Genomic DNA, 288,358 nt, shown 5'->3' on the forward strand with positions numbered 1-288,358 from the left:
GCTATTTAATCCCAACAATGTTTAGATAAACAAGACTATCTACTCTCTGTGAATATGGTACACTTTTGTGTGTCTTTTCACGTTAAAAGAAAAAAAAAATCTTCTCTTAATAGAAACAACCTGTAAATCTCTAAATAATAAGTAATAAAGCTCTTATGCTATTAATATACTGCATTTACGAAGTACCAGTTGTCACCAGGAATACCCAGTGTACTGGTCACTCCCAGAGAAACAGACCCATCATAAAACATTCAGCAAGTGTTTGGGTGATTAGCAAAGGACAGTGAAACATAAATCTACATTGGGCTAAAAATAAATAGGGAAGAAAGAATGTGACTAAATTTGCTATGGACACCAGAACTTCCAACACCTCTGTTTTGGAGGATGATCTTCCTAAGCACCCATGGAAATGGCCAGCAATGCGTGTGATCCAATACACTTAGATCATTTATTAGAAAAGAGCAGTGGAATTTATCATTGCACCTGTAGTAGGTGTGACACAGAATTCACACTGAGAGGTCACTTCAGCATTTCCTTTCAGGAAAATTCCTTTATCCAAAAGGTATAATGTGCTCACTCAATCAATTCAGATATTTTTGGGACTGTGCATCAGTAGTGGAACTACCCAGAGATCCCCCTACCATGCAAACACTACCCAAGCTTTCCTCCTGTGGCCATACTCTACACGGAGCTCTACAAAATGGCTGCATAAGAAGAATCCCTGGTGGGCATCTTTACAGCCTCTGTATTGTGCAGTTGTTGGAGTGTACAGCACTATTTTTGTAAACTGTGGTGTTATCTTGTATTTAGTTACATTGTGCAAGTCTTATGTGCTCTTGAGGAACTGGACTCCCCTGATCAAAGAAGCAAGATCCATCACTTCTAGTCACACTGATGAGTTCTACGTAAGCAGTTCCCACCTAATAAATATGCTTCCCCCCAAAAGATGATCAGTGAAACTAACCTGGGAAGTAAGGCTGACGCTATCCAAAAGTATTAACTAGAATACACGCTAAAATTAAAAAGAAACCCAACAACCCAGAAGTCCAATAGAGTTGCCAACATTTTTCCCTGTTGTGTGTTCTCTAGAGGGGGAATCAAAACTGAACTGTAACCAGGAAACCAACATAATAGCATGAACCGAAATTGCTTTCATCTAAAATGACCCAAAACGCCCTCCTGGAAAAAAAAAAAAAAAAAAAAAAAAAAAAAAAAAAAAAAAAGCTTGTCTTCCCACACTACTGCTAAATCTCTGGGTTAAAAATCCTTGCAAGTCTAATGCACTGAAGAAATGTCATAAAAATGAAATTAATGTACTTTTGTACATTTGAGGATTCAGAAGAATCCCCCTTTCTTTTGAACATATAAAATGAAAAGATCCACAACACCCAGAAGGCTGTGAATAATTATTTTTACTAACAGGACTGCCAGAAATTTTTAAACACTTACTAAGCACAAGATTTCAAGATAAAAAAAAAAAAATTAACTTTTAAGTTTTTTTTTCCCCAGATTCCTTTCCTCAACAGACTCCACATAAAGAACTTATTTCAATTTTCCCCTCTATTAAAAATAAATGGCATTAATAAAGCCAAAAAGGAGGCATTTCTATTCATCTAAATTCTGTAAGGAAGCATATTTATGCAGATGGATGTGGTAGTGAACAGTACAAATCAGAAGTGGGGCTGCAGCTCTTCAGTTTTGGCCTTCCTTGTGAAGGAAACAATAAGCTTGATTCTGCTCTGTTGACCTACTGATTGCAGAGGTGTCACTCAACAGCAGATTTTCACAGCTGATACAAAATACATGTTCTTTTTTTCTTGTGAACTTTCAGTAGCTGAAGCTTTGCATCAGTCAGTGTAAAATGAAGGCTATGGAAAAGAACTCAGAATTATTTATAAAGAAAGCCAACAGAGAAGCCAAAATCTTCTGTTGTTTGCACAGAAGTAATCCTAGAGTAACTTGATTTCTAGAATAAAACCAAGTTTTGAATAAATCTGGGCTAAAATACTCCAGGAGTTGTGCTAATAACTGGAAAATGTCTTTTCTGCTTTGTAGGCTAAGCTAAACTCTTACGAGGAGGCAGCATTTGACTGTTTGTAACTACAGCATTCCTGGTAAGAAACAGCAGTCCTGTCTATTTTGCTCTTCTCTCTGGCTGGTTGGCAAATATTATCATAAACACCTCATCCATAGAACACGCCAGTGTGGACTGTGTAATCCCCAACTGCCAAGATTGATGTGAGAATTCAAGTTTACCTTTGGAAATCCTGATCTTAGTTCTCTTCAGTGGCAGCCACAGCAGTCATATTACAAAAGCAGAAGCCCTGGCTGCAAAGTGCCTTGAAGAAGTTTACATTCACAGAATAAGGTCGTTTAGGACAAGGAAAATAATGCAATGCTTATGGCCAGTGCTTATTACAGTCTGTGCCTAATATAAAGAGGCTTGAAATCTATCAACATAGCCTGTCAGAAGTCTGACTTATTTCAAGGTGGGAAGACTTGTGCATTTGACTGAAAAGATTATTACTTGAATAACTGCCTGTTGGCTAAGAGAACTCATCGCACCTCCACCCTTACTCCCCAGTTCAGCTGACACCAGCACATACCAGCCCAGCTAAGCCGTACGCTTCTTCCTTTAGTTGTAAGTACAATGGCACCAGACACTGAGCTGGTTTATAGAGCAAAACGTGCAGACCTCTGATGGTGAACTGCTGCCAAAGAATTAAAGCACAAGGTGTTGTCTCTAGTCAAGTATAGCCCATGCAAATCCTCCACTACAAAGTGAAATGCACTTGAAGGACAATCAAGTCAACTATTCAGCTGTGTAAAACAGTAATTTCCCCAGAATACCAGCACTATCATTTGGTTTAGCTTAGAAAAACAAATGTTCTGTTTTGTTTTTTTAATCAGGCTGTGAAAGGGTATAAATAAGCATCTGTGATAGAATGATATAGTTCTAATGAAAGTCTGGAATAGCCTGGGGAGACTGCTAAATAAGTCATTGTGCTAAAGAAATGCTATATTTTTGTGAAATGCCTTAACAGTACACTGATATTGACAGGACCATGAGAGCCTAGGGTAAATAAAGTTTCCCTTTTGAGAAAGCTGTTCTCTTCATGGTATCTTCATCCTTAATACTTATTCAGATTCCCTCTATGCCTTATACCTTTTTTTTCACAAAATAATGCTTATTTTAATCACGTCAGGAGAATACACCATGACACCTGCAGGCAGGTAGGAGTGTGAGGCACTGTTGAGTCAGACATCAGCAAGCAGCTGTAGAACATCTCCATGTTGCTTTTAAAGACCAGAGCCATACATAACCTTTAGATATCTAAAGAACAGAATAAAAATGGTGATTTATATATCTGGCACCTCTTTCTGTAGCTCTCCTGAACACACTATTTTCCTAAGAGGGAAATGGTAGCAAAAGCAGAAAATAATTTAAAAACAACTGTTTTAGAATAAAGCTATTCTACTGCACCTCCTTTAGTTTTTAGCAGGTATTATCATTTCACAGAGCAGGTTATTACAGTCTGTTCATAGTTATTGTTACAAGAGTGCATAAGTCTTTCGTGATCATGTGCTGAGCAACAATAAAAAATAAATTAATATTTTCAGCAAGAGAAGACAGAAAATAACATCTGATTTCTGATTCTTTTTGGTCATGAGGTCAGCTTAGCAATACATCTGGAAAACTTAGTTTCATTTTTTACTGTACTGCTTATTGCTATATTAGCATTACTCTCTTCCCATGTTTTACAACATGAATTATGTCAGAATAATAATGAATACAATCAGAACACAGAATGAGAGTGTTTACCTGATGTAAACATGCTCTGAAAGTGAAATTAGACTTGCTAAAATGTACATGCATAAAACTCTCTTCATTTATAGACAAGAGAGCCTACCATTTAGTATTCCTAAAAATATATGACTATATATTATGAATGAAACGTAGTTCAGCACAAAAGGAAATTATGGTGGACAAGTTCAGTGTCCAATAACAACAACAAAATTTTACGTGCTATGGGAATATATCTTACATCATTATTTAAGCCTTCATAGATTTTTTTTCCCACTTAGTCTTACCATTTCTCATCAAACTTGGCTTTCTGGTTTTCTCACAGCTATAACAGAACTTGACAATTCCCAGTTATGTGGGAGTTTTCCCCCTGTTTGCTCTACAGCTATGATTCTTCTTCCTAGGCAATTTTACTTAAATACTTCCTATTTTTTTCCATTTCTTCCTTCGATAAAGTAAGTTCGTGAAGCAAAATCATTTTAAAGCATATTACCTGTCAAATTTCAGTAGCTGGTATGTAAAAATGTATTCATATTCTTATGGTTGCTCAGATGAGTGTTAGATTTAGTCAGGCAGAACTGACTAAACACTTCTTAACAACCACAATTAGACTGGTAAGAATTTTATGATCTTGCAAGCTACCGATGAAACCATTCATTTAAGTCATAGTCTCATTGATTTTTGTTCCTCCTATTAAAAGCCAAGCATATGAATGGGGAGAAGTAACTGAAGTAACAGAAACGATATAGAAAAATCACAAAACAGTATTCATCAGTACTTCAGTTAAAAATCCCCCAAACAATCTTCCCATTCAGTGTTTTTGATGTTAACATCTTTAATCATTGCGCACATCCAGAATAGTCTCTATGACATTTTGACTTCTGTGTTGTTAAAAGCAGATACAAGACTCCCCAAAAAGTATTTTAATAAGTATTATCATAAAACATTTCTTTTAATTTAATCATAAAAATAAGCAATCTGATTGGTAATCAAAACATTAAAACTAATAAAAACACTGTAAAACTTCATCTTATTTTATCTCATAATACTTCCAAATGTTTGTTTATATCAATAACATTCACAATGTGTTAGATAATAACTTTTTACGTTAATAAAATAAACCCAGTGCTATTTTATCTTTAAAAAGAGATCAGACCTGTAGAGAAAATACTCATTAGTATTTTGAAAACCATGTTATGTGACACTTGCATTTAATAAGGTAACAATTTACATTTATGCAGTACCTTTTATCCCAAAGCAATTTACAACTTATAGCCAGAGATTATCACTTCATCTCCAGTGAAATTTGGCAACTGTGAAGTGTCGCTCTATACTATCAAGCAAGAATTCTGTCAGGTAACAATAAATATAAGGTTTCGCTTGAAGAAGTATGACCTACATCTATGCCTCAAATGAAATCAAGCAAGAATGTTAAATTATTTTTCTGAAATTGCATTGTCTTTTTATGTAGCATCTACCAGCAAAATCAGAAATAGATTCTACAAAAAACAGAAAAACTTTTGCAACCCCCTCTGATAGATTATCTCAAATAAACATTTCCAGCAATATAACCAGCCCAACAAGGACTCTGAAAGTGCCACCTACTGTATGGTTAAAACTTCTTCCTGTACTGCTTCCTATGCATATCTTTGGCTAAACAGTACTTAGGAGTAGCTTGAGATAGGGAATTACATTAAGAAACATGTCTAACTTTCAGATATTTTAATAAAGATATTTCAATAAGGACAAATTTTAAGAGAAAAAAATAGCAACTACAAGCATTGAAAATGCCACAACTTCCACTAGAATAATCATAGTACTTTAAAAAATAAATCTAAATTAATTTTGTCTCTGGAATGCACATTTCCAAGTTTTACCCTATATCGACAAAGATAAGAAAGTGCTCCTTTCAAACAAACAAACTATAAACAATACTATGGGTTTGGGGCAAAATTACTGGCTAACTTGTTGTAAGGTTAAACACAGACAATTTCACCGACAATTTTGTTTTTCCAAGATACAGTAATTTGACATGAGGGTAACTATGACTGAAATTCATGCTCATGTGTATGGAAAAACAAGGGCATGTGAGTGAAATGAGGGACAGAAAATGTAAACCATTGATTAAAAAACTACCTTCTAGCCCAATCGTCCCTGGAACCACCCATCATAAGACAATGAAAAACAAAACAAAACAAAAACATAAACATGAGCTTAAAACTTCAAATAATATTGGATCATTCCATTCTCAGTATGTAAGACAACGTCCTTCCGAGAAATAGGTGGTCAACATCAGGATGTAACATCAGGGAATAACCATGCCACTGCGCATTTAAGTTGCCTAATGCAACTCTATGCAAAATTTCATAAACCTGTTAAGCAATTTTTAGAATTAGTAGTTTTCTTTGGAGGCGTGAAGACCACAGAGGGAAAAGAAGGGCTTACAGAAACCTACATAAAAAGTGTAGCCCCAAGGTCAGAATCTATTTCTCCCCCAAGCCTACAGCACGCTGTAATTCAGTTCACCTTCTATTAAAAGGAAATAGAAGGAAATTGCTGCAACCAGGGGCAGATCTTCTAAGTATCTGTTGGTGACAGATCCGGGTAGATCACTGGTATGATCAATTTAATTTAATAGGATATATAAAAGTCCAGCGAGAAGTGGCCATATTGTTGTTTTCATGTTTTAAATTAATAGAATAAAGCACTAACTGTGATCAGATCCTATGGAAAGATTGGGAGAAATACCTAAAGCAGCAATGTGAATACCCTGTCAGAATAAATCATAAAGCATTTATATCCACATATATCTCAGAGTGAATTCTTCATGCATTCTGACAAGGCCATTTTGAATTGATCACATCCAGTTCTTCTTGGATAATCATGCATAAACACTTGGCACAACAACATTAATAAGCAATGACATAAAAAATTTGTGTCTAACCAAACAGACTCCATCTGAGCAGTTACATGCTAAAATACTTGAATCCCTTCCTCCACTCCCTGGACCAAATTCGTTACTTTTTCATTTAAAGGTGGTTAAAAAAGAGACCATTTATTTGTCATTTTGTACAGTTCTGTTGGCAAACCCTTTCATTAGAAAAGCAGTGTAATAAAGAGACGCATAATACGAGTATAGTGGAGACATACTCCTCCCCATCAACTGCATCCATATTCCCTTTGAATCCACCTCATGCTGGTTATTCTTAAAGAATTCAGAAGAACTAAAATCTGTACAGAGTTCAGGTAAATCAGCCTAGTCAGAAAAATCTCTCATAGTTTTCATTTCAATTCATTTCTGCTATTATCAGCTTCCAACCCAGACAATCTTTTTTTTTTCTTTTTTTTTTTAAAAAATTTAATCACAGCAAAAGTCAGGGAGCATTCATAGCAGTTACTACTTCACATTCCCACTGCACAATCTATACAAAAAGATTAAAAAAAAATTACAAAAATAATGAAGACTTAAATATCCTTGAAGCTGTAACACTAAGGAAAACTGAAGCACAACAACAACAAAAAAAAATATCCCTGTATCTTGTTACAGAGCACCGTAACTGTCTAGTGAAACTGCAAAGAGTCATCAACTGCTCCAAGAGCCATACTCAGACAACAAAGAAATCTCTTGAAGCAAGAGAAACGGTTACCAGTTGACATAGGAGCAACGTCTCCAAGTGTCTTTACACTACAATTAAACATGGGTCTATCCTGTTGCTGATCCTGTCACCCAGCTTGTTAATGCATCTCTCAAACCTGTAAAGCTGAATGGACCTTATTCAAGAGAACTAGAAGTTTCAATGAGAGGAGAATGAATACTTTCAAACAATTCACGGTTCAGACCAGACACTGCCTAGAAATACACACATGCTACTTTATTTTTTAAGATATTCATAGCCTTCAACATGTCCTTAATACTTGGGTATTGAAATAACATTATTTTGATTACATATAATCAGCAAACTAAAGGCTCAAGTGACCCTACTGGATGCTCTGTTTATGCTTCCGTCCTCCAAGCTTTCAGAGAACAAAATTGCGGGGGATATCACAGGAACTATAGAAGTATGTTATAAATTATGCCTCTCCCATTCCCATCTCACCTTTGGTCATAAGTACCACTTAAAAGTTTTAGGAGATAATATCCACAGCGTAAATTAATCAATAGTCTGTCACCTTGCTTGCTATGGGAGAGTGGAATAAATTTTAGGTCTGATTATGTAAAGAGCTGTAGACTGTGGAAGACATTCCTGGAGAACACAATCCAGGATGTCATCACCCATACCAGCAAGCCTAATAGCAGCAGAGCAACCATTACAGATGACGTCCTCTGAAGCACAGGAGCGTGCCCCGTACAGACTTAAAGACCTCCTTACCGTTCTTACCGCCCACAGGTGAAGTTCTCACTTCAACCATACATTCTGGATTGGCAGAGGAACAGAGTGAAATGATACAGATAATCTCACCTAAGGCATGTCCCAGTAGGTTAGCACCGACTTGCTCAGCACCCTGGTCACTTGTTCTTAAAGTTCTAGCAAGTACCTGCTACTTATTTCAGTCCGAAAGTTTCAAAGACATGCTTTGGTACATCCATCAAGGACAAAGTCATGTCTTCAGTTTAATTTGAACAGCCCAGGCTCAAGATGTTCTTAAATTTTACTTCATATGATGGCTGTAAGCTAAAAAGCCAAATCAAACTCAAGCCAAATGCTAGTCGAAACATCTTTATTTTTTCCCTTCCTCAATCTGAAAATGAAACCAAGCTGTTATTTTGATGTTTCTGTCAAAAGGGAACTGAAACTTCCTATTTTTTCCTTCACTTTTTCTTTCCCCCAGTAAAGAAAATTCTGATTAACACTTCAGAATAGTAGTTTGACTAAAACTGACATCCCTTAGCAGGCCCCACTCTGCAAGGAAACTGTTTACTTCTGCTAGAATTTGCAGAGCAGCATTATCCTGATGCTTTTATCCTCACTTTTCTCCCTTGACATGAACACCAGTGCATACAGTATAAATTTTTGTCTGTGTGCACACTGCTCTGCAGACCCTGTGGCATCCTGCTGAGCTCAAACATTTTGCACCTGCCTACAAGAAGTTTGAATTGAAAGGCAAAGGAAAGCTGGGCGTTTCATTCTCCTTATTGTATGGAGAAAAACAAACGGGCCCCAGCAAACTGATCCTCCCACGTTACCCTCCCTTTTGGTATTCCCTGCACCAGGGCGTTTGTGTTTCAGTCTTACCACACGTAGCCTTTGCAGGTGTATGCATTTGCAGAACACGCTGGGCTGAGGACATTGCTGGTACTGATTACCCCTGCTCCCTTGCCACAGCCTGTGCAGTTTGAGGTATCTCCCAAAGCATTGCAGCCCACACCTTCTCCAAGCTTCTCAGTCACATATAAAACACAGAGCTGAAAAGAAGCTGCTGCACCTGTTGTGAGTATGAGGGAAACCCAGGCTCTAGCAGATGAAAAGCAAGGCTCTTACTGAAGTCACATGCTGGGGGCTGCAGGCCATTGTCCTCTCCATTTCTAAATGCTCCATTTCCCACTGTGAACCAGTTCGGGATTTCTAAACCAACAAACAGAAAACAAATAATTGAACACAAGCACCTTTGGAAAGAGCTGAGCTAAAACCTGAATTTAGCCTACCAAACACACTTGTTTGACTCACTGCTTGAAATTAAAGGTTTTTAAAAAGTAACTGCTAGTGGTAATCAGATAACCACCACTGCTCTAATAAGCAAATAAAAATGGTCTATCATGTACATTTCCTTAACTTTAATAAGACAAGTTCATTTTCCTTTGCATATTACACCACCAAGTGGCCTAATGCACTTCATATTTTTTTTTTCTATTTACCATGTTTCCTCTAGAGACACCGGTACTGAAAACAAAATAAAATTAAAAAGCTGAATTGCTACATAAGATAAATAAATTAACTAGACCATAACTTGCGAGATTCAGCTAGACACTTGTATCAAATTTTCTCCTATTATAGCTTATAAATGCAAATTTAATACAAGTGTAAATTTGATTATCCTTTTTTTCCTCTTAGCAGCAACTTAAAACTTACTAGGAAGAGGGTCATCTTCACCTTTATTTGGGTGATATGTGTGTCTAATGGAGTAGTCTGATACATCTGCTATGAACACCAGCATTTTCAGATACTTCATTAAACATAAAATCTGACATAAGCAATTAAAATCTGTACTATGGAAAAAAATGTTTGAGAATTTTAAATAAAGTCTGGAAAAGCAAGCGAATCAAGGAAATCTGGAACAGGCTTGCATTGGTTCCTCTGTCTCTACTGAACAAGCAAAGCTTGCAGCTATTTGAAATGAGCAGGACTGCTCCCACGAGCGAGGGCAACAGGATCAGAGCAAATATAATTGGTTATATCTACACAAAAATTATGTTGTACCTATCCCAGTTAAAACTAGAGTTCAAACTTTCCATCCTCATTTGTAATGCCCAGACTTACGCTGCTACAAGCTTTATTTGGAAATTTGCTCCATAGTTAGACAATGGTGAGCTAGAAAGTTTATGTTAAAATAATGTATTCTTTAAGCTATCTTATTGAGAGAATCCTATTGAGAGTTAAATACTCCCCCAAGCCTGAGTGATATACTTCTTCCAACACAATTATAGAAAATGCCAAGAAAAATTTGGGACCTGGTTGTTTTAAGCACTGTAGAAAACCAGCGGCAGGGTGCAGGCAGAAGTCACATAGATGGGAACTGGACATGTGCAGATGCAGGGATACCTCCTTGCTCTGTGACTCGCAGCATAAAGCAGGCAGCCAGAGGGAAGCTCCGGTTCCTTTACCTGGAACCTCTGGTTCCAGGAGGTGCACCCAATGATAACTGCTGCCCTAGAAACCTTACAGCAAAGTAAGCTTGGAGCAGAGGAATGTAACTACAGGGCATGGCAAACAACACAACAGCATGCAGATTTCTTGCACACCCACTCATGTATACAAACATGATCTGCACTGAAAAAGGACTAGCTAAATCAACAGAAGGGAGAGAGGAAATGAGGATAAAGCAGGCAGGGCTGGAGCAAGCTATCACGGAGGACAAGAAAATGGCCCTGAGAAATGGCCTCTGCCAGTGACATCTCTGCTCCCTAATAAATTACATGCTGCAACTGCCAAGGCAGGCTCCAGTTCCAACTTGTTTGCTTCTCAGGCTTCTCCCTCCTTCTGCTCCAAATCCTCCGAAGTCCACATGACCCAGGAGAAGCAGGGACAATGGATAAATTTTCCATTCATCTCCACTCATGAGGGAAGCCACGTGGATCCAGATGAATCCTGTTTAATTTTTCCAACCTGTGGAGCAATACCAGACAAGAACCAAGGTCATGAATGTTTAAATTTCATGCAATTTCATGCATACCTAGCAAAAATTTTGCTATTTTAGTTCTGAAGTGTGCAATGAGGTCTTTCTTCAGATGCATAAAATCACTTAAAAAGAAAGCTATTAAAAGAGGTGCCCAAAGGAGTTGGACAAGGTCACACGAAGGATATTTACAAAACACAGATTTTTACAAATACACACACATACCTCTAACAGTATGATCAGCATGACTGCTCTTATGGAAAATAATCTTCCTTAATTACAGTTGAATTACAATCTAATTATAATGTTTATTACAGTCTTAAGGATCCTGGGTTACTATGAGGAAATGAATTAGGATTACTTTTCTTAGACAAAGTGCCATTACTTTGCCACTAATAATTTACCGTGTGTTTACAGATGTGATTTGCCACCCCCACAGTATGCAGCACTTTGATGTTAAAATGAAAAATAGAAAATGCAACCTAAAGACATGATGGTCTACATAAATCAATAGAAGAATACCTATGTGTGTCATAGACTACAAAATCACAAAAGCTCCCAGTAACTTTAGCATTCCAAGCTTCCCATGCGTGTACACACCGAGAACCTTCTTCCAAAGGCCTTCCTCGCGTTGCAGTGCCCTATGCTGTTACCAGAAACATCTACCTCACCACAGCTAACAGTAACAGCAGCACACGTTACCTCCTCACACTCTTAAATGCTAGTTGCTATAGAAACTTGACACTGATTAAGATGAGGAACATGATCCTCTGAAAATATGCAGCAAACTGAAATTATTAAACCTGCACATTCAACCAACAAGAATGAGACTTTGCATTTTGAATGCCAGACAGCAATAAAGCTTTTTGTAAGCTTACAGCTGGCATTTCGAGGTGATGCCTGAACCAGACTTTTTCTAGGTAATATAGCACGTGGAAACAAAGTGACCCGAAGCAAGTTTCCACAAGCTGACAGTTGTTGCCAGCGGACTGCTAACTAAAAGTATTTCAAAGAGTATGGGTAAGAGCTTTCAAGGAGACAATGTCCCTTAATCAAAGGCAACTGTTGACCCAGAGGTTCTTGCCCCAGTGCAGCTCAGGTTCTTTGTGTACATGAGCTGCAGCAGATTTCTTTCTAACTTTGTGGGGCAATTCTGGAACCCATTTGGATGGTATCTAAAAGACCTCCATTCACATTAGCAAAACTTATTCACACTTCACGCATTGCAACTTGCAGTCACAAGAAGCACTCCACCATTTTATTACACTTGCAAAAATCATATAGAAAAGGAAATCACTTTAGCTGACAGAGGTCTTGTTACAGATCTGTGTACACCAAGTAATGATAAGAACCGTCAGCTTTCCTATGTAACAATGTAATATATTGTGAGTCTGAAGTAATAGTCTTTCTCTTTGTAATTAATAGAAGCTGCTCTATTTTCATTCCCTCAACCAGAAAGTGTATTTTGCTCACAAAGCAAATCATATAGGAAGGAAAGATTTACTTCAAAAAGTCAGGCAAAAGAAATAATGATCTTTAACATCAACTGCCAATGCAAAGTTCTTCAAACAGAAAAAAAGGTTCTGTAACCTTTAGAAGAAACAGAACGTCATCATACCATCCTTGCTATAAGGCTATATTGCACACTAATTTGGGAACATAAAAAAATACTTGTTGGGATGGAGCAATGATTTCTAATAGCTTCCTTTTCTTTATCTGATTTTGTTAGCTGGGAAGATATATTTTAGAAAGAGTATTATATAGTTTCTGTGATACTTCTTACATGTTCTCTTATATAGAAACTTTCTAAATTATACTTTTTATATAGAAAATTTCTATATAATACTTACATAGTTTCCAGACACTTCTACGTGTCACTGAAGAAGGTTATAATTAAATGATGACTCAGTAACTCAGTATTAGTATATAGCATACATCATGTAAATATTCTCAAAATAACTAGCAGCTAATTTACTCCAGGTTAAAGCCTATTTACGGAAGACTGCATATTTTCTATAAAAACAGAAAATAATGAGATGACATGTTGAAAAATGGTACAATTTTTAATAGCAATAAAGAAATTTCAGGTTTAATTTAATTTTCTAACTTGAGTTCAGGACTGTTAAAAGAAAAGAGATTTGAATGCTATCCATTAATCTGACATATTGCAGAGGGTCCTCTTGTATTTGTAATCAAAACACATTTTTCATGAAACAGATTTGAAAAACCTTCTACAATAACTGTACCTAATAACTGACCTCAACCTCATTCAAATTTGTCTATTTCAGTGCAGATAATACACCAAGAAAAATGTGCTGAAGAAGGGGAAAAGAAAAAAAAAAAAACACATTTGACATCAAATACTTTGTCTGTTAAGGACAGTTTGTTATGAATAAAGTTAAAGCCCTTCAGCAAATTAAAGTCCAATGGAAATCAAATCCCAGCATGTGATTTTAATTACAAAGATAGGAGAACAAAGGCTTGTGTTATGGTCATCTGCAGACTGCACAGCGAGGACAGGTTACAGGTTCTCCTCTCTGTTGTGATTTAAAAGAAAAGGAAGAGAAGAGGTAAAAAGACAAAGAGAAAACAGAGGAAACAGAAGGGGACGGTACAGTACAACAAAATGCTCCACCACTCAAGTACTGATGCAAAATTTACACCTCAGAGTTAGGCTTATACAACAATTAGTTGAAAGCCAAGTGACAAGAATATTATAGAAGATACTACACTGTATACATGGTGTAGTCTTGCTGTGTATGGGTGTAATCTTAGGATTTTGATACAGAGAAAAAAAATGACCCATTTTTTTTTTTACTCTGGTAAGGCTTTGAAATTGTTTTCATAATCATAGCAATTTAAAACAGCTGGACAGCACATTCAGGAAGCATTACTAAAACAGAATTTTAGAACGTGCACTGCATGCCAAGTTAGGTCTCAATCATAAAGTCTAGAATATTGATAATAAAAGTCATAGAAGTATGAAACAGAATTCAATAGAAGAATCCATAAATTTGAATCAGATTTCTGAAGAAATCACCAGTCTTAAAATTTAGATTATTTTATTCAACTTCTAGGTTTCTAGGGTTAGCTTAAACCAGATTTCCAAGTCTTTGTCTAGAATAATAGTATGTAATAACTTCTATTTTAATTACAGTTTATAATTACAGGTGAGTACATGGTTCCAGTAGATGTGAGTAGATGTGAATTTGGCAAAATATTGAAGTGTGAGACTTGCAATAAATCTGAAAGAATATTAAGCTTTCTGAAGCCTGTAGCTCTGTCTACACCGACAGCTCTTTTGCTATGTCACCACGCAAACTTTGTACCAGCCAAGCTTTAGCTATCTTGAGTCAGCTCTGTAAACTACCAGCTTTCAGTTTTACTGGGTGAAAGGAAAATTTATAAACAATGTGCTTTGTTGTTGAAAAATAACACCTCATTTGAAAATATGAAAATACATCACTGGGAAACAGGAGGTCATAAGTCTTTTTCTTTATGGCAATAGAACAAATCACTTCTCAAACATTTAAATGACAGCTGCTCCAAGTTGTACGCAGCCTTTGTGTTGATTTATAGGACATTCAGGACTTCTGTGTTTCTTCTTCACACAACTGAATTCCCCTGAAGTTGCAAGAACTGCCCGCGATCAGGGCTGAGAAGACAACACGCATTGGAATGCATTTTGAGGATGCAGGGGTAAGATTCCTTTAGCTTTCCTCTAGTGCTACAGGTAACAGCAGAGCCAGCTGAGTAGGCAGGAACAAAATATGCTCAGTTCGCAGTGAAAAGACCCAACAGCGACTCTTGAACATTGCTCAGAAATGCAGCATCTTCTCTTTTCAGGCTTCTCACAGTGTGTTTTGAAAGGCTGTATTAATACTTATGAGGGGGAAGAAATACATATCCTTCCATTGGAAAGAAGACATCGAGACAAGGATGGCAAAATGGCGTGTATTCTAGGAATGAGGGCCTCTGCTACCAGTTGGAAATGTATCTTCCTCTGATCCAGATGTTACTGAATGAGACACCTAGAAAGGGCAGCCCTCAACACTGGCAATATCCACATGACTTGTTTGTGTATAATTCTCTCAAATTTCATTAGATTCAGGATGAGATTAGTCAGGAAATTTCAGAAAAACAATTGAACAAACGGTCTTGCCATATAACATTTAGAAGAAAAAACTTAGAAAGTCTGTCAGTTATCTTGTGGGAATAGAGGATATAGCAACTTTTTTTTATTCTATAAAACATGTCCTTTAAATATTTACTAGACTTGTATTTTCTATATGTGGCCAGGTCCCAAGCAAAAGCCCTCTACATCTCACTAAAGTATGCTTAAGAACATTCACTGCATATGTAATAAGAGTATTAAAGGATCCAGATGTGAAGTAGAAAAACAACTGTGTCTATTATAGCTGAATTTCAAACTACTGGAGTAAGATCAAGCAGGAAAGCTGTGGTTTATTCCAGAGCACCACCCACACAATTCTCTGAGTAGGTTACCAAATGACAGTAAATCTCCCCAGTACAATGCAAAACAAAGCTGTCACATCTGATTAAATTCCCTGTGACTGAGTGGCCAACGGACATTTTTCTGGAACTTCTCAAGCTTTAAAAATTAACCTTGTGAAGATGTATAATAAATCTCTAATTAACATCTAATTATTATTTTCTTTGGCTATAGAATATCACATATGAGTCAACAAATTTGAGGAACAGTTACGGGATTATCCCTGTGGGATTAAAATTGAAGTTTCCCTTTAGAAACAGGCGCGGTTTATTTCTGCACTTAAACTTTACAGAAGTAACAGTTTGACAGGCGTTACGGGGCAGGCGTTAATAGAAAACAGTAGCTACGGCAGCGTTGTTGAAACCGTAGATGCCTCGACAAATATGCCATTAAATTCGAAGGAGTTTATAGGAAGCCTTAATTTTCATCTAAACGTTAATTTTTGCACTTGTAATGGACAATAGGGGTGTATTTCCCGAAAACGTATGAGCGGGGTGGTCTGTGAGGAGCGGAGCGGGCTGTGAGGAGCGGGGCGCCCGCGCGGTTGCGAGGAGAGGGAGCGGGCTGCGAGGAGCAGGATGGGCTCTGAGGAGAGGGGAGCCCGGGCGGGCTCTGAGGGGGCTCTGCGGAGGCCGCACCCCCCGCCCCGGCCTGCGCAGGGAGGGGCACGGCTGAAAAAAAACCCCACGACATGGGAGAGGCGCTCACGACGGCCCTCCCGCTCTGCCCGCTCACCGGCACCGAGGGCGCCCCCACCGCCGCAGCCCACGGCCGCCGCTCCGCATGCGCCGCGGCACCTCCGGGCCGCCAGGGGGCGCCGCAGCACCGCGGCCCCATCTCGCCCCCAAGCCGCCGCGACAACAGCGCGGCCTGGCTGGGCCGGCCGTCGGCGACATGGGCAAGAAGCACAAGAAGCACAAGTCGGACAAGCACCCCTACGAGGGTGGGTGGGTGGGTGGTCGGCGGCTGGGGGGGCCGGAAGGGGGGGAAGGGAGCGAGCGAGGCGGGTGTGGGGTCTCGGCCCGCGGCCTGGCCGGGCCCGCCGGCCTTGGGCTGCTGCTGACGGGTGGGGAGCCGCCGGCCCTCAGCCCGGGCTGGGCTTCGTGTGCCCAGCTCTGGGGAGAGCGCTGCTGCGGGGCCTGCAAAGCAAGGGAGGGGGCTCTGCGCCTGTGGCAGCCCGGGGGAACCGTCTGGTGGAGGCAAAGCTCACCCTGTGTTGTTATCCGGGTGGAGTGAGAGTGTTTTCTGCGCTACTCATGTGCCTTATTTCTCTGCTATCCTAAGAATATGTAGAAAAGCCCCTGAAGCTGGTGCTGAAAGTTGGAGGAAGTGAAGTTGCCGAGCTGTCTACTGGAAACACAGGGCTTGATTCAAGCCTATACGATGACAAATCCGAGCATGAGAAGCACAAAGACAGAAAACGGAAAAAGAGGAAGAAAGGAGAGAAACAAGTTCCTGGAGAAGAAAAGGAGAAAAGAAAGAGAAAAGTTAAGGTATGCATTCGTACTATTGCATTTTAGCCCCCCCCCCCCAAAAAAAAAAAAAAGCTTCAGCTTTCTCTAGACCTCTTGTTAGATGGTGAGCAGATATGACTAACTTGTATACTTAAACTGGAGTACATTCAAAGTGTGTATGCTGGTTCTGCCAATGCCTTTCCTCCAGGTACTTTCAGAAAAAGATGAGTAAAGCCATCTAAAATAGTGGCTAGTATAAACAAAGAAAATTAAAAACAGAAACAATTTTCACATCTAAAATTAATTTACATAAAATGAAGCCTTACTAGTTCTTAATTAAAAAGAAGGAAATATATTTCCCTTTGGGGGTTCTTTAGCTGATAAGTAATTATAACATACTTATTTGAAGTATTAGGGGTACCCCTCATTTTAAACTTCCTGTCTCTTTCCTCCTGGTTTTTCTAAAAGCTTCAAAATAATCCTAGGGGCTTCAATGGAGATAATTCTCTGTGCAGAATTGTTCCTGTCATGCTATAAAAGGCTGTCATGTTTAAAAAATAATAATACTGGGATAGATTGTTATATAGCTGAATTAAAGTACTGTCCAGTAGATGGAGACAGTACATAAAGAATACAGGGCCTTACAATTACTTTAAAAAAATAAAAATGCTAGGTTGTTTTGAAAAATCTGGAGAGCATTACATGCAGTAATAATACTGGTTTGGAGATCCCCTGAGTTTCTATAACAATCTTTCTAGGACGATAAAAAGAAACGCGATCGAGACCACCCAGACAGCGATGGAGAGCAGGAACTGAAATGTCAGACCCCTATCAGGTTGGAATTGCCACCAGAGAAACCATTGACAAGTACTTTATCAAAACAGGAAGGTAGGAAAAAATTACATTTTGTTTACCCTTGGTTAATTCCAGTGTTCTGCAATTGACTTATGTTTTCTTTGTTTCTGTAGCAACTGTGTTGACATTTTTTGCCATCCCAATGTTCTTCCCAGTCTTATAGAAATACATGAAACTATGTTACAATGTATTTCTTTTGCAAAAGGGTATCTAGTGTCTGTGTCAGTGTGTGCAGGGTATTAAGGTCGATAACAAAAGGAGATCCCCTACATATCCTGTTGTTTTTGCAACCATCTTTTTTTTTTTGTTTGTTTATCAGGAATTCTCAAGTTGGATCAGTTTTATTTGTTTGATTGCTAATATCTTGGAAGTTTAGTACCACTTGCTGTCAGTCCTGTTTCACATCCTTTCTCCCCCCCCTTCTCTTTGGTCTAGAGGTAGAGCAGACACCACTTCAGGAAGCTCTGAATCAACTCATGAGACAGCTGCAGAGGTAAATATCCATGCTACAGGCTTTCAGAGCTATGAAATGAATATAAGCTACATTAAGAGAAGAAGCTTATAAAAAGCTGACTGAAAACATTGCTAAATATTATGCTGACATGACTATTTTAGGAATTGAAGTACTAGTTTAAGAATACATACTTACAGTTTTTGCTCAGTTTAGGCTTCTTGTAATCATGTCAGTTTTAAGTTTAAAGTAATTTTAGAAAACCCTTGAAAAACAAACAAAAAAAAAGACCACACACAAAAAAAAATCCGTTCTAGAAAAGATTCTCAGCAGCTCATCAGCCTAGCCTGACCCCACAGAGAAAATACCAAGCAACTAAATTTGACATTAATGCTATTAGAAGCACCCATGAACATCAGTGTACATCAAAGATCACAGAAAGCCTTGGAAAAATTTTAATGTAAAAAAGAATGTTAAAACTGTGTGAACTGAAAATGAACAGAATTATAAATACATATGTTCTATCACAGATTTTAGCAACCAGCTTTCCTTCTGTTAATTTCAGGGTAAGAAAATTAATGAATGATAGGTATGCATTCTTATCACATTTGTTCCCTTTATTTTTCATCAACCTTAATATAAAACCGCTTCTGGAAAGACCAAAACTTCAAAAGAATGTTTTTTATTTTTAAATCTTTTGAGAAATACAGATAGTTATGCAACTGTAGAACTAACTCCTAAAATATGTTTGTAGCACTTTTCTGGTATATGGGTTTGTTGTGGAATCTTTCCAGCCTTCAAAAGTGAAAGACTGTGCTGACACAAGCCATTTCTGGCTTTATGTTTTTGATCCCTTTTCAGCCTAGTCTGTTCCTTTCTATTTAATTCCAAGCTCAATATGTTCTTTATTATAAAGTCAAAACTTAAAAATGTCTTTTCATATCTTATCAGAAAGGATCCAAGTTCTTTCTTTTCATTTCCTGTGACTGACTTTATTGCTCCTGGCTATTCCATGATCATTAAAAATCCGATGGATTTTAGTACAATGAAAGAGAAGATCAAGAACAATGGGTACCAGTCCATAGAAGAATTAAAGGTAATTCTGTAAATTTCATTTTGACTAGAGATGGATTATGGTCAGTTTACTTCAGCTCTAGAATTTTATGAGAATATGAAGTTACCAAAAAGAACCAATACTTCAGCATGAAGAAATGTTTCTTCTTGACTTTTTTGTGAGAAAGAGGTTTTGCATCAAAATTTTAAAAATTAGAAACAATGCTTAACATTTAGGAATGTTTTCAGGATGTTATTGGGAGGCTAGTTTTGAGAGGAGTTTGATTTACTTATTTCTGTTTAAATTTTTAATTAAATACATTTAAATTCATTTAAAAGGTTCTTTGAATTTCTTTGTCACTAAAGCTCTAGATAAATCATTTGCAGCAAGGATTTTAATACAGTATGCTGTAAAATTTTAACTTTAATTCCAAAATTATTAATGTTTGCATAGGAAAACTTCAAACTGATGTGTACTAATGCAATGACGTACAACAAACCAGACACCATTTACTACAAAGCTGCAAAAAAACTGCTGCACTCAGGGATGAAGATACTTAGCCAGGTAATAGAAAATTACAAAACAAACTATTAAAAGATAGCCTTCTTACTTTTTGACTCTTCTTTCATTCTGCTTTTCTTATAGGGATCTCATGAAAATGAATAAAAAGTTGCTTAATATTTGTCAAATGCTTGTATATTAGGATTTCACCGTATTAAAAGCTCGTGCTTTAGTACTGCTAGCAGATCACTTATTTGCATTTAATATTTGTTTTTTCTAAATTGTCTTTTGCTAGTAAAAGAAAGAAAGGATTAAAATTAAATAATTCTCTGCGGGTAAGTTAAGAAAAGATTGATTGAAGTAGGAAACAGATTCTGCTGTGTTTTTTAGGAGAGGATTCAGAGCCTGAAACAAAGTATAGAATTCATGGCTGATCTGCAGAAGACAAGGAAACAGAAAGACAAGATGGAACAGCAACTAACTGGAGAAGATGAAAATGGTTCTGGGAAAGACAAAGGAGAATCTGTGGATGGTGATACCAAAGCATTCAAAACACCCAACAAAGAACACAAAAAGTGAAGTATCGTCTCATTACTGATTAGAGGATACACCTCTTTAAAGGCACTGAAAGATGACAACTATTAGGGACTAGTAGATGTGGGTCTCTCTGGTACAGGATATACACTAGGAGTCCTTCATCTCAAGGGAGCAACATTTATATAAAGCATTCTTGTATACTAAAAATATATGTAGAATCTTTTATATAGTACCATCATTTTTTTGTGGAGGTAACCCTGTACTGGTCGTCAGCTCCATTCCTTCAGTTATTTTCTATTTTAGTGTCTTTCACATAGATAGCACTGTTTTGAAGAAAACTTTTAAATATCCCAGTACAAAATAACTATTTAGCCATTTGCATGTACCAGTTATTTTGTGCATAATACTTGTATTTGAACCTTGTAAATGCATAGCTACAGAACATATACTTTCTAAATTATCTTTTAATATCTAGAAATACTTCCTTTAATGTTCCGAAATACTAGTGAATTCATTTTCACAGATTCAAAAATAGATACTAAAATCCAGAGTATCCGAATTAATTTTACCCAAAATATCCGTGTTTGTTTTGTGGGTGTAATGATGTAAAATCTGACAAGCTGCCAAACTAGGACATCTGTATGGCTAAAGTAAGCTAAAGAAAGGTCTTTACAGTCACTAATTTAAAAAGCATTTGTGGGTATAAGTAGTGTCTGTCACATTTTTTCCTGCTGTATTAAAACAGTTTGCACAGTTGACAGAAAAAAAAATAATATTCCACTGTATCCCTTCCTGATAGCCAGTTGGTGTCTGTTAAAGCTAGCAATTAAGACATGTCAATTTTATTCACAGGAAAGACAAAGATCTACTTGAAGACAAATTAAGAAACAATAGCTTGGAAAGGGAACAAGAGCAGATTGATCGCATTGTTAGAGAATCTGGAGGAAAGCTAACAAGACGACTTGCAAACAGCCAGGTAAGTCTTGGGGTGTTTGGTAACTCCATTTCGCTTTTTCGTGGACCAGGCTTGCTTAGCATCTTATGTCAGTTGAAACTCAAGGGATGCTTTTACTACAGCTTCCATCATTTTACATGAGTAATCATGTCCAAGATAAGAGGGGGGTGGGGAGAAGGAAGGATACCCATTGAATACATGCTGGATTTCATCAGCAGAGCAAGTTCAGCTTAAGTTTCCTGAATTTTTAAATAAAGTAACAGAAAAGGTTGAATACTAAGAACTTCAAAAAATATCTCAAATCTGACCTGCAAAAAAATAAAAATTCCCTCTTAGTTCTGAATTCTGAAGCAGTCAGATGTCTGAGCAAAGACTTAAATATATAGGAGGAGGAACCCAGTTTGGTAAAATTGGGCCTACTTTTCTATAAAGTATGAGTTACCTGTTTTCTTAGTCTTTACAGAAACGTTACTATTTCTTGTAACTTGCTAATTCCTAGATCAGTAACAGTTACCTAGTGAGAGTAAAAACAGTAGGAGTATTCACTTTGAATTTGACTGATCTTTCCAAATTGCTTTCTAATTCATACAGTTGAGGGGGTTTCATTAGAGGTTTTTATAAATCTAAGAGCTGTGAATTTCAACTAGTGTATAAACTAAAATCTTATTTCAGTGTGAATTTGAAAGAAGAAAGCCAGATGGTACAACAACTCTGGGCCTTCTTAATCCAGTCGACCTTACTGCAGGAGGTAAGTTGGCATGGTTCAGGTAACAAATAGTTTCCACCTACCTGTTCTGTAGCTTTTTTGCTGGGGTAGATGGGGTGAATGGTGCCTAGCAATCAAATGGTTCTTAATAGCCTGATAATTTGAATTTAAAAAGTTGCAGCTGATCACTGTTAGGAGGAACTGGAGAGAGCCCTCAGTGGCTATTGCTTCTCCATTTTGCATCACCTATTTGTGGGAGGTGCAAGAGACTTCTTTTGCCATAGAGACAGGACTACCAGTCATATGCTAGGGCACGTTTAATTTCTGGAATACCCTTAAGTCAGGATCATTTGTACAGTGAAGTCTGTGACCTGAAGGGTCACAGACCTTTCAAGAACTGGGAACCATCTGGTACCTCAATCATTTGTCACTTCAGTGCCATCTGTGTAGTGCCACTAGCTGGAAGAGTGCAGGTGCTTGATTGGTTAACTGCCAACTCACTGCAGAGTTGAACTGACAAGGTCTCGAATAGCGTGAAACCTTGCTGAAAGTTTGACTTCTCCATTCCCCTAATTTGTGCAGTAGGAAATCTCGGCAAGAATAAATAAATTTATCTATCCCGTTTACAATCAGATCCTCTTTAACGATATAGCCTTTGTTATGGGAGGCAGGAAGGAAGAAAATTAGTAGTGAAAACACCTAAGTTAAATCTTCTATCCTTACCTAGTGTTATTACTTAAACTAGTATTATCGCTTACTTAAGTCTGACTTCATGTTCAAGACTACACATAGTCTTTAATATGAAACAGTTGGACAAAAACGCGCTTAGAGTTGTATCCTGTATAATCTGAAGTTTCTGGCTATGAGTATTAAATGAGTTTGGATGTCTTCCTCTGTCAGTTAACTATGCCATCATTACTTATGTATTTTGATTACATCCTATAGAACCAGGTTACTGCCCTGTAAAGCTGGGTATGACAGCAGGGAGACTTCAGTCAGGAGTTAATACATTACAAGGGTTCAAAGAAGATAAAAGAAACAAGGTTACTCCAGGCAAGTGCTGAATTATTATTTTTTTGTTATTATTTTAATTCTCCTTTTTATATAAACAAAATATGTTGATTTCATTACTCGTACAGTTTTGAACTTATTTTTTAATGATAAAGCACATCTTTGCATATATTTATCACACAACTAAATAGCACATCACAAATTTACACGTACAAAATGGGAGGCGCATTCCATAAAATCATCTACATTGGGAAGAGGAACTATACCAGCGAGGTACAAAGGTTTTTGCTAAACTTGTTTTCATCTTAAGAACTATGTTCTAGAAATTTCTTTGGGGGGATTGTTTTACAACCGCTTCTCACTTTTATCTGATATGTGCATACCAGAGGTGATAATTAGTGCTGTTGTTATTCATTAGTGACATACTTGAATTATGGACCTTATAGTTCCTATGCTCCGACATATGATTCTACATTTGCCAACATCAGCAAAGAAGATTCTGACTTAATCTATTCAACGTATGGGGAAGACTCTAATCAAGGATCTTTCAGGTAATCAAACAGCTAGGATGTGTATTTGCAGTTTTCATGTACAGAAGCAGTTTTGTGCAAATGTTTTGTGCATGGACTGCATCTTTGCTGCTGGAATGATGTTGCTACTGTCTTACAGCCTACTGGTTTTTTTGTTAGTTTTAAGAAGGAAAAATTTAGTAAGAGAATTGGTATGCGATGTAAAATTAGCCAGGGTTGAAGGATTTTTATCGTACCAATGCATAAGAACATAGAGTCTAGCACTTAATTGTATTCGTAACTAGTTCTGAAGGACTCATGTTCAAAACCAGAAAAATTGTTGAGGAAAAAATGTTCAGACAAACTGAATTTTTTAATGTTAATGTTTTAATGTTAATGAATTTTATTACTGCCTTTTGAGAAAAAGTCATCTTTGTTAACGTCAAATAGTGACCACATTACTGTGGTTACAGTGGGAGATCCGAGTCCAGAGTCCTAATTTCATTCTTAAATAACATGTATACTGCTTGATTTTCCTACTATTTGCTACAGCAAAAATAATTAATTCCCATTGCTTCTATTATTCTTGCTTGTAAAAATGTCAGAATTTAAGTCCTTTTGTTTTATGAGAACTCAAAATAGAATACACAGTAATATAAATTCATATGAAATATAGGAATACTTAAGTACAGCGCAAATGTTAAGTGTCTGTGCAAGTTTGCTGTCAGTTTCATGCAGCTGCCTAAAGCAGTATACTTTTCATCCTTTTTCAGGTTTTGTAAGTAATCTGAATGGGTTCCTAGGCTACAAAAGCCATAGATAATTAAACAAAAGCAAGCTATTTAGATTAAATTCTATGCTGTTTTTTGTGTTTTCCATTCTGTAGGTATCGGTCTGCCTTTACCTAACAAAACTTCTTACTGTTGAATGTTATATACAGAAGTTGCTTACCTGAACTATCTTTTAATCTTCTAGTATTCATGAATTTTTGATGAAATCACAAGATTATCCTTTCCTAATGGCTGATAGTTTGCTTGATGCTCTAACTAAAGGAGGACACTCTAGATCTCTCAGAGAACTTGAAGCGGTAAGAGTGAGTTTGTGAACTTTCTAGTCTTTATTTTTGCACACAAGCCATAAAGCTAGAGAAAGATGATACTGATCCTACTGACAGGCGCCCTTTTAAGTGGTAAAATTTGGAAGTGAAGACACCTTTGTCTCCAGTGGATGGGTCTTCGGGGAAGAGATTTTGCTGGTTTGTTAATTAACGAACTGTGAAAAATTACAAAATATTGTAGGTTACCCAGAGTCCCATGGCCTTTTTCTATCTATTCTGCCCCTAGTGCTTAGAAAGAAAACAGCAATATGGGGTTTAGAGACAAGGCAAGCCCAGTTTTTTGTTAGTTTCCATGAAAAGTTTAGCATGCCTCCTAGCAGCCACTGTTTATGTCAGAATTAGTACCTAGGGTTTTTTTTTTTGTTAGTTAGCACATATGAGTTTAAAAGCACTGCACTATGGAAAACCACTAAACAGTTAGTCCTCAGATGCTCCTGAGACTTCAGTACCCATATATGCCAACATGACTGGAATCAGAGGAGCTGATGAGGGGAACAGAATGAGACTAAAACTTCATTCACAATCCTAGAATTAGTTGAGTATCTTCAGAGGGCAGTTACTGCTAACTAAAAGTGTTCATTTGCCCTACTTTCACATGAATGGAAACTTGAAATACAGATCATAGCTTCTTAGTAATGGTTCATATATCAGCTAAACTAATACTGGAAATAGTTCATAGAGCAAAGATCAGCCCCTAGCCTCCAGTTCAGACCTTTGCTTAGCATTACTCTTTTCTAGTACCCAGTAGTGACACTGACTTACAGGGTTCAGTTGCTATTGGTGCAAAATATTAAGAAATAGTTATGTATTGAAGCAGTATGTTTCAGCCTCTAATCATCATGCTTCCTTTTCTCCCTTCTCCCCAGTAAATAATCTTTGAGGTGATGTCACTGGGGAAAAACACATGGATGTTTGCAGAGAGTAAATGCATGCTATAAAAAATGTATTTTTAGCAAACATTGGTATCTGAAAATGCCTTCTAAAAATAGTTGCTTTGTAACTTGGTTTTACAAAAAAAGCTTGCATCATTTACCTCAGTTTAAAATACCAGATCGTAAGGCGTTACTTTGACCTTAAGAAAAAGATAAGTCTTAATGCCTGCTTTAAAGAGTCCTTTGTGTATTCAGCCCCTGGAAGAAACTGAAGGCCCACATGAAAGGAGTGATGCAATAAAAGATGTAAAGGTAAGATTCTTCTATATCTATTAGCTACTGTAAGCAACACGTCTAGCTTGTCAGTTATAAAACTGCCAACAATTGTAAAGCTATGAAGCGACATTGAAAATTTGATTGTAAATATACACAATGTAAATCGTGACAACTGTATGCTATTTTGTAGGCATTTGGAGAATCTCCAGAATCTTCAAAAAGTTAATTCTTAATTTAGACTATATGCCAATAGCAGTGGAAGAAAATGCTTATATACTTTTGTCTGCAATTATTATACAATCCACTGGCTCTTCTGGTTGGCAGGTTTAGTTATTCTAATTACTCTTAAAAATGATTTCTTTTAACATGAACTTGTAATAAGTCTAAAATACCATACCCCACAAGACTTAGAAATCTTTGAGTCACATTCTCAACTAGCTTGTGTCCCTGTAGGCATACAAAATATCACTAAAATCGTTCCACCCAACAAACTTTGTTCAGTTAGAGAAAGTATAGTAGCAGTTTTACTGAAAGGCTGCTCTCCTGAAGCTTTAACCTGCTACCAGTTCCCGGATTGTTTTTGACTTTTGGTCTCAGATTGTACATAAGTTCTGTTCTAGGTGAGATACCAATTTTTGAGTATGAAATAGCTGAGTAATTAGAGATCAGTAAAAGTTTCATAGGGTATCTTTACTTCTTTCCTGCTATGTTGACTTCTTTTTTGTAGAGCTGATTAATTTTAACTAATTTGATATTCTGATTTCCCCAAAACAATTTTGTTGTTTCAAGACTGATCTAAATATTATATAAGTTATTTCTTGCTGCTTTTTTAGATTATGGAAATTGACATTGCAACAAGGTTGGACTCTGCTAATAATGACAGACTCACAGCACTAAAAGCTGTTACAAACTTTGGCATGCCTGTAGAAGAGTTTGATTCTGAGGGTAAGTTATCTTGGTACTAGCAATTCTGATGTGTCTGTAACCGTTAATGAAAGGTAATTAGTGTTCTCAGTCTCCTTGCATATTCAGTCTTACATAGTTTATATCATAGCGTAAGTAAACACACTCTCTTACTAACAGGACTTTTCTTCATTAAACAGAGGCTGAAATTTTCCAGAGGAAACTTGATGAAACAACAAAGCTTCTGAGAGAACTTCAGGATGCTCAAAATGAACGACTAAGTACGAAACCACCCCCGAACATGATTTGTCTTCTGGGTCCATCTTACAGAGAGATGCACTTAGGTAAATATACTTTTTCAGCTCATTTTTGGGGAATTGATCAAGTCTTAGTGTTTATCAAGGCAAAACTTTAACAGTGGGGATTCTCTGCCCTGTTGGGTATAGTAGATTCATTTGTTGTATGGAAAGCCAGATGCAAGTTTTAAAAAGTAATGACAAGTATTTCTTCTTTACTAAGTGAATTTCCCTAAAATCGAGAATTTTCTGAATGCCCCAGGGCAGATAGCCAAGCACCTCTAACTTCATGATTTTTCCGGTGTCTTTGAACAGGAGTAATTTAAATGTTACCAATTTTTTTATTGTAAGGATAGTTTTCTTCTAGTCTAGTCTATTTTATTATAACCAGTTAATAGCAATCACTTATTCTTCAACTATTCGAGCAAAGCCCCTTGTTCCACAGCTTATGTTAACAGCAGCTTTCTCTGACAGGACTGTGTGAAGAGAGTGTCTGTTCTGTGAGTAAAACTAAATTGTGCAATATCCACTACAGTGTACGTGGCCTAAAATAGCTATTTCACTGAGAAAAGATAAAATCCCCATTATTGCAGAAATATGACCAATGTTGGTCCAGGTCTATGTCAGTGATTTTATATGCATGCTTGTACATGTAGCCTATGAGTACATCTACTACTTTTTTTTTTTTTTGTAGCGGAGAGAGTAACCAATAATCTGAAAGAACTGGCACAACGAGTGACTCCAGGTGACATCGTTAGTACATATGGAATCCGGAAAGCAATGGGAATTTCGATTCCTTTACCTGATACAGAAGACAGCGGGGTAGATTTAACAGATGGTGAGTATACAAAACTGTTTTGTAGCATCTGTTCAACTAAAACAAAACCACATCTGCAAATCATTAGAATGGCCTGTGGTAGAACTTGGCAGTAACTTAGTTCCAGCTTTCAGTTATTCTCTACTTTTTAAAATTCTGTCTTTAATGGAAAGTTGTTGTGCTTGGTCTCAGTCCAAAATTAATCTTTTGAATATATGGAACTTTGTTTCAACTACTCAAAGTAGTCATTTTATCATTCATCTTATAGCACTGCCAAATTATAAAGCTTGGCAAACCATTAAATTCTAGTTTTTCCATTTAGAGTGAAGTTACAAGAAAAAAGTTAAAATTCCTCACTTGCTAAAATGAGGACATCGTGCTTCCTTCTTCCCCAAGCTTTTGGCTGTGCACTCCTTTCGCTTAATTTGGCCAGCTGTAGTGCTTTTCAGTTGACAACATCAACTCATTTATCCAGCACGAAGTGACTACTGTTTTTGCTGGATTTAGGAGTTGGTTCCATGGAAAACTTAAGTGCCAGAACCAGCTCTCCCCCTTGTGGCAGCAGCTTACTAAGTCACGTAAACTGTGAAAGCATTCCTAGAATTTGTGTGTGTCCTCAATTTATAAGACAGGCAAGAATTTAGTTTCAAGAAAGGCAATTCACACAACAAATTTGCACAATAAGTGGCTTATAAAAGGTTTCAGGTCTCATATGATTTAATGAGAAGAACAGGACTGCTTCAGTAACTTCTTTTCAAGGAAACTAAGAAATCTCAATTTGACAATTATCGAGCAATTTCTTTTTCATAGTGTACTACAAGCCAGACTATGTAACAAACAGTCTTGAGCTGTTACAGAACACACAGTTAACTCAGGACTGTCTGCACAAACAATAAATTACTTTAGAAGTATTATATTGTATATGCACATCTTTCATTGACAAGTTATAAATATACTTATTGACCTGGTGTCTGTTGTAATCTTTCAGAGTTTGAAGAACCTAAAAAGACTGTCACCATCACTGAAAATGAATGTGGGCCAGTTAAAGTCTGAAGCTTCAGTTAAGTTTACAGGTGTTTGTTTGATTCTTTTTAAGAACCAGATAAACATTCTTCAGGTGCATTCACAGAGCATGTGTATATTGTGTGTTAAAGAAACTACTTTTGTTTATTAAATTTTGGAACTGAAATTTGAGTTGTGTTAAGAGTTTTTTCTGCTACTTAAATGCATTTAATTATTCTTTTGTTATTTATTTTAAAGGACTTCAGCATTTAAGTTTTCCTTCCATTATTATATGCCTGGAAAAGTCAAACACTAAATGAAAATGGAGCTATGTATGGGGAAAGGACTCAACCACAAGTCTCCAAAAGCACTGCTTTAACTGTAGTTAAACTTGGTTGGGGCAAAAACCATTAGTATCTGAACGTACAAGTTTCCCTTTTTAAAATAACCATGCAACTCTTATGATCATGAGGGACAGGAAAAAAACAACACTGAATGACACTGATGTAACCTGATAAATTAACAAAAGATCACCTTTGTAAGACTTTCAGCATAGATTAATTTCCTCATAGATGAGCAGCAACATCCATTCACAGTATTCTAAAAGTTGAAAGCTTTAAAATACATCATGACAACAATAAGGTGAGACTAACAAACCCATGGGCTGCCAGTAAGTAAGAATTCCACATTAATGTAGCAGTATTAACTCAGGTTGAGATGTGCATGTAGAACTTGAAGGTATTACTAAACACCATCTGAATAATTATTTTAAGCTTGCTTATCAGAAAGAAGAGCATATTTAGGAAACTAAGCGTCAATTAAAAGATGATTCCCTTGTCACCAAAATTGCTTATAGTGTTAGTCTGTTTTGTCCACATTCAGGCAGAGAGGAATTGAAGCACGGTGGCAGTATTACGCAGAGCCAGAGAGTCCTGAACAAGAATTCTTCCTATGGTCTAGTCAATTACTTTCACACACTTGTCCAGTGCTATACCGTTTTACCACAGACATCATTACCTATTTTTAAATATTGCTTCTTTTTACCCCATAGTATTTATTTATTTTAAGGTTCCAGCGTTACCTTGGAGTGTTAACAGCAATGACATGCAGTAGTTCATCTCCATCTGATTAGCAATTTAGAATGTTTGTAGTGGCATGGAACTGAAATGAAGAGGTAACTTAAAGACAAAACAGAATAATGAATTCCACTCTTCATTCCTAGTCTTATTGCCAACATCTCCTTTATACTTCCTTTCCTCTTCCTCCTCCTCTCTAAAAAGGAGCTGCAGAGGTGTTTAATTCCATTTTTAATTTTTCAGTTCTTAAAACTCATTCCAAAAAATTTGAACTGTCAGCCTGAATACTTCTCTAGTAGTTTCAGTTATCAAATCATCACAGATTAGTTTTTTGTTTTCTTTAAATAAAATATTAACTGTTGTGTTTTTTTCCCCACAGTAGCGGCTAGTTGTAGCTGATTGCTTTGAAACACTTCAGGGATGGAATTTTTCAATTAATATTTAACTCATTTTCATAGTACAAGAGAAGGCAAGATGCAAAACATTATTGGTTCAGTCTATAGCATCTCATTTCCCATCACTTATCTTTCATATAGTGCAGTAGAAGGCCACAGATGACAGAAAACAGAGCATGGAAATTTTTCTTTAGCAAGTATATCACGCTATGTATTTTCTACTTAGATAAATTCTCAAAAATATGAGTATCAAATTTACTTTGTAAGTAAAAACAATCTCATTAACTCTATAGAGATATATAAGATATATCATGCCTCCTGTTTATGGAGAAACTTCATCAAAATAATTACAAAAAACAAACAAGTTTCAGGAAGTTCTTTATTTAATGGTAAAAAGAAAAGTTTGTTCTTTAAAATAGATTGCTAATTCAAAACACGTTATTAGCTCTTCAAATTAGATTCAATGCCATTTTTACAGTTCAAAAAAACCACAATAATGCTGTAAAGATTTTCAAACAAGATTACTTCTTCAATCTTAAGTTTCACAGTTCTCAAGAAACGGCTGCTAAAAACAATTAAAGACAGTTGCCACTTAAATTGAACTTATTCTCTGGTTGAATATAGCTTTCTTAGTATACACTTCCAGTTCTGCTAAGTTAAAGTCATTCTCAGATATAACCCCTTTTTCTTTACGTGTGTTTTCCAACTTTCTCCATTACATAAGCTAAAATTCAGTAAGCAGTGTAAGTACACAATGTCCTTTTAAAACCATGACGAAAAGAAAACAAACAAACTACTCATTCCAGTTCAAAAGCTACAGCTTTTTATACAACTTCTGTAAATGAGGTTAAGTTTAAGTTATGCCCAAGCAAGTTACTAGCCTGATAGGCAATATAATGTAAACAAAAGCATTTCAAAATGCTGTTACAGACAGCCAATTTTTTCATAGATAACTTACACCTACATTCTACTAGTTCTGTGAACAGAAACACTTCAGAGCCAGCTCTATCTATAGGCATAATGCACTTTGCAAAATATATTAGACGCAAATTGTGACTTTACGTAACATATGACATCAAAGACTGCTGAAAGGAGACTTTGACACATGCATGGTCCTTATAAAACAATAAATATCTCAAGATAAATGCTTGCTGAGCATCTGTTACTACAAATGCACAACATACAAGAGTAGCAAAAGCTGTTTGAAAGTTTATTCAATTGCAACACTGATCTGATACTGACAAGATGCCAAGTCTGAAACTTCCTTCTTCATCCGAGTCCATACATGACCCAGTCAACCTCGAACTAAAGTTTTCTAACGTGATTTCCTGTAGGAGGCTTACTACAGACACAGTTTTGACCTACCAAATTGAAAAAGGCTGTAAGCACAAGTTTTAATCCACAGTTGGACAATATCTAGATTTGTTTCTGTCTTGAAACATAGTCACTTCATCTTCTAAAGAAATTACACAGTAATTAGAAAGTGGCAGTAATGCATATGACTGCTTGTTAAAAACTTTTCCAGTATAGTTTAGTAGTAAACCCAAAGATTAGTAAGTGCTGCTTTGTTTGTAGAGGAGTAAGGATTAACAAAGCAGATGTATAGCTTACAGATCACTGTGCTGTTTAGTCATACTCCATGTGGTATGAAGGGGTAAGGGGAGAATCCATCCTTAGTTAATGCATACATTTAGGCACAAGATGTTATTATAAAATACCATCATTCCACCAACAGAAAATAGATTGATTACAAGAAGTAGAAAAATACTAATTTAGAATTTTGCCAAAGCTATTAACACCTTAAATACTTTACAAACTAAGAGCAAGCCAATTTCCATGATCATCTTACCAATGCACCAAGCATACTTTCATTATCGAGGCTCTGCTGAAACGTTTCCATTAAGCATGTTTTTCCACACTTCCTTTCATAATTTTAAAAACCAAACTGTTTCATAAACTGCATTGCATTTCAAAGGAATTCAAACCAGCAAGTAGCTAGTCAAATTGAAGAAACAAAAATAGAAAAAAAAGGAAGAAAAAAAGAAAACCCATCTCAGTTGCAGTTCTGTTTGTCCAGTATTAGAAACAGTAACAGTTACTATTTTATTAGTTTTGTTTTTCAGTTTCTAAACTATTCAAAACTGCCCTCAAGAACACAGTCAGTATGCAGAATTCCAGCTAGATGTCAGTGATACAGGCCATTATCAGAGCTTGTCTAACCAAGCATTCAGCATAAATGCAGGTGCGCAGTGCTCCTCAAGATTAGTTTTTTTTTTTTTGAAATTTCAAGCCAGTATTTTTAAAGAACATTCTCCCTATGCGACTGTACAAAATCTGCATGCAGATGCTAAATACAGAAGCACAAAAATACAAAGGACAATATGTATTAGAATGTAAACACTCTGAACTAGTTCAAAGATTTCTGAACAGCTGCTGGTAAGGAAAAACATTTGTACTACTGTAGAGGATAAGATAATGAAGAAGGGATCCAAACTGTGCAATTAATTCCCTCCACAACCAAAGGAGCTCAGCACAATTATCATATGATATATTGGAGTTTACTTGCATTTCTCTTTCTGTTATTCAGCTGTCTTCTGCCATGAAGTTTGTTTAGCATTAAAAGCAGGGTATGCGGTGCCCGGAGTATCATCTCAGTATGTCTGTGACAAATGCAATACTGTGTGCAGGTGTGACAAAGAATGAAGCAGTGGAATGTTTTAAGGTGGTAAGGAGTTCTACAGTGCATCCACACAGGTTGTTACTGGAGCTGTTAGACTCTCACAGTGCAGGGAAGGAAAGGAACTAACCGAAAATGCTTCATGCAAATTCCAGGTAAATCCTCAAATAACTTTGGGAAAAGGCAGACTTTTTCAAACTGGTGGTTCCATGTCTTCTACAAACTTCTCAGAACTTCTTTCAAAAAACAACAAACACAACAACATTCTCCTATCTTTAGATGTAGAAGAAGTATGAATAGTATATATGGTTTTGAATAATCTCCTTTACATAAGGAGGGAAGTTCTAAGTCTTCACAGAAGGGAGGCAGTTCTAAGTCTACTTTGATTAACTTTGTCATAGCCTCAGTTCAGTCCAATACCTTGGAATTTGGCTGTCTCGGTGCAAACAAAGTAAGTCCTCAGTTCTCCCTTGCCTTTGACATTAATGAGTCCCCTACATTCACATGAATATCCCAGCTCCTGTAGTATTCTACTTGTTTCTTCTGTGACCTTTGTGTGAAAAGAATTAGAAAACTCTTGTGAAATTCTACTCCTTATTCAAATAAAAAAAAATTAGAAATAATTTCTTAGACATTCCAACGCTCACGTTTACCTGGATTTTTCCAAGTTCCCCTGTACTCTCCATTCTGCTAGCAACATTAACAGTGTTGCCCCAAATATCATACTGTGGTTTCCGAGCACCGATTACACCAGCAATCACAGGGCCATGATTTATCCCTGTATAAATAAAAGCAGGTGTCATTACTAAAGTAGGTGGTTACGTGATACCTACCTTCATTATTAGCTATAAATTGTGAGCTTCAGGGAAAGAAAAAAAAAACACACCACATTAACCCTGCTACACTTTTCTGGCAGTATTATCACTGTTCTATAAATAACACTACTGAACTTCAGGAGATGGGAGGTCACTCATTCATTATATAATGGAAGTCCAAAATGAGCTAGGGCAGAGTTTATGCCAAAGCAAAACTTTTCCTTTTCTACTTTAAATATATAGAAATATATATTTCTATAATGACAATACTGTCTTTAGCCAACAGTTAATAATTACAGACTACCTCCCTCTTCACCCATATCTGTAATTTTCTCCAAAAACTCATCCAGCTGCTGTCTTCCTATTGCTCCTTTCAGTGATTAGAAAAGCCCATCCCTGGCATTTCTATAAGTTTGGCATATTTAAAAAGTGAGACAAGACAACACTACCTTCAGCTATTCAGCATTTAATAATAATAAAATTACTGCATTCAGTTTTAAGCAGGGCTCCACAGCACTCCATTTACTTAAGTCATCCTGCCTCATTTTTAATTTCTAAGGAGCTGCAGAGTTCATGTTCTTCACAAACTGAACTTACCAATACGTAAGCGGAAATTGTTAAAGGAATGTCGGTTGATTCCATCCAGTTTACTCATCAAGGCAATTCCATATTCCACCATAATCCCAATGTGTGCATGCTGTCTCTCCTTATCCTACAGTTTGTAACGTGTTAATGATCAAATAACAACACAGATGATTGTATTAGACTTGTCTGTATTCAAAACCAGTACTGTTAACGAATAAAGTGTATAAGGATGAGGCTACACAATGAAATTACACAGTTCAACAAGTATTTAAAATGGATTAAATTCAACTGGCATGGCTAGTCATAATGAATTTATGTCTCTCCTTCTGGATTCACAGAATTGCAAAGAATCACAGAATGGCTGAGGTTAGAAGGTACCTCTGGAGACCATCTGGTCCAACCCGCCCCCCCCACACCAAGCAGGGTCACGCAGTGTGCATTGCACAGGATGGCATCCAGGAGGGTTTTGACTATCTCCAAAGACAGAGACTCCACAACCTCTCTGGGCAACCTGTTCCAGTGCTCTGTCACCCTCATAGTAAAGGAGTGTTTTCTCATATTCAGCCAGTACTTCCTGTGTTTCGGTTTGTGCCCGCTGCCTCTTGTCCTGTCGCTGGGCACCACTGAAAAGAGTCCGGCCCCATCCTCTAGACACCCTCCCAATATTTTACAATTCCATATTTAGAGTTCCATATTTAATGTATATGCTTTATATACACACACAACACCTGCATGCATCCTAATGTCACGTACGATCCTGCTAGCCTGAGTACAGAAACTGCCCTTAATTCTTTTGGGTTACAGAATGTTTCAGATTCAGATCTAATGAGATATTTGAGGCTTCTCTTTTTGTGCCAGTTCTCAGCTATCTAAAGCTTCCTGTCAAATTATAAGATGGCTTTTTCTCTGGCAGCCATTCTTCCTTATCTCCAGAGCTATTCTGTTATGCATCTAGAAATGCTAAGCTACTGTAATCAGAGAGAAAAGATGTAAGAAGCATGCAGTCTTAACACTTGCTTAGAAACTAGTGAATTCAATGAGACAAAACAGTTTTGTGATCTTCCACATTTCAGAAAGTTATCTTGGTGATTTACTTCCTTTTTTACATCACACTTCATTCTGCTACTTTGAAACACACATGCATACACACAGCTTCATAAAACACATACAGCACTGAAGGTTGATTTCAGAAAAAAAACATACCTGGTTGTTCTCTTGGCCTGGTGTAACACTGAGGCCAGCTGCTGCCATATAAGTGCTTCCAATGGTTTTTATTTTTTCAACACCGCTAAATTTGGGTTTTAGCAAGAGCTGTTCAAAGGTAAGGAAAATAGAGACGGAGACTTTAATAGAATATTTCAGTGTGTGATTTAACCGGAAATCCTATGCTGCCCGCAATAAACAGTAACATCTGTAGGAACACTATCAATCACATGAATGTTAGATTAGAAAGCACTAAATGTTCTTTTCATCTTTTTGCTCTAACAGCTCATAAGAGAAATAAAGCAACTACTGAAATTCACAGCTTTCAAGCCATACTACTAACGAATTAGAGGATCCCATCAGATGGAATACATTTTATTTCCAAGATTGCAAGGCTGAACTCAAAATATTAGTTCAGCACAAAAGCCTTTTTTCTCCTTCCACTGCTCACAGATCTATTGAAACATTTTGCAGCAAATACGTAATCCAGTCCATTTTAGCCAGAAGCTTAATTACCTCATCAAAATCAGCAATGATTTCATTTAACAGCCGCAAGCATTCCAGACCTTCTTTATTGACATCACATTCAGTATAGAACACCTTAAAATCTGGCACTGATGCAAACATGACACAGACACAGTCATAAGATTGATGGTACCAGTCCTACAGGAAAACAAACAATATAGTTACATATTGTCAGCAGTCAACTTACACACCACAGGCACTCAAAACTATGATTATTGTTTGCAAACAGTAATCAAAACACAATTTTCCTTGGAAGCCAGCTACAGATCTTTACAGTTGGTGTGTCCAATTTTATCAGAAATATTAACAAAGTTGATTTGCCTAAGGAAAAGCTGCTGAGATATCTACATATCTCAAAGATTCTTATCTGTTCTGGACAGTGCCTGTTTTCTCCCACTTACCATAGCTTTGAAATCAGCAAAATATTTATTCTGGTAACATGCTGGTGGAATCAAAAATGCCTTTGAAAAATCACTATCGATGAACTTTTCTCACAGGGTTGTTACCACAGAGATACTATCCACTGCTGAACTAACTTCTTTAGAAAGAAGGCCTATCTTCTCCAGTGAATTATGGTCTTTAGAAAGCAGTAAATCATTGTTAAGTATTTGAAAAACTCACTCTGTCCCAAAGCTGAACAATCTGTTCTGAAAAACAGATTTCAGAAACTGACACCAAAAGTTTGTGCTTTCTGAGCCTGTCTGGATAGCAGATTAGGTTTACAAAGTTCTTGGGATACAAACAAGATGCAAAATATTGCAGTGTTCTATGTGCTTGTTGGCCTGATGTTCTGTGTCACACTGGTCCAATTTACTGTCATTCATATGGTAGAGACTAAACATACCTCATTTCGTTTTTCACCAATGAAATAGGCAGCGACATGTGCTGGAAGTACATTTTCCAGCAAAAGCCTGTTAACATTCTCCATCGTTTCAAACTGTTCATGTTCTTTTTTAAACTTATTCTTCCACAGACAATCCAGTCGACAGTAATAGTCAATCTGCAAAAGAATCCTATACCATAACTTAAATCCATATAATATCTCACTTAAATATACAATTAATGAAATTATTTCAAAAGCATAGTAGCCATAAGATTTCTTCAAGACATTTTGAACTTAAACAGTTATGAACTGTGTGCCTCAAAAATGGAAGTCAGAAAAATACGAAGCAGTCACTACAAATGAATGCCATTCAGGTAGCATCAGATGTATGTACAACAACAGTATTTTAATAAAACAATAACAACAACAATAATAATCACAGTAATAATACGGTGATGGTTTTGATCTTGAACTACTACATTTAGGATAAATAATCACAATGGATCCAAATTGCAGGAATGTCGAAAAAGTTCTGACTTCAGTAATATAAACGCTACTGAAAAAAAAAAAAAAAAAAAAAAACCACGTTCCTGCCCTTTCACAGTAAATTTTTTTGGCATTATCTACAAGTACAAGAGAAAAAAAGATAAAAATATATACATTAATTTAGTGCACAATTTCAATAAACGATACTTTTGCATCGTATTTAAATCAACTTGCTGCAAGTAAGAGAATTAACCTATTGCTTTTTATATACATACCTGTTTTGCAAGTAATATTAGGGTTACATAAAACAGAACCAGATATATATTAATCATTATCCTTGGCTCTTCAATGAAAAGCCTGAAAAAAAGAAAGCAATACAAAATCACCCGTATCCTTTAAGAAAATCCACACGACTAAGGGTTGGTTTGAGAGTGGGACGGGGGAGCAGAAAGCATAGCAGAAGAGGATGTCTTTGTGCACATATATATTACCAATTCATTCGTGCCAATGGCTGCCTGGTTACCTGATTACCCTGATAGTAAAGAAAGAATCATTCAGTTCAGTACATGAACTGTCTGACACAATGACAAAATGGTTCTGAAACCTTGTTAAGTAGCTGTTGTAATAAGATGTTCCCTCCCCACACTGTCCTACAAAAAACATGGTGAACAAAACCTTGAAATAGGAAAACAAACTTTATTTGTGGAAGGGAAGCTGATAATAAATAAAAACCTGAATTACTAAAGCAAATGTAACCATTAAATCACACCTGTACAGAACTCCACAGAAATCTGAGAGATCATTCACATTTCATAGTAAAAATCAGTCTCTTACCACATTATTCATTTTCACTAATGCATCAAACTAAATTCTTGTGATATGAATAATCTGGGATTTCAAGGCTAAACTAAGAGCTCAATTAGGCTTTTTTAAGCACTGAGAACTCACATCTAGCCTCTGCAAAATAAATTTATCCTTATCTTCAACTATGAGAATATGCTAAGAATATAGGAAACAGACTTGCGAATGAAGAGTAAAAGCTTTCCACATGTGATTTAAGTATTCTTGTAGTTTCTTCAATGACATCAGGTAAGTTTCTGTTACTTTTCAAATTATCACGTCAGCAAATGAAGAGTTCACTATCCTGTTGGGCACGTCTGACAAACGCAGCTTAGGAATCAGATTTATCAAGGCTTTGCTTCACAGCTTACAAGAAAATCTACTCTACTACAAGACTGATACTCTACCCCTTCTTTCCTCTAGTCTTCAATGCAAGCTAATTTTCCAGATATCTTAAAAGCCACATGGTAGAATTGTTCAGGGAAACAAACAAACAAACAAAATCCCACACCTCCACTCTCTTTCCTTTCCAAGTGAATAAATAAGTACAAATGGTGATATGGTCTAATGAGATTTCTGAGTCATTAACTTTACAAAAAGGTTTATAATGTCTGACTCATGCCATTATGGTATTTCAATATTCTAGTAAGCGTACAAAGATCCAACACCTTGAATAGAATATTATTGTTAATAAGAAACTATACTGCACCTGGTACTGTTGACGGATACACTCAAGTTCCTAGACTTTTGAAAAGCATTGAAAATGATGAGGTATACAGTCACAGCAACAGACAGGAGGAGAACCTTGAGTTCGAAGCTCATTTGAAGAAATACTGAGCAAGCAATGAACCCCAAAATGCAGCAGTAAGCATAATACTGTAAAAGAAGAATTTAAAATGCAGTTGCGTTATTCACACTTTATGCATATGCAACTTTCAAGCCATAGCAAATGCTCTAAGTTCATGACCATCATAAAAAGAAATGATAACCACTTAATCCTTTATTTTTAATTGTACTAAAATGCAGAATTTAACACTTTTTATAGCCACTAGTTTTTATTTTGTTAAAGACGAACATTTAAACAAAAAGAATTACATTAATATGAGTGGTATCAGAGTGTTCAGAATTTATTTTCTGAAGACTAGTAATTTAAGCAATTACTTATTTCAAGGTCAGGACTAACTTGCACCATCTTTATAGTCCAGTGAACTAGCTCTGAAGCAGGAACTCCTGAATTCCGGTCCTCTTTTTGATAGTGCTCCCTTTGTAACCTTAAGCTGATAGCACATTCCCATCTCCTCAACTTGTAACATGTAAAGCTGTGAGCAGCTCTCAAACCTTAGGCACACCTTCTTCATGAGAACTTTGATGCATTATCAAGCTAGAGCCATTATCCAATGGATGGCATTAAAAATTTCATAAGGAAATCACAGTGCAAGCCTGGCTTCCACATTCAGCCAGCAGCTGGGAGCTTTCCGAACGTCAGTTGCTACAGAATGCATTGCAGAGACAGGATTGCTCTCTGCTGCCACAGGTACAGATGTAGCATACTTCAGTCTACAGACAATTCAGACATTACCTCTGCTTCTGCTCCTCAAGAGTTTATTCATCTTTATGCACATAGGATCACATAATAGCAGCTTTTCACCCATAACAGCACTGACAGACCTACCACTTTTCTGGGAGATTCTTAGACTAAGCAAAAATTTCTGATGAAGAAAATGAAGCTAGAAAAATTTTTTGGACAACTCAGAATCAGACCACCTATAGCAATGCGTTGTACCAACTTTGTCATCCTAATGGCTTTGAGTATAACTTTCAAAAGATAATGAACACGCACAATTTCAACCCCAAAGCCAACCCTCTGAGAATACAAGTCTGTTTGCCATTTAAGCCCTTTCATTCTGCCACGGTACTTTACTGGGACAACTGCAATTTCAGCTCTCATTTCACAAACAATCACCACCCTGTTCTGCTGCTTTTCCTCAAAGTTCTAGACCTACTTTCAATTTTGCATATTTTTTTTTGTTTAAAACGTCAAAGCCGTACTTTCTTCATCACTGCAACAACAGCAGAAACATCTCAATTTCCTTAAGAACTTTGATGCTACCAGATGCCTAAAAAGCTGTTTTATACAGCAATGGAACCTGCCAGTTATCAAGAATATATATAGTATTCAAATATCTGAGTTTTAAAATAAAATGTATTCACTACTTACAGTTTCCTCAACGAAGTATTCAGTTGTGTTTCCAAAAGGCTGATTTGCAGGCACGCAAGAATAGAAAATTACTAGATGAGTACAATTTGCATTACATTATGTACGACTTTTCTGTCACAAGGACTTCAATTAAAAGGGTCCTCACACGACCTACTATGCATTGTTCAATAAAATGTTCATCACCTGAAGGGGTGACCAGGTGACAAAGGAGCATCCCAAAGATTTGAACAATCTGAAAATAGAAAGCTATTCTGAAGCTAAAGAGCTAAAAAAATAAATCCGCAGAAATAATACTTTTGTGCAATTAGCGAGTGCTGCACCTAACTATCCCTGACACAAAATGCCAGGGAACACCTCTCAAAAGTGCTGAGTTACCAAAGTAAGCCAACTTTGGCTTTATCCATAAGTATGAGTCTTTTGAAAATCCTTAGAAGATGCACAGTAAAGTCATGGGTAATAACAGAAAATATTGCTAGAACTGCCTTTTGGCAGTAGTAATCTTTGTGTTCAATGGTTTAAGAATTCTGTCTTAATAAAAGCATGAAAAGATATCAAAACACTGCCATCCATCTATATTCTACACACCATCCAAGCCTCATTTCATTTTATCTTAGAAATGAAGACGATACTCACATAGATGGTGCCATTCACATCATTTGATCCAGTAAAGTTTGCAGTACTGACGTTATCAGTCTGATTTGTTAGCAAGAAAAAAAAAAAAACATACAAACTGGTTAGCAGGTAGTCATTTATTTTAAGATTTTTCACCACATGTTATACAGTGAGTCCTGATTTAGCTCTCTTTCAGTGCTACTGCAACTTAAGTGTTAGAACTCCATGATATCCCATATAGCTTCATTTAACTATACATTCACACACAAGGAAACAAGAAGGTTAAAATTGCCAAGTATTTACTTACTTTTTTATTTGGGGGTGAAGTTTTGCATTACAACTAATCTAATCTAAGAGCTAACTGGCACAGACATCATTCTACTGTCTCTCCCACCAGTTTAACAGCTGCTGTTCCTGTTTTCTTTTGGGCTGTCTCTGGTGGTGTTCTCATGACACCACTGTGAGTCAATTCAAGGACCAAAGCCAGCAGAAAAACAACCCTACAAAAGCTACAGTACAGCTTTCAGAATAAACTCCCCATGGAATCAGGAGAATGGCAGACTGAGAACACAGGATAGGAAGAACATCACCTTTGGTAGCTAGCTATCAGACAAGTTTAACTGTTAACACGATGTCACATAAAGCTTGTTTAAAACAAAACAAAACAACACAGACAACATGGTCTTGAGCATAACATAACTCCAAAGGGTAGTTTTTCATGTGTGTGTTCCCCAGGTGCAACACAATACTCAAACTAAAGTTAAAAGATGGATTCTGCTTGCTTCTTAGTCTAGCCACAATGTCTTTGGTTTTAAAAGAGAGCTGAGCTATACACCTCCCTCCCCCATCTATATTATTCCTAAGTAGTGAACATAACAGAGTAAACCACTTAAACCTACTTCAGCCAAACATTTAAACCCACGTAAAATACTTGAAGACCATCTTAGTGATAATAGTCATAATCAATGGTAATTATAAATGCCATCTTGAAAGCAAGAAGAGGTGATGGAAACATAGATCTCAAGTCTGTTGCAAGAACTTCTAGTTCTACAAACTAGTATTTTTTTCCTTTGAATTATTTTACATTTTTACAATATTCACAATATTTTTTATTATTTATTTTAATGACATGGTGCATTACCCATGTGTAAATCAACTCAGGTGGAAATTAGGTGGAAATCAGGTGGAAAAAGAACATTGCTCAAAGTTATGATATGCTCACAGAATAAAGATAATGTGATTACTTACCAAGTTAAAGATAGCTATAATCAGCAAGGCACCTATAGTGATGACTGCTAAAGGAAGCCTAAGTAAAGGCATTGTTTCCACCTTTTCTGAGATAGCACAAAGATGGCGCAGAAAAAGCCACCGTTCTGAGCAGTGCTTCTGTAAAATAATAATAAAAAAAAAGTTTTAATGACATGGACAACATTTTGGTACGTGTGAAGAAATATTTGTAAATTTAAAAATACTTTTGTCTATGCAAGAGAGTCAAGACTCATTGTTGGAATCCAAATTTAGAGCTCTGAATCTAGTAATTCAGATTTAATGCCTAATGCCTTAAATTCCAGGCTTGGAAATTAAGATAATGATTTCTGATTTCAAAGCTTATCAACGTTATCATTGGGTGATAACATTTTCTGAATGTCTGCTATAAAAATAAATAGCAAACTATGATCTGATTGAAAGTGCTAAAGAAATATTAATAAAAACATAGTGACAGCCTGCACTGTATTTTTTTATTCAGATTTATAATACTTTACTGGAACTAAAGTTTCAGATGACTAAATCAAAACCAAAGACAGTTCCCTTGCCATCCTAGTAGCCTTCATTTATTGCTTCAGAGAAAATATATTTGGTAAAGCATATGCTTTTAGAAGACCGCAAACATTGTTCAGGGATGCTATACTCAAACACTGCCAGTGTAAAACTCAAGCCTGATGCAGTTGTCATCTTGGAATTTTCTTTTTTTTTTCTCCATGTGTTTTAAATACGTAGAAACTATACATGGATACATATACACACACATCTCTATATAGACATACACACATATAAAATCCATATAAATAAAAACTATACTATGTAAATGCCGTGCATGTTATCTAACTATTTTTAAATTAGTAATAAAATTTTACATGTGTAGAGAGTGCACCGTTTTTACCTTCCCCTTTTACACAATTTGAACCTGGCTCTGTAAGAGACCACCACGTTCTGTGACAGATTTCCTGGGAGACCACCCTCACCAGTCTGCAACAAGATGATGGTGGGATGATCTCAACAGAACTTCAAAATGCACTCCCACCCTTGGTCTAGCACAACGAAGATTTGATGAGTGTAAGGAACACTCTAAAATCCCTTCCCTCTCTAACCCCCAGTCTCCAGACAGCTCTTGGAGAAAAGAAGGAGTTTATTTCATTTTGCACAGTTGAACTCTATGTCACTACAGGCTGTTTTATATATTTTTAAACAGCAATTGCAGACATTTAGTGATGCAATGAAAAATTGATGTAATGGTGAATTATGGTGAATTTCGAATTCTAACAGCTATGAAATCATTGTCAATGAATTATTCATATGTTTGTGGCTTTCATAGGGCTTTACATATGATTATGAAAACTAACCTTGCATTCAAACTCCTTGAGATTTTAATATTGTTTCCAGTATAGAAATCTCAGTATTTACAACCAAAATTACTATTAAGGATAAACACGGGGGAAAAAAAAAAAAAAACAACACAAAAGCAACCCCATCACGCAAGTGTTAATACCTTCCTCTTCCCTCCTAGCCATCTATTCTGGCACTCAAATCATTCCGAACTACTGTAAGAACTTTAAAAGATGAAAATCTGTTTCAGGCAATGCAATCTACTGGTAACCTAAAGTTTCAGGCTTCTGCAACTCTTATTGAAATCAACAGCTTAATTCATCATCCTGAAAGATAGGCTGAATTGTCAAATTATATCCATCTGCTTTTTTAAACTTACCATACATTTCTCAGCAAAGCATACAAGCAAAATAAGTACAATGATGATTGCAACAACACCAAAGGAGGTTCCTAGTTCTGCAGTTCTAAACAGAAGAGAAAGCATTAAACAAAACAGTGTTAAATGAAAATGTTTTTCAGGCTATATATCAGCCTAATGTTTGCTAACAGCATTTCTCAAATTATAAATAGATCGTTTTTTTCTAATGGCACTGGATGTCCATAAAATAGCACAAGTTATTGCTGCTCTCTGTTGCATAAATATAACTTTAAATTATTCCACTCCGTCCCTAAGAGCCTGAACTATTACCCCCATGCATAAATCACATGGAAATTGTACTGCAATAGCTGTGAAAAAAGCAAGTATCCCATAAAGGTCAGAAACATCAAATATCTGCTTTCTTGGAGATATGAGAAGAAACTAAAGTTCCTTCCTTGTAGCTCTACAAAAAAAAAAAATAAAAAAGGATTGCTGATCACTTTTTATTTTTATTTTTTAAACCAACTAATCCCATTTTTCTATTCCTCACTCGGTCAGCAAGCTTACAGCCAACTATTGTTATAAAATAGTAATTATCAATCAACTGACCATCTCCCTGTGTATATACCCAGTCATACATGATATTTAAGAAATATTTCTATTTTATTTCCATACTGATATCTGGGCTGTTATGCCAACAACACGAATGCACTCTTTTATAGTCTTAGGAAGTGTATCTTTCTTAAGCATAAACCCTCAGGAACTCCAAAAGACTTCAAAAAGTTTCATGCACATGAGTTTCTTTTAAACCATTGGTTAATTTGAATTATAAATTATTAAAATACTGACACTTACTTTGGCATTATAAACATCTGTATCAGGAAAATGCAGAAGAACACAAAACTCGCACAGGCAAAGTAACTCTTCAGTTTTAGAATAGGAATGGTGCGATACTGAAACACAGATTATAATAAATCAGATTACTATAAAGAACAATTCCAGGATATTTTTTGAATCCTATTACATCTTTGTGATTACATATATATACACAAATTTATACTGTACTATTCAAAACATGCACAGAACTAAAAGGCAACAAATGAAAATCAGTGAACAAATATAAACAGCCCAGTCCAAAGGATAATTTCTAACCTAGAGGGAAATCCACCACTGAATATGTAAATCAGCACTTCAGATACAAATGATCACAATTTTACAAAAAAAAGGATATACACACAGTATGAATATATACACGTGCTTGTGTGTACCAGTAACTATGTATGGTGCATTACGGCACAGTGAATCAAAGAACAGAAAACATACTCTATACCTAACAAATAATGGTGTTATACTTGCAATGAAGCAACCACAAAAAATATTTTCGTTATATTTTATTTTTTAAATTCTCATTACTTTTGAAATAAGTTCTTTATATAGTAAAGCTGACTAAAATCCTACTGGCTCCCTTATGGCAAGAATTTAACCACAGATCAGAAACAATCTCCTTTAATTTAGCATTAATAACTAGCATTATCAAGGAAGAGTGACCAGCTCAAATGAATCATGAGATCTGCTTCCCATTAGTTATCAAAAGCCTCTTTGGGTGTGCGGTCATATCTAGACTCCAGTTTAAGAATGGAAACAGTTTCAACTTTACTCTTATGCTGCTCTGAAGTGCAAAACAAAGACCGAAAAGGATTATTTTGATCTTACCAACCTCTTTTTCAAGACCAGGTTCTGCAAATATCAGTGAAAATCCATAGAAGTCATCAGATTTGCTACACCACGGACTACATACAAAGAGACATGTGTTACAAGAAGTATGCAGCAGGACCAGGGAAGAGTGCAAGAGCATTGCTGTTGGAATTACAGCTCTATAGTACAGAGGGTGTTGGTGCCATGGTTTTATACACATCTGAAAGCTCTCGAAGGTCTTTGTGTTTCATAGTTTGACACATGAGCTGCTAAATTTTAATGTTGTTGACAGGCAGATCCAAAACTTCCACAGACAACAGTGTTTGCTAGTTACACGCAAGATATAATTCCAGACTTTCTTTTGAGTTTTAAAAATAGGAACATATAACATCAAATGTTAGAGACGGCTTACAGCCTCCAAACATTGCCCATAGGTATTACCAGGCACCTCTTAGGAATAGGTGAAGTACAGCGTTAACAGCCTTGCTATGATTTCTGTCTTTATACATAAGTTTTGTTCAGAACTGCACCCCATTTCCTCATAGATCTTAATAATCAGAATGCAAATATTGACTTCCTATCCCTGTACTGGAGTTCACCTCATCATTTCAGAGGGTCCTAAGAAATAAAGCAGTACTTTTGCTATTTCATAGTATCAGATCACATTGAACGGCTAAACTAACCATTTGCTTCTTGTTCTAATAATGAAAATAATGATATTATTACTGCAAACTAAAGCAAAAAGAGAACTTCAGTAAACAAAACCAAAAAAAGCAGCAAGACAAAATCCTGGTAATGTTTTCGAAAAATAAATTTGCTATCTAGACTTAAAATTGAGAATGCAAATTATTCTTGAAGAAAATATGAGAAAAAAATAAAGTACTGCATACTTCGTTGAACTGAGTCCCTCAATGGTTGACATCATTTCATCATAAATATCTTCTTCTATCCTTCCCTTTTGAGATGAATTTCTGTGAATATGAAGTCCATGTCACAAATGTTATTCAGAAACAATTAATGGCTTATAGATACAATTCCTCTTTATCCAAACTCCTTAAATATGTAGAAAAAATTATGTACTGTGGGATTATCAGACATTGTTTATCTTATTTAAACAGCTTTTTGATAAATATGGGTATCCTAAAACACATTAAAATAACATCTGGCTACCTTCAAAATCAGGCAAATATTTTAAAATAAATTATGTACTTTTTCAAATAGACCTAAGTCAAATGCATGCCAAGCACAAACAAATATAAACAAAGCAAAACTCCAAGACAGAAATCAGATACAGTTATAAAGTATGCTTTCTAGTGCTGATAATGGCAACATCAGAAAGCAAAGATGAAACTAGAAATTCCTATTAACTTCTCCTTCCTCTTACACAGTTATTTCATAGTCCTATAAAAAGACAGAACGTCCTCGTTACATCTAAATGTCAGTACTCAGAATCCTAGAAAGACAAGAAACCCAGGAATAAAGAGGGAAATGACATTTAAGCCACTTAGCCAGCCAGTTACACTCAGTTGTTGTCAATGAGTAAAGATAGGCTCAAAATTAGCATCCTTAACCATTAAGAGGTTAACCCAGGAGTGTGTGAGCTGTTAGGCAAGGGAGGGGACCCTCTAATTATTTCTAAGTAATATAACGGAGGTAAACAATATAACAAAGAGTATGTGCTCTTTAAGTACTTGAGCAACAAGATAATCTCACTACCAAAAAACCACAGGTTACTGCTGGGAATCAGCAAAGAAGTTGCTTTTTCGGGACTTATAAAAGGACTCCACCAAGAAGGGATAATAGAAATGGCTTTTGCTGCAAGAAACTTGAGAAAGCCGTCTAAAGCTATACATCTGTGAGTCCTGTCTCAAGAAAGAATGGCTTTTTCCTAAACCACAACAGTTGCTAAGCACCATCAAAACCAAACCTGTCGGAAGTCCTCTGGCGCCCAGTGGAACACAAAGGTATTTCCTAAACCAAATAAGGAATAAAGAACAAGTTACAACAACAGAAACTCAGCCTCAAAAATCATCAGATTTCAAGTAGTTCACAATTTTAAGATGACAATAATTATTTCAACCCTCACCTTTCTTTTCCTTCCTTGTGAAGTGGAAGAGTCACTGCTCACGCTTTCTCTATGGTTCAAGTGGGCAAAGGGCCTGGCTGCTCCCCAGGACTCCAAATAACGTGTCATCCGAACAGATGCTCGCATCTTCAGCCCATCGTTAACTCTTGTTTTAGGGAGATGATTATTTGATATGCACTGTTTGGACTAACAGAAAAATGCAGTAACTTAGAAAACAAAGTGATACAGATTACAAACAAATGAAGCTCAGGGTAGCTAAGTAGTTTAAGAACAATCTAGCAACTTACTAGGACTCTAAACATTCATTGGCAATGTGTCAGCCAACCTGATTCCTTTGTCTCATTTAATTTGGGCTAAAGCAAATCATGACATAATTAATTTGGTTGAGCTCCCATTACAAGCCTTCACTTGTGAAACAACTTTCAAGCTTCCTGGTTTATAAGTGATGATGCGAGAGATCCTGGGATCTTAGATGCAGTTTCCTTGCAGTCAGCACAAGAGCAGAAGCATGAGATATTCAATTTCTGAGCTAGGGCATATCAAAACAATGGTCAGGAGAAGATCCCACAAATGACACTCGGCCTTAGATCCCTATGCTGCAGGTGAACAGCCAGGCAGTACTCATACAGCAGTACCTCTTTAGCTTCTAAAAGGAAGCTAAAACTACAGAATAAACTGATAAATCATTGACTGGTTAACTGCTAACATTTCATAGGTATCTTCAAGTGAGTAGGGACCATTTAAAGGATTAGATCTTAAATCTGAGAATGTGTGCAGTGCATATGATGTGTGTGTGTGTGTGTGCGCATGCGCACCGTGGCATACAAAAAACATACAAGTAAGATAAGCTTGAGCTCTTGGTAATTAAAAGTGACTCCCATAAAGATCCTGAAGGAAAGGAGTTTGTCTTCGTTCTTCTTTCTTTTAAAATATTTTATTGTCAACCGCAAGCCAATTCAAACCAGCAATACCCGATGTGTTTGTAGTTATCCGGCCCTAAATAGGTAACCAGCAGTTATCTGTATACCAGTATATCTGTATACCTTGAAAATAAGGTGAATCTCATCGAAAACAGTGAGGAAGAAGTTGTCAGAAGCTACTTCACAGAGAATATTTTAACTGAAAGTGGCTACACAGTACAGGTGCCCTTTCGTTACTTCATCCCACCTTTTGACCTTAATTTGAGAGTCACACAGTTCAAGCAAATACATAATCCAATACAGATTTTGACTCTATGCAGGCCATGTAAGAGAGTTCAGTATAACACTTATTACCTTCAAGCTAATAGACATTTCACAGAACAGTAGGATATGCTTTCAGATCTAAAGTCCCAAATCAAAGCTATTCAGATGACTCATTCCATGTTTTAATTCTGTTCCTGAATTAAAAAGATGCATGCAAAACAGACAGCTACACAATTAAAATGTATTTATTTAAATATACATGTTTAAAAACATACACATACCCTTGGATCAACCACCAAGTATGTTTTGATATTCATGGATTCAAGGTAAGGATCTCTAAGGTGTCCATTTCCTTCTTCTACTTCATAAGCTTTGCCTAGGTGATTTAACGTTGCTTCAGTGATGTGTACACGGCTGAGAATGGAAGAAAGAACAAGAGACCCAAACATTTACAGAAAGGTCATATTAAGCATCTCATTTACATTTCAATGGCTACTGCTGACATTTCTGCTTTTCACCCATTCTGTGCTTTGGCAGCCAACTCCGAAATCCTGCTAGTATCTAAAACAATATTTGCAATCCATTGCTGCAGATCTTTGTGGCACATCTTTCATAATAAATATGCCAAAAAACACTTTCCAGATTGGGATACTATCAGCATAAAATTAAGGTGAAATAAACACAGTAGGAGCCAGAGAAATACAAAAAGCAAGAAGAAATATGATCACAGGAGATTCAATGACTAAAAAAACAGACATACAGGCAGGTTGTTTTTGACAGCAAGAGCCACAAGGAAAGTTCACATACAAAGCACAAGAGAGGACTGTCTTATGCAGGAAACACATGAGGAGGGGAGGAGAAATTGACAAAGAAAATATTGAAAAGAATTGGAAAAGGCTTTTTTTTGTTTCTTTTTTTTGTTTGTTTGTTGGTTTTTTTTTAGTCAACGAGGAGGACAATTCTGAAAGTCTGTCTTTTCTGACTAGAACAATTTGAGTGTAACACAGCAACAACAGCAACAGACTTTTAATGGGTGCAGCTAGCACTTGTCTGTATCCGCTCATGTTTTCCCTTGGATGTTCTTTAATCCAGTATCCTGAATCATGTATTTCCATATAAATGATGAGTAATACCTTTGCACAGAATCTCTCAACAAGAGACTTTAGTACATTCATAGGAGTGTACGTGTGTATATATGCATATAAACAAATATATAAATACATTTTTGTTATATTCTTTCTAGTTGTTCATCTTCCCACTGCTTTTCTCAGTTTCCCTTGGCACTGAGGGGTTAACTAGTGCGCTGTCATTCCTACAGCCTGTCAGCACGGAGCTGGGAGCAGAACATTTCCAGAATGGAAGCTGACAGCACTACAGAAAGGAGATCATGGTCCCATCCATCTCAACTTCCTTATCCTGTAGAGGATACCTGAAGATCATTTAGCCAAGACCTGGAGACCACTGGCTATGGCTTCCCACAAGGAAGAACAAAAAATTCTTCAGTTCTTTCAGAGTTAGAAGGTAAGAGTTTTGGAATATAGAAGATGCATGGTTTTGTTTACTGGTAATTGTCTCAAAAGACTGGTTTTTCTAATTGTTACCTTAGTTAAGCAGTTTTGTAGTAGAGGCAAACCTTCAAATCTTAAATTTTATAGCCTGCTTTAGATCATCATTTTCCCCCCCTATCGGAACTGAAGCATACTGGGTGATGTCTGTATTAAATAAGCACTAAATCAGTCGTGTACTGCAGTAAGTTTCCTGTTTTTTTTCTACTTATCTCATTTGTTCAGTGTCCATAATTTTCCAATTTTATCAAGAATCCTCTCCCCTCTTCCCAAAGTCATACACTATCACAGCACATTTCAGATCTCACTGTATATGTCTTCCTATTTAAATGACTATGCTGACAACTTCTCAACAGTTACTGATGCTTACTGGACTCCAAAAGTTGCTAAAGTTGCCTCTCAAAGGCGAGTTTTAACACGCACCAAGGCACCTGATGTTAGTGCACAATATCTAACATATGCACTCTCGTTTCCCTGTGCTAATGTGTCTGAGAATAACATATTACAATCTTTCAGGCATATACATCAGAGAAATAGTCAAATGCATTTTTAGTTTTGGTGTTATGTTTGTTATTTCTGCTTTACCTGTGTATTACATTGTTATGAATACAAATCTTTTTTAGTTTAGAAACGAATGAGGATATTCAGTCAAAGGAAATAATATATTTATAAAAGGAGAAGTTTCCCTGCATCCTTTCAAATGTCTTCAGAATGTCTTCGTTGACAGAAGCCCAAAACATATATCCTTCCTGTTTTAAATTAAACCCTCACACTGCTCCCAGTGACAAAATTTCTGCTGTCTTCCGAAGGAGCAGAACTAGCTAGGATTGCAAGCCATGGAGAATCCCAGACAGATCACTGTTCCACAGAGGAAGCTACATAACAAATAGAAAACCCCCCCTTCCCTGTGAGGCTTAGTCTTCCAGGAATGGAAGGTTTCCTTCAGCTAGTTTTAACACGTGAAAAGCAAGTGCTAGACATGTATAGCTACAGAAATTATTAACTGTAATGTTTTGGAATCAACAAGCCAACCTAAAAGATCTTCAGTCTTTAAGAGAGAATCAAATATAAGCATGACAAACATAATAGAATAATCAGCTTTTAACGTTAGGCAATAGTCCTAAACATGACTAAAAAATAAACTTTCATGCTATGTTCAGTCATGTTGTTTGCTTTACCAACAAAAGAAATTTTACAACTTCATATTCTTGTTTCATCGTGCAGAATCACAGTAAAACACTCAACCTGGATGGCATTGCAACTGTTAACTAAGATCCGATTAGTTTGTTTTCTGTTTCTGTTACCAATGAAAGAAAAGAACTCATATCCCCTTACTATTTTGCAGAAAATCACTTTGAAGTTACAGGATTTTACCTAAAAGGTGTTCAAGGCATGCAAATAAGATGACACTTACTGATGATACAATGTCCCTGCTTAGAATCACTTTCCGAGAGAAATGATATCTTAATGCTTAATGTTTTTTAATGGCAAACATATACCCCTCAGAATGTCATTGCATTAGTAAGCATTAATTTGCACAGGCTACCAAGAACATGCAAAATTACAGCGTCATTTGGGAATGGAAAAAGGAAAAGCTGTAACATTATCTTTTTTGTACAAACTAAAAAAAAAAAAAAGAAAAACAAAAAAAGAAAAAGTTTTTAGCTCAATTCTAATCTCTGATTCAACTTCAAAAATAGAAAACAGGTATATTTTCCTCAATGTGGAACATACAAAGTACTACTATTTTTAGAAGCATTTATATTTGTCCTTTTCAATAAGGATCTTCAAAAAGACAGCAAAAAGATCAACCTCAGGCCCAACACTCCTCACTGCTGAGCAATACACAGCAAGTTACTCTACTGCTTTGCCTCAGTTCTTCCACCCAGGACTACTCATTCTGCCCATGACAAATGCTATGCAGAAAGAATACACAACAGTCAACAGCTCCAAATTCTTGCTTGGCCACTTCTCACCAGGGTCTATTTTAATTTCTGAGAGTTGGGGCTTGTGGAGTGTTTGAATATAGAGCTAATATCAATTGGTCCCACCTGATTTATATGTCAACAGAAACATCAGGTAAATATTCTGCTTTGCCCTGTCAACATAAGAAATGCATCTATTCTTTATCTAAACTTAAAATTACAGTACACAACACAAGTTAACATAATGTACTGCTAAAGCCACACAACTTTCTCAAATGAAGGAGAGGTCAAGAAGTAGTAATTTTCCTGAGAAAAAATTGTATAGCTCATTGAAAAGTAACCATCAGAAAATATTAATATTTTACTGCTCAGGTAAGTAAGTACACATTTGGCCTATTTTCTTCATGCCATTAGGATGATTTGCATTATGGCACAGTTACAAATTCCAGACTCATAAGCCACAATTATGAAAATGGCGATGATAGAGCGAGCCAGCACTGAGAGCTAAGGTTCTCACCCAGGTACGCCCGCAGACTCCATGCGGTTCGCTAAGGAAACGTCGTGAGACCAGACATCGTACTGCCACTTCCTCAGGCCGATCACGCCGCACAACACGTTCCCAGAATGAATACCAACTCTCATGTTGATGTCCACGCCTGTGGCTTCTCTCACCTGCCTATGGAAGAAGGAAGGAATATGTTTTACATTTTTGACTTTCTCTCTTCCTTCTGGAGATCTATTAGGGTTTATTCTCAACATACACCCACTGCAAAGACAAGAGACAAACTTATGACCTAATGTATAACTATCAAAATACAGGTAATAAATGCTTTTTGAAGGTCAACAAGAATACTAAGAATTACTCCATTCAATATCTTCATAGACTCTACACAATTAAAAAGTCTTCTGTGCTATACTTACTTTATTGCTTCACACATGTCAAGTCCCATTTTAACACAGTTCCTGGCATGAACCGGCAATGACACAGGTAGGCCTGAGACACAGTAGTAGCAGTCTCCCAGGATTTTTATTCTCATGCATTCATTCTCCTGTGAAATTAAAGTAAACATATTTAACGGAAAAAAAAAAAAAGTGAACTGCAAGTAGGCCAATTACACCAAATCTAGGACATGTCTACACCATTTTGAGGAAGTCAGGCTCCATTCAATCCTGTTTGAAGCAAAACCTACTTCTAATTTTCTGCGTCCAAGTGCCTGGAAGGTATTAGATATGACTACTTCAAGCATTTCTGAAATAAAATAATCTTATTTATTTCTTACTTTATTCTTGGAACTGCTGGCAGTTGAGAAACTATAAATGAAATTATAGCAGTGAAAAACTGTCAAAGAATTTACCATCTGAAGGATGAAATCTAATTATCTCTCTTAATATTAGTCTTTAATTTATTAACACCTGAATAATAAGTGGTTTGTTCACCTTTTCCTCAATTTTCTCATGGCAGTCTCATAAATAACATTATGTAGTGACATAAAATCTGCACAGAATTTAGGGAGAAATTAGGGTTTGACTGATGATTAGAGATAGCTTAATTTGGGACAGCTCACACCTTCACCTGCCCAACCATCCGTACTGTGGGAACAGCTCAGCAATTTTTCCATCAACTCTAAAGTACCACAATTTACAACCAGCCCAAGTCAGTGACAATTTATCAAACTAAGCTGTTCTCACTCATCAGTCCAAGCCTTAAGAGAACATGTCATTCTCCAACATCTGAAGCCACCCCATAGGTTCTGATTAAGTAGGCTTAGACAGTCCTGTACTTCTCTGTTTCAGAGACCTCTGGGGTACCTTTAGGTCAGAGCTGGTAGACTTTAGTATCCAGCCAAGTGTCCATGTTAGCCATGGACTTTTATTAGGTAGTTTATTAGGACGCCTACAACATCCTCACATTGTGGAAGAGATGACTGAGAATATTTCCTTGCAGAATAAAAATAGCACAAAAAGCAGCACTCTCTTCTTACAGCCCAACCACAGAGTTGCAAAAGACCTTGACTCACTAAATCCAAATATTTTGTTAAACAGTGCAATTTGCGGAAGAAATTCAAGCATATCACTCAAAATCTTAAATCTGTACCCAAGGAACAGTTGCAATGACCAAATGTATTTAATCCCAACTTCTACTGTAGCATAAAAAGCTGGTGGCAACTAGGATGGCATGACTTATTCCAAGAGTTCTTAATAGCTGCTTCAATACAATTTAGTAAATATGAAACTTTTACTTTCCAGCACTTGAAGTTTTAACAACTGAATTTTAACTGAATGAAAGTAGTCTTTAATCCCACTGTACAGGAAACTGCAATGCGTACCTTTGCAATCTGATCAAACTTTCCAAAAAGTTCATTCAGCATTACTACTAGTTCCTTAGGAGAGCAGTCACTGGCAAGGCGAGTAAATCCCACAATGTCTGCATAGAGAATGCTACACAAGGACAAAAGGAAAATAAATAAATAAATGATATATGAAAATATGTCTATTCCGCAGTCAGCTGAAATATTAAAATGCATTTAATTGAAAACACCTCTCCTTCAGAAAAAAAGGGCTCAAGTATCTCAACTCATTAGAAGACCACACATGAGTTTGGGACAGACTATCTTTCAACAACAGGAAAGAAGTCCACTTCAGCCTGGAAGTCTACCTCTGAATTTTAGTTTCACTGGACAATATGCATTGGTAAAAACTAGCAGCTTATATTAATATAACTACTTTGGAAATTAAACTTACCTTACATTTTGGTGTCTTTTTACATACAGACTGTGGAAGTTGTTGTCATGCATTTGCCTATTATCATTAGTTTCCTTCAGTCGCTCTATGATTGCTAGCTTCATTTCCATAGATATATGAGCTGGCAGTATGGATAAAAGCAAATTTTCCTAAAGGGGGAGCAAAAAAATTAATGATGCAAAATTCTTCATATAGTAACTTTGAAACTGCGAGATTTTAGTGGCCACAAGAATGAATTAAAGATATAAAACTTCCTTATTCAAATAGCCTTTGCATAATGCACGTCAGGTTCTCCAGAAAAGACTGTTCCATTTCAGTTCTCAAAAGCAAAAACAATGATTTTACATTTAAGTGCGTTACATAGGTTGCTGGGTTTTTTGGTTTGTTCCTTGTGCCCTAGATGTCACATCTAGGTATGAAACAGGAGAAAATTAAATAAATAAATCAGTATTACTAAAATTTCTAGATAAATTATTTTTTTTCCTGACCAACCTCAGGATTACGTTAGCATCTGATAAAAATTCTGATAAAAGCTCACGCTCTATAACTAGTAATCTATGCAGCACTAAAAACCCTTATGCATTCACAAATGCTGGAATAAGTAGCTGAGAACCTCAAGTGCTGGGAACACAGCAGATACAAAACTGATAATATGCTGCTGTAGCTTAAACGAACCAGGAACTGATGCCACTGAAATAAAAGTCTTCTGAACTGAGTGAGAATAAAGACTTGTTATAAACCACTTACGCTATTCGACTATTCAGTGCACTGCATGTTTTGCTGGCTTTGTCTTAAAAGCCTGCTCTTGAAAGAAGAGAGCACCAAGTTGTTGGACAGAAGACAAAAGGAGAGTAGTTTTAGCCCAGGAAAGACTCTGCTGCCCCATAGAAAGAGCCACCACAGAAGAGAAAATGTTGTGTGGAGCTGCTGCAAGCAGAAACTTTTTCAGATAACACTACCAGCAAAGCCAAGAGATTGTGTAACTGAGTAAAACTCTGCCTGTTTTGACTAAATCTTTGTCCACCTTTCCTGAGCAAAGGATGCAGCAGTATACAGATGGGAGCAAGTTGCCAGAGCTGCTTAACCAGCACCTACCAGCAAAAATAAATGCCTTGGGATCACAGCAGGAAGAAGGGGTCTGTCAAGTACTTGACTAAACTAGCCATAGACTGCAGTTTGGCTTGAGGCTGCCTCCCAGAAATAGAAACTACTTCTTCCCCTCCCCTAGCATTTTAGTACTAGGGGAGTCAACTTTAGGGACCAATTTAAGCCAACAACAGAGCCCCGCTGGATGTAACGGGGCCATTTGATACTGACACATTATACAGTTTTCCAGAAAGTGATGATGAACTCTGACCTGCATTTCTCACATCATTTCCATTGGGAAAAAGTGGGTGGCAAAAAGGCAGCTCAGAATTGTCTGACAAATTACAACACAGATGAAAAGTAAACTGCCCGTAGACTTAAGCTCATCTACACTTCAAACAAGCAACCACAGAAGACATGCAAGTTACCACATCACCCAAAGATGTTATAGAAAGCACATTGCTTGTGTAAGCTGCTTAAATACTTCCCTGGCTGTTGTGTAGGGCACAGACTTCTGCTAGGGTGTTCACGCAGATTTGTCATCTCATATCACTAGACTATCATCAGAGGACAGGCTGCACCAGCAGCGTGACATTTTCTTTTCAACTCAGCCAAGTTGGTCACTTTTCAGCCCCTTCCTTTCATCTCGTAACTTGTGGGCAGAGAACTCAGCACACATCAGCCTTCTAGAGCTGCCAGCTTAAACCCTTAACCCAACTTATACCAGGATAAAAGAAGAAAGGCATACTAGTTTCAACTGATACTTCTTTACAGTCCTTCCTCAGTAGAAAACTCATGTTCCTTGCCTACTTCTTTAAATACCGCTGGAGTTTAGAGATATAATTTATAATCATACTCCAAACAACACCGTAATGTATTATATGATTTTTTTTTCTCCCTTAAGTTTCAATTTTCTCCTTCTAGCAAAAGAAAGACTTTGTGAGACAAGAAAATAAAAGAACAAATATTGCAGAATTACAAAGCAAAAGCATGACCAAGGGAAGCACAAAACTAACCGTTGAAGTTACCTTACAAGTATTTGTCAGGACATTAAGGACATTTGCTTTTAAGTTACCAGTCCCTTTAACTTTTTATACTAGGAAAGAAGTTAACTGAAATAACTGGCAATTACATTCCTGTTACAAATATTGTGATTTTCATACAGACAAGCCACACAGAACAGCTTCTTCCCTTTAACTTCCTTCTTTTGTTACTAATGGCATAACTTTTGACATTAGGTAGGTATCACAAAGATCAGCCCTAGCCTTTCAACAGGCATTAGTCACAAACCTGATAAAATTACACCAACTTTAGAAATGAAAACAAGCAATTCATAACATGAATTATTTCACTTACCTGTTGCCTCTTTTCAATCTTCAGTTTCATTCGGACCTGAATGCACTTTAACGTGTACCTATACAAATCCCATGAAGCAACCTGCATTTGGCGTTTGTGAAATGCACCCATCAAGTTCCCACAAAGGAAAATGACAGCATTGGCAAGTACCTGCACAAGAAGAAAAATATTTACCTACAGCAGAACAGCCATTGATCTTTCACCAATACACACACTTACTAGTCCCTCAAAAAAAAATAAAAAGTATTCGCAGGCCTTAATTTTCCCCTTACCCTGTCACACACCAAATCATGGCATTTCAATTAGCCAGGATGTGCCTGGGAAATATAAACTAACTTACACAGTGACAGCATTCCTGTACGAACATTCAGTAGTACAATGTAAAAGAGAATTCTGCTGTATCGCTTAACACTTTCATTTGCAGACACCAGTGTTTGATTTAGGGATAATCCAGCCAACAAACTCATGCATCAGCATACTGTCTGAAGTCTGACAACATCTGCAAAAGAGCTGGGGTGCTGCTTTGAACACACCCAATTAATAAGCTTTGGGAACCCTGAAAGGCACCTGTAGCACTCCCAGGGGCAGCAGCAGCCCTTTTGATCCACCCAGTAGGCAGTACCAGATGAAGTAAGATAGGACCCATCTGAAACAGCACAGATTGGGAAGAAAGATTGTGGCAAAGTTTGTTGTATTTTAAGTAACGTTAAAATAAATAAATAAATAAATCTGCTTCTCCCACTCAGGTCAGCAAACCCAAATGCATGATAAATGAAAATAATTATATTATCATAAAAGCATGCAAAACAGATGTTGGTCCAAGCTCCAAATCCTTGAATTGTGGGGACATTTGGTACTTATCTAAACAGGATAGTTATGCCAGTATCAAATGGTAATATGACTAGGATATTTAATTTCTTAACCAAGTAGCTTCTCCTTACCTGAAACAGAAGGGATCTCTTGTCTGCCTGAGAATCCTTGGATAACACACTTAGAACAATAATATGGGAGAGAGCAGAAAGAACACTAATTATAACTGCATCTCTCATCCCAAAAGGTAGCATGGTATAAACTGTGAAGATTATGAATAGAAAGAATGGCACCTTTGGAAAAAACAAACAAACAAAAGCGAGTCACACACACACTCTTACATGTTGTTATGTTCACCAAAAATCACCAAAGAAGAAGGAAAGTAGCAGCATTCTTGCCTATTTTCAAGCCAAACAATAGAATATTGACATTTCAAAAGCACAGTTAAAAACATGAGGGAAGTAACCCTAAAATCTTTGGAGGAATTAGCAGCTATAAATTCATAGATAAAATGGTTTAGCTGACATATCACCTTTAATTTTTCCAGTTGTCCTCACTCTTTATCCTTAATTTATCCATTACAGCTGAAGATGCACTTTATACATTATGTATCAGGAAGAGCACACTGCACAGATAGCAAAACTGAATAGAAACAAATTTCTCACCTTCTCCAAGTCAGTATTCTAATCCTAAAACCACCAGACCACATTTATTTGCTCCATATTTGATAAATACTTCCCAGTGCTGACAGAAGAGAATAATCCCTATTGCCACTACCTACATATTTAACTGCACAGATTTTACAAAATGCCCAATGGTCTGCTACACTGCTACAGATCAGAAGGAACATCTACAGAACTTATACCCATATTTATAGATTTGTTAGAGCGATACGCTCTTACATATGGAAACTAAACAGGCCTGATCAGAAGAAAATACTGCAGCATTTCTGACTCAGGTCTCTCTCTTCTCTGCAGCTCAAACTTGCGCTGTTCCAGACATCAGCTTCCTTCAAGGAAGTCTCAAGGCCCAGGCAACACTTAAATGCTTTGCCAGCATTAAGCAGATTGCTTGGCTGGGACAGAAAGTAGCAAACAAATAAACAAAGGTTGTCATCCAACAAAAAAGTAACCTTTGCACATTCAGATTTACTATTTCAGCTGTACCAAAAATCTTTCTACTGTATTTACAACCCTATCAGACTGTTCTGAATGCTGTGTAATTATTTTTTTTTTTTATAAGCACAGGCAAGCAAAGGTCATACCTGCATTTAAACAGTAGCCTCAATCTGTCATAAATTCGTAACTTGTGATAAAATTCTGGAATTCACCTATTCGCTTCTGCTTTCTAATCTATGGTCTCCTTATGTTTTTGGTTTTAAATCAACGTTATTACCAAATTACAACAATGTAAGGCATTGACTTGCTGCATAGAAAGCAACAAAACCAAATCCTGCTTCATTACATGGCTGTACCTATAGTTAAGAATAGTAAGTTTTGTTTTTTTCCTAAGGCGGTATCTTCTTCCTTAAGTCAAAAAATACTGAATAGCAACTGTAAATACTGATGCTGGATCCAGGCCATAATACAAATCAGATTTTGGTTGTTTAACTCATAATTTATATCTTTCTTTATTTGAAGTAAAGAGGGGAAGGGGAAGAGTCAGTAAAACAAGATAAAAACTCATTTTTATTTCATTAAAAACTCTTCTGTTTACATTATGAAAGTTTAGGAGGAGTTTCCTACAGATTATGATATTTTTGGCATCATGAAATTGTCTGTCTTCTGATCAGAGATACTAAGTAATGAACTTGAACCGCACCCAGCTATGCCAGGATGTGTCATTAATTCTTATTGTTCACTTCACCTCTCCCATTGATTTGAAAAACTGCTCCCTAGGGCACACCCACTTCTAGAGTCCTTAATACATGTCTTGAACACCACTTTGACACACAAATTAACAAAGCAAGCATTATTAACAAAAAATTCTCTTAAAGATCAATTCATAATAGTTAGTGTTTAACCTGCTTAAATAGAATTAAAATTACAACTTAAAGATGCAATTTCTGCATAAATTTATGCAGTTATCCAATTATCTTAGCTGAACTGTGTTTTCACTACCAAAAGAATACAAATGAAAACTGGCCACAATATAAACCAATAAAACCAATTTAGGAAAGGGAACCTAAATCTCAAGAAAAAAATATTATTATGCAGTTATAATGTTCAGAAAAAAATAAAGCACACAAGTAGATCTATATATACTGACCAGTTCTGTGGAGGTACATGAATTACCAGAAAATACATACCTGTTCCCATGCTGAAAAATCATTTTCTCTTTCAAGAAGAGGAATATATCCTATGGTTAGGAAGCAAATCCAAATCATAACTCCAAATAATGTTAGCCATCTCCGAAACAGGGATTCGATACATAAAAGTAAGTACATGACTGCAAATATGACCAGAACAACACATACTGCAATAATGAAGGCAAGATGCATATTTGCTTCCTGCAAAAACAGAACAAAGCATTATGTTTGATCTAACTTTCTCCTTTAGTAAAGATGGAAAATGCATCTATACAGTCCTGGAAACAGTTTAATTAGCTTTAAAATATGCTAAGCTGAGTTCCTAAGTAGTCAAGCTGTGGCAGTGTTAATACTTTCTGGTATTCATACATAAAGAGATAACAATAAATACTACTATAGGTACCCTGTCTGTCCAGTTTCATCATCATCATTTCCCAAATTAGCCCTTTTGTTGTTGTAAACTGTTATAACTATTCTATATTGTACACAAATAAACATATTTAAAGAAGTCAAGCTTTGCTAAAAGGGGTGCAACAACTGTTTTCCCAGGTTTTACAGCAGTTGACTTGTAACACATATAAACAGCACTGATATTTCTTTCCATTTTTAAGGAATAAAAGCTAAACAGGATATGAGTGCAACTGGTATGATTAAGTCACTTTCTCATGAAGCACTCTATTTGGAAAGCAGCGTAAGAAGGCAGTGGAGAATTTTAACAGCTCCCTCATTACCCTTTTACAACATTATCATTAAATCAACTCCCCTTTTTACCAGCTGTCAACTGGGCTTACTTGAAGAAAACTTTTTTTTTTTAAACAGAATCATATTATGCTACACAACAGCAAATTTCTTTAAGATGTACCTTTCCTATGCCTATAGGATCCCTGCACTTTGCTAAATGACTACTGATTCAACAGGTCTTATTATTATATCGTGGGATTGTTTGATGTCTTTTTAGTAAATAAATATACAAATCCTAAAAAAAAAAAAAAATCACATCAGGAGTTCATAACCGACGTTAATTTACATTTCTTAGATGAATCTAAAAACAAAGTTTAAAAACAAAACATGCAGGAGACATTTTAACTTATGATTTTGTTATGTCTTTGGCCCCACTATTATTTATTTACTATCATAGCCACTACTCAGAGTAGATTACGATTTATTCGTAACATATAGGAAGGGAAGAACATGCCTTCTCCTAACTGTGCATGGGTAACAAAACTATCTTGTCTCAAGCTATCCCTTCAAAAGCATACACAGCATTATTTACGTAATTACTCGATTTCTTTCAACATCAAACTTTCATACCACATAGCTCAAAAATTACTTAACCAGAAATGTTGAGTGCTGTTTTATGTGTATGCTATTATACCGATTCCTCATCATCTTTGAAAACACTGAATACCACCAATTAAACAGTATACTCACATCTTTGACAAAAAAGATGATAATTAGTGTAGTCCAGAAGATGATTGCAATGAAGAGCAGCAATAGCAAGAGTGGATGCTGCTGGCTTGTATAGCGGTACTTCTCATAGAGAGGGTCTGTTATCCTGCAGTCATCGTTTTCATTGAAGAAGTATTTACCCTTAGCTGGCATTTTATCCCAGGTTGGCTGCTATTTCTCTCAGTTCCCAGGGCACACAAAAGGACCCAGCTGAAGCCTCTACTTCAAAGAGAATGTCTGACTTTTCGCTGCCGCCTCTGCAATCTTTAGCCACGCTGAGCACCCCGGGTTCTCCGATTTTACTTCTCATGAGCACTAACTTCAGATTCCCGATGCAACCAAAAGCAAAAGAGTTAGCGTCCCCAAAACCAGGGGCTATTCACCAGCTCCAGGTAGGAATCTCTAGATCAACTTGTATGTGTGAGGCAAGGATTTTTTTATTTTCTTTGAATTATTTTGAAAGTCTCTACCTTCTTTCCATAAGGTTGAATTTCACTTCCTGAGATGAACTCTGTAGAAAAACAGTATTATTAAGTTAGATGTCTTCAGACAAATGGGCACAACATTCCCCCCACCCAAAAAAGCACACTTAAACTCACTATCTGCATGCTCTAAAGAGCAGCAACTGAAAGCTGCTTCTGGCTCGCGGAGTGGAAGCCCGACAGCCCCTTGCACAGGCGATGCTGTCTAACAGCCACAGAGGCAGGGCTCCAGCAACACTTGGCAGCGGCTGCTCAGCGTGCACCATCACACCTTACTCCACCAACTGAAACTTCATTTGAAAAGCGTACTAAATTTGGTTTGTTTCCTTTTGAGCTAATGAGGTATTTTCCATGGGCGCAGCATGCAACAAAAACTAAAGACAATTCACGTTATCAAGACTGGAAGAACTAGTAAACATGGTGGTTTGAGGGCAGAAAGTTCGCTAACCAGCTGATGTGGAAACTTGTTGAACAGCGAGCATACAGCTCCCTTCTGAAACCGAAATATGCAATAGATTTTTTTTGTTTGTTTTGTGGGTTTTGTTGTTACAAAACAACACTTTTGAAGTGATGTGTATATATAAATTTTTAATCATAATACGTTTCTTGCTTTACTTCTTTTTCAAAATGTGTATTTTAAAAATTAAGGTTTTTTTTTACTCCTTTCACAATTTATTTAAAAAGGAGACCAAAAATTAGAATAATACAACCGAAGCCAAAATTCACTCAACTATATATTTAAAAAACAAACAAACAAACAAAAAAACATCTAGCTCTATATATTTCATTCAACTCCAATTAATAGCGTTTCCAGGGCAAAGGGTGCATTCTATTAACAATGAACATTAAGAGATTAACTGTATTGTAAATTACTAGTGACCAACGTTTTTCAAATAGGTTCGTGAATATAGCTCACTCAGTGCCAAGAGACGTAAAACAAAAAAGCAGGGGGATGGGATGGAGGGGAGCATGAAAAACAGGCTTTCAGAAGACGTTTTATTAGAACTTGATAACAGGACAACAGCTTCTTTGCCACTTGACTGCCGTCACCATGGTGCCCAAGACTATTTCTCTGGGGAGAAAGAACCAGCTAAAAGAAAAGCCAAACTCTAGCCAGTTACTCTAAGACAAAACTTCCAACGACGCATGTTCCCACTGCATTCACATTACAACCAGAAGCAGTTAAGGAAAAACAGTTTCAGAAAGCATACTAAATGATTTAGTTTATGCAAATATAGCCAAAGATTAATATACTACCCACTTATTAGTGACCAAGCAGGCAAAAACAGATGTACCATACTGAGACTGGACCAAAACAAAAAGTGAGCTTCTGCACCAAAATGAATAACTAACTTCTTGCTCACAGTATAGAACAAACTTAGATTAATCACAAAAAAAAAAACATATTGCACTACTTTTATTCAGTATCATCCAGAGTAAATGCAGATGCATATTGAAATCTGAAATAAAAGACGTGTTTCAATAGATCTTCCCCTTGTACAGTTAATGGCACACCTGTGCCATTATTAGGCACACCTGTACTTGCTGTTACTGAGCTTTCTTTCCCAATAAAAAGGTCTCCCATATTTTACCTGAAAAAAATCACCTGGCACGTATGCTATTTGCGTATGCATCATTGCGCTCTTGCAAAGGTGTGTGGATGCATCGTAGAAATCAGTGAGTCACAGAATCACAGAACGGTTTGGGTTGGAAGGGACCTTAAGGACCACCCAGTTCCCACCCCCTGCCATGGGCAGGGACCCCTCTCTGTGTGTATTCTCAGAAGAAAAAATTATTTAATATACTCACAGAAATACAATTTTATGGTAATTTTTATGATAATAGATATTTTGAAAGGCTCTTAAAAAAAAGCCTTTTTCCAGTTTGCAAAACCAAATCCATTTTCTAAAAACCATTAATTGCTAAGCAGTGATACACTCACAATTATGAGACATATAATCCTGTCTTGGGCTACTTAATCTGCAATCCAAGAAAAATGACTTTACAGCTTTTCTTCTGCCATTTATTCTTCTGACTCTGCCAAGGAAAATACACCACCAGGCACAATCTATTCTTCAGAACTACACTGTGGCTCTGGTTCAGTTATCTAACGTTCAAAAGATGAAAAATGTCAAATATCAGCTTTAATACTATTCAGGGATGGCTTCAAGAGTTTTACAGGACACAAAAATCAGAGAGACACGTCTCTTCAATGACTTAATCCATCTCAATAAAGTAAGAGAGTGATAGCTTATTGATTCACATATTCCTTCCCTGATTGTTACACTGACATACATTGCAAGTAATTACTAATGAGCCCTGGCTCACAGCATTTTCTTCTCAAAAACTCCGTTTAGTAAAAAAAAAAAAAAAAAAAAAAAAAACCCTCAAATGGTACCGTATTGGTTTAACAGGAATCTGCTGTAATACACTACATGAATACTACTTTGAGATGAATAATTCAGTTCTGGACTAGTTTCAGTTTGCATCCTGCATCCACTGCCACTACCAGAACCCTTTTTAAAAAGAGCCACCCAGCAACTTGTGTTTCTTCAGTACAAGCAAAATACTTTAAAATTTCAATTCACTTAACCAGACTTGAACACAAAAATAGTATTAGTGATATTAATTCCTCCCATTAGCTTAAAACTTCCTTAAAAAAAGGATCTATTCTTCAAGAAACTAACAGACTTAGCTGAAAGTTTCCACTCTTTTTGCCCTTCCTCCCCCTCTGAATTTTTTTTTCCAACAGCCACTTTAAAGCAGAGAAGAAATACTTACGAGAGGGATAAATGTTCTGTCTCAGAGATGACATGACACACTAGTAAAATCATCAGTCGAAGGCACTCCTGTTTATGTATTTAAGGATCACTTGAGCACTGTTCACCACAGGATCACTTTTACTTTTTTTGGTCATTGCTTCTTGGAGATTTGGCGTTCTGACACCACAAGAGAGATGTAACCCTCAACTGGCAATAGACCACAAAATCCAAACAGCACTCCCAGAAGCACGAGCAGCAAACAAAAAGGAGCTCTGATCATCACTTTATCAAGAAAAAAAGCTGTCTTTGGAAGTCTTCGCTGTGTTCTGAAGAATTAGAAAGGAGAAGGAACAATTTGTCGACAAGATTAGTGTATATATATATAAGAAATAACCCAAATAGTATGGATTGGAAACTGCACTGAGAACTGACAAGAATGTCTACCAAACAAATGAATAAAACTCAATCAGATCTAGATGAGTTCCAGCCACATGCATGGCAGTTAACTTGAAAAATATTTGGCCAGGTAAAGAAGTTGGCCCAATGAATACACAAGAACATTGGGCTCATGATAGGCAAAAAAGAAAAGAAAAAGAAAGACAGTAAAATTCCTTTCAGAATGTGAATCAAACAGCTGCAGCCTAGTAAATCTATTCTGTTCCAATGCACTGGGAACAAGGTTGCATTCAGATTCAGCAACAGAAACTTACCAAGGTAAGTACTGGGCAAGATCTTGTGCACACACACACACACAGCCACCTCTTGCTCACCAGAAAAGAGTTATTTCTGTCTTCCACAAAACTGGGTATTTCTGACAGCAGCTCTGTGGTTGCTTCCCATTAATATCAGCTGTCAAATACCACTACACTCTCGTCTCCTGGACGAAGCCATAGGATTTTGTTATAGAAGACTGAAAGCTACTAGGCTTGGAATGATGCTCTTTTGTTCTCTTGGACTAGTTAAAACTGTCCGCAGCGCTCTGTGTCAATATACAACATTTGCGTAGGAATTGGCCAGGACTCAAGAGTTGCAGAACAGACATGGCCATACTGCAGAGCCTATAGAGACCAAGTGTTTAAAAAATATATATAAAAAACCAGAAATATGATATCCTGGGCTACACTAACAAGTCATATTACAAAAAAAAAAAAAAAAAAATCAGTGAAGACATTCTTTTGCAGTTGGCTCAAGATAAGTAATTACAAAAAAGCAAGTCTCTTCACCAGGGAAACTAATCTGGGAACTTGCATCACTCAGACAAGAGGCACATCACCTGATGGGGTGATTACATCCCTGTGCCTCCACAGCTGCCAGGACTTCCCTCATTTTCCATCTCCAGCCTTGTCCTGAACAGCATGCAGAGGGTGCTGAAGGACGGGGTAACTTCTGAACTGTCCTAAAGGACCGGTGCCAGGGCAGGGCGAGCAGGGAGACACGGGAGAACATCCGAGGCCCTGAGAGCACAGCAGAAAGCTCCCGTCACAGCGGCACAGAGAGCGTTCTTCCTTCCTGACAGCGCAAGGTGGAGCGACAGAACAACGTGCTATCTGACACAAAAATCAGGCTGATAACAACAAAACAGCTCTTGGTAGGCCCTTCCTTTATTCTATTTATGAAGCACAAACTGCTCTCAGGTTTCAGACTGTGGAGTGGACCTGGCAAATCCGTATCCTCCTGCTCAGTCTCCCACTCAGGACTGACGCAGATGGCCAAGAATCACATCCTTTCTCCCCTTTCCTTACAAGTACTGTCCCTACCAGACACTGACCAAGTTGATGCCATTCCAAGGAGGATCCAAGTACGCTGCAGTTCTGTTTTCCATTTTGAAATTATCGATGTATTCACAAACACGTTCTCAGTAACTGCCTGGATAATAAGTACTTATTTTTCCACTTAGCTGCTCATTTGCCAGGGACTCAAGTCTTACTCACCTCAAGCTGTTTACTGAAAAGCAGTCTCATCCATGAAAAACTAAAACCAAACCGTAATAGCAAGAATCAAGTAAAATGACATATATTGCCTTATTTTTCTCAACAGCCAAAGCACAAAAGTGAGCAGAAGCAGTTTTTCTGTTTTTAACTACTACAGCACCAAAGAAAAAGGTGCACTTCTGATTTCCATTCCATCTTTTGTTTCACACAAATGACAACAGTGTTTCTGAAATTACATTAGCAATTTCCATGACAAGAATGATTGCTGACCATAATTACCCATTAGCAGATATTAAAAGGGAATCAGGAATCTGTAATCATCAAATAGAATAATTGCAGGAGTATTAGTAGATGAATTATGAATTTCAGGCAAAAATAATCTACGGTCTAGTGGACTCCACAACTAATTCAGTCTAGGAAACGAATGTTAGCAATCCTTTTGGATTTTGCATACTTCGTAGCAGTCACCACAGGAAATACCACTCATGTTAAAGACAACACTTCTTCCTTTTAGGAATTTGCTTCCAAATGCTAGCCTGCAGTCATCTTAGCTTTTTCTGCTCCTATAAAAATATTAAAAGGAGAACAGACGCATTTGTAATGCCTTATCTGCTATCAGCAGTAAATCTAACTTGTGCAGTAAGTTTCTTTACAAAGGTAAACCATTTTTGTACCCTGATGTTCTTTATGTGTCATTCCACCTTCCTTATGTATGTTTAATTTGTGAAGAGCTCCTTCTGGAAAACAGAAAAAATCTGATCTACATTTACCTTGTTTTCCTATTAAAAGTGAGCATTCCCACTTCTTCGCATGATCACTCAAAGCTCTATTTACATACAAAAGCCAAAACAATACAAAAAAGTAGTCTGACAATTGGAAAAAATTCAGGAGACAGAAGAAATCCTGACATGTGTCAGAACAATCGTTATCAATGAAATAAAACAAAGGTTATCACTATGCACTCAGAGCCGTAACGATGATAGTGCTAAATACTCTGCAAAGAAAAACTAAAACGTTTTCTATTCGCATTCCTATTTGAATAGATTGCTTCTTCTCATGACATGTGTTGCACAATAGCCTTTAAAATCAGAACAACAACTTGTGTAGTAGTAATTTGAATATAGTTTTCCAGTCACTGGTAGAAACAGAAGATGAGAAATAGCAGAGGCCATGGTTTCACACACATCCGAGCCGAGCAGGCAGCTCCGAGCACAAGAAGGAGAAGGTGTCTCCCACCTGGACCCCTCTCCTGGCCAGCCTGCCCAGGCACCCAGCTCCGGCACCCACCGGCCTCTCTTTTGAGCCTACTCACCAAAGAAATCAGAAAGCTAGTTTTACCCTGTCACTTCTCTGTCTGGGTGCTGGAGCGTGTCAGCGAGCAGAGGCATCCGATGAGCTCCGGAGCTGGCCTAGCATTTGGAAAGGAAAGGCAAACCACAAGTACAGGAGCAAGGGCAGCAGTGAGTTGCTAATTGACTCATCAATTTTCACGGGTCCACAGCCCAAAAAGAAGTTTACTGATAATATCGCATCTGGAGCTGTGGTGCTCACTGACGAATACCGCTATGGTTACAGGACAGGCTTCAAGGAGAGCCATTAGCCCGTCACAAAGAAATCTCTGCACTACTGATCCACACAGGACACAGCAATGATTACAGAAGATGGCTCAGGAAACTGAAGACTCATAATTTACGACTAGCTCATAAACTAAGCTAAGTAAAAAAGGAAAAAGAATCCATATAACCAGAGCAGAGTGACTGAATTAGATGGGAGAGTTTACTGCTGTTCCAAGGTAGTTTATTGTGCAAACATAAGGCAGCTCAAACAACAATCTCTCCAGCCTTATAATTAACTTCAGTTTCTATCTCAGCAGGAAAAAAAAAAGTCCTTTTATAATGCTGATTTTCATAGGCAACAAACTCTAGGGTGTAAAAAAAAGTATTATCACACTAGAAGAGAATTCAGCTGTGCTTTGCATCTTTCAAAGTCCAAGGTGTGTGATTATTTCATGAGTCCTAGACACTCCGATGTACCTTACAAATAGATTTTCTAACTGGTTTAAAATTGAATTTATGACCACAAAAGTCAATATCCCTCTTACAGTAAGTTTTCTGTGACCTGTTTTAAAAGTCACACCTTTGAACGCAGTGTCCTCAGAAGTCAGGATAAGTTTCCATTGTATAATTTCAATTATATCAAAAGCAGAATGCTTGTTCGGTTATTTATAGTAATAAAGAGCAACATAAACTACATTTAAAAAAAAATCCAAAATACAGAATATTTAGCTTGAAGACTATAGGTAAAAATAGTGTTTCCAACAGAGGGGGGAGGGGGGAAGACTCAATATTTTCTACTGAATACCACTGATTTTTACAGAAATTGAAATCCCTGATATCTTCAAAACATTTTTCTTATAGGGGAAAAAATACATTACACTAGGTAATACTCAGTCTATACTGAAATTAGTACTAAGAAAAAGGATCATTTAAAGAAAGGTGTGTTCAAACTGACAAGTTTTTTTTCCCGATGTTATTGTTTAGGATGCTAAGGCTGACAAGCTCCCTCAGCTTAACAGAATTACGTAATTACATCTAGACTTAAATCTCTCTCATTTGTATAGCAATATTTTAAATATTCCTCCACTTTTCTCTCTCACTAAAGCAACCAAGAAACAGTCTGCTGATGTGCCAGCGCCAGGGCACATGGACTTAACTTGCCTCTTCTTACAGCTAGGTACGCCAGGAGACGCTCAATAAATAAATAAATCACAGTGAGTGCAATGGGCATCACGCATTACTTTTACCTTCCCCCCATCTCATTTAGTTATTTAGGGGGAGTGCTGCAGTTTCAGAGAAATGCATGTTTCCCACCTCTAGGGTAAACAGTATATTTGCACAGAACAGGTGCAATCACAACATGGCAAGGGATAAGGGGCATGCTATGGGCAGGAGGAAGATAAAACCTGTCCTAAGTCAGATAAGAAATCACTTGCTATTTAGATTTAGGTTCAGTCCAACTAAAGACGGTGAAACAGAGAAGCAGGCTCAGAGATAAACACACCTCTCTCTTCTTTCTACAATACTTGCATGCTACTGACCTGAGGAGAAACCCATACAGACAGCTGAGGCTCAGCTGATGCACTGATCCCAATAGCTTTGGGTTTTTAGTCTGGTTTTTTTGTTTGTTCGTTTTGTTTGTTTGTTTGTTTTTTCCCCCCAGTCTCTGAGTTTTTGGAAGAACTAACATAGATGTTCACGCTGAAAATATGTCACTGAGTAGTAGGTAACTGACCCTGTAAGGTTGCTCAAAGCATAGATCAGCACTGCCTTCATACTGTACTGTTATCAATAGCTATTATAGAACCAATCATTTTAAAATGCTTTTACCAAGCATCATAACCAAAATACAAGAGTAAGCCGTAATACAAAAACAACATTGCTTGTCTCTAAGCCAAAGGTAAAAAACATTTTTTCTGTCTGAATTTCTGCTTTTTCATCTGTATCTGCTTCAGGAAGAACTCTAACTTGAAGAATATCAGATCTGCAGACAATTTCACTTTGGAAACAAACCTCAGCCCAAAGCTGATGACAGATGGACAATGGAACCAACATGACTGTACATCAGCACCAGGAACAATGTACTGCAGGGTGCTACTGCAGTACAAATATTTTTGAAGTATAAAATGCCCTTAAAGTTTCATAAAGCAAGCCTTCCTACCATTTCTGAAACAGGGGGAAAGGGACATATTAAATCCAATTCCCCTTTATTTAATGACCAGCACTTCAACAGTAAATTCTATAGAGTACGTGTTTTTAAAATCTTATTTCTATGTACTATTTATTATATAAGGGGATTTTAACATTCCCCAGGCATCTTCAAATATCAGCCATGCAATATTTGTTACACCACCACACGCATGCTTTACAGCCAAAACCAAAACTAAAACTAACACTTGCAATAAGGAAGTTCCCTCCCTTGGAGGTTAAGAACTGAAGTACCACTAAGGAGACATACCTACGCTTCTGACAGGAAGTTTTGCTTCTGCTGTTATACCCTACCTCAGCTCACAAGAGACACCAAAAAAGAACAGAATGCTTAAGTAAGGTTTCAAAAACACAACATGAGGTTTAGGAAAGGTCGTTTATGAGCTCACTGAAATAAAACACCACCAATGGGATGAAAGCTCTGAAGTCTTATATTTTCAGTCATACTTGATAGCAACAGAAGCTTCAAAATTGTTAGGGGTTTCATACATATTTACCACTGATCCATACTACATGCTATGTGAACCAAGTGTTCACAAGCACCTGGGTATGGTCTCTTGGATAATTGAAAGAAGAAAGGTGTACAGAAACAGTACAAAGCTCTGTGTTGTACTGCTCCATAGGCAACCACATAACCCATGGGAATTTTTTACACTGTAAGTTTTGATTGTCTACCAAGATAATGCAACTGCTGAACACAAATCTGTAATCACTATCATTCTCATTTCATCTTATCCTGTATCTTTCATTTTCAAAGCTTTGCTTGGCAGCCAACCCAACGGTTCTCTACACTAACAAGCTACTGGAAACCTACATCATGTGAAGCACTGAGTCACTATGGGAAATATTGGTGTCTCAGGAGGCAACAGCTGAAGTGAAGCAGGCACTTAAATTAAATTATCCTTGAGCAGCTTTACCCTTTGGATTCACTGATACTAAATTCAGTTAACTAGTATTATAAAACAGAAATAGTTAATACCAAAACATGAAATAATTTCATAGCCACAGCAAAACTTCAGGATATGGTAAATGTTCCTTTTCTAAAAAAGTCTGAAGTTACTTCCCTGGAGCAACATAGAGTCCACAGAAGAACTTTCCAAAATAGCAAAGTACGTAGCCACTATCACATGAAAGTTTATCATGCTGATCAACATCTAACCAATCCCCAGAGCAGGGCAAAGCCACTGAGAAGGTACTTTTTACCTAGACTGTAAGGCTGAGCTGTACATGACAGGTTACTCTGGGGTTTTATGGTCCTAAATTTTACTTAGAATCTTGATTAAAAAAAAAAAAAATCTTGTTGTTTGCTTACTATTACAGGTCATACAATTCATCAGCAAAAGTAGCATTTCTTCACTCCATTGTGGTCTGCTTGATCATTTTGAAATTTGTGCAACAGAGTCAGTACAACCCAGTCAGGTATAATTCTTGACACCAAATCTTTGAGATATTCACACCAACCTGCAACAAGATGAGGACTCTTTATCCCATGGACCACCGTAGGCATTAATAATGTTTCTACTTCTTCCCTTTGTAGCTCAAGGAAGAAAAAAGACTACTCATCCTCTGTCTTTTGCCAGGAAAATCAATAGGAGAAAAACTTAGTTTACTATACTCTGACAATGACAATGCACTGTTTTCTTAAAACAAAATATACATATTTGTATACTTATCTAAAATATCTTTGTCACCAAGAACGCACACACAAGCGTGCACTCTGCATGTCTATACGCAATCCCACTCGGCAGCAAAGCTATGAAAGCACTTCTGTCACAAGGGGTTAAATGCTCAGTTCATCATTAAGCACTGGGACAAGCTGTGATCAAATCTTGCTACTTTTTGGACAGAAGTTGCTTGGCTCCACTTAGCCAAGTTCATGGGCATCAGTATTTATAGAAGTCAGGTGGAGACTGGAGACAATTCTTAAGAAAAGGTCAAGATCCTGACAAAGCCTTCCTGCAGCCTTAGAGATAAAAGAGAAAGGAAGAAAACAAGATCACATCTTGCAGAGCTGATCTGAAAAGGCAGATATAAATCTGCTGCGTGTATGTGTGCGTGTGTGTAAATGGAGATAAAAATGAGACTATAACCTCTGTACATCTTATTAGAGGTACATGTTCTATCTGGAATGCCCAAACAGGTTTCGTCTTTACTTTCATCTTATTACTTCTCCAGCAAGGATGGTTCCCTGGTATTCAGCAGACAGATGCCTCGAGCTGCTTTGAAATGGGTCAGTGCAGTGCAGAGAGCAATACCAGCAGCTGCTCACTGGTACTCAGGTAGGAGAGCGAGGAGAATGTCCAAACAGCCAGGGTGTCCCAGAAATTTCATAATGCTTTCTAGAAACATATGCTATGATTTATTCATTTATTTTTCAATTACCCAGAAAGAACACTTCAGAGATTTTACACAAGTTGCTAAAGCATTATGGTTTTCAGTGTTTGTGAAAGGACTTAACTGCTGTTATTTGTACTTGTATCATGTTAGCTCTTAGAAGGTTACAGTAAGGATTATGCTTGATACCCAAAACTTCACCAAACTTCTTTTTTTTTTTTTTTTTTAAATACCTGTCTGAAAATACAACTTTCACCACAGCCTCTGATAAGCAGTTATATGCAGGATGAACTTTATGGGCAGACGGATCAAGCTGCTCAGCCAGAAGGGGTGTCAGGACCAGGCCCTACGGACAGTACGCTTCACATCATGCACAAGCACTGAAAACAAAGGCAGAAACGAGAGCAGTACTTTGCTTCAGCACCTACAGAGAGGAAAAAAGATGGTTCTCTCTGTATGCATAACCAAAGCTCGTCAGAGGCACAGAGAGCAGCCTCCTGATAAGCAGTATCTTTCAGGAAGCGACACGCAGTACTTTGAGCCATTTTTTGATCTACAAGACAGAGAAAGCTGCCTGCATTCAGTGCTAACCACAGGCCCTATTACCCTAGCAACTGTTTGCAGGCCCTGCTCATTCTGCCTGCCGAACAGTTACCAGCTACACTGCGAGCACTGCGCCTTGCCGCTCTGACTGCAGGTGCTTTTCACACTTACCAGTTTGTTATTTATGTGGCATTGAGCTGGTGGATCAATGCACCTGCAGCACAAATCTGTTTTATCTTGTGTTTTTTTTTTTTTTTTTGTGCGCGCTTTTTGCTTTTTGTTTGTTTTCAGTATATGTGTTCAATCTTTATCAAGCTAAAACTATTAAAAGTTGTAAAAAACTACAGCCAAGCTGCAACATTAAAAAAAAAAAAAGTTTTCTGTTTAGACCTTAGTAACACACTATTACTTTTTTTTTTCTCCAAGATTTTTCCTTTGCTTTAGGTTTGGAGCCTTACAATATGAAGAAAAAGACATGAGAATAGCTCTCAGTTAATTTTACTGAGAGTTCATTAGCTTCAAGAAACAACAAATTTGACCTAACAGAAACTCCAAACAGAGGGATGGGTTATTTTTGTATTACAAAGTCCCAGACTTAGCATACTTCACCCAAATGTAACACCTGTTTAGAGCACAGACTTCCAAAACTGTTTGATTCTTCCCTGTTTTATTCAAGACATCTGTTCACCAACATACCAACTAATCAGATTTCCCTATTCTCCAAAATACTTCAGAAATGCTTAAAATACATATTATCATTTTTGTAAATTTAAAAACAACAACAAAACCATATATAAAGCACACCAAAATTATTATGAAGACTAAGAAGTTTTCTTCTACTTTACTGCCTGCCTAACATTTACAGATTTCCTTAAAATCACTTCCATGTTATCCTAAATTTCCAAAGAAACATAAATTGAACTGATGCTTAGCTTAAAGTTTACTTTATTCAGGAACTTGTAAGACAGCTTACTGGAGAAACAATATAAATGCTTAGGAACAAAAGTCAGATTGAAACTATCAGATAAAGCTGGGACTGCTTCCTCCCCTATACTATCTGCAGAATTACTTTGAAAACCACAAGAAATGTCAAAATTGTATCAATTCCTCCCATAAAAGGAATTTTAAAATTACTAAATGATAACACAACAGAGCAGCCTGACTGTACTTGTTACAACCAGCTGAGCATTCTTCAGTTCTCTTCTTCATTTTACCTTTGTTACATCCAAACTCCTTGGCTACCAACGTCCTGCAACTGATCACCCTGGGGAAACACCTAGAAAACAGGACTTCAACACAAAGACTGGTTTCTGATCTCTTGGAAGTAATATTTAATTAACACAGGAACTATTTCCTGAACGCACAAAGTTTGAAGTAAGAAGACCCATACAGAGCCTGTCTCAGAAGCACAGCTAGGAAGGTCTCCAGGATTTGCTGGTACAATCTTTCTTGCTGCAACGAGTCTGAAGGCTATACGGTGCTGCTGGAGTGGTTTTACGTTTCAGTGACTAGCGTTTTTCCATCTGATACAAGCACAAAATTAAGAATTTAGCAAACCGTAGTTCATATTTAAACTATTTCAAATTTAAAATTGCAATTATTTTCATGAGCAAACGCAAGAGCAGAAACACCATTACTACAGGCTGCATCAAATGTGCAGTTTCCACTCCTGCAGCTGCAGCTCTCCAGCACCACTGGAAGCTCTTTGCCAAAACCCAGTGGGGGTCTCACTACAGCTCTCTTTCTCTCAGCAAGGTCGTACTGCCTTTTGTTTTACACCAGTGCCTTGGCAGGGCTGGTATTGGCAGGAATTCGCTGGCTGAGACATGATACAGACGTGCACCAGAACTAAGCTGAGTGAAGAATGCTATGGAGTTGAAACCATACAGGACCAACTAAAGGAGGCAGAAGATACACCACACCGGTAATGCAACAGTAGACTTCAACTACTCACCTATAACAAGATCAAATAGCATGAGATAAAAAGCAGAAAGTGACAAATTCAAAAATGACAATCTAGAAGCAATCTGAGAAAAGGATATACCTTTTAACAAAAATGTAATCAAACTATATAACTAAATTCCGTAGAATTACAAGGTTAACTTTTATTGTTAGGGGACGAAAAGGTGTTTTGGTGTGTGTTTTTTTTTTCCAGCACTATACACCAAAAAAATTCTGACTAAAAATGGAATTAAGTAGTAGCCCTAAGCTCTGACCAAACGCTAGTTTCCTAAAAGATAATCCATGATTCAGAGACTTCACATTTGAAGTAGAAACGCAAGAGGAAAGCAAGCAGTTATATACTGGAAAAGTGCTTAACTAAATGCCATGAAGCACCTCAGTAGCAAATCTGGGAATACAACCCAGGCTTGATAGTTCACTGGCAAGATCTTATCTGGTAGATCAGAGAGCTCCAGTGGAAGCATAAATCACCCTATTAATTAGCGTCACAGCCACTTCCCTGCTTTTCAAAATTCTGATTACTTTTAACTTTCACTGAGTTTGTTCAGTACAGTTCAAGAGCAGGAATGAAATCCAAATATTGCCAAAAACCCAAGAAATTATTTTAACAACCACATCCTGTGGTTAAAGCATAATAAATTCCAGAGGTATTTTTCCTGCCTGTAATCCCTTCTTTCCATCCTGTGCACATACAAATTCTCAAACCTTCTGAAGCTCTTAGCCTATGTATGAGAAGGATGACCACTGCGGTTAAAGTGAAGAACTCAAAATCCATTTCCTAACTTTCGGCTCTCCCACAGATTTCCTGCTGGCTGGCTTTGACTGTGTGATATCCCTTTTTCTCTCCCAAAGGAGCTGAACTAATACCATCATCAATCCCCAAAAGGTGCTGACAAAATAAATGAACACTCGCAGGACATTTTATAGTCCAAAATGATTTGCGTCTTCAACAATGCATTACAGTAATCACCAGCTTTGACACAAACTTTTTGTTGGACTTTAATATCATGCTTCCAGAAATTGATATCCCTGGAGGAGCCTGTCTCTTTAGCTGTGGCAGGAAGCACAATGCCAGGCTTTAAATATTGCATAAAAAATAATTAAGTTATTGTATAATATTATTATATTCAAAAATAAAAATAAAATTAAATAAGAACGCATGCTAAGGAGAGCAAAATGCCAGTCATTCAACTCCCGCTGACAGTCATGGTGGTTACAAAAACTACAGAGCGAGTCAGTGCTGCAATTTCAGTTACACAAGCAGGAAAAAAATTAATTTATGTTCTGATAACCTGAGAAAGAAAGGTTTGTTGTTGTTTTTTTTTCCCCCCCAGCATAAAATCATGTTATTTAAACAATGTCAAGACAGAGCGGTGGCTGAAATCACATAGGCCTTTGCACCCCTTCCACGCACCTGTAACTGAACCACCACTTTTTTTTTTTTTTTTACACATATGGTTCAATCTGACACATGGGCCATTGCCACCACTTCCTTATTTCTAAAGCCCAACTTACTGCTCGAGCCATGAGCCCTAATGCAACGGGACAACAGCCTCCTAGTGAAATGACAGGCATCACTATCAGGGATTTATTCACATACAAACAGCTACTATGGCAAGGGCACATATTAATAAATCAGGCCCCTCTCCACAGACACACAGCTTAAATTAGTTTAGTGAATAGAAAGCTAGAGAGGAGCTTTAGCTGCTCATTTTTTAGCTGCTAAACCCATAGTTCTTGGCTACAGCTCTGGGACAGGGGCTTGTTCAAAGAGTTTCCCCTCCTCTTCCCCTCTTCCTCCCATCGTGTCACCATGCCACATCACCGTTTCGTTATGAGCGTGTGAGTGTTTCTAGGCCCACACTCGGTCGGCTCAGCTCAAAAATAACCTATTGCGTCCCTCAGTTTTTGCTTCCTTTTCTCTACAGCACCCAGCAGATCAGCGATCTGGCACGGCCGACAGCGGGGAGCTGCAGAGCACAGGCAGGAGGCAGCTCCTTCACCTGGCAGTGCCACCAAAGCCCCCGCGGGAAGGAGCTGTGCTCCCACACGTGTCCTGAGCCCTGAGATAACGAGAGAAGAGCCAGCAATAGAAAAGATCAGCTTCTCGGGGAAAACACACTTCTCAACGTCTTCGCTAGGCAAGCAGTCAGAGTAGTCAGTAATTCTCGCTTCAGTTTGGTTATACACAGTTCATAACGTCAAGGAAACATTCAAGAATTTAAGAGGCACTGATAAATATCCACTACAAGTGAAGACTCACCCCAGTCAGACTGGCTTATCCCATCCCTGAAAACTTCAGCAGCGAGCGAGGAGATGTGAGATGCCTTCCCAGAGCAGGGAGGAGAATGGCAATTGCATCATTTTTCAAGATCAGCAGTGGCAATGGTTTAGGCAGTGGCTCTCTTTCCTGTGAGTCAGTATTGAACCCATCGATGCCCTGCAGTGATCCCTGGGGCTCTGTGCTGTTAGAAGTGATGACTCTGACACAGCCTGTAGAGCAGGACCCAAGCTGACTTGTGCTTATTAGAAAAAGATCTGTTACTTCAGTTTTCAGAAGGAGTCAGAACGTACTGCTAATACTTTGGGCAACTTCCAGGAGCCAAATTACTGTTAATGCCCAGAACACTTTCCACTTTTGTCAGGGGGCCTCCTATACTCTTGCTATCAGCACTTTGCAGAAAGAAAAAGCCAGAAAAAAAAAATCTGACTTGAGAGAACCACCTTACAAACAATAGTCACATCTGTTACCTGCTAGGTTTCTGCTTCCACCACTATATCACGCTAAACTTGCTGTCTAAAAAAATAGTAACGTCGTATGGAAAAAAAAAAAAGTGTTCTTCCAACTTAAAAAAACCAACACTGTTGCATGGCAAGACAAACGCCAAAAGTATCTGTATTCAAGTGCAAGTGAGGGGGGGATTTATTGAAGGAATTTCAAGATAAAGAGAACCATTTAAAAGGTTCAACTCATGCTTTTAGTAAAAAAAAAAAAAAGTGCTGCATAGAAACTGAAAAAATATCAGTCCTTTTGTGGCTATTTTGAAGCTCATAATACATGTTTTAAATACTTTATACACCTTCCCTAGTCAAGTCTCAAACCCAGGTATTTTTGCATTTAATTTCCAGTCTAGAAAGACATGAGACTGCTCACTGATAAAGTAAAGAAAAGCCAAACATTTGTGTATGTGCAGAGTGTTTCTAAAATAACACATTCCCCAAATATTTTCAAATCCAAAAGCCAATTTTAGTGTAAAACTTCCCTCAGATATTTCTGTTGCTTTTAAATTAAGTCACTTAACTGTTTCTGACAAACTTTCACTAGGAAATACTGTGAAGCTTGCAAAGAGAAAGAGTCTCAAAGGCAAGAATTTAACAAATGAAGCAGAAATACAGTGCAACGTGCAACATGACAAAACCTGTACTCATCTCTATCACTTAGCCCGCTTCATTCAGGAGCTAATAGTCAAGTGTTTCTGGGTAAGGAAAAGCATAAACCATATGCAACCCTTCAGTGACCTAAGCCGTGCATAAAACAGGCATGTCTACATTTTTAGCTATCCTATGTGTTACACACAGCCATAAAAATGTTGTAACATTTAGTTAAACCATGAGACAGTGGTTTATACCCAGATTTCTACATTGTCACCATGGTAAACCTAAGCGTACAGATAATACAAGAAGTCAGAAATGAGGAAGCAAAAGGATGAAGCGTAAATAAAAACGTCTGGCATGTATTTTTGTTAAAACAAATGCAATCAACTTCTTCAAATGACTAAAGTATATACCATTTGATGATATATGTATTCGAGCACATACATACTTGTTTGTACCAATAATTTCATCACTGTTTCTTTCTGAATTATTCACATAAATATATTCTAGCTCAAAAAAAAAAACATGAGAAAATAGTTTGAAATTAAATGCAAACAAACCATCAAAACTTAACTTTCTAAGCGTAATTGCTTCAGTTTTTGAAAAAAAAGACAAAAAACCCACTAACATGACAACTGCTTGAACATGTTCAGTGACAAGCATAGAAAAAGGCAGTCTTTCAGACTGTCAGCTTAAATGGATTTAAAAAAAAAGGCAGAGGGAACATAGCAGTTCTGACTAAGGTGCTAACAGTACAAGTGATGTCCCATTGGGAAACAAATTGTATTGTGTCAGTAAGAGATATGAAGCACAGACTAAGTTGCAAGAATAAGTTTTTATATTTAGACAATGGCTACAGACAATGAACAGAGAACCTAATATTCACTGAACTCTCCACCCAAAACATTGATTTATGAAATCCCGAATCCTTAGACAGGGTGACGCACGGAAGTAAAAAAAAAAAAAAAAGAAAAACACCACTACTAATAAAAAAAAAGCAGCTGCAATTAACTATGCCAAGTACAAGAGATATTTTACATGTACTATGAGCCCTAGATGTCTGCATAATCGACATCATGGCTGAAAATAAATCTGTACTGTGAACATAAAGCAAGAATTTAAGTAACCCAAAACAAACAAATTTTAAGATTTGCAGAAAATGGTATTCACAGAAGTCTCATCTTGACTGAGATTATGCCTGGAAGCTAGCACAAAAATGTGTGAAGAAACCTGTCATTTAAATAAAAGGCAATACAGAAAATTCATAATCGTGAGCAAAAGTGCTGAATGAAGTACCAGTCCGATTGCATGCAATACTAATCCTTCCTCCTGCAGCTTACAGCAGGAAGGCGGACGGCGGCACTGACTGCCAGAGTCCAGTGACCACGCAGCGCCTGACCTTCCCAGAGCCAGTGCAGACTGGATTTCCCCTTTCCCTCAGGGATCAGTGCTTGGCTGGGTGATGACTGCTGCTCCAAGCAGTCAAGTGACTCTCCCAGTTTGCCCTTCTTTTATGATCCTACAGAAACTAGTAACAGAAGGTCAGCCTAAGGAACAGGGAATATTTGGTGAATCTTCTGGAGCGTCAAGGAACTCAAACCGCAGGGTAAAATCCTGGTCAATAAATCCCAAATAAGAAAGGTGTATTCTCATTCTGGCCAAACTCAAACAAAAGAAAAAACAGGAACCATCAACAAAAACACGGGTTTATTTAGTTTCACTACTACTGTTTTTAGGGGGCTTTACCGCTAGTCTTTGTTAAGAAATTAGTCACTTGCACAAAAGCATAAAAACGAGACAATAGCATCAACACAAAAACATCTTGCATATTACACATATCCAGCACATAACCTTACTGATATGTTCCATCATTTAGTGTGCTTGTAATCTAGAATTAAAATTGCTTTGTAGGGAAACATATATAAAAATGTAAGTCACAGGCCCTAGGAAAGCGCAGAAAGGTTTGCTGACTTCTCCATTAAGACAGGAAGGAAGTTATAAGAATGATTTAGCATTCTGGCTGACAAGGTTAGTGCTATATCAGTATATTTATGCTTGCTGACATTTTTAGTATGTCACTAAATCACAAAATTGTGTGTTTTAATCAAGCTTTTAGCACTTGACTGCAGAGAAAAACTAAATTTAGGCCAAAAATAGATCAAAATTGAGAAGAGCAAGATGAGTCTTACAGTATTAAAATGCTTTAAAAAAAAACACTCAGAAGTGACATTTGGCAATATTGCAAGGAGGGTGTTTCCCTCATCCCCTAGGTTATTACCTTGTAAAATACTGTTTGTATATTTATTTTAACAGAGAAAGGACAGGTGGGCAAATATCACTGTTGCCTACTTTTGCATCTTATACCTCAACATAGAAAAAAATTAATAATCAATAGCCCATAACAGTCCATGGGTAGTACAGGCGAATATCCAAAACACCTTAGGACTAAATCAAATTTTATTTTACAGTCATTCTGACAGGGGTCTTACTTCAACTCACAAGGCATACAATGTAGTTTCTATGTTCTACAATCTGTCCAAATCATCAAATTGTCCAGATTTTAAATATGTATATTTTAAGACTATCATGGTAAAGGAAACTAACTGCATAATTACATGAATAAGTTATTAGTAGATAATTAAAATTTGGGGATTAATAGCATGTAAAATCTCTCATAGCAAATGAGAATGTACAAACTACATCCCCCTCTATATAAAAGTAGAAAAAACTGTCTCACATTTACCTTATATAGGATAATAATACACACGAGTAATAACTGAGGCATTATAGCTTGTTCCTTGGCAACTTTCTGTGTAGTCATCCTCTTAGGTTTGAATGCAGACCAGTTACCAGCCCAATTATTGGCTAAAAACTACCAGAGCCGTAACTACCTAGCTGCTCCCTGACGTCAGCGTTAGAAGCCATACAGGTAGCCTGGCTGCACGCACTTCTGGAGAGGGAGAAAGAACAAGGATGTAAAATACAGCTCTGCTCTACAACCACGAATTCCTTTTGATTACCCAGGGAACCAATATCCATATTCTGAAGGTCAGCTGGACATTTCTAACTGTTCATAGGTAACTTTTTGTTCAAGAATTGGAGCCCAGTTAGAAGGATGGATTGTGTTGCACTACACAGAGGGAGGAGCGGCGCTCAGCCTCCGCTGCTGAACAAGACATCATTAAAGACCGTCCACAATTACATGGGCTGTTCCCTAACAGAACAGGTGGTTTGCGCTTATAAAAACCAGTTTTTCAGGTCTAAACTCAAACCGCAAGGTAACCATGCAACAGCCCACCCAAGGGTTTGTGCCTGACCAGAGGCACAAACCAGCAGCTGAGGGACCAGTAAGAGAATCGAAGCCTGCCAGGATCCTTCTCACAGGGGAGAGCAAAGAAAAGCCTGCACTGAGGGGTGTGGAGTACGGAGACACAGGAGCCCTACAGAGCGTCGACCAGATCCCCAGAGAATACCCCAGAGAAGGCAGACCCAGGCAACGGCACACAGGATAGTTGGTTTTGTACTAACTAGCGATCTCCAGCATCACCTGAAAACCTTTAAAACCTTCCCCCACAACTAGCTCCGTGTCCCTGTGACTACCAAGTACCCCGGCCTCCAGGAGTGAAGCGGTCCTGCTGGACGGGCCTCCTGAACAGCTCCCTTTACACAGGCGCAGCAAGTCGCGCTGACCTTCAGGCCCAGGGCCGCTGCTCCAAGGTTTGGACTCTGTGAAAGAGCCTGGGGAGACACGGCCCAGACCCTCCTTCATGCCCTGAAGGCCTTGGAGCACCCACCTACAGGGTGGGCACAAACACTGCTAACCGCTGTCCTGCACACAGGGCTCAATCAGGTATTTAACCACCAACTAGCACACAAGAGAACTTACTAAATTCAGCCATGACACTGAAAAGAAAGATGGGGCTGTTCCACACTGAGACCACACAGCTCCTCTGCCTACTGCTAGAGCTTTGCTCTAAGCGTGGGCTCACGTCTCTGCAACTCAAGGCAACATTTCTGACCGTTTTGGTCTCCAATGCAATGGGTAAGTGCAGGCAAGAGCTTTTGAATCATGCCAAGTTTCCAGAAGAGATATGTGGCCTTCCCCCTTCTGGTACCTCCAGAGTCTCTGTCTCAGTGTTAGCGCTAATCCAGCCTGACTCTGGATCTTGGAAAACCTTACCGAGATCCAAAAGAGTATTATTATACAACATAATTTGGTCTCCTCTGCCTGCAGCCAACAGTGAGCCCATTTCTGTGAGTACAGTGCCACAGTTAGTCATTTCTCATCTCCCCCCTCAGCCGCTTTTTCCTGCTCTTGAAATCCCCTCTATTTCTAGTGAGAATGTTTTCCAGCATGTAAGAACAGCAATACTTTATCCTCTTTCCAACTACTTGCTACGTAATTCAGCACAGCTTTCAGCATGCTGAATACACTGTATGCTGGAGAAGTGCTGCCTCACTCCTTGGCTTGATTTTAATGACAAAATAAATTAACTGATTCCCATCCACACTTTCCACAGCGAACACTCCTCATAGATTTACCACTAAGTAACATGATTTTTTTTTTTCAAATGCTTCTTAAAATGCTGGTTCTCCATCTGTAAATGCACAAACCAAAAGAATGATGCCTGGGATATCTGTACACAGGAAGACATGAGAAGCCTTCCAGAAAGACAAACAAGCACAGCATCTTTTAGATTCTGTAGTCTCCAGCAATTACATTTAATTTTTCCTTGTATATACATGTACTTTTTTTTTTTTTTTTTTTTTCAGCAGAGATAACTGTAAGAAAAGCCTTACCATCACTGGCTAGGGAAACTTCCAGGACAGGTAAAAATAAGTACAGCAGAACGCGTTTCTAAAACATGACAGCCTGTATGAACACAGGACAGAAATTCATTCAACATTTAAAACAAGTGTTTAAAGTTACTCTGGAAAACCAGTTTAGCTACAACTACATCCAAATTCCCTGTCTAAACATGTTTTATCAACAGTTACAGAACACACACATTCAATATATGAACACGAACAGCCTGATTCTTGCCTCAACCTGTCCAGAATCTTAGGGGGGCAGGGAAGAGATAATTCCCCCTTTATTCTTCCAATATATTATTCATGAATTCCTATTTAATCGCCATCACCCAGCAATGTTATTAGTTCATTGGTTTGCAGCTCACCAGAAGCAATGTAACACCCGTGCACAGTTCTGCTCACGCTGACAACTGATGTCCCTAAATCACGCTCTGAAACTCTGCAAGTGAGCTCTGAACATGCATGCAATCATCGTGTCAGCTCGTGGGGGAATAAAACTGCCTGTGTGGAATCTTGCATATTTGTAGCGCTGTAAGAACCACATCAAGTCACATTTACAAAGTAACTGTGCTGTTTTTTTCCCATTTCTTTGAAAGATGTATGTGGTGTTTATACTGCTATCAAATTTGCACTTTCTCAGAGCAACTCCTAGTTTTGACTACCCTCCGACATCTGTGAATTCCATACTGTTGTGTTACATTAAACACCGCACTTCCTTAACCAAATCACAGTATGTGCCAACACAATTGTCAATATAGCACCATGTTGCATCTCCTGCCTTATTTTAAAAGCGCAGTGTCCTGAGAGAAAAGGGAGTGGGGGGCTTGTAGCTGATGTTTTTTTACAATTAGCAGACTAAAAATAAAGAGTATAAAATACAAAATCCAAAACAGGATGCTCCTCAGGAACTTAGAAAAAAATATAGATTTTTTTTTAAGAAGTACTAAAGTGAAATATTTTCACATTCATTTCCTGCTGTAAAGTAAAGCAGAGGAGCGAAGATCTTTCTTATCCAGTACTGTAATTAGGCTAACAATTCAGCTAGCAATACCTCAAACCAAAATACAGCCCAGGTCACTTTTCCAGCATGTTTGCAGAAGTACAGCTTACTACTTGGGTAACAGGAGCACAGTTTTACAACACAGCTACTGCCTAAGAGAAGGGAACGGTCTCTGCCTGTCTCTCCAGAAGTTCAGCAATAGTCTTGCCACTTCCTCTCTCCTGGTTGTTCTGTTCCTTCAGAAGAAAAAAAATGCTTATCCAATTAAAAAAAATAGCTTTTTTGCCCATGTAGTTCCCCAAAACAGCTCAGCAGCAGGTCAGATGAGCAGCAGGACCGATTCGAGGAGGGGTGGGAGCAGCCCCGGGGAAGCAAGCAGAACTGCCCTCTCCTAAGGGCAGCGGCTCTCTGAGCCATGCCATAGGAATCCCACCAGAATCACAGATGAGTATTTTCAGAAAATATACTTTACAAAGACATTTATATAACTAGCAAGCAGAAAGCAATTTAAGGTTCCAGGACATTCCCAAAAGAAGCTGTGTTCTCCTGTACATATGCAAAACCCTTACTAGAAGAAAAAAAAAAAAAAAAAAAAAAAAGACAACTTAAATTCATGAACTGTATATGACTAGTTCATAAAAGATCAAAACCGGCCACAAAAAGCCGAACTTCAATTAGCTCACAAGATTCTGAAGCAACTGCCAGATTATCTCAGTTCTAGAGGATGAAACATGACTTTTCAAGATAAAAAGTCCCCTGCCAGATTGCTTATGGGGGAGAAGAGAGCTGGGCTCTCCTCAGGCCCAGCCAGGCCTCCAGCTCTGGTGGCACTGATGCTCCACCTCAGACTTCGGCTACCTATGCAGCCAGAGCAAGCAGCCTGGCTCCTCCCGGCAAGAGAGTGGTAAAGACCACTCACATTTCTCTTCTGTTATTTCATTTATTCCAGTAAAAGTGTATCACACAAAGATATAAATGTTTGCTCCTCAGACACCACTTCCCCCACCCAACTCGATACTGAGATGGCAGTCACCTCCATGGCAGCTGCCTAAAATTGCTAGCAAAGGAGTAGCAGAAGATCAGGCAGAAAGCTCCAGGAAGTGAGAAAGTGGCGATAGCCATACCCCGGCTTCCTTTCAAATGAGGAAATGGAAACTGAAAATTTATTCTGCTACTGGAACTCATTTTTTTGATTCAGTCCCACGGAAGTTCAGTGGCAACAACAGAGGACGAGCTGTAAACATGCCGAAAAGCCCAAGTAGGAAGTTCATTCTCTCTCAACTTGCCCCAATCTGTTTTTCCCCCCTCTACCTGACTAAGCTTAAGCTTGTTTCAGCAAGTCCTACCTGAAGTAATGTAACAGATGGATTCAGGCTGATGTGAGCCAGGTGCTAAGAATATCTGCCATTTAAAACGATCAGACTTTATTGTCCATTTCCATTAATTTCAGCTGACTGCGTGCCTCAGTGTGCTTCAAATCCAACTCGATGGCTAATTCTCAGTTGTACTCATTATCCAGCCCTTTCCTGTGCTTTGTCATGCTATTGGCATCCTCGTCGCCTCATCATTTTGGTTACACGGATGGAAGACTATATCTGAATAAAAATTAGTCACTGCTAGGTGGCTTGATCATCAGCTAGTTCTAAAAAAAAGGAGTGTTTTAAAGAGAAGTCCCTGGAACAAATAAATTATGTTTTATATAAATAAATAAAGCAGAAAATGCGCAGATTGGATATTAAGTAAATAATGACTAAAACCTAGGGATATGTTACATTTTACTAAAATATTTTATTCAACTCACCGAAATGCTAACATTATTAGTCATAACAAAACTTTTCCCAGAGACAAAAGTAACGTGTTACGTGAAAAGTCACATGTAGGCTATTTCTACATTTATCTATCTATAAAACACTTACAGAGGGTGCCTCCTTCCCTTATATGAAGCATGCATACTTAAGACCTTAGAACGTAATCAAAGTCCTTTAAATACATTTTTATATTGGCTACAGTACAAGAGTACACTCATGGTTTTATAACCAGTCATTTACAAGGCAGTTTTATAAAAAGAGAATTTATTACTATACTCACTGAGAATCTCAGAAAAAATATATGTTCCTTTGATTGTGGGATCAAAGACAACTCTCGTGTCAAATAGTACTCGTTTACGGATCATGCAGAATGGAGGACGATACAAAGCCCTGCAGCTACTCTGAAGCAAACTGCAAGGCAGGAGGCATCGGGGCGAAGCTGGAAATGCCCTCGGTCAGTTCCCCTGCAAGCTTCTGGAGCACAGCCAGACATACACATATGTACAGCATGTGGGCATTTCAGAGGGAAGTTGCCAGAAACAGCCAGCCATATTTGAAGACACTCGTCACCTTTCTTTTACTTAGGACATTAGTTACAGCCTTGGTAGTCTGTGATTTCTGTGTTTAACTGCAATGTGTTACTTATTCACTTAGTTTTATGTCAAGAAACAGAAGTTAAACACACCCTGTTTGTTCCTTCTGTCTAACTACAGACCAGAAGCTACTTTTAATGCTGAAATGAGGACTGCAGAACAGCTGTTCAGACACAGTTCTACAGGGAGGAACACTCAAGCTGCAAGGAAGCTCTTTGGAAAAGCAGTACGTACAACCCTGGGTCTCATTTGGGCCAACTTGGGCTTCGTCTTTAAACCAAGGGCAGACCTGAATCTGCTGAGCTTTTCACAAAACAAAACAGCAGCCTGGCTCACACAGAAAAGAACACCTGCTTGATTTATATAAAATAAAAAATACTGAAATCAGGCTACATAAAACAAATGTTTCTATTTGAAGGATACATTTCAATATAAACTCATGTCATAACTACAAGCTACTGAGTTAAAGCAATGTCTCCATTAGAAAAGGAACAGCAGTCCCACGTTCTGCTTAAATTTTGCCATTTTAACTTTGCATAACCTAGAGGAAATGACTTCACCTTTTCTGTCTTCATTTTAGTAACTCCAAAGAGAGAATACTCAGCTACAGTAGCAACCTACAGATGATATGCAGGAAGTATTACTACAGCACAAAATATTTACGCTGTGATATGTTATGCTTATTAAGCAAAGAAAAACACATGCAAAAGGAAAGACCAAATCTATTGCTTGCTCCCCTACCTTTATTGACCACCCCATGGCTTGGCAGCTCCAGCCACAGCTGACACATTGCAGGACAGCCTGGTTCCTACTTGGCGTGACTCAGGAAAACAGGATGGTATACAAAGCAAAAGGTAAGCAACAGCAAAAGATACCTCTGGAGATAACGATGGAAATTAATAAAAATGGTATAAAACTCTTATTTCCTCATGATAAAAATAGACATCATTTTTCTTTCCAGGTAAAAATGGTTCTTCAAAATAGTATGAGTCAATCCCAAATGAATAGATCTTTCCTGCTTTCAAAAGGTAAAATATAAAATATGTTTTTCAGCAGACAGAAGACACTGACTACTTGTGAAGTACACCATACTGACCTAAGGAAGAAGCTACACTTCCTTATTTTAATGCATGATGATCTAACTGCAGAGTAGTTACAAACTATTTCACACTGTAATATCCTGTCAGCTTAGCAAATAATCAGCTTGAAACTTTACAGATACCAGCTTAATAGATGATCTATTTAGCAGCATTCAGCCTTTGAAGGAACAGGTTAGCTCTTCAAAAGGCGTTTTACAGGGCACTTCACCGAGAGGCATTTGTGAATGTCAGTACTGACAGGGCTCCAGTTAGAGAAGGTCCCGGTTCTCATCCAAAGAACTTCCTTGTTTTAAACAAGGTCCCTAACTCCCTTTTAACAGTACGCCTAAATCTCTGGAACTGTTTATAAGCACAGATGCTTCTCACACAAGAGCTTTAAATCTAGCCCAAAATAACAGCAGGAACAAGCAACTAGCACACTTGGAAAAAGGACTCACTGCGTTTCATAACCAGAAGTTTCAACTTCCAGACACAACATCTATATTTATACTCTCTTCCTCAGCCTCCTGCCAGAGTGGGAAGATGAACACACAGCTGGCAACACCTGCTCGACACGAAATGTAGCAGAAGCACCAGGGGAACCAGGCAGGAGCCATGCAGGCCCAGGGCACACCGCGCCATGGGGCACCAGGCCAGGCTGCAGCAGGCAGCTCCTGATGAACACCTATTCCATCTGCCGGCAGCTCACAGGTGTAGGGTTACCTTCTTGTTAGCAATAAAACAATCTTCGATTTATAAATGCATGTACAGATTTCTGCATAGGAGCCCCAAAAGATGGTTTGAATGTAGAAGACCTGCTCAGTGCACTTTAACTACTGTATTTGATTAATCTAAACACCAAACTCTTCCAACTATCAGGCTTTTCCAGAAAGATAAAATGTATAAAATGTAGCTTGAACACAAATGGTGGGACTGAGGGAGGAATCTGTGTGAAGTACTTCACTCTGTGTTTTAAAGCCTTCACAATAGATTAAAATCACAGTCATTTGTTACATTACATTAAATCCGAGTCAAAGATATATCCCAAGAAATAGATATGTGAGAATTCAATTTAGAGTGTTTTGTTTTGTTTTTTAATTCTACAAGGAATATTATCTTCCCCCCCCCCCCTTCTTTTTTGATCCAAGAGCAACTGGCAATTACATAAACACCCACAATAACAGAAGACAACGATCATCTGTCTCTAGGCTAACACCTAAACTAATTAGCTCTCTACCAGCACCTGCTCTTTCACTTAGCACAAACCATGAGAACATAAATATCCACATACACTAGGGAATGAAGTGTCTTCCCTGTTTACTCCTAATGGTGTTGACGGTAGCTTCATTACGAAAAAAATTAAGAACTTTAATGGCTTCTTTACAAGAACCCCCAATGACCCTAATTGCTGCTAGTAATGGCTTCTGGAAGCATAAATAGCATGCTATAACAGCCATTAGAAATCAGTATTGTTCTCTTGTTTTGAGGCTGCTATTCCTCATACTCCTCATTTTCCTGTTCTACATCGCTGGCAGTGAGTGATGATTTTATCAACCACTCACTACAACACAGACTTATTTTACAAGTATTTACTTCACTATACGCACAAGCATACCAAGAGAACACCACATCACTGGTCTTAACATAGACCTGCAACAAATTGTTCTCCCTCCTACAGGGGACCATTTAAAAACTTCCAGATCAGGACATCAACACCCAAAAGATCAGGATCTCTTTAAAATAAACAGACAACAAACCACACATACAACACGCTATTTGTTTATTTCTGACCTACTCAGAACCATTAAACGCTCACAGAAACTCTTTCTTCCCTGCAATCCTGCGTGCTTAATGATGATAATAAACAATTTCACAGATTTTGTTTGTTTGTTTAAATAAATAAACAAGACCCCAGCATCTTGAATCATAGCACAAAGCAGCAAAACCACTATCACAGGTATAAGCGCATCTGTTTCTTACTCTGTAGAAATTTTCACACTCCCACGTCCAGCAGAGGACACTTGATTTCCTATAATAAATCACAACTGCCTCAGAATCAAACCTACAAGTTTTAGATGCATTTGCATGGACTTCCTCACCTTGTATTTGCACAGCACTTAGCACAGCGTGGTCTTGGTCCATGACCAAACACTTTAAGCAGAGAGCAATACAAATAAAATGTTAACACACTGACAGGAGAAAAGCAGGCTTCTGTGCTGAACTGAATTCAAACGCTACACTGAATATTTACTTTTAGTGTCCAAATATGCTTTCAAGTGTCTTTGTCAGACTTCAACACTTCTGCAGACCAAATCCCTAACGATTACAGAGGCAGCCTCAGGTTCAGCAGCCTTAAAATGGTCCCGGGGTCCTCAGTGACATCTGCAGGATGACATGCCCCTGCTAAGCGATGTGCTTTATCTCCATCAGGCAAACATAATGTGATCAAACAATGATCAAGCATCACATTATACGTATTGAAATGTTTTAATCCCTTTATTGAGTGCTCACTTATTACAGAAATGCCGTAACACTTCCTACCAAGAGCAGAGCTGAATGACTGACTTGTTCATCAGCACTAAGACGAGCCAACCTTCTTCACACATTTCAAGTCTTCTTTGGATGTTTAAGTACCTCCGTCAGTATTTTAAAGCCCTATTATTCTAAAAAAAAAAAAAAAAAAAAAAAAAAGTACAAAAAAAGCACCCAAAGCACTCCACAAAGCCGGGTTTGGGTTATACACCACCGCCTTACCCAGCGGGTACTTTCTCCACTCATCTGGCTGCAGACACAGCACAAACTCCGGCCCCGGACTCACCGAGCCTTCCTCCGGTCCGCACACAAACTCGGGCACAGGTTTGCGGGCCTGAGAGGTGTTCTCTGCTCCCGAGCAATCAGAGGGCGCAACACGGGGCGCTGTTACCTACAAGTTTCGCTCTTTCAGCCTTTGTTCCCCCCTCTCCCTCTCTGCCTTTATTCCCGTTCTGTCGCCGTTACCAGGAGCCGGACCTTTCCGCGCCCAGGCGGGCAGCGGCTCCCCCCCGCCCGGCCCTGCTCTCACCTGAGGCCGCCGGAAGAGAAGCGGGCGGCGGGGCAGGACCGGGCGCTCCTTCTGCTCTTCCTCCTCCTCCTCCCCAGCCGGTGCCGCCGCCCGAGGTTTCGGCGGGGCCCGGCGAGGCTCCGCGGAGGGCGGAACGCGGCAGCGCCCCGCCCGCCTCCGGGCGGCGGCCGCTGAGGGGCGGCTGGGCGGGGGGCTCGGCCCGGGGCCTCGGAAGGCGGCCACGGGAGGGCGGCCTTGGGGACCGGCCTCAGGGGGCTTGGTGGGTGTCGTGCTGGGAGAGCCATAGGGCTCTCAGTAAGGAGCGTGACGATGGCTTCGTGTTCCTCAGTTTACTTACCGCTTGCTTTAGCCCTCTCACTGGCTTGTGGGTGGATTTCGCAGGGCTGGCTGGGATTCCTCAGCGTGTTCCCCGTAGCTCAACGAGCTGTCCGTGATCCCAAGCTCATGGCAGGTGCCGGGGAGAAGACATCGATCTCCACAGAGGTTGGTGTTAGGCTCTGTGGGCCACGCCAGGAACAGGTGCCTGTGCCCCCTGCCTGTAGCTGCTGCGCTGAAGGGAAAGGCAAGAGGCAGGGGGGCATGCTAACTGCACGCTGCAAACCCTAGTCTGACATTACTGCCGTAATATGGGAACTAAATACTATGGTTTTGGTGTGGGCACTGCTAGCCAGCTGGCAATTTCTCTGTAGGCCCAAGTCTATGTGCCTGAATTCACCCCCTCCAAGGGAGCAGCAGTTGAGCACATTCACCACAGGCAGGACAACTGCATTCACCTCGCTCCTGTCTGAATGGTGATGGGCAAATAGGAAACGTGTTTTCTGACACTACCAGGCAATCAGGATGCTACTAGGACTGGGAATCTTGGAGAGGAATAAAAATCTAGTTTTAGCTGCATGGGACAAGCACATAAGCAACAGAGCTGGAGAATTAGTAGTTATCATACCTGAGGCACAGGACTGGGCAGCAAACAGGCTGGACTCTGCTCCTCTGTTCCATGTCCTGTGACACTTTTATGGGCAGTCTTGTACAACTTGCTTCATCTTACCTGGGTCTTCCTGTTCCTGTTTTGGACACTGTGTATCTGAAAAGCACTGGGAAATTATTAGAGTGTTCACATGGAAGCAGTGCGTAGGCTATTCGAACCATTTCTTAGGGGAGAGAAAAAAAAGATCTTCCAGTAAAACACTTGTTAAAAAGAATTCTTTGTCTTCACTGAATGTTGGAGTAGATAACAGGGATTAAAAAAAATGCAGGAAATGGAAAATACATTGTTCTTCTGAGATCATAAATGGACTGATTTCAGAACAGATGGATTCCATTTACTTCATCAGAATTTTGTGGACCTTCCGAGTACACAGATTGCTTAACATCATTTCTGTATATCCACAAATATTTGCTATTCCAGACAAAGTTCTAAAATTCCTGCATGATTCAGTGCTACTGACATTGTAATTTTTTAATGCTAGCAGTTCCAAAACACTAAGTGCTGTATGTACACTGTTGCGCAGATTACTCTTAAACTATCAGTAACTAACATAATACATTTCTAGCAAAATGGATATAAAAGGAAAAAAAAGCGAAATGTAGAAATTAAGATACATTTCGTTGGCTCCCACAGATGCTGTGGATCGATTTCCCCATTTCTTTTTCTGCAGCTAGTTTTTCTCTCGAGTGCTGCACAGTTGAAGTACAGCCGGCTGAATTTCACAAAGGAGATGCTACCACCCCTTACTGGAGAGCGCCTGACATTGCGACTGCCAGAAGTGTAAGGTTCTGTCCTGGGTGAGAGTGATAGCACCTAGCCTGTAATTTTATTAGTTTATCTTTTTGCACCTATATATTGATCTAAAATTTCCTGTGTGTACATGATAACTGTAGATGTTTGAAACTATGAAAATAAGAGCCCTTTATCGAAGGTCCATCTGAAAATGTTGTTCAAATTAGAAAATAGCAGTCCCTAAGATTTTATTTGCTTCCCTGAAAATGTTACTCTCAGATGAGCAGACGTTATTATTCACAAGCACTTTTTCAGGAAAAGTCCAGCAGCTCTACAATATGTGCATATTGAACACATAAAATGTACATGTTTGTATTAAACACACAAATCAAATCTTTCCAGACTGAATTGGATAAGCTATCATAAATAGAGATTTGTTATTAAAATAAAATGCCACACATTAGCTGATAAAATCTAATATAACAAAAGTCAAACTCTTTTTCAATTTTGTATTTGAATTACCTGTTGATATGTTATTTATACTGAGTCTATGTGCAGCAGCATTTACAAACTGAGTTACAGAGCATTACAGAAGTCTATTTTGTACAATGAGGATGTATGCTTCAAGGTAAATCGCCATAATGCCCAGTGCCATGAACCATTACAAAAGAGGGAAAAAAAAATCACCATTTTTTAAAAGCAACAGAAATGAAAGAAAATATAGCACTCTTTTAGTACAATTCTGATTTGGGGTGTTAAATTGGCTTCTTAAGTCAGTGTGTGAGCCTGTCTTCAGGATACACTTGCTTGGACTATTCACAATAGTAAAAGGGCTGATTTTGGACCCAGTAAGTTACTTTTTTATAATTTTAATTGCAAAGTGTTTCAACATTTTGATTTCTATCCCATAAATTAGTCAGCTAATACTCAAAAGATAGCTGCTGAGCAAATAAGTATACGAAGAAGGCAAATCAGAAACGTAGTCATAATTTCAGAAAATACTTCTAAATCCTTAAGATTAATTTGAAAATTATTATGCAGTAGAATATTTAGTGGGTATTTTTTTAGGCATAATATAATCTTCAGGAGTTGGACTCGATGATCCTTATGGGTCCCTTCCAACTCAGGATATTCTATGATTCTATGATCTTAACAAGCACAATATATTAAGATGTACTTTTAAAATTAGCACAAAGAATTTTAGATATAGCTACTTATTTTTAATGGTCTTTTGAAATCCTGTAACATCACAGAAAATAGCCTGTTTTAGCAAACTATGTTTTTTCACGCTGCCTTTTAGCAGTTAATCAAATATCCAGAAAAAGTGACCAAGACAGTCTTAACTTAATTTAGAGAATGATGAGACAAATAGTTTGAGTAAATTGTGTTATTTCCTGCAAATTTATGAGTTCAAAGATGTCTAATAATAAAACAATCCCAACGTGCTAGACACTACATGCTTAGGAAGGAATGAAAGGGAAATTATTCTGAGCTGTTACATTGATATCATCCGTATTTACAGGATATCATGTATCAGCCACGATAAAAAGAAAGTAGAGTTTCACTGCTATTATGTAATTTGCATTTCTGGTCTCTCAGATCAGTTGAAGGAACTGTTGGGAATAACTTGCTGCTTTTCTTTAAATAAAGCAATCAATTCCATATGAATTACCCGTGTCTTTAGGGAAATGAAAAGCTACTCAGGTCTCTTGTCATAATTGTTACTTGTTTTAAAAGTCTCCCAGATTCTAACTGACTTGGAACCAAGATCTTATTTTCTAGCATTCCATATTTCACGTAAGTCAGTGGGACTTAATTCTACAAAAGTAGTTTCTCCAAATAAAACTTTAAAAACAATACAAACTCACAGCACTGTGAAACAATAGAAGAAATTATGGAAAGCATCAACGGTCCAAAAAAGTACCTATATGACTGAAGAGTTAATATGCCATTTTCTAAAGGAACTGAAGGACTTAGGAGTTCATCTCACCACGAGATGTTCTTCAACTTTGAAGCCTTGGCTGTGAGGTTTTGTTGACTTCTTGAATTAAGAATCAGAAAAGTACTTCCATCTCCTCTCTCACTCATATTTAACGTTCTTTCTGCAGAGCAAGAACATGCGTTGTGCCTTAAAATCAGTGCCTGGCTGATCGCTTAAACCTTCTACCTGTGCTTGTGGGTGTGATTTGGACTGCACTAAGAGGTCAGACCTATTTTATAATGCTTCTGTATACTCAAGTTGATCTGTATTAAAATGTTAACATTTTCTTCTGGAAATCAAATTATCCACAGCAGTGCAGAGTGACAGAAGATCCAGTCTGTTACTGACTAAAAAACGATTATGATGATCTTATTGAGTGGTCACTCTTTCTTTTCCTTAATTGATAAGTAAGTTATACAAGGGAAGAACATAAATGAAAGGAGGCCATCTCTCTGTTAGAAACTACAGCACTGCAGGTGGGGTTTATAATAAAATGGAAGATGTTACTGACTTAAGGAACACAAAAAAGAACACATTGTTTTATTTTCACAGTGAATGATGAAACTATTTAGCTGTTTTCAATTTGCAATTCCCATATCTTTACATTAGTAGCTAGAAGGGCATATTTGAAACCAAAAATACTTTGGAAAAATCAGGAAGGAACAAAGAGACCATGTGTATTATTAGGGAAAAATGCTTCTACATAAATTAAAATACAATTCTACAACAAAGTTCCTAGAGAATCCACTAGAAAACGTAGATTTACTGAAACAAACAAACAAAAAGTCTGTTACAAAGCAATTTTAAAAAAGTGGACAAAATCATCTGGTTAAATCAACATAGCTCCATTATATTGAAGCTAATGGAGCAAAAATGATTTATATTACTTCATGATCTAGCCTTATATTAGCACAGAGAGCTTTAAGTATTCTAATACTTTTGTTTTCCTTTATACTGAGAAAAAGGCTGTTTTCTCCTCCATGTAGTTGGCATGTTCAAACATACCGATATAATTATTATCCTAAAGCTGAGAAGAACTAGGATGAGAAATGCTTTAGTTTGTTACTGTAGTGAAATCAGAGTTCCACTGTATCAAAAATTTTGATTATATCAAAAATGGATACTTACTGTTCTTTAATAGTGATCTACCTGTTCATTAAATCAAGTCTTAACTGATGCCAGCAGGCAGGTAGGATAAAGGTGTGGTGGTTTTACCATGCTAGGCAGCTGAACTCCACCACAACTGCTCTCTCACTCCTCCTCCTTAGAAGAAGAGGGGAAGAAGTAAAGGAAAGAACAATTCACGGGTTGAGATCAGGATAATTTAATTAAAGGGAAAAAATAATTATTAAGGAAAGATTATTATTAATTAAACTATTTAACTAAAGGAAAAAAGGGAAAGGGGAAAAGGGAGGGAAAAAAAAACAAACAAGTGAAGGCTGTATGGAAGTGCAGAGGAAAGAAACTACTCTCTACTTCCCACAAATGAGTGATGGTTGACCACATCCTTGAAGCAGGGCTGGTGTTCAGGGTCTTGAAGTAACCAGTGTTCAGGAGGACAGACGTTTTCACAATGAGAGCCCACCCCTCCCCTCTTCTTCCTTTTTCCACCTTTTATTGCTGAGTATGACATCGTATAGTATGGAACATCCCTTTGGTTGGTTTAGATCACCTGGTGATGTCCCTTTCTCACTTTTTTGCCCACCCCCTAGGAGGGTTAGAGAGAGTCCTGATGCGGTGCCAGTACAGCTCAGCAGCAGACACAACACTGGTGTGATACCACTGCTGTTCTAGCTACAAGTGCAGAGCACAGCACTGTATGGGCTGCTGCAGGGAAAGTTAACATCCCAGCCAGACCCAGTAGAAAAGGACACCTGTGATTTCTCATACAGGCCAGATGTGTCAAAGGCAGAAAACATGTATAAAATCAAAATATCAAGGAGGCCATGAAACAAGAAATGAAAATAACTTTCTAATAATGACATGAGGAAAGTAAACATCAATTCTAATATATGTCCTTTTAGTATTACACCAGCTCATCAAAATTGCTAATTGTAGTTTTCCCACACTAAACCACATTAGAATATTCAGACCCTCCCAAAGGTACATGTACAGAAACTCATACACACAACTCAAGTACAGTATTTTTCATGGACAGATTTGATAGTGTTGATAACTAGAAAAAGTACATAATATAGAGAAGCTACAGAACTAGCATTATTTTGTGAATTGTTAATGTTTTTACTTCAAAAATATCCCTCTAAAATCACCATTGTAATGTAAAATATTGTTTTACTCAGTAGAAATAAAGTGCAGTAATACCATTTGAAGATTTAGGGTTCTGTTTGTTTGTTTTAAATCAGACTATCCATGCATAGGAAAGTTTTCAGACCAGTGCTCTCTGAAACTGCAAAAGTTTGAATTCCTTCCCTTTTACATTAATGCTTCAGCTTTTAGGTTTCCCAACATCTGTATTTGCCCACGTGCTCCAAGTTTGTTCTGTTTTTGATAGACCAGCATGTGACTTTGCTCTCAAGAATTTAGAGATATTTAATTGTTAAGTGTATTTAAATAAAGTACTTTGCCTAGGAAGGTGGGCCCACTCTATGGCCTGTTTTGCCAGAGGAGGCGAAGGCTGCCTGCATGCGCCAGGGAGGTGCCAGGGCAGCTGGTCACCACAATGGCTCCTTTCTCCACAGCAGGCACTGCTCTTAGCCACTGGCAATTGAACCCTGCTAATATTGGTTACATTTCTTTTTTAAGCACAAATATACAGTCTTCTAAAGTTATACTCTTAGAGTAGTGGGATTCTCTAGAATTTGGGATGTATGAGGAGTGCAGATGGTAGCTCAGCAGTACCAAATAAGCTACTATAACCTTAAGTTACTAGTATTATGTATAAGCAACATTGCAAAACAGAAACCTTCAAACTACCTTTCTTAATTGGGGTATGTTGCTGAGACACTGCACAGAAGCCATTCACTGGACAGCACGCACTCCAGCTCTGAGGTACCTGAAGTTTTCAGGAATTAGACTGCTTTTTGTCACCTTGATGGATACAAGATAACATTATAACATAGGTTTAGTAAGACATTGTTTGGTGTAAATAAAAATCTTATAGAAAAGGTTACATTACCTTATAAATTATTCCCTTGCACTGTCAAACATTTTGAAAAGAATAAGCAAACAAGCTAGCACTGAAGGAAGAAAATATGAAAGATTTCTACCTGCTGTTGGTTTAAGTCATTGATTTTTCTGACTGAGAATGGTCTTTTCATAGTTACTGATTACCAGGCAACCACAAATGAGTTTGATTCAATATCCACTGTAGTGAAGAGGAAAAAAACAAAAACAAACAACCAAAAAACACACATCTCATCCTTAGTCAGTCCCCTACTTGCTGTAAGAAAGAACAAGTCTTGTTTGGAAATAGGCCACAGAACTAGGGATTTACAAACAGTAAGCATTAATGCATATTTCACCTAAACCACATAATGTTATTGGGGCAAAAATATTTCTTCATACTCTAGGTGCAACCATCAGTTGTATCCATACCAGCAAGTTAGATTTGTTTTTAGATTTTTGTTTTTTAAGATGGTAACATTAAATTCAGAGAAGATACTGTAGTGCTACATGGTCAGGCTGCGTAAAAGAACAGTCTAACCAGAAGGTTTATTTTCAGATTTTGCTATCACCAGATCTGTTGCAGTAAATGAACTTTAGACCTGGAAAAATGCAGCTGAGAGTACTGATTGTTTTCCTAATAGCTAATCAGCAGAATTTAATTGCTTAATGATCTTTCAGCTCAGGAGTCAAACACTGTTCCATACCTAAGCAAAAGTAGTTTTATACCAGTGCACAAGGGTAGGTTTTTTTGTCTGTTTTTAACACTCAACAGAACTGCACCAATGGTTTGTCAGACTTTGTTCAACACCACACAAGTGTTCACGCTTTACAATTCATGAAGCCATGAATATCTGTCAGAACTGCTGGTAAATGGCTCACGCAAATAGAGTCAAGACACTAACATTTAGGTCACTGTAACTGGAAAACACTTCTGAGAAACTCCACAAACACTACAAATTAGATAGAAAATGAAGCTCTCGCATTTTGCGCTTTCAGGACAAAGAAACACCATTTCAAGACATGACAAACTTGATTCTAGAAAATCATTTTGCATTGTTAAGCAAAAGAATCAAGTTGTAGGAATCAGCGGAGTAAGTAATCACTAGTTTTTGCACTTTAACAGTAGCTGGAATAATCAAAAGGTATTTTTTATTACAACCCCTGAGTGGGTAAACATACTCCTTTCTTGAGTAGTTGCATACTTTGCAATCTCCTACAGCTTTTACTGTTCAGGAAATAAAGTTGGCAGTCACATATTCAGTTTTAACATCTATCGCGAGCTTTAGTATCCGTCAAGATGTCAAATGTCTGGCTGCCATTTTTTAATATTTAACATTTTTAACATTTAACATTTTCAAGATAGACTATTTTCTAATTACTTGCTCACATATCGCATTTAGAAAGCGTACATGATGACTCCAGAAATGAAGTGAAAAAGATCCATTTTGAAAGTAAATTTGAAAGAAAAAGTTGCCACCAGCAATTGGACAACTTATTTTCTAACAATTTAGTTCTAGGAAAATAACTTTATTTAAGATTTAAAAACATGAGATGTAAATTCTGAGGATGCTGCACAGAACATGGAGGTCAATAAACAGAATCATGGTGTGTCACAAAGAATTACCTACAGTTCACCTTCTTTTTGCCACAAGGTAGAGGACTGACAATATAAAAAAATAATACACAACTTTTAAACTATAAGCACTATTTGATCTATCCTTTAAAAATGTAAAAAAAAAAAAAAAAAAAGAGTAATAAGTCAACCTGATGTTCAACAGGAAGCGTACCTAAGAATTTTAGGTGGTCTGTATTAAACTACCAGCAGCAAGTCTGTAAGAGCTGTCAGTATGCATGTGTCTTCTTACTGATCTATGCAAGGAAGAAAACCAAAGCCATATATTAGTAAAATCAACCATGCTTCAGGAACTATGCTAAACAAACTTTCTAGCCAAAGGTAACCCAAATTAACTTGTGTATTTCCACAATGTCCTGCTCAGAGTGCCACTTCTGAACAACAGCTGCACTGCAGCTACAGCACTAGATGCAACACAAGTTTGGAGCCCAAAGTAAACCAACCTCTGCACAAGTTTCCTACGTATACTGCAGAGGAAAGCTAGAGAAAAATAATACTTAAAAATATACATATATATTTTTTCTCTCATTCTCAGAAACACAGGTTCTGCTTCAGCTCCACAGACCAGCCCTACTTGAACAGAAGGTAAAGGCGCCCAGCGAAAAGCACCCAGATACTACAAAAGTTACAAAGCGGTCTGACTATTCTGTTCATTCTGTTCCTACCAGTACTGCGAAGGGAAAAACAGGGTAAGTGTCAAGAATGGTGATAAACTACAGTAGTTAGATTAAACATTTATTTTTCATATATTCACAAAATCTTCACAAAAGTATTGAAACTCAAAAAGGAATTAGACTTGAGTCAAATACAGAGATGAAATGTACAAGACAAATGAGCAGGCAAACTAAAAGGTCTTGAAAGTATTTTACTTCAGATTGAAAAATGAACAGTTCAACTGTTCTGTTTAAATAAAGATTTGCAAGATATACAGTATTTTATGAATACAATGCTGGTCATTTGAGGCAATGTAAAATACCTCAATTCTTCCTTCATGCTTTTTTTTTTTTCTTCTTTTAGAAAGATACTGTTTACCAAAAAGAAACTTGAGCAGTCCAGGAAAAGCTATTTTCCATTAAATTTATGAAAACCATAAATTGAGGCAAACCTAAGATTCCCAATGGAATCAAGATTATCTTCCCGCTACCACCACCTTAAAATTATCACATGCTTATTGGAACACTAATATCTGCACCCTAAGAGTACATTTGCTTTCAACAATGAGGGTGATTCTTTTAAAAACACTTCAGTGTGGTAAATGCGATACAGATCTTTGCAAGTATTAAGTTTTGGAACAGTTTTGCTAATAGCAGCTAACAATACTGGATTAATATAATTTATAAATAATTGTTCCCTAAGCGGTGAACTTAAGTCTACACATTCACAATAATCTAAAACAAAATAAATACTGTGATTATGCATAATGTGGTATAACTTTTACTAGTTTCTATGAACAAAAGCTCAACATCGTGTTGATAAAATTATCTCAAATTAAAATATGAATCTAAAAATTTTAAAAAATATTGTCAAATTAACATCACTTAAGCTTAGTGTTTGAGCAACTGTTATGACTTTCAACATTTTTGGAATATATATATATTTTTTCCTTTTTGAAGTAAAACACTTTAACACATTGAAAATGTTTATTAATTTAAGTGATGACACCAGTTCTGGTCTTTCAGCATTATTTTACTTTTAAAATCATTGCACTCATTAGTGCCCAGTAAAGGTCAGGTTGGTCTGTAGAATTCTGCAAATGTATATAAAAAGAAGTTTTTAATAGCTAATAGTACTTTTTATAAAAGCATCATCTCCAGAACAGCTGCATTAAATACAGCCACGTATGCTAAGTACAGACTTTCCTCTTTAAAGAAATGTGTGAAAGTAAATGCCACTTAACATTTTACCATTGAAGTGTCCCAACCCCTTTTCCAAACTATGCCTGTAGTTACACATTTGATTCGCATTCATGGCATCAAGCTTACTGCAGCCTAGGCTTAAAATGTGACTGAACCAGACAAATGCGGAGTTTAAATGAAGTGATAACTAGATCAACAAAGAAATACTATGAGATATGAAAGATTTGGGTCTTTAAGGCAATATAAAATATATTTCATTATTTGAAGGTTTTTTGTTTGTTTTGTTTTTAATTATTAAGTGTAAATATAAAAATGCCTTAGAGGGGAGTGAGAAAAAATACTTTAATTGTAAAATTTACTTAAAGCTTCAACAGTTATCATCTCCTACAGGAATTAGCATAAATATAAAAGAAAAAAACAGACCTGGAAATGGGAGGGAAGGCACAAACAAAGAGGCATGGGATTTAAGCAGCCCAGGAATGCAAACGTCTGTAACAAACTGAGTTGTTTTGGTTTTGTTTTTTAAACTGGGGAGGAGGAGGGGGGAGAAAAAGAATCATCAACACCAACCAAACAACCCCCCAAAGTGGAAACAAAAAAAGAAAAAAGGAAAAACAGAAAAAAAAAGAGGGGGGGACCACTAAGGCAAGGAAGAGAAAGAAGGTGCAACTATAAAACCCCATTGCCTGAAATGATGGCACTCTAGAAAACAAGGTGAAGGTTACTTCTCCGAGATGACAAGCTCAGTGTCTACACGAAGTACATCTACACTTTACACAAATGAAAAAATTTCATTTGCCACTATAAACCTTTCTTTCAGAGGAACAGCTTTTGCAGATCAAATGTTCTATTAAATCTTTGAAATGCCAAGAAAAGAAATTCTGAGCAATATAACTAGTAATGTCTCTTTATATGGATGTTAAGATGACAATTCAAATTATTTTCCAAACTAATCCTGAGAAAAATTTATGTTTACAATTTAAACAGTAATGTTATGTAAAAAGTATTAACAAATCCACTATTACAAATGTCAGTTTTCCTATATGGTCATCTATATATACACAATAAAATGGTAAGTATATGCAAAAATAATAAAAAAAATCATGCACAAATTACTTTCACCTTTAAAGGCTGGGTTTCCCTCAAAATACAATTTTTTGCCTTTTTTCCTATTTTTTGTTTGTTACCACCCCTAGACACACTGAGTACTACCCCTACAGGTCAGCATGAGCTGATGGGAAATACATTTATTTTACATTCAAGCTTTTATATCCTAAATGACCCTGTTGTAGCATATGACTTATCAAATGAGCAGCCTTTTTCCTTATTTTTTTTATTTTTTTCTTTTTTATTATTATTTTTTTCTTTTTTTTCCTTTTTTTCTTTTTTTTTCTTTTTTTTTTTTTTTCAGTGATCAATCTTCATGATCCGTTCCGTGGCGAGCTGGGAAAAAAAAATGCAGTTGCTAATCAATGTCTGAACAGTCTGAAGCTCCGGAAGAGATCCAAGGAGTCACTATCAAACTATCCTGTAGCATGAGATCATTGCACACAGAAGAACAGTCATAAAATAGGCAACTATCTACAAAGGTCTGAAAGGGTTGCATCCCTCTTGTGTTTCCTCTTTTTGCCATGGAAGTACTGATGGTGTGATTTGCTGCCTTGATGTTGTTTGTTTGTGACTGAGGTACCGTGGCTTGAGTTTGCTGGACCTTGGAAGCCTTTGTTAGAAGAGCGAAATAACCGTGCAGATCCATGCTGCAAAATAAAGAGAGCCTGGTAAGTCAGTGTAAGAAGAAAGTGTGGCAATTACACAACCCCATTTCCAGATAACAAGGACGTTAATAACTCACAGCAGTGTTAACACAAACAACCTGACATGGCAAAAGAAGCTAGGCCATTGCTTAGGCAGCAGCACAGAACCACATATTTTTCATTTTGTTGGCTGCAAAAAAATGCTCATCTCTAGACCCGAAGCCATTCAAATGAAGAGAGTGAAAAGTATATAGCACTTGGAATTTTGAAAATGATAGAACTCTTCTCTCATCCACTGCACAGCCATCAAAAAAGTGTTTTACAGAAACAGAAGTCCATAATCCAAGAAGAGATGAAGATTGCTCAAATCTATCTTCCCTGCCCAATTAAGACAACACTCTTTTAAGACCAAGATTAATTTTATATCACATCTTTTTGCAGATGGCACATTACGTCAGATTGTGCATATTCACATTCCAGCAACAGAATTTAGCAGTATATATCCAAGGCCTGTTTTGTTTTTTAAACTTCCTTGTTACTAGCTAGAGATCACCAGCAAACAGGAACCAGCAAGTCTTCAGAATTACTTTTCAGGAATATTACTCCAGAAGATTCCAGACTAGGACTTTTTTAATGAATGAAAAATAAATTCTGAAAAAGTGTAAAAATGTAAACTGCATCTATCCAGAGGTATATTGTGTATAGAGGCACATAGCATTTCCAGATTACTGAGTCATCACAGAAGTATTCTCAACATGAGAAACCCTCTAGTATATAAACTCTGGTAGGTCTTATCATAAAGAGATTTGAATTTAAGGGGAAATTAGAGGGAATTTCATGTCAGCGAGTATCTCCATCTTCCTTATTAAAAGATACTTCAACAAGGATCAACAGCCAGTCATAGTTTAAACGTACATTTTTGCTGTTTGTTAAAGTGCATGCAAATCTCATTAGATCTCAAATTCAGCAGTTAAGACTAGATCAACGTGATTTTTGCATAAAGGAAACTTGTACAGCACAAGTGTGTACTTCTGGCAAATCTAGATTTCCCCAAACAAAGTCACTCCAATTTAGTCTGTTTAAGGCTAGGAAAAGCACCATTATAAGTTCACCTCTCTAATCTAAACAGAGAACCAGGTAATTTTTAGATACACTCAGTGCTCAAAGTTTTCTAGTAGGGCAAAGGGGAAGAGAAAAGCACAGTGTTTTCTTTCCAGAACAAACTATCTTTCCATGGAGGGCATGTGTAATATTCCAATAATCTACACAGTTGTTGCTTTTAAACATTTCACAAACCTGAGATTTGTTCGTGTTGCTGGATGTATTGGCTGTTTGGCTATTTTGTGTTTTCCCACTTGACTGGGAGGATTCCAGTGACACTTCTTGTGACCCCACTCTGTTTGTCGTAGACTGACGACAACTCAATTGTTTAGAGGTTTTGCAAGGTGTTCCATCAGAATCCTTCAGGAAAATTTAAAGTATTAGTGAGTTTTTCTTAAGAATAAGTGAGTCTTTCTATAAAGTGAGTGAGTTTTCCGTTAAAATTAAAGCTAGCAATGGGCAAAACTTGAAAGGCGTTTATTAAATATTAAAACTTGCAATCCAGAATTCTTACTGAGTCAACAAACTGTTTTAAAAATGTATTGGTAAATGATTCTGATTTGGGGCTTTATCTTTTATTTGTTTTTTTAAAACAGAATTCCCATTCAAGCTTTTTTTTTTTTTTTTTTTTTAAATAAGGCATTTTGTATTACTTTTGAAGCATATGATTTAGGACTACCAGTCTTTTTTGAAATACAGTTTTCCCAGAGAAAAGAGGGCTATGAAGCTTTACATCTACTGTATTCACTTTCCTACATGTTTTGTGTTAAAAAACACACTACAACTTACATGTGTAAAAATTGCATAAGAGGTAACATCTTATGCAAGTTAGGATTCTGGATGAAATAATTAACTAGGATTCTGAGCTTTTTGCAACAATATAAGTAAAGAAAACAAATAAATTGGAAAAAGCAAAATGCAGACAATCTCCAGTACTTACTACATCACTAGAACTGGACAGTGTAGATGATGACGATGATAAAGGACCCGATGAAGAATTTGAAGAATGTTTACTAAGTGTTTCTGAAGTTTTATTTCTAGGTTTTCCCAGTGCTTCATTTTCTTCAGCAAGATTATTGTTGCATTTGTCCAGCTGCTGATTATCTACTATCAAAGTTACTCCATTACCTATTAAAAATGAAACAGAAGCATCACCACACATGAACTGACAAAGTTTATGTTGCTCTATTTTCTTCCCTCCCAGTATACACACCCATTCAGGTACTATGTATCTATTATACCCCACAGGACATGTACAGATACCTGTGCACATACATACTTCCATTACCTACAAGCACATTTGTACATGTGTTTTTATGTAGTGGGTGCAGCAAGCAAATACTCTGCAGAGGCCTCGGTGGTTTCCTGACAAGACCCATGATTCTACACTATGAAAATCATCAAGCATTACACACAGTTCAAGATGGAAGTTAGAAATAAGGCATGGAAGAAAGTAGTAACGGAGCTCAGATGTGCTGTTTAAGTAAGATTGTTTTATGACATGCTTAAAGCAGCTCTCAAAGATACAGGTTTAAATACAGTTCCTATGAGCCCAAAATTCTGCAACTCCCAGTTGTCTTCTACTGGAGTTGCTAGGGTCATAAGAACTCTAAACAATTCTCATTGTATGTTTGTATGATACCCTAAACTGAAAACACGAGATACAGAACATTTCTATCTCACTAACTTCTGTCTTAATAAATAAAAAGAATCAGAACTTAAATCTAAACTAACCCTGCAAGATGAGCACTGTAATGCCATCATTACCCTCCTAACTTAGGTTTTTTTATTTTTAAACTGACTGTTTTGTCTCACATAAGGCACCTTGGAGTCACTTCTGCTTCCTTCCTAGTAACTAGTACCCGCAGAAAAAGCTTTTTTTTTTTTTTTGTCAACTTGTGTTGAATTGACTTTCTGACAGATTTATGTAATATATGTTTATCACACCACTAGCTTTATTTATATACAATTTAACATATATGTCACAATAGATAGCTAAGTATTGCTACAGAGCTTGCAGGAATGAATGGTGGTTAACTGCCATTGCCAAGTGGTACAGCAGTGTCATAGAAGTCTACAGATTGATAAAACAAAAATGGCCAGAAACACATTGTATTTACATGAACGGGGGGGGGGAAAATCACTAACAAAAGCTTTAAAAACAAATAAACAAAAACCCAACCTAGCCTGAAGATGGGGTACATCTGTCATCTTCTCTGATCGGTATCTAGCAGGAGAAGACTTCTAATACCTAACATTCTAAAATGAACTGTAGAGTATTAAAATTAATTTTAATTTGAAAATTTCCAGCCAGCAGATACACCTACACCAAAACAGGGTGGCAACTTGTGGGTGGGGTCAGAAGATAGGCAATGAAAATAAAGATGATTTTAAAGGATGTTTCCAGCAAGTTCTCTGGATAGATTTTGTGTATTTCCATTTGTCACTAATAAAAATGGTGACTGTTTTTTTTAGTATTTCTCTTCTTTTAAGACTTATTCCACTTATATGGTCAGTCCTGGCTTAAATGCTGCTTCTGTAGACAGACAGACTTCAAATACTTTAAAAAGAAATAAAATACCAACACAAGGCAAGGATTTAGATTTAAACTAGCATCCCTAGTGATCCTTTTTAAAATCTTGTCCACATTTTAAGGGCAAAGGAAATGCAGCAGTAACAACACATGTAATTTAAATTTGAAGTTCTTCAAAAGCTTGCTTTGCAAGCCAGCATGCTTTACAGACTGTACAGACTCTATGCTGAACAAATTCATCAACAGCAGAACAAAGATGTTGTGGGATAGCCTTCTTATTCTTGTACAAAACTAAATTTTATGGGTGAAAACAAAAGAAAGTTCATCACCTCTTCGCTAATAAAGTAAATTCATATTAAGGTGCATACACGTGGAGCAAAAGCAGCAAAAAATTTACATAATCAAAATATGCAGGAAGTTTCCCACCACCAGCCAAGCTTTGACAAATCTTACCATTACATGAAGACTCAGTCCTACTTTGCATTCCCCACTGTTTTGATATCCAGTCTCTGTACGTGGCCACTTCTTGTGTTACTCTAATTATTCTACCTAATATACTGTAAACCAGGAAAAGAAAAAAAGAGAAATATCCCACACAATTAATTTTAGGTACCCAAAATACAAGCAATTAATCTCTGAGATTTAGACTCAAAAATTTACCTTTCGGTTTCGTTGTTGGGATAATATTTAGCTATTGGGGAAACTGCATGGCTCAAAACAACATAGGCATAATCAAAGGCCTGTTTCACTTGCATGGCACCATATGAACTCCTCCCAACATCATTACCTTAAAATAAAAATATAAATAATCATGGTTTCAGTTTCATAAATTTATCTCCTTTCAGACATGGGACAGTTAAATTGTTTTAAAAATTGTCCTTAAGTCCCACCTCACTACAGTAACTTCTTTTAGAGTACAAGAGTATTAGTGAAGCCTAAATATACGAGTTTAGAAAACCTACAGATATTTTTATATATGGAAGTCCAAAAAGGAAATTCTGCATGTAAAAATTCAATCAATATGTGAAGAAAAATATTAACCATATACTGCACATATTACAAATACTATCCCGGGTGACATTTTTTAGGTTGGAAGTATGTTAACTCCTTCCTAAGAGCAGCACTTGATTCACCATTTCAGGATCCGCCTATTCATGTCAACAATCAACCTTAACATAAGAGTAAGGCTACAGAAGGAAATCACTGTGTGTTTACATGACTTTATAGAATCAAAGAGGAGGGTGGACATAAGCACATACATACAGTATAAGGTGCAACTGTGGTACTGGCAGGCACAAGGCTGGAAGGGAGCAGACTATATACCCGTATATCTAGCCCATACTCAGGCTTGTGCTGCTGCACCCTTGTTGTCATCACCACTCTAGAGGACAGCAAAGTTGTTTGACACACCTTCTTATACCCCACCTCCTGACTGTAATATAGGCATGCTCTTGGGTAACACAGTAACTTTTGCTAGCAATATCTTAAAAGAAAATAACCATGGTATTTGGAATCTATCTTGTGTTCACAGATATACATGAGATGTTTGTTTGATTTTTCGTGGTCACTGCACTATTCTTTGGTTTAACTCCTTTGAATTAAGCATTCCCTTAACCTTTTTCTTAGTTGATACAGCAAAACTTATTGACTTTTTGGTTTACGAGGATACCTGGCTGTAACGGATCTTCAATATACAGCATTGATGGTCTATAGCCATCCAGCATACTTTTTTGCACTTCATCCTTGGCAACGTAAGAGCCACCATCCTTTATTCGGATTCCAGTCTTCAGATAATTGAAGTGACGTCCATATAACTCAAAGAACTCTATTAAAAGAACACCATAGTTGGCACTGGGCATGCAGGCATCTTCTCTTGGATGCAGCTATTAAGAAGAAAGGAAAAAAATAATTTCCTTAAGATTTCAAGTGCCTATAAGTTCTCTTTTGTTTACCTGTATATCCTTTTCCATTTCAAAGCAACCATGCCTAATATAATATTAAATAATACATAAGAAAGCAAACATAACTAAATGTAGTAACTATTCTTAATAAAGCAGTTCTGCATCTTTAAAACAAGATGCAGCCAAAACTTTTATAAACTCATTACCTCTTAACAATAAGGCTGGCAAGTATCACTGCTTTTATATTTGATTTTTAAAAATGTTTTTAATATTTATATATTTTGTATTTGAACTTTCAGTTCAATAAGTGAACTTCCAGTGCCAACAGCATAGTTTGTGTAAAAAAGCACAGATGAGTATTCCAGAATCAGTCTGAACTTCAAAAACCTGTGTTTGGAATACAAAGCTATATAAATGATTCCCTGTACTGTTAATCATGCAGTCTGAGAGATTATGAACTAGTTTTCTAACTGATACAGAACTTGACTGGATATCAGATTGTTTTTCGTGAATGGAGATGCCACTAGTCACAATTAGACAAAATTAAGACTGGGAGAGATTCGGGTTTCTTTCACAAAGACATGCCCGTTGCCTTCATTTCTTTTGCTGCTCAGCAGTCAATTGAAAATAGCACTGAGCAAACACTGATCTCCAGTTCAAGGCTCAGCTTTAAAAGTAACTACAATCTGGAAAAGTACAAACGTACACATACACACACAGTTATAAGATAAAGTTTAGTACAAGAATAAAAATGAGGTTGGTAAAGTCAGAACTTGACTACCTGTTGTTTCTGCAGTATTTTTCTCCCCCAGACACAACAATATATTTTTAGCTTACGTATTTTGTTCTCATATATTTAATAGAAAGATGTAAAACATTTTATTTCGTACCAGCTTAAAAACCTAAAACAAGCAAACAAAATTATGTTGCACTCATTAAAGCGCGTACACGATACATGACTTGGAAAACAAGTGTTATAAAGGACAGCTGCATCTAACACTAACCTATGCAGCTTGTTCCAGAGAAATTACACAGCAGTCAAGTTATTTTACCATGAACAACAAACATGCCTGGTATTGATACACGAACAGATGTTCCAAACACCTCTTCTAATACTGGTAGTACCAGTATGGAAGGAAGAGTAGAAGGCAAGTAGGATGCCTCTACTTTTAAGTGAAAAGGGTGTTCAAAACCACAAACAGGAGAGGTTAAGTTATTAAGCTTAAAAACTAAATTCCTTAACATAGAGTCCTTTTGCACCAAGAGCAATAGATTTATTCATTCAGCTTACCTGAAGGAAACTGACAGCCATTAAAAAAAGACTGTAAGAACCAATTCCACCCGTGAATACTTCATTAAGATCCCTCTGCAACAGGAACTGTTTCAATACTAAAACTAGGTAGGGTAATACAGGGTATTTCTGAAAAAGAAGAACAAACGTGTTAGGACTGCATATATACAATTGATGCTAAAAGCGTATCGAAGCTACCTGTTTTAAGTCTCAAAGCTAGATAGAATTCTGACTTCTTGTCTTTAATAACAGGAGAAGCTGAGTGCTCTGCCTGTGATCAAGACAGTTATTTTACCTCTTCAACTCTGGTTAGAGTTATTAACAATAGAAAAATACTATTACCTCACAAAATCAGTGCGACTTCATTTAAATATGTAAACACACTTGCTTTTATAATACAAATGAGAAGGAAAACAAAGGAATAACTGTGGAGATAATGAAGTCTGTAACAGAAACTGCCTGCTACATCCAAGGTGATATCCCAAAATGAATTGAGACTTCTGTCCTGAGTACTTGAGATGCCTGGAGTTTGTAACAGCCCTTCAAAAGGTTTGTCTGCATAGATTCCCTGAGGGGGTGAGTATGCTGCACGTGGGAAGAACCTGGACCTTTTGGACAGCAATGGAGGCTGGGGCTACACCTGCATTCTGTACACCCTCCTCACAGAGGAGGGTTAAAAGGGGCTCAACACCATCTTTCCTCTTACTATCACAGAGCTGAGAAGTCCCATAGTGTCAGAGAAGAGATGTGGATCAGGGTGTCCATGCTACCTTCTGCAAGCAACCTCTCCCCCGCCACACCAGGCACAGCTGCCTGTGTCCAAGGCCAGTTGTGTGGCCTTGGCTTGGGCTGCCAGGAATAAATACAGCTGCAGGAGAAAACACCTTGTGAGAAGCCTTGCTGGGGTCCCCTGCTTTCTTTGCTCAAGAGCTGCTTTTCATCCCAGTGGTTCCCCTTGGTGCCTGCAAGAGCCACTGCTGCGCCCTACCCAGCCCCTTGCTGATGCTGCCCCTACCTGCTGGCTTGGTTTCCTGAGCCTCCCCCTCTTCGCTCCAGGCTTGGCTGGACTGTGAGCTGCCCCTGAGTGCCGTCACCAGACCTGCTCTGCTCTTCAGGCACCAGCGGGCTGCACCGTTGGCTGGCAGGGATCCTGCCCAGGGGGGCACCCCGTCCCTCCCCAGGTGTGCAGCCCACTCTCACTGCGCCCTGATGCAAAGCCAAAGCAGCCTCTCCAGAGGGTTACAAATAACCTGGGCAACAGGAGCACACCAGCACTTCTCTCTTTTTCTTTTTTTTAAGCACCAGAAAAACAAATGCCTTTAGGCTCAAGAGAAGACTACCTCCTACATTGAAGCTAAGAAGTATGTAGGTACAGAAAAATCACAGAATCATCTAGGTTGGAAGAGACCTCCACGATCAACTTGGAGTCCAAGTCCAACCTCTGACCTAACACTAACAAGTCCTCCACTAAACCATATCACTAAGGACTACATCTAAACGTCTTTTAAAGACATCCAGGGATGGTGACTCAACCACTTCCCTGGGCAGCCCATTCCAATGCCTAACAACCCTTTCAGTAAAGAAGTTCTTCCTAATATCCAACCTAAACCTCCCCTGGCACAACTTTAGCCCATTCCCCCTCGTCCTGTCACCAGGCATGTGGGAGAATAGACCAACCCCTACCTCGCTACAGTCTCTTTTAAGGTACCTGTAGAGGCAATTGGGCAAGTATGCAGGGCTTGATGGACTTAACTAAAAATAAACTTGCAGAGAATAACAGAAACGCAACCACCCTCTGTGTTGTGGCAGAAAAAACAAATACAGATTACCTGTCAATCACGAGGCAATGTGACAACACACAAGATGTAAAAACTGAAAGTAACTATCAAATTCCAGGTAGGTGTCTTGTGACAATGACATTATCAAGGCAGATGCACGTGATTTATAATCCTGATGATTTAAAGTGCTTGCTTTACTCAGATTTATTGAGTTTTCTGAAGAACTTTTATTTGCCTGTTGAAATACTTTCCTGCTGTCTGTTAATTTGTTTAAAAAAATAAACCAAACACAAAATAAAGCACTCAGTAGTAGAAAAGCGATACCAAATCACTAAAATGATGCACTAAACGCACGTCATATCTCTACACAAAGCATGAAAATCCACGTAAAATTTTCTACTGTAAGACATTTACCATGAGTGTGCAATGCACTGAGTAGAGGAAGAAAAGTAAATGAGTATAAAGATACTTTAATACATCCTATATATTAAACAAAAATATTGGTAATGGTACCTATGAGATAGCTGTTAGTGAACTCCTGAACAGTAACTTGTTAAACCTAACTTATTCTACTTAATTGGCATTTGTACGCTGGAACAATAGATATTCAGTCTAGAACAAGATTATTCCTCCTTGCTGCAGGAATGCAGAGTGATACTGATTTATGTTCAAGGAGCCACAGCTAGAAGAGAACGTTCGAAGTCAGTATTAGTGTGTTTTCCTTAGTCACTATATCATTATGACTTCTCCATGTGTACTTTGTACATTTTGCTATCTACATGCCCTTTAGGGCAATATAGAGGAAACTTAGGAACTTCATACAATAGTAACAGCAAAAAATAACAGAGTGAAAGTGTATCTGTAGTAAGGATGCAGTCAAAGTAAAACAGAATCAAATTAACTCATCATATATTCAGCTCTATAGCTCTATCACAGTGTTGCCTAACCTTGATAAAATCTTTGATGAGCTGGGCTGCTTTAACCCCATTCTGTACATTAAAGCTGATATCAACTTTTACTTCAGTGAAGGAATCTGTCAGTTTAATAATAGGTACCTGCAAAAGAAAGACAGATTAAGTCAACACAGACTCCCAAGACACATTTGGTCTCATTAATGATTTCAGTAAAACTGAAATATTTTATGAATTTGCAGAGGAAGTAGATAAAGAGAACAGGAGGACTTCCATCTAGTTATGAACTCACTCTCCTTGCCAATCTGTTCAAATAGATGTTGATTTTATTTTTAAACTCATATATGCTATTTCCAATTTGCTCTTCTGTTTTAACTGAACTTAACACTTCAGCTTCAAGTTATTTATTTTGCATTGTTTTTAGTCAGTTTCTGGTGCAGAAGCATAGTTCTATTGGGAAAAACAAACACCAGAGGGAGACAAATGCTTAAGATAAATTGTAACTGACGTACTCTTAAGAAAAAACACAGATTCCTCATCAAAATTATCTTTAAATAAGAAGCACAAGGTACTGAGAGCACTCTAATATATCTCCATCTGTGTGGCTTCCAAATTATCTTTTTTACTAATAATAGCCATCAGTTAGACACCTGTTTAAACCCTAACACTCTTAACATAGTTTTATAATACGCAAAAGGTAGGATGTTATAACGGAATTAATCCTATCCTGCACAAGAAACACCCAAAAATGTTCATATATGCCTGTACTTATTACTTATATATGAAAATGTATTGTGTTTGCTTGCAACAAATATATAGCATTTACTTATGTACTAACTCAGTCCAGAAATTCCAAATCTGATCACATTAATTCACCCCCAGGACTAGCATAACTACACTTGAAAGCAAGCACGTGCTGTGTGAAAAATCCAAAAATATTCCCCAGCAGAAGAAATGCTTCTGTTGGGACAGTATCAATTATTTTGTCAGCAAAAAAACCCTGCACTACATAAAAAAGTTCTGTTTTGAATCTATATTATATATATTCTGCTCTTATGATAATTCATCCTTTTAAGAAAGATCTTTCTTTGACTGGAAATTTAGCTTAGAACAAGGAAACACCCTCCTTCCCCAAACTTACAGTTGCTTTATCTAAAACCTTTACTGAGTTTTCATCTGCTACATTGTGCTTTCTAAGAGCTTCTTCCAGCGTCCAAAGAGGTAATGTCTCCCATTTTCCAAACACAACTAAATCAATATCACTGAAACAGAAAGAAAACAAGAGATATATTCAAATTAAAAGACCAATACACCAAAAAGACAGACTATCTGCACATCACTAGAAGAAAGTTTATGGAATGATAGCTTAACCAAGAAATTTATTCTTGTTTTGTCTTAGGAAAGGGGTGGGGATAAGCCCTTAAACTTGTGGAGATACAGAACATTTCAGATTACCAAGGACAGATATACATACCAATCAATTGGCAGAAACCCAACACCCACTCACCCCCCCACACCCCCCCCACACCCCCCCAAAAAAAACCAAAAGCATTCTGGGGGTGATTTCCTGCCTCTTCATAACTTGAAGGGGTTTTTCTGGGCGATCAGAGCATCAGAGTGGGCAGGTGGTAAGCAGCTGATGGGGAGCAGGGAAGGAGTGAGAAAAACACAGCAACTTTGACTTCAGGAAGCAACAAGCTGTTAAATAACATCAAATCTTCTAATTAACCTCACCCACTAACTCAGCTCCTTGAAGCTGTCCCTCTATTTTTATTTTTTTTTTTCCTTGCCTCTGTCCCTCTATTTTTCCCCCTACGCACACTGACATTCATATAGAGGAAACTGAAAACTTAATTCCTCTTTGCTCCTCAACTTCTTTCCTCAATCTCCCCTGCTTGACTGGGAGCACAATGAAGGCAAGCGTACAACCCTTCAGTTATACCAGCCAGCCACTTCAGTAATAGGGAAATATTACTGACATAACAGAAAACACCAACAAATATAGGAATGCTTTTTTTTCCTCCTGCATAGTTTTTACAGGTCTGCTCATTCACAAATAATGAAGCTTTAACAATCTCAAAGTGTTCAAAGAAACGACATCTGCCTTAGACAAAACATCTCCTGCCAACAACTCATGTCAGCAACAGGCAAGTTCAGCACCAGTTCAGCTGCATACCATTTAGCTGACAGGGACAGGCAGCGTTCAGTGAGTTTCAGAAAACTATGTTTAAAACCTGCATGGAGAGCAGGAAATGGTGCTGAACACTTTTCTAATTTACCTAAACTAAATGAGTGTTAAACTGACTCCTGTTGCTGACGGTTAGCAGTGGGAGACATTTTTCTGATGCACACCAAGACAGAAAAGGCAGCTCTCTCATCACCTCAAGTATACGTGTTACCTGCAAGATAACACAGAGATCCAGCAGCTGAACAAGCATGTATGCAAATCTTCAGTATCAGCTTAAGTAAAAAAATATCAGACAAACTCTAACATAGAGTAACGGAATTAAAAACACACTGTAGGCCTTTCTGAATCTAAGAACCTGAAATTTAGATTAACTATTGACTCACTGATGAGTGGGGAAAAACTGTGGCAAAGGGGAGCTCTGTTGGAAGGCAACACTGAATTAATTACCAACACGTGGATGTTGGTTATTTTGAAATTCTGAGAAAGTACTGCCACAGGAGCTTTTTTCTGTAGGCCCGTACTGTTTTCAGAATATCCGCATTTGTTCTCCACCAAAAACTCAGCTGAAACTGATACGGAAGAAAAGTAGTACATGAAATCAAACAGAAAAGAGTAAACTTTTTTGTTATTGCATCAGCTTCAAAAAAGTAAATACAGTAAAGAACTATAGCTATCACTCATGTGGACAGAAATCTCTCTCTTGAACTACCAGCACATGAGTTCAATCAAGCCCTTCTATAATCTATGAAAAAAGGTCAAGCACAAAGCTAAATGTGAAAACAACGTATATTTGTAGACTTTACTTCTATTCTTCCAAACAAAAAATGAGTAGTTCAGCTTTCCTGCAACTCCTTAGACTAAAACAATCCATGCAGTATCTCTCTTGATCTGACAGATACTTTCTTTTCATTAGGAGACGAAACCACTCAGGTATCACTTGCAGTCAGTAGTAGATATTCATTCCTCATGTTCCTAAAGAATATTTTGGAATATTTACAGAACTGACTTCAAGTGTTAACCTCAGACTTACGCTATGTAAATATGTTAATCCCCTGTAGCCATTTAAGCCTTTTGTTCTATTTCTATTTTGTCAAAAATATTTATATTTTCTATACAGAGGACACAAATGGGCAATAAGTTTTTTTTCTTTCTTAGTGAAAACTAGGACTAGATTTTGAAAAGGTAGAGATTGACTATTGTACAGATTTCACAAAATATGACAAATGAAAACAGTACTATGTGCAATCTTTTATCTTCAATGCTAACATTAACACGGTAACATTACATATTTTGATTTAACTGTGGAGATGATGAAATCCAGCTTTCCTCTTTAAGACTAACCTCTTATTATTATTATTATTACCAGTCACTTAACGAAGCCAAATCACAAAATAAGCCTTTTTCTTTTTTGACAATTCTTATCTTTTTCTGGTTCTTGTAAAATCTATATAGACACATATTACTGTTAGTAGTTCTGCTTATTGTGTTTCTGTCCATTTTGCAGAGTATTAATAGCTTAACGCTGTCTTAATTCAGCAAGTACATACACAAGTAACAGATATTAGGAGATCAGGTAAATCACTACAAGGGTACAGATTCCCGAGGTTATCTTTTTACTTGTATGGAATTTACACTAAAATTACTAACCTCGTAGGTAAATATAAACCAGTTTTAAAACTTCCAAATATCTGCACCTGAAACACAAGAACAGTATATATGAAAACAAATTTTCAGACTTCAGAAGACAAACAAATTCTTTTAAGTTGCTTGTAAGGGATGGCTACTGCAACCCTCCATTGGTAGATTTTGGTATCGCTAACAGACACATTATGAACGGAAGTACTCTTGTCACAGCATTTACATCTTCAGTGTCATATAAACAGTTAATCTTCATTATTATCACCCACAGAAGTACAAATAATAATGTTAACAACCTTGACTTTTCTCCTATAAAATCTTCTTTGTAATGTCAGAACCTTTCACCATGAAAACTTGGCAAAAGCCATAAACCAAAAGATTTAAAAAACAAACAAAAAATGATGACTGACAGAACAACAAAACCAAACCCAGTATTACTTCTATTTGTTTTCTTGCTTTTGTATCTTAAAGCATGCCCTTTAGTTTCTAAACAAATTTTCAAATTTAGGTTTAATATATTTCCACTGCTCTGCATACTTAAAAAAAAAATATATATTTTTTTTTCCTGAATTATAGAGCAGGTAGCACAACTCCGGTATTTCTGCTTCAACAACAACAACAAAATAGTTTCAGGAATTTTCGTATCACACAGATTTAGTTCACTTTGCTGGATTTTTCCTAGCACCAGAGGTTTAAATGGCCAGGTATCTTTTGTAAGCTGTCCAGAACCACATTCTCCTTAACATAGCCAAGCCTCACTGGGAGGTCAGACTCATACGCTGAGTCTCAAAAGGGGACTGGTGAGACTTCAAAGGAAAGATACCTACACATTTGGACTAATTTTCAACCAGACTGTCTTCTGATGTGTTTCCTGGAGCCACCTAACAGAGTTATGTATTCCGCTCTAATGAGTCTCACAAACTAGCTTGATTTCCACTATCAAGTGGAAAATGACCCACTTTTTGTTTTTCCCCTTTGGGATAAGAAAAAAGGGGAGATGGGAAAAAATGATGTTCTGTAAATAAGTGCCTTGATAGTTTAAGAGACTAAGAAGCAGTATGAGTGCTTCCTGTTGATTATTTTACGTTACTCCACACTTTAACCCTTCTCACATCCACCTCCAACAAAAAGCACACACTTGCAGTAAATTTATGTTGCAAGTTCATAGCTCTTCACACTAGAAAAGACTGCAAGAGATGTTACTGCACTAGTATCAATATTTTACTAGATCTTGACAAAAGCATAAAGGCATGACAAAGCTAGGAATGTAATAAAAATATTATTTTTTTCTTAACACAGGATAATAAAAAAAGCATCCTCTGTCAAACTGTTTGGGTCCAGTCAAACCAGGATTTATTCTGACACCAAAAAAGTCTGAAAAGTACTTTTGCACAATAAAACAACGATGGGTTCAGAAGTCTAAATATGCTTTCACATTATCAAACAAAATAGTGTCTTCAACTGAACAGCAAAGAAAGCCTTTATTGAATAAACAATCCTGAAAGTATTCATAAACTTACTGATACAACATATATGACCTTTACTGAAAGGAATGAGAGAACATCTGCTATTGTACAATAATTTGGAGTATGAGAAACACTGAACTATTATAAAAGACACCCACACTTCAACCCCTTTCTCATCAAATTGGTAGAGATTGAAAGGGAAAAGTGGGGAGATCAGAACAGAAATTTAAAAATATGTTGATTTATTATCAAATTAGAATCTAACCCACAGTAGCTGTGTAGCCATTTTCATGTTTAAAGCATCCCAAAAGCAGCATACTATTATGTCACGAGACACATAAACGCTAGTTTTTGTGGAGTGCCAACACTGATGGTTATATCTTTTTCTGTGTGGACAAAGATAAGTATTTGCATCCATAATATTTCAGAGGACTGTAACGGACTCTTACTGCTGTATGTTATTGTTAGTATTTATCCTACACTTCTGCAAACTTGTTCGTGTTGAATTCCAAAGTTCCTGTAGGAGCTTTATGGATGCTGTGTCCAAAAATGTCCTCACTATGCAGAACAGAACTTGGAAACCCGCAAAAGCTTGTGAAGTCCTTGCTACCAAAATCCCCCCCATCAAAACAAAAAATCTATCCATAGCCAATTAAAACTCCTCTTTCTGCTATGCTGTTAAGTTCAAACACTGAATTTTCTGAAGGCCATCAAAATAAATAGGGTTCATCTTTCTAGTTCTATTGCCAATCAGAGTATTTTCCCAACTGAAGTGCATGAGGTGTGCAGCATGACATCTCCAAGGCCACAGACTACTCAGACACAAAGTTGAAGACATTATGACAAATGTATCCTAAACTCCATTGTCTAAGTCAGTATTTGTTCAATACTCAGTTTTCATATTCAACTGGTCAAAAAAAAACTTTGTCTTAAAATGCCTTAATCTAATGTTTTGGGTTGCTCAGTTTCAGTGTAATTAAAGCCTTTCTTATGGTCAGAGCATTTCTGATGCCAAGAACAGTTGTCACTTACTAGGAATGTTTCCTTCTAAGCACATTCCCTTGAGTAAGAGAGCAAATGACACAATTGCTAATTTCTATAAATAAAGTAACAGCTTAGGACATGGAGTTTTACCACCCCACCCCCCCCAGCCCCATCTGTTTTTTTCAGCCTTTTCCTAAGTGGAACAGGAAAAAAATGCATATATGTGTATGCACACATTCTACACCCTTTTTACAGTTAGATTTGTGAAGCCCAATTTTACTTCTCCTGGTATCTGATTTTTACAGAGTGTGTCTTACTAAAGCGGTTTAGTGAAAAACTACAAACTAAATGCGTATGTTTAACTTAAAAGTTTATTTTAGCTTGATTTGCTGCACCTATCAGTCAAAATGAACAGCTTAAACATTAACTTATTACTTTACACTACAGCTGAAGCTGAGGACATTGGACCAGACACCACTTCACCTTCTCAAAGCACGTACTCAAAACTTAAATATTCCAAGTAGCTAAACCAATACAGATTTTCAAAAGCTTAGTGATTAACTCAAAAGGCTAAAAAAAATCCAAAAGACCATCAAAGTTGAAGACAGTTAAGCTCAGCAGTTAGTTCCCAAGCAGGTCTGTAAACTATCAGAAAAATGACATTACAGTAACTGCCAGGTTATAAGCTGGCATGCTTCCCATTCCTAAAAAGATTATGGGCTTCGAAAAACAGTATCAGTAGGTTAGATAACTATTTTCTCAAGTCATATTTTTTTTGGTTTTGTTTTTAAATATAGAATACCTAGCTAGCTTTTACAGGTCAAGTCTGTCCTACAAATGCTTAGAGTACCTTGGGAAGCAGTAAATTCTTGTGTACTACTCAAAATGTCAGCAGTAACAAGGAAAGATCCCGTGGTAATAAACGCACTCACCCCATTATGCTAGTAAGCCTGCAGCATACAAACTTGTCTGGAAATAGTGGCACCTAGGCTGAAGCAAATTTTTGGGGGTGAAATCCACTACTACAAGACTTTGGCAAGGTCTATCATGGTTAGAACTGTTCAATGCCAGCACAGTTTCCTACGCTACTTCTTGTCACACTGGCACCCTGCTACTCCTGCTCTTCAGCAGCGCCTACAGCACTAGTTCTCTTGGTTACAGGAGAGCTATATAATACCTGTGAGATATGCTGATGTCTGACACAGTTCCCTTGGAAAAATTACTGCTTTTCCTCAAAGAGAAAATTACCAAATGTGTAGTAATGACTATACCAATCCTCTGTAATTCTGTGACAAAAGCTGTGATCGAGCAACTTGCTCCTTCCATATTACACATCACTAACATTGTCCGTAACATGAACCACGAGAGTGTATTTTACACACACAAAAAAAAAACACACATACATATATAGCTCATACAGAATTCCATCAGTCATTCTGCCAAATTCTAAAAACATTTTCCAAAAAACAGGTTAAGAAGATCTGAAATGAACAGTGGGTTAAAGTCACTCATGTCGTAACATTACCTTTTACTGTGGCAGGATCAAAGAGCATTCCTTATAATAAAGATTCTGCTGTCTGAATTTGGTTTGCTATTCTGGTTAACAAGTCCTTATTTTCAGCTACTGTTATCTATATTTATCTGTAGATAAATGACTGAGGCTACAAATCTGCATTCTGGAAACAAACACCATGTTAGTAGAGGGATGCAATTAAACTAGAGTCAGTTATGCTAAAAATCCAATGTCGTCCGCATAAAAAACATCTTGAGATGTAAAAGAAACTTCTCTAGCTTCCCTTTAATCCATTCTTTATTGAAAACAAACAGAACTAACACACAACCCCCCCCTACACACACACACACAGAAGCATAGCTGTGCAGAAGAGAAAATCTTGTTTTGACTGTATGAAGTCCTGGCAAAAATCTACCTTCAATGGAAAGAGGCATTAGAGATTTAAAGCTCAATATACAGCAAAGAGATCTACAAGCTTGTTTCTTCCCATACAGAAACCTGGTTTCTTTACTTTTGTAAGATATTTCAATTTAGTTTCCCTGACTATTAAAAACAGCAGTCTAGATAACATGGCATTGCTGGCATTCCAGCTTACAGACCTATTCAAGACTGCAGGTCTTTGGACTAGAAGTCCTGCTACAGACTTTTTCAGTCAAGCTATGAGTTTCAGAAGATTTATTTTTTTTAACATCACTTTTTATATGCATGCATGCCTGATATGTTTCCATTAACCTTAATGAATATTAATGAAACTAAACATTGCCATACCTTATGCCCTTTCTTTGATACAGTAGGTTTAGCTCGTCTTTGTTCTTTCTGTTCTTATGTGTGATATAAAATGTTGACCTATATTATTCTACAAATAAACATCACCTCTCTCTCATTTGACTAGAAAGCCTTTTTTTTCCAAAAGAATAAACAGTGTTTTCATTATTCAGTACTTCACAAACTAAACAGGCACATAACGTTGCTTTTGTATTTTAATAAATAGAATAGTATCCTACTCACATCTGCATTAGGCCAGAGCTCCTTTATAACGTTTTCTATCCTGTTCACCACTTCCATCCGCATTCTCTCTTCTTCATGTCTGGGAGACATATACTTATAAAAGTCAATGATTTCTTCATGGAGACTGAAAGAAAAAAAAAGATCAGAATGTCAGGAAAAAAAAACACACAGAAGAATGAAATTGCAACTACTCTAATCAAACATAACTTTTAAGCTCAGTTTATGAGTACCATGCAATTAAAAAAAATTATAATCACACTGCTTAGTAAGGTTTAGTCTCCCCATACAAACTTGCATCATACATCAATATTGTACTGCATTTGCTGAAAGTACGGAAGCAAATCTAAACCCAAGTACCTTCACTTCACATTAGAAGTCGCGCTGTGTATTTTAAAGTCAGCGTTATACAGGAACGCTTCAGTCTTCAGCTAAGAAAGCAGCTGCGAGCTCAAAGTACACACTGCTCAACAGCTTAACCAGGAGGTTTTCAGCCAACGCTTTGCAGCCTGCCCCTTGGCACCAGTAGGGTCGTTTCAGGCATCAGTCTGTATCCAGCACCGAGCTTTCAAAAAAGGTTTGCAGTAATTGTGCCAGTACTAGAGCTAGGAAAATTGCCTCGTTTACTGTTTAGACAAGACACCAACTAAGCATGCATTCTCTCCTTGAAACAAGCAGATAAGCAGCAGTGGTGGCTCGGAGGAGTAAGTGCCTGAGAGGCAGCTAACCACTGCCTCTGGCAGATGGGAGCTCCCAGCCTGGCTGTGAGACGCACGTGTAGTAAGTTACATTCAGATTGCCTATGATCAGAGCTGAAATAACAATGTCTTCATACAGTGCCACGAATTTCTAGGCTTCTGTAATATCGTAAACACATCATCGTCTTGACTAACAATGTTTTAAAGAAAACAGACACAAACAACACTTTAATTCCAGTAAAACACAGAGGAACTCTGGCACTGAGTAGCCAAATTAATTTCATTTGCTTCCTGCAATAATCATTATAGTTACAGGTAGTTTTTTGGTTTTTAAATGGATTGTTTCTCGGTAACAAGTGCAAACACAACTCTCCTTAAAGCTCCAAGGGACCATCTGGGGAGCAGTTCATTAAGAGCACGTCCTTAGATCAGATGGGGAATCTAGCACTTCCCCACCACGTACACATCTACATAAATCACATGTTAATAACTACAAGTTGTACACAGGTGTCAGAAAAACAGATTAAAACATCTGAAAGTTGTATTTAACAGAGCCCAAGTAAGGACAGAACCTAACCCATCCATCTGCCTTGCATCCTTCAGCGCCATGTGTCACAACAACACCAGCATCTTTCCCAAAGAGACTGAGGAATAAAATACCTGCGTCACTTTTACCAAGCATTTATTTGTGGGAATTTCCCCCCCAACACCCGCAGGGCAACAGTGCTAACAGTCTATTAGCTTGAGCTGGCAAACACCACAGGCTCTCTGCAGCTAATGCAGAGAGAAAAGTGCCTCTGAAGGAGTTCCTCCATGGGGAGACCCCGAGGGAGAAGCAATACAGCTGCATGAAACCTGCACTGGGCGCAGCTTCTCCTTCAGCACCTGCCGAGGGAGCCTTCGAGCCTGGACTGGCTGGAGCAGCCTGGTTGCACCCACAGTGTGCACGGTTTGGCCCAGAGCAGTGTTTTTAACAAGATTAAGCACACACACACCGCTGTCAGGGTATCTGATGGCAGGAGCCCTGCTGGGATGATGCCGAGGGACGGCTCCGGGGACGTATTCGTGCGTGGTGCAGCCCAGAGCCCTCCTGGTGGTCACCGGTCCCCAGCCTGCGAGGGGGCTTGGGGAAACCACACAGCCAGGATTAGGTCCCTGAAGCAAACAACAGGGCAAGCCACAGAGACACTGCCATTCTCACTGCTCTCTCTATTAACTCAGCTATCTGACACTTTTAATTGAGGTAACTATCAGTCGGTGCATTCCTTGGGAGCACATAAAACACCGATGTGCTGTCAGCACACCGTCTGCATCTCTAACTGGGATCAGTCTTACTCTTCAGGAGTCATGGACATTTTGATGGCGAAGACAAGAAATTAAGCAGTATGCAAACACACAGAAACTTGCACCACATGCACACCAACTAGTACTACACAATGCAGATAGAGAAAAAAATGAAATGTGAACTTTCTCACTGACAGAAGACCGGCTTTAAGACTACCAGAGGAAGTCCTCAGCAGCACTCCAGGCAGAATACCGCAGATAACCCGTATCTCAGCGCCCCCAGGAACCCATGCTGCCCGGATGGGGCTACCTGTGCCGTGCAGGATCACAGCGCTCAGGCGGCCAGCAGGAGCGGTCAGGGCTTACAGCTACACCGGGAACTGCACTTCCCTGCCCAGCAAAAACTGCTGCCAAGAAGTAAGAGAATGATTAATTAAAGCCACGGCAAACAGAAGCAGCAACATGCAGACTTCAGAGCAGTATGACACGACTTAGTAGCGTGACTCCAATTAATGCGGAGTTAACTCAACTTGTATTGAAAATTAAAACTCAAGGTTATTCACTGTCTTAATCAACATCTATTATAGTCACTGTTTTTCAAAAACAATTTGTTTGGATTAATGGAGGCTGTTTACTGGAGTCTCTAGTGGAATTTTATATCTTTAGCTGAAATGAAGATCAAAGAGACTGAGAAGTTATTTTTGGCATCATAACAGTATTTTATTATTTAAATAACTAATGAATGTAGTGGCATTAAGATAAAAGTCCTTAAAAGGAGGCTTGTTTTTAGAAGGAAATTGCACTGTAATAAACCTGATTACACTATGCAGGGATATTTTATTTGGCTTTATAGTTGTATCGAAGCTACTGACACCCAAGACCTGCTTGGGATGCATGAAGAGTTCCTTGCTATGCATAGGAACATTAGTTTACTTTATTTATTACAGTAAATAGCAATAAACAAGGGCATCTTAGTCCTGTATTTCAGGAAATCTTAAACTTTTGGAAAAAACATCTTACACTTTCTCTCTGTTTTAAAACGAAGGACTAGCCACATCATATCCCATTTTAAAACCTTGTAAGCTGAGTTCATTTGCGTTTTACAGACCAAACAGAACTGAAGTAACAGAAAACAGATGCCACTAAATACAGTGGATTATAGCATTTTTTATGTTTATGTGACAGAGATAATGATGCAACATTAAAAAAAATAAATGCTGGTCAAAAAGCTGTAATCACAAGAAGAACTTCCCATTGTAACATCACCAAATCACACCGTGAGGAACACAAAGGCTGTTAGACTCGTGCTGTTTAGGTGGAAAGCTGCAGCTTTTGTACAAATGTAAGTAATATGGAGCACAGGATGTTAGATTTCTTTCTCAATTTGATCACAGCTTACTTTCTTTTGCAGCACAACTTGTGGGCTCTAAAAGTGCAACTCGGGATTCTCCAACTAGTTTATGTGTCCAAGATGACGATATTCTGGAGGACAAATCCTTCTGCATGTTTGCCAATTGATTAAAAACAGTCACATACAAACAAAATGTTATTTCTGTTTCAAATGCACTGCACAGAGACGATACGTGATGAACGCATAAGTTTGACTACATAATTCAGTTGCCTGAGGTATAAAGCAGCACAACTCACCATTACAAGTCTCGAACTGGAACCAGGGGTGACACTGGCAGTCACATTGCTTCACAAAATGTTGCTGGAGATGCTAAAAGTATTGTTTCTGTGCACTGGAATCTTAATGCAGACTAAATGACTGGCCCACTGTGCTTACAGGTTTCGAGGGAGCTTACAGCTTACAGCTGGAGGGAGCCAGCCAGACACAAGCCACTTGCAAGCCTTGCCAGTGGCTGACCCAAGTTCACACCTAGCCTGGGCCTTCCTGTCCTGCTCTGGGCAGCTGAGAAGCAGACAGCAGTCACACTACGCAGAGCCGCCAGCAAGATAAAGATAATTCTGATTTTTTTTTTCTTATTATTATTAACAACAGAATAGCAGTTAAGTGTTGCCATCGTGTGCCAACATGCAGTGTTATGCTAACCAGAGAAATAAGTTTTAATTGAAAAGTTTCCTGCCTTTGTCATTCTAGAATTGCATTATAATTCCACCCTCCTTTGGCTCTTCTTCACTTTTCATTTCACAAGAGAAATTATGCAGGCATACATGTTCTAATTTCTCTAGTAAGGGTGTTACCCGTAGCTTCCGCTCCAACTGTTCAAACGACCGCGTTAAAAATTCTGCTCATCTGTCCCAGAGAGTTTCTTCTGCCTTTGGCACATCTATACCTCTGCACCAACATCACTGAAGATAATTTAAAACAGTGGATACTAACTACACGTAAAAAAAAAAATGCGTATGGTGCTCACGTACTACAACTTATTCTACAGGATTTTCTGAAGGAAGCCCTATTTTGAGTGATTTGGAGTGATGAAAACTTAAATTTTTGAGAACCTCTGTGGACTGAGGGCAGAAGCAAGCAATGAACACACAGACAACTTTTGTCTCCCCAAACTCTATGTTTTAAGACGAATCACTTCTGATTTCAGAGCTTATTGATTTTATACCCACACTTGGATGGGATATTTACAATGTACTCCTGTAGCACTGAATAAGTCTTTTGTATCTGAATTTTCTTTGGCTGAATAATTCCTATCTGACTGTGTTTAGTCTCCCCTACCATTTTAAGTCTTCTCTGAAGGAAAAACAACAACAACAAAAGAATGTAATGCAACAGAGAGAAACAACATAGCATTTCAGTCTTTGGGGAAGGAGGAACCTTAGGTATATTAACTTCTTGAAAGCATCAATACTAAGAGCCCTAACTGCATCCATCCCTCTGCTCCAGTTAGGCAAACCAGTATTGCACAGGAGGAGAACAATTTTGGTCTGAAGCTTCCCACAATGTTTTACTAAGAAGAAGATGGTACTGGTTTTGGACCTGTCAAAAAAAAAAATCAGCAGAATTACGGCAGGGATTTCTGATCCTTTAGAAGTTTAATGAACTGAAGAAAGCTCGTGCATCTCTCACTCGTGAGCTATTTGGTCCTGAAGGGTCTTTGAACAAAACTCTACCTGAGACAAAGGAAAGACACTGGGAGCCCAATTCTTTCCCCCCGTTATTATTATTAGTAGTAGTTTAAAAGTAACACCAGCACTCTACAAGATGGGGAATCCAACAGCTTCCCAAATTCTCGTTCAATTTTAATACTTATCTCCCACAAGCCTAATAAATAATTTCTAGGTTACTATCACCATCTACATGCATTCAGTAACAAAGCAAGAACAAGAGTAGACACTGTAAAGAGCACAAAGAGTTTTGCCTACCTTCAATCTCAAGCAAAAACAAACATGAGAGTAGTGAAGGGAACTGTAAATACGAAGCATCTGCTGAGGTCCTCTCCCTACCACCTGTGCCTCTCTAGCAGACAAATTCTTTTAATATGTGCTAGGTTTTAAGCTACTGAGAAAACACCTAACTGCATCTGCAGGTGATTTAACAGGCAATTAAGCTTCACGATGACTGATACATCGGCCCTGGTAAGAAACTAAAATTGCACATAATGAAGCAAACAACTTTCAATAGCCTCGGAGACTTTAACCATCACTTTTCATATCCCTGGTGACCGAACCATATCAATACACCACAGGTCACACAGCAGCCATATTGTGGCCACATATGTCCTAGGGGAACTTTAAAATGAAACATCCCAAAAGATTTCCATATTAGTAACCTAACAAAAATAGAAAAGCTTTAGGAGGTGGGGTTTTTGATCACACAGACTTTCCTTCAGGTAAGTTTACTTGTTTGAAATACAGCTTCACCAGGCCACCTTCTCAGAGTTCACACTAAAATAGACATGCAGGAAAAAAACGCAGGTGCTTTGCCACCATATGTTCAGTGAGCATCACTAAAATTCTGGCTATCCACTGCATAAAGCAGTTCCCTAAGATGCAAACAGAGTGCTTCACTTTGCAAAGAGCTAGACAAATGGGATTTATTTCTGCCCTCTTCCGTTACACCCCAGGTGTTTGTCACCACTCCCTGGCTTTGTGCTCGCAAGGTCTGCTATAAGAGGATTACACGAGCCTCCCTAATCCACCTAAGGCAAAGTTAGTGAAGTTAAACCCAGCACCCTCCCGGCCAGCCAAGCTGCCAGCCCCCTGAAGGGGCTCCCTGAGCACTGCAGCCCCCGCTGCCACATCCACCGGGGCAGCATAGGGCAAGCAGCCACCAGCAGGACAAACACCTTCAGCTGGCACCTCTATACCCAGAAGGCAGGACGAGCCATCTTGGGGGGCTTTCAGTAGTTATCCACAAGAAGCAGGACATTTCTGACCAGCATTTGTAGTTCTGTAGACAGAATTGCCTTTTCGCGCTGAGGGAGGGCAGCATTTTCACAAATACCTGCGTGATGCAGGAACCCAGATCCTGTTTTCAGGACCAATGCCTTTCAAGATTAAACTAATTAATCTGACATTAAACTTGACAATGTTTTCACGAATGGGGTTTGTACACTTTAAAATGTATGGTGGACTGATAATAATACACATTTCTTCAGTATGGTCAACTGATAGTAATACACATTTCTTCAAATGTGGTGGAGCAAAAAAAGATGCCACAAAAATCTGTATTACAAGACTTAAAATTTCTATCCTGTGTAAATATTTGAAAACGTATGTAGTGTAGCCCCTTCCTTCTTCCTCCCAATAAACACCATTCCCCCCACACATATCAAATCAATGTAGCTTTTTATCAATGATCTGGATTTAAATTAACTTATGGGTTTAACTGCATCATAAAAAGCACTAAAATAGCACTGCCTAAAGCAAATGGCCAAGGTGAAGCAGAGTCATATTAAAACACAGAAGAAAGAAGCAATGTGGGCAGGTTTGTTCTTTTCCAACTATTGAATTTAAATTGTCTCCATCATTTCAGTTATTTTTTTATCATTATTTTATAGATCTTTTGCTTCAATCTGGATGAATACTATCTTCTTGAAACTGATTAAAACTCCAAGCATATTCTTTGGTCAGAAACTAGTATTAAAGACTGTATTTCTCAGACAATGTAGAAGTGAGCATTTTTTGTCTGTTTATAAATTGCAACGTGTGCTTTGACTTCTAAAATACACTCCAGATATACTAGAGATTTTTTTTTTCCTAGAGAAATTTGTCTTTTAAGAGGAAAAACATCCTACAGAACTTTAATTAGAAATTAAATGCTTGAATGAATCATACCTACAAGCAGTCTCAAGTATGACTCCACAACTGATCCACTGGCTTTTAAACCTAGGCCGTATGCGTACCAAGTCTTCTGCTTCTATTCTCCCAGGCAATAGGTTGCCAAAGGAAGGAAAATTAATGTGTGTTGTTAACAGAGGAGGGGGGGGGCGGGGAGAGAAACTGCTACCTCAACTTCGCTGAAAGAAAAAAGGATTAACAAAAGAACAAGATGAAGCAGGAGGGAACGGTTTTGTGCAGGAAAAAAAAAGTGGGAAGAGTAGATAGAGATAGGATATATCTGTTTTATTTCATAATGACAAAAAGGCTTCAACTCCTGGTGATATCTAATTATCTTGAAACACACCAGTAATTCCAACATCTCCTCTAGTGAGCATATGTAAAATACTACCACAAGGTTTTTCTTCAGCTGACTTGTAGAAAAGCTTTAGTCTGTTGGAATATAGTTGAATGTATAGATCAGCTATGCATTTTGCAAACTCATAATCTAGAAGACTGATTCATATTAAAAAAAAAAAAAAGCCTTAGATTTAGAGGGCAACTATTAGTATACACTTTCTACATTCTGTAATTACAAATTGAGGTAAAATTCCAAACAGCTAAAACCACGGAGAAGTTATAAAAGTATCTATTTCCTACAGCGAGGGATTAGTAATTGCTCAGCCTGCCAGTTTCCCTTGCTTAAAAAGCTCTCGTTCAAAGAGCCCAAACAACTGATTTTTAATCAAGAGCTTAATGAGAAGTAAAAGTGACTATCAGTAGTAGTTTAATTTATTTTAGCTGAACTTTCCCAATAACACAGTAACGGCTGAGTTAGTGCTCAGGCTGTAACAAAAGTTACTGTCAGTACATCCCCTCAAAGGCTTGCAAAAAACCTTCTGTATCAACACAAGAGGTAAGGAAGTTTGTTTGTTTGTTTTTAAGAAATTAGATCAGTTTTGCAATTGCAACCGTGGTGTTTACTGTTAAACCAGACTGGAGGAATATGGCAGGTCGGCTTTCTGTTTGTCTTCATGAATATACACCACTATGGAAGTTCTTCATACACCACTAGTACATCGCTACTATTCTGTCAGTGCAGCAAATATTATTAAACAAACACTCAGCCTCTGATCTGCCAACAAATGACAGCGCACACTGTCAGGGCAGAGGTGAGATGACCATACTCCCTGAAGGCTGTCGAGTACTTCTGATGGATAACGTGTGCTCAGACAAAAAATCTCCATCTGAAGACTTGGCTCTGAGCTAAAAACTTGCAGCGCAGGCCCTTCCCAGCACAGCTAAATGGCTGTGAGCATGCCGGGCTCACACGTGCCATGGAAGCACATGCAATAACCCAACGAGCCTTGCAGGGGACCCAAAGTAGGGCTTGCTCCAAAACAGAAGAAAGTTGAGACAAGTCGTCTGCTTTCACAGACACAGTGGGTTCTGCCTAGCAAATACTCTTCTTGCTTATAACTCGATAATTGATTTAACTTAAAAGATTAGTTAAATGAAAAGATTATGCAATTGTTCACCGCAGTCTCCTTCCATCAGAGTTGACTTAAACATTCAAAGCTCCACCCCAAATGTACCCATGCCAGTCTTAGGTTGAAGAGAGACACTAATACAATCCCAGGCTTACGATATTCACACCAAAGTCAAGTAAGAAAGCTGGTTAACATCTGAGTTCCTACCTATAGCTGGTCCTGCTTACCCACTTGTCCCTGCAGCTGAGTAGCATGCACCTCTGAGTGCTGTGGTAATTCCAGAAAACCCCTCACGTCCATTTGTGCAACAAGCCTGCTTCTTCGCTGCTAAGTAGACGGAAGAACCAACCATAAAACTCAAAACACCTCCATTTCATTCACACAACATTAAACATTTTTTAACATTATTTGTAAGTCCAATAAACAAGCTACATTTGCAGGTTGTCAAGACCTTTTCAAGTCCAGCATAGGAACATTTTCAAATCATGAAATCTGACAAAGTATGCCACCTGGAAAGTCAGTGCACATTCCTAAAGCTTTCTTACATTTATAGCATTGGGTGGCTATTTTGGGGGGGGCTGAGGGGATGGAGGGTTTGTTTGGTTGCATCTTCTACATTAAAAGTATTTAATTTTTTTATGAAAAGAGTTGAAGTTAGCACTTACAAATCTAAAACCTTGTGCAAAATAGTATGTTAAATTTATATTCATGTAGTAAAATGGACAGTAATCCTGACTTACCTGCCTAGCGCACGTTCAAAACCATCTTATCACCCCATTTATGACTTTTACTGAACTTCGGTGACACTGTGCTATAACACTATGCAGTGCTGTCATATCAAGGCAAAATATAAGTCACAGAAGTATTTTTCCCTCTCAATTTCCAAACGTTCAGAAATCACTAGACCGAGTGCATTTTAAGGGAGAAGGAAGAATTACACATACTACTGCAAAGTACGAGGAACATCTCAGGCAGCTTTCTGCATTGATGCTTTGTTATTTTTACAGCAAAGGGGTGCACAGTGAGCTATGTCTGGATTAAAAAACTCAGTATTCATTTTGGGACTCATTTATCCAATAGTATACTCTCTCCAAGGTATATATTATAAACTACCTGTTCGTATTCTGGTTTGTTTTATGGTGCTCAGATACTCTCACTTGCAAGACAAGGTGCACAGGCACCAGCACGTGCTGTGAGCAGCAGCATACCATGCTTCCACACAACCTGCCAAATATTTTGGAGACTCACCAGCATCTTTTCGTCTGCTTGACCACTCCAGGCTACAAGGCTCTAAACAGCAACAGGCAGAAAAGAATAATACTTAAGCAGATCACAGAAACGTGTTCCCTGAGGTCACCTCCATTAGCTCAATGACAGATGCACACTGAGGAGCTTCGATGTCAGAACCAGAAGAAATGCTTCCTCCTCCACTGCAGCTACCAGACTCCTCTTCACAGTATCTAGAAGAGTTGGTCTCTTACTAAACCTGCAGATCAGCTCATGGTTTTTATCTTCTTTCCCTCAGAAGGTTCAGCTTTCTGTCAAAAAGCTACCAATACGAGCCTAGAAAATACCCTTCACTGACCGAGGGCCTAAAATCTTAAAATTCATAGAGACCATTATATGCTGAAGGATGGCTTGTAACGGATTTAAAGCAACTACATTAACTACTGAATTCTGCTTGGGCACAAGGACAAAGTAATCTGTATGGGGTACATTAGGGACTTTAATAGCTTGAGAGTCACAGCAGGCCGAAGCATAACATCAGGCAGCTGAACACTGGACCCTGCCCTAGGATGGGACATCCCCAGACCACACACGTGTGGTACCAAATTTGTGTGCAGCCTTCTGGCAAAAGCAGCAAATGGAAATGAGGCTGTCCAGAGCTCTCCCAATAAGCACTCAAGATTCATCCAACTAATTTACGGAAACCGCTATCTCAAAATAATTCAATTAATAATCTGAACATCAAGCAGATTTGTCTAGTGTACCAAAAATTGAGTAGAAGACCCAGCAGTGGAGCCCAGCTGGCCAGCTATCAGAAACCCGCAGGAGGGTCACCGAATCTCTACAGGCTGCTGAATCGACAGGCAGCAGGAACGGTACGCTGCAGCATGCCTGAAGCTGGTGTGCTTCAGAGCAGCAAATGCTGAAGTGAACTATTCCAGCATATAATGCCCAGTGACTTAATGCCTACAGGCAAATACTGCATTATACAAGAAACGAGAGGGGAAGTTTATTATTACACAGTTATTCTATTCATTTGCTCCAAGGTACTGTTAACCTGGGAATTGGCACTGCTACTTATTGCCACTGAAATAGTATCTTTTACTACCTGTATGTGCACTGCCGCATTTGGCCAAATTGTAAGACGAGCAGCTTCAGAACAACACTGGCTAATTCACATTTATATAGATTTTAGCTAAGAAAATGTATAATGTAATTACAAGACAGCAACAAACTCAAGACAACATTGTTCTTTCTGCCTCATTTCAAAAAAGTTTAAGTAAGAGCAAAACCCAACAGCTTGATGAGACCAACTTCTCTAGCCAAGGCTGGAAGCAGAGGTACGTGTAAGGAAGTTGTTTACCTCAGATAACTAGCTCCTCAAGGCAAAAATCAACATGAAATTGTTCTCCTAGAAGTACCTGCCAAGTATGACTCCAACAAGGAAAAATCCATGAATGAATGGGAATAAGGCACCGAGTCCAAAACACAACCAGAAAGCCAAGTAAACAGAAGATCCTCACACGCTGCTTGAATCAGCCAGCTACAGTGTGACATCGCAAAGAAAAAAAATAAAAACCTGTCAGGATCTCACTCTGAGCACAGCTCAGTCCTGACCTCAGACAGCACGACTGCAGCCACGAGCGTTACCCAGGCCCACACAGCTCCATCCAGCTCCTCCTTCCGCAGGCGGCTGGGCAGCAGCACCCCTGCTTGTGCGAAGGCTCAGGCCCACAGCAAAACTTCACACAGCTCCCAAAACCGCTACACGCACGTATTTTAGATTAAAGCTGATGTCTCACTGAGGCGGAAAGGGGAGGAATGTAAATGCATCTAGAAGATTAAGTGTTTTGTAACATCCTCCCCACCCCAAAACAAAGAAAAACCTTTTGGTGTTTGGCTGCTTCTGAAGTAACAGTGGAAGGGAATAGCTTCAAAACTGACAGAGTGAGAGAAAAAAATAAGGCAAGAAGAAAGCTATGCTGTCACACATCCTCAGCCTGGAGCAACCACGACATCAAGAGGTCAGGCAAGGCCAGCAAGCCCTGACCGAGACTCGCTCCCCTCAGCCCGCACGCTGGCACACGGCCGCAAGACCAAGGCCTCAGCCCCGAAATACTGCGAGGTGCTCCCACATGCCCTCTGTGACTGACACCCCCGCTCTGATTACAGTAAGACATTTTATGAAGGGCTTACTTCTACGTGGTATTTGGGACAGGTTAATGCAAGTTCTCGCAGCATTTACCGGGTCCATAAACAAACGGAAGGAAAGGGAGCGACATTTCACAAGCGTGCACGCAGATCAGACTGGCAGCGAGCCTGTGCCGAGTGAAGATGACGAGCTGAGGTTCTCAATCGCCTGTAACTGCAACTCTCCCTGATTTGGAAGTTCCTAAAGGACTTGGTTTGCATTTGCCTGTTGTTAAAACCCACTACCTGTAGAATCACAGCACTAGATCCTGTCCGACACGTTCAGATCAGTGCTGGCTGTCTCGTTCCTCCCTTCACGCCCACCCGTCATGCCAGTAAAATGGCCGAGCAGGCACACATGGGCAACGGACTTTGATCCTAAGCCCTCTGCCACTGCTTTTCAGTAAAAATCCTGTAAAATCCAGTGCAGAAGAAATAAATAAAATGCAAGACCATGCAATGCAGTATGGTGATGGAGCATTCCATACTGTAAAGCCTTCTCCAAGTAATCGCAGCAAGACCGTGCCTCTTCAGCTGCACATTGCTTCTGAATAATTCAGATGTAGTTCCCATGCCAAGGAGGACATTACGAGACTGTCAGAGAGGCTGATCTGGAATGAGGGCTGCCAAATACTCTTGATTGTCACCATGGGAGGAAGGAAGTTAACAGATGTTGCCGACACACCTCGGTCGGGCCACAGGGCCAGCTCACGGCAGCAGCCAAGGAGCTGCTGCCGCCCTCCTCGGGGCTGCAGCACCCCTCAGGTACCCGGCCTCACCCAGATTTTGGGACGTTGCTCTACAGGTCAGAACAACCACCATCAGGGACAGCTGATTTCAGAAGGGTGCTGAACACAGCGGCACTAATACGTTAATTGGTATTAGGTAAACAGGCTCTAGAGATTCTGCAGGAGAGGTTTCGGACTGCCTTACAAACACGAGCTCTATTGCCTCGATCCAACCTGCCTTGCTCTGACATCAGAAGTTCATATTCCAGGAAAAAAAATCCTGCCGTGTTATCTGTTGTAGGTTAAAGTTTCAAAATGATTAAAGTTCAAATTACTTCTTCTTTAAAGCTACCTGCACCCTAGGAAAAATACCTGAAGCCAGCAGCCAGCTTCCTAGCTTTTACACTTTTTATTGCTTATAGCAATATTTTGTTTAGCCCCAATTTCTAGACGAAAGGACAGAAAGCAATATACAAGTGTGACCAGTATCTTGAGCACTCTTTGGCCGTTCATCCGCAAGGACAATTCAAAGGAATGAAGTCATAACTTCAGAAATTACGAGTTCACAGCATGTTCAACTAACAAATTAGCATACAAACTGCTCGCTAAGAACAGCGGTAGTGTTTGTTTGCTTATAACATGTATTATGCAAGATTTTCACTTTGTTTTCTTCAGAAACACTTCTCTCTATGAGAGGTTTGCAGGTTACGTAGCAGTATCACTACCAGCACGCAATCATCTCAATACATAACGGGGCCACCTCTGTATTCTGGCCTATCTGTTATTTTGGAGAACATGTTCTATATTCAGAAATGCACTCAGAATCACCAAATTATGAGGTCATTAAGGAGAAATATGAAATATTACATTATTACCTATTGAGATTGTAATGTTATGTATACAGCCTCCCAAACTGCATTTCAAAGTTTTAAGAATTCCCAAAGTAAAAAACAGATCTTACACTCCAACTTGAAATAAGTGAGTATAAGCTACCCCAGAACAAAGTGTAACAGTAAGATGGTTAAAAAACAACAAAGCAGAGAAAAATACAACAATATGCTTCTGTGATACAGGTCGAGGACCAGCAACACAATCTCATGCTTCCTAAAACTGACCTCAAGCTAACAGCTTGCCAACTAAAAAGTAAGAGCTGTAACCCCAACACAGTTTAATACGACACTGATAAAGATTTGGGGTGAGCAGGTCCCCTTTTTCCAACTGCATACTGCTACGGAGAGCACGTATCAGCTCTTGGGAACCAGCAAACACTCAAGAGGGAACGACATACTCTTCCTATTGCTTAATATAGACATCCCCGTCCACCAAAAAAGTCTACCAAGCTTCTGTTCCTTATATAGCCGCTCCAAGGTAAATAGGTGCCCAAGTCATAAACGGAATATAAAAATCAGAGCAAACAAAACAGCCCACAAAAATAAATTTAAATACCCTTTCCCTGCATGTGTGGAAACCAGCAGGCCTCTCAAGTCCTCTTTAAACTGTTTAAACAAGACATGCTGAAATTTTGGCCCCGTCCCAAGGTTCTGCAAGCTCAAACAATACTGTTATATAATATTTACAGTATATTTCCTACAGGTTTCCTAAAACTGCCTTTAGTCTAACAGTTTCATCTCCTAGGAAGCCTGCTTCTCTCCCCCAACCCCTCCAAGAGAGTAACTACAGGCTGTCACTACTCGAGGCCGTGGGCTAACAGCTGACTTCACGTCCATACAACCCCGATGCCCGCCTTCAAGGATTGCATGAGCTGTCACAAGGGTGCTGTCAGGGCCGTGGGTCACAGCACAGGACAAGACCAAGAGTAATTGGGACTCCTACCAGACAAGCACAAGAAAATGATTCTCACTCGACTGACGGCCCTGCATTGTACCTGAACACTTACACACACGGGTACGGAGCAAAGGGACAGTACTGTTCTGAGACATTTCCAGGGAGCAGGCAGATTGCCGTCTATGAACTTTTCCCAAGTAATTCATTTCTATGCGTGATGTACGTGGTGAATTCGACTGCAGCTGATGTTTTGACATCCTCTCCTTCATTAGATCCCAAACGCATGCAATCCTCTAAGTGACGACGTGCTGGAAGAGCCGCACACACCCCTCACTGCTGCCTCACCAGCAGTCACACAGATGCCTCCGTGTCTGACAAGTGTGTGCTTTATTTACCTGAAGCACTTGTAGGTATCGAGCTACTGCAAGAGCAAAGCAAGTACCACCCGTGCATTTGATCTGAACTCTTGGGAGTACATGATGAAAACCAGCATGGCTGATTAGGATTTTACCACATTTCTCTCCCCTAGTCAGGCATTTAGCATGGCTAGACGTTTTGCTACAGGTACTCACACACACAGCTTTATCTTCCTGCTCCAGCCCCTGTGGCCCACATGCTGCTGTGCCTGGTACCAAGCAAGGGCCTGCACTAGTAAGACCCAAAGAGACACAGGGCACGTTATCTCAGACCGACTGCTGCATCAGTGCGGCTACATGCCTTCTGGTCAGCTCAAAGCTCGACGAGCATGAGCTTGCACCTGCCTTAGCACACTTAGCTTCTTCCAAAAAAGCGGCTAAAAGACACGAGAAGCTGGCATACTTCACGTGAAAAAAATCCCATTAGAACTTCTGCAGTAAGCACATGCAGCTTTAAGTTATTTTCGTCCTGAAGCAGTAATGGTTTTATTTCACGGTACCCTTGTAATCCTGGAGGACAGCAGGGAACCCCCGCGCCATGCCAACCAATTCAGAAGGCTGCGAGCCCACACCCGCACCCACCTCCACCGGGGTCACGGGAGTCTCTCCCTCTGTGTCAAAGTCTCCGTCAGTACTTCAAAGCGCCGTGAGTTCAGCATTTCAAAACACTTTGTCTTCTATTTAACCCAGGTTCTTCCTCAACCATGCACATGACCTTTCCTTCTTAAACTCATACATTAATCAGGGTCTTTCTACTTGACTAAAGAGTCTGGTCAAAATTATCCAGCTTCCTACAAAGTTCCCAAATCCACATCTCCTACCTGGGAGCTGCTTATGAACTCTTCCCTTCAGTGCAAGCATCAGAGAAACATATGAGGAGACGGACCAAACTGAAGCGCCAGTCTTTATTTTTGCTGTTTTGTTGCAGTCAAGGCTTCTGGCTTAAGCAGTTCTTGTATCACCTTTTGGCTAGGCTCACCCTACACTCGGCAAAAGCTGTCAGGCACCCGTCTCGGTACCCCAGCCACTTGTTGTGCCTTTTGAATTGGGGCACAGTGCTAACAGTTTACTATTGCCCTGGGAAGGGAGGGAATGACAAGGAATCCCTCCCCAAACCCCAAAGCACATATCCTACATCCCTGAGTTATGCTGCTCAGAGTACCACATCCAGATAAATTCAATTACGGTCTTCAAAGGTATGTTTGTCACCAGAAACATCGTACGGATCCTGTACAACTTTAGGTTCATTCCGTATGCTGCTTGTTCTTTTTAGCACTACTGCCTACTGACAAAGCCCACGGAGGACATAAGACACGCAGCCTGAATCCGACCGGTGCAAAGCAATCCTGGGCAGCACTGGACAATTAATTTACAGCGGGATTTCGGACCTCACAAAGGTAAGAGTGCCAGAACTAAGGAAAGAAGATCGTGTGTAATGTGAACATCTACATTATTAATAGAACTACAAGTCTGAAAACAGACTAAGGAGAAATATTAAAGATATGCCAGAATATGATGTATACAACAGCACCATTAACTCTGTCAAAACCAGCCACATGTTGAAGGCGGCCAGTATCTCAGTACTGAGGCACGTTCACAAACACTGTGCATGCTTTGTAAGAAACCTACCCTGAAATCAGAACAACACAGTTGAAGATTATTTCTGAATGATTTGGATATCACTTTATGTACAGATAGAGCAAACCGAGAAAATACTGTTTCTCAATAAAAATCAAAAAACTGAGAAGACTCAAACATTCACCTGGACAGCTTAGTAGCAAACTAGTTACACGCTGTTACATGTTTACACAAACCGCCCAACTAGCTAAGAATTATTGGACTGTTTTTCCAGACAGCTGATCAATATAATTGTGTATTCAGAGCTGGTTTTGCACAGCTGTACACACAAGTGACATCCCTGCACTGGAAACGTGAATTCCACATGTCAGCTTTCAACTGTGCTTGCTATCAAGTCAGGCCTACGCTTTCTGAAAATGGGACAGTTCAACAACACGGCAGCGTTCAAGAGACTCAGAATTTAAAGCCATCAGCTGAAAACAGTTATAGGATGGTAGGTAGGGGAAAGCATCAAGCCTTTATTATTTTTAACATTTGCATTGGAACAATTTAGGGAGGAAAAAGAGATACCTGTTAACACAGAAGTAGTGCCTGTAATAGAACTACAGCATCTTTTCCTCTCCTATCAGCTGCCAGGAGTAGCCAACGCAAACGCAGGAACCCATCTTGGAAAAAAGTAATTTAAAACACATACTTCAGCAATGGCCTCATTTGCTAGGTTACGAACCTCTCTATCCATCTTCACCATACGCGGTGATTTCAGCCCCGAGACAGCTGCCTAACAGCAGTTATTAAAAAGAACCGCGTACGACAGGGGTGGGAGCAGCTCAGCACAACCCAAGCAGCTCTGCAGGCTTCACCAGGCCTCACCAGCAGGCAGCCAGTCACAGAGCAATCTACAGAAAATCTGAGGGTTTTCCGTGCTTTCCTGAGAGGCTACAACTCCTTTTAGAAATTGTTTTCGCTATTTTTCATTAAGACTTGTTAGCTAACAGCCTCTTAATACCTTAGGAATAAATAGCATTTAAAAAGCAAATGCCACTTACTTCCATCACTTTGAAAACGAAATTCAGGGGCACATCTTAGAGACACTCTACCTTGCCCTGCTATGAACAAAGGAAATAGCTAAGAGAAAATCTCGGCATCATGTAAATATATGCCACAAATTTGACAGCCAAACCTAGGGCAGGCCAACGTATTTGAATGCTTTTAAATACTAAGAAAAAAAATACACACAGTACGTCCACTTGGCTTTTGAAACTCATTCAAACAAAATTCTGCTGTTGTGACAGCCATCGTCTTGAATTCTTATGTACAATTATTAGTTTATATCTCTTGATGAAGTTCACCCCCTTTTCCTACCCTGTATCTCTAATACCGAGAAAAGGTTTACGGTTTACAAGAGAGAATGGCACTTCTAAAAACGATTCTCAACTTTCAAGTAAATAAATGACAAGCTAGAAGATAGAGTCCAAAAACTAACTTACAAAAAAAAAACCAACCATGGTATTTAGTATGCTTTGAACACATTGCTTTTAAGTCTTGTGAAGGAAGTCATGAAAGGCTCCAATGTACAGTGACTACAGAAGTTAAAATAGCACACTTCTGCAATGTCGTTTTATGAATTATTATAACCCCAGCAGTAAAGGTAACATAGAAGCTGGCAAGAAAGTAGGGAGCCCGAGGCTGTAAGAGTTCGCCTTCCAAAACAACCAGCAAGGTTGAATATTCATTTTGACAGATCTTACAGAACTGCAGTTTTCGGAAGGCACAAGGTCAACGCTTTCTGGTGGGAGGTGGCAGAAGGACCTTTAGGTGCAAGCTGGGCACACAAAAAGCGACGCACCCAAATCATTACTGATTTCTAAAATGAGCTCTTCGTGGCCTCCTGCTGTCACCATACACCTCAGCCACCCGAACCCTGGAACAAAGCCAGATGTTTTTGTAAAGGAGAAGGATTGGAAAGGGTACTACACCTGCACACACCACATCAGAGATCCATACTTAACAAGTCGAATACATGTCAACATGCTCCTGCTGAGGGGAGGAGGGCTAAGCTATGGGTCAAAGCCAAAGGTTATATTTTGAAAAGCACGAATGTAATAAACAGACAAATAAAACATAAAAAGGCTACAGAAGTTATCAATGGCTTTTTATCCAGGGAATCACCCATACCAAAAGCCATCCTCACGTTTAAAAAACAGGGGGAGGAGGAGGATCTCAGAACAGTTTTTGGGTAAACAGGACAGAAGAGATGTGTTCGCCTGCCCTCGATCTCTGCGGGCTCGTGCAACGCCAACTGACGAGACCTAAGCTAACACAAAAACAATATGGACAAAATACTCAGATCAGCACGTGCATTCCATAGTCAGAGATCCATGAAAAGCATTAATAATCCCACGCTGAAATCCATAACGCCCTATGCACGCACACAGGTTCACTTCTGAGAACAGGTGCCAGCATGTGCGTGTACCTCTTCTGCCACAGCTCTAGAAAACGCACTCCCCGCGTGATCACCCAGCGTGCACACTTTCCCTTAACAACAGCGGCTCTTTCTGAAGTTACAGCCCCTACTACGCGCTCGTTCCACGGGGAGCACCGAGCCCTCCGGGCGTGCGGCACAGCCGCGCCGAGCAGCCGGAGCGGAGCAGCTGTCAGCGCCGTGCCTGGCGTCCTCCTCCTGCCCCCGCTCCACTCCGGGCAGCGCCGCGAGCGGCACCCAGGGAAGCGCCCCGGCCTTCCCCGCAGCACGTGCGGGAACAGCGGCGTTACGAGACGCCCGAGCACGGGAGACCGAAACACACCGCGCAGGCGAGAGGAGGAAAGCTGCAAACCGAGGAGCGCGCCCAGGCTGCAGACCGCTGGCTCGGCGGGCAGCGGCACCACGTGCGGCCGCGGTGACAGCCGGAGGAGCCTGCGAAGGCATCCCGTGCCCGCACCTAGGCGTGCCCGCACCATCAGCACGCACACGGGCACCTCCCGGCACCGGCACAAGGCGCTGCTCTGCACGGCGAGCGCCTGCCCGCCCCTTCCCCGGGTCAGACACCTGCAGCAGCCAGGCCCCGCCGGGCACTCCCGCACCCCCCGTCCTCCCCGGCTCGGCGGTGCCGCCGGCCGGCAGAGCCCGGCGGGGGCCGGGGGCCGGGAGCCGGGCCCCGGCCCTGCCCTGCGCCGGCACCGGGGCCTGCGCCTGGGCCCCGCCGCCCGCCTCAGGTGCCGCGGCCCAGCGCCCCCCGCCGGCCCCGGGGCGGGCCTCGGCCTCCTCCTCCTCCTCCTCCTCCTCCTCCTCCTCCTCCTCCGGCGGAGGCCGCGGCCGGGCCCGCGCCCCCCCTCCCCTCCCCTCCCCTCCCCTCCCGCCCCGCCGCCCCGCTCACCCCACGACTCCCTGGCTGTAGTTCCGCTTCTTCCAGGGGGTGCCGGTGTAGGGCGGCTCGGCCAGGCCGGCCTGGGCCCTGCCTGCCGGCCCGTCGCCCAGGGCGGGGGCCCGGCCCTGCCCGGGGGGCCCCAGCAGCAGGCTGTAGTTGAGGCCGAAGGTGCTGGCCTTGTTGTCGCGCTTCCTCTTGTTGCTGGCGGCGGCGGCCGCGGCGGCGGCCGCGGCGGCGGCGGGCGGCACCCCCCGGGCGGGCCGGGCCCAGGCGGCGGCGGCCCCCGGGGGCGGCGAGGCCTGGCGGAGGCTGCGGTTGTGCTGGTTGTTGGCGCTCTCGAGCGGCAGGAAGTCGGGCTGGGGGTCGGCGCGGGGGGCGCGGTACATGCCGGGCGGGGAGGCCGGGCCGGCCCCGGCGGGGGCGCTCTGCTGCTGCTGCTGCTGCTCCTGCTGCTGCTGCTGCTGGAAGTAGAGGTTGCGGACCCCCTGCGTGGTCTCCCAGATCTGCATCCACAGGCGGTTCGAGGGGCCGAGCTGCTCTGGCTGGAACCAGGCGATCCGGGGATCCATCAAACGGGGACCCCACCCCGGCTGCCTCCGCTCCCCGCGCCGCGCCGCGCCGGCCGCCGCCGCCGAGACCCTGTCAGCGGGTCCCAGCGCTAATGGCGGCTCCTATGGAAGGGCAGCTCCGCGCCTGCCTGCTCGCTGCCGTCGCTCCACAGCCCCCGCCCCTCCTGGCGAGCGCGGCGAGGCGGGGCCCGGCTGGGCCGCCGGCACACACACAGACGGGCGCGCACACACACACGCACACACACGGCCGGGCCCGGCGTAATAAACGGCGGCGGGGCGGCGGCCCCCGGAGCTGCCGCCCCCGGCCCCCGCGGCTCCCTCAGGGCACGACCGCCCCCGGCGCTGAGCGGCGCTGAGGGGACCGAGGGCTCCCCGGGCCCGCGGGGGGAGGCCCCCGGTAGGCGGCAGGGGGCGGCAGCAGCCGCCCGGCCCCGAGGTGTCGGTGCGGGGCCAGCCCGGCTCCCCTCAGCGGCGGGTGGCCGTTCCCTAACGGGCGGCCGCGCACGGCGGCTGCTGCCGTCGCGTTACCCGTGGCGGAGGTGGGCAGCTCCCCCCCGCCTGCCTCTGTGACGGCTGGCGGTAGGTCTGGGGCTCCTTGCGCCTTGTCCAGCGCCTCAGGAGCGAAAGAGGGAGCCTTGGTGCCACACGTGTACAGCCAACGCTTCTGCAGGTGGAAAAACACGTTACATAGGCAGCAGCGCAAACAGCAAAATGTAGTAGTACGACTTGTGGTCAGAGTCAACTTTATTTTTAGTATTTCCATACTACAGCCCTAAACCATCTTTTATATCAGATCAGCTAGTAAGTTTCCCGCATGGATGTCCTGCTGCTTCTCTTTTCGTAGTTTCAGCACTGTGTGGGACAGGATTTCTCTTTAGGTAGATGGAGCATGGAGATGCTTTGCGATTAACAAGATGCATTTCAATTCCAAGTATCCCATAGCGTAGAAAGTTTGCAAAGAAGTGTTAGCAGCATTTCCCACTGACAGACACAGAGTAAAGTTACGGTTACCGTCCCCCAACATCTAAGAGCAGGACGAGGAGAAGGTTTTGACCTAAGGTATCCGAGAGGTATGGTTGAAGAAAAACTCAACTACAGTGAGAATCTGTTGGGAGAAATTCTGTCTTTGATGTGGTAGATTTGATTAATTGCTCTGAAAGTCACCTGAAACTACCATCCAAAGCCAAGTGGAAACTGGTGGGTCTTGGGCACAGGAGTAAAAGCTCCTAAGTGGGAGAACTGTCCTGAATAACTACTTTCCAAAATGCACATGCTTATAACTGCCAGAATAACTGAAGAATATCAAAAGTTATTAGTCTTATGTTCCTTTTACAAAGATACATAAACTGCAAAACTTTGAGTCATCAACTTTCTTTTTTAAACACCACAGAAGAAGGGGAACAAAAGACTAATTCATGTTATCCTTACGGAGATAACAGTAACAAAAAAAAATCTGGTCTTAAACTGTGTGATACTACAGCTACGTTAGATAAGAGGGTAAGCTGAGGGGATATTAGAAAAAAGAAGGCAAAAAAGAATACCATACTTGAATATGGTCAACATGATTTTTTAGTCATGACTTTGAACTTCAACTTACTAAAGAGAGACAATTCCTCAGAAAAGGCTATTTAGAAACATCATGCATTTTCTAGCTGAGTCAGCCATTCTTCAGTTAAATTCTGGAAGTGCCCTTCACTCTCTAACAAGCAGTGGGGGGGAGGGAAAAGGCCAATGCAATTTTCCTTAAAAGTTCAAAAAATTCACGTCAGAAGGGAAAGAAAACAAAGAATCCCAGCCGAGATTTTTGTTAAAAAAAGGAACACAAAGCCTGGAGAATGTATACTGAAATCCCAATGCATCTTGAAGTGGTAAAGGCATTTACATGACCATGACTCACAGCACCTTGCAGTGCCAGGGCTGCATTAAGACCCTCCTGCATGTCAAGACGACCACACAGCAGCCACAATAGTTCTAACAGCACACAGATTATTGCGATGATACCTTATTCCAGCTCACAGGCATTTTGATTTAAGTCCTTAATATAGCAGTAATACAAGGACACCCAGATTTGGCAGAAAAAAGACAAACATCTTACCATATCTTTTGCGTACAATTCTCAAACTATGTTTTTATGTGGTCACTGAATTATGTCTGACATACTGCCTCTCACAGAAGCGAGGAGCTTAGGAAAATAATACAGAAACAAAATGAAGTTAGAGTGAAATGATTTAAATACATGCTGTTTTTCCTGGAAAGTACAAAAGTTAAACAGTTTGAATTTATTTGGAGGATAGACAAAAAACTCCACATTGCTCGGTAAAAGCTTCTTCAAACAGAAAGGCCCACCATGTTTCAGCCCTTGTGGATAAACTTCAAGTTCCTTAATCTGCTGTGACTGTCAGAGTTTTTAGTTTCTGCCAATTATCTTAGCGTTACATATCTTAACAGCATGTCCAGTGCAACTGTATTTAGATCGTTTGCTCAATTCATCTGCGCCAGAAAAGAACCATTATATTATTTTCAATTACAATTACCATTGCCTGAATTTGAATTTGCAACAGTAAATGTAAGGCTAGATGTTTCTTTCCAATCCTCTGGGAATGCTTTTACTGAAAATTACTCATTAAGGAAACAGAACTTCAGTTTCTAAGCATTTTTGGTTGGTTGTTGTATGTTAATATTCCACAAGATATGTGTTTCATTTATTATACTTAAACTATAAAGTGATTTCAAATTAATTTGTTCTCAGATTACAGTTTTCATTTTATAATTTTACTGTGCTCTGATTATTTTTTTTCCCTCACTCAAAATACAAATGTAAAACCAAGCCAAATAGTACTGGCTAAACTTACTCTTGTTCCCCTACAGAGAGGATCTTTAAAATAAAACATAATGCAAAAAAAATACCGTCAACGCAGAACATCTGAATGCCAAGGCATGACGTATAAGAAGTACTTCACAACAAATGCTTATTTAAATCTTATCTTGTTTCTTTGCATAGAGGGTAAAAATAAAACCACATAGCAAAGATAACTCCTGATCTACACAGATGGAGATTCAACTTTTTGCAGACTGCAAAGAGGCCAAACCAGCAGCGAGTGCCACCTGTCCCACTGCTTCCGAACAGCAAGGGAAGCAGACAGCCCCTCTTCCTTTCCAATCATACTTAACACCATAGACTAACCTAATTCAGCACTTATTAAGGCACGAAGTCTCACTCCAGAGGCAGATTCTGTTGTGCTAGGTGTCAGACAGGGAGACAAAGCAGCAGTCCATACTTTCAAATGACCGCAGTTTTTAAATTGAAGCACAGACAGATGATGCTTTAGGGACCAGGATAAACAAACAAATTCAGCTTAAGATGCCTGTTTTGATACCAGTTTTATCTGTGTGATTACATGAACTGATGAAGATCACTTTCGTCTATTTAGCATCTGTTTACTTATGCTGCGCACTGTCTAGATCAGACCAGTATCTTCCATATTCAAAGTGTCTCAAAGAGCTGGCTTTGTCTTTATAGGCTGTCAAGGAGCTTATCTTCATCTCACGCTTACCCTAAAACTACTTAAATAAATCAGTGCCAAAAGAGCCCACCAAGCAGTTAACTTATGCCACATCATCTTTTCTGTTGCCTCAATATTCCTCAGCTGTGTTAGAACAATTTTTATAGCCCAAATCATATAGCTTAGTTTTTCTGTACTTGTATATCTCTTCTCGTTTTAGGCCGCGATCTGACACTTCTTCCCATCACAGGTAACTTGCTATTTCGTTGTCCTCCATACTTTTCCTATTCTCTTCTATCTCATCCCTTACACGTAGAACAGGCCATCTACATTAGCATACAAAATTACTATCTCATGTTCACTCACAAGCCACCCATTAGAGACTAAGAGCAAGTTACACCAAGTTAGTAGCTAGCAGGTGATAGATATAGTGAGATTTTCTTCATTTAAAAAAGAAACAAAAGCGTGCATGTCAAAATATCAAAATATGCAGTTGGCTAATTTTTAATAACCGTAATACCACAGAAACCCCAAAGGAATATGATGGCTCCATTTTGCTATGGACCACTGAGAAGGGCAATAGACTTTGATAAGACTATACAACACAGGATGTTCAGAAATCACCTATAAAAGTTTCATTAATTAATGATGAGCTAACAAAACAGAAAACCCTCTTAAGAGCTACAGCTTCTCCTTCTATCAACCCAAACGTATCTGAAGAGCTGTAGGCAGAACAGGCAGCCTGCTAGTTTTTCCATACCCTCAGCCAAATAGGCCCACTGAAGTGCTTCAACCTGCTCAGATGAAACTGAGGTGAAGGGATTATTTTAGCTTTTCTATATTAGTTTTAGTATAAACTCACAAGAAACTAAAATGCTTTTTTTTTTTTTATGTCCTCATTACTCTTCCAGCTATTAGCTTAGAAATGGCATATATACCAGAAGACAGAAGGAAATACTTCAAGCCCTAAATCAAAGCACTAAATCATATACTTCTACAAGTGATATGGTTTATACTATGAATCTATTTTATAATGGCAAACAAACAAACAAACAAGATTTTCTAAGGTACTTAACTGATTAGTGCATAGCAAAAACAAAAACAACAAAAAAACCATGAATTCCTACTACTAGGAGAGCTTAATATCTAAACGACAGTCTTTACTTTCATTTGAAGGAGAAAAATAGGGTCTGACAGATGATATTAAAACAGCAGGCTTTCCAGTTGCTGCGTTTATCTGCAACTTTCATATTTGTACCTTAAGAGATCACCACCCCCACCCCCTTAATTGTGCTAATGGCCCCCGGAAACCAGATTCTGACCTCTTGATGCAAAATGTGAAGCCCTGACACCTGCGACAGAACAATCCCATGAAACAGATCAGGCTCTTGACTGAACAACCAGAGAGCAGTGTTCCAGAGAAGGACCTCAGGGTCCTGGTGGACAACAAGTTGAAGAGAAGTCAGCAGTGTACCCTCACAGGGAACACCCTCACAGGGAACAAACGCTATCAAATACTGGACTGCACTGGCAGGAGCATGGTCAAGAGAACCTACTACTTCCCTCTATTCAGCATTTATGAGATCACACCTGGAGTATTGTGCTCAGTTTCTCCATAGAAGTCTTTTTAAATGCTTCAAACTAGTATTAATGCCCCCCCCCCCCTTTTTTTTTTTTTTTTTAAATCAGGCTAATATTATACTAACCTCAGCGAACAGCAAATATTATTAACATTGGGATTAAAATCCACAAGGTGTAGTCTTATGCCCTAATCCACCTCACTATTCTTCCCTCAGCTGTTACATCCCAGCCCTTGTCACTGGCTGCCCTTGCTGAATGACAGGGTAACTTTTTCAACAGCTCCATCTCCTCAGGACTTCTCCCGGACTTTTGAGAGCCAGGCCCAATCGCCCTGGAGCCTTCCCAATTGTGCACACTCACTTGCACACTTGATTAGCAGGCATCATATCACACACTTAATCAAACTTCTGAAAAGTACTAGCAGTAACAGGACTTTCACGTTGTGGAGCCGCTTAAAACTCAGTTTTCACTCCCTCTTGCTTGCACTTTGCAAAACACAGTATGTCAGATTTTTTTTAATTCAGCCATTTGCAAGGTTTCTGGCCAGTTCCAAAGCCTACTTTCCAAACTAACAGACTGATATCTAACAAACTGAGTAAATTTGGTCTTTGCCGTTCCATGCCTAACACCACGAGCAGAATCTTGCCAAAAACTAGATGCCTATCTTAACGGAGGGAGGAGGGGTGTCCCATTTCAAAAACCAGCATAAAAAAAGCATTTTCCTAAAAGAGTAAAAATAAAAATCCCTGAAGTATATGAGTATCTTGTTGGCAGATACAAAACCAAAACGTTGGATATATGGGAGTGCACATACAGTCTCTTCATGAATCAGTGACATTTTTGAAAATAGTTTCTGTATTTTACAGCTTAAAAATCTCTATCACAAATATTTTAAAAAGATTTTCAGCAGTTATAAAATTACTTCAGATAATACCTCAGTATAACAAAATATTTTTATTATGTTTACTACTTCCCTGAATTCAAATTCATCCTGATGTAGAATTACAAGGAAGAAGGTACATCGGGAGACTTGATTTTCTGAAATACTAATCAAATTAAAAATATGGAACTGTTTAAGAATAGCATCCTCTTAGACTGATTTCAAGAGTGAAAAGCTATCATACCAAATTTATCATAAATGAAGCAAACAGTTTCCTCTTTGATAAACCTTAAGAAGCAACAGATCCAAGTGCTGATAGTAATCTATACGCTGTCACACACTTTTCTAATGAATCTTGCCATAAGTGCCTGTGCAATTCTAGAAACAGTTAAGAGCAAATGGCAAATAGGAACATCCTGCCACTGCTCAATTCCCTCAAAATAACTTCAGTGTCCTGTTCCCCCCACCTTGATCTAGGGCATATCTGACAATATTCTTTAAATTACGTTTTAATGCAATTGTACTTGTCCACCAGGATACATGACAGTTTCTAAACAATGACAGTGGTGCTATTTACAGATCTCACGACTGCAAAAGCACATTATTATCACTGCTAACACTTAATCTCAAGGTATGCTATGCATTTTTATGCTGACGTTACTTACATATTGCATCAACCCAGGAGTATAAAATACTGAACGTTTAAAAATCTAATATGAACATGAAAGCACAAACTGTTCTGCTCAATACATTTTAGAAGTTCAAAATGGCTATATTTTTGGAAAACATTTTGCAATAAGGAAACCTTAGTTTAAAGTTCCTCGATGTTTCAAGTTGGGTTTTTGCCTAGCGTCTCCTGATATGCAATGAATCTTCTCAAATTCATCTTCACATTGTCAAGAACACAAAGCTGATCCGTACTACATTGTTCTTTGCCTTCTTTTCGCATCTGTAAAACCAAAAAAATACATATTTTACTAATGGAGAAGTTTTTCCATTAGCTCACCAGAAGTTTCTAACAATTGCATAGAGGTTCTCTAGCAAGGCACGCTATCTGTGCCTTTTGAGAACACCCACATATTTACGTGCGCATATTCACAGCTAGCAAATACTTCTGCAAGTAATTTACAATACATCTCTGCCTAGAACTACACTACTACTGGTATCCTATTTTGCTCATAAATCTGATACATACATTTATTAACTGTAGCTTTTTAAATTAAAGACCTTGCACATCTAACTAACCAAACACCTGTAGCACTGTCAAGTATTTATTTTATATACACATAAAATGTGCTTAGTTCTAAGACTACAGAAATCATTCCTCAGGCTTCATCTGAGTGAAAAACAATGCGCTGAAGGTCATTTTCTATTTAAGATGAAGTTCTAATTAAAAACACAGCTTAGAATTTTATCTGTGTAGTTCTTGAAAATACAGGATAATTAACCAGCAACAGAACAGAAATATCCACCTGCAACTACATCAAGTCAAAAACATATCAGTGTAACTTCAGATGGGACTTCTCTCTCCCACCAAATCAGCTGTTCTCCAGAGACATCTGAAGGATTATTTTTACAAGAGTTTCAGGAAAATGGTCATTTGGACATCAGTAACGCTGACAGTGTACCACAGATGTTGCAATGCTCATGCTGTGCTGATACCTTCATGGTTCCATGAACTGCAAGGTAAGTACATTTCTTCTGCTTTAAAGCAGGATAGCAGGAATTCAATCATTTGTTTTCATTTTTCCCCCATGATCTTATGAAGTCACACAGTCCTGCTTAATTATCCCTCCGCCAGCCCACAAACCCTAACCCACATCATGTGTTGAGATAGTGAGCTGGCTGCATCCGATGCCTACCCTCAATTTGAACACTGGCTGAAATTCTTTCAGTGCTGGGAGCAACTTCATCTGTACCGCTGCTTTTTCTGCTTCTTTACCATCTGCAAATACATCAAAAAGCGCATCCAAGGCTTCTCCTGCTACTACAAGAGAAGATTCCTTCATAGCAACCTCAAGAAGAAATTTTCCAATCATCTGAAATAAGAAAAAAAAGATTTTTCAAACAGTACTTGTGAAAATTTAAAGAAGTATCAAAACAGTTTCAGACTTACAACACAAAGTTTGCTTTTTCACCTTTAGTGTTTCAGCTGTATCTTGTAATTTTGCCAGGACACTGCCAGAAATTCCAAGGATGCTCACTACATTCACTCTAACGCTGGCATTGCTGCTGTGAATACCAGCTTCACATAAAGCCAGTAGCTGATCAGGAGTCATACACTGTTTAGCAATGGAGAGGAATCGGAAAATAAATAATAATTTAAAAAAACAAATTTATACTTCCAGGGAAATTTTCAAATATGACATTTAGGTAATCTGCTTCTACTGAACACACAGGCAGATTTGTAAAAGAGAAATAGAAATTCCTATATTATGAAAAATACACAAATTCTGAAAGTGTAATCAACAATACAATAAAGTTAAGCTTTCCTTTTCAACTTCTTAAGTTGTTTCTTCCAGAACATAACCAAGGCCATTACAAAGCTGAAAAAATGGTTCTGAGCCCAATAAGATTTTCACAAATTTACCTAGCTCAATAGCTATCTCTAGCTTAATATAACTTACAGAAGCTCTTTTTCAGTTTAAAGACAGAAAGGACCTGCAGACCACCTAGTATTACCTCTTTTATAACAAATTATTTTGCTTCATTTCTATGCTTACCTCATGTTCAACATTGGACATCTATGTCCAACAAAGATTCTAGAAGATAGAAGAACAATCAGCTTCAACTGGGTGACATCAGGAAATAAAGACTCAGTACGTGTAGGTGGTAATTTAGTAGATAAAATACTTGTCATTATATCCATCTCATCTCAAAGATGCTACACCTGGGGTTTTTATTGCTATTTTGGTTTTGAAATACACTTCACTTGTTTAAGTGTTATGAAGAATATATACAGCAAAGTATTCCTGTAAGGTCCAGGAAAAATATAAAGTCTGAAAGTACAGATTTTAAAATCATTCAGTGTTCACAATTACAGATTATCTCATAGAAGTGATTTTGTTTCAAAAACATTTCAGCACAATCTTACATTAATTTTAATCTACCGCAGCAATTGAGCTTGAAACCTCTTACCTGGGAGATGTTCTTTGATGCCATTGTTTGTAAGAGAGCCCTCAAAGCACTGGTTATGGCTTCCAGGAATTCTGCGTCTTCAGGGAGTTCTGTCACAGAATTGAACCCAAAGCCAAAACTTAATCACAAAGATAAAGGATATATGAAGCAAAGAAATATGAATTCCTTAATTGTTCCTCTACGTGCTACCACAAACAGGAAGAGCTAGATTTTCAGAGACTGGTCTTTGTAGGTTGTAACCATAGTGAATTTTTAAATTCAGTATTAATTGCATCTGGAAGATAGATCACAGTTCTTTATGGTCTTTATTTTCAGGCACACCCCTGGTTAAGACATTTGCATGACCTAACATATAGTATAAACCACCGCACACAGAATAGCAGCTTGAAAACTAAGTGTTACATGTGGGCCGTATTACATGAACAGAAAACCACAGAAGCTGATTGAGTACTTTAGCTGCCTTCTTCTAAGTAAGCTTTTTTAGACACCCAGAAGATTGGACTCTTTCCAATTCATGTAAAGAGCCTGTTTTCTAGTGGTTTAATAACCTTTTAGAAATGTACAATTCAAACAGTGTTTTCCTGTTCAACTAAAAATTCATCAGTAGAAGCATCTTCAGTGCATGTTCTGCATTTCTTGAAGCTTTTATTTTCCTCTGTGTTTTTATTTTCTGGACTATTCCAGAACCAGAAACTCTCGTTAATTTACTATGCATCTCTGCCATCCCCATGTATGCAACTAGATCGTTATGCCTTTTTTTCACCCTGTAAACCACAGAATTCCTTCTAATCACTTGTTGGTGTCTGATCAGCTCTAACTGGCAGTTTCCATTAGATAGCATTTAACTATTAAAAAATGTTAATGAAAATGGACATGGGCCATTAAGCTAATTTATTAGTATCTTCTGTGTTCAGCTAATCATTTCTCCAGTTCCATCTAAGAACTTTCCAACTACTGCAAAGTAAAATATCTTCATATTTATTTTCATTTCCTGCATTTTGTTGTTTTCAAGTACTGTGCTCTGATCACATCCTTTTAATGTGACATTTTGATTTAAAAAAGCATGTCTTGCAGGCAGTTGCATTCCAAGCAATAATGCAGCGTCATACTATACAAGCAAGGACTGCATACGCCATATTTGTGGCTACGAATGAAGACACTTGAAGGAAGAAAAGAAAACCAAGCCTCTCAAGCTTCTAAAAGACAAGAAATGACAAAGCTATGCATATGCTATGCTTCAACAGATCCACTTGAGGAAAAATGTTTTCTGTCACTTTTGAGATTTGGCAGGCTTTTCCATCCTCTAAGAATATCTCTGATTTATTGATGAGCCATACCACTGACCCTAAAACAGAAACACATTAGTAAAATAGTTTGAATGAAGCAGCCTATCAGGGAACCAGATCACTGACTTGGAACCAGATGGTTTTTTTAAAGACTCAGTTCAGCTTCCCTACTGTTAGTAACAGAGACCACAGAGTAAATGGTCCAGCAGTATTACTGGAATGACAGTGATCTAACGAAACAGATTACAGGAGGTAGTCGGAAATGCTAACTGCTGCATATCTGCATTAGACCAACACAGTATCTCTAGAAAATAACGTGTCTTGGAGGAATTACGGTGGATGCATTATAGTGATCACCAGGATATATTTGATATTCTAAACCAATATCACTTTTAGAAAAATGAAATTATGCAATTTATTGTCTTCTCCATTCAAACTGAATCACCATCATAACAGGAAGATAAGTAGCTTTCATATTTAGTCATAAAAACTTTGCTCACTTTCTTTTTATAAATATATTTTCAATGAACTGTGCAAATCACACGCGTAACGTATGTCCTGGAAACAAGAAGGCTGCTATCTTCCCTACTGTAATAAGAACATGCATTATGGAGATCCTGGCAATAGCCACTTCTACCATAATTTTGTAAGATTCCTAGAAAAAAAATGATGTAAAGAAGTTTCAGATACCCTTTTTTCATATGGCTCTTTAGGTTAGTTTCCACATTTAAAAGGAAAATGTCTCTTCTTCATGACTTGGCTGATCAATGAAAAACTGCTATTACCAACAAATATGATCATGCAAACAGTTCTGGTCTCACAGCATAGCAGGATTCATTTGCTTTAGTGAATTTCTTCCTGCACGTACAGACATAAGTCAGCCTTGCATTAGAAGCATACTTGCTCAAAATTCAATTTGGGTGAACACGTGTCAGGATACACTGTTCTGTTAGCACAATTCCTGCATTCAGAATCCTTATTTTGAAACGGCAAGGGAATAAATTTAATAATAAAATGGCAATAAAACTTATTGTGCATAGCTACCTTTAATCTATACAATAGGTTAAGCACATCTTGGAACATCTTACCTGTTTTAGAAAAGACCAGCTGTGAAAGGTGCTGTGCAAGTGACTGAAGTGCTGAAGCTCCTCCAAGGCAATCCACATCTGACACTAATAAAATGCTATGAAGACATGTTAAAGCTCTACACTGCACTGTGTTCAGTCTGAAACAAACAAATGAAAAATGCACTTAGCAGATTTTTGTAAATAAAAGTTGAAATACAAAGAAGGATCTTGAATTAAGTAAATAAAGCTGTGAACTGGTGTGCAGTTTACACGAAGATTTCTATCTCCTTATTGAAAATCACTTATCAGATCTGCCATTTTCCAGATCTTAAAAGCAACCCAAAGATGGACAATCCTTCTAAGAATTCTAAAACAACTGAATATACATTAAAAATAGCAAGAGAGACAATGAAATTCCTACTTTTTAATTAATGGTTTCCAAGACGGATTGTGCATACAGATGTCTAGAGCAACACTGTTCGGAAAAGCAGTTTTTTCAAGAATCTGGGGAGGGGAAAAAGAAAGGTTTAGCAATAAAGCTTATTTATTTATTTAAGCATGGGGAGGGGGAAGACTGAAGTTTTAACTTAATGTCAAACAGATAGCTCAGATCAATGTGTTTCATACATGACTATCCTCCAAGCTTTGCAGGCAGCAAAGGTCTCACTTGCTAAAACTGCCAGAATCTTCCTTAAACACTCAGAGCAATCATACACTGGTTTATCACAGCATATCTTAAGTATCTAACTGTACTGAACAAAAGATAATTTTCTACGTCTCTGCTATATTTTTTATTTATTTAAATCTTTCTTCTCACAGATTCTGTTTCAGAACTTTCATATAGCTACAAATCTAAAAGATCTTGACATGAATCTTAGACTGCTTGCTATGAAGTACAAAAACCCCTGAATGTTTTTACCTCAAGTCTTGTGTCAGAATTCTATCACGATGTCGAACTACCTTAGGAACATTCCTGACTTGAATCAGTTATCTTTACAACCCCAGATAAGAATGACCAAAACAATTCTGGAACAAGAACACCTGCATTTTTTTGGTGTCAAATACTGTACCCCATGTATAAAATGGAGTAAAAGAGGAACTTGTCATTTTTCAGTGCTGACTGCTGTTGTTCACATAGGTTACTTCCATTTGCATTAGATAATATGGAAACTTGGCACCCAAGCTTCTACTCAAAGTTCCCTTTCTTTTTTGCAAGTCATCTTTCCATGTGCAAATCAAGAAATAACTACAGTTATTTTGGAAAAGCCAAACTAATTAAAAGACAAAACCGCAAGACTTCAGAAACAAAAATGTTCCATTCCTACTTAAGTTATTTAGGTCAAGACAACTGATGTAATGATGCTACACCTCTAGGACAAAAGAAAAAATAAGCTAAACTGTCTCTAAAAAAACATTCCTCTTCTTCAGATGGACTGGGATAGTTTGTTTGCCTAACCTGGGATACAAGACAGGCACAAATGCAAGATTGTACCATGTGTTGGAAACAAAAGGTGATACCTTCTTTGGAATAAGGTTGTTCAGAAATGCTGAGTGAACCTCATCAGAGAGGCATAGGGGTGACATCAGCAGCCCACTGCCCTCATTGTAAGAATTTTCCATAAACAGATCACTTTCATCACTGCTGGACAGTTCTTCCCATTCGTCATCGGAGGGATCTGAAAACAGAAGAGAGACTTGTAAATGTGACAGTACTCATGCAACAGGTACCCCACTTCTGAATTATACTTGGCTCCAGCTCTTGGTATAAGAGTCTTAAGTTCTAGTGCTCTAACGAACAGCACATAACCCAAGAACCATTAAGCAACAGGTATAAATACGGAACCACTTTTGCTTAAATTGTTTCATTTAAAAAAAATTACTTATTTTATATTCACTCAGGGAACAAGTATTCTTATCAAAGAGGTTCTCCATACACAGACATCTCATTCTCTGGTATTAACTATGCTTTACTTCGAGATATCAAATAACGTATAAAAGAAGCACTTCATAAGAAACATAAAACATTTACTAAGATTTTTAACTTGGACTGTACCAGTTTACTTTTTGGGATAGATTCAAGCATGAAAATACCCCAGTTTCACCTGTTTACAACTTGTAATCAGTTTAAGGTACCTGTTTTTTCTCACAGTCCTGAAGCCACAGACAGATATCCTGTAACTGGGTGCTAACTGGACTGGATGAAAATGCTGCCGTCTCTACAGCAAAGCCAGTGAAAAGGAAATCACGACAACAAAGCAAGGCAAAGCAATCCAAACCATCTCTGTTAGCCATTTCAGGCAACACATTTTAAGTAACTGAAACCAAGTTTATAGTTGTTAACCTAAACTGGGTTTATACTTATAAGATTTACTATCCTAGCAGATCTGGAAGGACAGCTATAGGAAGAGAATTATCAATGGGCACAGCTACAGCAAAGAAAATAATCTGCCTATGGCTAAAAGCTGATTTGGCCTGATGGGCACAATCTAAGTCTATCATCTACATTTAAACTGGTATTTCCATGTCCACAGGGTTTACACTGATTTATCTAAAGTTGTTTTAGATCTAGTTACAGTTTAACTGGTGCAAAATTGGTGTTTACACAAGCCCCAAGTCTACAGGTTGGAACGATCCTCCTCACTGAGGGATGAAAGTTCTGCTTCTATGAAAAAGTCAGGATATTTAACTACTGTGAAAAAAAATATATTCACCTCCATGTAATTTGTCTGACAACAAGTTCATGTGTGATCCAGTTACTAAAATAGCCATGCACTTTTTCCGTGGCAAAAGGTAAATTCTTTCACTTAAAATACAGTAAGAGGTCTAAAAGAACGCATGTCACCTGCACTGTGCAGTACTTTAAGAATTTGTTTCAAGGTGATGACTGTTTATGTGATACAAATTAACTTATGAAGCTGTGGCCACTTGATACTATAAGCAAAAGAAGCTGCCCATGTTAACACCCAATTAATTCCACCCCCATAACATGTTGGTGTTACTAGTCTTTGCACGAGAAAACATCATCAGCCCCACTGGAACAACAAACATGAAAACAAATCCCACATGCCCCTTTTAGTCAGCCTCTTGCTGCTTCTACAAAAAAAAAAGAAGTTTCCAAGTTTTCATCTACATCTTAGAGCAAAGGAAAAAAAAACTAATTTGAAAATTAAATGACCACTATACTAGCTGACCATGCTTCAGCAAAGACAATGGCAGTGTTATCACAGCTCACAGCGAGCAGGGCAGAGCAGAAACTGGACTCCAGAACATCAGCCCACAACTAAGATCAGGTTTCTTGTAACATTCTTGGAAATACAGGAGCATTTCCAATGGCAATCCTATCTTAACTAGGGCTGGCAACCTACGAACCACAAATTGGACAGTGATGCCAGAGTCTCCTGATTCCCTCCTGTGTCCCTGTTAAGGGGGAGAGCACTTTGTTTCTCCTTACAAACGCCAGCCAGCACTCAGAACATCTCTTCACCAGCCTAGTTATTTCCCTTAGTTCTACGGCAAACTGAGTGTTTCTATGAACTCAGCCTAACGGCTAAAGCTATTTTAGTCATCAAATAACTTGAAAATTAAATGAACAGCTGCCTCTGGATTCCTCTTAATTTCTACCAACTCTACTTCTGTCTGCCCATGAATGGGTAAAGTAGTATAGTGAAATACAACACAATCAACCTTACATTACACTGAGTGAATGGCAGAATATGCAGCTTATTCACAAGAGATTTTCCAATTAAAGGGGAGAGCTTATGAATTACAGCTCATTAGATTAGAAATGCAGTTATGAAAGGAGCTTCATATACTAGGAGCAGAATTTCCTTGTGCTGTAAGAGAAAAAAAATCACCATTGGGAATATCTGGGTATTACTGTGGATTTTATTATTAGAACCTGAAAGATTTACTTACAAAGCTATCTCCTACACAATTACTTTTGCATCAGGCTCATGAATTGTATTAGTAATTAAAATGTTTGGTTTTGCGTTTTTAAACAGAATTTGAGAATCACTTGTTTTCCTGAAGATTTGGAGAAACGCCATCAAAACTTAAAGTTCACAGAAGAATATAGAATATCTTTTCCCTATTCCACCTACCCACAATAACAGCATTAAAAAAACTCTTGAAGGCAGAACTCTTAACAGTCCACATCTGCATTGCTGCCAGTTTCATGCAAAAGCCATCTCTTCTTCTTTTGCCACATTTATAATACCAAAACTAAATCAAAACTAGTACATTTCTCTGCTTAAAAAAATTGATGCCCCAGTCCTGTAATAGGATTCACACCCATACTGTATCAGATTAGCACTTAGAGCAGACTAACTGAACAAAGAATTTGCTGCAAGATTTTTTAGGAAATGTATCTTTGGCAAAAGTACTCAGAACAAAGCCTTCCTCTTTAAATCATATGGCATTTGTAGTAACATACAAAAAAACATGTAAGCAATAGATGTTATTTAAATGAGAAAAGTACTTAAATTAGTAATAGAATTAATTCTTGTGATTCTCAATCAGATGAGGACATCAGGGAGACAAATCTATGTGCATTCACCCTTAAAGGCTAAGACCACCAAATAGCAAACTAAACATGACCTATCCCAGAAACAAAAGCAACGCTAACACTTGCAATGAAAGAGATTCCTACAAACCTTCACTGCAGCACATATTAACAATGATTTCCAAAGCAGTCTGCTGAGCCATCAGTAAGGCTGTCACTTCTTTCAGTTCCCATTTATCAGACTAAAAAAAAAAAGTGCAAAATTTAATTTTGGAAAACAACATTTCAGCGCAATTTCAAGTACCTAGACTGTCAGTGAAAAATACTACCCAGCCATTTCCTCTTCTCACACCCCCACCAAAGCTTTTTAAAATGAGCTAAGAGGCATTATCTATCATCTTTCTGTCAGATGTTTCAGACGACCAGCTGTACTAGCGAACAAATTTTACTTTTAAAAATGCCAACTGCACTAAAATCATAACAGAAAAGATTACTAACGTGTTACCTAAAGCCCTAACAAAAATATTTCTGTTTTCTTTTCACATACAACAGCGAACGCGTTTGTTAAACTCTCAGCAATCTCCACTCACGATTGAATGGTTACAACCATTAAACATCTCACTCATCTTATGCAGAGATCAGGAACTTTCTGCGCTAGCTACAGGTAAAAGTATCAGGTTAGCATATACTTCCCACTAGATGAAACAGATGGAAATGTGCTTTCCTTATGTGTTGCTCAACTTGATCACATTTGAACAATTTGTGCTGAAATTCTCCATGCTCACCTTTGAAGTCTTAACTAAAACAGACAAGCCACTTTGGAGTTCAGATTAATAGCAGTAGTAGTCAGTTACTCTGGCAAACGCTAGTCAACAACAGCCAGATGCTCAAATGCATTAAGCTCTCAGAGCCAGCCAGCCACACTTACTGGAAGTAGGTCTGAAATGTCATGTTCTCGTCTGACTTTTCCTTTTGGTATTTCTTCCATGTCATCATCTTCACTTACAGCACAGTTGTCTATAACATCACTCATGTTTTCCTCAGTTTCTGCCTCTGCAGCAAGCTTTAACCTGTTTTTTTCAGCTTCATTCATACGAATAATTGTTTCACCAGCATCTATTGCTAATGATTCTGAAAAAATCTTCAGGATTGCATTAACCATGCTTCCCAGGCTGCCTGGTGGAATTGTGTCCTTGATATTCCAGATGGTGCCTAAACGCAAAATAGTTGAAACGTAAAAATGCATTAAAATACTCAATTCCCAGCTCTGTAAGAGCCATGTATTTAGTGAGGACACAGCTTACACAAGTTACAATACTCAGTGCTTATATTTCAGTATGAATCTTCAAGTCCTTTCTCCACAGATTTGCATTTTTTCCTGTTTCTATCTGTAATAATGTCCAGATCATAAGCTCAAGTAAACTCTAGCACGTAAGAATACACGCAGTATTTTTAAGGAGTAATCTCGGTGACACTTTTTACTTGTGACAAAAAAAATCCAAATTACCACATTTTAAGGATTCTCAAAATTAAACTGATTTATTACATTTCCATACTAAAAATCACCGTAGTTAAGCATTTGAGGTAGAAAGGATGACACAAGATATAAAACATGAGGTAAAAAGCTTATACCTGTTATGATCTAAACAATTCCTGTACTATTTATTATTGACTCATTTTACTGGTGAAAACCAAATGAACCTTTAAAATAGGTTATCATGCCGAAGAGGTACCAAATTCAGAATCAAGCAGTTGAGACAGTTCTTAAACTATCTACAGACATTTGGAACTCTCTTTCCCTCCAAAACACCATAGAACACAAGCCCAAGAGGCAGAAATAACCTTATGAACTGTCTATGCAGGCTTTGCTTATAGCTAAGTGATAGCACAGCACCTCAACTGGATATCACAATGACCGCAGATTAAAGGACTAAATCTCACATCTTTCCCACCCTCCTTCCTGTGCTGTCCAACACAAAAGAATGAATGCCCTCAAACATAATACCTGCTATCAGTGTTCTCAGAAGTACATGCTTCATTGTGGTCTCTGGACACAACATCACAGTTTCCAATACTTGCTGTGCAGAAGCATTGAATGAAGAAAGAAGATCTGGATTATCTTCCGTCACTGCCTGTAAGCAGTTTGCTGTAGCAAACAAAAAAAAAAGATAATTAACAAACCCAATAGTAGCTTTCAGTCTCCTAAAAAGAATGCACTGTACTCCTAAAAGCTGGAGTAATTAAATACAAACAGGAAAAAACATGTGCTGCAGCATCATATTGTAATGGTATGACACTGTCCTTCACAACTTGTTTTAGGTTAACAGCCATCCTCCAGCAAACCTGTATGTAATACAGGTGAGAACAGTACCACGTCAGACACGGGACTAGCTGGATCAGTTTCAGCTACATAAAATTCAATTTCTCCGCCATATACTGATTAGGAAAAACACAAAAAAACATTCCAAGTACATACACAACCAAGACCCTATATAAGACCATAACAGCAATACTACTAATAAAAATATGATCACAGTGGTAGGAGTCATTTGGTTTTGTTTTTCGGATGGCCTATGTACTTTGCTCTAAAAAAAAAAAAAAAAAAAAAAACACAAGCAAACAAAAAACAGAAAACAAAATGAAAGACACATCCTCATCCTCCCTCACGTACTTTCTTTCCACAAAATTTTTCCTCCCATGTAACAATCAATGCTCCATTCCCCTTCAGATTGAAAACAAAGAGAAAAGATGTCAACTTCTAAATGATGTACTGTTCAGAAAGGAATTCAAAGTCTTATATTCAGTGCACAGTTTAAGTAACAGGTGCATTATGCAATCGATTTGACATCAGTACTACATTCAGATTGTAAAGAAAAAATATCTTTAGACGTTTATCTTCTTTTTACCACTTACCTACTGAAATAGCCAGGTCCACATTTGTGGAAAATTTCTTCATGTAATGTAACACAGCCTCCAAACACCCTTCCTTATTGAATATGGACACTGCTGTATTGTTGCATTCACTAATGCATAAAAAAAGGTCAATAAAATACTTCCCCCAGGAAAAAAAAAAAAGTTATTGTAACAACATCTTAAGTAACACGTACTCAGTATTTCTCACGTTTGTATTTTTAAAACTTTACACTTTAGCCAAAGAACTGCCCCTCATTACTGAGGTTATGGTCAACTGTACATAAAACAGAAAGAGGCTGGAATACCTCCGAGGAAAGCTGCCTTCTGTCAGCTGCTTCCTCGTACACCTTATTCAGGATTTTATTAGCCTAAGTGCATTCTCTTGTGAGCAGAGCCAGCCTGTGTGTAAAAGACAGCTTACAGCTGCGGGCTACGAGCCAGCGCAGGGCTTTCTGCACCCGTGGATGACTTCATCCACAAACACACTGATAACAGAAGGGGCTGCTGCCTCTCATATCAAAAGAGTCATTTAATCTAGAAAATGACCACTGCTTGACATTCAGAAATGCATCTTAAATCAGTATTAAACGCAACACTTACTTCAGTTAACAACTGTGGGATTTGTATTTCTTCAAGTTTCCACAGCCATTTCTGTTTTCAGCCAAAATATGAATGCAAGACAAATTCTAGCTAGAACAGCATTGGACCTGACTAGCTACAGTGTTCTTCAAAAATTTACTTTTGAAAATACTGTATCTCATTAGCAACACCAGCTCCAATTTTATAAGTACCAAACTTAGCACTGATGCCAACAGTTCACGGTTATAGCCACAGAGTTCAAAATACAGAAGTGATTTATAGCACGCTTAATGATTACAGTTCCTGTTCCAAAGCACTTATGTCTACAAAGGCAATTAAAGAAAATGAACACACAAAAAAATTTAGTTGACTCAGAGTTACAAGGGGTCACATTCTGTGTAAGATGCTGAGCAAGCAGTTTCTGTACTGTTCTAGATGTCAATCCCTTAAAAAAAAAAAATTAAAAATAAGGCCTCAAGTCAGCAGCCATACAGAGGCAACTCCACTGAAATACTGTATAACACAAACCACAATTCTATATGGACCAAAGAGCAAAATGATGTGCAATTGTTACAAAGTGAGGAGAAACAATACAAAACTCAAGAACTGTAAGGGGTTTTTATCACTTCAGTATTTATAGCCCTTTCTGTAGGAATAGCGTTGCCGTATCTCTTTTACCCAGTGTTTTCAATGTAAATTACTAATTGAGCTATTCACATTCTCTTCTCACAGAATTATGCACACTTTTCTTTTTATAATCAGTGCCTCAGTCACTGTGGGGTAGTTGTTCAACTATTTAATATAATTTTCGATAAGGTCTGCAGAGGGAATAAAATAAATAAAAAAATTCCTTTAAAAGCCATCTCATTTACTGTAGTATGGATCTACAGGAGCTGAATGTAACACAAGAAAACTCAAGCTGTTCAAGTGTCTTCAAACAAACCATGACAGAGCACATTCAGAAAACAGTATCTGAACTTAGAAGGATCAATAGAAAGAAAACTTTGTCACTCTCCTGAAACTAATTAGCAGCTTTGTACATTTCTAAAATCTTTCACTTACAAGTTTATTTTCTACCATAGATTACTTTTGCATTTCAGTTGTGGACTCGCTGTTTATTAGAAAGACATGTAGGAGCTACACAGGCAGAAATGAGAATCTGCAACTGAACATATCTTCTCATGGAAGGACAGCCATTTCTCTTCTGCCTCGATTACCATGCTCTTTCAGGAGCAATTTCATTTAGCTCTTCTGAGAGGCAAGTGTTAACATCGAACTTACCATACGTTCCACAGCAAGTTAATAGCCTCATTGGCTATGTCTTCGATGTAATTTTTGTTCATCTCTCTGCATTTCTTTGGAGAGAGCTGGTTAGCATCTAGTCCAGTGCTACACTACAACCAAATAAGAGAACCGGGGTTGGGAAGCAAGCCAAGAACAAAAGCAAAAACTTAAAATGTTTGAAGTAGAGGGAATTGAGAGATCTCTCATGAAGTGTTTAATATCAGAAAACCTGACTAGTTTTCTATTCTCTATGAAAACTGAGTCACAATGGAATTGAATCATTGATTTTTTTCCTCCTGTAGAAACAGACTCTTACAGTACTTGCTTCGCATTCAGACTTCAGAAACTTTTCTTTTTATAAACAAATGCTTAGCAATTTTAGAACCTGAAATGTCATTTCTTGCTAATACAGTTGGTATGCAATTTTCAGCAGCTTTAATCACAAAGGCTAAATTTGCTATCTATATTGCTGTGCTTTACAACAATACTATTACCCTTATTTTAAAATGGGGAAGAAACATACAGAAAATGATGGTATTTCTCAAGACTGCTCAAAGACAGCAGGTGACAGAACTCAATGCAATTTCCAAACTGCACTGCAAAACCTGGACCAAACAGAGAACAGGTATTCAGTACAGATTATTCTACAAAAGCAGTAACTACTCAACCGTAAATTTAAGCTTTCATTGAGACAAAATGATTTACCAAAAACCCTCACTAGAATAATGATGCAACATAAATTTTGTATCTAAATCTTGACCGACAGAACTGACTTGCCCTGAACGACACTCCAGACCCAAAATCTCTAGCCTGTTTATGCAAAAATCATCCTACGCAGCACACCTCTCTCCATGGACCCACGTTAGCAGGTCAGGAGGCAGAAGCAAGCGGTTTGAAATCTCTGGACTGATTTTTGTAGTGTTTTTAAAAGAGTTATACATATCAAGAGTTGTAGTAGTGTAGGTTTACTAGCAAATCCTTATGATGAAAAGGCAACGTATTCTATAAATTCACTTGGGTGATATCCAAACGTACAGCAATTAACAATCCTAAAGAGGAGATACATCTCCTGAAATATTCTTTTAAAGATCTTGCAAGTATCTTATCTTGAAAACAGATATAAAAAAATCGAACTACTGTGGAAAATAAGATAATTAAATGGCTAGATCAGTTTTAAAATCAGAATAAATATAAACATACCTCTTTCAGAAGTGCAACAAGAGGAGTCATGACGTCTTTTGTCACCATGTCATCACAGACTTCAAACCCTCCGCAAGCACTCAGATTTCTGGGAAAAAATACATACTTTGGATCAGATTCAGTACTTTCCAGGAGCATTTCAAAAACCTGTATTCACTACTTTTTCTGTAAAGGTAATGGTATATTTTGTATTAAAAAGAATCTGCTTAATCAGTATCTTTAGTCTTCTACCCCTTCCTAACGTAAGGAATTTAAGTTTGGTGTTAGAAAAAAAATGATTTATCTACTTGTCTAGCATAGCCAGGAGGCTTACCTAGTCTAAGACACAACTTCTGACAGCTAATTACTCATACGGTATAAGATACAACTTGAATGTTATCAAGTATTAGCACTATGTTTCTGTACAAGTACAGCAAGTTGCAAGTCTGAATACAGAATGACAACTCAAAATGATGCTAGTATTTAAAAGGCTCTCAAAAAGCGACATATGTGCACTCTCCAGCTAACCCACTACTCCTGGGGTTATCAGGAAACACAAAATGTCATACCAGCAGCATTCAAGTTCTCTAGATTTCATCACGTAACAGGTTTTCTTTCCTGAAGTAAGGTTGGAAAGCAATGCATCCCACTGGCAGCAGCTAACTTAAACCCTATTCCTGACATTGAAGCCTGAGGGTGCCCCATCAGGGCAAGAGAGTCCTCTCTCTCTCCAAGACTTAGACTGACTCAGGAATACTTACGCAAAACCGAGTTGAAGCAAAAGAGGGAGGGAATTTAAGGTCATGGCTTTTATCAGGGGAAACCCATTCTCTTATTTACCACACCAAGAACACCTCATTTTAACTCTGAATGTTAGCAACTGCTTACCGGAGAGCGCCCGCAGCTGTCTCGCGAACAGCTAAACTGTGATCCAGCAGCATCGGTCCTAAACACCGGACAACATCTCTCTGCAAAAAGGCTGGGATTACGTGTTTCTGCTGCAGCAACTTGGAAATACTGGCACAGGCATACTCTCTCACTTCAGCACTCGGATGTTGTAGCTGGGGAGACACAAACAGATCAAGGGCAAGGGGAGAAGTACCTGGAATTTTTTAATCAAGTGAAAAGGCTCATCTGCCTTTTAGTTTGCAGACCACAGCACAGTAGCTCCTGCTTTACTGGTCCTGAAGAGAATCGAGAGCTTTCAGCTTCCACAGAAGTTTATAAATCTTCATATGGGTTATGAGGTTATCTATAATGACTAGATAAATCTTGTTATGGGTGTTTAACAAGAGAGCAGTAGTTCAGACAGAGATTTGACGCTAGCTGGCACTGGTGAGACCTTGTATCTACTTTTGTTTACCATGCTTAAAAAAACACGCACAGAACTAGGGGAAAAATACCATCAAGAAGTATAATGGACATAAGAAATAACACCAAAAAGAACTGAAGAATCAAAAAATATGCAAACACATAGTAGCCCTTAGGCTAAAGGTATCTGGATAAAAAATACAAGGAGCAACTGTTCTCCATATCCACGAGACAACACCAGCTCGCAGCGTAGCAGAGGTTTAGACAAGCTGTCAGATTTGCAAACCGTGTAAACAATAAACCAGCAGAACTGACTACCTGGAAGGCCATGGGGATTACTGAAAACAAAACAGAGAAAATAAGCACCTGCTGAAGAGCAGAGTGGAAAAGAGTGGTATATCATACCCCACAGACCTCTCATCTCACCCTCACCCATGCATTTGTATATTTTTGTACTTTTTTTGTTTTAAAGCAGCAACAAGATTATTTCAGAAAAATAAGCAGTGATTTGTTCAATCTTATCATTCAGGTAAAGTGACCAAAGGGGATTTTTTTACATAAGGGAAAGCAGCTTTTTAATAATATCAACCTAAAGCACGCACAAGGAGGTTTAAGCTCCAGTTTTCACTTGTAATGCCTAAACCCAAACCAAAGAAACGTGGCGAGTAAGTGCCTACAGCCAGCCATTTTCAGCATCTTGCCAGAGACTTCTCAGACGCGGCTGATGCTCGCTGCTCTTTCTACCTGTACGAAACCCTCGGACGAGGCAGGCGGCAGCAGGACCGGCTTCAGAGCCTCTCCGGGGAGGGGTGGCAGCGCAGCCTCCCCTCCCGTTCCGCCCCGAGCCGGCGGGGCAGCACCGGAGCGAGGCCCGGCGTGGAGGCAGCGCCTGCCTTCCCGGGGCCAGGCGGCCGGGCAGCGCTGCCGCAGCAGGAGCGGGGCAAGCACGGGGGGCCGGACGGGGGGGGCGCGCCCGCTCCCCTCCGCGGTCCCACCGCCCCGCCCCGCCCCCCCGGGCGCAGCCGGCTCCGGACCGGGGGCCTCACCCCGCCGCCGCCGGTTCCCGCGGGCCGCGCTCACCTTCTCCAGCAGCTCCGCCGCCGACTCTTCCTCGGGGCCGGCCTGCTCCGGGCCGCTGGGGGCCGGGGGGGGCCTGCGGAACCGCCGCGCCCGGCTCTTCCCCATGGCTCAGCGCCCGCTCGGCGCCGGCGCACCCACGTGTGCGGCACAGCGCAGCCGCGGCTCGGCTCGGCACGGCCCCGCCCGGCTCGGCACGGCCCGGCCCCGCCGCACAACGCCCCCCCCAGGGCCCCGGGCTGCAGCCACCCCCCCCCCCCGCGCTGGGCGAAGCGGGCACGGGGCGCTGGGGCCGGGCGCTGCTCCGCGGCGCGGTGCATTAAGGAGGGCGCAGCTCTTTGTACAAAGGGTTTATTTTATACACCTTTACCTACAAAATATACAGCAGTTACAAAGCACGGACGGGCAGAAGGATGAGAGGAAGGAGCACAGATGATTTTTCATGTCACCACTGACAGAGTACTTCAACAGGCTGCCTTTAAAAGTCAGTCCAGCTTGGAGCTACTGAAGTTGCGACAGCTGTGCACTTGCAGTCAATTAAAAGAGTTCAAAACAATTAAAAAGGCACCTTAAACAACTTTTAGAACTCTTCACAGCCTAAGCTATTCGAAAAGTTACACTTTTCACAGGTAGCATCCACACCTTGTTTTTAACACTCTGAATAACACGTTGTTATTTAATTGTGGCACTGTTTATGTTTTCTTCACCCAATCTGAAGCAACACATTTGGAATACTAGTTTCATACTCGGACTACCACAGCATAAAACCCACCCAGAATGGTCTTGTGAATTAAGATACAGTACAGTTTTACAATCACTTGGATGGTGCAAGCATATTTAAGACAATTCTTAAAATGTTAAAATGTTAAAATAGCGGTGTTGCGACCAGATCAATCAATGAGCTGCATGCGACCCCAATGAAAGTGGCTGGTGCACTATATATACACACAACTTGACAAACGTGATCCTCGATATATTTGTAAAGCTCTTAAATAGTAAGACCAGTTCTCTCCAGCACAGATGGACAGACTTTCCTGCGAGCCTTTTAGCCAGTTCCAAAAGGTGACCAGGAGATAAGGACAGCTGTAATGAGTAAGTGTGCTAATAAAACGTCACAGGAATGCTAAGTGTTCCTTTCAATACTGTTCATGAGAACAACAAGAAGTCCATATAGCATGTATTTTTTTTCCTGAACATTGGCATTAGTCTGCTATTTACAACAGCTTACAAAGACATAACATAAATGAGGTTTGATTTTCAAGTTCAACTTTATAACCAATTAACATACTTCTCCTGTATGTTCTGTTTTAGCTGAAGTAAAAAAAGTGACATTAATACTGAAAAAGAGGTAATCAGAAGTAGCAAAAGCACTGATATGATAACAAAGAATTTGGATAAATATTCAAGAAAGTAATATTGCACACCTTCACTGTCAACTGTGTAAGACTCTCACTCCTAGGCAGTGACAACCAGTCCTGTTTGGGTGGTTTTGTTTTTTACTGTCATACTACCTTAGAAAAAAGGTCATTTTTGGTTTCCATGGCAGTGGAAAAAACTGAAGGAAGACAGCCCTTATTGAACATGAGGCCTAGGTTTCAAAATTAATTTTCCAGTCTGCAAGACAGAAAAAAAATGAAGTTTAGATCCTGAAACTTGAGCCTAACAATTGCACTTCAATTTTACAGGCTATGTTTAAAAGGACACATGAAATACTAAGTGTTCTATATTCTTTACACACACCCACACAACTGGATATGGCGTATGTAAGTGCTGTGCAGAAAAAAAAACCTTGCATGCCTTTGTGAATTATTGGCATCTTAGAAAAAGGGTTTAGGCAGTGAACCACAAACACTTACATCATCACAGGACATGTTATATTCTGCCAGAACGGTTCGACATCGGGCTGCTATACTGGGTGGAGTGTGTCAAGGAAAGCAGCTAACGCTTGCACACGGTAAATATTAGCATATGCTAATACCCTGACTAATAACTAAAGCACTTAACTTAACAAACATGATCAAAGGATACATTGATGGTGCCACAACTCTTTTATGTATTCCAGCAAAGAACAAGCCTATTAGGGTAATACAGCTAATTGTGAAAAATGGGTGATTCCAAAGCGATGTGAAAAAGGACACCTAGGAAAGAAATCAGATTAGTCCTAGCATATACTTTCTTAAACCATACGGAAAGCTGCTATCTTGTTCAATGAATTCAAAAAACACTGCTCTTAGGCATTTCTACACGCTCGTGAGCAATTCTTTAGATACAGATTCACGTAGTAGCATTTTGGCAGGCACTGTCCTAGGACATATTCCACGAGTAGCCCAGCCAGCTCGAAAGCTGAAAACGATCTCCCGGTGTCATGGGAGAACCAACTTCAGCCTTTTGCCTTTCAAGGCACTACAGCACTTAGCTGCAGCACCAAGCTACGAAGCAGATTAGCTTCAGGACTAACACAATCTTTACCTTTTGTGTCTCTGGGTCTATTAACCAGTTCCAAGCACCAGTTGCTGTGCAGACCGATACCACTATCAGAATCACTGATAAAAGAAAGAATGAGAGCCATAAGCAGTCTACATCACCCCTCTCGAAAAGCATTTATTTTTCAACGGTGGCTCTTAAGCATATTTTTTTGTGTGTGTAAAAGTATTGTCATTCAGTCTTCCTACATTTTAAATTAATTCCTACATTTTAAATTAATTATATGTACTAAAAAGTTTCTGTATTCTGTACGGAATATATTTCTGTATTATGGAATAATATTTCTGTATTCTGTATCTCCGTATTTCTGTATGGAAACTTCAGCAGAATCTTAGAACTAAAAAGCACTATGTTTCTACCACGGACTACTGACCCCAGAATTGGCAGTATATCACGGGAACGTTTTGCTTCCCTCACCCCCCTACTTCAAACTTTTCTGTTAGAACAGATGAGGACATATTCTGCCCCTAGTTCTTTCTGCTTCGACCCTCACTGATTTAATTTCTTCACCTTCTTTTTTATAGGGACTATCTAACTCAATCATGTTTGGTTCCAGTAACTGAAGTGACTAACTAGGCAGTACAAGCCTTCAAAAAAAACCAACAATAACAGAAAAGAGAAAGCAACAAAACACAACCCAACAAAAATCCAAAATAAAACAGGAAAAAAAAAAAAACACAAATTCATGTCCCAACTCCTTCCAGAATAATTCAACCTTGAGCACATTCTGTTTTGCCCTCTGGCTAGAATATTAGTTTTAAAAACATATCTGCCAGGACAACTGGCACTGTGAATATTAGATATAAACTCACTCCTTTAATTCATGCAACATTTTTTTTGATTTGTCACATTTGTGTTCAGGCAACAGTGGAAATTGTCATTGGAACCCACTACACGGTTTCTGAAGAACAATAACCAGGCAAACATTAAATTTTAACTACAGGTTTACACATTACTGCCTTGTTGCAGAGTATACGCATGCCACAGAAACCATAACGGGACTGTAAGCACAGATTTTTGTTTGGGCAAGCACAAGTCAGGGAAACATGCTGGCAAATCTAAAATGCTTATAAAATAGAATCTTATTCATCCCTTGACTGTCAAACTTACTTCTCCAACGTCCTGTAGCTGGTTGCAAACATGCAATATATTCAGTAAGTCTTCTTTCAAAAGCTTTGAGATCTGAGGAGGATACACAGCAAGCATAATTAGATCTTCATCTATTTAGTCAAATTGTGATGTAAAAGATCAAAGGAATTGACTTTTTCCCTGTGCACACCGCTTTCTTAAACAGGCAGAGAAAACAACACATTGATCATTCAGATGAAATAAAAGTAAAGTCAGAGTAGCTTCACACAATTCTAGCAAAAATTTGTAATGATGAAGGCATACTAAATGCAAGAAACATTCCCGCTTATTGGAAAGAAAATCAATGTAGTTAAGAAACCAGAGTATTTTAGACAGCTTTTAAGAATACCTGGAGTTAGATTTAGAATACTTTAAACAGCCCCTCCACGCAAATAAGAAGTAACATATTTTAGAATATTAAGTATATCAGGAAGCCAGTAAGTTCTATTATCTATATATCAGTGAAAAAAGAAAAAGAGGTTGGCGATTTGCTACTTGTTCAAGGGGTTATTTGTAGCAATGTGGCTTTGATGCCTTCATTTTGTAGGAACCTTTAATGCCATATGACAGAGAAAGAGAGAGATACAAATATACATATAATCCCCACAGCAAACACTAGCTCACTGATCTTACTTCAGTTCTCTTTTTCTTTAAATAGATGTTTCTCCTTATCACCATCATTTTCCTGAGGTCATTTAAATTGCTGTTAAAAGATGAGCAGCACTTCAAATTTATACTTCTAATTTGTCTAAAAATCCTAGCCTACCACCCAACATTTGCCTACGAAGAGCGGCTTCACCTGCAGGCTATTTTAGATTCAAGCTTCTGTAAAACAGGGTCATTATTTAACAACATTCCAGTCAAAAACAGAATTCTACCTGGAGTTAAATTTTTAATAGTATAAACACATGGGCTTTCAGCTGAAACGTTTCAGTTAACACCACTCTGAAAATCCTCTCCTTCAACTTAAAACTACAGCTAAGTTATTTAAAGTGCCACCATAAAGCAATTAGAGAACAAGATTAGAAGAAACACACCTGCTATGATCATTACTAAGGCATTTTTTCAAATTTTAAGTTTACTCCCAGGAGGTTTGGAGCTGAATTCGTGGAGGGAGATTACAGCACCTTGCCCTGAGCCGTAGCACAGCTAACTGCTCCTAATTGCTGCCAACATCCCGGCAGTTACGGTCAGTCCTCCGCCTCTCTTCTGGGGAAGCCAAGCCCACGCCAGCAATTACAGCTAATTAACTGTTCCCTGCAACTGGTCACCGAAGCCAAAAGACATCACGGGAAAACCTGCTCCAAAGAACAGCTTTCCTCAAAGAACTTTAAAGAACAGCACCCTGCAGGCACAAAGGCAGGTGATGGATAATCGTGTCCCCCCAAAACACTCATAGAACGCAGACAGCGCTAAAATAACAGCGAGGATCCACAAAACCTTCGGGGAACGGGCACGTTAACGTCTTTATTTGTGGCTACCCGCGCTCTAGGAACCTCTCCCGAGAGCTGACGGCCGCGGCTCGCCCGGCCGTGGGAACGCGACCCTGACGACGCGGGGCTGCGCGGGTCGGCAACGCGCCTGCCTCGCCCCCGCCGAGCCTCAGCCCCTGCCGCCTTTCACACCCTACTTTTCTGTCAGGAAAGCCCCCCGACCCGCGGCCGGGGACGACGCGGCAGCACGGGCGGGGTTTACCCAGCCGAAATCCCCCCAGGCCTGTCACAGCGGGGGCCGGGAGGCAGCGCCCCCTGCCCGCGGCCCCGCTCCCCGACGGGCCCCGAGAGCCCGACCCCAGCCGAGGGCAGGCAAGGCGCCGGACCCGGGACGGCGGCCGAGGGGGGGCCGAGGCCTCCCGGCCGGCCCCGGACCACAGTGGCAGCGCCCCCCGAGGCACTCACCCTCGGCCTGCTCCAGGGAGTTCATGGCGGCGGGCGGGCACCCGGTGGCCCCGCCGCGCCCCTCACGGCGCCGCGCCCCGCCTCAGCGCCCCGCCGCCGCCACCGGCCTCCCGGCCCGGCCCCGCCCCCCAACAATGCCGCGCCCTACTGGGCAGCCCCCCTCCCGCTCGCCACGCCCCCTTCAGTAAGCGCGGCTCCCATTCGTCCGAGCGGGTACAAAAGGGGCGGGGCTCGGGGGCTCGGTCAGACAGAGGGGGCTGTGGGGCGGGTGAGGAGCTCCGCGGGGTGGCGGCGCCTCAGAGCGCCTCGCCCTGGGCTGCGGCCCCTGGACGGCGCGGGGGCGTGGGTGGCCGCGCTGCGTGAGGCCGCTGCCAGAACGGGCGAGTGCCCCAAAGCAGCGCCTGATGGCGTCCTATGCTCCCTGTAGGCGCCCCTTTCACGCCGAGTTAGCAGCCCTGAGCCCTAGGTCCCTGCTGCTGCCTCCTGCTGTCCTGGCTGGGGTGCTCAGGTAACCAGGCTGTTAGTTCTCCCTGAGCAACAGCGAGTTAAGTTACAGAGGGGTTTGCGTATAGCGAGGTGCTCTGGGACCGAGGATGTGCGCACCGCCCCCTGCTTTTAGGTAACAGGCACTGGAGGCTCGGCACGCTGCCCCCTGGTTTTTAACTCGGTGGCAGCGGAGGCTGGATGTGATACTGTGTGGGGGCCCAGGCACGGGGCTGTGCGCCCCCAGGCTCCCCTCCACAAGCACACGGAGCAGGCGGAGTTGGACCTGACCCCAGGGAGCTCCCCCTGCCCTAACGACAACATGCTGCCCGCTGTTCTCTGCACAATTTGTATTTATTGAGCAGAGCCCGCTCATCATCACCCAACAACTCCCACCTCAGCACAGGTAGATATTTTACTGGCATCTCAGCGTGGTACTTGTTTCACGTAGGAAGACGATCACCAAATACCATCAGATTTGACCAAAGCAAGCTGTAGTAAGCTCACAGTTTTCTTTATTTATTACCAAATTGGTTTTGCGTGTGTTAAGCTTTGCTCGGAAGCCTCACGCTACTGAAACCCGCCCTAGGAGCAGTTCCCCGGCAGCGCTGTTCCGACTTGCAGGGCGTGCAGCTGGGGACGGCAGTGGGGAGCTGGGGTTTGGCAGGAAAGGGGACGTGTTGGTGGCCAGGCACGCGCCCACCCCGGCGGGGAGGCTGCTGGGCTCGCCTGGGGGCACGGGGCTCTGGGGCTGTGGGACTGGGCTGGCCGGGGAGCTGGCATCAGCAGCCACCGAGGTGCCATGGTGCAGGGGCTCTGGGGGTGCTTTGGGGGCAGGAGGCATTGGTGCAAGCCCTGCCAAGGCCAGGATTTAGTGTCTAGGCTGTTTTTTTCAGCTGATTTGCACAGCTACAGAATTATGTTCCCTGTAGAAGCTACCAAATCTCTGGCCTTGCTTCTCTTCTTCCTGAATGCTGATGGCAACGGGTATTGAATGCAAGAGGAAAAAAAAGTGTGATGCTTGTGCATGCAAATGCTTCTCCGTGGTGCGTTCTGTAGTGATAACTGACACTGTGCTACTCCCATCTCTTCTGCTCATTACAGCATTTACAGGAATAGTCAGGGAAGTAGGACTGGCTGTAGGGCTGTTCTGAAGTTACTGGGAGAATCTGAAATAAAGGACAAATAATACAGGAATAATTGCACTGCAGAATTATTACTATTTATTACTAAAGAATGAATCTGCTGTTGAATTAATAGTCTTGGCTCTTTTCACAGATTCCAAAGAAAAGTCAAAGCATCAGTTTATTCTGAGAGTAATGGCTCAAGGCTGCAGTCAGTTGGGGTATAATTACTGACTGCTTACTGTGGGCAGCTGCAGCACTGCATTTTACAGGGGCCAGAGGAGACCTTGTGTTCTATTTGTTGAAGAATACTTATGCATTTTGTGAGGTGGTTGTTTCAAGTAAGGTGTATAACAAGTCCTTGTAGCAGTGAAAGCAGTGCTCACAGAGGATTGCCCAAATCTTGGCACTAAGCAAGTTATGATTTGTCTTTGTCCATGTAGATCTTTGTCTTCCAAGATCTTCACTGAAGTTTCAGGAAGGAAGGCTGAGAGCTCTCCTCCTCCAACGTGCTTTCTGGCTAGAGGACATGAGGTAGTAGAGTCTTGCAGACACTTAAATTCATCAGACACCAAAAAGTTTGATGCTACTCTGGATAATGGCATGCTTGGAGAAATCCTTAAAGATTTCTAGCATCCTGAAAGTATGAGAAAGTTGTAATTTGTACCAGGCTATTTATACTTCTGTAAGCTTGTTCCTGTACAGATCTGCTGTTCTCTTTTATTTTGCTCTAGCTATTTACTTTGGGACAGATACAGATATTTTACAACTGATTTTGTTCAAGCTTTCATGATTTGTGACACAAATGCTGAACCTATACTGGGGGAAATAGTTCCAAGAACAATGAGAGCCGTGCCCCCTTGAGATAACTAAAGTCAATTGCAATTCCTTTATTTTTAATATTAAAACTTCTTGGGTGGTTCAGAATGCTTACGTTTCCCTGATTTTTCCAAGTAGCTTACTCTGTCTTCTGTACAATTCCATTGACTGGAGTCTGGCTAAGGTAAATGAGACCAAACAGTAATTGTCATCATACTACAAATATGGCTTGAATAAACCGGTTCTTAGGGTTGTGCATCTATTAATAATTCTTGATGTTTTTCTTGCCGACACCTTAATCGAAGCCTTAATATTAACTCCTTGAGCAAAGGGTTTAGTATACATTTGGATTGCTTCATAATGCAGAGGCACTTGGAAGAAATGTGCTTTGTCAGCCTAGAATAATATTTTAAGTATCTCTTTTTGAGGTGCAAGGGATGCATCTTTTTGAGTTTAGCATCTTTGGTATCTATTTCTGGTTCTCACAGCTGTACTTCGAGCATAATGTGAGAGCATCTGTTAGCAGCATCTGCTATCAGAGATAATTAGGATGGGTCACTTGTTTCTTACTTTGCGTGCATTTCCAGCCTTCTCTTGCACATTTTCCTCTACACAGTCCCTTTTCCTGCTCATTTTTCTCTTAACAGTCCCTCCCTCTTGAGGCAACATGTGATTGCAGAGATACTGTGTTAACACTTGGGGCTGTTAAAATTCAGTCTTTTTGAATTTACTGATCCTATATTTTTATAAATCAGTTTATCGTAGTAACTACCTCCCAAGCTTGGTGATTATTACCCTAATTTACATTTAGTGATAGGAGGATAGTGTTTACATGCTTTATATTCCTTCTGTAATTGGATTTTTGGAAGCTTAAAATCTTATCATGAAACTGTCTTTTTTTTTTTTTTTTTTCCTTCCATGTCATTTTCTATGAGAAGTGTTATTTTTTCCACAGAACTACTTTTTTTTTATAAGGAAATCCATATTCAGTATTTCTTGTTTTGGCCAAAAATAATCTGATCAGAATATTTTTTTTTTTCCAGTGGGATTCTAGAAAACATTTTGAAGTTTTTCCTGGAAGAACAGCTTTATCAAGTAGAAGCACATCCAGTAGAAAAGAGAAGGCCCTTTGGACACGTAAGCAAAATCTACATGAATCACTCAATACATGTGTGTTATAAAAATGCGTGTGTCTTGATATAATAGAAGATTAATTTTTTTTTTTTTTTAATTCTTAGAATTGTAGTTTGAGACTTGTTCTGCCACAGTGAACACAAGATAAGTTTTGGTTTGAGATACTAAACGATGCTTGAATTTCAGTTGTCTATAAAGCTAATTCATCTTCCACTCTTTTTTCTGGAACAGAGGTGTGCAAGGTTTTTATGTACCTTTAGGTAATTAGGACAGTAGAGGTAAAACTCCCTTTCTTATCCCCTATAGTGCTTCAGAAATCAGGCTTCTTACATCCAAGATAACTTTTAAGTTTATCGTTCCTCTTAACACATATTATAGCTGTCTAAAAGCATGTTGCGCAAGTTCTGTGCTCTCATTAGCACAGTGTTTAATTAAACTATGGTGGCTCTTTGTTGCTGTATGTCTTCAATATTTAATCACCAAAGTTTCTTGATTTTCAGCCCAGTCACAGGCCCATGTGGATTCCATGTCTTCTGAAGTAAATAATACGTAACAGAATTGTTGATATGAAAGAGTTTATGAAAGATGTGGATCTTTGGTTATTAGGCATATAACATCAAGGTGAAAAAAACTCCCTCAGCAACTTCTTGTTTGCTTTTTTGTCATGTTTTTGTACCATAATAGAATGTCTGTTCAGTCCTGAATAGCAGGTATTCAACTTTTCCAGTTCCTAGTCCTTCCCATTTAATTCCCAAGTAGTATTTCTTCAGTCTCTTATTGCTCATGATCTCCCATGGTTTTGTATTTGGTTTTCAAAAAACAAACCAAAAAATCCTATCTGACAGGGAAGCCGTGCATTTATCTGCTTTTTCCTTGTTTTGAGGAGTACTTTAGTTCTTCAAATGTTGTTCCACATAGGATAATACTGAGTGGCAAAGTTGCGTTTTTATTGACTTTCAGCTTTGAAGGGTGTGTTTAGAATAAGGGTAATGCATTTAACAACCTTAGATTTATGGCCAAGATACTGCACCATAACGACAATGGCTCATAGGAAAACCAAACCATTGTTAATGAACTGGGGAATCTGGGACTGAAAGCAGAAGTAGATTCTTACCTTTTGGGTACAGAAGTTTCATGTTCTTGCTCTTGGTAGACCAGCCTGCTGCGAGGTGGTGAGGCTGTTGCTCCCGTCTGCCTGATGGTTCCCTGTGGGTAGCTATGTCCTCATCTCCCTCCCCAGTTGGCAGCTGCCACTGAGCAGTGCAGCCCAAAGGTATTAAGAGCAGCTGTGGTGGGTGCAGAGCACCACAGGACAGGCAGCGGTGCAGTTACAGCTATGTTCAGATGGCTGACAGCACCCTGAGCGCTGGCACCTGATCACTTGCTTGAGCTCGTCTGCACGTAGTCTGCCTTGTGCTAGGCACAGAAGCAGGAAGTTTGTTAGCTTTTGAAATGGTGAGCCGTATACCCTGGGGGTTTGCTGGGGTATGCTGTATTGCTTACCGTTTCCCAACTACATTTTTGGGAACTTTTTTATTCAGCTTCAGATCCTATTTGTAGCAGCTGCTTTGAGGGTTGTTTGCATTCAGCCATCTGCTTGTCCTGTACTCCTAATGTTTGAAGCTACTTTTGCAAAACAGATTCATTCTAAGCATAGGTTCTGTCTATTAAAAGCAAAAGCAAACAAAATAACCAAAACTGCACAAGTCTGGTTATTGTTCATTGTCTCTTGCGTTGCTCTTTCCCTTACCTGCTTCCAAAAGAGCATGTTCTGGAAGAACGTGATGATTGCTCTGTAAAGTGAACTTTCATTGCTCTTCTCTATCAATTTGCAGTTATAGTAGAGAAGTGGGAGATAATCTCTTTTGAGGCTTTTGGTTGAACATCTTTTCTTATAAAGATATAATGTTCCTAGATGGAATATGGAAACTGGATAGATTCTTTGCCTTTAATTATTTGTGCTCAGTTAAGTTATCAAGCCTTTTAAAAAAAAAAAAGAAAAGAAAAGACAACACCAACAAAAACCACCACCACCACATTTGCTTGTGTTAAGACATGCATTAGATCATCTCCACCATCTTCTGTATGTCACTTGTCCTAGAACATGGGATCTTTGGGAAGTCCAACAATTAGTACAAACAGAGCACAGCATGTCCCAGCTCTATTTTGGAGAATCCTAATAACTACTGCAATGTAACCATGAAAAGATGAAAAAACAGAAAGACATCTTTTTTTTTTTTTTTTCTACACAAGGCTGTGCCTGTGGACAACATCTCATGGTACAGGCTGAAGTAAGCCAGTATGTACGATTTGGGGTCTTACGGCAAGTTAAGAAAGCAGCTTTTCAGTCAGGTCAAGCATAGACACTAATTCAAAGAACATCCTTAATTTAGAGCATACAAATGGTGTGCAAGTGCCACATCTTATTTTGGGAAGCAAATAGAGGGAAACATTTACAGTCACTTGAGATCCTTCAGGTTGCTGATGCTTAATGAAGGTGCTTTCTCTTGTAAACTGTTCAGTACCTTTTTACTCAAGGGAAAATAAATGAAGCAAAAACTTTGGAAAGATACTGTGTAAGCAGAACTCTTGTTTTAAATGTCCCCTTGGGGTTGCGTTCTTTTGCAATGATTGATGTCAGTGTACTGTTCTTTAGACTTTTGTTAAACAACTTCAGGAGGAACAGACTGAACTACCTTATAGTGTATCATCAGGCATTCAGTAGTTTGGGGAAACATGACCTTTTCACTTCTCCTTAGAGTTTATTAATTAATAAACCTATATTAATTGTAGTACTCATTTGGGAGTATAAAATAAGGTGAAATAAACAGGGAAGGAAAATGTTTTGTCCCTTGAAGCCTATCAAGTTCCAGGCTCTGCTCTTCAGAGGCTGAATTCCAGGGCACTGACTGTCCCTTATGGGTGCCTGGCTGCTGAGTTCTCATTAAGTTTGAGGGCAAAGCGTGAATGTTCTTCAGCTGGTCTTGATGGTGCTTTTGAGCTTTTGTAGTGATTTGAATTGCCAGCTTCTGTGGTGTACAAGCTTGATTCTAGATACCTAATTTTTTGAAATGCTTATATTATTCCATGTTATGATTTGTTTCAGGAGCAAACAGGGCTTTTTTTTTCCCCGTTCCTTTTTTAAAACGTGCATTCTCTGTCTATTCTGGAATCATCCTGCAGTTTTTGAGGATTTTGTAATTTTAGTTGCCCGTTTCCTTAAATGATTTTTTTTCTTTCCGTAAGTGGTCAGGGAAACTGACTCTCAACTTAAAATTCAAAATCTAGCTGTATGGAAAACAGCATAATCAAACTACCTGGAAATTATTATTTTCTAACTTTTTGGGTTTCATAGCTTATACTTAAATAAGTTTGAAGAAAAGTGCTCAAGGTTTTCACCCCTTCTATCTCAGATTAGGCTATGATTATGAGTAAATTTCATGTGATTAGTTTGATATTCACACAGTTTAGAAAAATGTTGGAATGGGATTAAGTGGTGTGGTCCTTTAAGAACATTTGTGGCTATAGTGACTCTTGTAGGAAGGTAACAATGAGGCTTTTTTAATGAACTACTAGGGAGTTACTTAAAAGAATATATGAGAGATGCACAGCTTGACAGGAATATTATTGTACTGAGTACAAAACTAACTTGCATTTGACCTAATTTTAACAGGTTGGCCTTCCATTTGCAACTTGAACTCTAACCTGTGATGAAAAGAATTTTCCTTGTGACTTTACATCTTTACATGGGCTTTCTCGAATCAAACTGTCATTCAAAATTTAACTTTAAATGAAAGAATAGCCGTAGGAAATTAAATACCTGTTCAATTTTTGACTATTACATTCTGTAATACTATGGACAAATAACTATCAATTACTGCTCTTCGTTGTCCAATCTACAGGATAGAAATGAAAATACATAATGTAAAAAATTGGAATATAATATAAAGCTTTATTTTGCCCATTCTTCATCTTGTCTGTTTACCAAAGCATTTTAGTTTACTTATGGTCTGAAGTACAATAATGGTTTTCAAAATAGGATACTTTATTTTCAAGATCAAAAGGACCGTACTAAGATATGTACTCCCCCTAGCAGCTTAACTGGGTAGTCCACAGATGCCTGATGTATGAAGTGTATTGGAGCAGTCTCCCTTGCCAAAATATTTTCTCTTGAAGTACAGCTAATGACTATTCCGCTTGTTTTAAGTCTTCTAATTTTAACAAAGTATTTGGATTTTGTAAGCTACCATCGTTGAAAGTTATCCTCTAAAGAAAGGGTAAAGCATTGTGCCAGGCTTATGTGCCTTATACCCTTTGAGGAAGGCACAAAATAGATTTCAAAAACATCATTTTATTAGCCTGGTCTATATGTAATGAAAGGATGCTTTATTTCCTCATACTCCTCCCAGAGCACTTATGTTAAAAGATATCCAGAGGAGATAACTGGAGATGCTAGGAGTAGAAGAACACGCAGAATAGCGGAGAAAGAAGCAACTAGGTGGTTATGCAAAATCAAAGCTGGAGTTACTGTGAGTTTGTGTGAGTTGCAGGGACCGGTTCTGTAATTGCTGCTGTTATCACATCTTATCTTCAGCAAGACGAACTGGGCAAATGGTTTCTTTTCTTAGTCTCTTTCTGCCTCCCTTTGGAGTAAGATTTGAGTCCCAGCATCATACTGGTACCAAGGTGGGGAGAGAATGGGACAAAAATAATCCTCTGTGGGTTGGAATAGATGAATGGTCTGTTCCCAAGAGTTTAATTCTCAGAACTCTGCAACCAGCTTTAACCATGTTTCTTGTGCCTTCTTGCATGTCTGTAACAAATTCCCTCAGGGAAAAAAGGGAAAGGGGAGGGGAACAAAACCCATGCTTCAAAGAACTATTTTTTATCATATTTTTGGCAGTATTGAATGACAAAATAGTGATGTTCTAATATGGTTTTGCAGTCTGCTGTTGCTTAATTGATTTTTCACTTGGTTGCAGATGATGACTGCAGCAGGGATGATTGTAAAGAGAAGCTATACCTGCGGTTTTACCAACAGATGCAGAAAGAATATGATGGAGAGAGACCTGACTGTCATTGTTGCCATCAGCAAGGAGCAAAAGTAGTTTTTATTACAATCTTTCAGCTAATTCTCTTACAGAAAGGATAGTTACATAGGTAAGTGTTACCCAATTTAGAAAGGTGTAACCTTGCAAATATGTAGGTAGTACTTGAAGAGCATGCTTATTTAAAGTTTCTGAATCTCCTAAATATTTCTAGTTGGTAATAAAATTTCTTACGCCTCTCATGGGCTTTCGAGTGTGACAACAATGAGGAACAGGTATAGGTTCTTAAACAAACAAAAACCAAACAGTGACTTATTGGATTAAAATCAGACTTAGAACAACAACAACAAAATAATTATTAAGAATTAAAGGCCACCTTGAAGCTTTTTTTTTTTTTTTTTTTTTTTAAGATTTTCTTCAGGGGAATATGCTAGAGGCATAGACAATCAGGTATAATAATGTGGTCTTGTGGTGGAAGTAATACACAAGTGAGGTTTCACACAAGCATTCCAAGACGTTAAAAATGATGCATTTATATTTTTGAAAAGTCAAAAGCAGCCCTTTTGTTTGTAATCATTCTTCAAGGTTCTATCAAAACTAAGTTTAGCTTGGTTTAGAGATGTTGCTTAAAGTAGTCCCCATTCAGAACTGCACTTTAAATTTCTTTCAACCCATTAAAATTTTAAACACTGATTCACTGCACTTAGTAACAAAATTTGACCTAGTTAAAATGAGACAGCTTTGAAATAGTTCACTGAATTAATTTCTAATAATTCATAATACATGGAGTGATTAAACATCTGTCCTGGTTTCCTTCTTCCTAAATGGCATGACATGCACGCAACATGATATAGTCGGTATGTCAGCTAGAGTAAGTAATGGTAGGAAGTTGCATAGAAATTAGTTGAAATTTCTTTCTTGCATTGATTCTATGTAAATTAATCAAAATAAAATCCAATTTTTTTTGGTCTGTTTTAGAACTCTATTGTAGATTTAAATTTTGTATCATTTTTAGAATCAAGATCACAGTAGTAAAAATGCATTTTCTCTTGAATGGAAAGTAACTGCTCTGTTCTACAGTTAGGGAAAAATATTCTGAGTTTAAGAAAAATCTGTGGTAATACTACTTCTATTTCAAGTTTAGGCATGTGTGAAAGTCTGTATGGAATTGGGAATCTATCTTAAATTCAACTTTAGATCATGAGTGGCCAGTAATGTTTTGGCAGTGGGAAGGAGAAAATACAACTTTTCATATATATTTCCAATGAAGTTCATATACCTGTGCAGCTACGGGCGGGTTATGTCAATGCTGAACTGGAGGTATAAAAAAATCTCACTCGGTTTTATTACACACAGACTTAACAGCTATATTTTTCTATCTTTTTGCAAATGAGTGAAGTAGATGAAAACATAAGCTTGATAAAACCAGCATGTGCTCTTCTCCGCAGTAAATCATAATATGCCTGTAGAAAATGACTGGCTATCGTAGTTAAAGCATTTGGGAATATATTTGCTGAGCATAAGCAACAGGAGTATACCAAGATCTCACATAAGGCAGCTGATCTGGTGGATGGCTATCTAGCACAGGAGCTGTGTGACAGCATGCCTCTGGGCATTAGATGTTTTTCTGTTAAATGAGGAAAGATACTTGAATCTTTCTTGGAGGAGTTGAGCTCAGTAAGTGACTATGCAAAGACCAGGAAAGGTATGATTGAAAGTATTCACTTTTTTTCCCCTGAAATACCACTTCAAGCTTCTTTTAAATCTGATATAAAGAAAGCCTGGGTACATTCCATGTCAGTAATCTGTAAATAAAGGAAAGCAGCAAAGATCAAAAGCGTATGTATAAAATGCCAGTGTGTATATTCGTGGGCATGTACATCCTGAAGTAGGATGTATATGTTTCTTCACATATCTGGAAACACTATAAGGGCATACACAGACACCCTCACTGGCAATTGCTCTTTCACAGGGCATGGTTGCAAGTATTTGATCATCTGCTACTGCTGTTGTGTTTAACACTGTATGCACATAAATGCATTTCAGCTAGTGATGTCCAGCAGTCTGTTAAGCAACTCTTGATTTAAGAGTTCGGTAATTTAATAGTGTGTATATTTTATTGACAAACTTTAAAATCTAGCAGAACATGTCTAAAAGATAAAAATGAAACCAGCTACATCACCCATAAATTAGAGACTTAAAATATCTGTGCTATTTTTATCTTAGGAGCTATTCTATGGAAACATCTTGGATCCCCTTGTGACAAGGGAATAGTGAGATTCTTACAAGTTTCTACTTGTGCTATTAATGTATTTTGAAGAATTTCTTTCCTCTTCATTTAAACTAGGCTGTGTTGAACAAACTGATCCTTCAGCTGAAGTTGATGACACAATCATCAACTTAAACTGCCATCTCTTCCACTGCCAAGCAGGAAAGCTCTCAGGCCAGTCACCCCTTTCTCAGGTTAAACCTGCACTACTGGGCAATAGGCCGTTAGGGGGTGGTCTTCCAACACCATTTCAAAGTATTTTGTTCTGTTTTCACATCTGACTTCATTGCTTGCCACAGTATGTTTGCTCGTAAAAGTAGAACAATACATAGTAGATACTATGTGAATTACATCAAGTAGGTAGGTGGGACTTGAAAAAATCTGAACTTGCAAATATTTAGCAGTGATCAAATAACAGTTGAAAGACTGGAACTCAGCAATGGTATTTTCAGAGCAAACTTTATGTGAAAGGATAGGAGAGTAGGGGAGTATACTATTCTTTATCTAAAAATGAATTCGTTCCAACATTATAAAAGCATAGGAATATAAAGCTTACCTTTTATGTCCTTAGTCTGAAATCGGATTCAACTACTGTCCTTGCATCTGTTTGAAGTTGGTACGGGTTGAGGTGAACACCTGGCTATTTTAGAAAGGCTTTTTTTCTTCCCCCGTTGTGAACTTTCCTGTTCACAAAGCTTTCTTTTTTAGTTACCAAGTTGGTTGCAATTCTTTTGAGTTATTGAAGCTCATTGAAAACCAAAAGGGTGGCAGAAACAGTGAGGGCGGTTCAGGTTTTAAACATGAATATTCCTAGATGCATAGGATTAAGGTATGGTGCTTCGTCAATTAAATACTGCTTTCATGATTGAAACAAATAGGCAAATCAGTTTTAAAAAAGTGTGAAATCTGCTTAATTGGACTATTTTCTTTTATCAAATGGTAGTGTAGAAAGAAGCTGCGTGTACACTCTTGACAGCTGTTGGTGTTAGTGCTGAGTCTGGTTCCTTGGCATGAACAGTAGGCACAAACTGAACTGAGACTCGTGACCTACATTATGGGCATGGATTAAAACCTTGCTTAGAACAAGCCTTAGATGTCATCTAAAATGTTTGTCATGAACCATCAGTCAGAAATAGAATCTGGCTTTAACTTTCCATGACAATTGTATTTAATTTGTCAGTTTGTGTTTTAACTTGTGTGTGCAAGGTTAACATTAGTATCGGGGCAAGACTTGCTTTGTAGTAGCTCATGCTAAGTTTAGTAACACTGGAGGCCAGTGAGCTCTGTGTTGTTAAATACATCCAGGAAGGCTTTGTTGCAGCTCAGTGGTTGTACGTCTTTAAAAGTAGGACACTATGAATGATAACAGCTACCGCATTTGTCACTTGGTGTGTGGTGAAGCTGCTTCATCTGCCATGCTGGTTTCTGTATGCTTCGGGCAGGTAGTGGGCCTTGCTTAAGCTCAGTGTTTTCATGTACTCATAGGTAAGAGCACTTTTTTAAAAAAAACAAAACCAGTTTCCAAATGGGACCCTCAGATGCGGAGGGTAAACCTCCACCTCTTTTAGCACCTGCTAAGGGGTTTGAGCCTCTGGGATATTCTCCACATCCACCTGCAGAATGGGCTCTGCTTGGAGAAACCCGGCCTTGTGCTGACACCACCTCTGTGGCCATTTGTGCTGATAACCATGCATCACGTCTAGCTCAAACCTTCCTGATGCTGACAGCTGTACATCCATTCTGGTTAAAGAACTTAACTTCAATAAAATTGAAAGCAATGGCCTGCCTTCTTTAAGCCACTCTCAGCTCAAAGGATACTGTTTCTGTATTGAATGTTTTAGAAAGCAGTTTGTAATTGTTTCAAGTTCAGTGGATTTCTTTGGCTTTTTTCTTAATAACCAGGATGTTTACCTCAGATGTCTGTGTAGCTGTTACTATTAGAATATATAAAAACACACTGGTGCTATTCTCTGGTCATGAAATGGAAATGGATGTTTTTACAGCTTATTAGGCATGTGGTGCAATGGAGCTACCTGAGTGCACGGTAGCTGTGAGCTGACAGAAACTGAAAGGGGTTCTCAGAAGAGCAGAAGATCATTAGAGGAATTGTTTTTTCTCTTTTTCTTCAAAGCTCTTCCTCTTGGTATGGGTTGAGTCTTTCAAGAGTATGGCTTGACTGCTGATCAACTGGCGTTGTGTCAGCAGAGTCTCGAGAAAAGGTTAATAATCATGAGAATGTGCAGTAGGAACTTTACTCATCCCTGCAGTGCCTCACGGGAAGGATGTCATGTTGGGTTGTCAGAGACCTACAGGAGCGAGTAGGGGGTAGAGTAGATAAGTCTGTTCCGATAGGTAAGGTCTAATAGCTTGGAGTCCTTCTAAGACTGTAGCTGTCACTTGTTTGCAATCAAACTCTCAGGGCATTGCTGAAAGGACCCTTAGAGGCCTAGCTGAAAATAAGGTACTGCTTGGTGTTTTCAGTAAGTGTGATGGGATGGAATAGAGAGCATACTTAGTCCTGACACTGTCAGTTTGTGAGAACAGAATTAAAAAAACAAACAAACAAAAAACCTTGTTGAACATCTGAACTAAGGAATTGTAAAATATCAATAGCAATTTCATATACCCAGAAGGGTGAACATGGGCAATATATTTACATATAAGATGACGTGAATGAACTGATATAATGCTGCAAAACAAAAAAGAGCATCTCGTTCTGTCATGTTTGGATAGGAGTGTCAATACAGGAGTTCAGTTTCCAGCTTGTTACGTAACAGTTTGAGAGGAGTATAGCCGGCTTGGTGCCCTTCTCCACAGCATTTTTTTTAACTGCCCTATGAGGAATAGTTGAAGAAGCTAGTTTTACTCAAACCTAGGAAAGAGAAAATGGAAAAGAAAAATGATAGTAAAAGTTAATTATGTAAAAGTTTCTAAAGAAAACAACATTTTTCCATGTCCATTGTAGGTAGAATAATAAATAATTGGTTTAATTTGTAATAAAGATTTAGGTTAGGATTAGACAATATCAGCTGGAGGAGAATATTATCTTTGCAGTGGGCCCTCACCGTACTCGTGTATGCAGAATACTTAAAAGAATATTGGACTGCGTTTTGCATCGAAATGAGCAGTTAGATGTTAGATTACGTATTTGGGGACTTGGAACAATCAAAAGTTTATAGCAAGTCATTAGTTTTGATACTACAGTAAAATGGAAATGTCAATTAGCCTTTCACGGATTTAAGAGGGAGTTGATTTTCAGATAAAAATAGATGTGGGGAAGGTGACCAGATAAATAAACCACAAACTGTCTTACAGTATTCGTTTTTACTTTTTCACAGGTATTCACATTAAACCAGTGCAGCACCAACAGGAAGCTAAACTAAAGTCTTTACTTAACTAAGAAGATACCACTGACACAACTGGCAGTAGTGGAAGTCCTGTTACTGTGAGTACATTCACCTTCTGTTGTACTCCATCCCATGACAATTTCTGAAAATTTAAGAAGGCTTTTTCGTTAAAACCATTGTTCATGAGTGTCAGTGTCATAGCTACATAATTTTAAAGTAGAAGCTGTTAAACAGTCACAAAATAAGGTTGCCTACCTTACGTAGTTGTCATCAGTTTCATTTTGTGGTTGAACTTCATCTGACTTATTCAAGTTCAGATGTGCAGGTCCAGTCAGATGTTGTTTTCAGGATATAGTAGAGCATGGATGGAATTTCTTTCAATGTGTGAGGTTGATCTTTTTTTTTTTTTGTATTTTCTTAGAGAGAGATGAAGATGAAAGGACTGACTTTAGCCTCAACTAAAATTGCTGGTGGTGTTCTCACATAACTAACGGCTTTGAAAAAGTTTTAAATTCATGTCTTTAATTTGCTTGAAAATGATTTGTTGTATTTTCATTTCTTTTTATTTCCATTGTAACTTGAAGTTGTAACAGTGGAAAAAAATAAGGAAAATATTGAAATAACTGTAGTTAAAAAAGCCATTTAGTTATGAGGAATCACCTTAATATGTAGTTACCTACAAGCCAGTCAAATACCAGGTTTAAAAAATATTTAATAGCCATTCTACTGAAACATCAAGTATACTTGGATTTAATACATGAAAAATAAACAGCAGCTACTCTCTAAAAGTTTTTAATATCAAGGTTAAATTATTGACTACAGCTTGCACGTAAGGAAGCAATGCCAGAAACAGTCACCTTGAAGCGCTATATGGATGTTTCTAACTTCTAAAAGAGAAAATTTACTTGCATAGAGAAAATCGTACATTCAGTAACCAAAAATAACTTCTGTAATTGCACTAAATACATCACAGATATTACTTGCAACCATGATAACTTTTCTTGGTAGTTCTCAAGATAACAAATTTCTGCTTATAGTGAATAGTGAAGAACTGACTAATGTGTGTGCTTATCAGTATATCAGAGTGATGACTTTTTTTGTCTTTGCAAAACAGGATAATGCTTTTTCCACTGTGTTTTCTGTAGCACTTCACCATCTAGAAGGTTACACGGTGACTTCAGTGTTATGTTTTCCTGATGGTGCTTGCTTGATTTGCTCTATCATAATGTATGCTGACAGATGAGTTTTCATTATTGAATTTGCTCATTATATGAATTAAATCAATTCATAAATTTAATTTTGCTGAGAAACAATACCAATATAGATTTTAATTGAGCAAAATTTCCCTGCAGTACAAGCTGTGGAAAATAGCCCTCTGCTTGAGAACAAAGTGGTGTCTCTCTGCAAGGCCTGCCAGCTTATTTTTGTCTTGCAGCTTTTTTCGCTCGTTGAATGGGTTAGCTAAAACCATCAGGAACTAGCTGTCAGCCCAAGAGTGTGTAAGCCTATAACTTATTTTTTGTCAAGGCTCCCTCTAATATTGGTTTTTAAATATGTAAATGTGACTTCTGTGGCAGTGTCATAGTCCAATGGCAGCGTCCTCTTTGGGTAGCTAGCTAACCTCAGAATTATTATAGCCCACCTACCCAGGCGTTTATTTAGCTGTTGGTACTACATTGTCTGAGGACTGTGAGCACTTAAAAATTACCCTGCCGGTGTCCATACGAGTAGGAGAGTGCAGGAGGCTTTTCCATGGGGACCTGGGAGCTTGTTTCAGAGCCTGGAATTGAACTAATTCTCCTGAGCCCCATAGTAGGTCCTTAATCACAAAATCATTCCCCACTTGCCCCAAAGGGATTAAATGTAATAACTTGTATCATTTAAGTTTTTTCTTTTCTTTTTTTTTTTTTTTTTTTTTTTTAACACTTGAGGTTGAGGTTTTGAGGTTGGCTTTGCTAAAGAGTTCTCTGTCATAATGTAAAATCTCTTCTGGCAGGCAGGGACTGAGATGCTGAGTGCTGCTTTGTTGTGCCTGGAGCTGATCAGGACTGGCCTTCCCTGGCCCCACAATGTGAGCCCCTGCCTTGGGTGGAGGGCTGGTACTTGGGCACAAAAACCCTGATCCCTCTGTGCAAGGAGAGGCTAACCTAAACATTCTCAGAGAACAGAGGGTGAAAGTGGTGCATACTTGTTTTCTGTAAGGAACGGAGATGAGAGTAAAATAAAGTGAAAAATGGTGTAACATGGCTGTTTTAGGAGTCATTCTGAGCCTCTGAGTTGAAGCATGATAACGAAATTTAAGGAAGCTAATCAAAGCAAAACCAGTTTTCATCTGCATTTGGAGATAAGAGGGACATTTCTTTGGAGGCTGGCTTTTCAAGAGAATTAGGTTTAAGTTATCAGCTTTACTGATGTGAAATTAGAGGGAGGGGAACAAGTTCTAAACTCTGCATGCCTGTGCACAGAAGAAATTGTATTTGAAATTTGAAAATAGGAGAACACACACACACAACCCAAACATTACCTGACTCTCTCCCCACCCCAAAAAAAACATGACAAAAAAAGTGCCACTGCCTTTTGTAGGAATTGTCAGCTAAAGTGTGTGGACTTTGAACTTCTTTTCCTAAGGATATTTCTGAGCAACTTAGAGTAGCTCAGATTCCTTCATTGATCTGCTATTTGCAAACTCTCAAAAGGGCTCTCAAACTTTATTATAGACAAAAATGTTTGTTTGACTTTTAAATGGGACGCTTGGGTAAGTAATGTATGTTCATTCATAAATCAGGTAATCAGCTTAAACAGGCTAAAAGGCAAATTGTCCTTAACATTCACAGTACTGTGTGTGTGTGTGTGAGAGAGAGCAGAAATGGGAGGTATTTAATCAAAGGTGTGTGTACAGATACTCAGTGCAAATGATGTTAGGCCATTCATTTGTGGAAAGTGAAGAAAAGAGCTCAAATTCCTGTTTACCTTCTTTCACAACCTTTTTAAATCACCTGTGGCTTCCTGAAGATTCCCATATTCTCAAAAAAACCCACAAACAACGACAACAAAGAAACCCTACAAGTTGTGCAGCTCTGATGCAGCTACCTTACTGAAGCCACCTGGGGGGAGAAGTTTGAAAGTTTACCAGTTGTCTCCTATTCTTTAAAACTTCACATTAAACGTGAAGATGAGAGTAAACACAAGCTGTGGTCTGTATCAGAGGCCCGCAGAAGACATGTTATGGACACCTAATAGTTCTTAGCACATCATTTGTTCGAGCTTTCGTTCAATCTTTTCATACTTCCAGAATACGCTGTTTTATTTTCTGAGCTGCTTCGTTTTGTAATGGTCACTTGAGACCTGTGTCATGTTTTACAAAGAAGAAAACATATCAGATGAGATTTTAACCAGAAACACGCTCTAGTGATCAAGTGAAAAAAAGGAAAGATAACTTTCATGTGTAGTTAAGGCTGACACATGGCCCAGGGTGCTTGAATTATTGAATGGCTTTCGTATTGCCAGTACTGCGGTTGATGTAGCTGTCCTTGGGGCACCTGTGGTGATAGATTTTAAATGCATTGTATTTTTCATCCTATACTTCTGCATCTTTAGCTGGATTTACTTTTCTGACAGAAAGCTTGGGTTTGAAGTGCTTCTCAGACAAACACCGGTGCTGCTCTGACCTACCTTAAAACTTGAGGTTTTGGGGTGAAAAAGAAAAAAAAATTGATGTTGATTTTCAGGTGATTCTGTATAGGGGCTCCTGTGGTCCGGTGAAGTTTGGGTAATCAAGGCAAGAGAAAGTGACTTCCTAATTTAAAATATGTACTTTGGGGCCCGTAACCTTTTTGCAGTGTACCACCATCGTGCCCTGTAGGCTGTGTATCAGCCTGTTCCATCCATCGTGCCACCTGCTGAGCTTTGCAGAGGAGGGAAAGGAGTGCTGGGGAGAGGGAAGTTGCTGTGCCCCTGTGGTGGCAGCTGCGCTGCATCTCACTGGTTAGAGAGCTGCTGTGGGAGGGGAAAAAACAGTTCTCACTTGCAGCCATTCAGCAAGAATTTGGGGATTGAGCACAAATAATGGAGGGCAATGAAGAGCTAAAGCTGCTCTCTCACCTGAGTACATCGAGGTGCTGCGGGAGGGGAGAGCTCAGTGGCTGCTGCAGCCCAACAGAGGGGGGAGAAGAAATGGTGCCCTCACTTTGCCTTTTATTTCCATGGGCAAAAGAGCAAACAGAAGCATCATTGTATTGCTTTACATCTGCTTTACTTCGTTTGGTAGCAACTTCTTACGCAGTTCAGTGCAAAGCAGCTATGGAATAGTTTAGTCACGTCTGCTCAGGCCTTCTGTCTGACTTGTGGAGGGAAGAGTGCTAGACTGTGTAATTTGTGTAACGAAATGAGATGTGCTGAAGCAAGACAAATATGATACAAATGGCATGAATGAAAGTAGAAATTCTTGGGCATGTATCTGCTGCCTCTTGTGAGCTATGCTGAAATTGCAACAGCAGACACGTTTCCCATGGAAGCTGTGAGGTTTCAATCCTCTTCATCTTTTGCTGTGTGCATTTAAGCTCTTCGATTAAATCTTACCGAAATTCTGCCGCTGGGTGGAAAGGTCTGATCCAGGGACAGGCTGTGGACAGGTCGAGTTGGTTTGTCAAGCCAAGCACAGCCTGTGTGCCATAGATAGGGCACTTCTAAGTGATAGAAGCCCTATTCCTGGCAAAACTTTCAAACAGCGAAGCAGCGAGGTAGTAAATAGCAAAGGCTTTTTCTGTCTGACTCAGCTGGCTGAGTGGACTCAATGTGCAAACGTGATTCAAGGCAGGAGCTGGCTCTTGCCGCACGTCCGGGCACAAAGAAGGCAAGTTGTGTTTCAGGTCGGAGATGCAGCAGATTGAGGACTTAGTGCTGTGCTGCAGCGAAAGAAAAATACAGTCCTTGCATGACTTTCTTTGATTCCGTTAGCAGAAAGGAGAATGTTTTTACTGGTGCTGTTTCCAGAGAAAAAAATAGAATCGCCTGTTTTGAGCCCATATTTCAGGGAGGATTTGGGAATATGTTGCAGCCTATCAGAGGCTGCAGAAATGAGCCGTGCCTGTGAAAACAAGCCTTGTGCGGCTAAGTTTTATGAGATTTATTTTGTCCCACAGAAAGATGATTGGAGGCGATATGAGTGTCCAGGTACCTCAGCAGAGGACAGACATCTGATAACCGGGAAGCTTTTTGCCCTTGCTGACAAGGATGTAACGTGCCCCAGGTTCCAGGTGTTTACCCAGTGAATCAACAGCTCTTTTCTTATGCCTTTGCTGACGCCACCATTGATATGTTGGTTTCTCCAATGCTTTTTCTATAGGTTAGGGCTTCGAGGGGTTAACTGCTGTACAGAAGTCATCCGGATGAGGGGGCAGAGCAGAAAACCCAGCGATTCTGGGCTTACATGTGCGGCAGTAGCTGGGGTGGCATTATTAATTACTGCTGCCACTAGTTAGCAGGCACAGCTAGTGTCTGTGCCTGCAGCTCCCTGCCTCTCCTATCAGGTGTTTCTCCACCTCTCCGGAGCTCGCTGAACACTTTGCTCAGTGTCTGTCTCCTGCAGAGCTGAGCCTTTCCTTCAAAACGTGCTTTGTGTCTTGAGTCCCAACGCAGTGACATAAGTGAAAACCAACACTTTGGCAACCTCAGCCTCCCCGGTGGTTCTTTGAGTTGCTCCCCCGTCCGTGCACCTTCCTGCATGCTGCTTCCCTCTGGCCTGTCGGTGGAGGTGCAGGTACAGGCTCTAAACCTTCATGGGAAGGGGCAGCAAGGGCTCGGGAAGCTAGGGGAAAGTGGCTTTAAAGTAAAACTTGGAGATGCTCCAAGGTGCCTCGGCTGCTGCTGGCAGCAAAGCTTCCTACATGAAGCCCGGAGACCACCAGTGCCCTTAGGGCATTGCGCGGGGATAACACTGTCCCAAGGCTGTGACCGCAGCTGGGGAGGGCCCAGGAGGGGCAGGAGCCCCGTGGCCAGAGAGGTCTCCCTGGGCCACCAGCTCCCTGAGCTGTGTGAGGGGAGGCCAGGAGAGGGAACGCAGGCAAAGGGCACGCTGCCTTCGACAGGCTGTGGGGACCCTGGTGTCCCGGGTGAGAGCCTGCTGCTGGGGGCTTGTGGAAGGAGAAGAGGGAAATGCAAGGAGAGAAGATGAAATAATGCATCCGAGTCTTGCTCAGATTGGGGTGGTTACACCAAAAGGATGCTAGGAGCTCTCTCCCTGACAGTGCTCTGTAGTGGATGCTGCATTCTGCAGTGCCTTTACCTGCTCAGTACAAAGCGTCTTCTGGCAAGTGACTGAGGAAAGAACAGGGAGGGAAAGCAGAGCTGCATGGCAGGATTCATTCTTCCCCAAACCGAGGGTACTCTCTCCATCCCCTTTGTGAGCAGCACTCTGGTGGTCATGGCTTTGGGACAGTTTGGGGGCAGCAGGAGGCTGCAGCGTGCGTGATGCCTCCTGGGACTGTGGCAACCAGCGGCACCAAAGGCTCCTTAATGCCACGAGGCCAGGAAAATCGGCCCTCCTTTTCTTGACTTAAGTTAGTTTTGATCTAAAGTTTTATCTAGGGAAAGTCTGAGGTCTGAGAAAGTCTGAAAGTCTGAGAAAAATGCTGCAAGAAAAAAAAAAAGCTGATGAAGATGCTGGATGCAGGAGTGCAATGGCAAGGCCTGATGTGAACGAAATGTGGCAGGGATGTTTCATGAAGAAACGGTGTGGGAGCAAATCATCCTGGATCAATGTAATCTAATTTCTTTGCTTCTGTGATCTAAATAAATGCTTTAATAATTTAGTAAGGGGGAGCCTCTCATGGGTGGGAAGGAAATAATAAAGGATGATTTAACAGAAACCAGTACAGGGCAATGAAATATTAAAGCCACTCATTAAAAGGTGGGTGATGTCCGAGCTGTTAAAGATGGGAGAGAGATGGAATGACAGGCTTCGAGTGTGGGGTGAGAAGCGTCATGGACTGCTGGAAAGTCCAGTGGATATGAGCATTGTTCTGTGCCTTTCCATGCAAATCCTAAAGGAGATGATGGGTTAATGGGATCTTTCCTCTGGGAATTAATATAACCTTAAAACTGAAGAGGTACAGTGGGAAGATCTCAAAAATGGTCCTTCTCTCCTCCACTTCCAGCTGGGTTCCCTCAGGGCTGCTGGGCGTCCGGAGAGCAGCCCCACGGGCAGTGTGGCACTGGGGCTTTTGGGCACACACGGCTGCCCAGGCATCGCTGCACACCAGAGCCCCAGCAGGCTCCCTGGGGGATAAAAGCTCCATCAGAAAAGCCCTCGCCACTCCGGGCCAGCGTGGCGGTGAGGGGTGATGGTGGGAAACATCTCCCTGCTGGCACGGTCCGTCCTCGGGGAGGGAGTGGGCTGGCACTGTGTGGGCACTGTGTGGCAGGGTCAGTACTGGGGGCGAGGAGCAGCAGCTGACAGCAGGAGCTTGTCTTCACACTTGAGCGTTAGCAGATCTTGTTCAGATGTTTGACAATAAATACTCAACTGAGTCTCATCGGGATCATAGAGGGGTACATTTTGATTCTTCCTGAACTGTATTTGCTGTATTCTTGGGGATATGCACGCAGGCTGATGTACAGGGAGTGTGGGTCCTGTACTCCCTGGGCATCTGCTTGTGCAAAGGCTTTTAAAATGGGTGTCATCTGGTAAGCACCAAGAGGAGAGGGTTGGGGTGGGAGTTGTTCTTCTTTTTGTCTTACGATATCTTTAAGCACTTCATGCTGTGTAGGTTCCTGAACATAATTGTGCATTGGGTAGGATGCGACAGGAAGGACGGTCTTGTCTGAGGCACCGGTTTGATTCAACTGTACTGAAAATTTCTTCCTGATGGACTTGAGCGTGTTTCTGATCTGCTGGGTCTCTGCAGCGGTGGGAGGTGTTTGGGCTTGTGCGGTTTCAGGCAGGCTGATGGTGGAAGTGTACAGAAGTACCACCAAATTATTTGCTCCCCGTATCTTTGACTTTGCACCCAACAAGAGTAATCGTAGGGAATTGCAGTTTGCATTGATTTTCTATATATGTAGCGTGTTTTCAAGTTTGCTCTGCAGAAACGTAACATTGATCTTTTTATGCAATTAAGGATCCTGGCTGTTTCAGTGCAAGGCACCCAGTCATCTCTTCGTGTATTTCTTTCACTATTAATAGGACTTAGTAATTAGTATGCAGTAAGTGGTTTAGTAAAAGCTATTTGGAGGCCATATTTTCTAGGGAGTTCTTGTGGTTTCTTGGTATCATTACTAATGGACTGAATTTCAAATAAATTCCAGTTTGATTAATATTCAGCAATCTGAAGTTTGTGAGCGTTACTTCTGGCGTGCCGGCTCTAAACGGCGCGTGTGTGTTTGCAAAGGTTTGTACCCCTGACATCGCTTTATCAGAAAAGCGCTGAAATAAATAAATGCAACAGTAACACTTTGCCAAACTGTGTTCCAGACAAAATCCTTTTCCCCCTTTCATTCACCTCTAATTACCGCTGAAAACCCCTCCAATAACAGCTTTTGCAAGGCTTTCGTCTCGGCGTTTGTGCAGCGCTCTGGAGCTGTTGATTGGAGGAGAACCACAATGGGGAAAAGAAAGTCAGGGCCCAACGTATGACAGGAGTAATGGTTTTGCTTTGTACATCTGTCAACTAATGCTTAACTAATGCAGAATTACTGTCAGGCTCCCGCCGAGCTCACTTTCCTCTCCACCTGAATGCGTAATGACTCCGTGGCAAGGAATTCAAAATAAATGCATAATGGCCGGACGTTTAGGAAAAAATTAGGAGAGCAGCAGCAGCTTGCCCCGGCTGCTGACTTGCTGCAGAGCCCCCGCGGTGCCAGGTGGTCCTGGGCACCCTGCACCCGCTGGGCACCCGTCGGTGCCGGTGTGACAGCTCCGTGTGCCGTCCCCTGTGCCCGTCCCCGGCTGGCAGCGCCATGTCCCAGGGCAGCGCGGGCGCGTGGGGACCCTGCCGCTGCGGCGCTTCGCCCCGGGGAGAGCGGCAGTCCCCGGTGGGCGCTCATGGCTCAGCTCGCAAACCCCTCTGGAAGCGTGTGGGAGGAAGCGTGTTCTCTAAACGTTTGTCATTACCAGCTAATGGGGATGCGAGTGGCTGGGGAGCTGGGTGACGTGGGGCTGGTGGGGCAGGAGGGCTGTGCTGCCACGGGGCTTCGCTGCAGGCGGCCCCAGGAGAGCTGATACTGCTGGAAATGGTGAGCTGCGAGTTGGTGGGATGGGTGCAAGTCCCGGGTGATATCTCCTTGGGGGGGGGGGGGGGGTTCCCGCTCCACCATGTCCCCTCAGAGGGGGCCCTGCTGGCAGATGGAAGGGTATGGGCTCTCTATTCCTCTCTGGGGCACAGACCTGGGTAGGCTCTCATTAGCCAGAGCTCGCCAGCCCAGATGGTGAGGAACTGTGGTGGCTGGGAGCTGGCTGCAGTGACAGCTGAGGCTGGTAGGGTTTTGTGCAGGTTCTGTTGGGCTCGGGATGGTTGTTTGTCCGAGGTCCTTGTCACCTGCACCAAAACCATCTCAGATCGTGTGTCCACCTGCCTCACCTCGCACCAGCGGTGTTTGGATGACATCAACCTCCCTGCTGCAGGGAGGGAGGGAGGGAGGAGCGCACGCATGCGTGGAAAATGTTGGAGTGCTGCTGGCAAAGCTGGGCATCGCTTTCCTGGGGTTGTCTCAGGGCATCCACCTGATGCAGGGGTGGTGTCTGATGACTGAGGGGAGAGGGCTGGGCCGGGATGTCTGCCATGGGTGGGCAGCTGTGAGCTCCTGGACACTGACCTGCTGTGCAGGAGGTACTTGCTAACCTGCTGCTGTTAGCAGTTTGTGGTTTTCTTCTTGCCCTCCCCCCCCCCCCCCCCCCCCGGCTAGTAGAAAGCATTCACGAAAATATTTGTGTTGGAAGAGTTTAAATGTAATATAGTTTTTTGGTACAGCCATCGGGGAAAATACCACCTCACATACAAATGCGGAGTGAGGTTTTAAAAACAAATAGTGACGGAGGTGACCAGTGTTCAGTCTTTGAAATAGTGCATGAAGTGTGTATTTGGAAACAGAAACGAGCTGAGAGCACGGAGCGAAGTTGGGGCTGTGAGAGTGGGAGCTGGGGAGGGCTCCAGAAGCAGCTGGGCACTGCAGCTTGGTGTTTCTGCACTCCTTTGCTAAGGTAATACAAATGATGAGTAATTCAAACAATTGGTTTAGTGCAGGCTCACACTTCTTGAAAACAGACTGGAAAGCTACTTTTGAAAGTCTGTCTTCCAAGACCATGCTGCATGCGGTGTCTGCACAGCGTGCCTTGAGGCTGGCGTCAGGCAGCCTGCTCCGCACACCCAGCCTCGCTGCGTTGCTGCAGTGGCAAGTTGCAAAGCCATTGATTTACCATGCATTCCTGGTTTGCTTCTCCCCACTGTGTCTAATCACAGCTTGGGAAGCTCTGCTGGTGAGAGCTGTGTTGTGCAGCTCCCAGGAGCTCCAGCAGCTGCGTGGCAGCAGGGCCAGGGCACGGGGAGTGCTTTGGGTTGGGCTGGGTGCAGCTGTGCGTCCTTGCTCCATGTGCCACCCTGCTGCTGCTGCTGCAACTTCAGTTGGGAAGGGGGAATAAGTGGAGTGGTAAAATAAGCCAGGGATCACCAAAATTAGTTAAGCAAATATGCTGTGCATCCTTAAATACCCCACGGACTGACTCAGCCCCTGGAAATAAGCGGTTTGTCACTCTGCTCCCTGAGCCTTGCCAAGTGCTCCATGGCCTGGCAGGCCTTTGCCATGTGGGGAATTTTGGGCTTCACGCATATCCAAAGGGGGTGACCAGCCAGCTCTGGGGAGAGATTCCCAGTATGGTTATGCTTCCACAGAGCTCCTGGCACCCAGCTACCTTAAAGCTTCAGGTCCAGAGCACCAGACCACCTGCAATCTGCCGGATCATCACCAGGGAAGGGGCGTCGGCCCAACTGCAGCCGTTTGGAGCAGCCTGCCAGCCAGGCTGGAGCAAGTCCTTTTCAGGCATTGCCACTGGGGGCAAAGACTTTTCTGCCCAAATTAGGCCCCAGAGGCAGCTGTGCCAATGCCACTGGGATGTGTGTGTGTCTCCAGCTGTGATCGGTGTGGCAGTGATGCCCAGAGCTTCTGCACAGTGCTGCACCATCACATATGGGTGACCACCTAGCTGGGCTGAGCTGTGTGTGGTCTATGGGCAGGTGGGGCAAGTGCGCAGCCTCATACAGCTGTCGTGTTTGGTGATGGGTATTGGCTTTCGTTACTTGCAAAGTAAAGGGGAATCGATCCTCTTGGACAATGTCCTCAGAACATCTGCTACAGCGACCGCCGTGATTCCCAGGTTTGCAGTGCTGGGTCCCCCAAAGCTGTGCTGAGCAAAGCACTGCTTGCTCAGCTCCGACGGGGCTCCTGCACCGCATCCTTGGCCAAGCAGGCAAGCAGCACAGGTGGTGTGCTTGCCCAGGTCCGTCCGGCCAAGTACTGGCTGCAGCTGTGTCTGGCTGTTCAATGCCTTGAAGTGACTGAGGGCTGCCAGGGCTCCCCGCAGCCCCTCCACCCGTACCCCGCCAGCCACGGCTCTGTTTTGTTATGTTTCTCTTGTGTTTTGTCCCATCCCTTACCTTTTTTTGCATCCTCCCTTTTGAAGGGAGGCTCTACGCAGCCCTGTTGGGGTGGTTCCAGCAGATCTAAAAAGTCAGTTGTCCCCCTCCTCGGTACAGTACCGTTTGCAGAAATCAGAGCGTGAGTGCAGAGCGAGAAAGGGCAGCGACAACAAGAGCAGAAGAAAGCAGTGTGCCTGCGAGAGGGATATGAGGAGAAAAAGAGAGACTTTTCTTTGATGTATTCGTTTCCTCTTATTAGTATCCATCTAGTGGTGCTCAGGCCGAGACAGCTGACCTGTCCAAAAGTTAGTGATCCACACACAATCCACTCCCAATAGTGCCAAAGTACAGACATCACAGGACGAAAATAGCAGCAGTTGAGATGAAGGAGGAAGCCACGGGCTGCCAGATGTGAGTGGGAATAACCTAAGTTCACCCAAGTGGCAGAGGTACTGTCTTAGTTTGCAGAGAGTGAGAGAAAAACATCTTAACAACCTCATCCTCCCGCCTATCCGCATGTCTCTGCTGTGTTTTCTGTGCCGTGCTGATAAAGACTGCCCACGCTTGAAAGGGCCTGGCGGGCCGGGGTCAGCGGCAGACAATCTCTCTAATTGCGTGGGTCTGGCTGACCTCCGCGTTGCGGAGCGAGCAGGGACCACGGCAGACAGAGAGGACAAGGGAAAAGGCGGAGGAAATGTTCCTGCCACGGTGGCAACTGGCTTAAAACTTGCTTCGGATTGCTCCACAGAGACGGTGCCCGCACTGCGCTCAGCTCTGATGGAAGGAGACGAGGAGACATTTCGCCCAGACAGCAAGTCGATATCTGCGTTCATAGGTATCGCTTCATAATAATGCCTTTTGACAAATGGCTGTCAGTGCTCCCGAAACTTGGCTCAAGAAGGCAGAAAATGAAAACTTGCTGCAAGTTGTTGCTGCTGCTGCTTCACATAGTTGCTCGGCCTGCACCATCTCCTCTCTGGACACCTGTGTTCCTGAGGAGAAGGAAATCTAATGGGTGGACAGCGGTAACGTAAGCCACGGGCTCTTAAAGCCATGGGAAAGAGTAGCACAGGGAGTAAATACTCATAACCACTGAACAGCTCTGTAAAGAGAAAATGTATTTTTAGAGTAATTGTGGTGAGAAGTGGCAGGATGTGCCTGATAGGTTTGTGCCTGTGCTAGTCCATGGACCAGGCAGCTGAGAAGCAGCGTGCTGTGCCAAGAGCTGCAGTGGCAGCGTGCCCTCTCTGGCAGCAGGACCGTCGTGGTGGCACGGCTGTGGCACCTCCTTGGTGGGACAGGGAGCTCCTGGAGTCAGGGAGCCCTCTGTGCTCGCTACATTTCACCAGGCTGCGATGCACTGTAGAGTGTGTAAGGACTTTCCCTGTTAATTCTTGCCCTGGCACGAGGAAAGGTAGAACCTCTTCCATGTGCAGAGGAGCCCAGTGCCTGCAGTTGCCATTGACCCTTCTGGTTGCTCCGGATGTCCCGCTCATTCACAGTGATCCTCACGGAAATACAGGCTAGTTCCTACAGCATGGGAGAAGCACTGTACTGCGCCTTCCAGCCACAACACAGAAAACCTGTGGGCTCTGGGCTCGTCCCTGGTGATGCCGCCCTGCTGGCCCAGGCAGCGCGAGAGCCTGCCCGCACCAAGCGCGGCAGGACGAGGAGCCTTAACGCGCTGAAATGGGCTGCTCGGCCTGGCAGCTCCGAGCGGATTATCCACCTGAAGCTCACGCAGTTGTTGGTGAACTTTGACACGAAAGGATTTGGAAAGCTTTAGGACCAGATAAGCATAGTAATGCGGGTGTGGAAGGGATTTCGGGAATGGCTCAGTCCGTCTCCTGCTGTGAAATGGGATCAGTGTATCCAGACTGTTGCTAGTTCTCTGCTCACCTGATAGGAAAAAAAAAAAAAAGAAAAAAAACAAAGAGAAAAAGTGTTGGAGTGGCATTGGAGACAGCTTGTTCCAGTGCTTATAATTACAAAGTTCTTCCTCAAGGCCAGACTCCTATCTCCCCAGTCATCAGAGCTGAGCATCCTCACCCTGGCACCATGGACCTGGAGGAGGATTAGTTTGGTTCTCTACATGAAACCCTTTACATGATGGAAATTCTCCTTATTTACAAGGCAGCTGGCTCCACGAAGGCTCGGAACAGGAGCCACCATTCCTCCTGCCTCTGGCCAGCACGAATCGGGCCTCAGTCACCAGTGGTCCAAGGAAACCTAACTCAAAGGCTTCGTAAAGCAGCAGCTGCTGTAAGCCACGATGTTTAACCTGTACTCAGCCCTGGCTGTACTACATTTTCTGGGAGTCCGTTAGTTTTTGAACTTTGAAGGTTTACATAAATTTCGTCCATCTGTTATCATGCAGTGCAATACCAGTTCACTGTAGTTTCTATATTTGTGTTCTCTGACACAGCACACTTGTGACTTCCCTAATCCATGTGATCACAATTTACTGTCTGACTTGAAAGTTCTGGTGACATGGAAAGCAATTTTATTTAATACTGAGTGCACCTGAGGGCTGAGAATCACTCACTCAGAAAGGTTTACTGAGAGAGGAGTAACCACAAACTTCTCTTTATTTGAAGTGACTGAGGGGTCGGTTTCAGCGGGATATAAGCATATGCTGAAGTTCATTTAATTTTCCTACTTGAAGAAGCATGGTGATGGCAAACTGAGGGTCTTGTGCTCAGAAGGCAGCTTGCTGCAGGCTGGTGGTTGTGTGCTGAAACCAGCGGCGCTGGAGGACACCTGCAGTGGGCAGCAGCATCCTTCTCCAGCACCAGCCCCGCTCATGGAGGGACCTACAGCTCCCACTGGTGTGGGCGTTCTCTAGTTCTTTTCAGCCCAAGCTGATGGTGTCAGGGTGCTGTGACTCGCTGGGGCTGTGCACAAAGCAGTCTGCTCACGGACTGGTGCCCTTTTGGGGAGCAGGAAGGGGAGAGCCCGGCACCGTGGGGTCTGTGCTGGTGGTGCCCTCGCTCCCGGGGCTGGTTTGTGGTGGGGCTGGAGGGTGCCAGCAGTCCATGAGAGCGGGGGGCAAGCTGTTGTGCTGTTACATTTCGCTACCTATCATTGTAACGTCACTTCTAATGCATGAATTATACCCCCATAGTGTGTAATTATATTTCTCCTCCCAGCCCTGCTCAAGGAACAATGGAAGGATGGAGCTGTTAATATTAAAACCAGCACAACTCCCTCTAAAAAAGTTAGAGGTCACACCTTAATTCCTAGTGCGTGAGTGTGGTTAATCAGGAGATGATGGGACTAGAATGAGTATGGGGACAGAAATATCCTGCACAATTTCTTGTGGAATTTAATTAGAAAAGAAGTATTAATAGCATCTGCATGCGCAACTCTGTTTTGCCTTGCAATATGAATAGCCTTACCCAGAGACAGGCTGATGGAAAAACCCATTGAACTTCTCTTTATTTCCTCTTTTTTTTTTTTAATAAAGGAAAATAGTGAGGTGAAATCAATAATGATAGTACTTAATAGCAATAAACCCCAGCAGGAATCAGCTTCCTATCAAGTCTCCTTAGAGTTTCTCTTTTAGGTCAAGACATGGTGCTGATCGATGAGGCATTTTGCAAAAGTTCGTGCTCTACTCGTCCCAGTAATGAACCTTCAACCTTTAATTTTCCTAGTCGCACAGAGTTCCTCGGTGGGCAAGCAGCCACAGGGCCCTTGTGGTGTTATTTACGCTAACCGGGGGCTGGTACTGCCTGGCATCAGCCCTGGGTTGCTCAGGCAGGGAAGGTCCCGCACCGTCCCGTCCCCCCGGGCTGGCTGCAGAGCTTCGTCCTCCTCCCGGAGTTGCACGGGGTCTGTCCAGGGCAGGGACCTGGGGCTGGGGCCAGGTGCGTGGGGTGCTGCTCCTGGATGGCACAGCAGAAGAATTCTTAGCAGAAGTGCAGATAGCTTCTTGTAACAAAGTGGGTTTCCTTCCATTCTCACTCAATATGGACTGACTTTAATGTTCCTTTTTATTAATTTTTCTCACAAAAGAGAGAAGTTAATACAGTCAGTATCTTACAACTTGATTTCGATTATGAGATCATAAAGCAGCCTGGTTCTTAATGAATCAAGAAATGAAGGCTACAGTAATTGAGTTCAGCGTGGCTTGCAAGACGCTTTGGTCAGATGAAAACCCGCGGTGGTGTGCGGGCGTGCTGGGGGCCCGGCTGCGCTGGGCTGCGCTGGGCAGTCGTGGCCCAAGGGGAGAGGACGGAGCTAAGCAGGACAGGGCGTCCCTCGGGGTCAGGCATGCTATTCCCAGCTCCACCTCGATGAATGCTGTATCTATCTATTTCGTAACGATGTTTTCTGTTGAGCAATCCCAATTCTGAAGGAGCATAAACCAAGTGAAACGTTGTCCTTGTCCCGGTGTGTGCTCCAGCACTGCTGCGGGGCACAACCTGCCCGCAGCCAAGCCCAGGTTCACCATTGCCGTTAGTTGGGGCCAGGGACTTGTGCAGAGGTTATGACACAGCAAATGGCAGCAGAAAGCATGCTCAGGTGTTCCCTAGGATGCCTCTACCCAGCCACTTTAAATTGTCCATCTGCATCTTTGGTTTATTATTATATTTCCAAAACCATTCCTCTCCTCCCAACAAGGAATGACCCCGCAGCTGGTCGGTATTTTCAGAGCCATCCCATGGGGAGCCCATCCCAGGAACAGCGCATGCTGGGCAGTGATGCTGTGGTACGGAGACCCCAGGGGCTGGGCGGTGTGGGTCTCTTGAACCTCACCTTGGCCTAAACAACAAATTTCACCAACAGCCACTTTCCAGCGCCGCCGGGATTGGGCCTGCCTTGGGAAAGCCTGGGTTATGTGAGGGAGGTTTGTGCTGGCCTCCAGCTAGAGACCACCTCTGTGAGCGTTCAGGCTGTTATGGTGTAGCCTTGTTTTCCTGACGATTCTTCGACGTGGGCTTGTTAGTAAAATGGAGACCTTACTTTGTATGTGCAGAAAGATCTCTAACCATGCCTGGCAGAGATTTAAGCACTGTGTGTGAACAAGGGTAATCTGGGCATGAACTTTGGGGCGTGGCCCTGCTGGGGCCGCCGTGGGCTCCATGGTGAGCTGGCAGGCTTGGAGGTGTGGTAATGCGGGGCTGGGATCCCATCATCTGCATTCCTCCAGTGTGCCTGTCTCCATCCGACAGCCCGTCTGCTCCCAGAGGCGGAAGGAGGCAGCGCTCGGTGTGTCCCCCCATCGAGCATACGATGGGGAGGACGACCACAGCTCAGAGAGCAGGAGATCGCTGCCAGCTCTGCCCCGGCCGCTCCTTGGTGACAAAGACCGTCTGCACCCGAGGGCTGGGATGTTCCCCTTGTCCCTGCTGCGGGCTGCACTGCGGGGAGGTGGAAGCCCAGAGGGGCCCGAGCATCCTTCCTTTGTGAAACCTTTTGTTCCAGAAGGGAGCCGGTGGCTGCGAGGCAAGCAGAGGGGAGGGCGCGCGCTGCCTCTGCACAGCGGCACAGGCACGTTTGGGCACTGGGGCCGCTGCCGGGGGCTGAGGATTTCCAGCAAGTGCAGGCTCTGGGCTCGCATAGACACTTGGGCTCCAATTATAGTGATATCTTGCTCTCAGACCAATTAAAATTTCATAATCTCTCCACCAGCCAGGGTGGACAGAGTGTTATGCCAGGTCAAGAAATATCTTCTAGCTACAGTACTTCTCCAGGAAGTTTTTGGATCCGTGAGGAATAGCACCTGTACAGGACCTATGGAGATGGGCTGTGAAAGCACAGAACTTGCAGCTTCCTTGCAGCTGTTTTTGCAAGCTATTTTATTCTATGTTTGGGGGCAGGAAAATTAAGCTTTGAAATACGAGTTGTAGATAAGGCTGTGAGGAAGCTTAGGATCACAGCCGTAGGTGAAAATAAAGCTGTAATACATAAAGCATTAAAAAGGTGAAGTGTAATGGCAGCCTCCAAAGACTTCCGAACAGCTGCAAGGAAGTCTGCCTTATTGCTGCGATTTGAGCAAGAATTATATGGTGCTAGGAAAGGCCTGCCTCCGATCAGAGAAGCAGCGATGCGGCCATTTCTGCGATACACAACAGACTCTGTTTTAATCAGAGGTAGATGCATTTTTGTTAATAGTGTTTTCCCTTGCAGTGAGACACTCGCGAGCCTCCAAGCGCTTTGCAGAGTCGGGGGAAGCCCCTCAGCGGAGCTGGTATGTGGTTGTGTTGCAGCCGTGGAGCAGGTCCTGAGGCCGGTGCTTGCCTCCCCCCTGGGCAGACCTCGTCGGGCAGGAGGAGGCAGCGAGCTCCTTGGTGCCGGCAGCATCCCACCGGGTGCACAGAGCTGCAGCCCTGCCGCCTGCTCCTGCCAGAGCCTTGCGTCGAGTGCGCTGCACTGGGAGATGCTCTTGTCTGCGAGGAGGCTCTGGGGGTGTGGGGCATGGGGTGAGGCGAGGGAGGCTTCTCCGTACCCAGGGAGAGTTTTGGAGCAGCCATCTCCTGCTGCGAGCGGGTGACAGCAGCGGTGCTGCTACCATCTGTTGGTGAGCAGCAGGAAGGGAGCGACCACAAACCCGTCCGTAGCTCGCATCCCGCGTGGCGCTGGGGAGGGTGCTGCCAGGACCTCGCTGAAGGGTTGGGTCAGACATGTCCCTGGGGACGGTCCCAAAGGGCTGCCAGAATTCTGGGTCTCCAAGCATATTATGACACAAATGCCATTTAGGATGGGTCTGAGAGGAGGTTTAGGAACTGCGGTCACAGTGAGGGAACGCTTGGGAAGCATCTCCCGGCATCTCCCCTCTGCTCCCTGGTTCTCTGGCAGTGATGGCAGGGACCCGACCGATGTAGTCCTCCTGGAAAAAGCACGAGGTGAGGAAAAGCAATCACTGCAACACTAACAAAGCTGGTCCATCCCGGAGGGATGAGCTGCAGGCGGTCACTGATACATTTACGGGGCTGGGTACCAGCCCGTGTTAATGGCGAGAGCTCCGGGAAGGAATCAAACAGGGAACGAAGTGACGGCGTGGAGAGCTGGCTCTTGGTGCACCCAGTGCTAGCACAGAAGTGGGGAGCTGGGGACAAGCACAGACTGCTGTGCTTTTGTTGAAAGGAATGCCCTTTTAGCTAGGACAAACTGCTTGGCCAGATGTCCCAAATCTTAAATACTAAGATGATCGCCACAGGGGGGACCAAGCCACTGCGAATGGTGGCTTTAAGAAGGCATCGGCCTGTGTTAACATCCAGGTGATGCTCGTAGAAACCTGACCCTGCCCTTGCAGGTTCTGTAGGCCCCTGGCAGAGGGGCACGACTCTCAGAGGACCAGCCACTGCTGGAGAGGGCATGGCAGCACTCTGAGATGGCAACCAGCCTCGAGCACGGCCCAGCTCATCCTCCAGCTCCCCGCGGAGCAGGACTCCCGCAGTTCCCGCAGGGGTGTGCTGGAAAGGTTGTGAAGCTCTTTTTGTATTTTTAATAACGAGGTGGACAATAACTCTGTTTACAAGGAAATCTGCCTTTTGCAGGAGTGCCGTGTATACCTGTTTCTACAACCCTCTCACAAATGGGAAATTCTTGTTCTGATTTTTTCTGGCAGGGATGTTTTGTTTTCCTGTTGGCTGATGCTGTCTGCTCAGTCTGTGGAGGATTAACCTATGTGCTGTTGCTAGGTGGCCTTAAGCAAAGAAATAACGCAGATCACACACTCCTGCATTCCTACAGTGTGTAACTCCCTTGTTCAGCAAGATTTCTCTTTCTCTGTCCCTCTCATGTTTCAGGTTTATGGCTGTGGATGTATGTATCAGAGGATGCACATGTAATTTGCACAAGAGTAATGGACTAGAGCCCTCTAAAAGGTCAGTTTTATTTTGACTTGCAACATGTAGTAACTCACTCTTTGCCAGCCCTTTCCGTGTCTTAGTTTCTGTTGGTGTCCAAGCCTCCTCCACCATTTTCAGATGCGTTTCTGCCCATCGCAAGGTCTTGGGCTCGTCAGGGACACAGTTTGTCATTGCAGCCTGGAAGGACCCACACCTTCTCGGGGCCACCCTGTGGTGGGACCCCACTGGGCTTGCAACACTTGTCAGTGTATCCCAACGTCCATGCAGATACTGAGAGTGGGAAAGAATCGAAGGAAGAGCTTTAAAAGTGATGGCAGGGTGCACAGAACTTTGTGGTCCTGTTCCATGTGTGCATATCCCTGCTAACCTCAAATGGAGAGACCTTAAAGGCACCGAGCTTTTGGGGTGTGGTGAAACCTGACCCAGCGTGTCCCTCACCTGTGTCCCGAGGCGGGCTCTGGGGCCTGGACTCCCCTGTGAAACCATCAGCGCCTGCACGGCCCACGCCAGCCATCCAAGTAAACCGACTGTATTCATGTGGGACAGCCTTGCTCACATCCCAGCCTTCTGCCTGCTGCCAGACCACCAGCTCCCTGTGCTGACTGCTGCTTGGATGGCTCGGAAGCAGCGTTTATTAGCCCTTGCATGCTCTGTGGATGCTGATGAAAACTGGGCAAGCACAAAGCTGTTCCCTGAGTTGGGCTTTACGTTTTCAAGTTTCTTTTCTTGGGAATTCATTTCACCGACAGTTTCTGAAATGTGGTTATTCAGAAATCATTGTCTCCTGAAGCCATACACTGGATGATTGATAGTTTCACACCGGCACCACACCGGCTAGTTAGCAACTGGACAGGTAGATCCCATCGATTTCCAGGTGTATGCACACAGCAGTTGCCATCGATAATTTCCACATCCAGGCCGTGTTGGCTATGGCACGGTTTGCTCACGGCATTGGAACAGTGCGTCAAAAGCCGACACGGCGCAGTCGCGAGCAGAGCTGGCGAAGGCACTCACACTCGCGAGCACCTTTGTTGCTGTCACTTGCCCCCTCTACCCCCGGCCCCAGGTAGGTTTTACGTGGGCCTGTGCCTCCTTCCCAGCTCCTGTGTCGGACCCGCTCGCTCAGTACGTCGGTTTGCATTAGTAGCGTGCGTTTGTCCGAAACGCCCACAGGGCCCTTTTTCTCCTCACACGGCGGGTGGGACTTTTTGTAAAACAGGCTCTGATGTAACAATACCTATTTCTACAAAGCTCGAGTTCTTCCCCCTGCAGTTCTCCGGCTGAGTCGCCCCCGCGCAGCCGTGGCACTGCGGATGGTGCCCTGGGCTCGTGGCAGCAGCGCGGGGAAGGGCAGCCCTGGAGCAGGGGCAGGAGGGGCGACGCTGCGGCCAGCTCTGCCACCAGCTGCCTTGGGCAGCTTTTTCCTCCTCTTCCCCCTGCCGCAGCTGTGGCTGCTGGCAGCCTGGGCCCCAGCTCGGAGGGGAGGTGGCTGTGAAGAAAGGGCAGCATCTGGGGCCCGGCCCGGCCCCTGGGGGCCAGGGGGCAGCGGGGCCGGCCCTGTTCCTGGAGCCGAGAGCGCTGTGAGGCGTGTGTCTGCTGACGCTGGCTGGGCTGAAATGCAGGCTGTGGTGCTTCTGGAGGCTTCCTGCGATGAAGCCATCTTCTGCGGCTCTTACCGGGTTCTTACCCTTTTTTCTTATTAGGAGAGGACCATGTTCATGGCTAAAAGTAGAAAAGTATGTTAAAAAAGAAAACTGGCGCTGCATCTGTGCAGCTCCCAAAATACTAAAGGTGAGGTTCTGAAAAGGCCCGAACTCACTGGGAATTCATTTCCACGGGAAGTCGACAGGAGCCCAGCGCTGAGCTGGCCTGACCTCACCGGAGAGCACCAGTGCGGTGCCTGCTGCGTGTGCCAGGCACGGTGGCAGCGCCTCGCAGAGCCCACGTGGGATCCCCGGCGTGAGCAAAACTTCCCCGAGGCCTGGCTGGCCCGTGTGGCGCCAGGAGGAGCCAGCCCTCGCTTAGCCAGGCTCACACAGCACTCTGCAAAAGGGGGCTAGTGGAAACCTCGCATCTTTCTGCTATTGATGGCTTGTGAGGGTGTGACTCCAGCAGAGTGTGGTCAAATAGATTAACTTCATTAAAGATTCATCACCGAGTAACTGGACATTTAATGTACCTGTACGGCTAGCGTAGCAGCTCTGCACTTTGATTAACAATTTTCCTCACTCAGAGAAACAACGCTCGCATGCAGTAAAACAGTTTTCTGTCCCAAAATCCAGCGGCAGTGCGATCGTCGTTAGCGAGGACCGGTTAATTTTAGGCAGTGCACCCTGTGCAGAGCAGCAGAGGCTCCGTGCGGCAGCGGGGTCGCTGTGCTGCCCATGTGGTTCAAACCAGACGCATGTGCCCGCGGGAGAGCTGGGTCCCTGCCAGCACGGGCACAGCGAGTGCCCTGGCCCCAGGGGGCTGGTGCCAGGCGGTGCCGCCACGGGCTCTCGGCCTCGCCGGCTTTTGTTGGGAACGTGCTGGGAGCGTTTGGGGTTCGCAAACCTAAAGCCCGCGTGTGCTGCTTGAATCCCCGAGCCCCTTTGTGCTCGGAGCAGGCTGCGCCTCGGAGGCGACGGGCTCCTGTCGCTGGCGTGAATGAAGGCGGTCGATGCGCGGCCGAGCCAGGCGGGATGGCGCAGCGCTCGCGTGAGCGGGGCTGGCCGCTGCTCCCTGCCGCCGGCTGCAAAGCTAGAGCTGCCAGCGCTGCGTGCTCCCCTGCCGCCCTCCTCTTCCCCCTGCCGTGCCGCCGCTTTCTCACAGCTCCCGCTGCTTCATTTTCCTCCCCCAGCTCCGGTTGCCATGACCCGCCAGGCTGGCCGCCGGCAGGAATTCGTGCCCCTCCGGCTGCTCCCCGCCGCGCTGCCCCCAGAGCCCCCCCGCGCTGCCCTGGCGGGCACGAAAGCAGAAAGGCACCGGGCTCCCGTCCCGCGGCGTCTCTTCACCGGGGTGTGTTTTCCCCTCTCAAGAAGAGACGCCAGTTGGTCACATCGTGCTGGTCCCTCATGGAGGTGGCTCACAAGCCAGAGGCTGCGCTGGGCTTGGCTGCCTACGCCAGCCAAAGCGAGCCCCGCTGTGCCCTGCGGGGGAGCGGGGCGGCCTTCAGACTGGCCTCACGCCATGCCGTGTCCTGCTGTGCCATGCCTCGCTGGCACGAGGCGAGGATACCCGTGATGGTGCCGAACTGTGGAACAAGGGCACAAAGCCCAGCGCCGCCCCGCAGTCCCCGGTGGGCTGCCCCGCAGCACCCTCTGGCCCCTGGGCAGCAGCGGTGTCCTGAGCACCGCGCGGGCCCAAGCGTGGGGTTTTCGGCAGCTCGCCGTCTGCCTCTGGGAAGTGCCGTGCGCCAGGGCCCTGAGATTTCAGGGCCTCTTTGGAGGCTACAGCAAGAATTGTGAGCAGCACAGCAAGTTAAGCGAATAGAAAGAAACAAACAGCAGGTCGGTTGTTTCAAGGGGCATTATGTATGTTTTGAAAATTTGCGCTGCTGCATTTAAAAATGTACTTTAGGACGTAAAGAAAAGTCCCTTAAATAAATGTAAACAAACCCCACTCTCTTAATATCCCCTGGCCTCTCCTGTTTTGCCCAGCTGACTGTAAGCCGTTATCACTGATAGATGGAAAGGAACCCTAGTAAGAAAAGAGCAAATGCTGCCAACCACGCGATTTTAAACAGGGCACCAGTAGGGCTGATAATAGGCAAGTGTTCTGTGACCCTTCCAAAAACCCTGTGGAGGGATGAAACAGAGAAATCCGTAAAAATCTGGTCTGATTCTTTGGAAACTACTTGACAAATCTTACTGAATTTAGTAGAGAATGAGATATTTTCCCTGGGTTTTTGGCTTCATCTGACATCGTTCAATAGTGAGGAGATAATTTTCTATTAGTTCCTATAGAACTTTTTCACAAGAGTAATAACTGCGTGTTCTCACAGTGCCACCTGCTCCCCACCACAAGCTCATCGCCGTTATCACATCAATTCAGAGGGGGGACCATAAATATCTTAATATTAAAGAACCAACTTTCTTTAAAGCGCTGCTTTCAGAACTGCCTGGGGGTCTGCCTGTGCAGCTGCGGGGTTTGTTCATCAATAGCACCGTGCAGTACGCCGTGTCTTCGTGTGTAATTACAGAGGGAAAGCAGACACAGGAAAGAAGCAAGTGAAAGCTATTAATTTTGTAGAATAGGATTTGATTTGTGTTTCAGTTTTCTTTTCTTTGGTGCAGTGGGAAGGAGCTGCAAGAGGAGGTGACGGCAGCACTTTGTCGGCCCGTCCCTGAGTCCCTTGGTGGAACACGAAGCTGCTCTTTGGGTCTGGCTTTCCTCCACCGCAGCAGAGGGGACACCGCTCGTCCTCTGGCAGGGACGGCTCAGTACTGGGATGTGTTGTAGCGTGGTGGTGAGCATCAGCCTCGTACCGCCGGGGTTAACCACAAGAAGTTGCCAAAAGCTCCTTGGTGATGGTTTCTTCAGTAGAGATGTTCTTGATGGTGAGAAGGTTTTTGTGCAGAGGGGCAGCCTCTCAACTTGGTGCGTGCTTTCTTAAGAAGAAATAGCAGCATCTGACAGACCAATGCTGGCAGCCTTAGAATAATGGCCAAAGACTGCTGGTTTTGTTTGGTTTATGAGGAAACAGAAAGGGGGAGAGGTGAAGTGGATGGCCCAAGACCAGAGGAGCCAGCAGCTGGAGGCAGCCCACCACACCCCTGTACATGGCGGCTTCAGCCCTTCTCATGAACCCAGGTTGCAAAGTTGTTGTTTTTTTTTTTCCTTAAGACGAGTCCTCTGGGAAGCACTGCAGACCCATGTCCAACAGAAATGGAAGGGATCCGGAATAAGTAGATGATAGAGAAATACTTTCTCTGAGTTGTGATTAAAAGTACAGAAACACAGTATTTTTTTAATAGTAAACATCATAAGTTAGTAAGTAACATTATGAGGCTATAAGTTATTTTTATGGGAACATTCAGAAGGCAGATGTAGAGCCTGGAAAATCCTCGGTCCTGAAGGTGATTCTGTCATGAAGCACGGATCCTCTGCCTGACTCCCACACCGTTTCCTGGGGCACTTAACTGGAAGGGAGGCTGAAATGAATACTTTGCTCAGCGAGCGATGGAAGGGGAAAAATACCTGTTTGTGTTTGTAGGGTACCGCATGGCCTGTATCTTTAGCACTGTTATCGGTAATGATTGTTTTCCTGTAACTGTGCAGGAGTGTGCATGTGCGACTCCTCCACAGATGGGTATTTTGGGATATTTGAGCTAAATTCAGCGCCAGCGTATGATAGTATTTTTCAGAAAGTGCCACGAACTGCGCCACTTACTCTGTCTTGATTTTAGACTGTCCTATGTCTTTTTTAATAGAAGGAAAAATGATTGATAGAGGTAAGTGCCAGACACTGGCGAAAAAGAATTTGAAATCACCATCATCATTACAAATGTATGAATTGTAATGCCGGTACACGTGGCACGCGTAATTCTGTGCACGGGAAAATGTTTCGCAGTGTAACTTCCCCTTTGTTTTTCAGCTCTCTTGGATAACAGCTTGATCCTTTTTTACTGCAAGTTCCCAAAGCACAAAGTGGCACGCTCACTGGCGCTGGGTCCTGCCTGCAGCCACACCAGCAGCCCTTCGGATGAAGCCTTTCCTCCCTGTGTTTGTCCTCCCTCCGGAGCGCCTCTGGTTCCTGCCTCTGCCACTCTCGGTAGCCTGAATTTCAGGCTGTGTCAGTCCTCTGCTGTGATTGAAACGTGGGATGCCAGTTATTTATTTATGTAAAACGTTCTGAGGCATTAACTCACAAACACCATAGAAACTGGGCTGGTATTGTAGTCGGGGCTTTTATTCAGGTTGTCTGATGCGCTGTGGATGCCGCCTGCCTTTGTGTGCTCCAGTCCCATGTTTATCCTGACGATGCCTTTGTGTTCCCCATTTGACATATTTTACTGTAAATAAAGAGCGACACTGTCTTGCAGCTGTATCCACTGTGACATTTGACTCTCAGCTGAATGAGTGCATTGTGCCATGTGTTTTGGAAACATTATCTCTTTTTAAGAACTAATCCAGGCCTTTAACAGCTTCCTGCGTGTGCCTGGCTGCCTTTGCCATGGAGAGCTCAGGTGCTCGCCCACCTCGGCTCTGCCCAGCTGCCTCCTGCCCCTCGAGCACTGCTGAGGCTGGAGATGGGCACCCCCACCGGCTCTCGCTGCTGTCCCTTCATGCTCTGCTTGGTCTTTTTGTCTGCCTGTAAACCTTCTGATCAGATGCACTGTCTGGCTTTTCTGGGGGTGTTCGCATTTTGCCACATTTCTCCTAGGTGTTACAAGCATCTCTTATGTCTACATGTGTGACACATTCTTTAATTCAAGGTTGATTCTCTGCTTCACAATTATGATGATTTTCCCTGTGCTGCCTGCTTGTTCAGTGTCATTTTATGGGTTGAAAATATTCCTCTTTTCAACTTTAGAAAGTTTAAATCCTGACTGGGGCTGTGTTTCTTGAAGCAGGCTCGGCCCATTGGATGCCTAACTCCAGGACTAAGGGAACTAAGGTCCCCCGTGAAGACCCCAGCTTTCAGGAAGTTTTTATTTTTGCTTTCACACAACTGTACTATTTTTATGCAACTTGTAATTTCAAGCTAATTCTGACAGACTTTTAAAATAATTATGCCTATATAAAGAAATGTGTAAGTTTTTGCTCTCAGTCCTGAATGCCAATAACTCTATATGCTGCAGAGATACTGGGGGTACTGCCTGCATTGCCCCACTGTATGGCCTTGCCATCAGTTTCCTATACCACTGCCAGGGCAGAACTACCTGAGCTGATGTTTTCTCTGTCTTAAACATAATTGCTTTGAGAAAACTTAAGCCAAAGTGCTAATATTCTGGATGCTCTCCACCAGGTGTGGGTGGAATAATATCACGAGACACTGGCACGCTGTAAGGGCCTTCCAAAGAGAAAAGAGCTGGTTTTCACTAGTGCTGCGGATAGCATCTTCCTGAAAATGTCACCAAACTTTAAAATTCACATGCACGCACACCACGTCCCCCCGGACTGGGGCTCAGCACCTCTGTGTGAGCATGGTGGGACCTCGCTGGGCTTTGGTGGGAAATGGAGGAGGTGCTGCATGTTGGGAAGGTGTCAGTAGCCACCGCCAGCAAACCCCGGCTTTGGACAAGTTGTGCTGAGCTCGGGGGTCCCCCCGCGTTCCAGGATGGGTTTCCTCTCACCAGCAGCGGCATCATATATAATATTCACCAGCAGCATCCCCATGAGGGTTTCCCAGAGCAGAAAGTGGCATCCAAATTGCCCCAACGAGCACGGAAGTCGGCCAGAGCCGGGGGAAGGCACTCGGTTCTCTCCCAGAGAGATCAGCTCCGCTTTTTGTGCTTTCATTAAACTTCCCGGAATAAAGAGGGAAGGCACCTGCGAGGAAGCAAGATTGATAGTAGGTTCAAAATGTATTTTTACTGCCCTCTTAAATTACCATATTTAAATTGAATTATTAAATGTATTTTCATTAAATTAGCACACAGGCTGGTGTCATTTGCCTTCAATGTTTTAATAAAATCTGTGAAGCCTTCCCCTGTTATTAGTGTTTTTGGAATGTACCTGTTTGAGTGACGATACGATTTTAAGTGCTGGTGCTGGGAACGGAGCAAAGATGGGTGAGCTCTGCATTCCTCTGGGCGCCATGGCATGGTTCTGGGCTTTCTTTGCTCAGGAGCCGCTGCAGGACCACAAGGCGGGGGGAAGCGAACCCACGCCCTATACATACATCTGGAGGGGATGCACACGGGACTGGCACGTCGCAAAAATCAAGCTGCAAACCGCTTAGGCACGTGTTGACAAACTCTGTGGGACAAAGATGTGCTTACAGAGCAGGGCCTAGAGGAAGGCTGTGTTTTCTGGGTTTGAAGATAATAGAGAGGGATGAATTAATAATTATATACACAAGTGCTATTCTTAAGGACGGATTTACACTTAGTTTTTGAAAATTCTGAACCTGTTTTCCCACTTTCTTTCTCTCTAGCTATAAACTGCCTACCTTTCAGGAGGTGCCAGCATGGACAGCAGCAGTTCCAAGGGTGCTGCAGCTTTGACGACAGACGTGAGAGTAAACGCGTACCACTTCCAGTGGAGGGGCTTGGGATGCTCGGATCAGGGCTCCTCACCTTGCCAGCAGCTGCTCCGAACCAGGTAGGGGCTCGCTCACATATAAACCTTCTTTTTGGCCCTCTGGCAAGAGAGAAGGTGAAAAATGCTTCTGTTCATTCATTTAAAACAAAACCATACAGGCTTCTTAGTGGTTTTTTCCTTTTTAAAAAAGGAAGAAGTTGTAGAAACGCTTCATTTTAATCAGGGCACTTACAAATATTTTTAAAAAAGCATGGAGAATTTCAAGGCAGGGCCATGGATGGCAAAGGGACTGAGGACGGTAACGGGGCTTGTGAATTACTCGCCAAGTGGAACGTGTACAACTAAGGTTGAAATCCCCTCTTTGCCTGATTGCACAGGGATTTGAATGTGGGTCTCTGAACTCCTCCGAGAGTGCCCAACTGCCGGCACATTCTGGATGAGAATCTGTCCTGCTGAAGCTGTTCTGCTTTGTAAGAATAATTAAATATTCATTGGGCCAGTGAGAGAACAGAAACAATCTGATAGCCTGGGGAGTAAGGCTCTCCAATAAGACGAGGAAACAGAAGTAATTCAGTTCCTGATCCAACTGAGATGCTGAACGGATATGAATCTAGGGTCACGTTGACCAAATTTGCCAATGATTATAGTTGTTTTTTTCAGGATACAAATATCATGACATTTTTTTTCCCCGTCAGCTCTGGTTATGTCTTTATAGAGACGGGTATCACACCAGCTTTTGTAATGCTGAATTTCTGCTGACTAGACTTATCCCCATTTTGTATCGGTGTCAGAACTGGGGCCACAGGCTCTTTAAAAATCCTTCTTTCTCCTGGGTTAGCCTTCCTGACCCCACAATTTGATGATGCTTAGTGCAGTGATGTAGAGGAAGTGTATCTTAATTAGAGTGGTGTTATAGGAAACATTCGTTACTGTATGTCCAGTCCGTGGTGGTAATGTGGAGTGATACTGTAGGAGGGAACTGGAAACCTTTATTATAACATTAATAAACCCAACAGTTTCTGACAAACCTTAAGAAAGCAGAAAATCACCACTGAACATCCATCGAAATTTGATGCTGTGCTAACAAACGTCTTCACAGTTACACTCTGAATTCACTGGATCAAACGACAAACTCACTCCGGAATTATTTGGGTTTCTTTCGGTGTGGGGGAAAAAAAAAAGAAAAAGAAAAAAGAAAAACAAAGCCAAAGAAAGCCCCGAACCCAAACAAAGCCCCCAGGAAGATGCTTTCCAAGCGCCGAGGACTACCAGGAGGGCAGGCTGCAGCCCCGGCACCCCCCTGCCCGGTGGCAGCGCGCTGCGGGGCTGCCCGACCCCGGGGGCTTCGCTGGGCGCCCAGCGTGACAAGGTTTAAACCGTTCCGGATTTTCCTAGAAAAGCAAAACGACCCCCCCCCAAAACCCGCCTTCCCAGCGGCGAGGCGCGGGCCGCCCCGGCTCCCGCAGCCCCCCGCGCATCCAGCGGCCGAAGCAGCCCCGTTTGCCCCTTCCTCCCCCTCCGCAGCCGCGGAGCGGCGGCAGGGGGCTGCCGGCGAGCCCCGCAAACTTTGCCCGGCGCCGCTCGTCCCAGCCCGGCCGAGCCAGCCCGGGCGGCCCCCCCCCGGCCGCCGCTGGCAGGAGCCGCGGCGGCCGCGGGCGGAGCCCCCCCCGCTCCCGCAGCTCCCCCGGCTCCGCGCAGCTCCGCGGGCGGCGGCGGCGGCGCCGAGTCCGGTCCGCGCTGGCGGCGGGTCCGCGTTTTGCGGGCGGCCGCTGTATTTCCCGGGCCGTCCATGGCTCGGTGCTGTTGGCTCTCTCTCCGTCTGATCGGCGCAGGCTGCGCGGGGCTCCCTACGGGATCAGAGCGCTCCCCCGCCGGGACTCCACTCCTCACATCCTCCTGCTGGGACTCAGCTACATTTCCAGCCAAGCCTGGCTTTATTATGTGTGTCTGCACTGCAGCCCCAGCAGCAAGATCGGGAGGAGGAAAAGGAGCCAGGACAAAGAAAAGAGAGGGAGGCTGGCGAGAGCTAAAGAAAATAAAAACCCAGGGCAGCAGCGGCAGCGGCGATGAAGGCAGGAGCGGTGCCGCCTCGCAGCGGATGACCCATGGAGGCAGCTAGCGGGCCCGACCTCGATGCGAAGCGGCGCTCACCTCGGGCCGCCAAGTGCGTGCGCGCAGGGGAAGGCGGCGGCGAGCGCGGCCGGCGGCGGGGAGCCCACCCAGCTCCGCGCCGGGCACAGCGCCGGGCACAGCGCCGGGCGGCCGCCCCTCGGCCCCAATAAAGGAGGACTCGGCGGCCTCACCCGCCGGGCGGCGGAGGCCAGCGAGGGAGAGGAGCCCGCGGGCAGAGCCGGGAGGGAAGGGGGGGAGCCGAGCGCGGCCGCGGGGAGGATTTAGGAAAAGCGCAGCCAGGTCGCACCCCCGGAGCGCCTCGCATTGTCGGGGCCGTCGCCGGGCTTATTTTTAGACGCTGATTCTCCCCGCGCCCTCCCCCCCCCCCCCCCTCCGGAGCCCCGCACGGCTTTTTTGTATTATTCTGAAAGTGCGAGCCGGACTGAGAGCCGCAGGGCGCCTGCAAACTTTAAAGAGAACAAAAAGGCGGGTGGGGGCGCGGAGGGGCTCGGCATTATTTGCACATCGAAGGGGAGGAAAGAAAAAAAAAGGAAAAAAAAGAAATTGCAACTGTTGCGCCTGTGATTTTTTTTTTTTTTTTTTCCCCGGGGGGAGAACCTCTAGGTGCCCGAGGGGGTGGAAAGAGGAGTTGAACTTGCCGCATTGCAACAGGCAAAAGAAGTGAGAAATCAAAATAATCGATCCCGCTGCCGCCGCTTCGCCTCGCGGAGCCGAGCTAAAGTTTCGAGGGGCGCGAGGCAGGGCGAGGGCAGGGCAGGCAGGGGCCGGAGGGCCGGAGGAAGACGCGGCGGCCGGGAGGACAAGCCAGCGGCGCCCGGACATGTCCAGGAGGAAGCAAGCCAAGCCCCGCTCGGTGAAAGGTAAGCGCCCGCCGCCCCGCGCCGCCCCGCGCCGCGCCGCGCCCGCCGCCCGGCCCCGGGCACCCGCCGCCGCCGCCGCTCCAGCCTCCGCGGCGCGGCCAATCAGGGCCGGGGCCCGGCTTGGCGGGGATTGCGAATCCCCCCCGCCCCGGGGCCCGGCCGGGCGGGCGGGCGGCGAGGGGGGCGGCCGGGAGGGGGCCGCCGCCCGCCCGCCCTCCATCTTGGGGGCTCCGCGCCCCGCGCCGGGGGCGGGCCGAGTGCCGCCCGGCGGGGCAGCGGCCGCGGCGCCCTCGCGTAATGGCGGCCCCCGGCCCCGCGGCGGGAGGCAGCGCTGCGGGGGCCGCGGGGGCGGGCGGAGCCGCGGCGGGGCCCGGAGGGCTGCGGGAGGCCGGGGGCGGGCGCGGTGCGGGGCGGAGGGGCGGAGGGGGGGGGCGCGGCGGGGTGGCGGACACGGGGAGCTCCGCAGCACCGCCCGCGAAGGGAAAAGTTTGGCGGCGATGCCCGGCCGTCCGGCGCGGCGTGAAGGCGGGGGAGGACGAGACCCGGCGGCTGCAGCCCGGGGCATCTGCAGGGCCGCCGACTTGCTCGGGACTGCGGGAACAATAGCCGGGCCCGGGCGTCAGTCAATACGGGCGCGGCGCCCAGCCCCGCGCAGCAGCACGGGCCATGCGGGGAGCCCAGGGACGCTGTGGGGAGACCGCTCCGGGGGCTGCCGGCCGCGGGGCCCCGCGGCTTTGTCCGCCGCTCGGGGCTTTGTTGTGGAGGCACAAAAGGGGTCGGGGTGCCCGCCAGGAAGCAAAAACTCGGGAGCGATTCGTAATTAAAGATCTCGCGGCTGGACCAAATTAGCGTTGGGTTGGCTCATCGACCAGTTAACGCAGGGATCGAAACCCCATCCGGGGCCATTTTATGTTCTTTCCGAGGTACCCTCGGTTCAGCACATCGCAATGGAAGTAGACTTCAAATGTTTGTGAAGTTTTTGTGAAGTAAGCCCTTGGTCGTCACACAGAAAGCTTACTCGCTGCCCCCGACCCATCGTCGCCTTGAGCCCTGTGCCGAGCGGCCGCCGCATGGCGTGGCGGTGCAGCGCGGTGCGACCCTCGCGGCCCCTGCAAAGGAGGGAAGGAGAAGGGAGCAGCCCGCGGGAAGGAGAAAGGGCAGAGCTGGAGCGATTTCTAGATGTGCTGAAATAACGTGGCTGGAAACGAAAAGGCTCGCAGGCTGCAAACAGCCACCCAGGCCTCGGGTCACGACTTCCCCGGGTACTGAGATCACCCTGAGCAGGCAGGCCTCTGGAGCCTGGGGTATTTTTCTGTGCTTCAGTGTCACGCTTAACATTCGGGACGCAGCCGAACGTCAGTGAAACCATATGCGCTCTAGAAGCCCTGTTAATAAACGCTGGCACCTTGTTACATAACGGTATTAGATATTTACGTTTATTCGTTTGTTTTCTACCTCATTACTTTTCAGGCAGTGATCTCTCTCCCAAGCTATTGATGCTGTATAACAAAAATTTATCCCTAACTCTAAGATAGAACAGGTCGCTATTAACAAGAGCATTTTTATGAATTGAAGCAGGTAACTTATTGGCAAGTCACAGCCAAGAAACGTTTTCCATGCAATGTAGAAATATCTAGAATGTCTTTGCAACAGGAAGCTGGGTGAAGCCCGGTTCCTAGAGATTCTAAATATTCCTCTAGTCTCTAGGCACAAAAAACGTGTTTTCAGCTTCAGTATAAACTGGCTGTAAATTACAGGTCTTAGCATGAGCTGACTAATAGGGAATCTAAGGAATGGGCTGAATGTGGGTGAAATTTTCGATAATAGGAGGCAACTCATATATATGTATACAGGATATAGAATTTCTTCCTTTTCTTATGCCCATACGTATCTTTTGCTTTTAAGAAGTCCATCATATACATTTTGTGGTCTAGGGAGCTGGCAACCCAGTAGATTGCCACAGTACACGTTTCCATGGAAATAATTGAGATGTAATAAATAAAGGCACTCTGAGGTCACAGGTTTCCCAATTCAACTGAGAAGAAAACAAGCATAAATTATGTGGATATGCGTGTAGCATTTAGGACTTCAAACAATTTGCCGGTTTTCTCTTTTCTGTATATTTATTTCACTTTGTATAGTAACCTTGGTATTTATTAACCACTAGTGAGATTTGCGCATCCTTTTTCATTCAGAAAGATTACATACTAAAATAGAATCGGTGTGTGCCTGTAATGAAAGGGATGATTCTGCATGCAAAAGGCAAGTTGCCTGCGCATTAACTGTGAGTGATGCTGTCTTCGACATTAAAGAAGCAACCGACTCTGACAGAAGTATCAAATGCTGACAACTCTTTAGATCCACGTAATTTAAAATTAAGCAATTGTAAACCAGAACTGGATGGCTGCAAACCTGGGGGTCCTGTGGCCCCACGGTCTGTATGATGAGGCATCTGGTTCAGCCTCGCAGAAAGTTGCAATAATTACTGCAGCTGTAACTCCAGCAGTAGCCATGGAATTTCGCCTGGTGCGGATTCATCACTCGCAACACAACACGCTGTTGATTTGGTTGAACCATCGGTTTGGCTGTGCAGGCCCCAAGGCACTCAGCCCTGGAGCTGATTGCTGGGGACAGGGCTCTCCTTGGCTTCAAGGAAGGTTGCTGCGGGTCAGGCAGGGCAGAACAGAAGTAGGAGGGACCGAGCTTTTGTTGGCTGGCAGGATAAACCATTCGGGGACAACGTGGTGGCAGTGGCTTTGGAGTCACGCACTTGCCTGTTCTGAAGCTGTCCTTCACATCATAGCCAGGCCCATAAAAGTACTTTTCCTCAACACAGGAGCTTCCTTTGCCCTGTTGCCAGTAATCTGATCTGCTGGTGGCTTTGCCAGAGCTCTGCAAGGAGAGCTGTACGCTCCTTAGTGCTGTTAAAACCACAAGGTTTGAACCCCAGACCATAATGGAGCAGAGAACATCCCAGCAGTTCCCCATGCCCCGTTACGAGCGGTCCCAGCCACATCCACGCGGGCACCCTCAGAAGTTCACTGTGGGCCATCGGCTCTGGGGAGAGCTGCCTCCCGCGTTCGCCGTGAGGCTGGAGCGAGGCAGGTGTTAATGGTGCCTGTTGATCAAACTGTAGCTACGCGTTGCAGCCCAGTGCCTCTGGAAGCAATTCTGTGGAAGCGCGGCTGCGGAACGCGCAGGTCTGGTAGGAGAGCCGTAGGTTTCAGGTCCCACATAATGTCATCGAAGAATGACTTGGAGCCAGTTTGTGAGGACTGGGCTGGCGTTGGCACAAGGTTTTCAGCATCAGATGCACTTTGCTTGCCGAATTTGACAGTTCTGCAAATTGCTGTCAGGTTGCAAGGGTGTTTTGTGCATAAACGTGCTAGTCAGTAATCAAACTGTTTTGCAAAAGAATGCACTAATTAAGTCTAGATTTGTTATCCTACTTGAAGTTGCAGAATTGCTGTCATATTTTTTCGCTTTCAGTTGGCAAAAATGCTGATAGAAACTTTTGATTCACACCCTACCTGCCTCATTTGTGTCAGTCAAGGGAAAAAAAAAAAGGGGTCGTTCACTACTTCGTTATCTGCAAAGTAAATAAAAATACTTCAGCCATTTGCTGAGTTCCAATTAGCTGATTGCTATGAATGATCTTCTTTAAAGGAATGCTGTTTTACCTATCTGCTCATACAAAGGTTTGATTTTTAATGTCTTGTGAAAAGGATTCTCTTTGTCTTGATTGATGTCAAGAATAAAAGCGTGATGGTAATATCCCTTTGAAAGCTATTGTATTGTCAGCTCTGGCTGACAGCAGGAGGCCCTCCTAGTGCTATAGATTAGCGCTGTGAAAACACTGACATTTTCTTTGTTATATTGCTGTTGTTCTGCTTGCAAAGTCAATTATACAATGTCGGAGCTCAGTTACAGAGTTGACTGTGGAAGTAACAATGTCTTTCATACTTGTCTTAAAGATATAATTTTCTTTTTTTCCCAGTTGATAGAGAAGAACCTGCAGGTACTGGAACAGTACATTCTACAAATTAAATTTTGACAAGTATAATCATAATTGCCAAATACAAGAGACTTGTGCGATTATCCTTTAATTTTACAGTTCATTCAAGTTTCGGTGGAATTTTATTGATACAGTGAAAGCAGCAGCTAAAATTGATAAAACTCATATCAAATAAGATTACACTCTTGATTGTTCTTTATCAAGTGTAGCTTTTGGGGGATTAGGAATAATTGGAGATGTTGGTGTTTCGTCGTGGGGCTGGTGCCATGAGAACGTTTGAATCCATGCAGTATAGCGAGCATTGCCTTTAGGGATTAGCCTGCAGTTTTTAATTTTTGAGCGTGTATTTTGATACAAGCCTAGGAGCGTTCTCCCCTGAACTCCACAAGTCCCATTTTCCTTCCTCTTTCTCCCTCCGGTATGGTTTCCTGGACAGGATCTGTGTGGTATTTAACTGGTTTTGCTGATTGAAACTCATGCCTGTGTGCAAACACCTTTTAATTGTGGTCTGTTCCCATTGGTCCTGGCAAGCATAACTAATAAATGTGGCCAAAAATTGAAAAGGGTGGAAAAGGCAGTGCAAAGGGTTTAAATACAAATGGAGAGAAAATAGAATTCTCATGTTTTTAGTGATGCTGCATCTAATGCCATTGATGAAAAGCAAATACCAAGCAGCAGCAGTGACTCTCAGAGAACGTCTTTTTTTTTTCCTTCAAAAGTATCCCTGTAAAATCAGTGCAAGCTACAGAACATCATTCATTACTGAATTGCTTCAGATGACACATGCAAAAAAAAATAATCAGAGAGCTCTTGTTAGGACATTAATTGTAGGATTTCTAAATTACTATTATAAACTAATAGAGTAACAAAAGATTCCACAGTTACCAGTAATTTGTCAGGATTTATTTTGTTTTTCTTCAATAATTGAAAATTAATGTCTTGAAGTGAAAGCAGATGTTCATGCCATCCTCTGAATTGGATATAAAAATGATGTTTTGTAGATGCATTAAGCTTGTGTAAACACAAATTGTCTTATCATAGATGGGGCTTTGGCTTGGTTTTATCTATTGTTTGGTGCCAAATTAACTTTTATGTTAAACCTGGGTAAGTGCTTTCAGCCTGGTTGAATGAACTAAGCCACTAAGCTGTGAGCTTGGGGTGGCACCCAATGCTCAGTTGTTAGAATAAACATTTTAAACAACCTCCCTCACCTGCTGGCTCTGTGAATGGCGATGCTTTCTCATGCTGTAGAATTAATATTTATTTCAGTTTTGATAATGTGCTCTTAATTTTGTTCAGTTATTTTTATTGAACTTGTTCATTTTTATCCTCCCCCCCACAATCTGGGGAATCAATGTTTTAGATCATGACAACATTTGAAAAACACAACACACATTGTTCTCTTTTTGTTTGTTTGTTTGTTTTAAGTAATCTCTTGGTCTCATTTGTTAGCCTGCAATCTGCAAAAGACAGTAATTTTTTTCTTCTATTTTAATATTCTCTTTAAAGATTATTAATTACCCACAGTAATTGAACTGTCTTATAAAAATGCCTACACCAACCCCTCATCACTCCATCAGTATTCTCCTTAAATGCCTCTGAAAAAGGATGGCTATTATGTTCCGCTGTATCCTACTAAATGCACCGGAGTAATGAAATACTAATAATATAAAGCCTGTTACAGACTTCTGCTAAATCCTCACTGACAAATGGTGCTGGAGGGGATGGTCTGGTGTTGTGCATGCGTTAGAGTACGTGGGTTATGAGGATTCAGGTGCGTGTTGTAGCCAAGTGAGAGCCAGTTCTGAGCTTTCTGCAGTGCCCACATTTACTCAGCATACTTTTAGACCCAGAACTAGGTTCCTGTACATCTTCTTTTCTGCTGTCCGGTAGTAAATGTAGGAAAGCCGGTTACTTCTCCTAGATAAGTAAGGTAATAAAAGTTTTAAGTACTACATCTCCTTGACAACACCTATATATATATATGTGGATATATTTACTCCAGTGAATTAGGGTGGTTTAGCAGAGTCACTTTATTCTAGAGAGCAGAAGGGTGGGGAGACACTGTAAATGGTCTCTTGTGACATGTGCAGCTAAAGAAGGCTCAAGCTCAAACTCCTTGCCATGGTTTGTCTTCTCAAACATGAAAAGGGACCCGATGGGGCCAGGGAGCAGGCAGGTGGCGGCAGAGTGGGGCCGTGGGGTGGTTGGTTCGCGCTGGGCAGTGCCGCAGTGCCCAGCCAAGTCTTGCGATAAGTAGCTTCATTATATTGTTTGCATTTGCTTAAAACCTTCTCCTTTCCGACCGCAGATTAGGCAACAGAAAGACCAATTTGCAGAGCTTGTAAATGCCACTTGTTAATCACATGCAGTACGATTACTATTTTTTTTTCACTTTCCCCCTTGGATGTATTAAGTCAACTTTTTAGCTTTTTATGTAATTGAAATTTGCCCTTTTGTTACCTGGGCATGAATTATTTTTGAAATGTTGTCATTACCCGCCCTGCTGTGAGGTTTATCTCTTCTGTTCATCCTAATTAAATAAAACATAGTGTTGTTCGCCAGCCTAGCGTTGCAGTGAATTACCTGCCTGGAGGCTCGCTCTGGCATTGGTGCTTGTTGCAGCCGCAGACGTTGACTAACACATTTACTTTTAGATTTTCATTTCAAAGGGATCAGTTTGTGCTGTGTGACAGGTGAATGGCGAATGCTTTACAGTACTTTCAAGAGCTGAACAAACAGTAAAGGACTGATCGGTACCACAGCGGAGCAGCAGGTACGGCTATGACACCGCCGTGGGGGCAGAGGAGTGTCGTCTTGGTGGAGGACAGCCACGGCGGAGACCTGTGTGGCTCTGCTGGGCAGAAACGAGCCCTGCCGTGGTCTCGTGCTCTCCTGGGCATTTCTGGTGGGGCTGGTCTCGGCTCTCTGCACAGCATTGCCAACAGTCGCGTTCTCCTTGGGCCTGGTGCTGATAAGGAAGGCTGTTTCAGAAGCGTAACAGTTGGAGTTTCTTGATGCAGAAGTTATTTCCAGTTCATATTAGAGAAAGCAAACAATATGCACGTGTTTTAAAGCAAAGCAGAGGTAAGGTCCCTGCTTGTAGAGAAGCAGGTTTTTTTAAGCCTTCGATAGCTCTACAAAAACCTCGCTGCTCACCAGCGAAACCCCATTATGGGTAAAAGCACAAGAGTTAGCAAGTCGCTGTGCTCCAGTCTCTGCTGGCTCCTACAAGGCTCTGGAGGTTTGGTCAAATGTGGCCTAATTCTGCTTTCCAAATATTAAAAAATTACACAGAGGGCAAAAAGACAAGTTCTTAATATGCATATCCTGGGAAAATCCTAAAACAGTATTTTTACCCCCTCCAGTCCCAAGGCTAATCAAAATTCCTTTGTTTCCACATCTACCATTAAAATACATCCCTCCCTTGGTTGCCTGCTGAATGCACAAGTTTAACCACTCAGTTGATTGGACTCACAGAAGCTGTTACTGGCTTTACAGAGGATTTGCCTACAGATAATTCAGAGATGGGAGTGATACCCCAGGCAACTTCCAGCAGGGTTGGTGCTTAATTTAGCAGCTCTGAGTATTTCTTGATGATCCTCACCTGGCTGGGGTGAGGTTTTTCTGCATTGCCATGGAGGGAAGGTAGCCAAGCCCTTCGCATGGTTATTGCTGGGACTTGTCTCACATGGTGGTCAACTGAGTGTTAATCAAGGTGGTGGTAATAAAGATCTGCTGTGCCCTTTGAAAAGAGGGTGGTTGGTACCCTGCAGAGCCAAAGCCCTTCACTGGGGGAGTATCTAGGACATGCTGCTCCAGTTTTTAGGGTAAGTAGAAGCTTGTCCCTTGATGTTAGTTGGAGCTTGTTTGAGTGTTTAGATGTAAACCAGCGATGCAAGCTCAAGTCTTCTAGATCTACTGGAGAGCTACAGATGCTAACTGAGATTCCTGTTGATTTTGGAGGTCCACGAGCAAGTCTAGGTATTGATCAGCTATGGGATGAAGCCTCTGTCCTATTTTTGTTGGTGGCAGTGTTTTTCACTGATCTCAATAGGGATGGGATTTTATTCTCTGGTTTTGAGTCACAATTGAGGGAGAAAGCAGAGAAGAGATCTGGTGGGAGCAGTCACTTAGCACCCAATACTGCAGAGCTTATCTCCTGCTGCTTCTGTGGGGTCACTGCCGATGGAGTTTCCAGCAGACCCCTGGGTATGTTTGAGGTGCAGGGGATGCAACAGTGCTCTGGGAGCTCCTTGATGGCACTGTGGGAAACCCTAGAGACATGGCCCATGTTTAACAGCCATTAACCCAAACGGGGCAAGCCATGCCTGAGCAAAACTGACCAGCATTCTTCATCCTTTCAACCTCCTGTCCCTAAAACTTGAAAAGCTAAAGGAGGTGGAGAAAGCACACAGTGGAAGGGTGAGCTTAATACTTGGGGAGGCAGAAGTGTTAAGTGGAGAAAGATAGAAATAAAATAGAAAAAAACAAACAAACCAGGAAATCTGTTGCTGGCATTTGAGTATGGAAGGTGTCTGATGATTAGATGCAAAGTATTGGCACAGGTGCTAACTTACCCTTAGCTGTGTCCTTATTTTTTTTTAACTCTTATTTTAAGACTGAGAGAACAAACAAATCTGAAAAGGAATAGATAGTAGTGGTTTTTTTTTTTTTTTTTTTTTTTGAGAACATCTAACCTGGCTGCAAGATGCATGCAAGGAAGCTTTTCTGGTGCACCAGCCTGCCTTCCCTTCTGACAAAAGCAGCAGCCTTCTGGCTAATTGCTTGATAGGCAAATGCAGCTTTGCTTTAATTTACTTATTCAAGCTCTTGTTCAAATTTATCTTGTTTTGTTAGACTACTCAGATGAGTGAAGAGATACTGAGCTACATACACAGTAATGCCAAGTTTGTATATTATTTATTGCTGAATTCTGTGGAGATGTTTTAGCCAGGCAATTTGCTCATGGTCTCCTTTATTTCTAGGAAAATGGCATGCCTTGCCCTTCATAATTTCTTTGCTTTTACTGACCAGACTGTTCCCCCAGAGGGCATGTGGGATGTGGCAGAGTACTGAAAATCCTGGGACGGAGAAGTAGAGAAGGAGGTCTGTGTGTGAATGGCATCTTTTTTTCTCTAGATTTATTTGGCAAAATGGTGTGTTTCTGGCACTGATGTTTATGTAGAGTGTAGTAGCCAAGTCTGGGTGAGAAAGTTGTTGCCTTGAAAGGATTTTCTTAAAGATAAATAAGTACTTTCAGTTTGATTCTGAACATCATTTGGGAGTGTGGTACAATGTATTTTGAGCCTCTTTAAAACAAAACTGTGAATGCTTGTCTTCAGATCTGGTACTGAGTCTCACCTAATGCTTGTATGTGGAGTCCATTGATGTGGTCCCCTTGATTTAAAGCTTTTTTATTTCCTGCTTAATAACAGATACATGAGACCTGCTTTAAAGCTCTGTTTTGGTTTATTTTAGTTGCTATTTTTTTGTCCTCAATAAATGCTCAAAAGAAAGCTGCTGTTTTTATTCATCTTAATGTGAGTAAACTTGGAGTGGGACTTAAAGGTGGAGGTCAGAAAGCCCTGGGAGGTGCCCAAGGGGGCTGTGCATGGCTTGTGTAGGAGTTGCTGCCTCCAGGAGCAGGGTCTGGTGGAAGCTTTCTGTCTGAAGAAAAATGAAGCCAAGCCTTCCCAGTATTTGTAGCCTGTGAAAAGGTTGTTGGTGGATTCCCTTCAGCAGCCTTGCTTCCCTTCCTGCATCTCCTCAGGAAGCTTCGCTGTGTGGGGAGAGCTTCAGGTTGGCCTTCTTCCCCAGCTGGAAGCCCTCTGAGTTTTTTTTCCTCAGCCTCTGTTGGTTTTGCTCCTCGTGGTATGGAAAACAGCTGCAGGCATGCTGGGAGAGGTGCCTGGGTGGGCCAGGAGGGGCCAGCAGGACCCTGGCCACGGCTGCTCTCTGTGGAGCGGAACAGGGAGGAGAAAACACGTGGGGCCATCCTGCTGGGGCGCTCTGAAAGCGCTGGGAAGCCCCAGCGGGTGGCAGGCTTGCAGGAGGGCACTCCCCTCCTGCTGAGGAGCGGTGGGCTTTTATTAGGCAGTGTGCATCTGCTCCTCTGTCTGCCTTACTGTCTGCTGCCAGGCTTGACTCGATTCTCTTGCATTAGCACGCCCCAATGGGTTTGTTTTCATGTGAAGATTGTTTTTTAAACTGCTGTTGTCATATCAAGAAAGTACCCTCCAACGCCCCCTCCTCAGGAGAGCCCCTGACTGGAATGCCTTTTGCAGCTCGGCGTGTGGGTAGGAGGGTGGGGACAAACCCTGGTGGGTTTGGAGGAACCGCTGTACATCAGCACCACCAGCCTGCTCCTTAGTACCTCACCGAAGCACGTGTGTAGTGCCAGCTTTGGTTCACGTTTTACTCTTTGTTGTGTCATAACCGCTGTGAGTGAAATGCAGTGTAGGCTGGGCAGTGCACTGGTGGCAGTAGTATAGGCCACGCAGTGTGCTGGTGGCAGCATTGATCTGCTGTGCCGTGGTGCCACCAGTACTTTCTGCTCCTGCGTGGGGGGCCCAGGTTTGTTTGGGGGAGCAGGGGAGGCCCTACAGGCTGGAGCTCGGCTGGGGGCTCTCAGCTCCTGGCAGCCGCCCCGCATGAGGAGACCTGGCTGAGGAGCCATCCTCTTCTTTACCCTGACTGAGTGAAGATAATGCCACTAATAAATTAGATTATGCCTCTCAAGAAGAAGGGAGATTTATTATCCGTGTGCAGCTTTCACCATAGGCTGTGTCGCCATTGCACATATGAGACCAAATGGGTGCTTGTATGATGGTGAGTTGCGGTTCTTGTTGTTGATTTAAAATTGTGCTTTTCTGATCATTTTGACTATGGCTGACCCAAATACTGCTGTGCCCAGTAACCTAATGTACAGGCTCATGAGCGTTTCTGGAATTGCAAAGTAGCAATGATCTTGCTGAGGACAAAGACTGCTGTCCAGAGCAAGCGTCCCTGGGCCAGCCTAGCTGTCGGTGTGCATGGCCTCTATTAGTGCAGCACTGGCTTGCAACCATTTGCTTTCTTATTGAGAATATTTCTGATGTGGCAAACTTACGCGGCTTTCCCTGCTGCGAAAGGGCTCTCTTTTTTTTCTTGTTTGCTTGTTTTTAGTCATAGGAAATACAAGTAGTCATAAGAAATACAAGAACCGGCTGTCTGCCAGTAAGAAAACAAACAAAACCCCCAAAGCAACCTAGACATTGTACCTTTCCTTGCATTTTTAAAAAAATAAAATTCCTTGCAACTGTAAATATTGTTCTGTTTTTTTGGTAGAAGCTCGTGATTCAGTGTTAAACTGATGACACATCAAAGAATAAAATAGGATTTTTGTCTGTTTTCCTATTTGTTATTAGTCTTGTTTAGATGTGGGAAAACATGGTTTGAAAACATGAAGAAATGTTCAAATGTCTCAGATAAAGGAGTAAAAGTAAAGCTCTTTATATAACTCAGCATGCTTGTGCAATAGCATTGGTTGGGCTGCAGTCTGGGCTCTCGAACAACCTTACTAAAAAGAAAAAAGCTTTAAATTTCATAAATATTTCTGCCTCTCTTTTGCAATACCTAACATACATTGTCTGTTCTGCTCTTAACTCCCTGATGCAGAATTCCTAAGTTTGGGCTAATAGAAAATTTGGAGGATTCTTCATTATCTGAACCTCTTGAGAAATACCAAATATGTTCCAGTAATTGTGGTGTAGTACAACAGGGAGTCGCACTGGCAGTTTGTTGGAAAGGGTTTTTCCTGTAGTTATGAAAACCATACAACTATTAAAATCCCCAAAACTGAAACCACTGGGATTACTCATATACTTACAGTTAAGCGCATGCCTAAAGGTAGATATATTCAGCATGCATTTTTCTGACTTGCATTTGATTCTTAGCTTGAGCGATCTGGGGAAAAAAAATGTTCTTCGATCACTTTGGTCTCGTGCAGCCTTTTTGTTCTGAGCCTATACAGCTGTAGTGCAACAGTTGTGGCTTTTGACAGAAGCACCTAGGTTTGCTCCAAAGCAAGCTATCAATAATAAGGAGTGGAGAGCTTGTACAGCAGTAAGATACTACGGGCTGGCAAGCAGGGGTTAAGTTGGGTTTCTCTGCTTCCTCCCGCCTCCTCTTCATACCTCTGCCACAGACTGCTGATGAGTGTGTGTGTGTGTGTGTGTCTCAACTTTTCTCTATCTCAATTTTTTTCTTCCGTCTTGGTTCTGTGCAAAGAGGGTATAACAGTGACCCTTGGAGATGAAAGTGAATGTATTGAATGCTGAGGTCCTGGATAGGTAAAAGTGAAATGAAACACTGGTATTACAGCTCAGGCCATAATATTTGGGTTTGCTTTTTGGTTGTTTCATCTTCCCTGTTCTAGAAAGTTAGTTTTATAGGGTAGAATTCACATGGAAAAACTAGAAAGTGATGCTTGCTTTACAATGTCCCTTATAGAGACATTTGTCCTATTTGGGCAGCCTCTTATCGAGGAGGCCCCATGTGCCGTGTCCTGTCTTCAGGGCAGGAATATGGAGAACTGTTAATATTTGTCTAGTTTCTCTCATAAAAACTTCCTTTGATTTAATACTTTTTTTTAAAATTTTGTATATGACTTTCTCTTAGAAAACACTGGCATGTATCTCTAAGTGTCTGATGCATTATCCTAAAGACTTGATTAACACACCTACTGTTCTTAGAACAAAATATGCTTTTTGACTACGAAGCTATGTAAACAATTTGCTTTGAAACAGAATTTGGAAATATGCAAGTCGTGAAGTATAACTAATACAAAAATGTTTTTATTGCACTGCTTTAGCAGAGAATCCATTTGCACAAGTATCAATATATAAGGGAATTTAATTTTAAAAACAGTCCCAACCACTTTGTAGAAAAATATAATGCAGTACGTAAACTCATTTTAGACACTACTTATTCTACCATGTCCCATTAGTTGATGTTTGCACAGCTCTTTGAAAATGTAAAGCACTATATAAGTGCTTATTATTACTACATTATTATTATTCTCCCTCTTGAAAAAAGACCCTCCGGGGAGAGTGAGACTCACTTTGCATTTCATCTGTAGTGCATATCCCACAAGAAATATACCTGCTTGTTTTGTTTTTTTACACTCTTCCCTCCACACTTCCATCCCTCTTTTTAAAAAAAAAAAAAGTTTCTTTCAGAAATTATGGAGTCCTTACTTGGTTTATAGTCAGTTTATGAGAGTAATATTTGAAGGCACATAGAAGTCTAAGAAAAATGTCCAATCTGCACAGTAACAGGAATTGCCACCCTGGTCTCGCCCCCCGTGATGGCTGCAGCAGGGGCATGGGGTGCAGTGGGGGCAGTGCGGTGGTGGTATCCTCACCAGATCTCCTTGGGCTTGGCTGCCCCATGGATGCAGAGCGTGAGGCGAAGTGAGAGCAGGAATGGCTCCAGCACTGCCTTGGAGGGATTTCCTTCCTAGAGAGGAGTGCTACATGCTTTCCTGCAGGATCAGTGCTGTTGCTGCTAGTGAAGAGAAGTTCTGTGATTCTTCACCTCCTTTGCACTCTGTTAACAACAGCCCACATCCCTGCAGAAGAACAGGGCTCTAGTTCAAAGTGTTTTAACCCTCTTTATCCCTTGAATCCTTTTCGTGAAAAGGGCTCTTAGTGGGCAAGGCGAGCCATTTACAGATGGCAAATTCCTTCCTAAAATCCAAGGATGCTTCTTTGTGCCTGTGCTGTACATGTTTGAGGCTGTATTCACTCAGCATTTCAACCTGGTTTCCAAACGAAGTGAGGTCTCTTGCAATCAGCCTTACCTCAGAGCAGGCACCTGTGTGTGAAGTGCCGATGTGCTCTGGCAACCTAAAGCCGTGCGTAACGCTACAGCGTTACACAGGCCCTGCCCGTGCTCTGGCTCCACGCAGGAGGCCTGAGGCTGCGCCATCAGGGCAAGGCCTCTCAGCAGCGGCCTGGGGTATGTGGACAGGGCACTAAGTCCCACAGGCGCAGATCCCTGTGGGGAAGCACTACGGCAGTTGCCCTTGGGAGCCCTGTAAATCTGACCATGACTTCCCACAGGTGCCCCTGCTGGTTTACCCTGGCTGTGCCAGTTGGGCCTGGCACCTCAGCGATGGCTGGAAGAGGAGGCTTGGCCGGTTCCTGAGCTGCAGAGCACCCACAGGCTGTGGTCCCGTGGCACTCCTTGCCCCTCTGCTGTGCACGATGCCTTATCCTGTGACAGAAGCATATACATCTCTGCGTCCATTTATTTTATAGGGATTTCTGTTAATCAGCAAATGAGTGTGAGAGGCTGTCTTGGCACTCTGGGCTTGCTTTCTATGTCCCCTCAGCTCTCATCAGGCAGATGAGGTCCTGCCTTTCTGTGTGCACAGCTGCTCTCCGTGACAGTAACTTCAGGGCCCTGCTTTATGCCCAGCTATCAGGCTTTTCCACTGGCCTGAATTCTGCGAAAATCTCCGCGTTCAGCTCACTTCAGTGTGGTACTTTGCTCATTGTGAGTCCTGTTACCATTTCGGAGAGGGATGGGGTGTATGGCTGCATCACCGTTTCTAAAGAGCTGGATAAAGCCCCACACGTAATTTCAGAGTTCAGCTTCTTGGGAAGAGGGATCATCCATGTTCCTCGGTCCTTGCACCACTGTGGTGGGTTCAGTTGGCGATGCGATGATACTGATGTGGAAATGTTACGTTGCTGGCTTCTGTGAATGTCTCTTTATCTGCTGTAAGCTCTAAATACGCTGCCGCTAATGTTTAACTGAAACTTTGCAAATATCCTGCTGAGCCCTTCAGGATCGTTGCTTATGTAGACTTATTTTTCCTTTGGAAATTGTAGGTGTGGGTAATTATATGTATTTTTGAAAGCTCTAACTATGCCTCATTTAAACTTCTGCAAACATCTTTGTGAGTCCAATTAAATGCCTGCAGAAGAAAACGATCAAAAAATGAGATCGGGAAATGTGCGTTTATCCAGATACAGCTTGCAAGCCAAGCAAAATGTTATGTTAGCCCAACAAATGGGTTATTCAAGCACGGTTCTACCAAGACAAACATAGGAGAGTCAGGGATAAGTGAGTTTTGAAGCAATATGGGATGTGACCCTCTCAAGTTAAGTTATCAGGATTGCACAGGTTGAGAAAAGGCAGCTAATTTAGGGTCCACTGCAAGTTTGGGTCCAATCCAAATTTGCATTGGAAATACCCTGGAAAAATGCAATCTGACCTGACTTTTTCAAACGTTCCCACAAAATGCAATTTCGGGTCTGTGCTTCTGCATTACTGGATTCTTCTATTTGCATGTATTTACTTGAGCTTCGCAAAATAACCAGGCAACAATGAAGCCAGTGTAGCTCAGTGAAAGGGAGGGATGTCTTATCGTACTCGTGTTTGGAAAAAAAAATTGACCCTTTGCAAGGAACTCGGCGGCAGGCTGTCTCCTCTGGCTGAAGCTGTGCAGCCCCAGAAGAGCCCGCCCTGCCGGGGCCAGCAGCCCTGTAGATCCTGCTCTGTGGGGCTGGGCCCAGATGGCCATGGCTGTGGGCGCCTGCCCTGCCGGGTGGAGCGGTGCGGGGCCCAGGGGAACGCAGGCAGGGGCGGCACAAGTGTGGCAGCGGGCTGAACGCCTCGACCGCGTTGTAGGGAAGCAATTCTGCTGCACCGTGTTTAATTTCCATTTAATTTCCGTCAGAGTTGAAAGTGAAATTCACAGATAACCGGATCGGGCCCAGCGTGCTTGCAGTCTCTGCTGCTGATGATCAAAAGCAATACTTTGTTTCTAATTTAAGAAGGACTTTTTTAAAAAAAGTAGTTTGAAACAAGAGGAAACTGTCACATCCTGAGTGACATCCTGTGTGCGGCAGCAACATCCTTGCTTCTAAATGATCAGAATTTCAGCCAAGGGAATAAAATCCAATCCATGTAAAAATGTATTTGCTTTGTGAGAATCGTGTAGTATTGCACAAGCTATTTTCTGATGGCAGAATGCAAATCTAAAATCTATATCCAAGAGAACAAAAAGATTAATTCAATTAGCTGTCTGAAGGAAATACTGAGGACACTGAGTTATCAATTGGATTTCAGTAAATTTGTTTTAATATGCAAGATTATATTTTTAATACTGGAAATGATGGCAGTGTTTCACAGCCCAGTGAATTATTTCCCAAATAGCATTTTCTCCAAGCCCACTGACCCGGTACCTGGTGTCTCCTGACTGCTGCTGTGCGCTCTGCCTTTCCTGTGCCCTGGTGTTTGCAGGGCACTTGTGGCTGCCACCATGGGGTCCCCGCTGTGGCCTGGGGCATCGGCCATGCAGAGCATCCCTACAGGGAGGGGCCTTAGTGGATGCATGGCCTTGGGTGGGCTGGGGACACTGGCAGGGGCTGACTTCTGATGGGACACCAAAGGCAATGATTTGACCTTAAAACTTCTACATATATTTAGTGTTTTATTAGCTCCCATCCTTGGGGCTTGGAAGAGAAACTTAATGAAGAGAGACAAAGTGTGCTGTTCTCTTCTAGGTAACTTACCAGTTTTTCAGCCCAAATATATGTGTTAGGGTATACATGCGTATTGCTGCTGGAAAGGTGGCGGTACAGTTAATTTTTCTCTTTTTATATTCCCCATGAAAACCACTGTACGTCTTGAAACACTTGGAGAATGCAATCCCATCTTGTAGAAAAATGTTTAATAACAGCTTTCATTGAGATGAAAAGGGAAGCACTGCCCTTCAAGTGCTCATCCCTGTGTTGATATGGATGTGGGTGGGCACATACTAGCCTGTAATTGGTGCCGGGGCAGCAGCTGGTATCTGTGCTGAGGGCACGAACACGCTGGGGGTAGCAGCAAGGGGCTGGTGCTGCGCAGCCCTGGGCAGGGGTCATGGGTGCACCCTGGTCCTGGCCATGGTGCCCGGCTGTGTCCTGGAGCAGTCTGGTTGTGGTGCAGGAGGGACTGGGTGCTGGGGAGCAACTGGAGGGGTTTGTCTGAGACTGCAGTGTGACTGTTTGTAACTCCTGGCGTTTATTTGTTTTTGTACATTGAAATAAAAATTTAAATGTTTAGCGGTTTCAGGATGGGGCGGGGAAGTTTTGGAAACCAAGTTGTAACTCTGAAAGGTCAAATTTTTTTTTTTTGAACCCTTTGTTTGCTGAAACCTGGCTATGCAGAGGGGTCGGGCGGGTGAGCAAGCTGCCTGGCAGGCTGGTGCACTGGCTGGCAGCCGTGGTCATGGTGGGACCGTCCAGTGATGGCTGCAAGCCCTGCCCGTGGGATCTGCCCTGCTCAGCAGCTGCTGCTCTGAAAAGAGCAGTCTGGGTAGCCAGGAAGGGGCTGGAATATTTGGGAAGTGTCAGACAACAGTGCAAAACCTGACCCACCAGATAAAGTTATACAGCCCCAAACTAGATGCTCCATATTAAAAAAGTTGAAGCTATGCATATGTTGCATCATGTTTCTGAGTGCCTGGTGGGAGCCAGCACTGAGCTGCATGCACTGCAAAAATGGTACCCTGGTTGTTTAGCACAAGAAGTAGCAGTATTTTGGGTACGTGTAGCTGTGATGGCAATTCTGTTATTTTAAGACATCATGAGAGCTTTGTCCACAGTTGGTTTGGCCCTTCTGTGCACATGCTGGCTGCAGCTGTGGAGCATCTTTGTCTTGTTCTCACCGTGCGTAAGGCACACGGACAGACGGTGAGTGATGCTCGGGAGGCAGTAACGTCCCATAGGAACGGGGGGAGGAGGGGACAGTATGAAGGCTATGGCTTTCTCCTTGGCTTTGCATACTTACGTGTAGGTCACCAAGACCTCTCTCCAAAAGCTCAGTTCTTCTCCCTAGGGGTTTTCCCTCCCTTTTCCCTTGCAGAGATGCACCCGAAGCTCCCTGCTCCGCGGGGACATTTTGGGGGGCTGCTGGTGGCAGTGTGAGGGCTCGCCAGGTGCCAGTGAGAGCTGGAGTCAGCCAGACAAGTGTGGGCAACCTAGGGATGCTCCTGTGTTGCTGGAAGGACCCAGACCAGCAAGCAACATCCCCGGGATCAGCACATCACTCTCTGCCAGCCTTTTCTCATTTGGGAGCAGGGCCCATCTTTTTCTTCCTGCAATTAGCTCAATTAAATGTAGGGAGACAAAAAAATCCATGTTTTTTCCTCTTAAGTTACCTCTTTGCCAGATTTTCATTCTGTAAGCTCTTATTTTTCCTGTCTGCCCTGTGGGACCTTTACAGCAGACTTTTGTAATGTACATGTAAACTCTTATCTGACTTGCTGGTAAATGATTTCATTTTTTTTCGCTCTCGAATTTTATGAAATTAAAACTTTTGTTCTCATTTCAGACCATAAAAGTGTAAAAGACTGCTTTGAAACTGTACCCTTTTTGGCAGATTTGAAATAAATTATGTCCAATTGCAATAGGTTAAAACTAAAATACTCTGACTTCATGTGTGAATTAGGCTCCAAGGTTTAGGAAATGTAGAGTGGCAGGAGGTGATGGCAAAAATTGTTGGAGTAATTCCATGCTATATATTTAAAATTAAATATTTTGTGAGCATGTGGATTCTATAGCTTGATCAAAACTGTACATTATTCCCTGTGAATGGCGAGTTAGTGTTAATATTTGTGGTAGAAACAAGATGTTTCTAGCTTTTTTGTTCAACAGTCAAATGAAAATTTTCTTAATGTTTTATTACTGCAAGAGTTGTAAGCTGTTTTTCTTTCTTGTAAAATTCTCTGCATTCTTCCACCCTCTCCCCCAGTGGCAATGTTGAATCTTCTTTTATAAGAGAAGGATCATTATGTATAATCAAGCAATTTAAACAAATGATCTCTTAGTTCAAGGAGACACATACTATAATATAAGCTTACTGAAATGAAAAGCTGTTGTTCAAAACATATCACGCTATTTTGGAGTTATTAAAAGCTCTTATTTTGATTTTGAAAATGGTTCTGGCTGCCAGAAGTTCGGTTGTTTGTTTTCCTCTGACTGCTAACTTATAGCTGGTGGTTTGATGACAGTACAACAGTAACAGAGATCAAGGAATATTAATTGGTGTTGTTTCCAGTTAGTTTTAAATAAAGTTAATTACCTGTCTTTGAGTAATGCAATATTACAAACCCAGCTATGTCAGCACATGCCATCGGGGGAAAATCTGCAGCTAATCAAGTTCCTGGAGGTGTCGCAGCACTCAAAGCTGGCTGTGGGTGGTGTTTCTCAAGTGGTGTTGGAGTTGATGATCCTTATGGCTCCCTTCCAACTTGGGATATTCTATGGTGTGGACACGGGGCATGTGGAAGGTGATGCTTTGGTGACGTTTCACTGCTGCTGAAGCGAAGGGATTTGTAAATGGTACCACTGAAGCTGCAGACTTGAGAACGTGGCAGGCTGGTTTCTCTGCATGTGCCTGGTGTTTGAGGAATAAAACTGAGTATTTTTGGCAAAAGTGTCTTCCACGGGTGGTCTGTAGCCAACTTGAGCCATTTGTTCGTGCGCCCATCTGCAGGGCTGGCTGTGGTGGGGGACACAAGGAGTGGGGAAGGAAAGGTAAAGTGGGGGGAAACAACTGGGGACTTCTTTCCTCCTGCAGCCGCTCCCAGATGCTCCCTTACACTCTGTCCTTTCAGAGGGCTGGGTGCCCTGTTAGCATTTGGGCTGTGCAACGCTTACCCTGCTGCTGGTTTTGTGCTCTGATTGCATCCAGGTGGGTAAGTGATGCCTCTGGTTAGAGCTGAAGCCTTCACTCCACATTCCCACTCGTGCCGCTAGCCTAAAACCAGACTTTATTAAGCAGTATCTGGGTTCAGCTTAGTGGGTGGAGGTGTGGTGTTTTAGGAGACTGATTTGTAGTTTTGAGCAGTATCTATTGCGTAAGCACAGATTAAAGAATAGCTCATTTAGACAATATATTTTTTTTATTCTTAAAAATACTAATGTACAGGCATTCATTCAAAATACTGGGAGACTCACCCCCTACTCCTCCCCCCACAAGGTCTAAGGAACTAGAGCAAATGTCAGCTTTTCCAGGTGTCCTGCACTCCGGGGAAAGACGAACAGATATGTCCAGCCTTTAGTACCGTGTCCACTGCCTCATTGCCCTGAATCTTGACTAAGACACAATTTTACTAGTCTGTGGGGTGCTCAGTTGTGTCCCCCCCAAGCCCCAGGGATGAGTAAGGCCAGGCAGGGTGCTCACCCCCTGGTGCCGGCACTGGGAAGCCCCCGGCAGGGCTGGTGGTGCGTGGTGCTGGGTGGTGGCCAGCACGAGGCTTCCTGAGCGCAGTCAAATGCGGGTGATTACTTAAGTTATCTACAATAACAGTTTTCATCTGCCACATCCCAAGTAGACTATCACAAAGCCTTGTCTTAAAATAAGTCACATTTTTTAGACAAATAACTGGTGTGATGGAGGGGGAAGGATGTCTGCACCGTTATCGATTACAGGGTCAGCTTTCTGATCAATGACGAGTTTTATATCCACTTGACTGACGCTCACCTTAACAGCCCATCCCTGAAACCAGTCAGCACTAATACAAAGTGATGGCTTCCCAGAACGCCGTGATGTCCATAATGCATGCAGAAGGGATGTAGGCAGTCGATCCCCGTTCTACAGTATTATTATTTAAAGAGCTCATTTGTCAGTGCGACTTGGAGTTGTTTCTGTGCTGACGTATGCATGGCCAAAGCATGCCTATGTTGAGGAGCACGAATTAGCATGGACTGAGCGCAAATATGGCTTTTATTACTGCAGGGTTTCCATAAGATTGTGTAACTCTAGCAGAAAATCAAGAGAACAGAGAAATCTCATTAACAGGGAAGAATACAAGTGTGGATGGGAAATATAATCAGATGTCATAAAAATTTGTAGAGGAACTCTGCTTCACTGACCCCTTGGCTGTGGGTGAAACTTTCCTGGGAAAAGACGTTAGTTCGGCTAAGTAACCCTGTTTGCCTCAAGTGTAAATTGATTATCAGAACATTTTCTTATAGATTGGAAGAAAGCTATTTGTATTGAAAGGTAAGGAGCTTTTGTGCATTTTTTCTTTTTTTCAGTTTGGATTTGAGGAAGAGACTTGCAGATTATGGGAGGCTGTAATAGAAACAGCTGAAATCTGGGAGGACTTGTCTTGCACGCAGCAAAATTACCACCAGACTGCAGTTTGTCCGTGTGTGAATAACCTTGCACCTGCATGTGTTCCTGATGTGGGAAGCTTACTCGAGTGTTGTTTCATAATACCTATTGTGCTACCTCTTATTTAGGACAGTGGGGCTATTCTCAGTCTGCTTTCAAGTACTGTTCGTGTAGTCCACCGAACTTTAAATGCAAAACTTGATGCAAGCTGTGTTTCTTTAGGGACACTTCTGTCAACGTACTGGCTTTTGCTGCGTCTGGAAATGCCCACGCCCCATTTCCCAGGCTCAGCAGGACTGCTCGGAGACAGGACTTACGTTCTTGGCAGCCTTCCTTCCGACAGAGGACCAGAAATCAAAACAAGCAAATAAATATGACACAGAAACGTTACAGAACACAAAGCACTGACAAGAGCACTTGTCAGAGAGGAGTAGACACAAAATAATTTGCCTCCGAGTAAAGATGGATTGAGCTGATGTTATTCCCCGTGGTCCCCATCCATAGAACAGGGATTTTAATAACCCTGGAGGCAGGTGCAGAAGGGGCTGTAAGGAGGAAAATGAGGGTGTTTGCTGCTGCCCTTGGTGCCCTCTTTCTTTCCACAGACACTTTCAGAGCTGCTGTCTGGGGCTTTTATACTTTTCAGCTGGGCCTTTCCTGTCCAGATGTACTCGCCCACCCTGCTTTTGGCTGGGATGGAGTTAATCTACTTCCTAGTAGCTCCTGTGGCGCTCTGCTTTGGATTTGTGATGAAAACTGCTGATAGCAGGCTGATGTTGTAGCTGCTGCTGAGCGTGCTTGCCCGGAGCCGAGCCCTTTCTGCTGTGCCCCCTGCCCCCCGGCGAGCAGGCTGGGGTGCTGAGGGATGCTGCGGGGCTATCCTGTGCTATGTAGTGTGCTCGTGATAAAAGCAGGGGGAGAGGAAGGAGAAGCGGGGACGTTGGGAGCGATGGCATACCCGTTGTGTGTGGTGGCGCCCCGCTCTCCTGGACGTGGTGGAACATCTGCCTGCGGTGGGAAGCAATGCATGAATTCCTCCTTGTGCTCCACTTGCACACACAGCGTTTGCTTTCCCTACCAAACTGCCTTTATCCCAACCCAAGAGTAGCACCCACGTTTTTGTGCAAGGACTGAACAAGTGTGCGTCCCCTGCCTGCATTTCCATAAGCGTGCATTTGCACGAGGGGCACAGCCCGGCACTACCCCAGGCTGTGAGCCCGCACAGCTGCCCGTGAGGCTCCGCAGGCTGGGAGGTGCGAGCCTTGCACGGCTTCGGCTCCGTGCCGGTGCGGTTGCAGCGTGCCTGAGTATTCGCTCGTGGTGCAGAGCGAGATAAGTACGTGTCCCTTCAGCGTTTTATGAAACAAAGTAATGCAGATATCCATAAGTGAGACATGACATGAAGCGTACTGATAGTAAGTTTGGAATAGTTCTGGGAGTTAAGAATTTACATGTCTTTATTAATTATTAGATGTTATTAGTGAGTGGCTAAGGAACTGGGAAGCTCTAAGCATTCTTTTGAAGTAGTGTACCCAAATTAGGCTAAATAAATAAATAAATCTGAAAATGTCGGGAAATGTCTGCTCTAATGAATTTTCTAAATACACAAATCACACTTATTAAATCAGTGGATCTTTTAGCTGTAAAAATATTATTACTGTTACACGGGGGAAATCCATTCAGAATTATAAAATATTTGGAAACTCTTTCCATGTTTCACTTTGATGGAAAGGTTGTGAGATTAATACAAATAGAAAAGAGTAGGTTTTGGGATAAAGCTTTTCAAAGCCAGCTTTCCCCCTTCTTTGTGTGTGCGCCAGTTTTCAATAAGAACTGTGTTCCCCTTTTAGTCTTGTTTAAAATAAACTACGTGTATAACAAGACATTGAAATTTATTTATGGTATGTTAGCACTAAGGACAGGTTGTTAAGGGGTCATAAAAAATATTAGTTTCCACTTTATGGCGGCTGCGTTGGTTTTTCTTCAAATTAAATTTGACGCTACGAAGGGATATATGTGATATATAAAACGTTCTCTCCCTCACTGTAATTTCTTTCGCTGTATTGCGGCCACAAGTCTTGTCTTTCAAGGAGACAAATCTCCAGTGGGGGGCTTCTCCCGGCTGGGGCGGTGACACCCCAGCAGCGTTGCCCTGCGCATGGGTCCTTCTGTGGAATCCCAGACGCTCTTCTCATGGCGCAGGAGGAGGTGCTGGATTCCCCATGTGTGAGCTCTTGGACCTGCTTTTATCTACCCTTTTATCTGTATTTTACCCCGAGGTATTTAATTTATACTAGCTGTGCGTTCCTTCGTCAAAATATTGAGGCTTGTGTACGAGAGGCTGACCTTCCTATGAGCATTTATCAGGCAGTTCAGAAGAGCGCATTGTTTTATTATTAAAATACAATTTATGAAACAGAAATGATCATAGATGCAAATTTATACTTCACACATTTTTTTTTCTTAATAAGAATATGTATATTTTCATCTGGGGAGAAAGCAGCATTAAAATGAGAGCGCCTGGGGAGTGTTGCCATACCCGCGCACAGAGGCGTGCACACGCCTGCATGCACAAAGAGCCACAGGGAGCTGTTTGCTAGAGCCACAGACCCCTGCCAACAGCCCCAAAAACGTCTGCTCCCCCACAACAGCTGCCCCCTATCCCATCATCAGGTGTGGAGCTGGCACAGCGGCAGCCCGGCGTGGCTGTGCTTTGGGAAACTTGTTTCGTTCGGACTGGGACCAGCACCAAAGAGGAGGAGTAAGGGGAAATAACACCACTTGCCAGATGGGTTTTTCCAAGCCCTCACGGCTCTAATTAACGTGGCTGGTCAGGAAAGGCCTCCTCTCTTCCTCTTCCTGTGCTACCAGCTCTGGAAACAGAGCTGACCAATTTAAAATAAAAAGTCTGAGTTGGAAGGATTAGCAGCAAAAAGCAGTGCATTTCTTTAGGCTGAGGTGAGGAGATCCAGCTGGAGACTCTTTCCAGCTCTGCTGAGCAGCCCTGGTGCTGGATGGGGTGTCGGTGGGGCAGCAGGCGTGAGGGGTGCGGGCATCCTGACCCCAAACCTGTTTCTGAGGAGGGTGAAGGAAGAGGCTGACGTCTGTAAGAGCAGGGCTGTGCGGCTTGCCATGTCATCCATGCCCCTGAGGCAGTCGCTGCTGTTTTGGTAGTCTTCTGTTCTTTTTAATCACATGTGCGGTGTGAATTGTTGTGATGTTGAACTTGAGCATGAGCCCAAAAGCTTGGTGAGAGGAAGCTGCGAGGGGCTGGGTGCTGGGGTGCTGCTGCGATGGGAGGCCCTGCACCTGCTCCTGCCCATCCCAGTGAAACGCACTGGGAAAATTGGCAACGAGGCAGGAGTGGTTTTGGGGGAGAATTTGCATCCTGGCAGCAGCTCGGTGCTGGAGGAAAGGAGGAGGCAGCTTCTGAGTACAGAGCTGCACTAAGCTTTGATGAAGCAGAAACGGGGTGATGGCAGTCGGCAGCAATGGGGAGCAGCCTGTGGTCCCGGTAGGTGTTTCGGGTGGCATGGTCTCTTGCCACTAGGCAGGATGAGGCGTAAGGAGTTACAGCCACACTGCCCGTCTGCAGGTCCTAGTTGTCTACTTCTGTTCTCCCCAGGGTTAGTTCCTATTTTGAAATAAAAGCGCATGTAAATTAATTTCAAAGCCTTCTTGCTTTGTGTCATCAGTCTGTTAGACGTGAACCCTCAGCATCCTCATTAGCTGCCTCAAGATAGGGCAAGCACATGTAAATTATTTTATTAGGTGCCCTGTTTGTAGGGAGACTTTATAGCCTGAATGTAACAACAGTGCTCTTTCCTGTTTTCTTTTCCTTTTTTTCTTTTTTTTTTCTCTCTCCACTGGAGAAGCCAAACATGCAATAGATTGGTCTGGTGAGACTCTGCCCACCTTGGTGCGAAGCCCAATTTATTCGAACTTTGCGGTGCTCTGGTTTGGTTCAGAGACGTCACTTCATTGCAGCCACTTCTTTGCATTTGGTTAACAAATCAACCAAAAAGCCAGGCGCAGCTCTTGGCTCTGCTGCCTCCCAACGTATGCCCCGTGTTCTTTGTGCGCCTTGGCAAGAGCCAGGGCTCTGCCTGTGCTCCTTCGCTAGCACCGCTGCTGCACCCACGCCGTGAAGGGAGGCGTCAGAGCCACGAGTGCTGGAGCAGTAGCTTGGCGTCCGCGCTTGCTGACCCACCTCTGGTCTGTCACTCGTCACACGTCTCATCCCGCTGTCCTCCGGGATCGTGGGCCTGCTGCTGGATTGCTGGCAGAGTAGGGGATCGCTCCTCAGGCTGCAGCATCACCCCCTGGCACTAGAGTCCTGGCGTGGAGCTGTAGGTGTGTCAGTTCCTCCTTTCTCTGCTTTCTCAAATGGATTCCCCCAATTTCAACACGTAAACGGTTTTGTCCTCCAACAGCATTCCAGATGGAACGCGAACATTTAAACTGTTGGTTGCTGAAGTAAAATACATGTTTTATGAGCGACGTGGGGGACGTCAGATTCACCTGTTTTGTTTCACTTGAGCTTTAAAATGTCTGTTTACTCATAGTAGATCTATTTTTGAAAGAAGGCGCAGACACTATGGTGACAGTTGCCTTAGAAATGCACGTAATGAGAGAGGAGCGCGCCCGCAGGCAGCCAGCTCTCGCCTCCCTGCGGCCTCGCCAGCCGCCCGCCTGCGGCCCCCTGCCCCAGCTGGGGCTGCCAGGGCAACCCTGGGTGCTCCCCTGGGGCTGCCAGGGCACCCCTGGGTGCTCCCATCCATCTGCGTCAGAGCCGAGGGCAGTGATGGTCGGGGGGTGAGAATTGCTCCCAAATCTCTAAAAGCACCCAGACAAGGTATCTGCCTGTTCACTTCTAAGAACTACGAGCTTAATATATTGCACGTTTAAGATGTTGATCCTGAGAGTAAACTGAAACGTTGCCTGTGTTTTATTACACTGTATGCTCGTATTTATTTACATAATAGATTTTGATGGGAAATGTATGTCTCCAGTGGAGTCTGCGAATTAGAAACAAAAACTAAATATGAGCACTGGGAATAAATATGCTGCGGCCAGTGAGTCAGGTGTGTGGGCCGCGGGAAGGGCAGTGATTAGCCATTATGGATGTCCTGCAGCCTGCCTCCTGTTACAGAGAGGAGGCTTTTATTTCGAGTGATCCCGTTATGTGCTCGCAGTTACATGAAGTTTCGCTGTGGTGGTTGAAGACCCAGGCCTGTTAGCTGCGTGCAGATTTACGGTGCGGGTTGAAGCTAATGGATACTTATCAGGCAGGCTGTATTTGGTGATCGTCCATCATTTGCTCATTAAACAGTGTATCTAAGTGATTCTCATTTCCTCCCTGCCATGTCTGGAAAGGAGGAAACTAGACACATTAGGATGGAATATTAATGTCCTGGAGGATTTAGCCACCCATAATTAGATCTTCTTTGCATAAACCTGCTAGTGCTACCTTATTTTGTTGTTTGTTTTGTTCTCCTTAATCATCTCCACATCTTTTCCTGTTCCTATATTTCTTTGCATTTCTTTCTCAATTTTCCTTTGTAATTCTGTTTCATTTGTCTCATCCTTCTTCCTTTTTTTTTTTATTTTTTCTTTTCCCCTGACCTATTGAGCACAGCAGCCTGGGTTTCCCCACTCCTCCCTCCTATGCACAAAAAGGCTGACTTTGCCAGCAAAAACCACGTTCCCTGCCAAGCCCTGTAACTGACTTTGGAGAAAAGCAGCTAGAGAACTTGTGCAAATTTAGGCTCTGAACTAGCTAAATAAGCCATGTCAGTAAGCCCTCTTGTCTTATTCCCTGGCCTGCTGGCCCATGAAAGCACAGATGTATAATGCTCCTATTTAACAGGGGAAGAAAATGCTGGCCAGGGGCCACCGATGGCTGACGGGGCTGGGCAGCAGGGAGAGACGGGGGAGCCGCTGGGCTCATCCCCTCTGCGAACTGAGAGTGACAGTGCTAAGGGAAAGGTGCCGGCGAGCTCGTGGCTTTGGGGCTCCTGCAGGGGATGGATCGCGGGCGAGGATGAGCACTGAGGCACCAGCATCTCCCTTCCATCCATGAGGTGAGGTGGATGCACCAGGACATGATCTCTGGTGTGTGTTCCTCATACCCTGTGAAGCCCCATGACTTGCAAGCTGACCTGTACCTCAAGATGTGCCTGGAAAATACTCGGCTATTTAAAGTGTAACGATGGCTAACATCCTGTGTGCTGCTGCCATGCCAAACAGCTGGAAACTGGTGAATTTGCAGCCCTCCATCCATAAAGTTTTAAGCATCCTCCGCTCCCTTGGACTTGACTGGAATTGAAGCTGCTCTGTGTTTCGCAGGATCAGATCCCGGGTGGGTGGATGGGGCTCGGCCTGGTGTGTGGGTTTGGGAGTGTATGGCTTCGTGTGAAGGCTGGGACAGAGCAGAGGCCGGGTCGGACAGCACTGAGGTGTGCATCTGAAAGGCAGAGAAGAACCCAAAGATTTGGGAACATCACAGAGATCTTGCTTGCAAATACCCCCAGACAGGTCAGGGAAAATACGTGATTGTTGTGCGAGTGGCTTGGGAGGCGGACCTGGTGCCGGAGCATTTCTCTAGAGAGAGAGCTGTGAATCTCGACTTGTACGTTGCAGCTAACACACAGCCGTCACTGAGACTTCCCGTAGTTTGTCTGAGAGCAGTCTGTCATAAACAAAATCTCACAAAATCCTCCAAGCACGGCATCTGTGTTCGGCACTTGGGCTCTCTGGTTCAGAGTGCCTGAGCTCGGGCTGTGGGCAATGGCGTGGCCCCATCCAACTGCAACTCTTCACCACAGCCCCGTGTAGGGATGCCTCCTGGCTAGTCCTCACACAGCCATGGTTCCTGGAGGTTTAGTGAACATACCAGGGAGTTTTTGTGTTACGAGAAGAATTAAACCGGTCCTCGAAGTCTGTGTAATAGGATAAGGGAGCACGCACATGCCATCTGAATTGCTGAGGGCTGCTGCTCGCTTGTAAAGCTTGATTGCATCTAGAAATCAACATTTGGTTCAGAAGCGTCTTCCTTTGATAAGGTTAACTTCTTTCCTGGGAGTGATAAAGTGTTAAATAAGCACTGTGGCTGCGAATGGAGCGCAGGTAACGGTAGCCCCATAAATAGATGCTCTCGCTCTTGGGGAAATGGATGCTGAAGCCTGTCAGAAGTTTCTCTGAGCACAAAGAACCAAAATCTCTGTGCCTGCAGCACTCGTGACCTAGCAATTAAATCAGTATCCTTGGAGAGCATCTGAGACAAGCGGGCAAAAGGCAAATATTTGGGGTGCACAGAAGTGCCATGCTGCGATGTCACCCCTCAGCCATGGCTGTGCTGCCCTTGCCCTGGCTCTTGTGCCCAGGTCCCTCATCTGCTCTGCTCTGGGGGCACGCAGTGGGGCCCCCAGTGCTGGGGAATAATGGGGGCAGAATGGGAAAAAAAAAAAAAAAAAAAACATAAAAGTTGATGGTTTAGATATAGAAATCCTGTGCTGTGGACATTGATATGAAGGTTTAGTACTTTAGAGCAGTGAAGCTGATAAAATATCTCTGGTTGCTCTGTGAAATCTCAGCTTTCCCTACGAAACCATGCTGGTTCCCTGCCATGTTTCCAGGCTGCAGGATGTGCCGGATGGCAGCGGGGCTCCACTGTGCCCATGTCCTGCTGGGGCCAAGCATCAGGGTGTGGGGTGTGCGCCTGTGTGTCCCTGGGTGAGCCCACACAGCGCTGGGGTCTGGTCCCTGGCTTCGGCAACTGTGATCGTCTGGTGTGTCTCAGAAAGCCTATTTTCTTGCTAATGAAATGGGAGTTATTCTGCTGTGCTATGTATTGTGAAAGTAATCACGTTGAACACTTTGTACCTCTTTGTGGGCTTTTTTCCCCTGTTACAGCTGCTTAAATAATAGCATCCACAAAGTGAGTGTTAATGCAAACTGGCCACCTGAGTCAAACTAGGTTTCAAGGAGTGACAGCCGAAATATTAAGAAACTAAAGCTTTAACTGAAAATCAACTGAAGTGAATTATTCTGGCTGATATTATGGGCCAAGGGTGGTTCTGCCTCAGTTCTCCACAGCGAGAGCTGGGAACCCTTCCCAGCCACAGCCACAGGACCTGCTGCTGACCCACCCTGCCCTCCTGGGGGTCCCCAGGCCCCAGGGAAGCCCCCAGGTGCCTGTCCCCGCAGGTGTGGCTGTGGGACTCCCTGTCCCTGACATGAGCATAACATAGTTGAGCCTCTGACTGTCCCAGGAAAGCTCTGGCTTCCCCATGAGGCCTGTAATGGCTGGGCACAACAAAGGGCAGGCCGTAGCTGCTGCTGTTTGGCTGTGCACGCTGATTTTGGGGAGGAAGAAACCTGTTCTGTTCCTCTGATTTCTGTGGCTTCTGCTTGCTGCCATGGCCGAGGTAAAACCACAGTGACACCGGTTCAAGCGGTGACTCACAAATAAAGGTTGACATCCAGATTAAGGTGGCCACAGACAAAACTCTCAGCTTTAAGTTGTGTTCGTGGAGGAAAGGGGAGTGGAGGCCCAGTGGGGCCGAGCACCCTCCCTATGGTCACACCTCGTGCCTGTGACAAGGCCTGACCTCCCAGAGCTTAGCCCCAGCCTCAGCCACCCTTTCACCCCTTCTCCTTTGTTAAAAACAAATTTCAATGAAAATAAAAGAAAGGAACAGTGATGCAAGCAGCGGCCACAGGAAAACTTGCCGGCTCCTTGCCGGGAGGTGCGGCACGGTCGGCTGCGTGGTGGCTCCATGTAGAGCAGGGAGGAACCTGCACCCCAAACCAGGGCTGCAGCACCACAGAGTGGGTTTAAGTGCTGCCTCCTTCACGTGTGTGTTCTCTGTCCCCTTTTCAGTCATTAGGGAGCAGAGCAAGTTAATGCCAGCAGAGGCAGGCTCAAACCTTTGCACTCATGTAAGGGATCCCTAAAATTGCCATTTTGTCGCGTGCTGGAGCCAGCTGCCCCAAGGGAGCTCCAGGACTGGGGCAGTCTGCAGGGCCCAGCCAAAGTGAAAAGGCAGCGTGTGGCTGCAACTGCTGATGGCCAGCACTGATCTTGTGTGCTGTGACTTGACTGTGACTGAATTTATTGCCTTCATGTCTTTTCAGTAGACTTTTTTTTCCCCACCCTTCCTTCTAAGAGAAAATATCAAGAAATACAAAAACCCGGCATAAAATTACTAATAAAGAAACCTGTCCAAACAAACTAGCCAAAAAGCAGTCATGGAAAAAATAAAATTTAAACCTTCCACTTGTCTGAGTAAAGTATCTGAAGTATTATTTAGGTTGGGGCAAAATCCTCCCAACTTATGTGGATTTTAATGTTAAAGTGAGATATTTGTATGAGAGTGAAATTGTACTTAAGATACATAATATCCTAAGTACAACTTCGTAAGTACTTATATCCAGAGTTTTTCTGTTAAGAGATGGGTCGAAATGGAAACAAGATGGTGGCTTACAGAGCACAAAATGGCAGGCGAGCCTCTAGGAGAGAGCAGGTGTGATCCAACCTGCTCCGTCCCTGCCAATGGCTGCAGGACGTTCACAGCTTTTGGGCTTCTGTCCTTCTGGAATTTATCTGACATGGCCTTTGTGCTAACATGGATTTATTTCTTTTTGGAAAAAGCATAGCTGTCTGAAGTAGGACTTTGAGCAGAAGTGGTGAGTTCTCCCCTAGTTAATAAACCTGCAGCCCACCATGGCCAGCACTGTGCCCTTCTGTGCAATGCGTGCTGCTTGTGTGGGCTGAACAGAAAATCGAAATTTGTCAAAGCACTGCCTGTGTAAGCTATCTCCTCTGTTCCTAATGGCTCATTGATGTCATCGGTGACACCAGCCTCCATAGACAAGTTTAAAGGATGCTGGAATTCCTCAAAGGAAGAGAAAAGATGGAGAAAAAGCATAAAATCAAGAATGTTGTGATGCAAATGTGAATAATCAATGTAAATAATCATTGCAGCAGGTTCCAGGGCTGGGCACACACATCCCACCTGTTCAATAGCACTTGTGCTTCGGGCTTTGCAATATTGCTTTGATTTCAGTTGCAGAATTATGTAGGACTTGTACTCATATCCAGCAGTATTTAGATAAAAGGTGAGAGGTTGTTCAGTGCAAGGAATAAATACTTTTCATCAGGAAATAAAGACCAGTGATTTAAATTCTTTGGTGCCGTGGTGACAGAGCAGGCAGATGAAGGTGATCAACTTTCATGATTAAAAGAAGAATTTCTGCAGTTACCGCTTTCAAACACAAGGTCTGGCAGCAGTGAGGCTGCCACTGACTTCAGGAACAGCAGGATTGAGCTCTCAGCTAGCCTGCCTGTTGTCAGCTGGTCTCTTCGTTATTTGTAAGAATGAAACGAAATTTTATAACTCCTAACAGGCAGGCTATATACACGTCGCTTGTGAGTGCTGAGCACCTGGCTCTGACAGCTTTCACATCATCAAGCCTTAAATGCACTTATTTATGACTGCCATATTACAGAAATTGCTTGCACATTATAAGAGTATTTTTTCTTTCAATTCTGAACACGGAAGAACTATTGTTAATGTGTTAATTATATAAGTTGGGCAATTTTCCCTTCATAGGACAGTTCTTTACTATGATGTGTTACATGAATCTCAAAAATGACCTCTAAGTTCGCAATGGTAATTTTATGCATGTAAGTTGTTGTGAATGTACAAACTTTCAAATATGCACCTTTAGCAGCTAGGGGTACTTAAACCTCTATTAAAATTTCACATAAACTTACAGTTAGCTATCCAGGAAGAAGCTGCAGGCAGAAATCCCATAGTTAGGTTAAAATGTAGGGAAAAATTCTACTAAATTTCTGCCTTATGAATTATTTTATGGAAAGCAGTAAGTTCTCTTTCACTGGTGCAGAAGTCTGGTAGAATGCTTAATGTCATAGTGGACCTAGTTTTCTGATGGTTTTGCTTTCCAGTTGGTTTGTTTTAGCAATCACAACGTATTTTTGTTCTTTTTCAGTTGAAGAGGGCGAATCTTCAGATTTTGCTTTGAACTGGGACTCATCAGTGACTCAATCAGGTAAATATTTTAGGTTCTTCTGATTGCAAAAACTGCCAGAAAGCTGCCAGGCTTTTTACAGAAACTGTATTTTGTATGTCACATTCCTGTCTCAAATCCAAGACTACCCACTGCAACACAATTTTTATATCAGTTCCATATGGTCAATAAAATCTATTACATACAGAGACTAATATACTCTTATCCTCTGGAGAGCCATTCCTCCTTCTTGTGGGCACACTGAAGCGGGTTGCGATTTCTCCAGTATAACCGCTTTGAAGTTTTCTGCAATGGGCACTGTTGCACATTCATTCCAATCTAATTACATAAAAGTGGCTTTAATAGGAATTTTAAACTTCAGTCTCAACTGGAATGTGTGTGTTTCTCCTCTCGGAGGAAATTGGAAAGTACTGTCGGAGCTGGAGGATGAAAGTGGTACACTGCTATGGCAGAAAGATTTAACATTTGAACCAGCTTTTGGTCTCTTTGATAGTAAGAGAACTTAAACATGTGTCTGGGACGTGCTCATCTGTATTGCACTGAAAACGTGAATAAAGAGAGGCTTGGGGAACGGAGCAGGATAAAACAAGCTTGTACGTAGCTGTGTAATGTGTATTGATAACGCAAATGTATGTGGCAGATCCATTTGTACTTAAAGTTAGGGGTAAGTCACTAGCCACCTCCCAGTCCCTGTGTGCCATGTGTGCTGATGTTTTACTGTCTGTTATGTCTTTAATGGTTATGAGATTCTCAGGATGCTCTTGATTCTCAAGACAATAATGCCACCGCTGTGCCCTCCTCTTGGGACAGGCAAGGGTTTTCTCGGAGAGACTCGGCAGTGGCGCAAAAGCCGCTCAGAAACCAAGCAGTAACGCGAGCATCAACGTTGGTGTTGCCTTCCTGTTCCGCACAGGCCAGCTGGGAGTCACCAGGAGACGGGCTTGCAGGAGGCTTCTTCTACTGGAGGCAGCATCTGGCTGCTCGGCACGGCATGGGCTGTCTCAGCGTGGTGCCTCATGGCGTGGGCACATCCTTCCCCATGCCAGGGCTGCTTTGAGGGATTCTTGTTCTCTCTGTTCTTTGGTGGCCGACCCTGCCACAAGCCCTGGCGGTGCCCTTGGGGCCCCTTCGTGCCCACGGTGGATGATGCTGTTGCCGGCCTCACGGTGTGTTCGGCTCAACACAGGCTGAGGTTCGAAGCAGTAGCATCAGTCACTTCTGTGCAGAGTGGGAGTTAATTTGGGATTTGTGGATGGTAGCGGTGACTGTGCTGTAGGTGACAAAGCCTGTAAGAGGCTTTTCCCGAATTAGTTGGGTCTCCTACATTGTTCTTCACGTTTACTGCCATAATTATAGCTCTCATTTTACCCTACATCTGACACCTTGAATGTTTTGGAAGTGTGATTTATGGTGGCGTAAAGAAAATGTGTTCTAACCGGTGGGTTTTCCTTTCAATGCGTTCAGTAGGTACAGGCTTCGGCCTCACATGCGTATAAAGGCACGGTGTGCTATCCTGTAAGTACAGGGCACGGGGCAGAGGCTGCAGACTGGAATAGGACTGAGAAGCAACCTAGAAAAAGCATCGCAAGCCACGGTGTGTAGCGGTGTGCGGTGGAGCCTCGCTCTTGTGTGGTGTGCCTCCCCAGCTACAGCCCGTAACTGAAACCAGCCCCCGGCCCCAGCCTGCGAGATTTTCATTATGCTCTTTTATGATCTTCCTGTTTGCATTAGCTCCAGTAGGGTGATGTTGAACTTCAATAACGGGTGAAAAAACACGCTTCTACTTCTCCTTTCATGCACCTTCCTTCCCCAGCCCCAAATGACAATCTTGCCTCCCCTGCTTAACCCCCCAGCAGAAAAAAAAAATAAACAAAAGGCCAAAAAACAGACTTGTTAACTCCAAAACAGTTGCCAGATGTTTCAAATTAACATACTTCTCTGCCTTCTTCTCCTGCGCGTGTTTGTACATCTCTGTGTGTGTGCAAACGCACACAAAGCGACTTCTGAATAGCCGTGCTGCTGCTCTGCTCAGCTGCTGCCGGCGCTGGGTGAGCCGCGGGGGCGAGCACGGGGCAGCGTGAGGGAGCTGCGGCCAGGTAGTGCCCTTGGTAGCTTCACTTTTAAGGCCCGCATGTCATTTAGGAGCAGCCCCGGGGAGATGCTTTTGCTGCTCTAGCTTGCTCTGTTCACCAAATCAGTATAAGCTATGCTGGAAGCCTTCTTGGTAAGGCAAGGCTGAATTTGTGGGGCAAAGGAGCTGCTTGCGGAGATGCTCCTTGGGCGCGTTATGCCAGGGATCAGGTGCTGTTTGCCATGGCAGGGCACATCAGCCTTGTGCTGGGAGAACCTGCCATGGTGCGATTTAAATACTTCAAATGCAACTAGGAATAGTTTTAGGATTCTTTTCTTTTTGGGTTGGCAACATAAGGGCTGTATGCACTGACCCAAAGGGTTGGCAGAGTGCGCAAGGAGGCGCAGATTGCCCCTTGCCCTGGAAAACACCTGCAGTGCCCACCAGCCCTATTTACAAGGGGCATCCTGCGAGCGCCCTTCCTCTTCCGTTCTCGTCACCATTTTTCCTTCATGCAGCGGGAAGAAAAGCTCTTCCTTTCCTTTCCTTCCCCGAGGACCGAGCTTGCTGGTGCAGAGCCTACCAGTAGCACTCGCTGCCTGCGACAGGTCCGGCTCCCGTCCTGGCCGACGAGCGCGGCGGGGTCCCCGCTGTCCGCAGCAGCCCCCCGGCTTAGCCCTGCCCTGCTCGGGGGCTCGCTGCTGCCCCAGAGCCAGGAAAACACAGCTCAGCATCTGCCTGGCTGGGCCCTTGTTTGCAGTGCTGCGTTGCTGTTGCAATACATCACGAGAGCATTATCTTGAGGAGCAGCAAGGGACGTTTTAAAGAAGTAAAAAGTCTTACTAAATATATAGAGAATTTAAGGCATTTTAAAGACCTATGGAAGCATTTTACATGGGGGTTGCTGGGGAGTTTCTCATTAGCCTGGCTGTGGGGCCCTGGGGAAGCTCAGCCAAATTGTCTGGGGCACGCAGAGCAGATTCTGCATTCTCTTTGGGATCCCGCAGACCTAAAAGCCTGAATTTTATTTTTTCCTATTCTTGAGGTAACTGGATGTATCTCTGTACGCAGCTACAGACTGCGATACCAATCGAGAAAGGGGCTGGGGAGCAGGGACGGTGACCTGCAGCAGGCGCCGGGGGCAAGTGGCACTGCTGCTCCTGGGTGCGCGAGGGCACCTCGCAGCACAAGCGCCGGGAGGTGGTGAGCGAGCACGTGACACGAGTGTTGTGCTGTCATAATATTCCTGACATCACAAAATGCAAGGACAGGCTGTTACCCCAGTCAGCTCCAGGCCCCCTGTTCCCATCTCACTACTTGCTGCAGTCCCCACATGCGGGGGACATGTTAGTAAAGCGCAGCACAGGGAGAAACGTTTTAGGACGCAGGCATTTGATGTTTTGTCAGCAGGAGTTCCCGTACGTACTTGTTTTGTCCAGGGTGCTACTTCAGAGTTCTAGTTGCTTTCTTCAATTTCTTTTAAAGTTTTTTTTTTTTCTTTTAAGGGAGGGGAGTTAAAGAAAAAAGGGGAAGTAGCAGCTTTTGAGAAATGAACCACAAAAACAATAATTGAAAAAAAAACCAACAGAACAAAACCCCAAGCTGCGGTCACTCCTCTCCCCTCTCTTCCGCTTTGCATGATGTCTCCCAGCTATGTAAATCTCGACTTTCGCCTGGTGCCCCAGCGGAGGAACACCTTTATGCTGCCTGGGGGCCATCGGAGCCCACGTGGGGGTGAGGCAGCCGCTGGTGTCCCTCAGACGTTCTCCCACTGCCCCGGGCACGGCCTGGTGCCCACTGGGGTCACTGGCCTGGTGCTCACCGGGGCCACCATCCCGGTGGGTCCCGGTCCGTGCTGTGCCCAGGGCTGTCCCCGCTCTCTGCTCCTGCCAAACCCCCTGGTGTGGGCTGGCAGGGGTGTCTAGGCCGGGCAGACACCCTCAGTATGAAATTCCGGAATTCTGCAAAACATCGAGAAGGTCAGTAACAACTTGGCGAGCATTAGAAACCTATTAGCTTGTAGGTACTCTGGAATCGCCTGTCCTGAGCACCTTTACAAGCTCAGACATCTTCTAAAAGCTGATCGCATCGGTAAATCAATACTACAGCATTCTGACTGCAGCATGTAAGGGTTTCCAAAGAAATAAACCCTTGAACTGTATTAGCAAAGAACATAACAGACTTTGGTAACTTTGGTATTTTTTTCAATCTACTATGAAATGTTTGATCTTGACTGATGGATTTTCTTATGTTGGTTCTAAAAACAACATCCCTGCCTCCACGTGGACCTGCAGCATGTATCCCAGCTAGTGTAGGCTGAGGTTCTCAAAATTTTAAGTATCTGCTGTGCAATCAGCCAAAACCCAAGTAGATGCAAAGTAGAGACGAAGCTGCAGAAGCTGGCAGCCCCCTCCCTCCCTGGGGAAGTTTGAGGTGGTGGCTGTCTTGTGGCTTGCCTGGGGGACATGGTGACATTAGTTCCTTCCCCTTTGTCCTAGTGGGAAGGGCGCACGCAGCGACCTGGTGGAGGGGCCGCATCCATTACCCTACAAGCACCCAGCTCCTCTGGAGCTGTGCTAGGGAGGCAGCGCCAAGCCCTCCTGTCACACGGAGACACCAGGATGTCTGACATCCCACCCAGCTTTGCTCTGCCTCCCTAGAGCCAAGAGAGGCCTCTCAGTTCAGGCTTTCAAGCCTACACTTACCTGCTTACATGCATTGGTTCCTAAATCTCACTGCTTTTCCATGCTCTTTCCCTGGAAGATGTTGCCTTAACCCCCTGGCAAATAGCTCTAAGGTTTAAGCATGTTTATGCCAAGTAGAGCTTTTATTTTCCTTGGTAACATTCGTTTTTAGGATGTGACATTGTATGTCCTTTCAGAACAGGAAAAGTTTTAAATTCTCTTTTAAATAGAATTATTTTTTTAACTTCAGTCTCTTACTTATGATACATATTTATTACGTAGTTTTTGTAGTATTTCCTCAAACAGAAGGTGAAGTGATGGAAAGTACGTGATGCTCAGCTTGTGTGGTCACGGGAGCTTGGTCAGCATCTAGGACAGACGTAAGATTGTTGGAGCCAACATAATTACTCGCGTTATTTCTTTTATATTATAAACCCCGCCAGATCCCTCTGTCGACTGCAGCTCAGGGCACAGCCCTGCGCCCACAGGTGGGAGCTGCCTGGGAGCAGGTGGTGGGAACAGGGACAGTTGGTGGCAGGAGTGCTGCGGTGTCTGGAGCAATGGGGTCCCCACTGCCCCATCTGCATCAGGGGCAGGAGACAGGACCGAAAGCTCCACCAGCAGAGCCCCTGGCTGGTGTGGGAATTGCCACCCCAGGAACCTGCTGGGGCATCTCTAATGGCGTGGGGCTGTAGGTGTTGGTGGCCTGGCTGGGAGGGAGCCTCCTGCAAGGAGGAGCGGTCCTCAGATGTGAACACAGCACGGGTGGCGGTATTTAAATTAGAAGCACACACCTGTGTATTACGGCATTTCCTAGAAAATACTTCCTATTAAAAATGTTAATTGGGAAAATTATAGCGATAGCACAGAGGAGGAGAATTAATTTCCATGGTAAAAGAGGGGAGGAAAGAAAAGCTTATCTGGAAGGGAGCTACGGAGTGCTCCCCCTGCCCCTCACCCACCCTTTCACTTTGAAAATAAATCTGCCTAAGAAAAGCCGAGCAAGTGTAGTGTACCTTAGTGTGTCGCTAGTGTTGCTGGACTTCTCAGTACTGAAAGCTGGACCCCTGAAGCACTGCAGGTAACATCTGCAGAGTGCTGGATTTCCTCAGCCCTGCTGAGCCACGCGATGCCAGCAGAGCTGCCCTCGGCACCGCCGTGCTCCGCAGGAGCCCGTGGTTGGGGCCGCTTACGGATAGCGGGGTCCGTGGGCTCACCTCTGAGGTCTGTGAGCTGAGCGGGGCCCCCAGGGGCTGGGTGACATTCCCGTGGGCACCCTGGATGGGGTGTCCTGCTTGGGACCAAGGCCCTCCTGGGCTCACTTTCGGGTCCCCGCAGGAGTGACCGTCCCAGGGGGAGGCTGACTGGCTGCAGGGTGCAGCCTGGCACCTTCTTCTCCGCTCCTCCTCTTCCTTCCTGGGCTCTCCTCCGCTGACGCTACCTTGTTGCCTCTTGCTGCACAAGCAAAGGGATGTGCTCAGATGAACATTTTCTGTGTTTTTAGATGAAAATTATATCTGTTGTTTACAAAAGCCCTCAGGGGCATAACTAGCAGTAATGGGCTAAAGTAGAGCAAAGGAGATCCTGGGCTGAACATCAAGAAACATTTCCCAGTAGTGAGATCTAATAGGCTCTGGTATTATCTCCCATCACTTCAGTCATTTTCAAGCCGGACTGGACAAAGCGCTTGAAAATATACTGGAGGAACAGCCTGATGTTGCAGAGGGATGGATAAGATCACCTGATAAGTCCTTCTCATTTCTAATTTATCCAGCTCTGCCACACTCTGGATTTACTAATATCCTGCAGATTTGGCAACAGATGCAGACTGAATGCTCTGGCATATCATGCTTTCTAGAGCTTATTTCAGTAAATCACTTCGATGTAGGATCTCGATGCACTTTACAAATGCTAATTAAGCCTCCCAGCCGAGCAGAAAGCGTTCCTAGTGCCCCAAGCCCATGCAGCCTTGCATCTGTGTCATGCACCGTGCCACAGGTCATCCTGCCTGGGCTGCGGCTCTGGGACTTGCTCAGAGCTGCTTCTGCTGGACCAAGGCACCACAGATCCCATCCTGGTTCAGTAGAGGCAAGGGAAGCTGCAGAAGAGGCTGCAATGGGCTTTACCTTTGTGGAAGGCAGCAGAAGGGTTGAAGGAAAGTCTCCTGGTGAACGATCTCTTTGGTTTTTACCGCAGCTCCTGCACTCCTTCGACTAATTCACATGTTGCAGTTGTAACTGGTAGCTCAAAGCTCCCAGCCTGAATAAATGTAAAACAGGAACGACAGAGTATATTACATTGGTCTGTGCTTAAAGGGGAAAAAATCAATACAAAAATAATGCCGCAGTGGTGGATCCCCACTAATCATTCTTCTTGAGAATAAAGCAAATTGTGCCAGTCATCAGAATGGGATTTTATAAACAAGGCTGTGAAAGAAGGAAAACACAGGGAATAAACAAACTCCGCTGCTGTTTTCTGAGTAAGGACGTTGGTACAGAACTCTGCAGTGAAGGACTGTGTGAAATTCGTGGTGCTGTGCCCAAATAATCCTTGCTTATTCAGTACAGGAGACTAGAATCGTTTGGGTTGGAAGGGACCTCTAGTGGGTCTTGTTCAACATTGACCTGCTTGGAAATGTTTCAGCAACCGCTACCTCTGTGTTTTGGGTTAAATTGTCTTTAGCTGTTAAGCTTATTATAAAGCAAGGGTATAAGTACGGTTACTGTAGTGTAAGGGTGTGCAGAAAATGGGAAAATAAGGTCAAAGACTCATGGGGAAAGAAGAATTTTTAAAGCTAATATAGCCTGAAATTTCCCGTATTGGAAGATACGTTTGCATTTCTGTCATTTAGTGCCTTTTCAGGACCAGCTACGAGGAATTACGATGTCACTGTCAAAACAAAGTGAGTTCATCTCATAAGCTGCTATTTGTTTTCTATAAAGTCAGCTGAGAAACCTGCTAAATGGGAGTGCTCGTAATGAGATTTGAGATGCCCAATGGCTCTCACTTGGACACAAGCGACCTTTGCACGGCGCAGTGAAGACGCCCGGATGCATGCAGAGCGCTGTGCACGTGGCAGAGGTGCAGGGCCCGCCACGCTCTGCCGACCCCTGAATTCATCCTGGCTGCGACCGGGCCCCTGCGTGCCTGCCTGTGTCACCAGCCGGGCCTCCTCGCTCTGTTGGATGGTTTTGGCATTCGTTAGGAGAAATTATTAGACAGTTGGAAAATGCTAAAGAGAGAGGAGAAAACCCGCACGCTTTGCTTGGAAGCGCTGTCTGTGCTGCATAGAGCTCCGACAAGATCAAGCCTCTAATTAAATTATCTGGCACGTGGACAATTCTGTTGCGAGATCTGCTGAGCTAATGCATAGCCCTTAGCTAGTACAGGCTCTGAATCAGGAGCACCAAAGAGATGATTTGCATCAGGCCGCAGCCTGCTTTAAAAAATTCTGGTGAGTTGTGAAGCCCGTGCCGCTAATTGCCAGTTAGCACATTGTAATTGCTGTAATTATTTGTGAGTAAAATGATGTCAGGAACATAACACTGCACCGTTCTTAGTGCTTCGTGCATTGGTGACCCACTAAGTCCTGCACTAGGAGCATGGCTGGGTGGTTGCAGAGCGGGACGGCCGCTGGCAACTGGCTGCCATGGGCAAGCTGTGGCCATTCTGTGCAGCCGCGGAACGGGGCCATGTCCAGCCGCAGCCACGAGAGCGGCGAGGCACCGAGTGGTGGCCTCGGATGCTGGCCGTGAGCCTGTGATGGCATCGCCGGGCTGGGTGGGAGCCCCAGTGCCGCCCGCCAGCCCCTCGCCTCCACCCCGTGCCGCCAAAGTGGGCCAGAAGCTCCTCCGGGTGGGATTAGAGGGACGTGTAATAGATTAGAGATCAAAAATGTTAATTAAGAACTGGTCTCTTCTAATAAGATGCCTTCAAGGGCACGGCACCAAAAATGAGGAAATATCTCATTTTGGCAACAGTGCTGGGGCTGTAATGAGGCTGGGGTGCAGGGTAAGGGGGCAAGGACCGCAGGCCTCCTGCTAAGGGCTTCTCCTTCAGAAGGAGAAAGTCAATTAGCAATAAAATCGTAAATATAACGGGCAGAACGGCGCTACTCGAATGCTAACCAGCAGCACGTGGATTAGATGTGTGTGTTCAGCTTGATGTCTCGAGGATATACCGGCACGTTGTGGCGGATGAAGGTAGGCAACTCCAGCTTATTGGTATTTAAGCTGCAGTAGGGCAACTTGTGCTGAAAATAACTGCTTTTGTTGGAAACTTTGGTACATTTGAAGTGAATCCGTGCCATGTGCTTTCCTAACTTAATTGTCAAGATACAGAAAGTGTGCACCTTCACTGCTGGCAGCAAGCTCCTCGGCACGGTATTTGGGAGAAGCATTTACTGCTCTGCAGATGAGTGAAGAGGTGCAGCTTGGAGCTCTTGTGTCCCAGGTTCCTGCAGAGGGGAGAAGTTTGTATTTCACAAATAAATGATGTGCAAGCATTACTTTTATGTTTAAAACACGAAAGGTGCTTTTGAGGGCTAAGGTGCTTATTGCATTATTATAACTGAAGAAAGCACATTTATTTTCTTAATCTTTAGCATCCTAGTTGTGAAGTTGTGACTCTGCTGTTAGATTTCTCCTAGTAAACTCTTCAAAGCTCCAAAAAGGAAACCAAAAGACATTTAATAGCACTTACCCTTGTGGTGGGGTGATGGGATTTCGTTTCCTGCTTCACCCTGTGCTTCCCCCCGAAACACCTCAGAGCTGAAAGCTGCAGCGGCTCTTCAGCCTGTTATTTGCTAGCACAAAATGGAGGGACCCTGTAGGCAAATTTCTTCCCTCTCAGCTGGGAGCTTTCATTCGGATAAAGAAAGCCACCGGCACAGCGAGGCTCTCTGCACAGCCTGTGTATGTTTTAGGGCTCTGGCTGTTGTTTGAGCCAAACTAGAGCGAATTTTCCATTTGATAGAAATGCCATGGGCAGGCGCTATCTGTCAGCGTGCGTGTGCACAACGAGCTGGGACTCGACTGAAGCAGCTTGGCAGAAAAAAGCCCTCTGACAATGGCCTGAAATTCAGATTTGTTGCTGCGGCCGCGTGTGTTTTATCTTCATCTGGTGCGTGCGTCTCCAGCAGAAGCATGCGCTTGGAGCGGAGGGAGGCGAGCGGTGGCTCTCCCCACTCCTCGTCTAACTGAGAAGGGGCTGGGAGCCGTGGGGCTGGTGGCGGTGTGACGAGCGCTTAGTGGTGGTGTTCAGCTCGGATCGCGCCTATAGGCAGTTCTCAGTTCGAATGACACCAAATTCCCCTGCCCTGCTTTTGTCAGAAAGGTGAATACAAGTGGGTGTTGCCATTCACAGAAAGAAAAGCGGGGACCAGTTTCATATCCAAAGACTTAAATCAGATCTTTTCGCAGTTCATAAATGTATCGTTTTGATGGGCTGATGAGTTCCATCTTTACTTGATTTCACTTATGGATTTTGTTAAAAGAAATGTGCTACTCAGACCTGAATTAGCCTTCCCCCAAGAAGGGCTACAAGCCTTTTTTGCAGGCACATCAAGAGGATATTGAGTGTAGCAGCAGAAAGATCATTTCCTTCTTCGCTGTTACGAAGTTCCCTTAAAAGTCCTGAAGTCGTCTCATGTAGGGCAATTTTGAAGACATTGTTCTGAACTTTTCCTCTGAGTAATTTTGAAAATTAATATTAAAAAAACCTGTTGGTAGGCTGTCATTGCTCTTTCAGCAGCAATGGGGAAGACTTGGGTTTTGCGTTGTTGGTTTACTCAAGTGGGTTATATTGTAGAAATATGGTCGGTTTGCAGTACTGCCATTAATATGTACAGAATGTGTGCCATATAGAAACTGAAAAACGGATTTAAACTTTGGTAAGTGGTTCATGCCGGGTTGTTTGTGTTTAGTACACAAGTCCAGATGACCGTTTATTCTGTTAAATGAATGAGAAATGTTCTGTGTAAAAAGCGTTTGGCTCCTCTGCCTTTATCATATTAAACAAAATACATTTATTGCTAAATTTCCACAGTAGCATCCAGAAAGCATATACAGAATCAGCAGGGTTAAGCAGGTAAAACCAAGAGCAGCATTTGGTCTATAATCTCATGAAAAAAAGGGTTGTACTTTTTTTTTTTCTGAAAAAGGTGAATTTTAGGCTGATATCTTTCGCAAGTTTGCTAATAGCTGGGTTGGTAAAACGTTTTCTGGAAGGATGTTGCAGATATCCACATTTTTTCCTCATTTTTTTTCTTTATATATTGTGTGTTCAGACAGCTGCAGTGTTGGAGACATGAGGAATATCACCTCTGCAAAATGTTCTTTGCATCTCTGGGTTTGTGTTTTGACAAGCAAGTACAGATGCTTCTGTATAGCAGAATTAAATTACGTTCCATTTTCCACCCTTACTTCCAAAAAGACATCTAAGCAGATGATATGTGGGGCTTGGCATTTATGGTGTTCTGTGTGTGAAATTGAAATAAGAATTGGTGTTGTTGTTCCTCCAAAATAGTTTATAAAAATTGGTGAATTCTTAAGACTGTTTTATATATCGAGGTTGTAAACCTGTTGTATTTTAAATATCTTTTTGATTTGCAAAGAAAACCACAGATAGACCACAAGTACTCGAAGTGTTGCAGAGCCATCAGTGAACTACTAAATGAGAAAACACATCATAGGAGTTAAGAGATTTTTAGCTTGATAGTGTAATGAAATATTTCGAAAACATAGCTGGTTAATGAAGGTTGTGGCCAGACTGCATAATTGGCCGAGAACGTAGGAAGCAAAGCGCACTAAAAACAGGCTCCTAGCTGTGTTGGCTGTAAATCGGGTGGGAGGATCAATAAAATAAAATAAATAGAAACCCTGTGCCTTAGCTGGGAGGCTTTGGGAGTGGGGCACAGGCCCCCTCGGGGCAGGCTCTGCAGGAGCGCCCTGTGGGTGTTTGGTGTGCGGGAAGGAGGGGAGGGGGGCAGAACCCAAGGGCGTCGCCTTTCGCTGTAGGAGAAGCAGTTTTGTAGGATGAAGTTCTCACATCTTTTTTTTTTTTTTCTTAGCTGTCAGCAACTAAAATGCAAATTCAACACCTTCAGGAGCAAAACTGGGGCTGGGCCCATGCGAAGAAATGTCCCTCTTTAAAATGGTTAATTTGTTGTTATTATCGCTTTTTACCTAGTGCAAAGTACAGAGGGAACGGGGCTGCTAAAGAGCATATCAACTAAATTAGGGTTAATTAGAAGTTCTCCCAAATAGCTGGTGCTTCATCAGCAACAGAGCAGCATGTAAATAAATCTAATTTCTCTCCAACTAAACTCTTCACAGCCTTAATTACAACCGCAGCAACCTGCCCTCCCTCCTCCTTCTTAGTGGCAGAGGGTCACGGTTGGCTCTGGCTGCTGAGCGTCACCTGTCCCAGGTGTCCCTCGAGGCCCAGAGGAGGCGGAGGAGCTTGTGGCACCTCCAGAGGAGCCGAGTTCAGGTTGTTAGGAAGGAGCTTGAGAAGCAGAAAGCACCAGTGGACAAAGATCAGAAAAGTCAGAAATCAGTCATCACTGGGAGGGCACAAGCATGGGGCAGGTCGCAGCCATGTGTGGGATCCTGGTGCTCAGCCGAGGGCTCGTCCACAGGGATTAGTTCCTCATGTGGCACCAGGCTCACTAGCCTCTCTGAGGTCCCTTTATTTTCTTTTATTTATAATTTTATCAAAGCTGGTGCGTCCCTTATTACGCAGTGTCACGTTTCAGCCGATCCCAAATTAATAAATGAGCAGCAGCAGAATAGCGTGCAGCACAACTCTAACAGCATGAGCCGCACAGAAGTATATTTCACTTAGCTCAAATTTAAATACTCTACTTTGCTCTATTTAATTACGTGAAATTACTGAGTTAATGGCTTTGTCAAGTGAAACGTGTAGGATTTCGGAGTTGTGCATTAAGAACGAAATTAGAAGGGAAACTCGCGGTACACTTAATTTTTGCATGTGAACTTGCATTAAGCACAAACTGGACTGTCGCTGAGCCCACCTCCCGGCATCCCACGCCGCTCCCAAACCGGGAGGAGAGGAGGAGCAGCAAAGGGCAGGAAACCTCCCGGGCCCTGCTCCTGCCCTGGCCTCCTCGCTGGTGGCAGCGGTGCGTGGTTGCGGAGCAGAGGCTGGCCGCGGGGCCCGCAGTGCTTCTTGCCCACTCCAAGGCTTCTCGACTGGCTCAGCCGCCTGTTGGCAGCCTGGCCCCGTGCCACACAGTGTGACTGCACGGGGTGTCTTTTCCGGCTGACATCAAAACCTTGTTAAGTAAGTCAATGAATGTGAAAATGGGGAAGCGGAGTTCCTCGCTGCGGTCTGAATGCCAGCATCAGGACACTGTGCCCAGCCCGACGTGGCCGTGCAGATGCACGGGTGTAACGAGGCTCTGGGTAACATTTCCAAAATGTTTCCGGAAGCTTGCAGTCCTACTGTCCTGGAGCTGTTCAGGCACGTAGGTGCCCACCTCGCATTGATTTTTGATTTCATGTTTTTTTTTTTGCTGGAGTCCATTGACGGTCAGTGGGTATTTGGCTCCTAAATGACTCGGGCTGCAAAACAGATTTGTGGAAAGGTAGCAAGCACTTTTCTCCATGACGTGGTCTGGGATCTGATCAGACCACAGCTGGGTGATGGCCCTGGCCCAGCCCCTGTATCCCGCATGCAAGCAGCAGCCTTCCAGAGGAAGCTGACTCCTGACCACAGAAACCTGTCAGGTCTTTATTCCTGGACTTTTGAGGACTTCCAGGCAGGGTAACTCACCAAAGTGTGTTTTTCTTCTTGCACCAATATGTTTTTCTCTCTGTAGCTCCACCTTTTCTTTTCCCTTTGCATGGATTACATCCCTGGGTTGTTGGCAGCAGGCCGAGTGCTGCAACTCTGTCATTCTGTCACAATGTTAGTTTGCTTGTTAGTTTTTTATAGAAATAAAGATGAAAAAATGAAGCTGTGAATACAGATGCTCTTGGCAGTGCTAGGTTAAAGGTTGGACCAGATGATCGAAGACATCTTTTCCAACCTAAATGATTATGCGAGTCTATGTCGGTTCCTATAGGTTATGAAAGGCATTCCCCTTCAGGATTTTTTTTTTACACAAATCTGTATCTTAAGCATGGGAAAAGGGAAAAGTGTGCTTTGGCACTGGGAATGCTTTGTGGAGGCTCTGGCTGGGCTCCCCTGCTGCCACCCAACACCGGTGCCTGCACCCCCAAGGGTGCTATGCCCCGAGGAGTGGGTCCCCAGTGGCTGGGTCATGTGTGCAGGAGGGACAGCTCACGGGTCTGGTCCATCCTGGGGAAAAATAAAGGAACCTAAGTTTAGAATTAGGCTAGGGGATTCAGATGCTGATGTACACAGTCACGTTTGTCACTTACAGTAATTACATCTTCTGTAATTTTTCTCTCCTTAAAAATCAACAGGTTTGTTTGGGTCAGCAGTTCCAGCAGCTGGTATTCTGAGCAGAACCAGCCAATACTTTTTTTTTTTTTTCATTTGATATGATATGCATCTGCAATAACAAGCCACATGTGAATTTTATTAAGCCTTCCAAATTTTCTGTCTGTTCAGGGAGCTGTACGTTTAAGATTTACAGATACGTGGCTTCACCTTCGAGTTACAAAAGGCTTCGTCATGGCTGCGTGGCTGTGAGTTACAAGGTGATGGAGATGTCCTGTGTTAAGTGGGAGCAGGATGCCACGGAGCTGCTGGAAACAGGACACTTGTTTTCAGTAGACACTTGAACAATATTAAAGTTGATTTCACTATTAAAACATGCATTTAGGTAAATAAAATTTAAGTTTTTGTGCTGAAAACTTGCTCGGGTTTAGCTGTATTACGATGGTACTATCTAATGGTTGCATGCCAAAGAGTTAAGCACATTTTCATGAAGAAGTGCACTTTCCTTTGAAGTTAATACTTGCTGCACACTAATTTCCTCATGCATATAAATTATTTTTAGATCAGTTTTGATTTGAACCTCATTATCTGAGCTGCGGATGGAAGTTACTCCTGTTCAGATGCATCTGAAGACTCTGGGAGTGGACAACGTCCTGCTTTCAGATGTAGACCATCCATGGCACGACAACTGCGTGTCTTTAGTAGGGTGAGAGTTTTTTGCAGACAGTAGGCAAGAAGTTTGGAGAGCTATGTGCAAACGCAGTATTTGCTTTGTAGACCTCTGCGGCATGCAAAGCAGATTGCTGTTTGACATCGGACGAAGGGAGAGGCCTTGAAGTTGTGAGAAGGCGGTGGTGCTGCTGCCTGCTCCGCGTGGCATTTTGGGACAGGGAATCTCTGAGCAGATCGAGCAGAACCAAGGCGTGGTGGGAAGGGAGATGCCCCTTCCCAGGACCCCGAGTTTTTGCTTTAATAACGCTCTGCAAGGCGCTTGGAAGAAATTCCCCACCCTGAAGTTTGCAGAGTGCCTGCGCACAGCTGTGTGCAGGGACTGGGATCAATAATCCGGTAGCGTCCCAGAGTCCGATGCTATTTCAGCAATTAAACATTTGGCACAGCACGGGCTGCTCGGCTCTCTTCCTCTTGTTGCATTCTTTAAAATTCACTTACAATGCTTTTTGTGGCAGGGAAGTATTTACATCCCACATTTATAATGTTAAACCAGTTGCCAAACACTGAAGAGCTGATAAACACTATGTGCTGTTAACACTATAAAGTACAATCCCACTGCTACTTGCATGCAAATAAATAATAATAACTTAGCTGGTTGTCCGCTTTTCGGTGTATAAATGCATTTGTCGTGTAGCATAGTGACATCTAAATCATTTTAGTAAAAGCACTGGAAGGGCTGAAACATTACCTGCAGGTACGATTAAGAGAAAATTTTATTGTTTGGTTGTTTTTTATGTATTTAGTTCCTTATTTGAACATTTTTTAACACTTTTAAAATTATGTGATGCTTAATCATTATTGCTGGTTTTCACTTTTTTTTTTTTTTTTTTCTAATTTCACTGAATTACTTTGCCTTCCTGAGGATTAGCCCACAGGCTAAAAGTTACTATAAAATATTCATTAAATCTTTTCTTGCATCTGTTACAGACACAGATATCTTTTTAATGTGCTGGTCAGTTTTGAGACTGCTACTTTTGTTGCTATCCATAAATCATTAGCAAGTATTTTTAGTGTCATCAGTGAAAGGTTAATAGAAGCCCATAATTTTCAGATGCATCTTTTTGATTAGCTGCTCAGAAATTTCCTTGAAAAGGGGATGTGAATTGTTCCACACTGAAAACTGGAGACTGTGTCCAATTTGTGCATAAATTGCGATTGTCTTTGTAATGGGCTTCTAGGAAGGTGTGGGGTTGCCTGCAAGGTAACGATTTAAGCATAAACTGACCCTTGATGAGGGAACTGGAGTTTCAGTTTAATGCGTTTCTGTAGTTTTCCTTCACCTTTGGTGCCTTCACATTCCACACAATTCCTTCATAACAAGTGCCTTTTCAGAAGATGTATGCTGCTGACAGTTAATATAAAATTATTGCCCCTGAATGCATTTTTGTAATTACTTCCCAGAGAACTGTCTTTGTGTTAGAAGACATTTCACACTTTAGTAACATAAGTGTTTGGGGAGAACATGAGTAATAATTACAAGCAGTCTTTCAGTGAAAATAAACCTAAAAATTATAAAAAAAGCTAATGTTAAAGTTGGTTAGAGACAGTGAGGAATTTATTTAGCATGTTATGCATGTCTGTATATATTCCAAGTTTAACAACCCTTCAGTAACTAAACTTAAAAAAGCAATAAAGAACAGAGAAACTGCTTTCTAATTTTTAAGCAATAATGAAACTAAAAACTGATTAAAAGTGACATGCTACTAGAGACAGAATAAAGAAACTTAATCTGAATGCTCCTATAGGAGATTTCTGCTGTAATGGAAAATGAAATGACTCACAGTTTGATCAATAAAAAAATTAGCAGCATTTAATAAAAGGTTTCTCTAGCATGTTGTCTAAAGGATACTATGAAAGCCTTGAAATACAAGAAAACCGGGCTTGGAGGGTGAGTTTCTGTACAGGAGCTAACGTGACTTAAAAGTCATCTGCTGGGCAGAGCTGGTGGGCATCGGGTCAGAGCCTGGACGTTGACGGTTGCACTGTTTGGTGCAGCTGGACGTGAGCTCAGATTGCCCACTACAAACCTGCTGGTGGGGAGCTTGGAGCCGTGTGGGTGCAGAGCAGCAGGGGGTCTTGGTTTCGCTGGAGGAAACGGGGTGCTTGCAGCACCAGGCTTTGTCCCAGCACGGAGGTAACGGCAGATGCTTGGGATCCACCTGCTTTCCAGACGGATGTACCAGGAGGTGCAGCACCCTGCTGAAACAGCGGGACTTTGCTAAGCTGAAGAAAGATGCTGGGATGCTATGCACTTACTTAAAAGTTAAGGTTTTAATGCATACTTCAGTACATACACAATTCTGTTGTGAACCGTGGTAACACGTGTTCCTAGGTCTCTGACTTCTGTATATTTTAGTTGATATATTTTAGCATAACCTGTATTTTGATCCTGTGGGTCGTCACCAGTACCCTCATTCTTCCCTTGCCTTTCCACAAAGGCTGGCAGCCCCCAGCCCTGCTGCCGGTGCCGTCTGCTGTCAGTGCCAGACAAATGACAGCTTGGAGAGGCTGCAATGGCCAGAGCCCTAGGAGGGCACGAGGAGGTAACAATATACAATTTTCATGGTTCAAGGGTAGCCTTATCCTACTGTTCTTCATTACAGTACTGCAGCGAGATCAATTTTATTAAGTTGTAAGTCTTAGGAGGCCAACGCCATTAACTACGTGCTGGATCACACGGGGTTTTGGTGGTGCGATCGCTCTCCCTCTTGCCGGGGGCAGGCAGCCCCTCGCACGAGCCCTCCAGCCTGCATGTGCTTTGCTGCCTGTCCCGCAGCCATCCCGCGGCACTTCGTGCGTCGTCCTTCCCAGCTCTTTGTTTTTCAGCCACGTACCTCTGTTTTCCCCCGTGGGGTTTGGCGCTGTGCTGCACCGCGTGGCAGAGCACTGAACCTGCTCGCTTGCAATGCGTGCAGCGAGCACTTGGCGTGCAGAGCGAGCCTCTGGTACCCGGCCCTGGGACGCTGGAACAGGGTTTTGGCTGCTGTTACAGGTATGGTGCAGTGGTTGCAGCATCTCACATGGCCTATTGAGAGGTAGCACGCAGGCAGCCCTGGGTTCGAGACGTATCTGTGTAAAATAGGTGGTTTCGGAAACGCTGAAGAGCCGCAGACCTGGCGTGCCCCACAAAGCCAAGCCTTCATCCTATGGGAATGAGCTTCAGCTGAGGTTTGTTTGCATTTTTGTTATTGAAGCATTAATGTTTTTTTTTTTTTTGCTTCTGTTCATTCTTCTTTGACCACAAATTACAGAGAAGTTTGGACTCTGCTGCGTTACAGTCCAAGAGACAACACTAAAATGCCAACAAACCACATGAAAGTAGGGACCCCCCCCCACTGATTTGGCACTAGGCGCCAAGTGAAATGCTTGCTAATGAACGTTTAGATTAGGCTTTTCCTTTAAGTTATTTGTTTCTTTTGTTCTCACTTCCCAGTTACACAAGGAGTTTCCTTTCCCCTTGCCTTCCCAAGCAGGACAGCATGCCCGGCTGCACCCAGCCCCGGGAGCTGCCGTCCTGTCGCTCCGCCATCCCTCCAGCAGTTTGCTTCTGTTTCCTCAGGGACGACTTGGTTCATCTCCTGTCCTGAGTCTCTAGGAAAGGGTTAGGAACTACCAAAGCCCTTTGTGAGGCCTTTGGTGGTTTTGTCTTTGGACCAAGGTGGCAGAATGAGGAGATGCCTCATTCCTCTCATCACCTGGTCCCTTCTGGTTCGGGACGTGCACATGCGCACGGCCGGGTGCCAGCTGGCATCGCGTGGCAGAGAGCACCATGGGCACGGCCACAGCTCTGCCGTGCACCAAGCCTGTGCGTGCCTGCTGCAGGGAGCAACTTGTGAAGGAAGACCTGCATCCAGAGGTGTTGGAGCCCAGACGTGACCTCGTGCTAGATAGTGCACTTCAAAGAACAATCCTGGATTAAAAAAAGTCCCAGCTTTCAAAAGTCTCTGGGTTTAAAAAGAAATTACCGGCACAAGCACAGAAAGGCTCGCTTGTCCTATATTGTGCTAAGATAACAGAAAGTTTAAACTGTCTATATTGGATTCCACAGCTGAAAAAATAAGCCCAGAGGTTTGCTCTGACTCTCATTTCCCAGGCCCACGCGTTGCACGGCGCTGCATGTTTCCGCGTCCCAGCGGCCAGCGCGTCGCCTGCAGTGTGCCTGCGGCTGCCCCGCGCTCCCTCCAGTGCCGCTGCTCCCCGTGGCCACGCGTGCTCGGCCCTGAACAGCGAGGCCTGGCCATGAAGAAATGGGAATTCGCTCTTGACTTTGGGGCCTGGCGTGAGCATGGGACGTGCAGTCTGTTTGCAAAACCTTGGCTTTCAAAGCGTGCTGTTGCTGTAACAGCACAGCTCGGAAGGCATTTCTACTGACACTAACCTTCCAGCTGAGCCCGGGGGAGTTCTCTTCTCCACCTTTGCCAAGTTTGCCACATTCCTTGGACCACCAGGTCAGGCAGGAACACTCCCATTTCTTGATGTGTCTTGATGAAATTGTAACTTTTTAGAAAAGTAGTTGGCTTTTACCAAAAACCAAGAGTTGTTAACATTAACTTTAGTGGCAATTAGAGTAACATATTCTTGACTGTTGGCCAGACTGTTTAGGTCATAGGGTAAAAGCATTCGTCTCCTGTGAAGCCCTGCAGGCACTTTACTGTGTTACAGGAATAAAAGAAAAGAGAAGAAAAGAAAAGCAAGAAGACCCCAAACGCAAGTGGTGAGGTGTACTTTCAAGGCTGATCTGTCAAGCTGTCTCGTCTCTTACTCAGGAAATTGTTGGAGCAATCGAAGGAGACGGCAGGTCCATTTTAAAATTACTAATAATGCTTCTGTGAAAGCAGGGCCTTTTTGCCACTTAGGACTAACCAGTGACCGCTTGCCCAAAGGCATGGTGCCAGTAGCAGTGTGTTGGCCTCCCGTGGTGACAGAAGACCTTTTGGGGGTGTGCCGGTGCCCCTGGCACCCACCCTGGCCAGGCACTCACCATCACGAGGGCAGTGTGCTCTCCTCCCTGAACCTGGCTGCACCATGGTGGGATGTTCATACAGTTCTTGCCTGCAGGAACACTGCAGGTTAAATTCGTGCCTTACTGCAGCAAAACTCAGGAATTCGTTCCCAAGGAGTGGTCCCGGGTGTCCGGCCCGGTCAGGGACGCTGAGCTCACTGCAGAGCAGCTGGGGCTGAAGCTCTTCCTGCCTGAGGACCACCCGTCCCTGTCACTGCCCTGGCACTCGCTGCTGTTTGCTCCCAGGGGCCCCAGGGCCACCCATGCCACTGCTGCCTTGGTGGGGACGTGGGCCAAAAAGCCAAGAAACACCCCGGGTTTTCCTCAGCAGCGTGGGGTTTCTCCAAGGCGAGCACCAAGCGTGCAGCTCGTCAGAGGAATCTGAAGACGGTGTTATTCCAAGAACAGCAACCCCAAGGTGTGGCAAACACGCACAATTCCTTCAATGGACTGAAAACAGAAAACATCTCATTTTAAAGCAATGTTGCATTTGCTAAATAATTTATGTGCAAGATTTCACTATTGTGTTACTTGACATACAACGGTGTCACGTAATGACACTTTTGAAAAGTTGCCTGGAGGATCAGATTTCCCATTCAGTGGGGAATTAAAAAATGTTTCTGGAATTTTGCTCTGCAGCCGGGAATCTTATTTTCTTATCTCACATTGTACAATTTATTTTTTCTAAAGCAGTGTGTTAAATTATTTGTTATTGTTGGATTCGGTTGAACAGCTTTATCCCTAGTGTAGTCATGAAGTTTTGGAGAAAAACCAAGGATGAATTTGTCACAGTGTGCTCACCAGATCAGCTGGCCTTTAGGTTAACTGTCAAAAGACAGCATTTCTACTGAAAATATTAGTGAAGGTCCCTTAAACCTCCTCGAGGTTGCCTAAAATCTTTCTTCCTCAGGTTGTAGCTAAATCGGTTCAGAAGTGCTTTTCGGAGGCTTCCATCAGCAGGCGGCGTGGATTCAGGTGGCAGTTCTCAGATCAGATTTATAGACTTGCACTATTTTATAGGTTTCTGTCTTATAGAGCTGGAGAGCTGATGTTCTGATTTATGAACGTTTATCAAATCTGCAGGACATACAGGCTTTAACAAAATTGACTGAGCTATAATGTTTGTGATTTGAGTCTGGGATGAGATTGTAAAATGGTGTGCCAAGTAAATACAATAAAATGGAAGTGATCAGTGCAGTGTGTACATTGAATTAGGTGTTAAGTAAAGCAAAGCTAGCAAAGCTTTAAATGTAACATTATTTAGCAGGGTAGTGGCGTAAAGAGAACAGAACTGTCCTTAAGTAGAATATGCTTTTATTAAAGGAAGAGGCTCTAAAGCATGAGGTTCAGAGAACAGTGTTTTATTGAATGAACCCTGTACAGATCATGACTTAGGACACGGAGAGCATGGTGAGTGATACTTCTATAACGAAATCCTTAAATTCATTACTGCTCTAAGAGTGGCATATCTGCTTTGTTAATATGAACATTACACCTTGCTCTTAATAGCAATATTGTAGTAGAAAGGTATGTAAAATTTAACAGGAGAAGAACCTGAAAATGTGCATGTTGGTTAATTGCTAAGAGCGATGCTGTGACAGACAACGAGCAGGCACTGATTTTTAATATTTCCATTGCAATTCAATGGGTACGTCATGTTACGAGTGCTCCATGGAAAGCCGCAGAGCGTTTTACACCAGTTGATTTACGTTATCATGCGCAGTGCAGACGATGGTATAAAATGTGTGCTCGGGATGGAGCATGGCAGCAGAGCCCTGCTAGCGCTGTGTATCTGAACTGCAGCACTTGCAGTAACCAGTTTTCAGCTTTAATAAATTTTATTTCTCAGCTTTGTTTCATGTTCTCAGTACTGGTTGCCCTTAATCTTTTTGGCGCTGATCTAGTTTTAGAAACCATTCATCTCTCCGTTACCGGCGCAAAACCCCTGTGCCGGCAGGCAGCCAGGCGGCACCCCCTGTGCCGCGGGCTCGGGCACCACTCCCCAGGGCCCTGCGCCGCTCTGGGGCTGGGCTCAGTGCGGGGGGCTGCTGTGGTGGGGGCCTGCTGACCCGTCTTGCTCTTCTGGAGGACTTGTAAAACATCTGTGTCTAATAACATGGCACACTCGGGCGGTGGGATCGCTCGTGGAGGCGGGTGGAAGGGCGCAAGGCTGGCACGGCTGGTGGTAAGACAGGCGTCCCCTCAGCTGGTCGCCCAGCGTGGCTAGGGCAGCCGGCACGTCCAACAGGTGCTGAGGGCGCAACGGGGCTGTAGGAGGTGGAGGGGAAACTTAAACTGACCTGCCAGAGGGCTTGGCCTCCTTTTACACCCTGCGCCTGGAAACTCGTGGATTGTTTGGTCACAGAAGTCTGAAGTGGGGTGTGCCGCCCAGCGAGGTGCCCGCGGGGTTTGGTGGCACCCCTCGTGTCCTGAGGTGTGCGTGGGCCTCGGGGTCTTCAGCTGGAGCGTTTTGCTGTGGTGGGCACTCACGCTGGGGCTTGGTGGCGGCGGGGAGAGGAGAGCACGGAGAATTAAAATTCAGTACGTGCCTGTTCTGTACAGGCTGCAATTAATCTTGCCAATTTTTAAAGCTTTGAGAGCCTGGTTAAGTGATGAAACACTAACGACTTCTTATGACAGAGAGTCAGAGATTTCTGCCCGCTGAAGGAGATTGAGGGTGTGTTTGCAGGATTCACACCAAGCAGCAGAGAATACAGTTGAGAATTGTTGCACCGCATGATATAAAAACCACATTAATATAATGAAAGGTGTCAGGAATAACGCGAGACCGGCTATAATTAAATGTATCTCAATAAGCGCGGCGTCGTTCGTCAGGCAGACCTCTAAACCTTCGCGTGCATCCTTGCTGTTGGCAGGTGGCCTGGGAGGAGAGCTGGAGAGCGACACGAAGGACAGCCGGGCCCTGGAAGAGAGGAACAGCGTGACGAGCCAGGAAGAGAGAAATGAGGAAGATGAAGACATGGAGGATGAGTCAATTTACACCTGCGATAACTGTCAGCAGGACTTCGATTCGCTGGCAGACCTGACTGAACACAGGGCACACCACTGTCCTGGAGGTAATGTTAAACTCGCTTTGCAGTTCTGACAGGTGGTTAGCTGGGTAATTGGACATAGCAACAGCTTGAGGCCTCAAGTGAGATTAAAGAATTAATAATGTAATTTTACAGTTAATGTAATTTTATTGTGGTGCCTTGGGTAGCCTTTGTTCACTCCTTTAATAAAATTAAAATAAAAGCAACAGCTTTCCAATTGGAATCTGTCAGTAATTATGTTAGACAAAAATGTTGCGGGGTTTTTTAACGTTAAAAGTTTCAGACAGGGTATTTTTCCCTCTCTTCCCAAACGTAGGAAGATTAAAAAAGTTAAATGACTGAAGTGTGCAAAACTCCCCTGAAGAAAGGCCTCTGAACCCCACCAAAGAACATGACAATTTCTGAGATAAAAATTCGTAGTGTGAGCTTTGTAATCCCACCCTAAAAATACACCATTCTCCCTAGGTTACTGTTGCATTTCCTTTTGAATTTTATGGAGGTGAGGACGGTATGAGCCTACCCTGATTTTGGTTTTCCTTGTTGTGAAATAAGAACAAGCACAGAGCGTTGGTGTGTGCAATCGCAGCGTATCTTGCCATTGCACGGCTCCTCGTGCATGGCTGGTGGTAGCAGCAGGCACCCTGCACAGCACGTTATCCGATTTATGGGGGAAGCAAAAAGCCTTGCAGATTTTGCCAAAGATTAAATAAAATCTTAGGAGGGCGAGAGCAGAATATGTTCATATATATTTAAATCAGGAGTTCTCGCCCTTCCCAGAGTCGAATACACTGCCAGCACTTTTTCCTCCGCACTCATCTAAGACATTTTTAGCCAGTTCCCATTTCGGCTGGCAGAGGGGTTAGCTTCTCCTCTGGTGCAGCATTATCCCATCCTCGTTCCCACGAGTGCGTGTTCCTCCCTGGCCACTTAATTTGTTTGGTAATGAGTCCACATTATGTTCTTCTTTTTGGGCATAATTAAAGCTGTGCCCAGCCGAGAAAGGCCAGAGGAATTGCCCAGGGCGAGCGTGCAGACGGGGCTGCGGCTGGCTCTGCCGCCCACCCCGAGCATCCTCAGCTGGATGCAGCTCTCCTGCATCGCCAGGGCTTCTTGCTCTGCGCTCGTGGTTAAGCACTGCCTGGGATGCCAACTTGAAAGTACAAAAACCAAAAAGGTTACTGCTCGCAGGGTCGTTTTTTGGCCAGCTGACAACCACTGGATTGCCCTGAGATTTTTGCAAACAAAATTCGTATTTTAACACAGGGTAGTAAGCAGGAAAATGCTGTTGAATAGAAAAATCCTTGTTTTCCAGGCTGGAAGGTGAGGTGCGCAGCCCAGGGGATGGGGACAGGTCCCTGCAGTGCCAGGTGGGAGGGTAGGGCACTGCTGCTGGTCAGTGGTTCTGTGAAAGAGAGGCCTGTTTTTTTCATGAGGCAAATGTCCATTAAAAGACAGCAACCTAGAGATCTGTACAGTCGATGTTTTCACACCTCAGTTTTTATTTACCCTCAGCGTAGTGTTCTGTTAGTGAGAGTAAGAAAAATAAATTCTATTTTTGGGATCTATCAAAATAATTTGTGAGTACTCCCCTTGCTAATTTTTGATTGCAGGTAGCATAACTTCATCATCTTTTACTGTCTTGACATGTGCTGATGATTTACAAAGACATTTTCTCATAAAAAGGCACCATATAATCATCTGCATATACACAGAATAGGTGCTGATTATCTCCATGTGAGGAAATCCTTGTTCCAGAATAAGAGTGCCTGTTTTCTATTTGTTTTAGTCTAGTGTCCTGAAGTGATTTAATGCCGAGGGGAGGGTTGCACTCATCTGTTCTGGAATGAGAATGTTTCCATGAAGGCAATCTGGAATATTGTTTGATATTTACACGTCTTGCCACAAGGAAAAAAAAGGTTTTCAAGTTTAGACCCACCAACTGTTCAATAACCATAAGAATTTTTGTTCTAAGAATGCAAATTACACGTATTTGTTCAGCTCACCTGGAAAGACTTGCCCCCACCAGGGTGAGAATCTAAGAGAGCGCTAGGAAATGTGGTGTATTTAATGATGTTACCCCACCATATGAGCTGTGTCCTGAGTTGCCCTGCTCTCTTTTTGTCTCTAATGCCTGCCCAACACCTCTGAGGCTGTAACACAGTGCCTGACCTCTGGGCAAGCTAGAGTTTCATGTCTTAATCTGAAGCAGGGTGTTCAATCGTGTCTACATGGCTCCAGATCAATGCAGGTAATATTTGTAGTGATAATATCACCAGGCTGATAATACAACGTAACTAATGACTTCCTTTGGGAGGCTGAAGTTAGGAAGGTATTGTAGCTCTGGAGTGTTGCAGGATTATAAGAGCTCACTCCAAAGAATAGGATAAACCATCTATTTCACTGGAATCCCTTAGAAATTCATTACAGCGGGCTGAAGTTATAATACAGTTTGAACGCAGCTTCTTTGACATGTAAGGAAGTAACAAACAGCCATTTCCCCCCTCGCTTTTTCATGTATTTCAGACTTGTTTCTTTGAGGACAAAACACCGCTGAAATCTAGACATCTCTCATAGCGTAAGCACACGGCATCCCTTCGGATGCCAGCCCGGTGGAGGTGCTCTCCTGACAGAATTAGGTGCCTCTCGTACCTTTTGCTCGTGGTGGATGTCCATGACAGCAGGCTGGGGGCTTCCAGTGCCGACGGGGATGTGAAAAGGGCCCCAACGGGGCAGCGCATGCTGAATGAGCAGCGCGTTTCCTCCCCAGCTCATGGCTTCCCAGCTCGGCCCCACACGAGCGCTCCTTAAACAGCCAGAGAGCATCTTTAAAAATGCCCCGAGAATACATAGAGACACCTAGCGCATGTGCTGCATGTGTTGAGCTTTTAAAATGAATTTAAAAAGTCACTCATGTCCTGTGTCCCCTTAACTCAAGAAGACTCAGGTGTGGCCATCTCATGCAGTCCTTTTTGTACGTTTTTTGCACGCTGCCATTAGCGCAGGCGCTACGACACAGTGCCACAGCGATACTGACAAGAGGAGAGGATCACATGTGCATTTACAAGTGCGGGTGTCCTCTAGCCAGCACTGGGGGCTGCATGCATCAAGCAGCTATTCTGCAGTACATCACTGCCTGGTGCCTGGTGCTGGTTTGTTGCCTGATGAAAAGTGGCTAAAAAGCCCTGAGACTTGCCATTTTGTATGTGCATGTTAGTCCACATGTGCCAGTCTGGTTTTAGCTCCCATTTTTATTGTGTTGGTTTTGATTCCTCCGCCCATGCCAGCCCTTTCTCCCTGCTGGGCCAGTGTAGCCTCCCATAAACTTTTTCCTTTGGTTTCCCAAGCAAATGTAGGGTGTTGTAAAGTGAGTTAGTGCATCAATGAACTGGACAGAAGTAGGTTACATTGGGGTCTCTGAGCATTTCATGAGGTCCTCTTCTGTTGTTGATAACTTTACAGGTTGTCTGTTTCAAACAGCAGCAGAGCTATATATGGATATTGCCAGCTGGGAAGCGGCTGATTTTTCTAAACTACTGTACGGTAGGAACTAGTTTATAATTAAAGTCTTGCAGTTGCTCCTGTTAAATGCCCTGTAACTTGTACACTAGGCTTGCATTAGAAACGAGGTATTGTAACTGTTTCGTGCTAGTGTATAATTTTGCATTTTCTTGTATTTCACCTGCTGAATTATAATTGCCATGCAACTGTATATGCAGGATGCTCACCCAGAAACCATACACAGCAGCTTGCCAACAAGTGGCCGCGTCTCAGTGATGTTTTTGTCAGGTTGTACTTTGTACTTTGCACTGACAAAGATGGACTTCTTGCACGTATTTCCCAAATTAACCCTTCCCCAAACTATAATCTTGTTGCACCTGATTGGCAAGTTGGAGATTTTCAGTTGCTTTGCTGCTGATGTTGTTGCTTTTTTAAAATAATGAATTAACTGATCATCCTCCACAAAAGATACTGAAATACAGTTGTGAAAAAGCAGTGTGGAAACTTAATTATACACCTAGTTTATACAGCTGTGGCTCTAATGACCTACTGGCCCTAATTACTGTGTTGTGGCTTGGTCTGAGTGCTCCTGTCCTTGCCAGAATTCTGCTCCTCTCTCTTAACTTGACTAGTGTTTCAATCTAAAAAAAATAATAAAAAAATATTTCCTTTTTTGTTCTTTTCTACATTGTCATGCTGAAATGCAAGTTTCCTTCTTTCCAGAGGTCATGGCAGTGTTTGCAGAATTGGCACCAGAAACACTCTGTAATATCACAAACTGTAAAAGCACGGATGTTCCCTGGCGCCCTCAGTTCTTGCTGCCTGGCTCTGGCAGCGGGCACTGCGGCAGGCTTTTTGCTGTCGGTCCCCCGAGGGGCTGTGACCGCAGGCTCCTTTTCTTGTTTCATCCCAGGCCTCACCTCGCGGGGCTCACATTTGTCGTGCTGGTCGGTGTTTGTGCCTGTTGGGGCTGAGAGCTCAGCTCTCTGTGCAGGTGCACGGCGTTGTGTGTGTTTATCGTGCAGAAGGTGAAGCGCATTCCCGTAGCTGAACCTGGAGCCGAAGCCACGCAGGAGCGTGGTGTGGAGCGTAATGGTGCACAGGGCACGTGGTGACCTTGGAGGATGAGGTAGCTTCGTCGCAGGGCTGCATGCAGCAGTGGTTTCATGAGCGCTGAATGCAGTGCGGGTGTTCATGGAAGCTGTGTGAGGTGGCCGATTCCCCGGCGGGCCGGCGGCGGCCCTGCTGGGTGAGGGTGGCAAGGCCCTGCTCTGCCTCTGCCAGTGCAGTCTGGCACTCGGTGCTTGCTCTGCGTCTGGTTCTGGGTTTTACAAGCATGCCGTGCCTCTGAGGGCTTGCAGTGGCTGGTGGGGGGGGCGTGAATTTGAAACAAAGCTTGCTGGCCATAAACACCAAGCCCGGGATTTGCTCTGTGGCCTCGCGGAGGCTCTCCCGTGTCGAGCGCGGTGGCAGCCGGCAGCAGGTCCCGCCGCGAGGCCTGGTTGGTGTGCTGGCAGATAAGAGCCTGCCAGGGCGCCGGCACCGCCCCCCGCAATCACCACGGCCACCTTTGTGCCCAGGCCCCTGGGGACGGTGGCACGGGCGGCAGCACCAGGCTCTGCGCATGCAGATAGGAGCGGTGCCAGCGCGGCTGCGGGAGCCTGGGTTGAGCGAAACCAGAGCTCCGTCGGGAGGGAGGCACGGGCTGTGTCTACCCCTTTGCAGCCTCCACGTAGCCGGCAGTCATCGCGGAGGGCACGGCCGCGTGTTTTGAGGCTGCACAAATATTTCTCAGCTAAGATGATGTCTTTCCTCAAGCAGCATATGTTTTTCACATAGGAAGAACATTTTCCCTGTCATTTTTAAACATATGGCCCAGTGAGGAACTGAGGATGACACGTTAGCGTGGTCGTATCAGCAAGGGACTGTTTCATCCTTGCTACTTTAATTGAGCTTTTTTTTTTTATCATCTACTTTAATCTAGCTCAAAAATGAGCCTGCAAAGTGAGTGCAGGTACCCCTGGAAATGTGGGGCCGCCAGCCCTGTCCTGCTGCTGCCCTGCGCCCGCTGCCCTGCTGCTGCTCCCTGGCCGGGCTTCTGCTGCCGAAGGGCAGTCTGCGGCCATGTTGCAGCTCGGGCAGTCATGGGTCTGTGTGGGGCAGGTCTGTTTCTCGGCGTTATAGCAATGCAAGTAAATAATAAACAGCTCTGAAGAGGAGGGAGAGGTGGCAGCAGGAAGGTGCCTTTCAGGGCTGGACCCTGCTGAGCTTGCAGGGGTGGCCATGCCCACAGAGGAGGGTCCTGCTGCTGCCAGCAGCTCCCTGCTCTTGGTGGCTGTAGAGAAACATGGGAGAGGGTTCTCCTCTTTGTTTTTAAGCAACCTGAATGACTATCCCAGTCCCTGGGAGAGAGGGATGCTGCAGCCTCTCAGGAGAGCAGCCTGGAGCCTCAGTAGTTCCCTCAGTCCCTCAGGGGCTGGTGTTTGTAACTCCATGTGTGACGGAGCTCCATCACTGGGGAAGTCACCAGCCCGAATGTCGAGCTCGGGGCTTGGGAAGATCTGAGGAGCCTGCGAGGAGGCCCCAGGTCTATGTTTGCAGTCCTCTTACGGGTACCTTCTGCACCTTGACCCAGAGCTAGAGCCTGAGGCACGTGGTGAATCATCAGTGGCAGGGCAGTGAATGTGTAAGGCACCTCCTTCATCGCCTGCGCTCGGGACGTGGTCATGTTTGCCTGTTTGTCTCAGTTTCCAAGTGCGAGGGGATGCATTGCACTGGTGCTGGGGTGGCAGGCAGAAAGGTGCTGGCCTTTCAGAGGGAAAGTGATTAAGGCTTAAATGTTTGTTAGGAAAAAGCAACCAGCAGTGCATTTCAGGCACTCATCACAGAACATAATTTTGCTGTTGGAAGTAGTGGGATAAAAACAAGTCTTTCTAATGCTGATTTATCTGAATTTAGAGAATATAATTAAAAAAAAAAAAGAATGAAAAATAAAGGGAGTGTGCATGCAAACTCTGTCAAGTATTTCTATCTTTTTTTTTTTTTCCTAAACAAGCTCTAGAAAAAATCCCTGCAGAAGTTCTGTAGTGCATATTTGAATGCTTTTGTTGTAGCCTCATTAAACTTGGCTTGTCTGCAGATACAGCTGGCATGTTATTAACTGTGCTCCAGGCTTGGGGAAGCCAGTAAGCAGCCTCCACCCCCCGGTGCCGGCTGGCTTTAGGGAAACGTGCCAGCATGGGTTGGTCCTCTTCAGCTGGCTGGCTTTGGGAGCGCTCGCTGGAGCATCCCCGCGTGGCCTCTGGGTCGGGGAGCTCAGGGCTCAGCCTGCCTCCAGCACCAACCCAAGGGAGGGCTGCACCGCGTCCCCCGTGCCGGCCGGCAGCCCGCGGCCACACACCACAGCGGTGCCTTGTGAGCAGGATGGATCCGCCAAGGTACGTGGCCTCCCGTGGACACGCTTGCCCGGGTGCCTGCATCTCCTGTAGGGCTCTCGCGCCTTTCTGTAGCGTGGGCTGGCAAGAAGCAAATTAGTGATCGTCTGCCAGATAGTTTCTCTGTTCTGAACGAACTCGTTGTCGGACTGAACTAGTCAGATAAATTGAATAAGGAAAATATTTTCCCTGCACCTGCTGGAGAGGCTGTTGCTCTCCAAGCTGGGTTTGCACATCAGAAGACCTCCACCAGAGGTCTAGGCAGCTTCTGACTTTCTCCAAAACTTTGGCAACAAGCACATGCCTCTTGAATGCTGTTTCATTTAAGTAATTGTAGTGTTTGTTTGTTTGTTTTTAATAAGGTGACTTTTAAAAGTAGATTTCATAATCTCATTAAATTCAGAATTGTTGAAAAAATAATCAAGAGAAATTTTAATTAAATAATATATATAAAATATAGAGAATGTTAATCAAACTTCATGTTTAATACAACCAATTTTCATTGCCTTAGCTAATGAAAAAAAAAAATGATTTAGAGTTTTCAAGGCACCTGGTCTGTTTATGCTAAATACCTCCTATGGCATTTGAGCACTTCAGAATCTTTAAAACATTTGGTCTAGCGACTCCTTTCTGACACAAGAAGTACCAACCTTATTTTTATCTTCAGGGAGTTAAGAAGTCATTCTATTTCGGCTAAAGTTTTGCCTGTTACTGGGAGGAGTATTCTCTCCTTCCATCCCCTACCTCTTGCTGATACAAGATTTGTGTTGTCTCTGGGAACTGATGTTGCTGATAATTAAAAGGATTCATTTTTAGTCTGTGCAGCTCCCCCATTGGACATCCTCTGAAAATGCAGAAGCCTTGTGTCAACATGAGGGGGACAAGAGGTAGGGGTTTGGAGATTTCGAGCCTTTCTCCCTTAGCAGCCTGGCTTATTTTGGATGAAAATGACTGTAACTTTGGCGTCACCGATTTGTCCAATAACATGCGTGAAATCAGTGCTAGAGCCAAGGTCTTTAATCCAGGTGGGTTTTGTTGCTGGAGACACCTATATCGCAGCGGGTGAGCTTCCTCCACCTCTTGCAGGCACCAGGTTTTTGGCATGTGGTCCGTCTGTTCTTTAGGCTTCCTTGAAAATCTTTCTCAGCATAATGGTGAAAGACTTTTTGGCTCCTCCTTATGTTGCTACTCAATTACTGTTAGCCTTGCAGAGGAGGACATAAGGAAAGGCTGAAGAGGCCCATCACTTTTCTCTTCTCCAGGGAATCTGTTACATTAAACATTTGAATAGATTTTTGAACGTAATTCCCAGTCATTTCCTCTACAGTGAACTCAGTTCACTTGTGCAGACTTTGTACTTAATGATATCTCCTAAAATAAATGAGATTTGATACAACTTATATTAAATAGTCTTTTTAGAAATCTACATCTACTAATTATTCATTAGAAAATTTGGAGAGACGGACAGAAGTAGAATAAATTCCATTTATGACCTCGCAGTCTACAGAAACGCAAATATAAACACCTGCATCTGAGCAAAAGTGCATGCGGGTGACTTACTGGACTCCAAGAGTCATCTAACCAGATTTCAATGCATTCAACCCGCATCAATAAGCCGTAGCAACCAACCAAGCCAACGCCATCCAAAAAACCAGCACGCCTTTAGGGCAGTTGCAGGTCAGATTGCAGTCTGTCTCCTCACCATGGGGGATTTTGCTTTTGTGAGCACTTCTGGTTCTCCTCGGGGTGACTGCTCTCCCCTGTCCCTGCTGCCTGCGCTGGTCTCCCCGTGGTCCCTCCTCTTAGGCTGTTTCCTTGGTGTCCTTGCAGTGCTCCTAGCTGGACTTTGACCACTTCACATCAGGCTTATGACACTGTCCTCCCTGATGCTTTGCTGGCATTTGCCCTTTCCTGGCCCTGGGTGTAACCCAGTCACTTCCACGTCTGAGTTTTCAGACCCCGCGCAGCTCATACGCTTCCGCTACACCTCACCGCGTTGCTGATTCCCCTTCTCTCCGTGCTGCTCTTGCTGCCTTGCCTGCTGGGTCCGGGGCTGTCCCTTCCCTGGGCTCCGAGTGCTCACAGGGCTGTCCTCACGCTGCCCCATGGGGACCAGCACCTGCAGAGCTCCCTCAGGTGCTGCGAGCACCCATCTGAGCTGGGGGCCACTTTGGAGGTGCTCCCATTGAGGTTCAAAGAGGTAAAGCTGTATGCCATAGTCAAATCCTTGTTTACAAAACCCGGTGAATTTTCCAATTTGCATTCAGACTGCATCCAGCCCCAACCTGGAGAGCTGCTTGATCTCACCTTACAGCCCTGTCACTGACGCTTGCCGCGTTTTGTTTTACAAGAGCTCTTTCAGGCAGGAATTGTATCCCACTAGATACTGTAACGGTGCCCGCGTAGCTGCAGATGGTGTCCCTTGCTGCAAGGAGGATGAACTGTCATCGTTAGGATGCTCACAATGTTGTTGCTTTCCTCACACACACAAAAAAACACTTTTAAACCAAAATTTTAAACAAACAAAACTCAACAGTGAATGAAAGTGAGTAGGATTTTCTTTTCTCAGAGATTAAATGAGAGAATATTGAGTTTTCTGGCTGTCCGTTTATCCTCCAGACATGCAAGCATCAGGAGGGAAGAGGCTCCTTCTCTCTGCCACGATACGTATTTCTGATGTACCAAATGCGTCGTACATTAACCAGTTCAGTTTGGAAGATCTGACCAGCTAAAACTGGCTGCTCAGAAGACAACATCATTGCCTTGGGGGGATCATCAGCTTTTACTGCAGGAGCTGGGGAGAGGCAGTGGTCGCAGCACGCTGGGGAGTTGCACCGAGCTGGGAGAAGCGCAACGTGCGTGGCTCAGCGAGTGACAGGCGGGCAGCTCGGCTTCGGGGAGCTCGGCCATGCAGCGAGGGGGAGGAGGACAGGGAGTAAAAATGATTTGTGAACTTGCCCCTTTTGAGATAGCAAATGCTCCTCTCCCGGTGACCAGGAACATTGCTGAACAGCCGGCAGCTGCATGCGAGTCGTCTTCTGCTGTCAGCGAGTGTCACCGCAGAAACCTCAGCAGCTGAAAGAAGCCACTATACGTGCGCAGGGGATAGAGGAGACTCGAGGATCGAAACGCTCTGGTGTGTGGGCTGCTTGGGAGTTTTCTCCGAGGAAGAAGATATCCACAAATGTTTTAAATTAGGCTATCCTTGATAGTTCTGATGGTATGGAGCCCAACCAAAATTTGGGGGGAAAAATAAGTTACTCTGTTAAAGTAGACATGAAAAAAAATGAAGGGCTTAACTTTTGTCCTGAGGGTGATAAAACAGCACCACACAGCTGAAAATCAATCTGACCTTCACCCACGTGATGCTGTTGTCTCAGTCTGTCTTTCATTTCCTTTGGTTGAGTGAAGGCCATGGCATTCAGGAGGGAGAAAAGCCAGAGGGAGGTGGGGAGAATCCTGTTTTCTCTGGAAAGGCTCCGGTGCTTGCATAAGTTGACTCCATAAAGAGTTGCAGTAAAACTTCAGATTATTTCATTAAATTAAGAAAAAAAAGAGAAAACAACAACAAAAGAAACTTCTTCTCTTAATAGCCAGGAATCACATTAAGGTAAAGAAGATATGTACTGAAAAAAAAAAAAAACAAACACAACTGTTTGTGATGTAAAACATTCTGTTTTAATTAAATATAGAATTAGTCAATGATGGTATTTTGGAATGAAGGCTTCATGCAGCAACAGGAAACCTGCACATTCATTTAAAAACAGAAATCTGTACCCAAAGGGGAGAAAAAAGGCCAATTATTTTTTCCAGAGAAATTTTAACATTCTTTGTTGCAGGCTTTGTCCAAACAAAGCAAATGTACCACTTACACGAGCATTTACATATACATCAATAAACCAACAGTTCAGGCTTGTGTATAAGCGGTTGTATTGATTTCCAAAATGCAGGTACAGTTGCAGTTGGTGAAATACTCATTTTGCACAACATCCTTCAGCAAGTGCTATGGGCAGACACTTTCCCCCCTCATTTCCCCAAAGATGTAGAATCAATTAATAAATGGGTAAAATTCTATGCAGAATTTAATTCTACAGAAACAACACCAACAAAGGAGAAAACGAAGTACAAAAGTGCTTTTTTTTTTTTTTTTTTTTGCTTTTTGTTTGGTGGTGGTGGTGGTGGTGGTGAAGGGCGTTACATCTAGAGAGCTGTTAAAAGTGCAGTTCATAGCTGTTCATCCAGTCCCCTGCTTCTTCCATCCTCACTGAATTTAAATGCAACCCAGAGCCAGATAATTTCTTTTGGAGAACAGCAAATTTTCCACATTGGTTTTACAAAACTAAGATTGCTATAAACTCTGTAAAATTATTATTTTTTTTCTATTTCGTCATATGCAGGTAGTGTCATTTCATGCCATAGTCATGAATTATTGTGTTGCTTTATATTTGTGTTATATATCCCATAGCCACTGTAGCATGGAGAGAGTTAGGGATACCTGCTATTTCTTTGTTCAGTGAACGTTGCTTGTTTTAGGAAGCTCAGTAAGAAATGTCAACTTCTCATTAAAAAGATAAAGACAGAGATTGGATTTAGCTGTAGAGATTAATCCCTGCTTCGTAAAGGTTAAGAATTAAACAATTTGTTCATTAATCTATTTGGGATGTTGGAGATTAATTTATGACTACAGCTTATTATTTAAGTGTGGTTTGTCAGATGTGCCAACAGTCACGGACATGGTCCTTTGCTATTATTCTACATGTTACAAAAAAAAAAAAAAAAGAAAAAAAAAAGAACAGGCAATTTAAAAGATGTTGGGACCTCTTCCTGGCGAGCTCTACTAAAGTCTCCCTGTGATATGCCAAAATGCTATTTGCATAAATGTAGAATTTAATAAGTTATCATTCTGATTAACGCCATTAACTGCTTAACTACTGTAGAAATTGGCTTCCAAAGTTGCTTCATGGTAGCTGTTGCTCTCAACGTCATTTCATTTGCTGTCTCACTGGGGATAATGGTATGCAAGGGAAAGCAGAAAGGTCAAGGATCTTTTTGTTTAGTCTCTTTGCACATTAAAAGTTCTATTATGTGTTTGTATTGCATGTGGTTTCCAGTCTGTTCGCTACAGAGCTTTCAAAATCCATTGATGATGAGTTTGTGAAGCTAAATATATCTTGTGGGTTGTGACTACCAAGCTATCGTTGTGTGTAGCAGTCAGGGCCAATATTTAACAAGTGTTTTCAGCACGAGGAGTTTTGAAACCAAGTCAAATGGTCTTACAAAAGAGTTAACAGATACACTAATGCAGAAGAGGACAGCAAACGTGCATACCTTGCTCTGTGGTGACGGTGGAGTGTTTGGAGCGATGCTGTGCTATTTATGGGGAAGTGTATCTGGGCTTGGGGTTTTTATGTGTTTTTTTTTTCTAGGGGCGGAGGCAGGTTGTGGTATTGTTGTGAATGACACAGCCACCACAACGGGCAACGGGGCTGGAAAAAGCAGTGCCCTCTGCAGCCATCCCTCTCCCTGCCCCAGCAATGTGGAGGTGCAGCCCCACGTCGGGGGCTCCCCGCGGCCCCTGCCGCCCTCCCGCAGGGCACAGCCCCATGCACCCCACGGCCGGGCTCCCCCAGCACCTCCCCGCTGCTCCGTGCCCGGCATTCGGGGAGCACAAACCCAGGCTGCAGGATGCGGCCGCGTCCTGAGGGCTGGCACAGCCGCAGCGCTGCTCTGCGCTCTGCAGCCAGTAGGTTGGCCTCCTGAGAAACCGGCTTCAGCTGCCCTGGGACACTGGCAGTAGCTTTAATGGATTTCCTTTGGGTGTTAAACAGCCGTGCTCACGTCGTGGTGTGTAAACTAGTGGCCATAAAGGTGGGAGCAGCCGCTCCTGGCTCGGGCTGGGTACACACTTAGGCAGATGTCACTGCCTCCTTCCCAGGCGTAAGCACAAGATAACCGTTCTCTTCTAAGCTGAAAGCAGAGATTTATTTTTTTTCCCAAACAATTCATGTTCTGACTGCATGAGTACCTTCACACCTGTCAGTTGCACTCAGTGTGCTCATTCCCCAGGGTTAGCTGGCATCTGGGAGATCCTGCCTCAGCACAGCCTGATCCCTGCCGCAGCGAATACCTGTGATATTTTGGGTGGAAATGCACTTACACATCACACATCGTCTTCTGCATCGTTCTGTTCTGCTCCGCTATATTCCTGCTTTTGTAACTTTTGGGTTGAACCCCACTCCCGGGCTGTGCCGGGAGCACTGCAGCTATCTGCAAGCTGTCCTGCTTTTCGCTGTGGTGCTGGTAAGCTCAAAAACATCTGCAGGCAGCGTCAGTCCAGCTTGCTAGTCTTCAGAGGATATTTGCAAAGTTTCATAAGGCTTGGACCCATACCCACACCCATCCTACATGCAGTGTCTACAGATTTATCCCCGAGAGCCTCTTACAGCTTTGTTTGTATTACTATCTAGAGCTATCCCACTGCCGAAATCCTCAGGAGAGAGAAGTGGTCAAGAGTACTTAGAAACATCTGTTAAAAATTCAGACAAACACTGCACTGTCACTAGAAGCTGTTGGGAGAGGGGCGAACGAAATTTATCATGTGGTGCTACAGGGGAAAGGGACATTTTTTTGTTCCTTTTCTTTTCCTTGAAAATCAATAGTTTGGTCAGTAAATATAGGAAAATGCCCCTGCAGAGCCTGCTTGGGGCGGAGAACTGCTTTTCACAAAGTCACAGAATCACTCGAGAGCCAAGCCTCGCAGCCTTACGGGAGCGCTGCTGCAGAGTGCTCGCGTTTGATTCATCGCACGCCTTCTGCTTGTTTCAAGGAACCCGGCATTAATTGTGTGGGCCTGGAAAGTGGTGACATTAGGAGACAAAGTGACTTTGCAGTGACTTTTCTTTTGCTTGCCATGCTCAGACAAAAGGGGAGAAGTTCTAACGAGAGATCAGTTGCACGCTGCTTGGTGCGTGGCTACGCGCTGGGTTCAGCGAGTACTTGAGAAATGTTGGCGTTTGTCCCTGACGATGCATCATGAAGTTACAGGCAATTTGGCAGAAAACAGCCCCGAGTTTTGCCGGGCTCCGTGTGAAGTTGCGTTTCTCCACCCCGGTGGTGCAGCTCAGGCCCTGCTCCCTGTGGGGTCTCACCCCCTTCCCCATCCCCATCGCGCCTGGCTCTGCGCTTCACCTTTCCTCCGAGAGGCACGAACTGGGGGCTCTGCCCTGCCAACCTGGGGCACATTCACTGATCTTAGAGAAACTCAATTTCTGTAAGAGAAACTCAATTTCTCCGAGCCCTCTATCCCCAGTCCGGGGTGATTCAAAAGTTAATAGGAAGGGACAAACAGTTAAGGCGTATGACAGGCAATATGATCATGTAAACCTTGTTTCTTAGGATGCCAGGCTGACGAAAATGAACCCGGTGCTCCTGAGAATAAATGAGTCACTTCAGATTGAGACTTGACGGACAATGTTGGCTTTGTTATCACTCTGCAGGTAGTGAGGGGATAGGGTTAGGGAGAATTTTCAGAAACATAGGCAAGTCATTATTACAGGGGTAAAGTTTCCTCTGCCACGCATCCCCCGTAGCGGAGCCTGCATTACCCTGGTCCTCCTCCTTTTAGGAGCCTTTTGAGGAAAAGTCTCTGGTGACAGGAACATCTCTCAGGTCTTTTCATCCGTGAGCTGCCAGGTGAAAGAATGGGGCTAGAGAACAAAAGATGTTCTGATACTGCAGACAGGCTTTTGTAGGATCTGCCACGTCAGCTGTCTCTTATAAGGTCTGCTGTATTTTCTGTTGATGGTGCTCTTCCCTCGAGGATTTCCCCACACCTGGGAATGCCTGCCATAACCCGCACTGATATTTTCCTCAATGCCTTTCATTTCTGCATACAGATGGAGCTGGGATATCACACACCGTCCTTGCCCTTATTCTGTTCTGCTCCTTGGCAGTCCCAGCTTTCCTGGCTCCGTGCTTTCATCCCACCTCCCTCTCAACCTTTTCCAGGAGGGGCTTTGCAATTATTTATAAGCTAGCTTGTCCTGTTTTCTGACATTTTCAGCATAGTCTGTGGAAGAGGAGCTAAGTATATATTCCCTGGCTTTACAGGGAACAGGTGACTTAAAATAAATGTTGCTGGTCTGCGTTAGCAAGATGTTCTTAGATTTTTGTTTTGTTTTGTTTTGTTTGGAGGCAGGGAACCCTCCCTTTAACATCAGTGGTCTTGGGGTGGAAAAAATCCTAGTGGCCTGTAACCGCCTCTTGCCTTTGCTGCATTTGGAGATCCTGGAAGGGCAGGCAGCCAACTTGCTTGCCTGCTTGTCAAGGGGAGGCTGGCTGTCCTGCCTATCCTGTATTTCCCCCGCCCCCCTAAAGCGGGTTTTCTCTCTCCTTCCTCCTACCACGTGCCAGAATAAGAAGCACCCTGTGATTTACCACCTTCTTCTGCTCATTGTGTGCTGGGGCTCGAAATTTTCCAAAATACATCATGGTAAAGAGGCAAAGCTTTAATGGTTTGGGCATCATAGCTTCTCTAGAGGCATCTTTAGATTCTCTGAATGAAATAAACATCTATTTGAGCTGAAGAGCAGCATTTTCTCATTTTGCTGCTGCAAATAGGTGGGAGGAGTGACTAACTGCTCCTCTGGAAATAGTAAAGTGGACAGGCTTGTCTGCTGCCCAGTGCTACAAGTTGGATGATGCACTTACCCACTCACCCCATCTTCGGC

At 42.3% G+C, this 288,358-nt stretch overlaps 6 protein-coding genes and 3 long non-coding RNA genes across 24 annotated transcripts in view; 3 read left to right on the forward strand and 6 right to left on the reverse strand.

The window, feature by feature from the left end:
* LOC126913444 (uncharacterized) overlaps positions 1-9,362 on the reverse strand; it is a 20,641-nt gene extending 11,279 nt beyond the window's left edge. Inside the window, exon 1 of the long non-coding RNA XR_007708749.1 lies at positions 9,286-9,362. This is a non-coding gene — a long non-coding RNA (uncharacterized LOC126913444). The remainder of the gene's footprint in view (positions 1-9,285) is intronic.
* A 7,086-nt stretch (positions 9,363-16,448) lies between these two features.
* On the forward strand, positions 16,449-31,411 carry BRD7 (bromodomain containing 7). The gene is made up of 17 exons (XM_035543368.2): positions 16,449-16,593; positions 16,935-17,143; positions 17,863-17,992; positions 18,395-18,452; positions 19,362-19,506; positions 19,918-20,028; positions 20,356-20,540; positions 21,355-21,478; positions 22,130-22,205; positions 23,109-23,216; positions 23,593-23,725; positions 24,659-24,770; positions 25,928-25,984; positions 26,782-26,893; positions 27,052-27,195; positions 27,842-27,985; positions 28,953-31,411. The coding sequence occupies exons 1-17, from the start codon at positions 16,545-16,547 to the stop codon at positions 29,015-29,017; spliced, it is 1,962 nt and encodes a 653-aa protein (XP_035399261.1). The 5' UTR covers positions 16,449-16,544; the 3' UTR covers positions 29,018-31,411.
* ADCY7 (adenylate cyclase 7) lies at positions 30,803-92,066 on the reverse strand. 15 transcript variants are annotated; one of them, XM_050713200.1, is made up of 29 exons: positions 91,896-91,959; positions 72,641-72,789; positions 65,653-65,959; positions 62,372-62,900; positions 60,941-61,141; positions 58,764-58,925; positions 57,823-57,972; positions 55,381-55,529; positions 54,966-55,077; positions 53,560-53,687; positions 53,156-53,314; positions 49,430-49,562; positions 47,965-48,150; positions 47,806-47,849; positions 46,769-46,849; positions 45,901-45,973; positions 45,039-45,136; positions 44,205-44,289; positions 42,470-42,607; positions 41,243-41,302; positions 40,610-40,648; positions 39,101-39,267; positions 37,827-37,908; positions 37,087-37,242; positions 36,234-36,380; positions 35,718-35,825; positions 34,527-34,641; positions 33,768-33,892; positions 30,803-33,664 (listed from the first exon to the last, which is right to left on the reverse strand). In XM_050713200.1, exons 4-29 carry the CDS (start codon positions 62,540-62,542, stop codon positions 33,518-33,520), a joined length of 3,216 nt encoding a protein of 1,071 aa, XP_050569157.1. In that variant the 5' UTR covers positions 62,543-62,900; positions 65,653-65,959; positions 72,641-72,789; positions 91,896-91,959; the 3' UTR covers positions 30,803-33,517. The 15 variants fall into 15 exon arrangements, with proteins under 15 accessions (XP_050569157.1, XP_035399246.1, XP_035399255.1 ...); XM_035543353.2 differs by lacking the exon at positions 72,641-72,789 and having other exon boundaries at positions 91,896-92,024; XM_035543362.2 differs by lacking the exon at positions 65,653-65,959.
* Positions 92,067-92,268: 202 nt separating this feature from the next.
* LOC118246353 (uncharacterized) lies at positions 92,269-103,746 on the forward strand. The gene is made up of 5 exons (XR_004778144.2): positions 92,269-92,378; positions 93,551-93,660; positions 95,721-95,815; positions 100,888-101,041; positions 103,620-103,746. It is a non-coding gene; the product is annotated as an uncharacterized LOC118246353 (long non-coding RNA).
* On the reverse strand, positions 101,075-142,962 carry TENT4B (terminal nucleotidyltransferase 4B). The gene is made up of 12 exons (XM_035543367.2): positions 142,274-142,962; positions 122,275-122,398; positions 117,313-117,359; positions 114,619-114,739; positions 113,514-113,621; positions 110,789-110,917; positions 109,266-109,479; positions 108,257-108,383; positions 108,050-108,153; positions 106,004-106,191; positions 105,259-105,423; positions 101,075-103,965 (listed from the first exon to the last, which is right to left on the reverse strand). Exons 1-12 carry the CDS (start codon positions 142,831-142,833, stop codon positions 103,786-103,788), a joined length of 2,067 nt encoding a protein of 688 aa, XP_035399260.1. The 5' UTR covers positions 142,834-142,962; the 3' UTR covers positions 101,075-103,785.
* Positions 142,963-143,559: 597 nt separating this feature from the next.
* On the reverse strand, positions 143,560-167,310 carry HEATR3 (HEAT repeat containing 3). The gene is made up of 15 exons (XM_035543350.2): positions 167,136-167,310; positions 165,633-165,805; positions 164,766-164,853; positions 163,563-163,675; positions 161,703-161,812; positions 160,795-160,935; positions 159,718-160,001; positions 158,941-159,031; positions 155,807-155,964; positions 154,710-154,792; positions 154,310-154,446; positions 151,936-152,024; positions 150,936-151,079; positions 150,660-150,836; positions 143,560-149,746 (listed from the first exon to the last, which is right to left on the reverse strand). The coding sequence occupies exons 1-15, from the start codon at positions 167,238-167,240 to the stop codon at positions 149,627-149,629; spliced, it is 2,013 nt and encodes a 670-aa protein (XP_035399243.1). The 5' UTR covers positions 167,241-167,310; the 3' UTR covers positions 143,560-149,626.
* A 157-nt stretch (positions 167,311-167,467) lies between these two features.
* CNEP1R1 (CTD nuclear envelope phosphatase 1 regulatory subunit 1) lies at positions 167,468-172,770 on the reverse strand. The gene is made up of 6 exons (XM_035543348.1): positions 172,643-172,770; positions 170,727-170,798; positions 169,602-169,675; positions 169,161-169,270; positions 168,989-169,043; positions 167,468-168,746 (listed from the first exon to the last, which is right to left on the reverse strand). Exons 1-6 carry the CDS (start codon positions 172,665-172,667, stop codon positions 168,705-168,707), a joined length of 378 nt encoding a protein of 125 aa, XP_035399241.1. The 5' UTR covers positions 172,668-172,770; the 3' UTR covers positions 167,468-168,704.
* A 40,874-nt stretch (positions 172,771-213,644) lies between these two features.
* Positions 213,645-214,579, reverse strand: LOC118246403 (uncharacterized). Its single transcript, XR_004778153.2, has 3 exons — positions 214,409-214,579; positions 213,973-214,215; positions 213,645-213,786 (listed from the first exon to the last, which is right to left on the reverse strand). It is a non-coding gene; the product is annotated as an uncharacterized LOC118246403 (long non-coding RNA).
* Positions 214,580-217,204: 2,625 nt separating this feature from the next.
* Positions 217,205-288,358, forward strand: part of ZNF423 (zinc finger protein 423) — a 213,494-nt gene continuing 142,340 nt past the window's right edge. Inside the window, exons 1-3 of one of the 2 annotated variants that reach the window (XM_035543590.2) lie at positions 217,205-217,493; positions 249,688-249,747; positions 272,521-272,721. In XM_035543590.2, coding sequence (XP_035399483.1) covers positions 217,454-217,493; positions 249,688-249,747; positions 272,521-272,721 — 301 coding nt within the window. In that variant the 5' untranslated portion in view covers positions 217,205-217,453. Of the gene's footprint in view, positions 217,494-226,592; positions 226,618-249,687; positions 249,748-272,520; positions 272,722-288,358 lie in introns of those variants that run through there. The other variant, XM_050713242.1, reaches the window with a different exon arrangement.

Source organism: Cygnus atratus, chromosome 12 (genome assembly GCF_013377495.2).
Source record: "Cygnus atratus isolate AKBS03 ecotype Queensland, Australia chromosome 12, CAtr_DNAZoo_HiC_assembly, whole genome shotgun sequence".
NCBI classification, from domain to species: domain Eukaryota; kingdom Metazoa; phylum Chordata; class Aves; order Anseriformes; family Anatidae; genus Cygnus; species Cygnus atratus.

What these genes read in the sequence shown, in the direction of transcription:
- TENT4B (XM_035543367.2), bottom strand. Translation starts at nt 142,833, where the DNA reads ATGGATCCCCGGATCGCCTGGTTCCAGCCAGAGCAGCTCGGCCCCTCG. An exon ending in AGGTTTTAGATAAAGCAACT is followed by an intron (nt 113,622 to 114,618) that starts GTAAGTTTGGGG and finishes TTTCTTTTGCAG; the next exon opens with GTACCTATTATTAAACTGAC. An exon ending in GACTGAGTCTTCATGTAATG is followed by an intron (nt 106,192 to 108,049) that starts GTAAGATTTGTC and finishes CATTTTTAATAG; the next exon opens with GTAATGGAGTAACTTTGATA.
- CNEP1R1 (XM_035543348.1), bottom strand. Translation starts at nt 172,667, where the DNA reads ATGAACTCCCTGGAGCAGGCCGAGG. An exon ending in AGAGTTGTGGCACCATCAAT is followed by an intron (nt 169,044 to 169,160) that starts GTATCCTTTGAT and finishes CACTCCACCCAG; the next exon opens with TATAGCAGCCCGATGTCGAA. An exon ending in ATAACATGTCCTGTGATGAT is followed by an intron (nt 168,747 to 168,988) that starts GTAAGTGTTTGT and finishes TCTGTCTTGCAG; the next exon opens with ACTGGAAAATTAATTTTGAA.
- ADCY7 (XM_035543352.1), bottom strand. Translation starts at nt 62,542, where the DNA reads ATGCCAGCTAAGGGTAAATACTTCTTCAATGAAAACGATGACTGCAGG. An exon ending in GAGTCTGCGGGCGTACCTGG is followed by an intron (nt 49,563 to 53,155) that starts GTGAGAACCTTA and finishes TTCCATTCTCAG; the next exon opens with CCGTGTACACATCACTGAAG. An exon ending in CAATTTCCGCTTACGTATTG is followed by an intron (nt 33,893 to 34,526) that starts GTAAGTTCAGTT and finishes TTATTTATACAG; the next exon opens with GGATAAATCATGGCCCTGTG.
- BRD7 (XM_035543368.2), top strand. Translation starts at nt 16,545, where the DNA reads ATGGGCAAGAAGCACAAGAAGCACAAGTCGGACAAGCACCCCTACGAG. An exon ending in GGACAAGCACCCCTACGAGG is followed by an intron (nt 16,594 to 16,934) that starts GTGGGTGGGTGG and finishes TGCTATCCTAAG; the next exon opens with AATATGTAGAAAAGCCCCTG. An exon ending in GGATGAAGATACTTAGCCAG is followed by an intron (nt 20,029 to 20,355) that starts GTAATAGAAAAT and finishes TGTGTTTTTTAG; the next exon opens with GAGAGGATTCAGAGCCTGAA.
- HEATR3 (XM_035543350.2), bottom strand. Translation starts at nt 167,240, where the DNA reads ATGGGGAAGAGCCGGGCGCGGCGGTTCCGCAGGCCCCCCCCGGCCCCC. An exon ending in AACTTGCTGTGGAACGTATG is followed by an intron (nt 161,813 to 163,562) that starts GTAAGTTCGATG and finishes TTTATGCATTAG; the next exon opens with TGAATGCAACAATACAGCAG. An exon ending in TAATATGTGCTGCAGTGAAG is followed by an intron (nt 155,965 to 158,940) that starts GTTTGTAGGAAT and finishes TTCTGTTTTCAG; the next exon opens with ATCCCTCCGATGACGAATGG.